Raw genomic sequence first — 242,924 nt, 5'->3', positions numbered from 1 at the left:
TGTTTACGAACATGTCTGATTTGCATATCTCTCTAAATGCACATCTGGACCATTGTGACTTTGGTTTAGCCATCAACCAATCATGTGCTCTTGGTGCTATCTGAAAAAACAAAATTAGAGTGAAACAAAATATTAGAGTGAAAGAAAATACCAGAGTGAAAGAAAATATTAGAGTGAAACAAAATACCTGTTTCAATTCATTCATATGAAGATTGAAAAAATAATCTGTTGTTGCCCTAGCTGCAGACCATAAAAGTCTCCTAACTCCAATCCCTTTGTGTTCCTTATGTAAATTCCTCTGTGTTCTTAAACAACCCCTGCAGATGGATGAAAAATTAGACTACACAATTCAATGCAATCTCAACAAAGGGAATACACACAACAATGCCAAAATTCACTTACCCTGAGCATGGAGTACCTTCCTCTCTTCCTAGTCCTATATGGAGGATTTGGAGGTGGAATCCTTCTCTTTTTCTTTGGTGGTGGCATCTTCGCTTCACTTTCACTTGAATCAATATTTGAATTATCACCCTCAAAACTCTCTTCCTCATCATCATCTGAACTCTCATTTTCATTGTCCAAAACTTCGTTTTCATTTTCATTTTCAACTATTTGTTTGTGTTTCTCAGCCTCATCTATCATATCACCTACTCTCTCCTCCTTCTGATCCTTAACAAATTGTGAGAAAGAAAAATCATCCCATTCACAGTTCCAATTTTTCAGCACTCTAGGAGTTGTATACAGTACCAAAAGCTTAGAGTAAACTAGCATATCTAACAAGGTAAAGATATCATCATCATTTTCAATAGGAGTTAAACCATTTTCCAGAGGCTGCTCAGGAATGCAAAACCACAAATCATATCCACCATCTTCCAACCCAAGTTCTCGACACATTGACTGAATATCGCTTAAGTAAAACCCTCTATCCACAACATAAATGCTCCTACTCGAACACTTATCAAAGTATGATATTTTCCCATCAACATACAATTTGCCAGATTCATCTAGATTCCCACCATGGTGTAGTTTAATTGTAAAGTACATAGAATAATCTGTAAACATTTACTCGAATCAAAAACTATAATTGTAGCAGATAAAGTATTCACATATATAGCTGGAGACAAAAGGAAACATACTTTACACATATCATGCTTTAGGGACCACCACATAAACAACCATTATTTTACCTAAATAAACCCTAACTTCACATGCATGCATATACCTATTCAAATAGCAGAAAAGCGAAGATTTACCTCCGTAATCAGGCGTTTCAGAGCCTGGGATCATCTTTGGCTCTGGTATAGTTGGAATCTCTGCACCAGCTTCAGCAACTCCAGCCCAGTAATCAGATGGAATCTCCGCCCAAGTAGTAAAATCGGCTCCAACAAGACGTAAACAACCTCGCATTGTGCTTGAAATGATTTGATTACAGCTTCAATTAGGGTTTTCTTAATTGGGGGTGTTTGCGATTTGGGAGGAGTTTGAGTAAAGTGATTTGATCTTAGCGGGAGACGAAAGGGTATTTAGAAATAATATATTCATAATTCAACATTACCCCTGACCTCTGTTAGAGTTAACGACGTTTTTGATGGACAACCGTTAAGTCGGTGCAAATCGTTTAGACATTGGAAGTTTTGAGTGCAAACTGTAAAATTTTAAACATCTGGACCAAAGCGCAAAACGCCCCAAAGATAGCGGAGCAAACTGTGATTTACTCTTAATAAAATCAAAGCTCTATAGTTCTTGTGACAAAAAAGAAAAAAAAAGCTCTATAGTTCTATCATCTATGGATCAGACAATGATCAGTGTTAAAGTCTCTAGTTCACATTGACACAAATGTCAACTCCTAGAATAAAACACCAGCTCTTAAACTCTGCAGTTGAGCAGTGAACAATATTGTGGTTGAGCAGCTCACCACATTCATTAGCATAGACTTTGCTTCATGTTATTTTTTGTATAAATATGTTCATTCTCTCATGTAATTTCTTAAGCTTTCAACATATCAATACAAGAGTACTCTCTTCTCTTACATTGATCAGCAACACATATATATAAATTTATCTTTGCACTTATAGTTTCAATATGGTATCAGAGCTTTAAGCTCCTTACCTCAGTCGTTTCTGTTGTCACAAACATCACGTCTGCAAGACATACATGAAGTAAAGCTCCGACAGTTTTTGCAAACCTGTGTCAGAACTCCAGCAAACACTTCATTTTGTCCACCTCTGTTAACTTCTCGGCTATACCATCTTGTCTTGTACCATTTCGCAGACATCATCTCTGGTGAACAGCCATTGTTTCCGGTGATATAACCTCATTCAGTCATTTCAACAAACAGTTGGCACAGACAACCTATCGACAAATCAAACATAAGCTGTTACTCAACTGACTTTTCCTCCTCGGATCTTCACACAACATACGATCCACCACCTCCGCCGTGCAATACTCCACCTTGTGTTTGCCGGCTTGAACACGTTCTTCACCATCACCGGCACCGTGCTCAACGCCGCCGCTCTCAGACCACACAACGACTCCACCGTGCTGCTCAGGATGATACTCGTCGGTTGAACACAAATCGACTGGCCGAAATTACTCCGATCACCGCCGGCTTGATTCTCCGAAAAAGGCGGAAACTTTGATTCATTTTCGGTCCACGGAGACATCTGGGTAACCAAATTTAATAACATATACATACTTTACCTCTTTTACACCACGTACTGTTTTAATTTGGTTAATAAGCTAATTACGCTTCGGTACCCTCTCGTTCATCATCTTGCACTTTGAACCTTCACTTTTTTGTACTTCACTTTTTAGTCCCTGCACTTATTTTATTTGGCATGGAGAAAGAAAATAGTTCCCCGATTCAAACGATTTTGAATGGCTCGAATTATATAACTTGGTCTCAAGCTATGCGCAGTTTTCTCAAAGGAAAAAGACTTTGGCGGTATGTGAACGGGGATTTTACTATTCCGACAAAAGAAAAGGATGAAGCCGACTCAAAATTCAAGGACCGCATTGAAGAATGGGATGTCAAAAATCACCAAGCTATCACATTTTTTAGAAACTCTTCAGTTTCTAAAATTAATTTACAGTTTGGAAATTATGACACCGCAAAAGAGATTTGGGATTTATTGGCATCAAGATACACTACATCCAATCTTTCTCACCAATATCAGATCATGAGTTCACTAAGTAAACAAAAGCAAGAGCCTGGTCAACCGGTTGCAGATTTTCTTTCTCAGATACAATCACTTTGGGATCAACTAACATTATCTGAACCAAAGTGGTTACATACAGAAGATGCTACACTTTATCATACATATCGTGACCAGCAACGACTCATCCAGTTTCTTATGGCTCACTCAGGATTTTGAACCAGTTAGAGCTGCTCTTCTTCATCGAGTTCCACTACCTTCATTAGAAAGTTCTGTTGCTGAACTTATTTCCGAAGAAACTCGACTTGGCCTTGGCAAATTCAAATCTGTGGTTGATAATGTCTTAGCAGTACCTCCAGTACCTACTTCTGACAAATCTTTTTGCAGGTTTTGTCGTCAAAATGGAAATGTTACGAAGGATTGCATAACACTACGTAATCATACATGCCAACATTGTCATCAAAAAGGTCATTACTCGATACAGTTCTGCAAGAGAAAGCCATCATTACAATCAAACAAGTTTACTCAGTCTTCCGCTGCCGCAACTTCTGAATCTCCAACCACATCCACTAGTGAGCTAGAATCATTGCTCAAACAGGTTTTACTTAAAGCCAACTCTCCCTCCACTGCATTCTCTGTCACTTCAGGTAATTCTTGGTATTTTGATTCTGCATGTTGTAATCATATGACAAATGATTCATCCATATTTACCATGAAAACACAGAGTTCATACCTTCCAAACATTCAAACTGCCGATGGTTCTACCATGAAAGTGACACATATTGGAACCGTATCTACAGAAGATCTTAATCTTCCTGACACATACTTCGTTCCTAATCTTTCACTTAATCTTGTTTCCATTGGACAATTATGTGATCTTGGTCTTGATATTATCTTTACTTCTTCTGGTTGTCGTGTACAGGATCCTCAGACGGGACAAACTCTTGGGACAGGGCGTAAATGCGGAAGGTTGTTTGAGCTCACTTCCCTTCATCTTCCTATACCAAAATCATCATCCAGTCATCCAGTTGGGTCTTTTTCCACTACGACCAACATCTGGCATTCCCGGTTAGGTCATCCATCACAATCTCATTTACGTAGTCTTATTTCTAGTGGTCATCTAGGTAGTATTAATGTAGACACAATTGATTGTGTTTCATGTAGACTAGCAAAACAGCATGTTCTTCCTTTTCCTATCCATTATGAAAAATCATCAGCTATTTTTGACCTTATACATTCTGATATTTGGGGTCCCTCTCCAACTCCAACAATGGGAGGATCAAGATACTATGTGATATTTGTTGATGATTTTTCTCGTTACACTTGGATATATATTTTGAAAAATCGATCAGAATTAGGAGAAACTTATAAAAATTTTGCCACTATGATTCACACTCAATTCAAAAAGAAAATCAAACTTTTTCGTGCCGATAATGCCAAAGAATATAAAGAATCAGAACTTAACAAATTTTTGGCATCTTATGGCACTCTTGCACAAAGCTCTTGTCCTTACACATCACAGCAAAATGGTCGTGCTGAACGTAAACATAGGCACATTCTTGATACAGTTCGAGCTCTTCTCATTTCATCTTCTTGTCCAGAAAAATTTTGGGGGGAAGCTGCATTAACTGCTGTTTACACAATCAATATGATTCCTTCTCCTGTTATAAATAACTTGTCGCCTTATGAAAAATTATATGAAGAACCCCCGTCATATAATTCTCTTAAGGTTTTTGGTTCTGCATGTTTTGTTCTTCTTCCCCCCACATGAAAGAACAAAATTAGAGCCGCGTGCCCGTCTTTGTTGCTTTATTGGTTATGATAGTGGTCAAAAAGGATATCGTTGTTGGGATCCTATCTCCCAACGTCTACGAGTTTCTCGTAATGTGACATTTTGGGAACACAAGATGTTTTCATCCATGTCTGATTTTAAAATTGACACTTCCACTAGCATTTCTCACTTTACAGATCCTTTCATTGATTTACATCCCATAGATGATCACATGGATTTTTCGACATCATCTAACACATTTTCAGGAGATCCTTCAATTGAGCTCACTCAACCATCTCCGACTACCAATGTTTCCCTGACAGAAGTTCAGTCTGAGGATTCCAATATTGAGCCTTCTACTCAACCATCTCTTTCAGAGGAGCCTGTTCGCTCTACTCGAGTAAGAAAACCTTCTGTTCGACTTACTGATTATCATGTTTATTCTGCTATACAATCGTTACATGAGCCTCAAACATATAGAGAGGCGAGTGTTAACCCTCTTTGGCAGAAAGCAATGGAAGAGGAACTTCATGCTTTAGACAAAACTCACACTTGGGATTTGGTAACTTTGCCACCTGATAAAACTGCAGTGAGTTGTCGATGGATCTACAAAATTACAACCAAATCTGATGGCTCTATTGACAGATACAAAGCTCGTCTAGTCGCTAGAGGTTTTACACAAGAGTATGGTATTGATTACGAGGAAACTTTTGCACCAGTTGCTCGTCTCACATCTGTTCGAAGTTTACTAGCTGTTGGAGCATCAAAACACTGGAACATATGGCAAATGGATGTCAAGAATGCTTTTCTTAATGGAGACCTACATGAGGAAGTTTATCTCAAACCACCTCCAGGTTTTTCCCACTCTCCAAATCAAGTGTTCAAGCTTAACAAAGCCCTTTATGGTCTTAAGCAGGCACCTCGAGCTTGGTTCGAGAAATTCAGCACAATAATTCAACAACTGGGATTTTCTTCAAGTCCATATGATCATGCTCTTTTCATTCGACGATCAAAACGAGGAATTGTTTTACTTCTTCTATATGTCGATGACATGATCATTACTGGAGATGACAACGCTGGAATTTCTGAACTTAAACAATTTCTTAGTCAGCAATTTGAGATGAAAGATCTTGGTTCATTAAGCTACTTCTTGGGTCTTGAGGTTACTTCAGTCCCTACAGGCTACTCTCTTTCACAAGTGAAGTATGCATCTGACCTTTTGTTGAAATCAGGAATCAGTGACACTAAGATTGTTTCTACACCTCTGGATTATGAGGATAAACTTAACGCCAAAGATGGTGAATTACTTCCTAATCCTACATTGTATCGTCAATTGGTTGGAAGTTTAATTTATCTCACTGTCACTCGTCCAGATATTGCTCATGCAGTGCATATTGTAAGTCAGTTCATGGCAGCTCCTCGCACTCCTCACTTCACAGCCGTCCTTCACATACTTCGTTATGTTAAAGGCACCATATTTCATGGATTACATTATTCTTTTGACTCTCCACTTGAGTTACATGCTTACTCGGATGCTGATTGGGGCGGTGATCCTACTACCAGATGTTCCACTACTGGATTTTGTTTCTTTCTTGGCGACTCTCTTATTTCTTGGCGCAGTAAGAAACAATCTCTTGCTTCTCGATCAAGTGCCGAGTCTGAATATAGAGCTCTTGCTGACACCACACAGGAATTAATCTGGCTACGATGGTTACTTGAAGATATGAGTGTAACTCATTCTCCGGCCACTTCTATTTACTGTGACAGCAAAAGCGCAATAGACATTGCTCACAACGACGTCTTCCATGAGCGCACTAAACATATAGAGATCGATTGTCATTTCACTCGTCAACAAGTTGCCAAAGGCACAGTTCATTTACATAGTGTCACGAGTGCAGATAATACTGCAGATATCTTCACAAAAGCTCAACCTCCTGGCAATTTTCGCAATTACGTTTCCAAACTCAAGTTGGTTCTGCAACCATCTTAAGTTCGAGGGGGGTGTTAAAGTCTCTAGTTCACATTGACACAAATGTCAACTCCTAGAATAAAACACCAGCTCTTAAACTCTGCAGTTGAGCAGTGAATAATATTGTGATTGAGCAGCTCACCACATTCATTAGCATAGACTTTGCTTCATGTTATTTTCTGTATAAATATGTTCATTCTCTCATGTAATTTCTTAAGCTTTCAACATATCAATACAAGAGTACTCTGTTCTCTTACATTGATCAGCAACACATATATATAAATTTATCTTTGCACTTATAGTTTCAATAATCAGTATGTAGCAACTAGCAAGTATATGCCTATGTATGTAGTGTTCGATTCAGTGTTGGCTAAGCCTTCTTGGTCCCCCTTCCCCTTGTTGCTTCATGCATATTAAGCAGAAGACTGAACAATTAGCATCATCAACACCTAACCCGAAAACTGACCCCCTGTATGAGGAGCGAGTGCTGGAATGTTCAAGGGCAATTCATAGCAGGTTGAGGAACGTTGCACCTTCGTCTTTCATTTTTTTTTTTTTTGACTTATATCTCTTGCATAACCCAGATTTCTCGGAACGAGGTTCCGGTAATCCAATTGACTAGCTCCTTTGAGATAGAAGTTCAACACTTCACAAGTAATATTGTGTAAAATATAATTTTAAATTTATTTTAAAATTCGTATATACTACAAATTTGTTAATAACAAATTCCCTATTCAAATATTAGCCTGTTTTGCAGAAGGGGGCAACATAAATACATCCGTAGAATATGGTGATAGATGTAATTACAACATTATCCATTAATAATCTTATATCTTGCAGAAGGGGCAATCAAATTCTATAAATCATAAACTTTCATTCGCCCTCGCACAACACAGAAGCTAAAAACCCTCTCTATTGATACACAAACAGACATATAGAGCTTTATACTGATATTTTAAATCTGAAGAAATGACTCAAGTAGCAAGATTAATCTCTCGTAATTCAATGCAACTTGCTCAGCTCTCGCCGATTTTAAGCAAGCAGCTCACTAGTTCATCACCGTTACTTCATCAACTCCGTTCTCCGTTAGCCGCTGCCTCTGTTCAGTCCGTGCGTCACTTTCGTTCGAGTCGCGATAGCAGGTGTGTAAACTACTTCATCGTTTTATACATGTAGCCTGTGCTTTTGTAGGTAACCGTTGCATGATTTGATGATGATTGTTTAATTGATGTTTTATAAGCTGTGATTTGTTGAAAGTTTTGGTGTGTTAGATTTTATTTTTTTGCTACATTTTATTTTTGAATACTAGTGGCTTATAGTTTTTTTTGTCCTATGATTGATAAATAAATACAGCAGTACTGATCTATAAGTTTTGTGACTGTTATAATTTGTGCATTTTGATCGCGTTGCAATTGTGATCGCAGGCAAATCTATGATAGCGTCTATTATATGTGTAGGCGTGTGTATGAGATCGTAGAATTAGTAACTATATATGGAATTATGCGTGTAGTTTGTGATTTGCATGTTAATTATGTTAGTAATGAAATTGAAACACACATTGCGCTGTTTATAATTCGTGATTAATGTTTATGTTGAACGAGTGTGCAATGTAACACGGCATCTGGAGTCGTGGAGTGTTTATATGTAATCTATAATGCTGAGCGGGCGTGTGGTGTTTAACAGTATGTTATAAGACGTGAATAGTTATTTTGTGGTCATGTACAATCAATATAATTGTTAGATTAGTACTGATTTATAAGCTTTGTGTGCAATCTCTGAGTTGTTTATAATTTAGGCTTGAGCTTAAAGCACCAGTGAACTGGGGGATCCGAATTGTGCCTGAGAAAAAAGCATTTGTGATTGAAAGATTCGGAAGATATGCGAGAACTCTTACTCCTGGAATTCACCTTCTTGTCCCTTTTGTTGATCGAATTGCCTACGCTCACTCCCTGAAAGAAGAGGCTATTCAGATTCCAGATCAGAATGCTATCACCAAGGATAATGTTAGCATCTCCATTGATGGAGTTCTCTATGTTAAGGTATAACTGGTACTTTCATGATTTAGGTGAACTGTTATTGTTAATAATTCTCTTTATTAATTTAGAATACTTGGTACCTGCAGATAGTTGACCCAAAATTAGCATCTTATGGAGTTGAAAACCCGCTATATGCAGTTATTCAACTTGCTCAGACAACTATGCGTAGTGAGCTTGGTAAGATAACACTGGACAAAAGTTTTGAGGAGCGAAGTGCCCTCAATGATAAGATAGTGGTCAGTACTAATCTTCCGGCTTCATTTGTTATTAAATATTTACTGTATTGTCATGTGTCCATTATTATTACTTGTGAAAGTTGGTTTGCTGTATAAATTCTTAAACATTGTTAAACAACAGATAAAGTTTCATATTCATATCAGTGTTGTGGTAAATCATAGTAAATGATTTCAAGTCCGTGAGGTCCAGGACTAGGTCTAACTTGGAAACTTTTGTATCTGTTTTTTGGAAGAATTACTGCCAAAGGCACTGCAAACTTGATTAGAAGATGGTGTACCTCTGAGCATGTAATGTTTGTGATGCCTTTAGAATTATAGATTATAGTTCATATAATAAATATCACAACTAAGGGATAATGTTAAAGCAAAAAAAAAGAGGAAGAAAAACATGAAGGAAGAGAGAACCAGTTTCTTCTTCATATGCAAGGAGTCTTGGAAAAGTGACAAGCAAAATAGTGTCTTTATTCTATCAAGAAGTCTTGGAAAAGTGACAATCATCTAGATATAGTTGAAACATATACAATAACTAACAACTTTTGTATGACAGAGAGCTATAAATGATGCTTCAAAAGACTGGGGCCTGAAATGCCTCCGTTACGAGATAAGTAAGTATTTTAGTCGCTGATTTGTGGACTTTAACATTTATGTCTGCTCAGAAAGAACAACTATTTAACTTGTTAGAAAGCTCACCATTGATCCTTTTTAAATTCAGGGGATATTTCTCCTCCACTGGGTGTAAGGGCAGCTATGGAGATGCAGGCTGAAGCAGAGCGCAAAAAGAGAGCTCAAGTTCTGATGTCTGAAGGTATGGACTATGGTTGAGTCTTTCATTAGCGTTCGCTCATAACTATACTGCCTGAAGATTTCTTATCATTGATGCTTCTGTTCTTTGATTTTGTCTTTTATAATTGCAGGAGAAAGGCAGGCACACATCAATATAGCTGATGGAAAGAAGAGTTCTGTTATTCTTGCCTCAGAAGCTGCAAAGATGGACCAAGTTAATAGAGCTCAAGGTGAGTTGTTATAATTTGATCACATAATAATTAGTTGGGTCTGGTGCATGTTAACACTAACTAGAGACTAAACTAACTGTGCGTGGAGATGATATTGCAATGACTCAACTAAGTGTACTGTTATTCTTCCGTAGAGATTTATGTAACAAGAATATTGCCTTTGTTGTACGTAATGCACTGATTGTCTTTTTTAACTATTTGGGTGGCTAAACTAGTTTCTTTTTAATTTATTAGGAGAAGCAGAGGCCATACTTGCAGTTGCACATGCAACAACCAAACGAATTGCTCTAGTTTCAGATGCTCTTAGAAACCATGGCGGACCGGAGGTAGCTTCTGATATTGATACTGTTTTTTTGCGTCATCATTTATTCATATTCTTATACCTTCAAGTTGGAAATTTCTGTAAACTATGAACCATTAGTTTCTGTGACACACTTTTGATGGAACTGTAGAAGACAATATGTAAGAAATATGGTATTTACAATGGCTGTTGTAATTCAAGATCTAGAAGCAAACAAATTAAGGAATTCAGCATCTTATAACTTATAAGTGGTGTACGTCCAAGTATCTTATATACAGCACTGATCTTTTCTTAGCTGTGTATTACATGCTAGGCAAGTATTATGAACTTTACACTATATTCATGAATCAGGCAGCAAGTTTGGGGATAGCAGAACAATATATCGATGCCTTCGGAAATCTAGCAAAGAAGGTAAAACAGAACAAGCTCTACTGGCAGATGTTTTACTTTTATAGTCAATTTCATTTAATTTGTATGTTTAATTGTTTCTTATAAAAATTTCCAGGGTAATACGTTGTTGCTTCCGGCAAATGCTTCATCTCCTGCAAGCATGATAGCTGAAGCTCTTGGCATATACAAAAATCTAACTGCCAACTGTTCTGAGTCTAATGTCCCGGAGATCTCTGAAGGCAGTTCTTCCGCAAGTATCAAGGATAAGAACTAGACTCGGGAATCCATGAAGGAGAATCCGGTAACCAACTGATCAAGACTAACCTGCTTTCTCTAGGTTCTCAAATGTAGTATATTTAGTCATTTGCATTCAATTAACAGTATTTGCCAGTTAAGTAGGTAAATTTTTTTAATGAGAACATCCAAGGATTTCAGGGGAACTTGAAAGTTCAATTATCTTCAAAGCTTATGCTCATATCAGTATATCTCAATTATTGACTTCTGAATTCATAGTATTTCTAAATACAAAGCAAAGTTAAAGAATGTATATACAAAAAATAAATCTGAATTTGTAAATATTAGTAATACAGAAAGATTACACCAATGTTCAAAGAAGTCCAAATAACACAAAGAAGCCAAGCAAAATGAGCCACACAATCTGAACCAAAATCAACGCCTGGCTTGAAACCGATCCATTTATCCCATCGCTGGCCTCACAGAATCCTCGCTTGACCACCTGAGTCCCCGCACACAACGCGTCCCTGCACCCGCACCAATAAGTCACACCGTCCACACCGCAAACAGGGTCGGTCCGAAAGCACTTGACAGGACAAGTGTCGGGAACAGCCTCTTCTCTGCCACAAATATCGCCACGATCAGACGGCAGAAGAAGAGGATTGTCATTATTTTGTGATCGCACGGTGGAACTGAAACTAGCAATGATGATAAAAATGACCAGGAACGTTTGTATTGATAATGTGGATCCAGGCATGGTGTATAATTTTCATCAACACAACCAAGAAAGCCCTGTATTGAGGGATAGGCTTATAAGGATACAGGGCTTCTTGGCGAGGAAAGAATAAGATCTGATGTGTTACGATGACACCGAGAGAAAGCCATAAAGTGTCGTTGGTTTCTTCATAATAAAGAAATTGAAGATGCAAAAGAGAGCGCCAGGTGGGTGAGACAGCTAAACAAACATTACAACAACATTGTTGAATTTCCTTGTTTCAAAAAACAAGCTGTGCGAATTTATGTTTAATTTAAGGGTTTGGCTAGTGTGTGCCCATGGGCACATGCTAAGCGCGGAAATTTTTTTATTTGGGAGATTTTGATTGGTGTGGTTGGTGTATTTGTAGGGGGTCCACCATTATCATGAGATAAAAGCCGATCAAAATGATCCAAGCACAAAATTTTCCGCGCTTAGCATATGCCCATGGGCACATCATAGAAAAACCGTTAATTTAATTATGACATGATAAAAGTAAGGGGTCATTTGTTTAGTCTGAACCATAACTTCTGAACCATCTATATCTGAACCAGTGATAATTCTGAACCATGAGTAATGATGTCATTTGATAAATGTAACTTTTTAAATTTCTGAATGATAATATTTGTTTGAAATTCTTTTTTTATATACTTAATGATATATAATTGTTTTAAAAAAAAATACTATTTACATAATAGCATTATATAAGAAACACAATAATTTTTTTTCGACAATTAAACTTATATACCTTGTAAACTTGTACATGTCATTTTAGAAAAATTCAAATTTTGTTCTTAACCACTCGAACTATTTAATTACACTCAATATACTATATTTTATAAAGTCTGTATCAAGATATTAAAATTTTGATAATTGTTGGGTTGATATATGGATACCGGTTAATCACTGCTTATTAGATTATTAAAAATCAAAAAATTATTGATCACTCGGTTGATACCAGTGATCTGGTTTGTCATCGATAATTTAGTCATTTATTAACATATTTATTTATTTTTTAAAAGTTACCAAATTAAAATATATTATATTATTTTAATTCAAACACAAATCTAAATTTAATTATTAATATTTATGTAATTTATAAATCATAAATATAAATGTTACATAGTTTCAAAGTAATCAGAGTTAAAGAGGAAAAAAGTTTAACAGTGAAATTTGTCGAAGTAATCAATTTCATCAGCAATTAAAAAATTAAAAAATGTAACTACGTTTAGAAGGGTATAGAATAGGCTGCTGGACCAAACCCCCTCCATTTCCTCACATCAGTCGTCCAGTTAATTTTATCGCGTCGTCCAACTAATTTTATTTCGTCCAGGAAAAAGAGCACCAAGCCAAATGACCTGAACAGAGGAACGGGTTCGTCCTGTTCAGTTAAGCCATTAACAAATGACCCCTAAGTTCCATATCTACTTCATTACTATTTTAAATTCATAATATTTAAAGTCAAACTTTATTCAATTAAAATTGATAATAACATCAAAATAATTTTAAAATGTGTTGGGTTGGGAGCAAGCATTTGAGCCGAGTCCTTTTAAGCAGAGTAAATTTTTTTCCTAAATAAGATGACACATAATTGATTGATTTTAATCAGATTATCCTAAATTCATATGACTCATAAATGGACTAATCAAGCCAATTAAGATTTAAGATTTTTCTTTAAATGCACATCAGAAACTGGATAGAATGTTTTTTAATTATATACTCGATGTGGTATCCGGCTCAACGCCGATCAACAAATCGAGAAGAGGAAATTCCTTACATTTAAAAGTAGAATAAGAAAAAGTCTGGAGGAGCATCTTTGTACTGTAGTGAATACTTTAGAATTTCAGGGCTGGATCACCGCTGGCATGGTTTTATCAATCATTGTACGTCTTGATTAATGTTTTTGAGAGAAAATAAGTAGTTTTGGTCGTATTGTCACGTTCAGCTTCTTAGAACAGTGCATGGCATTAATGTTCTGCAAATTCTAAAAATTATCGTCTCCTGGTTTAATACCCGAATCAGTTAGGTTTAATTCTTTGTTCATTGGAATCTCGGCTATTTACAACTATTCAGTTAAGAACATTCAGACGCACAATGCGAAAAAGATGCAGCCATGAGTCTTATGATCAATGTGTGTGTGTAGCATTGTTGTTACAGTTTGATCTTGTTGAAGATCTGGTAAAAAGTTTCTCGTCAAATTAGAACCACAATATTCTTCGCGCTCCTGATGCTATTTTTGTACAAAAAATTTCACTGTACATTCTATATACAAGAAAATGGTGCTGATGGCCTACGCCCTACAGACGTCCAAACCCTCCAACCCTTCGAAATTGGCTGCCACAAGACACCGAACAGCTCACTCTCCGAGACTGTGACCCTTAATTCTCTTCGGCTCCCCATTGAAGAGCCGTAGCCCAAATATGAGGTGACTATCGTTCACATGATCATAACGCATCCATGAAGCAGCAGGACATGTGGCACGTCCATGTGACCATAACGCGATCATGAAGCAGTTGGAAATGTTCCAGTTTCTCCTATACCATGTCATTCCCTGATATCATGACCACAACACACCTGGCCCTAATCTATCCCTTCGCCAACCTAGCTTAGACTCATATATAAAGAAGAAAAAGACAACAAACGTATTCATCGTGGAATAACCACACACAAGAGACCAGAGAAAAGCTTACCATGATAGCTACGCACCATAAGTAAAATCCCTACGGCCATCAGGTGGTTACATACTATGAATAGCAACAGTAATATTCTTGCTGCATATTTATGTTTGATACATGTCAATTGTCAAGGCCTAGTTTAAACCGATCAGAATCTTTAGATTATGATATAATCCAGATCATTGCTGTTGTTTGGAACTCTACAGTAAATTTGCCAATTATTGATAAATGATACTACTAATCTATTGCCGTCTCGCCTTTTCATTTAATTAAACCTGTCAGGGACAGGCAGTCACTATCTCAGGTGAATATGCCTAAATTGAAATGTGAAGGAACACGAGCAAAACTTTATTTTGTAGCGACCAAGTCGCCAGACATCTGGTCTTAAAATTCGTACAAACATGAACCGAATCATGAATCATTTTTTGATGCTTATTCTGCTCATGAATCACTAGAGTTATTGCTGAATTGAATTACAAGTTTGCATATAAGTGAAGAAGTATCAGAGTAGATTACCACTCTAACAAGAATTAATCAACACATAAAAAATGATAATTTTAGGATGACTTGCTAACAGCAACATTACTATCCTCCATGGACTCTGGGACAGCTGCTGGAAGTGCAACCTCCTTGGATGTTCCTTCCAGGTCTTCCACACTCTCGTCTTTTACGGCCAGGATTATCAGAACAACCAACAATGGGTAACTAATTGTGCATAGTGCCCAATTCACGGCCAGTTCAGACACGTAGGACACATTGTGCACATCGATTTGCCAAGCCACTGCTGCCCCTGCACTCTGTACGCCCTTGTAGAAGCCATTGTACCTGCACAAGTTTTTTAAATTCATGTTATAAGATGTTCGATGTTAAACTCTATAGCCTTATGACATCATGTCTATATGTACCTGCTAAGGACAGCGGCATCATTAGCCAAAGCCCCAATAACCCAATAAACCATGCTCTGGAACATAGCATCAAGCAAGCCGTAGCTAAAATACAACACAAATGGCCCTGCAAAATCAGAACCAGAGTCCTTGAAGTCAAGTAACACGAGTTTTTCATTGCGCTTATATCCAACCTGATTGGCAAGCCCTCCCCCCCAAATCGCAGTCCCAAGAACTCCAACAATTGCAACACCAACCAAACCTCTTGTCCTCCTGCTCTTGAAACTAAAGTCCATGACATAGCCGATGCCAATAGATCCAATCATCTGAGCTCCCCAATAAAACACGTTGTTCAAACCTCGAGTCCTCAAATTGAACAAAACCCCATTCACGTTATTAAACTGGTAACTATAAAAGAAGTTACTAGCCCAAGCTGCTGGCACCAACAACAGCAACCTCCAATCCAAAAACAACTTCATAATCGCAACAGACTCAACCCTCACACTCGAGTACTTCATCTCAGTACATCTAGTCCCATCTTCTCGAATAACTTTACTCGGGTGCAAAATTGACAGTGTCAGAATTGTTCCAATAGTCATGAAAACCATGAAACCAATGTAAGTTCCATCATTAACCGAGCTGGCTTCAATTCTATTGTAATTCATGATAAACGGTATCAACCCCCCTATGACACCACCCATGTTGAATATACTCCAGAACATAGCAATGTAACTCCCTTTTCGACCTGGAGTCGGATAAGAAGTCATCATAGCTCCCTGGCCAGCCCAGAGCAGTCCAGCTCCAATACCAAGCAGCGCTCCAGCCACAATCGCGAAAGCCTGATGCTTCTGATGGTTATAATACAGAAAAGAACCTGCATAAAGAATGTAAGTTGAACAACCCGCGAAAAGGGTCAGTTTAGGCCCCAAGATATTGTAGATTCCCCCTCCCAAAACCCCGAAAACTGCAAAGGTAGTGTAGAGGGCAGTATTGGCATTGTTAGCCGCTTTGTGATTCACCTGGCCACCCCCTCCCATTCCTGAGAGTGCATTGAACATTCCAGGACAACAGAAGCAGACTAAACCAATTAGGCCAACTTGAACTAAAGGAGAATTGTATCGAAAATACGATGAAGATGGTGGAGATTCTTGCAACACTTTGAAGTTTGTTGCTTTCTCTTCATCAGCTTTGGCTGTAACCATGATTAACTTCAAAAACCAGAGATTAGCTGAAGAAGTTCAAGGTGGAAATGGTGTGAAATGCTGGAGATTTGAGCAAGTATTTAAAGAGGTTTTGGTATAGACTGTCACGCCACGGATGAGTAACATAATTGTGACATAACGCAAATTCTGAAAAGCTAAGGACAAGATTGATACAAGAGGTATCTGATGGATGTTACCTCTGATCCCAAGACGTTTATTTTGTTATTACAATCCATCGTGTACATTATGTATAACCTTGTTACCATCGACCATGTCAATTCTTGTTGCCCTTCAATCATATGGACATGATAGTTTTCCAATCTATTCCGCTCCTCAAATCGAAGTAATATAAAAAACAGGAATATGACATTTGATATTAATGAGGTGATACATGAAAATAACATAATAATAATATATGATTTATTAAATCTGTCATATTATCTTTAGAAAAATATGTGATGATTAATAAGATTTTATAAAACCGAATCAATCCAGCAGCACCTTGAATGATTCATCGATTTACTCCAACGGTCTTAGGAACATGCCATAGCAAAATACGAAATAACAAATATTAAACAAAATATATGGTAATAGTGTCAGTATTCTAAAATTTCTGATTTATTAAAAATCTCCGACTATTCTTGATCAATTTCTAAAAAAAATTCATCAAACACTCTAATTAAATTAAAAATATCATATTCATCTAATTTCTGAAATCTCCGATCATATCGTATATCGTATATATATAGAACATTCTGTCAATTTCTGAAATGTTTTCAAGTAAAAACTGTTATGGCATAGAGAAACAAGTGGAATTGGCAAGCTGGAACACCGTAAGACTTCAGTTCATTAGATATGCTGACAGCTTAAATCAGATCTTTATTTGCGTTGTTGTCACATTACGGTGAGACAGCTACTATTAACAATTTACTTAAATCTTTGCGGAGTATATTGACATTTTTGTTTTCATTTTATTGGCTGCATCAATTCAGCTGATGAATTTTTAAGTGCATTATTTTTGTTGTCCGTATGTGTATATTATATTTCAAGAAAAATAAATCATCGATCGACTATGATATGCAAGTAGTGGGAATCGATTGAAAACTTACCAAGTATAGAGACACGCATGCTTGCTTATATTTAACCATCTTTATTCGTACTCTTTCTGTAATTGTGTGTATATTTTTTTTACAAATACTCTAATTTCTGGGGGGAGGTTTAACACTTTATAAATTGATTAGTATATTAGTCAAATAAAAAATATTTTTTAATAAATCTTATAGATCTTATGTAAAACATCTTACCTGCCGAATCTGTAGCAAAGTAGATAACTTTTGATTTTTGATTGGGCTTTAGCATCTGAATAGAGTTCTATCATGTGTGAATTCGGGCCAGTTTTCTTGGATTGTGAATTTATTAGAACTACAGTACTTTCTTATTTTAGCCCTATACTCAGCCCAAAACACGAGTCTACATGACTTTATTTTAGCCCGATGATGTTAAGTACAACTGTACAAGTATCATTTTATGTATTGCGTCGGCTTTAGTGGGCTAGGCGTTTGATTTTTGTATTAAATTCTTAAATTTCCCAAATTTTGGATAAAGAATTTTTGTGTTTATTAACAATGAATTAACTTTATAATTTTTGTTTAAGAAATTAATTTATATCGTACTTTTATTTTCTAAGAACCCGTTGATATTGTAAATTCAATAGACCCTTGGTAACTTTATATATGAAGATTTTATTTTTATAATATATTTTAGATATTTTGATATCTTTCATGAATTTAAGAAGATCCAAGTGAATGTGATCTAATTGATTCGAAATCTGTAATAAATTTAAGAAAATCTAAGTAAATCTATTTTAAATGATTGTTTTTTTCAAGTAAATTAAAAAAATTATTTTATGTGAAAAGTGTTAAAAGATCTTCTAAAATACGAAAATAACAAGATTTTGAAAAGGTAACGTCAGAGACGATCCGAGACATCATGTCATGTAGAGAGGGCTGAAGAGTAGCTAGAAGAAAGACAAAATAAGTATTTGAAAAGTATTATTCAAAAAAAAAAGTATTAGAAAAGTAATCACATTTCACTTGTATTTTGACTTTAATTTCACATGCATTCACGTCTAAACTAATCCCTTGTGAACGTTAGATATTCAAAATCTACTTTTCTCTTAAATAAATTATTAAATGCATATAGATATAGATACAGTGTATGTATCCGGTAGTTGGGCTACCTTATATTTTATCTATATATACCCATCTCTCTCCCCAAGTCTCTCGCTGCTTTCATTGCACCAAAGACTTAGCGCGTCTACGCAGAGAGACTGAGAGAGAGAGAGGGGGAGAGAGAGCTGGGTCTTTTTCTTTCCCTGGTTAGTCTGTCTTTCTCTTCTCTTTCATTCTGTATCTCTTTCTACACATGTACTGTAATTTCTTATGCCTGACTCTTCTATACACACAGATGTATATACACTTTTGGTGATGTAGTTAGACTTAGACATTTCCCTGTAATTGCATGTGAAATATCTGATGATTTTTAATTGATTGTGCAATTTGGTTATTAGATCATTATGGTATTTAATTACTCGTGTGATCCTTGTTTATTGTGCTTAATTACATATACATGTGTATTTAGTTGGCCCTTTTATTTTTTTCTGATTATTCATTTTATTGTTAAATAGTTAAAATCATATGTGAGACCCTGACCTTTATCTATGTACTCCTTTAATGGGGAAAAAAGTCAAACCAATTTATATTATTTGGCCACGCCTGGTTAAGAAAAATGTATAAAGTAGCGTGAACGAATAATAAAAGCGTAATGAAATGGATGGGACGGAGGGTAGTTTACAATTGAGTACTACAGTAGTTTAGAGATAAGCTTTGCTCTCAGATCTATTGGTAGAAATATATGGTCAAATGAACAGAAAGGCCTTTTCAGATTTAACATCATTATCCGTAACTTGTCGGTCTGTTAAGATTGACTTTGAATTTTGTGTTGGTCCTGCAGAACATTTTAGGACAAGACGTTAGGAGTGTGATATCTTTGTTAGAATTCTGGAAAAAGAAGCGATGGAGCTTTACGGAAAATCTTTGGTTGCGGTGCCTACAAATGTGATTTATCTGTCGAGTATTTTAGGCGAAGATGGGACACATTCTGTTCACAAGTGCGATTGGAAATGTGAAAATGAACGTGTGTGTGGAAACATGTATCGCTGCAGGCTAACCGGACTAACTCACATTTGTGACAAAAACTGTAACCAGCGAATTCTGTATGATAATCATAACTCACTTTGCAGAGTAAGCAGACAGGTTTTCCCTCTAACTGAGGCTGAAGAGAAGGCTGTGAAAGGTGTCCGTAGAAAGCTTGATGCTGAGAGTTCCTCTTCTGATACTTGTGCCTTTAAGCGCAGACGGAGCGCACAATTTCAACCTTCTCCTTTTGAGAGATCATTCTCTTCTGCTGGGCCAATCTGTAGTCCAGTCGGAGATTCAATGGATATGAGCTAGGAGATACCATTTTATCATTGACGAACTCCTCTTTCATATTTTTCTTCTGGCATTACCTTTAAGGAAGTAGAGATATTTAACTGCAGATGTGACTGTGGTCCATCTGTTGGAAGAACTTATATTTAAGACGTGATGTATTGTAGCGCTTTAAATAACCTGACTATCGTTAGGAGTTTGACAATGCTGCATGAATATTAACTTCTATTACTACAAGTCCAAATAGCATTTGATTCATTTAGGAATATGAATTATAACTATTGCAGGGTGCTTCAGTCAACAAGATTGCTGGGATTTAACACATCCTCCGCATCTATGCAATGATTTGGTCCTTGATTCCTAGTTTATTGTTTTGGTCTTTGGATATAATATTGTTTAATCTTTCTCATCCAATAAGTATCATATCTACATCTAAATTATTATACCATTTGTTTTTTAGCTCATGCTTAACAGATTCTAGCCAGTTCAAGTGAATGCCATATAAAGTTAATGTTGGGTATATTTAGTTTTCCTTTTTTTGATAATGCAAATTTTCATCAGGCTCAAGGACATTATTTCTTTGGTCTATCATTTGTATCTTTCTTTTGATGAATTGTAGGTCCTAAAGGCTGATGCCATATTTGCAGGATTGATGCATGTTCACCTCAGAAAAGTGGAGAGAACTTATTTCTGATAATTGTAGTCTAAAAACTTATATGGAGCAAGGACATGACTAATTTGTTCCTCTTATCTTGCAGAGTGGCGTTTGGATCTTTGCTTTCTCTCTTTCAAGGGTTTGCTGTGACAATGAAGAATGTCTTATTGCTGCAAAGCCTGCAATAATCAGTTAATGCTTCCCAGTTTTGTTTCACACCATCCATTCAGTGGTTTTATTGATGTGAATAAGCATCAAGCAAATCCTTTACTTGCCCCTATATGTTCCAGTCAGTTATCAGTGGACTAATGAGTTAGAAGTCGAAGCTGCATTTCCCTGCAATTCAAGGGTATATATAAATCTAATTCAATCAGGTCAAACTTGCAGCATGAACTTATTTCGGCTTCGATATTGTCTACGGGGAATTGCTCTTGGACTGCTTTAAGTTGCTGCAAATTACAAGGATCTGCTCAGGTTTAATGACCAACCATAGCAATCTGATAGAAGTTTGTATATTTGCTTGTATGGGATGGATCCGCGCCGTTTTTGTAATCCTGTGCGCATTTAAGTATAATTTTTGCTAGATTTCCCTGGTTCTGCTTTCTTTTATGCCGGTAAAGCAGTATTACTTTCTCCTCGTAGTACTGTAAAAACTCGGAATCAATTAGTTCTTAAAGTAGATATTTTTTCCATTATTTGGCACTTAAATGATTCCTGCCAGTATTAGTGACATTTTTTTCTATTATTTATATTCAGCCAAACCGTTTTCTGGGGTTGTTTGATTTAGCTTAGTGTGTTATATGTAACATCTTAGATCCTGCTGGAGAAATGAACTAAATAATTCTCAATTGGATGACTTGGGAATATAATATGACGAGGAATAATATATCTAAATCAGCATCCTTTTAGAAGATCCTTATGATGATATTTAGAACATTTTGACTTGTCAAAATTACAATAGAAAATAGGAATCTTCTAATGAAAGTAGCTGAAACTTGCCTATCATGTAGTTTTCTTGGTTGAATATAGAACTTGTGTGCAAATCTCACTTTGACAAGCTTCCTTAAAACTCCAAGCTGTGATGATAGTTATGGTGTAATGGAGTTGTTGAATCCTAACAACTTTCAAGACTAGAGCATGAAAAATATATATAATAATCTGAAACGTTTGCCAGTATTATTATATAGACATGTTGGAGATGTTGGTATATATTCTTTGTTGAGTTTGTCATTTTACTCTTGTCACTTTTCAGATTTAACTTTTATATCCTTACAATAAGGTTCTGTATTAGCTCTGAGATACCTATTGTCTATTTTATTGATTGTGGGAACCACCAAATGATATTTCTCATTGTTTTTCTTTCTTGCCTTGGCATCCTCCATATATTGCTAAAGATAGGGATTGCTTTTCAGGGAGTCCATCGCTAGTCTCATACTAAAGAGATCCAAAAACCAGAAGTCTGATCTTGCAGCTGCTTGATTGTTTGGGCTAAGCTACGCACTTCCATGGTAATATCAGCAAATCTTTATTCACATGACTTGTGTGTCTCTATCTATTTTATATACTCTATATATTAGAACTATAGGCCTTTCCAACAGCACACATTTCGCATAAATCACATTGCTCTTAGCATGCAAATAGAAATAGCCGTAAGAAAGCAGAGGCTCGCTACCAGTTTATCATTTCTGCTAATTTTTTTATTGTTTTGGTCAGGGACTTGCACATTTACCATATCTAACCACTGCCCCTACACAATATGGCCCGGTACACTTGGAACACCTCAACTTCCCATGACAGGATTCGAGTTAGCCCCAGGAGAAAGCATCCATGTCCCAAGTGTTCCGGGATGGTCTGGTAGAATTTGGGCAAGAACTGGTTGCACATTTGATGCATCTGGTGCTGGTGCTTGTCGTACGGGGGACTGTGGAGGGAGGCTAGAATGTGGTGGCATTGGCGCCACGCCACCAGCTTCCCTCTTTGAGATTACAATAGGTCAAGGAGACGAAAAAGATTTTTATGATGTCAGTTTTGTTGATGGTTATAATTTGCCTCTCGTGGCTGCACCCCTTGGAGTCCATGGTAGCTGTAATGCCACAGGCTGTGCTAGTGATATCAACATTGGTATGCTTTTAATTGCCCTCCATCATTTAAAGTTGTAAGTGTAGATAACGTTTCATTTCAAAAACTGAACAGGTTGTCCTAAAGAACTTCAAGTATCTGGCGAGGAAGAAGGAACAGCAGGGGGTGTTGTGGCATGCAAGAGCGCTTGTGAGGCATTTGGCCTAGACCAATACTGCTGCAGTGGAGAGTTTGCAAATCCCACAACATGTCGTCCGTCTTTCTATTCAAGCATTTTCAAGAGAGCTTGTCCAAGGGCTTACAGCTATGCATTTGACGATGGTACTAGCACTTTCACTTGCAAGGCCTTCGAATATTCCATCATTTTTTGCCCCAATGCTAGTGTGTAAGTTTTCATTCTTTTTCTTTTGGGAAACCATTCTCATCATCCTAGTTTTTTCTTTTCGACAATAAATTAAGATTAAAAAGATGCTAAATACTTGATTGGCAAATGCAGGATGGACCAGTCAAACGATACATTCATAACATCTCCTTCGATACTAAAGAGCAGCAAGAAAATCCCTTCTCATGGGCATAGCCATAGTTCATCTCCTAACATCCAAGTACCATTTTATGTAGCAGTCATGGTCTTACTGTTACCTTTTTACTTCATTAAAGACTAAACTAAAATCAGCGTCGGTGAAGGCAAAAAGGGAACTAAATGTGTATATTTATTAATTTATAGTTTATAGTGCACAAAAAATTGTACATTTTTATGTTATATTTATGCTTTCTGTTTATATACCTGTTCAATGTCTGCTTGTTCTTTGACATGTGTATAAAATTTTATGTTATAGCATGAATTTTGGTAGATAAGATCAGGTGTACAAGGGATGGCAACATCACACGATCCGAAACCCGACACGAACCCGACCCAACCCGAAACCCGATTTACTGAGACAGAAATTCAAAAGTGACCCGAAAATCACCCGACTGACCCGAAATGACCCGAAATTAGAATTTCATTTATAATAACTTCAATTTTTAGTTTTATTCAATTTAAAGTGATTTTACCTTGACACGAAATCGACTCGATTGTTGACACGAACATGATTTGTTACCCGAAATTGCCACCCTACGAATAGCATTTGTGGAAGTGCAGGTACACTTACACTCTAAATTTAACTCTCCTATTTATGTGTGTGAATTGTACATGTAGGTCGTTGATTATATAAGATAACCACCAAATTCAATAGGCTGCAAACTTCCAGCTGTGTATATTATATAGTGTCGGTATTGCATTTGTACTCTCACGTCCGCCTTGTCTAATTTGGCTATATAAGAAAGCTAGCTCCTCTTGAAAGTGCAAACAAATCTTACTAGCACAACTGCACAAGCTGCTAATTAACAAGACGTCATGGGGTTTTCAAATATGGCAGTGACGGTGGGGTTTTTGTTGGCCATGCTGATCCATCGTCCAGCCCTGATCCAGGGTTTAATCAACTGTAATCAGGTGAAGTTGTCATTGAACGACTGCGGGGAGTTCGTGAAGCTCAGTAAAGGGCCTCGGGCTTCGTGTTGCCGGGCATTGAAGCGTCTCAACAACACGTACAGATCAACCGCTGACCGCCGGGATGTATGCAATTGCATCAAAAGAGAGGTTGGCTCCAGTAGCAAAGTCATATACCGCAATGTCGCTTTACTTCCTGGAAAATGTGGTGTGAGACTCGGTTACACTATTAGCCCCTCGATTGATTGCAGAAAGTAAGTTCTTTTTTCTCTTAATGCACTTTTGTTAACGGGTCATGCTCCCTGACATGTTATATAACTTGCAATCTTCTCGGCGGCCATGATTATAATCTACGTTCAGCGTTAAAAAATTAAAAAGGTGTTGGACAGGTCTGTTCAGCGTTTTTCAGAGTGTTACTAAACTTTTAATATAATCACGAGGTGAACAACTTAATTTAGTAAAAAAAACAAACAAACAGGTGATCAACAACTTTTCATATTTAAAGGAATTTTCCTGCTTGAGGGTGACTTCAGGGCTTTATATTTACCCCGAGGGCACTCATATTTAATTTACTTATCTTTAATCTTGTTTCTTGGTTTTACAATTTTCATCTCTGTATATTGCAGGGTGACTTAAAATGGATCCAAAGATCACTTCCGTACTCTATAGGATGTGTAGATGTGATCTAATGCCGCTCGTAAGAAGACATGGACCTGCATTGTCATTAATCTATAGTATTTATGTATAAATTTCATTTTTCGTTTTCTAGTTAAAATAACTGTACTATAAAAAGTTATTTATTTATATTTATATTTAGACAAATTATAAATTTAGTTTTTTTATATCCTTGAATTTTTAAGCATTAATGTTAAATGAAAAATGAATTTATATTTTATTTCTTTTCATATGTATGTTGGTGATCCATACACGCGTGTGATTATTTTTTTCTCGTATTAATGTTCGACAAAATACATATTTATTCTTTAATATATTATTTTTATAATATGATGTGATTATTTTTAAGAGGATGTCACATATGAACGAATAATAATATGATTGGACTGCGCTCAAATTTATAATTACTCGTTCAGATTTGGGTCAAATTTGAATTAAAATTATATAAATTGATTCAGATTCGACTCGAGTTTAAATATTCATATTCATATATGATTTAGCACAGCTTGAATCCATATCTTATTAATATAATAATATAATAATATATATATATATATATATATATATATATATTAATGTTATTTTATATATTTTCGTAAAATCAAGTTTAAAGAAAAATCACTTGAAAAATTATAATTTTTCTTTCAGAATCTAACTTAGACGAAACAAACTTACACAAATATATCAATAGATAATATTTGTAACACAGATTTGATCTTGGAAATAAAATCAAAAATCAAATAATTATTGTGACTAAAATTTAGTTTTGGAAACATAAATTAAAAATATTTTTTAAAAACAAATTCTTTTCATCAAAATTATATAAGTATTATGAAATGAATCTCACCGTTAATATGAATATTCATAGAATTATGCGATAAATATTTAAACTTCTGTTGACTGATTTTTCTGGGGAGTAGTTTTTTTTAATTGTCGCAGCGAGTACAAGTGGCAATTAACATGACGTGTATACCCGGCGCGATTACTGATTAATCACGATTCGACAGAAGATTGCGAATCTTTAGCTTGTTTATTTCGATAATGATTAACATTTGGAATTTTTTATCAAAAAAAAAAAAAACATTTGGAATTTACCCAACCCGCCTAAACCAATAATTACGTATCATCAGCACTTTTAAATTCATACTCATCAATCATCATTATACACAAAACTTTATCATATACTTTACCAATTTTTTATTTTTTTGACATTATCAGCGATTATTCGATACAACCTCGCTCTTTGTTATTCTTCTATACTAATACGAAAATATTTGTTTAATATGTAGATCACATCCCAAATTAAAATCAAGCACTCTTATCTGTTTCATCTCATCTTCAGACTTACATTCTTCTTCGTCGGCACATCGGATTTCAATTATACACACACGTATCTGTATGTATATTTATTAGGTATGTTATTAGATTTGATGCTTTTATAATTTGATCAGATTATGTAGTTTGATTTATGATAATTAGATGAATAGATTGATTGATAGTAAATTAGTTATGAATTTTAGTTACTTGTGGTTAGAATTATGTGTTGATGTTGTGTTTACTATGAATTGTTTGAAATCTGTGCTTGATTCTGATCGGTTCATCTGTTATTGTTGTTATTTTTCCTGTTTTTATTGTATCTGCCGTAATGTTGGGGCTGGAGGACCTCGATAAATAAATATGATAAATAAATATTCGATTCGATTGTTTGAATAGCTTTGATCAAGTAATATGTTTTGTGTGTCCAGTTATGGAAGTGTAAGACCTTGATAAATAAATACTCGATTCCATTGTTGGATAGCCTTGATCGAATAATACATTGTGTCTGTGTGGTTATGGTAGTGTAAGATCACAATAAATAGTTATTTGATTTAATTGTTAAATAGCTTTTATCAAATAATACATATCTCGTGTCTGGTTATGTGTTGTTACTGTATGTTGCGTGGAGTATATAGATAGACTACTTGATTTGGACTCGATTTATGTAGATTATTGTGTCTTTGTTCATACGCTCTATGTATAAAGGTATTTAAATTGTAAAGAATATGCATCGTGTTTAGTTGATTTAGAGATGATGTTCATGATTTTGCATCTTTTTTTGCTAGGATGTTAGTATAAACATTTGATTGTCAAGGCACATGGATGGGCAGATTAGTAATTCTCATGGTGAGCATGGACGCTTCGAACAAATCCTTTCTCAGTTTCTTCTGAAAAGCTTGCACATTGTATTGGACTCACGAGTTCCTACAATTCATCCTTATAATCGCAAAAATGATCTGTCACTGGGAGCTCAGGCGAAAAAGAGTGACAAATGGTTCAGCTTAGTGTTAGGGGATCGTCCAGCTGCTTTAGATAATCTGAGTTTCTGGCATAGAAATTTGATGGATCCTATGATAATTGACATTATACTTGTCCAAGACGTGCCTAATTATCTGTCACAGCCTTCACCAAAGGCACAAGAGGAGACAGTTATAGAGAGGTGGATTGTTCAGTTTGAGTATGTTAGGACTACAACTCCTCAAGGTGGAGACTCTTCTGCAGCTTATAAGAAAACATATAAGAAACTAATCATCCTTCTACGTTCTCTTTTTTCAATGATGAGGCTTCTTCCGGCACACCGAGCCTTCCGTAAGTTATGTTCATCTAGCAAGAGTTGTGATTATGATATAAATTACAAGGTCTCTTCCTTTAGTGCTCCGTTTTCAAGGTCGGAGGAAGAACTAATGAAGCAATATAATTTTAGTCCAGTTGAAGCACAACAAGGTTGCTTTTCAATATCGGTAACATATCGTGAAAGCCTTTCCGACTTTAACTTGGAGACTTCTGCATTGTTCCCACCACAGATTATTTCGGATTATGTTGGGAGCCCCGCGACAGACCCGTTAAGGGCTTTCCCTTCCACAGGAAAGGGTGTCTGTGCAACATCCTTCCCATCTAGAGGTTTTCAATCAACATCAACACATTCTGAACGCCCACACAGCTGGACAAGTGGCATTCACAGAGGAGCTTCTTTACCGCATAAGCAACCCCTTAGTGGATCCCCACCAATATATCAATCTAGTGGTCGAAGTGATTTATCTTCGTCCCCGACTGATGTATATGGTCATAGAATTCCAAACTATAGATTGCCGAATCACTACAAAAATAATAATTTTGATGCTTACCAGCTCTCACCCCCATTCTCACCATCTACTTCTCCATCTCCTCCAACACATCTTACTGGTGGAAATTTCATGCAAAGTCGACTACGATCAGAGACTTCTCCTGTAAGTATTCCACATCCAATGCTGGGAAGGAGCCCAAGGTATCTCTCTCCCAATCTGTCTGACACGAGTAGGCATTCACTTCCTCCGCTATCCCCTAGAAATGCAAAGCATGATTCTTCCTCACAAGAGTCTCCATCTGGAATGAGGTCGTTGAGAAAATTAGACTTATCAAAGGCAGGGGAGTTGAATTCTGGAATGCCAATTTCATATACTGGTCAAAAGGTATGCTCAGTTTTGTTACAACCTTGATAAGTCGAATTTCTATTGTTCCACAGCACTACCTTTTAGCTATGCCTATAATTAAGGTCTTCTTGACCTAAGTGCAGTTGTCAGGAGATACCAAAGACGACTCCGGGAGGTTCTCAGGTTTGCTCTCTTCTAGTGGTTCCCCGAGAATTGGATTCTCGAGAAGCTCTAGTAGAATTTCTTTCCCGGATGATTTGGATGATTGTGACTTCTCGTGTCCTTTCATTGTGGATGATGTTGATACTTCTGATCTGCAATCCAGGTACTGATATTTCTTGTATTTTCATACCATCTTAAGTTTCACTTTAAGTATTGTAATTACCAGTCAATTTACTTAATGTTCCCCACCTCCGAAATACGAAATTCTTCCTCTTAGGAAGAAGTCCCTTCCGCAATTTTATAATTATTTCAAAAAAGAAGCAGTAATTCCCCCCCTAATCTCCAAATATTTAGTGACCTGCATTCTATCCTAAACGCTTGTACAATTAGTTGAATGTTGGAGCGCAGAATGTTGGTGATTACTGAAAAAAAGCTACTGAATGATCAGTAAGATGAATGAAATTATTGGATGCAAGTACTGGAGGCATACATATGTAAATATGTATTTTAGCTAGTTCTTCTATATTCTATATGATAAATATTAGTATTTACAGATTGACCTTTCAGAATGGTTTTAGTAATTAAAATTAACAAAAGAGCACTATACTTGTTGAAATCATCAAAACGATAAAGTCATTAAAAGATACAATTAATCATACAATTAATCCCCATACCAGAATATGGTGGCAAAAAGTATATTAATAAGTCTGATACGTGTGTTGAAATCACTGCATTCTTTCTACTGCAACTGTGTAAATTAACTGCTTTCGACATACAATGTACAAATATTTATTTGCTTTAAATACATACAAGAAATATTGATCTCTTTTAAGATTTGATATATAAGAAACAAGGTGGTCGTTGACTCGTTTCAAGTAGTAAAATTGGTATATGATCTATCTTCCTTGTCGTGCAACAAGATTAAAGAGAGGAAATCTAAGGTTGCCATCATCCCCTCAATTTTCTCATGACACTTCTATAGTGGCTCCAGACTACTAGACTGAAAATCCTACCAGTACTTCTGTACTTGCAAAAGAACAATATTACGAATAAAAATCTATCATGCTGTCGGCTGGAAATAAATTTTGAGAATCAAGCAGTTCTTAGATTCTGTTTCATGACCATTTGTTAAATTTGAGAGGTTCCATATTGATCTTTAGATGATGGTGGAAACTATCATCAGTATATGAATTTACTGGCGAAGGCTATTATCGATGAATCCAAACCTTCAATGGGATCCATTATATATGTGTCTCTTTGTGTGTCAGATTGTTGCTAGATTTTATCTTTCTATTGAAGTTCAAAAAGTTGTCTTGATATGGTCTAAATTGGAAATAGTCCTCCCTCTACCTTATACCAGTTGGTCCTGATCCTACTAGCTGACAAGTAAAACTGTACTAGTAACCCAATTTTAGGTTCACTTTTGCGGGGTTGGCAGTTTTTGGGAATTTGGAGTGAAATATTACATAAACCTACATCAAGATGAAACTTCCCAACTCTTATTAGGCATGTGTATATTCAATTTGTTTGAACTTTGAACAGAACTGCATTCAGTTTGAAATTAGTCTAGTTCAGATATTAGGGGTGGGCTCCTGCTGGGTCATGGTCTAGATAGAATACATTTATTCCTAATATGTTGAGTGGAACCAAGGAATTGTGTTTTAGTTTTGTTTCAAGTTCTAATAATATTCTCCAGCTAATTGTTTTATTCTTCATTTTTCTGACTGTTACTATTTACAGTCAAAATCTTGGTGTATCAAAAACTTTAGAAGTTAGTTCTCAAGTAATCTCAACAGCTAGGAAGTCACATGATGCTGCTGTCGGTGCACTTGTTCACATGTTTAGAACAGCACCTCCACTGCGACAAGATTCTAGTTGCTACTCATCCAGGTCAATGAAACAAGAAATTGGGCAAGGGGCTGGATCTTCATCTGCGTTCTTCCTGCCTAGAAAAACATCAGATGCACTGGAAGAGCTCAGGGCTTACAAAGATATGAAAGAACTTCTTCTTTCTAAGAGCGCTAGAATGGCTGCGAAGGAGGAAGCTTAGTTGTGCTCAATTTGGGATGAAATGTTTCTTTCAGGATGAACTCCCAAGGAATATACTGGAAAATAGAAATGATTGTTTGGTTCTAGCATCTAGATACAAATCCTCCGGCATATTTGAATCTAAATTACGAAAGTCGTTTCTCAGAACAATCTCTCAACAGGCTGTATATATTACTACTAGACATGCTTGACAGCTACCAAATGAAATTACTCAATATTAAGCATCTGTTCTAGCTGAAGCTGCTAATTTGATTTCTACATAATACTATCACAATCCACACCAAACAATAAATATGGAACCACACTCCGTTTATCTTTGTATACTGTAATGTTACAAGACAACTAATGGGTTGGCTTCAACTGTATAAATATGCCAGTGCTGAGTGTTCATGAAATGTATACAACCTTTTCTTTTGGTATGAATCTTCTGGCGAAAGAGAACTATGTGACTTTTCTGTGTATAATTATGAAATATTGGCGCCTTAAGCTAGATTGCTTCTTGTTCAAGTTGACTGACCCTGTTTGCGGTGAAGTTTGTGTCTCACACTCTGGAGACGGTAGAATCTTGAGTAAACTCCTTCCGATATATCTTTCAGGGATGAGTGCGTGCCCATCTCCACAACCGAACCTTTATCCATAACAATTATGGTGTCCGAATTTTTGATGGTGGAAAGCCTATGTGCAACTGTAATCTGTGTAGTCTTCTTCAAAAACCCACCACTGCTGTTGAGTTGTATTGATTCCAGAGCATTTACTACTGCACTTTCCGACTCTGCATCGAGGGCACTTGTTGCCTCGTCGAGCAGCATTATTGCAGGCTTTTTAAGTAGGGTTCTTGCTATTGCTATTCTCTGTTTTTGTCCACCCGAAAGCTGGCACCCTTTTTCTCCAACTACGGTATCATAACCATAGGGCAAATTGCTTATGAATTCATGAATATTGGAATTTTTTGATACCTCTATGATTTCGGTTTCAGAAGCTCCTTCGTTTCCATAGCAGATGTTGTCTCTGATTGAACAACTGAAGAGAAGCGGCTCCTGTTGGACCAACCCTATTTGTGTTCTTAACTTTCTAAGATTGTACTTCTCAATATTCTTTCCGTCGATGAGTATAGAACCTTCCCTAGGAACGTAAAATCTCAGCAAAAGAGCTAATACTGAAGATTTTCCAGCGCCACTTGGCCCAACAAGAGCTACCTTTGATCCAGACTCAATGTGCAAGCTAAAGTTGTTAAGTATAGTCACTTCTGGTCGTAGTGGGTAATGAAAATGAATGTTTTTGAACTCAATTTCTCCATTGATCTTCTCCGTAGGTGGGTCTTCAGTTGTATCTGGGTCAATTTTTGTTTGTCGATCCAGTGTCTGAAATGCTGGAGTTAATACACTGATAGCAGAGACAACAGTGGGAATCAGTGTCCATAGCTCTGTGATTGAGGGTACCGTGAGGGAGAATATCTGATACGCTCTGATTCCATTCTCAAATTTTGCTTGCTTTTTCTCAACCAGGACAGTAGTGTACCATAAAGCAATAGCATGAGCAACATTCCATAAGAAAAGGGATATCCCTTGAATGATCCCATATTTAACACTTTCCTTTCTGTTCCTACTTGTTGATTTCTTGAGATACACTCTGGCTTTCTGAAGTACATTATCTTCATGACAAAAGGAAACAACTGTTCTAATGTTTGCAGTGGCTTCAGAAGTAAGAGCGACAAGTTCTGATTGTGCTGCAGCAATGTCGCCTGAAAATCCTTTTGCAGACTTGGCTTGAATCAGACCACCAATGAAGTGGCAAGGCATCACAGCCCAAGCTACTAGAGCCATTCTCCAGTTAACTCTCAAGCTAACAATTGTTGCAATGAGTATTGAGGAAATGCATTGAACTATCACGGACATACGATCAGAGATGATTGTCTTGACAGTGGAGGTTTCACTGATAATTCGTGAAGTAAGTGAACCAACATTGTTCTTAGGGCTATCGAACCAGGCTAATTCATTCCTTAGCACAGCTGTAATTGTAGATGGCCATGTGGTTGAAGTATAAGATTTTAATGAAAACCAATGTATGTAGGAAGTAGACAATGAAGTAATTATTTAGCACATTACCTGAATAGAGAGCTTGTCTTAGGTTTCTCATGGCCTTCTCTCCAATGATTCCAAAAAAGTAATGCTGCAAAGTATGGCTAATCAGTGAAAGCAATCCTATTGAAGAAAAGATCAATGAATACTTCCCAACTTTTTCCTTCGAATCAGGCTTGTAATATGCTACACCTATCGTTATGATAAAGAACCCAAAGATAGGTTTTGAAATGCCAGAAAAAGCTGCTGCAAAGGAGCCAATAGCAGTCTTTACAAGCTCGTTACGGTTTAAACCAAACCAGAGTCTGAAAAATATATCCCAAGACTTTCCTTCCTTCTGCTTCTCTTGCTCTGGATAGTCCGGAAGATGATATACGAGCTCCAAAGATTTGATTGGTTGCTCGGATGAAACCTTAAGCTCAGTTCCGGAAGTCTCTTCAGTATCATCTATAGTCCTGTAATTTGTGTAATTTCTTTCTGTCAAAAACATAATATTATCTACAATACACGTGTTAATAGGCTATGAATTCTAGTATGAAGAGACCTTGTTTGATCTTCTACTGTGATATTCTGCATGTTAACTAGGTTGTTGTAGAACTTGCTGCTATCTAACAAATCATGGTGCTTTCCAGACTCTGTAACTTTTCCATTGTCTACAACTACGATCATATCTGCATTGACGATGGTTGATAGCCTGTGTGCAATTACTATGACAGTTCTCCCTTGCATAGCAGTCTCCAGGGCATTCTGCACCAGCTTCTCTGATTCTGAATCAAGTGCACTTGTTGCCTCATCGAGCATAAGAATTGGAGGGTTCTTTAAAATGGCTCTTGCTATTGCAATCCGCTGTTTCTGTCCACCTGATAATTGCACACCATTTTGTCCCACCTGATTTCAAATTCAAAATTTTATACAACTAGTATACTGTAATGTCTAAAGTTTCTCTCCTCTAATGATAGGTAACAGCAGGAAGAATAACAATTTAGAAGTAACTGACCTCTGTTAAGTACTGATTTGGAAGTTGAGATATGAAAGAGTGAGCATTTGCCATCACTGCTGCACTCTCAATCTGTTGGTCATCTGCATCTGTGTTTCCTAACTTCATGTTTTCCTTGATGGTGCCCGTAAATAGTGATGGCTCCTGGGAAACAACTCCCAAGTTTTTCCTGAGGAACCTTAAATCAAGATCCTTTATGTTGTTGTTGTCAATGAAAATCTCTCCTGTAAGATTGTACTTTTATTAGGCGTTCTGTTATACACCATATGTCTAATATAAAACACGCACAAAAGCTCACGTAGTAGTAACCATTAACCTTCTGCAGGATCATAGAATCTTGCCATTAGGGAGATGACAGTGCTCTTCCCACAGCCACTACTGCCTACTAAAGCAACCACCTTTCCTGCTGGAATTGACAATGAAAACCCTTGAAGTATGCGCTTCTCTGGTCTGGATGGATAAGCAAAGTGTATGTTGTGTATGTCAATGTTGCCCTCAACTAGCTCCAGTGTCTTCCCTTTTGAGTCGATACTTATTGCTGAACTCCTTCTGATCACCTCAAACACTTCCTTTCCTGCAGCTGTGGCCTGATTGAAGATTTGCATGTCCGGTGCAGCATAAGTAAGTGCTCTGAAAATCAGACAGAAGCATTCAATTATAATATCTACAAACCGAATTTATAATCTACAATGTATTAATACAGGTGAATAGTGATGTTCCTATATCTGCTTACATAGCCCCGAATAGAATGCTCATTACTGCAGCAAGGACATCTCCTCCGGTTGATCTTTTAGCTACAACCACAACGGCTCCAACCCATACAATCAGAGACCAGGAACAGAATGTCACAGTTTGGAACATGCCGGTTCCAACGCCTTTTATCAACGCCTCTCCCTTGCTGAGTACTAATTGTCTCTCCATACGTTCTGTAAAAGATTTGACCGCCGAATTTTCTCCCACAAATGCATAAACTGTTTTGATTTGGGAAATAGTCTGTCACACAAAAAACAAGAGAACAGATTAATTGCTCATTTCACAAAGGTGAGCTAAATTCAAGAAAACGTTACTGTCTTGTTACCTGCTGAACCATTGCTGTGGTTTCGGACAAGAATGATGTCTTGGCAGCTGAAATGACATTCATTTTTTTCGTATATGTGGCTCCAATAATAAGAATCAGAGGAACAACCAAGAGGGAAAGGAGTGAAACTTCCCAACTTGAGATCAGAGCAATCACAACTCCAGAAAAGAAAGTTGCAAAGCATGACAGAAAATGGCCCAACTGTTAGTAAGAAGGACTATTAGATTGCATTCGATATTTAATCGTGACAATTGTATTTAACTCTCGTGGGATTAAGAATGAGTACTGTGTATGAAATCATATAAATATTTAATATGTCTCACTCGGAAGTAAGGTATCTGATTAAACTCTGGACACGTACTCTAATATCATTCTTCGAACACTTATCATAAGTGACGAGTTGGTAGAAATGATGGGGTGTACCTTTTCTCCTATAGCATCTTGTATGACACTCATGTGGTTGCTTATGCCGCTGGTGATTTTGCCGTTGGTTAAATCGGTGTCGAAAGCTCCGACCTCCTGTCTGAGCACTGCACGCAGAAATGAGAGCCGTATCTTTGCTGCTTGCCTCTGACTTGTGTACATCCAGCATCCAACCTCTGCAAATGATCAGCAGAGTATTATTCATATATCACAGACTTGAGCTATCTAAGATGCCATGGAGAACCTGATTTTCCTTTAAAGCCTCAGACAAATAATTGAACACCAGAGTTCATTTTAACTTATAAGTTATAACTACTGTCAATATCAAAGCAAATAGGATGTGTGCTGCCTTAATTTTCTTATCGTATATATTGAAAAAATCTTAGCAATCATATCAAAAATGCTAACGTGGAAATGTTTATGGAGTAATTTGTTACTCCCTCCATCCCATGGAATAGTATACATATATAAAATTTTACTATTTTTGGGATGCATACAATTGAGAGAGACGTTTTAGAAATAAAACTGTATAGAAATGAACGGGACACTATAACTTAAAACTTAATTACCTAGTATGCCAGCAGGAAAGGTAGCAATGGCCATGTACCACACAAATGGTATAACCTGCAAAAACCAAGCCATAGCAGAGTAAAGATCAGACTTGATGTCTTCTTTATTATCTATGCAGTCTACACAGACAACTTATTTGATCACTAGACATATTTTTTGTACCTTCTTCAACGCTTTAACCATGGCCTCGTCGTTGTTGATGTTTTCACCAAAAGCATCAAGGGCTTTGCCAAGCAGCATGTAGCCAACAGGCTGCGCAAGGCCATGGATAGTTGATCCCAGCGTGCCAAGCACCATCAGCGTCCAATCCAGTCCATCTGCATAGCTCAAGAGCTCACGAAACGCCACTCCCTCTGCAACTGGCTTTAGATCCTCATCTGTTTTTTCTCTCTTTAGCTCATTCTGGTCAGTTTTTTGCAGTGCCATTTTTATGCACCATGCACTACGTACAGAATATGGTATGTGAATATGCATTGTTTGCATGTTTATTTATATTTTGTTGAATTGATTCTCACGGCCTGTGGAAGAATATGTGTTGGATATCCTCTTAATTATGGTTATAAAATTACTTAATTTATAGTTTATGCCGCCTTTGTATCCATCGTTACCTATTCGTCCGCGCAGTTGAAGACTTGAAGCCTTGGAAATGTTATGAATTCGGTGGTATACTTGGCATGCAGAAAGCGACAAATGCTTATGTATATCTTGGTAGTTGATTGGTATATGCGAGATCTCGGGACAAAAGAGGCAAATAAGTATTTATTTTATAATTCTCAGAAAAAAAAAGTATTTATTTTATAATAATTTTCGAAAGGGGCTTGTTTGGCGGATCGCCGAAATGATCGAATTTTAAAATTTACAAAATATTAAATACTGGTACTTAATACAAAAGTTTGTTTTAAACGATTTACCTTTTAAATTTTTTTAAACTTTTTTATATTCTTAATAATTTTAAATATTATAATTTTATATTAATTTAAATTTTACGTTAATATTATAAAGTTAAAAAATATGTTGCTACGAGGAATCCAACCTTTTCATCTTTCTATGAAATTCTTTTAGTATTAGACCCAAATGTTCATATCAATACGAATTGAAAATTTTGACGGATAAAATTCGGATGAGTATTCAAAAATGAGATTGTTATACCAAACTATAAATTATATCTATATCTAGTTATTATAGACAGAATCTCCATGGGTTGGATATAATCATTGCCTAAATTAAATCGATAAGACATTATAAAATTTGCTGAACCTCTAAGACATTACGCTTCGATGCTATTAGCTATATTGGTTGGTTATAATCTAAAAATAGTATGTTATTAATTTTAAGATCGTTAAGATAAGTTAAAATTATAGATAATAAGATAAGAATGGGTATATATAGTTAGAGTGTGTTTTTTTAAGAGATCGGCTATACTTTTTATTTTTTGTATGCCCAACTCATTTTTTAACGAAGGGCTTTTTATGATTGTAGATGCTCTTATAAAATATTATTAAAATATATGTCCGAAAAGATAAAACAGGATTTATTTTTGTAGGAAATAATTTCAAAAATATTATTACTTACAACAATTAATTTTTATTTTATTTCATTTGATTATTATATTAAAATCTTGAAAATTTTGGTCAATTTTGAAAATATATTTCTATTGTGAACCGGATAAATAATGCTAGAAAATTAGAAAAAGGAATTTGACAACTAAACGGAGCCTTGAGGCGCTTTTTTTTTTTTTTCCTTTCTGCCCTTCAGATGGGCTTTTCAATAGCATATCCAACCCATTAAGATTTTTAGCTGAAATTGAATTAAAAAAATTGTAAGAAACAAATAAATTTCTCATTTTAACGGGATATTTTATTATTGAAATTTTAACCAAACACATGTTGCTTATATATTTTGAACCTAGTGAAGTCTAGGAGAAGATTTATAAACATCATCAGTTATTATAAATCAATATTTTTTTATAATATTAGAAATAATAACAATAATAATATATTATTTTTTAAATGTAGTCAACTTAGTCAATCTATCAAACACAAGTTTTTAATTGAACAGATTTTATATAATTATTATTTATATTATTTTAACAGACCATTTAGATCGTGAAGATGTTTTAACTTTTTTTTTTTTTTTTTGAAAATGAGAATAAATCTCAACGAGAATCGGCAATTCACCGTGATAATTCTTTCATTCAAGAAAGCTTATTATCTAACCGTCGGACATGCAAGATGACCGGGGAAATTTAGACAATAAGACTTTAATGTCCGAAAAGAAAACCGGTCTTCTTCCAAAAATCCTGAAAATAAAACAAGAGAAACAAAAAGAATATAAGTCGATATATTTAACAGATTACATCAAAATATTCCCACAATCATGATAACTCATGATTGAGACAATTAAGCTCTTAATTAAGGCATAATAATAAAATATTAATATTCTTAATTAAGACACAATTAACGCCCTCAAATAAGGCCCAATTAACGCCCTCAATAAAGAGGAACAATTTACGCCCTCAATAATTGAGGCACAATTTACGCCCTCAATAAAGAGACATAATTAACGAGGCACAATTACCGCCCTCAATTAAGGCACAATTAGCGTGCTTTTCTTTCTGAAACCGGATCCCGTCCTGAAACCGCCGTCACCGCCACCATCGGCCACCACCGCTATGCTATCGATCAAGTTGCCTCGTCGTATGCGAAGCGAACAACGAAGCGTATCACATGTAACACGAAAACCCCCAAAAACACCAAAAATCAAACAAAACACAGGGATTAAATAAACAAACAAATACACACAAACAAACAAGATTAAAATCAACACCTTTCGCAATTCCACTCAAAATCATGAGAAAAAGAAAGAATATTGTAAATAATAATTGTAATAGAAGGGCATACCAGTTGAACCATGAGGAAACGTCATGTGACAAACCCATCTTCTTAATTGCCCCTCTCTCTATTTCTCTTCACGCAGAAGAAGAAGTAAGGGCGGAGGGGATATACGCAGCCATATGCCAGTTTTGAGCATCGGCAATGATAGACAAATTTTTATGAAAGAACCAGATTTTGATTTTAACATATCTTAGACACATCCTTGACTCTTACCGGAGCCAGGAACCTTAACGTAGAAATACCACCCCCAACCATCAATAAATGGTGCTCTGTAAATTGAGATGTTTGAAATACAGTGGTTGATGTGAATTCCAAGATTATAGATTTGATTTGACTTGGAGCACAAAAATCATACAGGTGGATAGAGTGTGCTAGCAGTTCTCTGAATTAGTCAAAGACTTATATTTTTCTATGAAGATGTTTTAACTTGATTAACTTTAATTAAGGTGAAAAAAAATGTTACACCTAACATTTTCGTATTCACTAAGATTCATATCTACATTATCTTATTATCAATCGAAAAAAACAGATATTGTTATGGTCCTTGCTTCTTATAGATTCCCCATAAATTTAAAAATGCAAAATTTTAGTGTAAAGTCATTCCGGAGAGGCCACCGTTTCGGTCACTTGCTTTTGTTGTTTACGAGGACGAGAGATATTCGATTTTGAACAGAAAAGATACACCCCTCCGTCCCTAAATACTTTTCCCATTTGTACTTATCACATTTGCCAATACACAGTTTTGATCATTAATATCTTTAATTTTATATTTGTATTAAATATAAAACCTTCACCGTATTAAAGTACACATAAATATGAATCCAACAAGATCACTCATGACTATAGACGTAAATTAGTAATTTGTCTCATGTTATGAACAGTGCCGACATTACAAACGGGAAACGTTTTTTGGGACGGAGGGAGTACTATTTTAGAGAAATATGGCTATATGGTGTTGTGCTAGGCTGTAAAATGATCCGGGTGATCCCGGGTACCACTCTGCTCAAGTACCGGATCATATTATTTTTAGCTTGTCCAGATTTGGGTACGGGATCGTTTTATTCGGATATAAACCGATCTCGGGTATTTGAGATCCGGATCGGAACCGAATATGATCCAGTATCGTATTTTCTATTTTTTAACCGGGTAGTTTATGATCCATCAAATATGAGCCGGACATGATCCACTAACATTAAAAATCATATTATTTTAGTTATTCAAATAATTATCATTTAGTCTAAGTAAACATAATATTATAAAATATAATAATTTTAAATTAAAACTTATAGTTATATGTTGGTATATATCATTTATTAAAGATATATGAAAATAATAAGCATGATCACATTAAATAAATCATATTTTATGAAGATATAAACTTAAATAAGATATTAAAATTTTATAAAATGATGACTATTTACTTGCAAATATGATGGATTTAAAATATAATATGTATATGAGTTTGAATCGAATATGAATCGGGGATCATATTCGGGTATTCGGGTAGGATTATATTATGAAAAATTATATGAGCCCGAATCTGAGCGGGTATGGGTGTGCTCGTATCCGGGATCATATATTATACGGGCTTAATTTTTCCGTCAGATTTGGATCGTTTTCAAAACGGATATGAGACATGTATCATATTTTCGAGCCGGATATGAGCCGAGACACCGGATAGTCCGTATCGATTTACAGCCCTATGTGCTTGTACATAATTTACAATTTTATAAAACTTGATATGTGCGCATTTCTACGTTTGGTCCAGATTTATGGTCAATAGACGGATTGAAGTGAACATCATCAAGACCCGAAGCATCTTTTTAGTAGAAAATATTTTGTAAATCTATTACTTGGCGCATGTGATTGTCTCTACGTACACATATGACGTATCCTAAGATAAAATATTACTCCCTCCGTCCCCCTGATTAGTATACATTGGGGGACGGGGACGCGGCACGGACTTTAATGCTCCTGTAAAGTGTAGTTGTGTAATTTATTTTTAAAATTTTCTTTTTCTGAATTAAAGTTTGGATGTTATATTTTTATTCAGAAAAAGAAAATCTCAAAAATAAGTTACGGAACTATGTTTTATAAAAGCATTGAAATGCGTGTCGAACAGTTGAAAAGAAACGTACACAATTAAATGGGACAGAGGGAGTATCTGTTTTCGTTAATTTTATTGTAACCGCATTTTTACTAACATTTGTAAGACCAAACGGCAGATTACGCGTTCAAATTTGTTCATACTTGTTCAATTTTCTAAATTGAATCGAACTGTCCCGTTTCCATTTTTCGAGAGCAAAATTTGGAATAAAAACTAATAATTCTAAGAATTTTACATTAGATTGTTCTAAGGATATATATCAGTTTTAATTTCTATATTTTGAATTTTATTCGATTATTTATATATATATATATATGTATGTATGTGAAACAAAAATATAAATCCATTTTTTCAATCCAGACAAATTATCAATATATCAATATAAAGGAGAATGCGGACGTCTCTAGAATTGTTCGATTCAGTCTTCTAATTTTTCTTAAATTTCGAATAGAAAATATAATTATAATTCAAAAAATCAGATTCAAGAATTCTAAAATTGATACAATTCTTTTCTTATTGAATTCTAAAGATGATACAATTCTTTTCTTATTTAGTAATTCTTATTGAATTCAAAAGATGGTACAATCTTTTTCTTATTTAGTAATCCTAAAATAAATAGGATTATATTTATTCAAACTAACAATAATATATAAAATACAATTTATTTTTTCTTATTTAGTAATCCTAAAAGAAATAGGATTATATTTATCAAACTAACATTAATAGATAAAATACAATTTATATTTTAGATTTGTAAGGTAATACGTACAATTCTTATTTTCGATAAGATGTATAGTAGATGTAGGCCTTCTGATTTTTCTTAAATTTCGGATAAATAAAAGAGGATGTGGGCGTCTGTAGAATTGTTCGATCCAGTCTTCTGATTTTTCTTAAATTTCGGAGAGAAAAATATAATTATAATTCAAAAAACTGTGTTTAAAAATTCTAAAAATAATACAATTCTTTTCTTATTGAGTTCTAAATGTAATACAATTCTTTCTCTTATTTAGGAATCATAAGGGTAATACAATTCTTATTGTTAATTATATATTAATATAAAAATTATTAAAAAAAGTGCGATTCTTATTCTCAAAAGTTATTAATTTATAAAAAAAATTGTAATTTTTTTAAAAAAGTAGCGGTTGCAATCTTCTCATCTTTATCGGATATGTATTTATAATTCAATTTTTTCCTTATTTAGGAACCCTAAAAAGAATTAATAGGATTATATTTATTCAAACTAACAATCATAGAATAAATACTATTTATATTTCCGATTTATTCTTATAATTTTCTTAAATTTCAAATAAAAAATTTATAATTTAATTTATTTATTGAGCACCGGCGGTAGGGGTGAGCAAAACCGAACCAGAACCGAAAAACCGAACCGAACCGTGTAAATTCGGTTCGGTTCGGTCCTAATTTTCTGAAAATTCGGTCCATTCGGTCCGGACCGAATAGACCGAAATAAAGTTCGGTCCGGTTCGGTCCATAAAAAAATATTTTGGTCCGGACCGAATAGACCGAACAGTCCAAAATATATATAATTTATATTTATATTTATATTACATATATCTTATATGTTATAATTATAATATCTAATTTGTAAATTTAATTATATCTACCTTTAATGAATTGGGGGTGATTAATTAATATGAAATTTTTTATAATAAATCATGAATTTTAATTTTATTTATAATATAATTTTTTATTTTTAAAATAATATCGGTCCTTTTGGTCCGGACCGGACCGAACCGGATTATTTCGGTTCGGTCCGGTTCGGTCCACTATAAAACTTCGGTCCGGTCCGGTCCCAAAAAAATTCAAAGTTCGGTTCTCGGTCCATTCGGTTCGGTCTGGTTTTGGACCGAACCGACCGAATGCTCAGCCCTAACCGGCGGCGACCAAATTCCCTCCTAAGAAAGTGAACCTACGGTGTCCTTTTATTGACGAAGCAATACTCACTTAAAACCTAGACAAGCCCGATCTCCATATAAACCCCTCCTCCCCTCATCAACTGCGTTTCAGGAAGAGATCCCGAGAGAGATAACGGATCGATCAAGATGTCGAAGCGAGGTACGAACATGTAATTAACAACCTCCATGCCTCTAATTTCATCATTTTTTATTAATTATCTTTTTCAATTTCTCCTCAGATCACGGATTTTCTTAAATTTCTGAATAGAAATAAAGAATTGTAAAGAAAATAACCATGAAAAACAACTAATAGAAAAAAAAAATTAGAACCATAAAAAATAATATTTTTAACTAATATATAGCAATCATAAAATAAAAATAATTAATAAAGAAAAATAGGATACAAAAAATAGGAAAAATATATTGATTTTATGATAATGTAAAATGATTCTCTATTAGTATTGTGTTTGAAGGGCACGGGAGGCGGCCCATACTAATTTTTATCTAAATAATAATAATTTTTCTAATAGTACTATTTTGACGGGAAAGTGACTAAAATAATGGCTTTATTCACTATAATTCAAAAAATCAGGTTCAAGAATTCTAAAAGTGATATAATTATTTTCTTATTGAATTCTAAAAATGATACAATTCTTTTCTTATTTAATATATCTTATTGAATTCTAAAGATAATACAATTCTTTTTTTATTTAGTAATTCTAAAAGAAATGTGATTATATTTATTGAAACTAATAATAATAGATAAAATATAATTTATATTTAAGATTTGTAAGGTAATATGTACAATTCTTAATTTTCTATAAGATATAAGATACATAAAATTCTTATCAATTTTTATTTTCGATTTAGTCCTATAATTTTCTTAAATTTCGAATTGAAAATAAAGGATTGTAAAGATAATAATGATTAAAAAAACTCATAGCAAAAAAATAGAACCATAATAGAATAATAACTTTTAACTAATAAATAGGAATCAAAAAATGAAAATAAATAACAAATAAAATAATATATATATAATAGGAATCATACATTCATTTTATTATTTTTTTAACGTAATTGATTTTATGATAATGTAAATGATTCTTGATTAGTATTGTGTTTGACAGGCAGGGGAGGCGGCCCAAACTAATTTTTATCTAAATAATAATAAATTTTCTATTAGTATTATGTTTGACATGAAAGTAGCTAAAATAATTTTTTAAAGTATGTTATAATATTTTTTTTGTTAAAACGAGACCACAGTTTAAAATACTTTTTATCTAATTATAATCTTTAACCTTATCATAATTAGAATAATTTTTATTACTATTGTGCTTGACAGTAAGGCGACTCAAACTAATATCTGAATTATAACGTTTTGTTATTAGTATTGTGTTTGACAAGGTAGCGGCTCAAACTAATTTCGATCTAAATTATAATATTTAATTTTATCATAAAAATAATAATTATGAATTAATATCGTCTTTGACGGGAGAGGTTCGAACTAATTTTATTATTAGTATTGTGTTTGACAGGATAGCCACTTAAACAAATTTTTATGTCAATTATAATATTTTTTTATTTGTGATATGTTTAACGGGAAGATGACTCAAAATAATTTTTATGCTATTATAATACGGATTCACATCAAAGTTTATCACGCCGCCGCGAAGCGCGGCTTTTTTCACTAGTATATATATATATAAAGGAGGATGCGGGCGTCTGTAGAATTGTTCGATTCAGTCTTCTGATTTTTCTAAAATTTTGGATTGAAAATAAATTATAATTCAAAAAATCATGTTTACTATAATTCTAAAAATAATATAATTCTATTTCTTCTTGAATTCAAATAAGAGTCATAAAGGTAAGCAATTTTTATTTTTCATTGATACATTAATATACAAATTATTAAAGAAGTACAATTCTTATTTACACTATGTTTGTTGATTTTAATCGAAATTCTAAACAAAATCTTCTATGCAATTTCCATGGTCTTGGTACAAATTTAAACATGCGTTACTAGATGTTCTTGCTATTCGATCCTTCGAGATTTGAGACTGATCAGGGGAAGATATTACAATTACAATAAAATAATATAATAAATAATAGCAGCCAAGTCATAATATAATTGCAGCCTTATAAATTTCTTAAATTTTGAACATAAAATATAATTATAATTAAAAAATTTAGGTTCAAGGATTCTAATTATAATTATAATTCTTTTCTTATTGGACTCTAAAGTGTATAAAAAGTATTTGAGTTTAAAGAGAAGAAGAATTCGTTTTTTTTTAATAAAAGTTACAAGACAATACAACTAAGATCGTAGAAATTTATCCTTTATTATCTAATTTTTTTTATTTTTATTCGCCTAGGTTTAAAAAGAATCTTCGAAGTCTTATTGGTTAATCTCATTAATGAAAGTTAGTTTTTTAAGTTTTGCATTGCATGTATCTTATTTGTCTATTGTCTTTTGTTCTGATATTTTCAGAGCTATCGAATCAATTTTTTTATAGTCCCGATGGATTGGAAAGGAGTGCTAACGAGAAGAATGGGACACAGTTAACAATTATAGAACATGTAATTAAAAAATACAATTTTTATTTTCAAAAGTTATAAAATTTATAATCTTATTTTATTAGTTCCTTCCAAATTATATATATATAAAAATAAAAACCAGCATCTACCGGAATCTCAAATTGTCTAAACAGGTTCGTAGCGCTAAACTCACGTGCTTCCATAATAATCAAGAAGATAACATCTCTATCATGAAAACATCTTTGAGATCTTCGCAACCTCATTCATATAGTATGCATGAACTTACAACCGATCTCGATAATAGTTCTATTCAATCTTATAATTTTCTTGAATTTCGAATAGAAAATAATATTATAATTCAAAAATTCAAGTTCAAGGATCTTAAAGGTAATACAATTTTTTTTATTGGATTCTAAAAATAATAAAATTCTTTTCTTATAATTTTATTAAATTTCGGATAGAAAATATAATTATAATTTAAAAAATCAGGTTCAAAGATTTCAAGAGTTAATACAATCCTTTTCTTTTGGATTATAAAGATAATACAATTCTTTTTTTATTTAAGAATCCTAAAAAGAATAGGATTATATTTATTTAAACTAACAATCATAGATAAAATACAATTTATATTTAAGATTTGTAAGGTAATATATACAATTTTTATTTCGATTTAGCCTTATAATTTTCTTAAATTTCGAATTGAAAATAAAGGATTGTAAAGATAATAATTATTAAAATAAACTAATAGCAAAAAATTAGAACTATAAAAGAATAATAATTTTTGACTAATAAATAAGAATCATAAAATAAAAATAATTAACAAATAAAATAGGATATATAAATAGGAATCATACATTGATTTTATGATAATGTAAATGATTCGTGATTAGTATTGTGTTTGACGGCCACGGGAGGCGGCTCAAACTAATTTTTATTTAAATAATAATATTTCTTCTATTAGTATTATGTTTGACGGGAAAGTGGATAAAATAATTTTTTATCCATGTTATAGTATTTTTCTGTTAAAACGGGACCACGTTGAAAATAATTTTTATCCAATTATAATATTTAATTTTATCATAATTAGAATAATTTTTATTTGTATTGTGTTTGACAGTGAGGCGACCCAAACTAATATATAAATTATAATGTTTTGTTGTTAGTATTGTGTTTGACAATAATGCGGCTCAAACTAATTTTGAACTAAATTATAATACTTAATTTTATCATAAAATAATAATTATGAATTAATATTGTCTTTGACAAGAGGGCAGTTCGAACTAATTTAATTATTAGTATTATGTTTGACAGGATGTCCACTTAAACAAATTTTTATACTTATTATAATATATTTTTATTAGTCATATGTTTAACGCGAAGATGACTCAAAATAATTTTATATTATTATAATATTAATCCGTATCAAAATTTATAATGCCGCCGCGAAGCGCGGCTTTTTTCACTAGTTTTGTAAAATAAGACAGAACCAAAAGTTATTACGATCCATTCTAAAAAATCGAATAAACAAAAAATTGGAATAACTTAAAATCGAAGTGGACCAAAAATTTCAGCCAGGGTTGTCTATCAATTTAAAAATTGAACAGGTAAAACTGAGGCTGTTGGTGCCGTAACGTGAAAGTTGGTCGATCTACAGAAGAAACCCATTCCCGTCGTAATCTGTCAAATCATATTGAACTCACAGTCTCAACTCTCACATGTGTTTCATTCTTTCCTTTTTAACCGGCGTCAAATAGTACATGCATATGCATCTACTCCGTCCCAATTATTTGTATACAAATGATTGGGATACGGAAACCAAAAAATTATGTAAAAAATAATAAAATTGGATGAAAAGTGGGTATAATGGTGACAACTATTTATATTTAATAATAGATTTGAGTTATTAGAGGAAAGTAGTGGGTGTAATAGTGTTTATATTATTATAAAATGGAGATAGTGGAAAAAAATAGTTGGTATAATTATATTTTATATTATAAATTTTTTTTACTGTTTTTGGAATGTATACAATTGTAGGACTTTTCAAAAAGAAACTGTATAATGACAGAGAGTAATTACTTTTCCTTGCCTTTAAGACATTTCAACCTCCCAGAAATAACGTTGCTTGCGTGTTTGTCATAAGTTTCGATTGTTAAACATTTTTATAGGTTTGAAAATGTCCTTAGTTTGAATTTTAAATTACTTTTTCAAGATTATTCTGAATTTTTCTTAAAAAATTATGATATTTATAGAATGATTTTTTTAATAAGAATACTGTGTAATTTGTTAATATTTTTTGTGCTTTTAAAAGTTTTGAAATTAATGAAATTAAAATTCTCCTATTGAAATCCTAAAATACATCAAATTTCCAAGATTTTGTCCAAATTCTTCATAAAAAAGCAAGTTATAATTTAAAAAAAATATAGTAATCCTAAAATGTATTTAAATCTTAAACAGAAGGGAAATACTTTTAAATCTTATGTATAATTAATATCCTGTTCTAAAAATATATTCATTCCATCATACTCAATTTTATACTGTTATTTTCATTATTTATACGGTCTTATAAAAAATATGATTTTAAATTATTTTTTTAATTTTTTTTGTCCCTAATTAGAAGAGAAAAAACATGTAACTATAAATACAGGCACTAATCACTGATCATAATCAATATATATATATAAAGGAGGATGCGGGTGTCTCTACAATTACTCGATTCAGTCTTCTAATTTTTCTTAAATTTCGAATTGAAAAATATAATTACAATTCAAAAAATGAGGCTTAATACAGTTCTAAAGATAATACAATTCTTTTTTTTTATTGGATTTCAGAGATAAGTCTCCGATCTAGAAAAGTCTAACAAATTTTGTATGGATGCTAATAACTTGCAACTTTTATTTCGATTTTATTGCGGCCAATTTGTAAGAATGCAGTCGCTTAGCATAAACATTTACATGGCTCTCGGTTTTTGTTATGATATTTTTATGTTACTGTATAAACAGAAATTAATATTCATTCTATCCGTTGTGTTCTTCAAATTTAGAGCCTGGGCCATCGGTTTAAATTCATCGTTGATTTTAAGTCAAAAATTTACTGTTGGTATAATAAATTAGTCTCTAGAATTGTTTCATTCAATCTTGTAATTTTTTTTTTTAAATTCTAAAGAGAAAAATATAGCAATAAAGTGTCGACTTCAACCATTCTAGAAAACCAATCATCAAACTGAACCTTGAAAGATTTCTGGCAGAAAAAAAACTTAAACAACCAATAGCAAATTATCCAAGAATTTTTGTTTTGCGCAACCCATCTGTGATTTTTCTAAAATTATTCGATTTATTCTTATAATTTTTTAAAATTTCGGATGGAAAACAAAATTATAATCTAAAAACCAGGTTCAAGTATTGTATAGATTAAAGGATTATAAAAATAGTACAATTCTTTTACTTATTTATAAATCATAAAAAAGTAAGATTCTATTTATTCAAAATAATAATTATACAACAAATATAATTAAAAAAATACAATTTTTATTTTCAATAGTTATAAAATTTATAATCTTATTTTATTATTTTTTTTTCAAATTATATATCTAAAAAATAAAACACAGCATCTTCCACAATCTCAAATTGTCTAAACAGGATTGTGGCGCTAAACTCACGTCGTTCCATAATGATCAAGAATATAGCATTTCTATCATGAAAACATTTTTGAGATCTTCACAGCCTCATTTAAATAATATGCATGAACTTACAACCAATCTCGATAGTAGTTCGATTCAATCTTATAATTTTCATGAATTTTGAAGAAAAAATAAAATTATAATTCAAAAAAATCACGTTCAAGAATCTTAAAGGTTTTTTTATTGGATTCTAAAAATAATAAAATTCTTTTCCTTATAATTTTCTTAAATTTTGGATTGAAAATATAATTATAATTTAAAGAATCATGTTCAAGGATTCCAAAAGTTAATACAATTCTTTTCGTTTTGGATTCTAAAAGTAATACAATTATTTTCTTATTTAAGAATCCTAAAAGAAATAGGATTATAAAATACAATTTATATATAAGATTTGTAAGGTAATACGTATAATTTCTATTTACGATTTAGTCTTATAATTTTCTTAAATTTCGAATAAAAAATAAAGAATTGTAAAAATAAACATTAAAAAAACTAATAGCAAAAAAATTAGAACCATAAAAGAAAAAGAATTTTTTACTATTAAATAGTAATCTTAAAATAAAAATAATTAATAAAATAAAATAGGATATATAAAATAGGAATCATATATTGATCTTAGGGGAATTATCTTATATACTGTTTTTCCAATCTTATTTTCAAAAATACTACTTCTCCGATCTTATTTTCAAAAATACTACCTTCTCTTCAAAAATCTTAGGTAAGTGAATGACACGCACCTAGAATATAAATTAATGGTCACAAAATAACATGATTAACTTTATGATGATATTTTAAATAAATCTAAATACATTATGGATAATATATTTGTGAAAATTTTGTCATTTGTTTAGTCAAAAAATTTATATGAAACCCAAAATTAATAATTAATTCAATAGTCGAAGGATGCAAGGCGGTTCTAAAGTTAATACAATTGTTTTCTTATTGGACTATAAAAGTAATACAACTCATTTCTTATTTAGAATGAATAAAAAAAGCCCTTGATTTTATGATAATGTATATGACTCTTTTTTTTTTTTTTTGAAACATAATGTATATGACTCTTGATATAGTATTGTGTTTGACGGGTACGGGAGGCGGCCCAAACAATTTATCAATTTCAAGAATCTTAAAGGTTTTTTTATTGGATTTTAAAAACAATAAAAAAAATTCTTATAATTTTCTTAAATTTCGGATTGAAAATATAATTATAATTAAAAAAAATCAGGTTCAAGGATTCCAAAAATTAATACAATTTTTTTCGTTTTGGATTTTAAAAGTAATACAATTCTTTTTCTTATTTAGGATTCCTAAAAGGAATAGGATTATATTTATTTAAACTAACAATCATATATAAAATACAATTTATATTTATGATTTGTAAGGTAATACGCATAATTTTTAATTTCGATTTAGTCCTATAATTTTCTTAAATTTCGAATAGAAAATAAAGGATTGTAAAGATAATAATCATTAAAAAAAACTAATAGCAAAAATTAATATATATATATATATATATATATATATATATATAAAGTAGGAATCATATATTGATATTATGATAATGTAAATGATTTTTGATATAGTATTGTGTTTGACGTGCACGGGAGGCGGCCCAAACAAATTTTTATACTGATTATAATATATTTTTTATAATATTTTTTTATTAGTGATATGATTAACCGAAAGATGACTCAAAATAGTTTTTATGCTATTATGATATTAAATCATATCAAAATTTATATAAAATTTATAACGCCGCCGCGAAGCGCGGCTTTATTCACTAGTTGACCATAATTGACCATTACACATCCATATCAATGTATATATATATATATATAGGGGAGGGTTCTGGTACAAACTTACAAACTTTTTTTGTTCAACACATATATAACTTGAGTTCAACATTTTTTTAACATATTTTGTTGAACATCGATTAAAATAGTGGTGGAGAAGTACGTAAACCAATTTTTAAATGTAAGAACTAAGGTAAACATGTTATATAACTAATATATATGTTTCTAGACCCTACCCAAACCCCAGAGGTATAGTTTAAACATCTTTTTAGATATATTCAACACAATGATAATTAGTGTTCAACACCCGATGTTGAACCCCAGTTATAAATGTGTTGAAAACGCGATTTATTTATGCGTTATTTTAAAAATTGTGATGTTTTTTGAAGAATTTTCAACATAGATACTTTATATAACTAAAGATTAACACGATGGGAGAATACAAAAAAGTTTGTAAGTTTGTAACTTAAAAAAGTTTTTATTTGATCCTATCCCTATATATACATATAATAGTTTCTGTTGCCTATTCAGCATAGTACCATGACCACGCTAGCAAATTACTCTTAAACTTCAGCTAAATTACATTTGCTGCCACCGCTTATGTTACCTTCTCCAGCTGACACGTCTCGCGCGCACGTGAAGGTTTTTTACTGTTGTACCAACTTTCCACAGCGTTGTTACCACATAGATACACACGTACACATAATTCATAATTAATAATGAATCAAGAATCAAGAATAAAGAGTGAAGAATGAAGAATAGAAGCAAAAACAAAAAACACCTGCTAATTGATATTTTTGAAATCCAATTAATTTTTATATTTTTAAAATCTGATTAATTTTTATAATTTTTTTTAATCAAAGTATATATAATATTGTATTGAAATTAAAATATTATATTGATTTAATTATGAATAATTGTAATTTTCAAAAAAAAATAATAAAAAAATTATGAATAATTGTAGAATTCATGATGAAGTTAATATATATTCCTTTTGTCCCTTTTTATTTGTCACTTTGGCTTTTTGCATGTAATTAAGGTGATTAAAAAACATACTCTCACTTACTCCCTCTGTCCCTCTCATTTCTTTACAATTTTTTTACACTGCTCGACACGCACTTTAAGGCGCATATAAAACATAGTTGTATAATTTATTTTTCAAAATTTTTTTTTTTGTATAAAAATATAAACATCGAAATTTTATTCGGAAGAAAAAAAGTTCAAAATAATTTATCAAACTGCGTTTTATGAGAGCATTAGAATGCGTGCCGATCCCCCGTCCCCCAATGTAAACAAATGAGGGGGACGGAGGGAGTATTATTTTTGAAACTTTCTTTTTCTGAATTAAATTTTATGATTTATATTTTTATTCATAAAATGATATTTTTAAAAATAATTAGTGGAATTATGTTTTTTAAACACCTTAAATTATGTGTAAAAAGTCAAAGTGACAGCTAAAAAGGGACGGAGTGAGTATTAAATAACTAATATAATAATAACTAAATATTAAAATACATCCGATTTTAACTCAGATTAATCCTAAATTGAAAACTCAGCTCATTAGATCGATTCTCGATTTTGTAACACTGGCCGAGTTAAACACATTAATCAATTATTTATTATTTAATACATTTACCTTTATTATATTATCTTCCATCTTTCGGTACTATTTTCCTGAATACAACGTGAGTCTTCTGGAGGAAGCTGGATTAAATGACTGGACAGGAGGCTTGCACGTGCTGTTTCATTTACATATACAGAACATACACAATTACACATACTCAAAAGAGCACCGGATGAATTTCAAAGCTTCTCGGAGAAGCTTCCTCTGCAGAAGGACAATCCAGCTGCAATTGATATTATAATTCAGTATATTAACAATTCAAAATTCAAAATTCAAAACTGCATATTAGCACCGTATCTCCCGCTTCTCTTCTTCCATGTAATATCTATTATATTTTGATTCTTAAAACTTCTTTCCTGTAACCTCTCTTCTGAAGTACTACTCTTCTTAACGATTTCTTTCAATCTTATTTGCAGGCTAAACTTTGTTCACAAAATGTTTGATGATATGTGCGGAAGAAAACCTCTTTCTCTCCATAGTTTCTATCGTGCTCTACCAAGTCAGCGCCCTTCCTTTGACTATTAGTTTTCCTAATGATTTGTTAGTATTTGAAGTTAATGGTGTATTTGGATATTCGTTCTATTGTTATTTGAAATCTACTAACTGTATTTAGTTCTGGTGGTGCAATGTGTCTCCATGATTTTGTAAATTGATGGTTCATAATATTTGTAAATTGATTATGCTAATTGTTATCTCCTCCAGAATGACAACTCTTGGTGACGGAGGATATGATTGCGGGTATGTAAATAGTACACTATTTTTGGAACATTAACATATCTCCATTTCAAACTTCTATTGTTATATGATTCAACTTTTATCTATTTATTGTAGCCGAATTTTGTCCGGAAACTGTTTGATGATATGTTCAAAAGAGCAAAATCGATGAATATATATCACTATATACTCAGGTAACATTTGTATGTGACTGCTTGGGTTTTGATTAGTTAATTGATTATATTGTATATGCTTATATTGTTAAATATATGAAATTTTCTAATTTTATTTTGTTACTCATCGTTTTTGTTTGTTGCGTATTTAAAATGATACCCAATCTGAGTTTATAACCCGCCTAAATTTAAATTCAGGATGGGTTCTTACCTCAGTTATTATGTCCAGGGGACCGTATGCGTGCTTAATAGATCAAGAAGGTATTTGATTCTTATCATTTTCTTCCAATTATCGATTATATTGTAGAGGTCTTTAAAAAAAGAACTGTTTTTATTAAAGTTTCTTAGCTATTATGACTTAAGCTCAATAGTTAACACATTGAGTTTTGCTGGGATTATTTTTTAATCCTTTTAACAAATCAAAGAGGTGAATTGTTGATGCATCAAGTTTTTTTTATAAGATTAAAATAAGAATAATTGAGGCTGCTAGAGTGATATTTAATGGAGCATTGAAGCACATTATGCATAAGCAGTTGGTGTCCGGAGAGTACTTAGCTGGCTTAAACAACAAGCGACAGAGGATGTCCGGAAGCACATTATGCATAAGCAGTTGATGTTACATTCACTTGCATCCTTAGATAACAATTTAAAATTCAATTGTGATAGGTTCATAGTTAAAACTATAAGGGTGAACCAATTGAGGCTACTAAAGCAAATTTTACTCTCCCTTTTAAGGTCTTTTGTAATTTTTAATTTCTTTTCGTTACAGAAAAGTGTAGGTGGGTTGGCAATCTCTGCGCTAAGTCCATGGTGTGATTAATAGGGATGTGCTTGCTTTATACTTTGATAATCCAGTGTCTCTATTCAAGCAGCCTAAGACATGGTATGTTGAACTTCTATCTATCTATATATAATCACACCTTTTGAGTGTTAGTTTGTTAAAGCCTTGATGTTTGTCGTTTGAATCAAGTGTCTTTTTAGATCTCTGCGGTCTTATCTGTCACTCACAATTATACTGCATCTGCTACAAGTTGCTAAATCAAGAGTTTGGTTTGACTCTCATGTTAATCTGATTACTGACTGATAATCATGGAGAATGGTCTAATGATTAGCTTATTATTGTTTCAAGTCTTCTGTACACTATTCATGTTTAACTCTTTAACTGAGTTGTCTTACTTCATGGCTGCATCAATACAGGAAAGGTGACTACTATCAATATCGTGCTGAGTTCAAGACTGACCAGACAAAGAAAGAATGCTCTAACAAATCATTGAAAGGCTATGAAGCATGTATATATATCTATTTAATTAGAAATGTGTTAATAAATTAAACAACAGACCTGTGCATCACACTTTACATAGTTTTGATTTTGTCTTATGGCATTTGACTTTGTTTTTCCTATGGCATTTGATTAGGCTGCTTCTGAAACTGCAAATAAAGAACTCCATTCAATGCACCCAATCCGTCTAGGGCTTGCTCGGAATTTCCACGTCTTCTACTACGAGATAATGAATTCCCCTGAGAGGTTTCTTATGCAGATTCCTCAATCCTCTTTATTCCGTATCTTTCCTTTAAAACTGTAATTCAGTAGTATTGGTTGGTAATGCAGGGCTTGCCAATTAGCTAAACAAGCTTTTGATGAGGCAATTGTAGAGCTCGATACCTTGAGCGAAGAGTCCTACAAGGACAGCACCTTAATTATGCAGCTGTTAAGAGACAATCTCATTTTGTGGACCTCTGATTTACCGGAGGATGGAGGTATATTAGTTTATCAATATTCATCTTCATCAGATATGTAGTCATATGTTTTTTTGACATAAACAAAAAAGATAGTTGGCTGAATTGGAATTAAAGGACTTGATAGCAGAACATTTATTTATTAGTATTTGTTACTTTAAAATGGACAATGACAACAAATTCCAACTCATTGAAATTAAAGGACTTGATAGCAAAATACTCTTTCATACAAATCCTATAGATATGTTGTCTTCATCTCACTGCGAAGTGCGGAGCTAAAAATGCTACTTACAGAATAGAGGGAGAAACTGGAGACTGCTGCTAGCTGATCGAATTTCCAGGCCAAACTTTTATGAATTTTGCCCCATGTTATCTTAAATGTGCTCTAAAAATAGTACTCGATTTCTGGTGTGAAGTAGTTCTATGCATTGACATCTATTTGACGTCATTTTGTGTTCTTTTGGCTTTGATGTATATTTTATTTAATGATTTTCAGGAGGGGCATTGGGTGGCATCTGCTGAAAACAAGTGAAGAATTAATTTCTCATATGAGTCTGTCGAGTGAAATTTACTAGCATTGCAGGATGATTGATTCTGCTCCACTGACCATGTATACAAAAGATAGTTTCATTGTCAGAGAAGATAGTTTTGGGTGAGACTGTGAGACATTGTCCTGCATTGGTGGAAATCTGGCAGAAAAAATAGGGTTATTGATTGGTGCACAGTGTCGAGAGAAAATGGGTTTTGGGGATAGTTAAGACAGAAATGAGATGAGGGGAGGGGAGGGGAGGTGCTGTGAGATAGTGAGCATGCAACATCAAAGATTTGATTTGCCCTTCTTTGAATATTTTTTTTTCTTTTATTTGAAGCTGTATGTGATAATATTCAATTTAAGAACAAAATGTTAATATGTTATTAATTCCAATAATTAATAATATTCATATACCATAATGTCATTTTTTTTTTGGAGTTTGATATTTGAATTTATTATTTTTAAAGATCGGCCATGCCGAGAAATCTTTTCACTAAAAAATGATATCTATATCGAATAGTTTGTTATCTTTTTTTCCAAAGTGTAATATCTTTTCTGACATAATATTCAATTTGTTAACAAAATGTTGATATATATCATAATTTATATAATTAATAATGTTTATATATGTATATATCATAATTATATACAGTTAGGCTTTTTAGATTATCTCAAAAGAAGTGTTTATTGCTTATATTTGATACTCCCTCTGTCCCACCAGGTTCTTTACGTTACTTTTCTGCACGCATTTTAAGGTTCTTATAAAGTATACTTACATTATATATATATTTTTTAAAAAAATCCTGAAAAAAAGTTTGAAGTTTAAACTTTTATTAAAAAAAGAAAAAATCAAAAATACGTTATAGAACTATATTTTACGAGAGTCTCAAAATGCGTGCAAACAGTGTACGTAAACTTCCTGGCGGGACGGAGGGAGTATGTTAATTATAAAAGAAAATTAATTTGTAGTTATGTGTCTAGATAAATTTTTTAAATTACAACTCATCGGGTATATAAATTATCTTTATAATAGTGAAATATTATATATTATCTTTTAAAGTGCATCTATATATTTTGTAAACTCAAATTTAAAAATAAAAATAGGTCATTTATAAAAGTTAGAATTTTGAAATTCTTGAAGTCGGGCTTGACTTATAAGTTGTTTAAACAATATGTATGCAAAAACAGTTCCTCATTTATATCTATTTTACTCATAATTACATTAATATTTGAGTAGTTTATATTAAATAAATTTAGTTTGAGTCTAATTTTACTAGATAAAATCATGAATATTAGACTAAATAAAAAGATCAATTTCGAAAAAAAAGGTATGGTATTATATTTTGTATATACCTTAAAATATATGTAAAAGTGAGAATGAAACTAAAATTGATACTAGAACGGAGACTGTTGAACCAATTGAGATGGGTATGAACCTTTTCAACAGAATATAAATATTATTTGTTTAAATTTTAATTATAAATGATTAACGAAAATTCAAATTAGAAATTATGTAAAATAATTTAAAATGATAATTAAATCATATAAAAGTAAACAAAATAGCAAGGAACATAAATGAAGTTATAGTTAACATCTCGAATAGAAGTTAAGAAGTTGTTGAAATTAAAATTATATTTTTGTTATAATAAAATTATATATACCACATGATAATATTTTTATGTTATCAATATTTATTGACAGTGTCATATTTATAGCGATAAATCGTTTATGAAATGAATTATTAATGATGTGTTTGATGAAATGAATTTATAATAAGGGTCTTTAGATCTTACATACTTTTTTGCTTCATACAGTTTTGGATAACTCACCGGTTAAGAGTTTATCATGTGTCGTCCAATGTCCTTGACATCTCGAATAGAAGCTATAAACACTTTTTTTTTAGATAATCTAAATTGCTCATTGTATCTTATTATGATATATAAACAATATTAATTGTATAAATTTGCGATATATTAGCATTTTGTAAAAAAATTGAATAATATCTTATGTTACACTTTTTAAATATAATTAATGTATTTTTATGAATTTATTTAAATTGAATTATTTAAATATGACTTTATCGGTGTTGATAGATAGAAGTCGAGGTATCGCCGAAGGCAATGCCGAGAAGTTGTTGAAACTAATATATTTTGGTTATAATAAAATTAGAGTTAATTGCAATTGGCACCCCTTTGGTTTCGGCTTATTGCACATTGCACCTAATAGTTTTGGAAAATACACTTTGCAACCCCAGACTTTTAACCCGTAGACACTTTGCACCCTTTCCGTTAATTTCTGCCGTTACCGTTAGCTTTTGTAGGGGCATTTTGGTAAATTTAATTATATTTAATTAAAATCAGACTTTTATTTAAATTTTTTGACCATCTAAACGATATTTCTCGGAAAAACTTAAAGAACGAAAGTTGTAGAGAATAAAAAGATCTTTTTAAAACAATAAGGTTCAAAATTTAAATAATTATTTAAAAACGATTGTTCATTTTTACAAGATTGCTAATTTTTGAATTTTTTAATAATAATTATAAAAAGAATTACGAAAATTTTGAACCTTATAGTTCTAAGAAGATCCTTTTATTCTCTACAACTTTCGTTCTTTAAGTTTTTCCGAAAAATATCGTTTAGATGGTCAAAAAATTTAAATAAAGATCTAATTTTAATTAAATATAATTACATTTCCCAAAATGCCCCTGTAAAAATTAACGGTAACGGCAAAATTTACCGGAAAGGGTGCAAAGTGTCTACGGGTTAAAAGTCTGGGGATGCAAAGTGTATTTTCCAAAACTATTAGGTGCAATGTGCAATAAGCCGAAACCAAAGGGGTGCCAATTGCAATTAACTCAATAAAATTATATATATCACATGATAATTTTTTATGTTATCAATATTTATTGGCAATGTCATACTTATAACGATAAATCATTAAATGAATTGTTAATGAGGTGTTTGATGAAATGCATTTATTATAAGGGTCTTTGATTCTTACTTCTTAGAATCTTCTTTGATTTATAACTAAGTTTGTAAACAGTTGAGCACGGAAGAATAACTCAGTAGTTAAGAGTTTATCCTATGTCGTCCCTAATCCTGGGTTCGATCTTGTCTCACCCGAGAATATCTTAGATACAATGTTATATGGTGTTCAGTATAATCCAATTGCTAAATGTCCATCCGAGAATATCTTAGAAATTATATTTATGAATTAATATTCCAATTTTGATCATATTATTATGCTATATGGTGCTCAGTACAATCCAATTGCTAAATGTCCAAATTACTTTGTCGACTAAATTTTTTTCAAAATTCAAAGCCCAGCAACAATCCAATTGTTATATGTTCAAATGTGTCAAGAAAGTAATCCATTTGAATAATGATAAGTGCTTCGTTTCTTTCAATTACATTAAGTAAAATATGTATTTCATAAAATTCTACTTTAGATTTAAATATTATATTTGAACAAAGTATTTTTTTAAATTTAAGTATTGGTTTATTATATATTAAGCAATCGAATTAAAGGTGAAGTTAGATAAACTGACTCACTACCACGACCTTTAACACGAATCGGTACCAAACATACTAATGCAGCATACAACAATCGAAGACACACTAGCAACATCATCCACCATTCATCAACCTTTAGCTCTTGAACCAGGCTCATCAACATTCAACAAGGTCTCACGAAGAACAGTTTTATATCGTTTTGTTTGATTATCAATTTGTAACGCTATGCTATGCTGCTTTCTCCTGCAAGCCAAATGCAAATGTATGACTTCCTCATTTCAGTAAATTTTATTTCAGTTTCAAAGCCCTGCAACGCGGGCATCAATACTATCACTATATACTGCACAGATGTACTAGTAATACAGTACGAGTGTATCATACATCTATAGTAAAACTAAAGTATATCCATGGAGAAAGCAGAAATAACACGTGAGATTGAAGAAACAGAACAAGAGGAAGAAGAAATTGAAGATTTGCAAGCAAGGCGGAGTACAAAATTACCTAATAACCTTAATCCAAATCACATCAAAGAAGATGATGATAACGATGATTATAAGCAGCACAAAAGTGCAAATACTAATGGCGAAGTTGAAGATGATGTTCATCTCATACCTACATCTATCCAGGAGCTTAAAACGATTGATAATGGAGGAATTGACGTCTCGGAAGCGGAATTGTATCAACAAGTTGATTTCGATAACTCGGTGAAATGTATTAACTCTCTCTTAAACTATACATACATATATACACACATTGTGCCCTACGTGTGGACCGTTTGGGGAAAAGAAGAGGCCATATGTGTAGAGTACTACACTTTTATACAGATTACTTTATTATTTTTTTTATTTTTTATTTTGCTTATGTGCTTGTTAATAGGATATCATATGTTGTGAATTTTTGTATGTACTGATTTCGCTGGCTGATGCTTTTTAATTGAGGTACGCTGTACAGATCTGCTTGACATTTTCGACAGGCTTATATTTAGATTTGCTTAGACTGATTACATCTCTGTCAATGAGTTAAGTCATGTATCTGATTCACATAGTTTGGTTTATATGCTGCTGACTCTTTTCGGTGTTTATGTATTCGGAACCGTATGGTTAGTATGATGTTAATCAAAATAAGAAGTAGAAAGGCCACAACAAGATATGTTACTGTGAGTTTGTAGTTTAGTAGTTCAAATTGAGGATCGAGATATGTTTTTAGCAGATTTGGGTGATGTTTATGTGTAGGTTGTAAATGAAAGAGGGACAATGTTTTAAGTTGTGTTGTATAAACCAAAACCACTAGGTCTTTTTGCCTTCTATAAAACTTCTGAGTTATCAAACCGAATTTCATGTTCATGTAGACATTTGGGAAACATGTTAGGTTATTGACAAATATATGTATTCTGTGAATGCAGGTACAGGAATTACTACTGAACTATCTTCAAATGGACACAGTGGCACTGAACATACTGATCCTGGGAAAATTGACGGTGACTGCGTAGCAGATGTAACAAAAAGTAGTTTAAATATTGGAACTGGAGAATTTTTGAGCCAGGAAAGTGAACTTGAACATGCAAAACAGCATGGCAGTTTGTCAGGTTCCAGTCTCTCGCCTTCTGAAATTTCTGTAGAAGAAGATAAAACAAGTTTGAATTTCTCTAACTATATAGCAATACATAGTACGGAAACTGACCAATTATATGCAAGTGATCATCATGAAGCCACTGAGTTGGATGTTGAAAGAGTTTTGAGGAAACAGGATACACATGACTTGTATTGTCCAAACTGCAATTCTTGTATCACCAAAAGGGTTATTATCCGGAAAAGGAAACGCCGACTTCCAAATTTAGGCGAAGACGGTAAGCGTAACAAGTTAGAGAACGTTACAGGCCCTGGCCCAATTTCGACATCCGTGCCAACAACCAGCGATCCATCTCACAATACAGTTGATAATTGTGTGGATGATAGTGGAGCACTTGCATCTAATAATATTGATCAAGTTCAAGAACCAGATGTATTCAGATGCTTATCTTGTTTCAGCATCTTCATTCCCTCAGGTTTAAATTATTCGTGTAATGGAGAATTTTTATTTTCCTAGCATACTTGACTAACAATATGACTAGTAACTTTTTTCTCTAATGTAAATGTGGTAGACATGTTTAAGTATCTCCCATTATTGCATGTATCTTCACTGGGTCCTGTCCCCACTGCTAAATGTGATGACTCTCTGACCACTGATGTTCCATCTGTAAACCAAAATCATCAAAATGGATGCTTCGATTTAATAGCACCAAAAGTTTGGTTTTTACCAACTTTAAGTATATAGATCTAGTGCTTCATCCATTTATCCATATTGTGTATATCTTACTTATTGACATTTCACAAATAGCTGGTCTGATTGCATATGTTTTTATCTATCTTGTAGGTAATGGCTTTAAGTTGTTCCGCATGATTAGAGATAAGAGTGACGAGGATAATTTGCAAGATCCTCCACAAACACAAGTTTTGAAGAAAAGCTGGTTTTCTACTCTTTTTCAGTCAGATAAAAGTAAGTTAATGAAGTGAAGTGGAATCATATGTCATATTACCACCTGTCAACTCATTGATGAGCATGGGGTGTTGGCCATGAGTATCATAATTTCAAGCAATAATGGCTCAAATATCAGATCCAAAAAATATGGCCCCAAACATCACTTTATAACATTATATCGTGTAACGTTTATAATTTTTTTTTTTTGAAAACGCTACATTTATCCCTTGTTTTAGCCCAAGCCCATAAGGCAAACACCTGGAAACCCTAAAAAACCTAACGCTAGATAATGTAACGTTAGGTCATAGCGTTACTTTATCTAACGTTTGAAGCCCAAGCCCATGTAACAATACTCTCATAACGCTACACGATGTAGCGTTTTATACACGATAGCGTTTTATCCTTATAACCTAACGCTACATGATTCAACGTCATAGAGTGGTATTTAGGGTCATATTTTCATAACGTGATATTCGGCGCATTTTAACTCCAATTTGATATTCAGGGCCTTTTCTCGTGATGTAAGCATGATTAATTCTGTGCTTTTTTTATTACATTAATCTAATTATTCGAACTTGTTAATGTGATTTCTGACCATAGTTGATTGAAAAAATATATCTACATAATTATGCAGTTGGCACATGTTCAACCCTGGCCAACCTATATGAGGTTGGATTATGGGCCAAGTATCACATTCCCATAATTGTTATATATGTAAATTTTTTGTTGCAAGAGAACTAAAAAAATGATAGTAACCTAAAATTTTATCACAGAGATACACAGTAATGGAATCTTCATATGTGTTTTCTTTTTTTTTGACAAAATATGTGTTTTCTTTTTAATTAGTCATTAGTACTTGTGCATGAGCTCTATATTGACTCCTGAAAACTCAGTGGTTACCAAAGATAAATCACAAGTCTAGTCTATAATAATGTTTCTTGAAGAGAGTAGCTTTTTAAGGTCAGTATATACCTCAAATATCATTTTGCATATAATCGAGAATGCGAATGCATCAGGTAGCAGTTACAATTGGTCAATAACTAAGTGAAGTGCTTTTTCATAAACTGCCTTGAGCATTTAATGATCAGAAGGAACTTGAATTCATGGGCTGTCAGGTGCAATGTAAATAAAAGTGCAAAAAGAACAGAAGGCACTTAACAAGAATGGAAGATAGTACAAACTGAAGTCCGTATACAGTTAGCTTCTATTTCCTATTCTGTTGTGTAAAGACTCCTCAAAAACCTAGTTCCTTAATCCAAGCTATGGATGAAGGCAGTTTCATCCGTTATTCACCCCTTACATGTTTATATTCTACAAGTAAGGCATGGTTGCATTGTGTCTAAAGCCTTCCCTTTATCCCATTTGTAGATATCTGAGCAATAGCCCCAATAAGGAATGGCTTCAAACTCGCCATTACCATCAAACTGTAACTCTGTAAGGTCCTGTGTGTTTTTGTGTAGAGGAGACACATCATCAATAGCTTGATGACGAGATAATCGGAATTACAGACATCAGCTTATATTGCTGGACTGGATCGTTGATAGGATAGCACTTTACTAGATTATGTTAATCTAATTATCTCACGTAAAAGCCTTACTATTCTGATGTGAAATGCCAATGCAGGAGTCATAACTAGTGCAGATGTGGAAACAGATGACACTGAAGTGCTTATTCCTTCAAAGTCCACGAGGCAACAAAATGGTAGTGTCTCATCAATGCATGTATCTTCCTCGCATGCTTATACAGATTTAAATGGAGAACCTGTAAAGAGTAGTAACAAAGAATCTGTGGAAGGTGGAACCGATAATATATCTCCTCAAAAAATCAGTCTGGCGGAACCTGGAAGCATAAATAATTGTAAAGATCAAGTTTCTATGAACTTGAATGAGGAGAATGGGGAAGCCTCACCAAACAAATCTCCCTCACATGAAATTTACACTGATGAAGGAAGTGTCTGGAGTGAAATTAGTGGATCCAAGGAAGGTGGCACTAATGTTTTATCACCTTCATACTACGAGGCGCCGCTTAATCGTCAAGGTGAACATCCAGAAATAACTCTGGCAGACATCCCACCAACTTCTACCAGAGAAGCTGCGGAACTTTCTACCTTTAAACCTCAAGAAAATGGGCTCAAGTTTTTTATCCCTTTTGGCGTCAGTTCTATTACTGTTGAGACTTCCAAAACAGACCAAAAGGTCAATGGAACAATACCAAATAAAGGTTCAGGTACATGATTGATGCTAAATGCTGTCAAATTGACTTTTTCATGTTCGCCAATTTCCTGTTGTTTCAATATAGTATATATATAGGTTGAACTCCAGGTATTGAGATAATTTCAGTATTGTTCTCACAAATTATTATTTAATATGCTACCCGTCTTCACCTTACATAGATGATAAAAGTGTGTATTTAATCTGAAATAACCCTTAGCCCATCTGTTGTGCTCTCTTTGGAAATTTGAAAGAAATTTGAATTTAATGCGAGAACTCAAGAAATGTTGGTTTGGTCTAGTGTTTTAGCTGAGTTTGTACCTCATATTGAACGGTGGCTTTGCAGATGAGAAGGATACGGCTTTTCTATTACAGACACCTTTATCATTCCTTGAAGAATCATTCACAGACAGCAAAGTGAATGTAACTCTAAGTATATCTCCTCAAAATGAGCAAATTGGTGGTGCATCCCTTCTATCTGAATTTGCAACACAAATCAAATTTGGAGAAGTTACAACAAATAATAAAGGTTAGTCAGTAGAATTTTGTGCTTTTACAGCTTGAACAACCTACACAGCAGTCTCATTATTCAGCTTGTTTCTGTGCTGATTGTTGAATATTAGAATTGTTAATCAGAATATTTGCCTTGTGATTATATCTGGACTCAGGAATTTACAACTAATGAAAACTTTATCCATATAAATTTATTGTTAGTTTGTAAGTTCGTCCACATTTCCACCAATTCAGGGTTTTTTTTTTGTTTACAAGGTAGAATTTATCATCTAGTTACTTGTATTTGGTGGCAAATTATTGGTGCAACAATTGCGGCAGACTTTTCTTAAAGGATATGATCTTAAGGTCCATTCATTAAAAGTTGCAGCTTGACTCTGTTAAATTGAGTACCAATATATGTCGATGACCAACAGAGGTGTAACACTTATCATAGGTCATGTACCAATATGCTTAATATTTAGCAGGGAATAATACCGTGTGATGTCACAGCAGTGTGCAGTCCAAGAATACTCGTTTCTTTACCAGTTGTAAGTTCAGATGGTGCTTGATTTTGACCGGGAAGGCTAATGACATTTGCTAGAATCTGCCTTCTGTATTTCATGTTAAATAACGTAGTCATAAACTTTTTAATCTTGGAAATTGTACTTGGGCAGGGAAGGTATGATAATATATTTTTAATTTAATAACCATTTGGTTTCTCTCTTCTCTCTGCTTATACAACAGGAATATATTGTCATGGTTTAGATGCAGTAATTTTGTTGCTACTTGAAGTTGTTGATCACAATCTTATTTGTTTATTCTTAAGCTGGCGAGGTTCTTTTGTGTTGTTGCTAGATAGCATGATGTGTTCATTTAAATGCCTAGCAATTAAAATCATGGATATGTTATGGAAGAACAATGATTACTTTATACATTAATTGACAGAAAATATCTATTATTCTGAAGATTATCGACAAACACACACAAAGAAAGCAGAGGCATACACAGATGAACCCTTGAAAGCTGATCAAACTGCCCCAATTCCAGTAATCCAGAACAATCTATTACTTCATGGAAGACAGATTAATCTTAGAAACACCTTTAAGGATACAGCTGCTCAAAAAGGTTCAGGTTAGAAACACCTTGCAAACATTTTTAGTAGTGTCAAGTTTGGGTGGTTCAATAAATTATACAATTTTAGATTGTTTTAAAATTATTTTAATTTTAAATTTTCACAAATCAAAGATTGCTAAGATACTTATAATTTAAGGCCCAAGAGTATAATATATCTAAAATTTAAAAATACTCACTACGTCCCACCCAAATGTTTACATTTGGGTTGGGCACGACGATTAAGAAATAGAGTAAAGGGAGAAAAAGTAAGAAAAGTGAGTAGAGTGTGAGATCACTTGATAATAATGTATAAAGTGAGTATAGTGGAAAGCAGTAGATGTAGTTCTTTATATTAGATTAGTTAATGGTTACCAACAGGCTAAGTGGAATTAGTTCAAAAGATTAGAATGAATAAAATGGTAAATATCTTTCACTAAAAAAAATGAATGAGTTCGTAGATATCATTCATCCAAAATAACAAACAAATGGTACCAGGGTTTCAATGATTTTAAGGGATCTGTGATTGCATAGCCATGACTTCCAACGAATCAGTAACTCTTTCACCTCTAATGTTTAACCACTAAAATTATCAAAGTCTGGGCTTTAAAAATGAAAGCTCATTCGAAAATTTTATGTTTATGGGAGTGAATTGAATCTGAGAGAGAGATACAATCATCAACCTCTTAAAAACAATTCAATTTTATGTTTATGGGCTCATGAAGATGAATCAACAAAGAGTCCAAGGTCTTTATCTATAATTCATGTTGCTTTCTTGTAATCAATTTTTACAATGATTACGTTTGGTGAGATGGGAAAAGAGGCTTGGAATATCTAACCTATTAACAGAAGGTTTATAGTCAGAATATATAACCTAGAGTAATAACATCATACTTCCAGGCATATTGTATTCTTTTGTTTTTCATCGAAAAAACCAACATAATATCTTATCCATCAGATTATTAAGAGATGTCGCACCTGAGACTGACATTTAATTACTCAAGTTGTACAAGTAGAATTGAACCAATCATCAGTCCTAACCCTTTCATTACTAATGCATTGTTTTGCAGTCAGTGACACAATAATGGTGGTTGCAACCAGTCAAACTGAAGACCCTGATGCTCAAAGAGTGCAGGATTTAACTAATCCAGCAGAAACTGAAAATTTGCAACATCTTGAGACTCGAATCCAAATAAATGAACAAAGCGACATATCTGCAGAAGGAATTCGGGGTCTGGAGATTATAAAAAGCATTGTGTATGGAGGATTAGTGGAATCAATATCAAGCCTCGGAGTTGTGTCATCGGCGGCTGGCTCTGATGCTGCCACATGTAAGTTTCCTAGATCCTGTTGTGCTGTACCATTGTTTTGCATATAGTACATAGAATTCTTCAAAGTCTCCAGTACATGATATATGGAGTGTGAGATTTGTGAGTGCTTGAACGCTTAGAGTGAATTATGGTTTAAATTAATTCTAGTAATAAAAAAAAAAAGGAAGGGTGGTACTTGATTTATAATTATAAATTAAATAGACACAAAGATATTTTAACAAAAACATGGATCTTACCCCCATGGTTAGTTTATAAGCTAATGCTACAGCTAACACTTTTCTAATATGTCCTGCCGGGTCGGTTGTTTGTTTTTTCTCTGTCAGATTAATCAATATATTGCAATGTAAAAAATGGACTTGTGACTAAAGGAAAAAGGTCATCTACTAATGAATAAAAAACACATAGCACAGAGGCATATTTGTCATCTTTCTCAATGACCTTTGTGGCTGGTGTTTTAAAATATCCTCCCAAGATATCTGCATATTGTGCACGCTGGCAATAAGAACTCTAACTGTCTTGGAACGTGCTTGCACATAAATTGCCTTAAAACTTTTCTGTGGACCTATTATACTTTGTAAATTTTATCATTTGGGTTCGAATAGTAACAATGATGTCAACGAGTTTCTCTAACATTTCTATAATTGTAGTGAATGTTCTGGCTCTGGGATTGGCTACTCTTATTGGAGGGCTAATTATTATTGGTCACAATGTAAGTATTGTTTTAATTCCTAGTAGTATAACTTAATGTGGACTGTGGAGACTTGGTTCACTATGCGTTATTTGATCTGAACTACATTATTTAAACTTTTATATAACTTGAGCAGCTAAGAAGTTAGACGTGAAACTTGTGGAGAGAACAATTTATTACCACAATTTTGTAATAATATATATATCTGACACGTGCCATCACAATTTGACCATGACTTTTTAAGAAATTTTAGACAGTGAAGATGCCTAACCAAGAAAAAAATTTCTACAGCTTTGGGAACTGGAAAATGATAAGAAGACGGAAGCTTCTGATCATTTAGATAAGCGAGTAGACAGGTACCATGAACTACTGGGCCACAGAAGAAATTTTCTACTTCATGCAGTCTTTGCTGTTCTATCATTCCTTACATTTGGCTTAATTCCTCCTATTACCTATGGCTTCTCTTTCCGATCGAGTGATGACAGGAACCTCAAGCTTGTAATGGTTGCAGCATCTTCGCTGTCAGCCATTATTATACTAGCCTGTGGAAAGGCATATGTTAAGAGAACACCAAAATCTTATATGAAAACTGTACTGTACTGTGTTATGATGGGGCTGATGGTCTCGGGCATTTCTTATGAAGCTGGTAACCTGATCAATATGTTCCTGAAGAAGCTTGATGTATTCCATTCAAGCTTTGTTGTCACGCAAGAGACTCGAGTAATGAAACCAGGGTGGGCATCCTATTGATACAGTAACATGGCTCAGGCCTATGACAATGCTGAACAAGCTCTTTACATGTATACTTACTGGGCTCGTATTCCCCAGCTTAACAAGTGGTCTTTCACAAGAGATTAACCTTCCATGGATAAATTAATGTTGCTTCTTGTAATCCTCTCTAGCCATCTTTCAAATAACATTATGTTTTGCCATGGGAATCAGGTAATTTAACGTGACAGTTATCATCACAGATTATCTACCACTAAAGGGAACAGTAACATTGCAGTAGTTGATTGTTATGTTCTAAAAAATGCGATGCCAAATATTGTTGAAGATTGCTACAGGCTACAGAGTAGAGGAATACATTTATGCTCAGCTCGGTGCAGCATTTCGCGTATCTTCCTCTTACCAAACCACATTTTGCAAAATCCATATCCAATAAATCGCTAATAACCCCACTGGGTTAATTCTAGTCCATAAGATGTATCTTCTAGAGAGGTGCGCAAAGAAAAAGGTGACAACCTCAATTTCGTCAAAAAGATATATCTTCTGGAGAGGGGGTAAATAAAACGGCCGCAACCCTCAATTTCTTCAAGGGTGGGCTAATCGCAGAAAAATTACGGAATCGGGCCAGGCAATTAAGCAACATTTATTTGTTTTTTGTCACGAGCATCCTTACATTTACGAATAGAGGCTGGTTTTCTACCAGCATACTGGGACCACATTTTCTGATTACTCATGATCAAGTCGTTCCTTCCTGTGATCAAAATTTACATAACAATTTCGTCATTTGTCTAAATTTATTTTTCAAAAATAAAAGCTTATTTCTGGAGAAAAATATTTATAATTCTACCTTTTCCTAAAATAAATCCTTATTTTTTCTGCTAACTAGCGAATATAAAACACTTAACATATATGATATCTATCTAAAAAAATTACTCCCTCCGTCCCTCTCATTTCTTTACAGTTTTTTCACACTGCTCGACACGCATTTCAAGACGCATATATAATATAGTTCTATAACTTATTTTTTGAAATTTTCCTTTTTTGTATAAAAATTTGAATATCAAATCTTTATTCAGAAGAAAAAAAAAAGTTCAAAATAATTTATTGAACTACGTTTTACGAGAGCATTAGAATGCGTGCCGAGCCCCCGTCTCCCGATGTAAACAAATGAGGGGGATGGAGGGAGTATAAAATAATACATTTTTAAAAAAAGGGAAGCCCTTAAATTTTCAAAAAAAAAAAGCTCCTGAATGGAAATTTGATATCCAGCATTCTTCTAGACACAATGACAATTTTATTATAAAACGGATACTGGAGAGATATTAAAACTCTACATAACATTTGTCAAAAAAAAAAAAAAAAAACCTCTATATGACCAACTAGATAAACACATAAACACCAGCCTTTTAATTTATTAATAATTAGCCAAATGCTGTATAGTACTGGGATGGGGATTTTTACCAATTGCAAGTCGGAAATTCAACACTGGACTAGTAAAACACAAAGGCAAGTATAAAATACTTAAAGAGAAACATCAAAAACTGTAAACTTGGCTTTATTAATTATTATAGCACCTGAACAATTGCACACAGAAAATGTTATTACATTTACATGTTCACAACAGATACCAACTCTTAAAAAAAAAAAAAAGAACTACCAACTTCAATATTTTAATGCATAAGAATAACAGATGTTATACGAGAAAGTAATTGGTACAATCATGACCAACTATAACAAAACTGTGTCTAATTTCTTTTTCTTTTCTTGAAATTAACAAACTCTGTTTCATGGTATCCAAAATCACCCTCCCTAACATCAATAGCATTGTATGGCATATATAGGAGTGACATGGGTAGGGAGTTGCTTTTGGAAAAAGCGAGTGTAACATCCATTGCCCCAAGACCCAAACTATAAAATTGGTCACCCGACCACAAAACCTCTTCTAATCTCACACGATATATTTACTTGCTTTTACCTTTCTTCATCTTTGCCTTGAACCGAGATTTTACCAATAGAGTCTGAACCGTGTTGACAAAATTTCCAGTGGCCATAACTATCAGAAGTATTCCACAAGTAACTACCTATCAAGAGAAAAATGTAGAATCCATCTAAGTGTCTACCACAGCAGGAAATTAAAAAAATGGAGAGCAAAAAAACAAATTAAGATCAATAAGATTAAATTTATCTTAAAAATTTTCAGTTGATGGCTGGATAAAGTTCTCACCTGCCACTCAGGAACAACACCAACTACTGCGGTTTGAAGCAACAACACTCCAACATATGCTTCAAATCCCTGAGACAAGAAAGCAACCAAATTCCTCACTCATGAGCATAATAGGTTGATTAAACAAATCCTCAACCTTGAATGATTGTTTCTTATCACCAAGAGAGTACAATCCCTCCTCTCTTAGAAGAAGTGCAATTGTGTATAAATCAGAAAACTAGAACTTACTTTGAGGACATGGCAACTATTTTTACATGGAAGTCTAATAGACAAGCTTCCTTAGCAGGTATATACTACCAGCAAAGTAATTTTATATATTATCATAATACCCTGACAAGATTGCATAATCTTGACTGGTATAGACTCTAGAGATTTGGGAAGTACAGATGTATGTTCGATAAATTATTATTTATCCTACATTAAGGGATGGTTTTCCTCACAACCACTACATGATGTTTAACTGAAAAGTATAAATATATATTTATTTTTATTCACTTTCACCAAGTTCTAGAGAGTGAAATGCAGACAGTTTGTATAAAACACATGTATCAAACATATAATGTTTTTGTACAAACTTTACCAACTTGTATATTGGCAGTTCATTGAACATAAGCAGATAACAAACACTATTGCCTCTACTGTACACAAGTGGGATGAAGGATGAGCAAGCTAAGACTGAGGAAAATGGAATGTTGAAGGTCCATTATGAAGATCATTAAAACCGCACTGAGCAATTATTCTCTAAATGGCTATTCGGTTTGAATCATAAAATATATAAAACTACTAACTTGTGGGCACGAAGTCATCATCAGAAGGATTTTAAAATTTTTTTATTGCACTTGGCACCTGATGACATTTTTTAGCTCATGTTTAGGGTTGAATTGGCAGCGTGAATAACAAGGCAAGAAGGAATGAGAATCCTAGTGATGGTAGTACCCTCTCAGCCGTATAATATAGTTTTTAAAATAGTTGGAGTGAAAAGAAGATAGTCTTCTATATTTCCTGCCAAACAAAGAAACAAGTTCTATGACAATTTAATTCCTCCAGCTAAACATCCTAATTTCTAAAAATACTGACAATCAAAGTTTATCTCTACCAATTCCTTAATAGCATATATTAATAGATCCAAAGGAACTTCTTTATATATGATTTAGTTGACTTAAATTAATAATTACAAATGGGAAGGAATTTTATAGATACATAAAACAGGAGTGGATTATTAGTAACTAAAATCATGTCACACACATGATCAACAACGCTAGGTAACTTTCAGTCACACATATTATGTTAACATATAAGATATACTTTATCATATCCACAGAAATTTAACACGCCTCAAGTAAATTATAGTCAAGATTAATAAAACTTGTAGCATTCATCATGAATCAAAATTGTGCCGTTCTGAGTTACCTGTAATGTAAAGAGTATAGGGCACAACAACCATAACTGGCCATCTACTCCAGCAGTTTCTCCCCACACAACATCCATCCTCTTAGCCTGCCAAAATTTCCAATCAAGTAAACAAATAATTTGTCTAGTCCTGTTAAAAGATGTTTCCAAGTGGGCGAACAATAGGCATAGACAATCTACAGCTATATAATCAACTTCGGATGGAAATGACTCTACCTTGCCAAGAGCAATACGAGTATAGAGTCTCTGTCTTTGATATCTGTTTTGCAGAAGCATTGCAATTCCTTGCATTATTGCCCATTTCAGAAACAGTTGTACACCTTTCTGCAAAAGGCTTGGTTATAGTTATGAACAAGAGTATAAAGTTGAATAGCTTATATAAGTCATTCTTGCCTGCTTCTGCTCACAGTCAGGCTGGCGTCCTATCTCCCACGTCAGACTGATGAGTGCCATAACTATTGCAAAGTAGTGATGATATATCCACCTGCAGATACATGTCTGTGATGTTACTTTCAAGGATGTTGCTACCAAATAGAACAAAAAATATACATACATACAGGGGTGTACACGGGTTGGCGAAACCGACCAACCCGATCCAAACCGATCATATTTCGGCCGATCCAATCCGAAATTTTTTAACCGGATTAGTAATTGGATTGAAATAGTATTAACCCGATTTAATTGGGTTGGACATGGGTTTCGGGTTTTATAAACTGATCCAACCCAACCCAATTGAAAAATATGGGAACATATTGAATTTATCCATCTCATCCACATATTAGCCTAATCCAATTAGTTTTATTGTATTTGTGTGCCCCAAATTTAATATATTAATTTTTGTTTGCTATTTAAATATATATGATAATAAATTTATGAGTGAGAATATGAGATTAAATTTATGAATATATTTGTTTATTATTTGTTACTACTTATTTTTTTAACTAAATTCAGTTTTATGTCTTTGACAAGATTGTTAAAGTAATTTTTAGTGTAAAAAATTTGATGTTGAAGACCTATTCGACACCGACGATTATAACCAAACCAATCCGAACCGATCCAAACCGAAGTACTACAAATTGGTTTGGGTTACAAATTTATACGGTTCGGGTTGGGTTGAAATTTTAAAAACCCGATTTAACTGGGTTGGGTCGATAAATTCCGCTAACCCGCCCAACCCGAACCGTGTACACCCCTACATACATATAACATAGAAAATCAAGGAGTGTCAGAGCGATTGCTAAGTGGCTCCTATAAACTGTCTACAGTTCAATTCTCACTTCCCCCATGATTAAATATATATCAGCGCACAAACATATATACAATACCATATAGGGAAAAGAGTTTCAATGGTGACATTAAGAAACTCCTCTGTATATATGTGGACACTAGAATCAACACCATAGGGATGGCAAAATAATCTGATCTGATGGCTATTCAATCCGTTCCGATCTTATTGTATATTACCGAACCCAATATTTTGGATTTAAAACATGCACCCAACCAAAATCCGATCCGAAATCCGAATCCTGAATCCCAAATCATGCTCCAAACCAAATCCAAATCCGAAACCCGATGAATTTATAAATATATATATTTTAACACACGCACACACACACGCATATGGAACAATAGGTATCCACTTGCTTATTGAAAACCTCAAACTGTCCACCTCTTTTTTGAGAGAATAGAAGTCATTACCAAACAAGAGGGAGTAAATGATTGAAATGAAATTTCTACTTCAATTACCATGGACGAATATCACTTCCATTTAATCTCAGTATATTCTCTCGCAAAGCCAAACCTGTATATAGATATAGTAACCAAGACTGCAACAATCTTGTTAGTACATGCTAAAAAAATGTTGAATTGGATAATACTCCCTCTAATCCACTGTATAAGGTTCTAGACTCTTTTCACACATTTCCATGAGCTTTGACTGTATAGTTGAATTTAATATTTTTCCACAATTTTCTTTTTCTAAATAAAAACATACATGTTGTACTTTTATTGAAAAATTGAGATTTTTTACAAAAATTAATTTTAACTATTGAGTCAAACCTCTTAGAAGTAAGTGAAAATTTCAAGTGACTTATATAATGAACCGAGCGAGTATAATAAAAATATTTTTACACACAAGTACCTGGTAAAGTTGCACTGGCAATGCAGGTAAACATCCACCCCAAATCCATGACCTTAAGCAAAGTAGTAATGTCGGGAAAACGAGAAACAACAAAGCAGTTCTATCCTGTTGGTGACAGACAATTAAGAATCAAAAGTAAAGTTTTAGTTTCAGATCCATATAGAGCAATTCTACAGTGAAGTAACTGCACTCTAACCGACAGGTTGAGCTGTTAAAGAAAATCATAGTTCATACTCAATTTTGTTGAGATCTGAGCAAAGATTATTTTTGTGAATTCATCCACAATGTGGTTATGCATAAACTGGGTAGCACGCTCAAAAGGAATAACTAAGGATACTACCAGGGGACATTGCATAATTTTAATGCCCCAAAAATTACAAGCCAAAGATACTAATTCCACCTACAACAACTATCATGATTGTCATCTCAAACAAGCTTTGCACAGATATAATGTTGTGGATAGAGAATTGAATTGATTAATAAGAAACCTTAACCTCTCACCTAATGTAATCATGTGTTCACACGTCTAAGATATTATAGTATCATCAAGATAAGCTATTGTATCATTTTCACCGTGACTGTAAATTTATTTTGAACCACCAAACACAATTTTACTATTTAATTTCATCTGATTGTCATAAAAGAAATTGTTCCAGTATGTAGTCCTGTTACAACTATACTCTGCAATTTTCAGGGATAAGGAACTCTATAGTACAGACATGCACCGATGCACACAAACATATGAAGAATTGTATCATTTTCTCAAACCTACCGAACTTCCAAACTTCCACTTGAAGATTATGTATCTAAGTACACAAAGCATTGATCATTTCTTATCACTGCTGAAACCTATTTATCTTTCTTAATAAACTTCTTAGTACTAAACTACATAATAAAACAAAACAAAACTAAATTCGGTCAATAATAGCCATAAGAATCATACTCTAAAACTATTGTATTCCTCCTTCACTTTGAGTTGAACATCTTTCCGTGTAGCACGAACATTAATAGGACCTATAAACATCCTCAAAAAACTTCCTGGATCCAATCAACACAGCCAAAACTCGTCAATTCATTTAAAAACTACAAATCTAGCAACTACAGTCACTCATAAACACACACAACACAAATCACTACCGCACACACCTTGAGATTTGCTCGGAAGAAACGACGCCGCATCGCCTTCACTCAGCACATACCTAGCTCTCCGCAACTCCTCTTCCAACTACACAACAAAAAATAAACAATCATAACCAAATCCTAACTAAATAACGAACAGGCACAAAAATAATAAAAAATACATAATAATGTGAATGTGCGCATGATTTTTTGTACTTTTTCGGCTTCTTTAGGACCTAAATTGCCTCGTTTAACAGAAGAAACGATAGAAACACGGAGATTTTTGATATTAGAATCGAGCGTTAGGGCTCGCTGCCGGAGCGAAGCCTCCTCCGACGATGAACGCGAGATTAACGACGCCGACGATTCCTGTAGCTCCTTAGCGAGCTCGGAGATTCTAGAAACTTCTTCCACTACGTTTTTCTGTGGATTCTCGCCGCCGGTAGTCTCCGCCATATCAGAGAGAGATCGATTTGAATCGAAGATTTCGTTGTGTGTGTGTGTGTGTTTTTGTGCGGGTTTTGGAATAAAATAATTTGTTGGTTATATATGTGAAGTGTCTGTGTCTCAAGTAAGATAAGGACGTGATTAGACAAATTGGGGAATCTAAAAACTTGTTAAGCAGAAATAATATGATCAAATAGTGAGAAATAATTAAATTAAAGCGTACTAAAAGTAATTTCATATTTTATGTAGATAGCTGTGATTAAAAATTTATTTTCTGTCGTCTCATTCGTTTGTAAGGCTATAAGCCAAATTCGTCAAAAATATATTTGATACAGGAAAGTGGCACGAATTTTAATATTTTGATAAAATATAGTTGTGCAACTTATTGTTGAGATTTTTTCTTTTTTATATATATTTAATATTTATTTTTATACAGAAAAAAAATTAAATTATAAAAAAATCTTAAAATATATATCGAGCAGTAAAAAAACGTATACAATTGAATCCAACCGAGTAAATATGCCTTTAAATAAGTCTGTGACCAAATGGACCCTAATGCTTTATGTACCACTTGGAGAGTGAGTGACCACTGACCAGTGAGCTCCATACTTGCATGGACTAAACGATAAATACACCTATTTTTTTTTGCTTTTCCTCCATTTAAGAAAATAAATGTAATTTTTGAATAAGACCAGTAAATAATCTTGTGTCTGTACGGTAGAAATTTATTGTTTTTTTTTTGTTTTTTTTTTTGAAAATGAAATTTATTGTTTTTAGTTCAAGCTTTTTGTACATGATTTTTGATTTTGTAAGTAAGTCGTATATTCGCGCTTTTCATTTACAGGTACCTGAATCCTGATACGTTATTGACAAGAATTACTCCCTCCGTCCCACCCATTTCTTATCGAATGGGTTGGGCACGGAGCTTAAAAAATATGTATAGAGTAGTGGAAAAAAGGAAGAAAAGTGGGTAAAGTGGTGGGACCCATTGATTTTTAATGTATAAAAAGAAGATATTGGAGTAAAAATAGCGGGAAAAGGAAAGAAAAGTGAAGAAGTGGTGAGACTCATTAACTATTTTTGGTAAGTTTTGAAATGTAAAGAATTGGGTGGGACATCTCAAAAAGGAAAGTGTAAAAAAATGGGTGGGACAGGAGGAGTATTATTTAACTTGCAAGTAAAATGAGTTAAAGTTGATGCGACTTGTGTTTTGTTCAAAAATACAAATGTCACAAAAAATAACTAATAATTCAGATTAAAAAAATAATTAATAATTGATTTTGATTTAGCCAAAACGGTGACAGAAATTAAAATGGAAACTACTGCTGGTGCAGCCAGGGATCAAAAATACAGGTGACAAATTAAATCTTTACTTTAAATACAGTACAACAGTTTTTGGGTGAAGTCAAAATCGAGATTTATTATTATAATTATTATTCTGAAAAAGACCAACATACAAAATTTTCATTTAAAATTTGGGTGGTGAATATTCTCTTGCCTTGCCTACAGCTCATCAAGGTGCAGAAACCGTTATGTAATGATGGCTCCAGGTAGAGTAAACAAAGTACTCTGTTCCTCTCATTTCTTTACGGTTATTATTTTGGGATGTCCCTCTCATTTTTTACGTTACTATAAATAGTAAGTTTTTCTCATCATTACATCCACTATCTTCCTCTACTACCTCATATTTAACAATAAAAACTACTATTACACCCACTACTTTCCTCCACTATCTCAAATCTATTATTAAATATTGATAGGTCCCACTACTTTATCCACTTTTCATCTAACTTTACTAATTTTTCATACATTGTCTTGGTCTCCGTGTCCTCCTCCAATCTAAACAATTGAGGGGGACGGAGGGAGTATGATTATACGCATACGCCCCACAGTTTAACAGTGCAACATCGAACTTGCCCTACAAAGTTCGTGGTGATCTAATTATCACACACTACTACACTAGCACACAAAAGATGACTAACTGCCACTCTGCTATAGCCTAGAACTAGATGCCCCAGCTGCACTATCCAACGGCTTTCAGGCTGTTCCTCAGTCCTCACTGCGGTCAAAGCACAAAAGTACTGGGAGATCTTTGATTATTTTAAAATTAATTTTTAATATTTAGATTGATATTGGCTTGTATTTAATCACATTCTTATAGAGAAAAAATGTTACAAACGTAAAAATATTACGAAGCTAAGTTAAGAATAATACTTCCTTTGTTCCATTATATATGTTGTTTGATTTTTTAAATGTAATTTTATGTGCTCTCTGATCAAACGCTCTCTGATCAGAATACTTATTATCTAAAAACATCTGATTCATTTTTTTTGTCTGATCTTTTTCTTCTTCCTGACCGACCGAGATCAGACAATATAATCAATGTCAATCGTTAGGCTATCGCCGTGCAGGAAATGTTTGTCTCCATTGACATACACGATCAATCAGACTTGTGTTACGATCAAGAATCAAGTTGCTTTTCCTTTTGGACTACTCAACATATACTGCTGAGCTAACTGCAGGTTCCGTAAATTTCGCTTTCTCACTAAGCTCTTCGAATGAGTTAACAAGATTTTGAAGCCTTGCGACAAACTCCATCAACAAAGAAGTAAAGGTAGCCAATGACAATGCACTTGCACTTTCATACGTCCTTTCTTCGCGTTCATTAAGAACAGTGTCACCAGTAAAAGATAGACGTGAAGGCCATTGTTGGTGCCTGAATACATCTTCAGATGAGACTACTTGTGCAACAGAGGAGGTTCTGATCATGTTTGAGTGCCTTGGCGTGTGGGTTGATCTCAAATGACCCGCCAGTTGGCTGAGGGAGCTTATAACCATATTTCTAGTTTCAGCATCTTTCAGATCTTGTAAGTGATTAGGGTCCCCAAATTCCTCTGGCATTCTGGAACTTGCCCAACTCTCAGCATTGATCAAAAGGAATGATTTTTCGTCAATAGCCAGTTGCAACCCTTCAGCGGCCTCGTGCACTTCTGCTAGCAAGTCTCCCGGGCTTAATCTTTCCATCTTCTCAACCTTGGCTCCAAGCTCATGTAACACTTTAGCCCCTGCAGTGCCAACTTTCTCAATCTCGTTCCTAAATACTGCTCGCAACTCAGCTGCTGCCTAAAGAAAAATAGAATGGTTTAACTTTATATCAGAATGACCTGTTGATGCTAAAGGCATGCCGACACTTACAAAGCTTCTGGTATTCTCCAACTAAAATTTATCTATAGCCATCATCAGAGACGGATCCAGAGGGTCCACGGACCCCTAAATTTACACTAACTAGTAATATACTACTGTATATATTATCACTCCATGTTCTTCTGATGCATATATCTGAATTGTCATTATCAGTTACCAGGATATGGTCTCATCCTGTCCCCCTAGACGAGAAAATCAACCTGGTAATAAGGCAAATTTCCTAAACTGATACTAATAAACAGTAAACTCACCGACACAAACACAACAGGAACTGACTAAAAACAAAAAAGAGGAAGAGGAAGAATAAGGCGGAAAAAATCAAAAAATTAGGTGAACAATATAATTGAATAAGAGACGAGAGGAGAAAACATAAACTGTTGAGTGATACCTGTATCTCAGCAAGTATACAGCCATGCATTGCCATGATAGTAAATGCACAATGCCTTAATGCACCAGTAACTTTGACATAGTTACTCCAAGGATAATTGAACATTTTGTATCGGCCATGAGGGGGTTCCCAAACTGCAAATCCTAGCTGCACAAAGAATCAAATCATGTTAAGGTAAACAATGGAAACTAGCAGTCAAATCATTCAGGTATATGATAAACTTAGTTGTCTACCAGGGATTCTTCTTGGCTACTAGACTGTACAGCAGCTCTACACCCATTGTACAATGGATCATCAGAAGCTTGATATATAAGAATTTTAGAAGGAATTCTCTCGTATTCAACACATTGCAGATACTGACCAACGCAGCCTATAAAAGAAGAAACGTCACAATGAAACTAATCCGAATGACATACTGTAAGAAATCTAGATAATGACTTCTGACCTTCCAAGGAGTTAGCAACACCCTTAAAGTTTTTTACCACCAATTTGTGCAAATCCTCGCCTGACCATATGGGATAAATGCATACATTTACTACCAAACAAACACCGGCTCCAACAGAAATTAGCAACAATCTTGAAGAAGCTGTAGCAACAAAATGTGACATCCCGGATACCAGAACAATACAATATGTCAACAAGAAACAACGAAACCCATATTCATATTGCTTCATTGACGGATACTGTTTCAGATAGCTTGCAGAGAAACCTTGAAATCCAGAACAGAATAAAAAAGATATTTAATAACAAAGAATACTTTTGATATGAAGGAATGACTTCTAGTTGTGCTTAATACAGCTATTTTTGTTAAAGGAGAATGATCTTAAGAAATTACCATTTGCTTCAATTTTACCCAAAGCACTATTTAGACCCAAAATTTTACTGATAATTTGATAAATTTTTATATTTCTTTTCACTAGGAATCAATAAAAATGCATACTAAAGGAATTAAACCTGCAATGAATATGCTTATTACAATCACAACTTGTTGAAATTTCCCAGCCATTTGGGATAATTGAGCACTGCAAAGAGCCAATCCTCCTGCTAACAGAGTCCCCAAAGCACGATTAAATCCCTTACTAAGTGTAGCTCCTACAATTAAAAAAAAAACATAACACATAAATTCTGAAAATAATAACATTCTATGCGTGCATTAATCCAAAAATAAAAAACAATCAAATTATACCTATGCTATATTCAAACACAACCACCACAGTCAGGATTGCCCAGATGCACTCGTCCCCGATATACGACAATGGTTCCTGGAAGAAAATGAGAAGTGATACAATGACCAATGCCAGCGCCATTTTAGCTGCAAAAACAACTTTTCTTGGCTCTGATCGACCCATTTCATAGGCTTTTAAAAAACCACTTTCAGCATCAGCTTTAAGCTTTATCAACTTCCCATAAATTCTTGATCCAAGACATTGCTCCTCGCCAGTAAAATGATCCTCTGTTAGTCCCAACTCCGAGTAGTTCTTTCGAGACGATATATATTGTTCTTTGTGCATGGTTAGTAAACAACGTTTGAGACGGATAATTCAGTCCCAAACATGAAATGATTGAGTGACACAGATACGGACACATTGCATATCAACATGCATGTATATGTAGACAATATCGGTGGGGAAGGAGGGAGGGGACTGGTTGTTGGGACTGAAACCTTTGGAAAGTTGGGTAGTTCTGGTTGACCGTTGGGAGTTGAAAATGAAAGCAGGGTGGAAAATGGAAATAACATTAGCATCATAAAGATGTTTAATCAGCAGAGGATTAACCTAAGTATTATGAAATTACTAACTAGGAATAATTTTTCCCATTAACTCATGTCTATTCTTAACTATGACATTTTTCACGGGAGTTATCAGTAGGTAAGTATGATAACGAAATAGCCATGTCTATTCTCGAACCCATGTCTATTCTTAAAATGTCATTTACAACGAAATAGCCGAAAAGGGAGACATCTAAAAGAGGCAAACAGCATGACAAATTAAGAATCTTATTGCCGCTGCTTCTATTTCTTATTCTAAAATTTCCGGTGACTTGGAATTTTCAATAAAGAGACAGTTAGACAGAAAAAACGATTACGCATTCCACAAAAAAGACGTTCCGTAAACTTGGGGGAGAATACTTGCCACAAACAGTAGTTCCATTTCTTTTTTTGTTTCAAGACAAATTTATAGTTGTGATACGATTTTTAAATTCCGTACCCTTGATTCTATATATTGGATCTCTCGTAACTGAAAGTCTTCATACTAGCAAAAAATTCATAAATTGAACAAACTGCATCCACGCATAGAAACTCCATCGCTGATATAATATAAAAAGATGTGTCCTAAGATAATTAAGCAAGTCGGTTGATCAAATTCATAATGTGAGAAGACAAAACATGGAAGACTGGAACAGTAGAACACTCTACTTCTTCTCTTCCTTCTCAGCCTCAGCAGCTCTCTTCAATCTAGCACCAAGATGACGCTCATTTGTCCTCTCTGCACGAAGTTTGGAGTAGGCCTTGAATGACTTCATCTCTTCGGTAACCTTAACAAGTTCCACAGCTGGTTTCTCACGTGCAATAGGCATGTATGAGCCTGTGACTTGAGTTGCAGTAGCCAACTCCTCAGGAGCAGAATCACCAGCCTGAAACAGATTTTTAGTTCAGATATTTCCAAAGAACAATCAAGAATCGTTCACTGGTTAATTTCGTAACCAGATCAGCTTTAGTACCTTAAACTTGCGTGCATGTCTTGGGAAGACAACAAGCTTAGCCTTGTACGTCTTCAGCCTTTGCACATTTGTCTGCAAGCCCTCCAGGGAGCGATTGCGGCGACGATGATCAACCGCAATGCCAATGGTGGGAGCCAATTTCTTAGGGATAGCTGCAGCCTAGTAGTAGATCAAATAATTAACGTAAGGACAGAGTAGAGAAGTAAAGATACAGGGGAATTTTAAAAGATCAAACTGGAGATTTTGGATGGGGATTTATATAAAAGGTTACTGTGGTTTAAGGAACTACATCACCTTGACAAGGTGATGCAAGTGAATAGCATTTGCATGAAATCAAGCCCAAATACATGAACATGACCTTTCGGAGTAAATATACCTGTTTGGCTGTTTCTATAGAATCATAGTTATTTTATTACTGTCTTTTATCCACTACAGTTATTTCACAAAGACCAGTAGGTAAAGAGTAAAGTGCCTTTCATACACTGTGAACCAGCTTTTTCTATTTAGATAATAGATGCCCATGGCTGGTACTCAAAGACTCCACCACCGCAGAACACATACATACCCATGTGGGCGTACATATAGCATATATGGATTTGGCAATACTAAAGGTTACTCAATAAAAATACCGAATCCCCACTTCTTTATGGGGGTGGCAGCAGCCTATGTAGAGTTGCCCCTCATAACCATGGTAACACATGAGAGTTAAAGTACAGATTTCAAAATCAACATCTATATTAGATCAACAATACCTTTCATCTCAGTAACATTAGGATTAGGATGTTTAACTATGTACAAGCTGACTAGGCATGAAAATGTGGCTTTAATGTAATATATATATATATATATATATATATATATATATTGGCTTAATAGATATATAGTAGTAACTTGGCAAAGAATGATTTACTTCACAAACTAGTTTGTTCGACAAGGTGTTTAGGCCAGGATTTCCCTGGGGGAGGGTGGGGGGGGGGGGGGGGGGGGGGGGGGATATATTGATCAGAAGGAATGAAATATATTGATCAAAAGGAACTCTGTAGGTAGCCTACCTTGAGCTCCTCAAGAGAGAATCCTCTGCCAGCCCTAACTTTCATGTTGTACTTGAGTGTCTGCCCATGAACAATGGGACGAAGAGGTCCAGCTGTTGGACGAGGGAAGGTCTTTACAGCCTTCTTTTGCCTTGCTGGATAAATCAATAAAGATAACAAAATATTAATATCGATTATTCATCACCAGTGATTGGCAATCACCTTTTCGTTGTAACCTTACTGATCAGAAACCAAAGAAATTAATCCTGAAATGTGATTGCCAGACCAAATCTAGAGAAAGAGTGTCTTACCATTCCTTCTCCTGGTCTTGCGAGCTGGCTGGTTAAACCAGGTCTTGATATAGTTCTGCCAATGCTTCTTAAAGTGGCCATTGGGAATAACATTGTTATGCTTCATTTCTTACCTATAACACAAAACAGTAAAACATTAACATCTTTAAGCATACACCACACATACGTATTTGTGAATTAACAGATTATCGTGACTAAAGCTCTCGGAGAATTAAGCAAGATATTAAACATCACAAAACAACCTTCTGGCTTCTTTTTCCTAAATATCGACTATATAAATCAGCACAATTCTAAAATCAAACAAATTCCACTGCCAACTACATAATTCAAATTTCCACTCAAAATTAACAAAGCTTATTAGCAAACACTGCTATAGACAATAAAATCACACAAATAAATACATATCAATTTCATAATCTATGATCAACATATTCCGAATTTTAAACAAACACATACTGTAACAAATGTCACATAATTTAAAATGACACACAATATACATACAAGGAATCACAAATCGTAAACTATACATACAGCATCAACAAATATACCTTAAGAATACATACAACATAGATACATATAAACATGAAGTAAAGATACTTACAGGTGAAATGTGGAAGCAATCAACAAGGGTGGGGGATTTGATAAAGCACAGCCTCCTGTAAGCCTTAATATGGCCGCCTCTGTGGTTTTTATGGCGAAAAACCTAATTTTAACGGATTGCGATTTTAGGGTTTCATGGGCCTGGCTAATGCTTCACTTCTGGTCTTGGGCTTTAATGCATATATCTGCAGCCCAGTTTATCAAATTAACAGTGTTATTCTTGGGCCCGACTAAGTTCATTCTTGAACTGTATCTGTAGACTTCCACGTCACCTGATGAATTTGCGCCGAATGCAACACTGACAGTCTGACACTGAATGTGTGCTTATATTTTCGTATTTGTGTATCTATTCTTCAAAATCAAAATAACAATTTTGTAACGTATAGTTGGGAGAATAATATTATTAAAATTTGAAAAGAAACTATGAAAACCAAAATAATAAAATGAGAAAATAAACTCGTGCATGTAATATTGATATTGACATTCAGTTATGAATATATTTGCTTGGCGCATCTTTTTAAAATATTTAGTGAGCTTTTTCAAAAAAAATATTTAGTGATATTTTTCATAAACCATACATCAAATGTGAGCGTTGATCATAATTTAAAAGTTCCACCCAAATTTGTTTGTTTTACTAATTTAATTATAGAGATGTTTTATAAATATGGCGGAATACTAGTTAGTAGTTAGGTGTAACAGATGTTTTGCTGAATTTTGTTTATTTTTCAATTTGTGTGTGTTTATGATCGGTATTTTATATATGAAATCGAATTGAACTCGAGCCGAACAAATCATATTTCGAGTTTTTGTCAATGACTCGATTTGAGTTTTCGAGTCGAATTCGAGTCCATCAAACTCTTTGTAAGCCGAATTTCGAACTTGAAATTAAAGATTCGATCGAACTCGAGTTTGACAGTGTTCGACTCGACTCGATCATACAGTACACTGTAGTTGTGTATTGAGTGAAATAGCATAAATAGCATAACATTGTTTCGAGATGACAATACTAAGATCAACCTACATTTGTGACCATGGTACCTCCTTTCTTTGTCACTACAGAACTACTAAAATTTAAAAATAAAATAATGTTCTAACTTAAAAATTAATTTATCTTATTATATAATCACAATTCATATCATTATCATTATACTTTATAATGTCTATTATGATAATGATGTCAGCTATATTTAATATTGTAGTATATAGTTTACCTGTTGCATTTATTAGGCTAACAAACATTTAATATATACAAGGATAAAAAAGTAATTTCACATAAATCAATTTTTACGGTATTCAGTGACACCTTTCCTAATTGTTTTTATTATATGTACATTTTACATAGACAAGGGGCCTGGATATAGCAGTAGAGAATCGCAGAGAAAAATTAAGGAGAGAGTGGAATCTAGAAACAGGTAGATAGAATCGCGGCGATGAAGAAAAAAGTTACGACGATATGTATAATTACAGGATTTTTAGGGTGCTTAGCCGCTGCTTTGAGCTTTGTTGCCGAGGTCAAAAGGGTCAAGGTATATTATTGATTTTTCCATTTTTTATTGATATCGTATATATTTTAGGTCTTCTCAAATATATTTGTTATATTTGAGTGTCATTTTTTCCAAGTTATATTGTTGTTTTGTAAAATTTATGTGAATTAGAGTGATTTGGGGGTAAATTTTGTTACGCCCCTCAATCAAACCGATTGTATAGTCTATAATCAACCTGGGCAGTAGAATTTAGAAGTGGTTTTTGGTGTTATTTTATGATTACAATTTTTTTTAAAGATATTCCCTTCACCTGGGAATCAGGGAATGTATGTCCTATAATTTATTTTTGTCTAATAAATTTGTTCTTTGCTTCAAGTGCATACTTGAGCTCTCTCAAGTCTCAACTGTTAAATTATCTAATAGAGTTTTAATTATCGTATACACGCTTTTAAACATCGTAACTTGGCTAACTTGTATAGTTATCAACCGATTCAATATGTTAACAACAAGTTTGTTGTTGAATGGCAGGGAACTGAGGTAAATGACGTAGCTACATCTCAATGTATATTTCCCAGCAGTCCGGCTATGGCTTTGGGATTGACCGCTGCGGCGGCACTGATAATTGCTCAGACTGTGATCAATATTGCGACTAGATGTCTGTGCTGCAGAAATGAACAATTTCGGTTTGACTCTACACTGATGACGGCTCTATTCTGTTCTTCAATATCATGGTAATCATGCAAATCTTTTTTTAGCTTGGAGGATTTTCTGGTTCTACTTATTAATATAAATTAATTGATATGTCAGCCTTTCTTCACTCTTTTGTATATGCAGAATCAATTTTCTATTAAATTGCTAGTTTACTAGTAAAGATACAACACTCAAGGGATACAAATATAGATATATCTAGTTGTGCAGTTTGATAGACTATTATGTATATAAAAGGGAAGATACCGGTGGTTGGGACTGAGACTTCCCTGAAAGAAAGGTATAATTTTGGATGACCGTTGGGACGTAGAAGCATGGTGATGATATTATGTAGAGCTTAAAGACAAGTTCTGCAGTTGCATATTAGTATATTAAACTTTTGGGTGTAGCTCATTGGATACTAAACTCTGACATAAGTGAAAATAGGAGGCTGAGGGTAAAAACGAAGGGGAGGTATTTATGTTTTAATATCTACATGAAATAGGTAAAGTATCAACGCAGATACTCTTAGCTTTGATCATAATATTCAATGACGCTAATTTAATACTTATTAGAGAATTTAATCTGGCACTTAGGAAAGGAAAAACTTGCTAGCAAAATGGAATCTGTACTCCAAACTTTACCGTTTTCCATAAGTCAAATGGTACTGATTCTATACACTGAAACCCTCTATAATTAAACATATATAAGTCTTCAAATTTAAAATTTGTACCTGGATATGAGATTAGAACAATATAACACTGTATTTCTTCTCTTCTTATAAGCCTCTCTCCAGCTCCCTTTAATCCAGCACCAAGATGACACATGTCCGTATGTACTTTCTGCACAAATTTGGATAGGTGTTGAATGACTTCTTCTCCTCTGTGACCTGAACAAGCTCATGAAAAATAGGCATGTATGATCTTGTGACTTGAGTCGCAGTTGCCAAATCTTTGGGTGCAGAACCACCAGCCTGGAACATATGATTTGTTGTTATTATTAATCTGTAATCTTTATCTTGCCTCTCTTTAATTATTGTTATTATTTTCAATTCTGCCATTGACCTTGCCCCAAAAATGTGTTGAATACATCACTAGGAGTTCTGAGTTATATATGTAAAACATATGGCAGGTTCACATTTGCAGCCGCTGTTCTTTTATTGCTAATTGGCGCAGCACTCAATTATAAACATGGTGAAGAGTCTGCATATGGAGACTATTCTTGCTATGTTGTAAAGAGTGGAGTATTCCCTATAGCTGCCGTATTGTCCCTTGTAACAGTTGTTCTTGGAATCGTGTCATATATAAAGGTGGAATCGGATAAGAACAGAGTTGATGATTGGACTCCACCTTCTGCTCCTGGACAACCTGGCATTCCCTTGGCACAACTGCAGCTTCCTCAACAACCTGGCACTGCCATGGAACAAGCTCAGCTTCCTCAATAGAGGTCACAGGTTGCCGTATATGTTCATGATGACAGTTATATGAGGCAACAGATAGTTTAATATCTTCTTTCTCTAGGCTGATTTTGATTGTAAACAGCTTTTTTGCTTATTTCTAGATATTACAAATGAACCTGTAATGACGCAAAATTCAACTTATCTTAATGTAATGATGCAAAAAGTTTCTCTTTATAATTTATATTCATTGCACGCCTATAATTTTCTGTGCAGGATAATTCAATTTATGGGAGTTAATTGTATAAGCTGAAACCTCATCTTCCATTTTTTGACGAGAATAAAGACTAGTCGTGTTAGTAAAGATTGTTAAATTGTTTCACCCGTAAACCGCAAAACTAACACTGTAAAAACCAACTTTTTAGTTCATTTAACCAATTCTGGTCCAAGCTATACTATTGATGTCCATGAAATATCACTCAGTACTCAAGAAAACAAAAGCTTATGTTCATGATGGAAAATTAAATTTTTACTTGAGTCATCGTCACAAATTGACATGTCTTTGGACCACCGGATGCGATTTAACTGAGAAAATGGCTCTGGGGCTGCTTTAGGTGCAGGTTTCAGCATAACCAACTCTTATAAAAAAAAAGATACCAACTTCAATATTTTAATGCATAAGCATAACAAATGTTTAGAAGCTCACTAGTAGTTAGTTTCACAAGAAAGTAATCGGTACTATCATGACCAACTATAACAAAACTGTGTCTATTTCTTTTTCTTTTTTTTTTTCTTGAAATTAACAAACTCTGTTTCATGGTATCCAAGATCACCCTCCCTAACATCAATAGCATTGTAAGGCATAAATAGGAGTGACATGGGTAGAGATTTGCTTTTGGAAAAAGTGAGTGTAACATCCATTCCCCCCAAGACCCAAACTATAAAATGGTCTGCTGACCACAAAACCTCTGTCAATCTCACACTATACATTTACTTGCTTTTACCTTTCTTCTTCTTTGCCTTGAACCGAGATTTTACCAATAGAGTCTGCACCGTTTTGAAAAAATTTCCAGTGGCCATAACTATCAGAAGTATTCCACAAGTGTCTGCCACAGCAGGAAGTAAACATACGGAGAGCAAACAAAACAAATTAAAGATTAATATGACTAAATTTATCTTAAAAATTTTCAGTTAATGACTGCATAAAGTTCTCACCTGCCACTTAGGAACAGCACCAACTACTGCAGTTTGAAGAAACAACACTCCAACATATGCTTCAAATCACTGAGACAAGAAAGCAACCAAATTCCCCCTTCACGAGCATAATAGCTTAATAATACAAATCGCAACCTTGAATGGTTGTTGCTTATCACCAAGAGAGTACAATCCCTCCCTCTCTTAGTAGAAGTGCTATTGTACATAAATCAGAAAGGCAACTAGAACTTACTTTGAGGACATGGCAACTATTTTACATGCAAGTCTAATCGACACGCTTCCTTAGCAGGTATATACTGATCAGCAATGTAATTTTATATATTATCAAACACCGGTTGTGTTTTTCCAGATAGGTAAATTGTCAATTGTCTGCCAGATTCACTTTTAGAACTATGTAAAAAAGGAAAAGCCATAATTTTTTAGTTCAAAGTGTTAACTTTCTCATAAAGGAAAATAAAATTTTTGTTACAATCATCGTCACAATGGGTGTACGTCTACGTCTCCATACAACTATACAAGTGTCTCCATAAAACTATACAAGTGTTTGATCATAAACAGCACTGTTCTGTATGCAAGAAAATACAAATTGAACCAATTTCACCGGATGCGAGTCAGGTGAGCGAATGGCTCTGGGGCTGCTTTAGGTGCAGGTTTTGCCACTTCAGGAGTTCCAAAAACATTCCAAAACCTGAGAGTTTCATCTCCTGCTGCAGATGCAACAGTACATCCATCTGGGCTCTGCAAAAAAGACAAACCATTGAAGTCAAAATAAGAAGCTAAGAATAGATAGAATATTACATTTCTGTCATCGTAAAACAATATTAAATATAGTAGTTTGATATGTACCTGAGACATGAAGAGTACTCTGGATGTATGGCCAGTAAGTTCTGCAATTTTGACCATTGATGGGTACTTCCAAAGAGTAAGCTGATTCTGGGTAAAACCATGAGAACTAAGCAGCTCACGCTCATTCTTATTCCACAGAAGTGAACAGACCTGTGAGCCTGTGTCAACTGTATTCAAGCAAGCACCAGTGTGGGTGTTCCAAAATCTGATGCACCTATCACCACCACCTCCTCCAGATGCAAGCATATTTGCCTGAAACGGACACCAAGCTAGAGCTTTCACAGCAGCTGTATGATCTTCGAGCCGGTGAAGCCACTGTGTTGGAGAATTTGAAGACGCGGTGGATCTATCCCATATGTGGAGGAGATTATCATTGCCTCCACTGGCTAACTGCTGGCCAGAGGCTGACCATTTTAGTCCACAGACCTCTTGATGGTGTCCTCTATAGGTCTCAACAATATGATCTCTAACTCTTACATCGTTGTTAACAATCTGACCATCCATTCCTCCGGTAGTTAGTATTTGATTGTTCCAATCAAGTGCTCCTACTCGGGAACTGTGGCATCCTCTCAATGTCCTTAGCTGCAGATTGATCCCATATACAAATAAACTATTAGACTATGTACTTCGTTATAATATCACTTCCAAGATTGATCCAAAAATACCAAAAGAAACTGACTAACCTGTCGATTGGCAGTTGAATCCCAAAGCTGAACCTCAGAGTTGTTCATACCAACAGCAATGTGGCGCCCATCTGGAGCCCATTTAACACTTGTCACTGGACCAAGTTCCTCGTCAAGTGTCACTAATTCAGATGTAGCACCATTAGAAGCATCCCACAGATACACTGTGTTTCCAAGAGCAATTGCGAGAACATTGCTACTTCCCCAGTCTAATAAGTTCAAGTAGTAATCATCCACAAGATCCGGAGCATCCAATGTCCTCTCCGACGTCTGCATTACCAACCAAAACACCAACCAGAACGTCAACACACAAAAATCAACATAAGGCACATACACAAAACATAATATAAAAACGAAATCTCAAGTCAATCAAACTAAATCACCACCTGTGGAATGTAACGACGGGTCTTGGGCTTAGGTTGGTGAACGGCTGCTGAGGAGCAGTCACTTAGAACAGTCTCCACTGGTGTTGGAGGCTTGTTTTTAAAAGCCAAAATCCGTGTCCTATTCATGTTGAAAGTCTCCGCTAGCTGCTTCCTATAAGCTTCTCTAGATGGCGAACTCACAGCTGGATTTTCCTTACCTTTCCTTGCCTCTGTCAGCATATAATGTGCATAATCGAAATCCATAGCCGACCTATTCGGTATAAACCTATCCAACTGCAAATCTCAACCAATTACAGAACCATCAGAATAATCATCCACAAGTGCATATAAACAAACATTCTACAAAAATCTAAGACTTTATCCTAATCATCAACAAAAAAAAGCCGAAAAATCGCAATCCCCGACAAATTGAGCATCAAAACTCTAATAAAACACAAATAAAAATTCAAATACACGGATTGAAATTGATACAGACAGGAATTGCACATACATTTTCTCGAGAATTTCGCCGTTGAAGAAACTGTTCTTGGAGAGGGCATCGAGAATGAGCCTTGCTGGAAGAAGAGGAATGTACTGATTCTGCATCCATAGGGTTAGCAACAACAAGTAATAGATACAAATATAAAAAAAAAATCACACACAACAACGAAATTAAAGATCCTGCAAAACAAATATTAGCACAAAGCAGATGTAATCAAAACAAAGACGAAACAAAATTAAGGAGATTAAGACGAGGAGCTGGTAAGATTAAGGAGGCTCGACAATATTAAGATTGATTAATGATCGCTTGTTGAATTTTGAGGCGCAATTGTGATTATGAGAAAGGAGATTAGAGATTTTTATAGTCACTTGATTAGGGTTTACAACGGCTAGTTGATTTTGGGCCTAATACTCACGATACAGATTACAGACCCGTTGTGATTTCAATTGACAGAGATACCCTTTCATGTTGTGGGCTTTTGTGTCTGAACAAAATTTATCTTATTTTGGACCTGTTATAATCCGAAATCCTAAAATATTGCACGACTAACAAAATTAAAACATAGGAAACTCTATCCATCCGGATTTGTAACTTTCGATTTGGTTTAATACAACCGTTTTTATGACAAGACAAAAAAAAAAAAAACAAAGTGTATTGTATTCCCGAATTATCTCTAATATAATTTTTTAACGTTTTAGCGGTGGATTATATTAAAAAAAAAAACAAGAAGAAGAAGTTAATGGGCCACCAATAACATCAGCTTTGTATGCAGGTGTTTCCTTTTCTTTCGTCCCGAGCATTCCCGAAAACCTTACGGGTGTATTCGATTAAAATTTTAATGGATTGTTTTAGTCTAATTTTAATGAATTGCATGTGATTTTGATTTTGTGTAGATTTTTAATAGAATGAATTGTTTTTAGTTTATGCATTTTAATGAATTGTATGTGATTTTGATTTTGTGTGGATTTTTAATAGAATGTCGCAGAGTTGATAGGATTTAAGCACAATATTTCAAAATCCCAAAGATTTTGGTGGGATTTCAAAAAACTTAAGATACACTAAAGAATGCCATAAAATCCATCATTTTATGAAATCAAAAAAATCCATCAACATTTGAATACCATTAGATTTTAATAGTTTTTAAACAATCTCAATTGAATATCATCAGATTTTAATGGATTTTAAACAATCCCAGTTGAATACCACAAATTTTTGTAGCATAATTTAAAATCCCAATCGAACACCTCAAGCTTTTAATGGATTTCAAACAATCCCAATCGAATACCCTCGGATCTCATGAATGAAAAAAAAATGCTATGAAATCTCATTTCAATACACCACTCTTAGACTGATATCATCGATAATCGATAGATTAGAAACGATTCCAATTTTAAATGTTAGTTATAATTAATAGATTATTAGTTGAAACAAAATAATGTGTTAATATTAGTGTTTTTTTATTGAAAAATTCTTGATTAATTTTGAAAAATATTCTACAAGTTCAACGATAATATTACGTTTTGATTAAAAGTCTCTGATTTATTTAAAAAACCTTCAATATATTTATGATAAATTATGAATTGATAGTTTACCCGATTAATTACTATTTTCGATTCATATTATTGTTAGTTTTTTAAAATTTTGATTTTATAAAAATAAAAACTCTTAAAGCTGCAATATATGCAGCTCGATTTCTACGAGAACAAAAGTTTTTAACCCTTTTTATATCACAAGATTAGAAACTTATTGGACAATTACAGCGGGGGCCGCCAACGAATGCAACGACGTCGTAGAGCAAACATCAACCTGTAACAAGACTCTCGGAGCTGGTACCAGCTCGGTTTCACACTCTTCTCTTCAACTTCACTGCTACAATCTCTCTGGTAAACTCTCTCACCTCTTTTTTCTTATAACAAATTTGCTTATATTTATCAAATTAAAAGTCTGCTTTATCATTATAATTAATTTCTACTGAACTAAAAACCTAGGGTTATGATTTCATGTATGTTTTTTTAACTCCCGAGAGTTAATTAAATCTAGGCTGAGCTCAGTGTATTTAGTGATAATTTAATTTCATAGTGTATGTTATATAATAAGTTAATATTGAATTACGACATGTATCTCTCGTGTTTTCGATTTGATTGATGTATTTATAATTTTTTATGAATGCAAGGCTTATGATGGAGACACCAGTAGAAAATTCAGCATTGACTGAAAATGTAGAGCTTCCGTCGGTCATTACTTCCGATGTTGTGGACCAGAACCACGACAATACAGTTTCTAGTCCCCCGAACGATAGGTACATTTTTTTAAGTTTTAGTGTTGTATTTGAATATATTAGAAAATGTGATGTAACTGTTCTATTGCTAAGTATTTATATTCGGGATTATGTGATGGTTGAAGGTTTTGTAATTACGTATAGGCCCTTTAAACTGTTGAAATAAGGATTACAGTAGATTTTGATAAGTGTTAATATTTGATAGAGTTTTAAAGCATCTATGGTATTTAGTTTGTAACTAGGCAACAGTATTTTTGACTGGTAACATTTTTTTCAATTTGGTATTGGATGTCAACGTATTAAATACAGTTTTGTAGTTTATAATTGATGTAATATTCAGCTGAAAATATGCTTGTCGGTGAAATAAAATGACTGTGTACTAATCAGTTATTTGGCATAATTTTCGTAATTCTTAACATTTTATTTTTAGTCAATTATTGTTTTTAAAAGTTTACTTCAAGCAGATTACATTGGCATAATGGCATGGTTAGTTTCGTATTAATTCTTTTTCACGCTTGGAAATTTCAGGGAAATGGAATTCAAGCATAAGATAGCTGAAGAAGAAGCGAAAAGCATGCTGGAAGTTATAGCAGCTACTGGCAAGTTTTGGTATGGTTAGAACTTTATATAATGACTTCGTTTATTGTATCCTTGTTGTCTGTATAGTATTGTAATATATGATACCAGTATATGCTTTATAGGCATTGATATTCAGGTTAATGTGGATTACTAGCCATATAAAAGTTCATTTAACATTTATTAGATATAATCCGGCATGGTGTAAATCCGAAAAATCTCATGTTTGGTCTGGTGTTACCTGCACAAATTTCAGATTTCAAACTATTGTTTTTCTGTAGTTTGGTGGAGTTGGACTTCAAGAGACTACTTAAATACTTAAAAGGGCCTGATTTACCCTCATTACATAATAGCATAAAAACATTGGCGACCATAGTGATCTCAGTTTCGTACTTTTGCAACTCTGTGCCCCCCTAGAGTGCACAAAATCCACAGCCTGGCTACATGCTGGTATATGTTTTGGGGTAGGGGAGGGAAGGGGTGCATATTAAATTAAGTAAATAAAAACCAAATTACAGAAACTTATGGATTGGAACAATCACAATTTCACTTTCAAACTTGAATAGTTATCGTTGGTAGCAGTAGCTGCTTCGGAAGGATCCTTCTTTTAATGAGCCAAACAATCTGCTCTGCGGTTGTAATATCATAATGCTGTATATTTCTTTTCTGCCAAATATGATAGTATTATATACGATGGACGTAAGATTGAGCTTTTTGGGCAGGCCAAAAATATTTTCACAGGAAAGAAACTGCGGTGATCAATTATGTGGGGAAGAGAGTTTTATAATTGTAACTGGGCATGCATGATTATTGTTCCTAGCATAGACACGCACAGTCAAAGAAGAGATGAGAGTTAGTCTTGTCCGTTACATTAAAAAGTTTACATGTTATATTTGCTGATGTTCCCAATCTCACCAGCCCATCTTTTGTTACTGGTTGGCAGCCGCGTGCAATATAAAATTTTAAAATTTCAAGTTTGGATTCCCCGGTTGTGCTGGCACCAAATTTCATACATTTTGCACATTCTCATTAAAAGTTAAAACATCGTTTGACTTGATGCTCATACATGTGTATCTTTATGATCCAGCTTACCTTGTAACCTATAATGCATTTATATATGGAGATTACAGTCTGTAAAGTTCTACAATAATCTTATGAGTTATGACCATACATAGAGTTGTTTGCATGATGATTTGATTAATTCAAGTTTTGTATTATACCACTCAGGCATGATTGGGATGAATTGAAGAGCATGCTTTCCTTATATCTGAAGCAGGTAAACAGAAGCATTTCAGTCAGGCATTTTATTGTAGTACTAAATATGGTTTCAAGCGTGTGTGTAAATATAAGCACATGATTATTGTTTGCTAAAGCATATTGTGTCCTTATTTTGACATGGAGATTGGACCTTGTATTTGTTCCTAATGCGTATCAACTTAAATTTAGGTTCTCTCGGAGTATCCAGAGGCAAAAATGACAAGTGAGCAACAAATTTCGTCGTTAGGAGAGACTTATGTGGAGTTGGTCAAAAGGTTGGATAATGGTACTTCCACTTATTTTACCTTCTCTGGTTATTTAAACTGATTATGGTATATCTAAACAAGTAGTGTCCGGTGACATTGTGGCCTTTGATTCTTTCTGATATACTGTTTATACTGTCATTAACTATTTAAAAGTATTTAGCTATTTCATGTACAAAAGATATTAGCTAGGAAAGATTAGTGAAGAAAGGATATCAGGAACTGTAGAATTGAAGTGGAGAATTGTGGTGGAAATATAGAAAGATAATTGGGAGAATACTCAGAATAGTTCAGAGGAGTAAGAGCAACCTTAGCTTTGGCAGGTAGTCATAGAGAGTGTCTGGTGCTAGTCTCTAAAAGAGAGATGCCTTTTCTGCAATCTCATTCCAGATGTTACTAATTGACTATCACTGACCAGAACTTCTAGTTATTGACTTATCGTACTATGTAGTAGTAACTACTATTACGGGTATCCCTCTTCTGTTTCGGTTTATGCTGATCAAGTGAAGTTTCATTTTGGTTATGTGCACAGAATTCATTTTGCTTTTATATGCACTGTATTCATTTTTTTTATTTATTGCAGATCTTCATAGTTTTGTTGACGGTCCACCTTTTACCCTTCAAAGGCTTTCCGAGGTACTTTTGGTTTTACTTGTATGTGAGGTTTCACTATTTTTTTCCAAGTTCATGTTTCTTGGAATTTAAACAAGCATGGTTATACGCTTTATAGATAAAAGGAAAGTAGCACTTGGAATTCAATATTTGTGTTTCCTTTTTAGATGTGCACTTTTTGTTTTGACTTAATTATTTAATTCATGACAGATATTATTGGCTGCAAGAAGCATCTATCCAAATCTTTCAAGGCTTGCTTTTGCACTAGAAAAGGTAGAATTAAAACCTAAAATATCAAGTAGGTGATTTATTTTGCATGGACCTCTCACTTGTTATTGTTATGCAAACATTTTAACTTAGCTATTAACAATTGCTTGGGATATATTCTTAATTATAACATAGTATTTCATATTATTGTTAAAAGTTTATGTACTAAGATTTAGATCTGGCATACCCCTGTCACTTTCTTGACTCTATCAGGAATGCTAGTCATGGCACTAAGCCACACAAATGTAATGTTGCTTGTGAGTGTAGTGTGAATTTGTCATTGCCATGTTCTTCCCCAAAATCAATGTTCAAATGTAATCTGCATATGGTGGGTCTACTTGGCTAATATATGAGCTTACTCGTGGACCGTTCTCTGACATGATACATAGTCTATATATGAGCTTACTTGTGGACCTTTGTCTGACATGATATAGTCTATATAATTCCTAATTATATAGTGCAGTATATTGATATTGTATAGTAATCGTGATGACTGTATAGTTGGGATTACACAAAATGACCCCGAGTAAATGACTGTCTTAGGGTAGATGATTAAGTATATAAAAAGAACAAATATAAAGGGAGGAATCCATATATGGGCAACTATGATTTAAATAAGTGATATTTAGTAGGTCTAGGCCTCACACTTTAATTTTACCCTACTTATAATATATTCTTTGATGTATGGTAGGTCTATTCCCTCTATATCTCTCTATCTCTCTGTTAAACACAAAGAACCAACCAATTCATTTCATACATATATAAAAAAATTGAGTTGAGGTTTTTAAGGTTTATTGATAATTGTGATGGCAAGTCATCAATTAACTGCAGCTGACCAACCCCCCACCCCCGCCCCCGCCCCCCAACGTGCAATGTTCATAATTCTTATACCCCAATTCCCATATTTACCATCCACATACTAAACAAGGTTTTAGAAGAACCCCATATCTAGTAAATACACCAGCCTTATGTATATAGAGGGGGGGGGGGGGGGGGGGGGGGGGGGGGGGAGGGGGGGGGGGGGTCAGTTTTTTGTGTTGGGGTTCAAATCACTACAACACCATTGGTCATTGCTGCTTATTTGCCGCCATCAAAGCTTTCCGGAGGCCCCTCCCCGTTTTTCTGAAACCCTGTCTAGTAAGTGTGGATGGTAAATTTGGGAGTAAAAGAATTGTTAATATTGTGGGAGGATTTCATAAATAGAAGGGGAATGAGGAGATTTAGTACAAATGAGCGGCGTTTAGTCGAGGACTGGTCATCACGGTTATTGATATATATGATATGAATTGGTTGGTTCTTTGTATTTAGCAGAGAGACTTAGTGTGGACTGACCTGCTACTTTGATTTTAGACATATATTGCTAAAGTTCTCTTTGTTTAGGGTTTTGGGGTTCATACCAGCTCAGTTAGGATAATATGAGTGTTTTGTAAGAAGTGAACAGAGATCTGAAAATATAAATGTGATCTTTTTCCCACATTCAAGCACTTTGAGGTTGTTTTCTAATTAGGTAGTTATTATATTGTTAGATGAGGTTGCCATAGAAGGTACAGCTAAGATGATGGACCAGTCATGTTGATTTGCACTTATAAAACCCATCTAGTGCTAAATGGCCTTCATTTTTGTTTTATGTGCAGAATTTGTCTGTGACATCAACATTGACTATCAGTACTGATCCATACCCTCCACCTATGATACAAAGTGTGAATGAACCTGATAAGGGGACGGAGGAGCCGCAACAACTACAAACAACTACGGAACAAAATGGAGTCGAGCCTATGGTAGTTGACAGGGATGAGACAGCAATGTCAGAGATAACGGCCTCTGAAAATGAAATAAGCAATAATATGATGCTGGATATGTCGGCCTTTGAAGCATTAGTTGGTAGAACTGTGGAACCTGTTTCTAGGCCTCCTGACGAGTCATGACTCGTGAGTTATTTTTCAAAAAAAAAAAAATTGCTCCATGTTTTCCTTCCAACTAATGGAGTCGCAGGTTTTCTGGCAATCTTATTATTTACCAATATTCAAGTGTTCTTGGGCCAACTACTCTTACAGGACAAACCTTTAGTCTAGTATGTACATTATATATGCATGTACCATTTGTTTTGGCCCTTTGTACCATGATAGAGACAGTTATTTCATTAGAGCACAAGCAGAAAAATGTGGGGATCCAGCATGTTATTATTTTAATCTTTCATATATTATATTTTTGGTATTTATGTATTCTGTTTTATTTGAGAGGATGTATGTTGTGTTTGAGAAGTATAAAACTAGTGAAAATTTGAATCAAAGTTGAATTACATTTTATGTCTATGTTCAAAATTTCTGCTTCATTTAATTAATAATATATTTAAACCAGAGGTCAATTCTTACTTTGATAAGGATTGCTTCTTTCTCCAGTCCAATCTCCATCTGCTCATTTCAATTGTAAATTAATCATCAATAAAGTCTGCATTTTTTTTTTGCTTTTCTCAAATTGCCTCTTGTACCTCTATTCCTCAATCATTTCCCTTTAATTTCATTATTTCATTCTCCACGACCGAAGACAGATTTGAAATATTAATTAACTACCATTTCTTAGATTTATAGTGTCAAAATCAATGGCATTTAGTATTGACGCGCCTGTAACAAAATCTGGCATTGTTGTTGAAAAGTTTTACAGTTAGAAGTAGGGGTACAAGGATTTTTATTAATTGAATAATGTAGCTTTTTATTAGCAATTCTCTCTGAGATTACTGGAGTCCTATAACTTCGGCAACAAATTATTTTTGCTGGAATCACAAGACAGCGAATTACACAAAAACAAAGGGAAAGACAGATTACTTCATCCCAATATCAAGAGATGCTGAATAATGCATATATTGCCATTTGCTAATCCTATTGATATTCAATATTTGAAAGAGAGATGGCAAACATTTGTACAATCCAGGGGCTAATCATATACAGGGAAGCTAATGGCGTATCGTATACCAACCATGCTATATTTTTTGTTAGTTTCAGATCATATCTAAAATCCATTATAGCTCCAGCACAAAATTTGTCAAAGGCTGCACCTTGACATTTGTCAGAAAGTTATGTTTGGAAAAACCTGTGAACAAGATGACAGAAAAGTGAGTAAATTCTTTTGTCACTGATTGTAATAGAAACATGATAAAGATGTTCTAACCCAGACAATCAGATGGATGAGGTGCCAGACGAGAAATAAAATGTAGCCATCAAGGCTTCAATGCCTTGAGAGTGCTTGCCAACCAATCCAACCCTTCATAAAGGCCTTCTCCTTTTAAAGCACAAGTCGCTTGCATATGCCATTTCCTGTTTTTAAGATCGAGGAGACCCATGCCTTCGCAAACTTCCATAGGTGACATTGCTCCTTTCTAAAGAAGAAACTATATAAGTAACATGCCTTCTAGTTTTACAGCAACTCTGCATAAATACCGAAGAAGCCAAATCTAGAGATCTGCTCAGTGGACATTAGTAAAGCTACCGTGCGAAATTGATCAAGTTGTCCAATTGAAGAAGAAAAAGAAAGATTTTGGAGGCTGAGCTTGATTCCTATTTTAACTATACAGTTACATATCTTTGCATGTGGGATCTTTAATATACTTTCTCACCAAAAGCCCAAGCAAAAACATACACAGAAACCATACAATTTCAAAATAAAAGTATTAATATAAATGGCTGTACAATTTTCATTAATAACCAAGATTCCAGCACCAGTTATGTAATATCATCCTGATTTAGACAAGACTGACCATAAAATTCCAAGATCCGCGGAATTACATAACTGAATGGGATTAGGGAAAGCAACCGAGTTTACAAAGGCGAACCTTATGGGATTCAGCTGCTGGTTACCAATTTTTATAGGATATCCACCTTCCATATTTCTTCAAAATATTTATAGTTAACGGCTTAATGCTACTAAAGTTTTAGCACACTTTTAAGCTCAAACTACAAGTATTATAGGTCTGAACCAACGAGTCGATGAGTAAAGTTACTGTTTATACTAAGTTTTGTGCATCTTAAAAATGATCTACCTACTCCATTGTCCGTCCATACATAAACCTAAAGCTTTTGCATCCCGCCCTCATATTATTAATTTCATTGAGAAGTGAAATGCATATAATGATTCATGACTGTTAAGGTCTTGCCCCAGTAGAATCTACCCTCTCAATTCAGTGGAAGGTTGAGGTCCAAACCCCCTCTCCATATTAAAAACTTACCACATTGAAATAACATATACAATATATTACAAAACAAAAAAGAAGCAGCATACCATGTCCTGTTTGTTTGCAAACACCAAGATAATACTATTAAGCATAAACGGATCTTTGATGATTGCCTGAAAGAATAAAAAACAGGTTAAGAAGGAACGATTTTCCTGAATTAGAATATTATTGTCCGCCATTCAGACTATAACCTGAAACTCTGCCTTAGCTTTACCAATCCTTTCACGGTCCAGAGAGTCAACAACATAGATCTGCACACATATAATACAAGAAATTAAAGTTTTGTAAACTAGGCAAAATGACTTCTAAAAATCAACACAAATTTAAAAGGACAAGACCACAAGAGGAAAAATAAATGGAGAATGCTATTACTTGGGCAAGTGTGGGATATAAAGAAAAATATATTAAACAAAACACCGAAATATACACTTGAGATATAACAAAGCAATTCATTACCAGTGCATCTGTGTTACTAAAGTAATGCCTCCACAATGGCCTTAGTTTCTCTTGTCCGCCGACATCCCACACAGTGAAAATCACATTTTTATACTGGACTTTCTCCACATTAAAACCTATGTAGGGGAAGAAATACATGTATTGATGATATCAGTTTCCACTCAACCTCAACATCATCAAGCCCAAGGGACCATAGACAATATTATTGACAAATAGTGTTTTCAAGACAAAGTATACATATCGTACACATGGACTAGGAATAACTAATAGGGACTAATAGGGAAATCCACATCAAGTTTTGGATTATATGATGACCGTATGGTCTTGCAACCAAGGGGACCCTTTAAAATAAAATAACTTCAAGAAAAATAAATATTGTCATCAAAAGATTGACTTGAAAAAATAAGGGCCCCACAAGTATCTCAGGCACTAAGCATGTCAATGATAGGACAACATGACTGTGAAAATTTCGATATCTGTAGCAGATCCTAATAAAGAATTATTTTTTTTATCATGTATCGTCTTGGTCTGTTCTCTTTCCAGATGTACACCAAATTTAACCACGGAAAGGTGTGATGAAAACAATAGGCCCAGTAATTCATTTACACTTAAATCATGTGAGCATATCTTAAAATTTTGGAATCGACTGGAGGATGCAGCAAGTAGCAGCCCACATTTTAGCTGTTATCTTTGGCTAAATCAGTCGCATGTTTACTGGAATGACATCTCCACAAGCCTCCCATAAGTTCAATAACATGGTAAATTCAATCAGCTGACCCAACTAATAAGTAGTAAACTTCTTTGAACTTAAAGATTAGATGATAAACATATGGAAGCTCTGCAGGAAAATAAATAAAAATACAGTCTTAACATACTTCACTACAGAATGGTAACCAAAAGTACTCTTTTACGAATGTACACGGTAATACCTAAGCCTAACAACCAAAGCAATCTAGAACCACAAAAATTAACTTTATAACTTGACTTGCAGTGATTTTACACACACGCAAATGGAGACACACGAACACACAATAATTCCTAACAAAGAATGGTGTACCTATTGTGGGAACAGTCGACTGTACTTCTCCGATGTGCAGTTTGTACAGTATAGTTGTTTTTCCAGCTGCATCCAGTCCAAGCATTACAACCTACCGATCTGAATATATTATTAATTTGCTAAATACAGTTAACGATTATCGTTGTAAGCAGAAGCATACGATTAATGCAATCTATCTACCTAATCGCCATGTGATCAAAACATTTATCAAATCCACAACAAATTTTGAGAATACCTAATCTTGGACCTCTGAATAACTATATCTACTGTCGAAAATTATCGGAATGAGTCTCACACTAAACATAAATCTCTCGAATTCTCCAATTTCAAATGCGTGATTTGTAATAGTTGTAATACATTTCGCCATACACACACATATATATACACAGAGTTGAGCAGAATGATGAGGAATGCAGTGGTGTTTACATAACAAAAAAGTGATGGAAAGATACCCGCATCTCAGTGTTACCGAAGAAGGTGTCAAAGAGCTTGCGAAAGGCTTGTCCCATCACCCACCTTCTGTTTTAACAGTTGGATCAAAGCACAGAGAGAGATTGCTGAGAGAGTATTCTTGGCCAGGGAGAGAGGTTTTTTTTTTAATGTATTTCATTTGTTTATTATATTTTTACTCTACATTTTTTGAATATTAAAAAATATAAGAAATTTGAGTTAAATACATGTTTCAAAAAATAGTATTTTACAATTTCAATTGAATATCCAATTTTTTTGTTTTAAAATCCGAGTAGAACTAGAACCCGTCCTCCTGAAAAAAGTGATAAACACTGATCGATCTATGGGTTGAGACTTGAGAGTAGTTCGTCCCCGGCCTATATCAAATTTAGGTATCGAGGAGATAATATGATTATAATTATAGTGTAATAATAAAAAAGAAGTGCAGTCGTTTCTCGGCGAGATTCTCTCTTCCGTTGTTCTCTCTCAAGTCTCAGCTAAGATGGTGTTGTATCTGCTCTACCAGGCGGCTTTAGGGTATTCTCTGTTTCTCTGCCATGAATATGAATCAGAAGACATCGGAAAGAATACTGACGCTGTTCGGAACTGCGTGAGCGACCTCAAAGAGTTTAGCAAAGTTGTAAAGCTCGTGGCTTTCGATCCTTTTCAATCGGCCCTCCACGCCCTAAATCAAATCACTGCTTTCTCTTTAGGTATTTCTATAATTGTATGTTTATTTTTAGTTACTTGATAAAGTTTTACTTTTTATTGTAAAGATAAAGTTTTGATTTTTATGATTCTCAACTCCCCAAGTTGAATAAAGTTCTGTTTTGTTTGATTTTGATGATATAAAAGATAAAGATATAATTTTTATGAATAGGGGGCATGTAGATATATGAATGTCACTGATGTTGTGATTATTTATGATTTGTGTGACATACTTTTTTGACTAATTTTTGCTGATTGCTTGAATTGAAGTTTCACAAATTTTTATGTTTCTAATTATATTTTTTAAATTTATAGGTCAAATGACTGACGAGTTGCACAGATTTTTGGTACTTGCCCTCCCCAAACCGGAGGAGGGAAACAATTCCAAATTGAGTGTAGGATTAGCAGAGCCTAAACTTGGTTCACATATCTTTCAAGTAACAAAGGTTCCCTGCCAAACCAATGAGTTTATTTTAGAAGTCCTTCGTGGTGTGCAGTTGCATATTGATAGGATTATAAACCCAAGCATGAAACCCTTCTACACTATTCCAAGCAAACGTAGGAAGCTTTCTGCTTCTTCACCAGATTGGGCCAATCTTCATACTGATATTTTGGAGTCTGTTATAAAGAGGATGACTTGTTTTGACATTATTCGCTTCAAACACGTATGTCGTTCATGGAAAATAGCTGTTTTGAATTTATGTCTTATCTCTAATCCTTCTTCACAGCCTCCATATCTGATCTGGTCAACAACAGACAACAGGGGATGTTGTTTTTTCAACTTTGCTCGTCAGAAACTACACCATGAGTTCAACAACTTCTGGGGTGATTTAAATATTTATTGTATTGGATGTTCAAAAGGGTGGTTGATATTACATGTTGTGGATGAAGAACGCCAATCTTCTGTATTTATCTTCAACCCTTATTGTTTTGAAGCTAGGAAGATTGTTATTCCTTCTGATACTCTTCCACATTATATGCTTATCAGAAAATTTTATCGAACTCGTCTCACATCAGATCCCATTCGTTCCGGAGGCAGATTTGGAGTCATTTTCCTAATGTGTAATAAAGTCAAATTGTTGCTGCAGGATAGTTATCATCCTGAAAACAACAAGTGGATCGAGGCCCCGTTGACGTCTTCGTCGTTCTATTCCCTTGAAGCAGCATGTGTCAGAAAAGCTTTAGATTTTCAATGGACCTCCAAGTTAGCATCGACAATTGATTCACCTCGTTTTAGCGAGATGACTCGTAACATTCCTCCGAGAGAAATTTACTGGCGTCCTTGGGTCAATAATTATATTATACTTTATTTGGTAGAATCGGGGGTTGATATTCTTCTTGTTACAAGGATTATAGGTAGTCTTCTTGAAAATGGTCAGCAGGTTTATGCAACTAAGTACTTTGATGTTTTTACATATAATTTTGATGACAGACGATGGGTGAAAGTGGATTCTCTGGGAGATCGTAGTCTATTTCTTGGTGGTGATCATTCTCTGTCTTTTTCGGTTTTGGATACTCAAGGTTGGCAAGGGAATTCTATTTATTTCACGGATCATATTTCTTCAATTAGCAACGAGACTGGAGTTGATATGGGTGTATTTAGCTTGGAGGATGGAAGTATCAAGCAGCTCACATGGAGATGTCAAAAGAATCAAACAACAATTTAGCTAGTTTAAAGGAATAAAATAAAAAGACCTTTATGAATTTTAACAGTAGTGTTCTTCTCAGAGAAGGTTTAAAGGAATTATAATCCTCTCAACATTTCATCCAGATAATCAAGAGAGTTAAAGGATTATATAAATTAATCTTTTTACCTAAAAAACACTTTGAATTTTAAAATATTCTATTCAACTATAATGTTTGAAAAAACCCACATTTAACATCAATATAGAATTTGTTAATAAATGTAAAAAAGTTTTTTCAATTATCCATGATAAACTAACGACGCCCAAACAGTTGCATATTTCTCAAATGTTACTCCTTCGAGATTGAAGAAAGAGTTTTAGCTAATGTAATAAAGAGTTTTAGCTAATGAAGCAAAAATACCGATCATTGTTCCACAGACTCTACCCGCTTTATTTGTTTCATAAAGAATACGGAACACCTATGTACAGAGGAGAGGTATTCCCGCAACCGTTTAAAATGAAGAAAATATAAAACTCAGATACGAGTCAAACATAAAAGAAACCAAAATTTCCTCAATCCATCCACATTAAAAATCCTATATTATGCAAATATATATGCATAATAAACCTTTTCAGCAAGCAATCCAGGAAGAAAATTTCTAAACAGGATTTTTATAATCTGCAAAACCTGCTAAATTTGTATACATAATCCCTATTCTGATAATTAACTTCTTAACTTTGTTCCGGTTACAACGAAACCCCATACGACACAAGGTCTACCACTATATTCCTGCACGATATAAACTAAAAAATCTCTACACCTGCCAACCATTGGTTCTGTCAGCATCCGAAAATCCCATGAAAGACGATGGTACAAATTAGGGAAACTAGCACTTCTCTGCACAATTTAAAACAATTACGAATCCAACATTTCATCTTGTATCTCATTAGGTGCAATAAGCCCTGGAATTGTAAGCATTCGTTGCCGTTCCCTTTCTCTCTGAGCAGCAGCTTCTTCCGCATAAAGATCCTTGTTATCCTGTATACAACACAGATTCATGTAACTCCACAGATTAACAGCATCAAAACATATCGAGGACACGTGTGGGGCTTCTAACATAACATTTTACAATCTAGAATTATCATTCATGTTCCCAAGTTCTGTAATCCCCTTTAATTTCTGAAAATATATCATACGAGAAGTAGGTCAAATAAAATTCCACGTAGATCATAAATATATATCCTCCTATCAAAATTCATGAATTTTAATGCATGTAATCTTCAAAGTGTTCTATTCCTTTAAAGGGTTCGGATATGTGCTCATATATAGTGCATTAAACCATAATTACAAAATTACAAAGCCTGTGCCATATAAAAATTAAGAAAAAAAATTCCAATTCCATGAAAAGAGGGCTTCTGTTGACAAAAGAAGTATTGCATTGCCACAAGAGATACCTGAGCTGAAAATGCTTTTGATTGGACGAGGAAGTCTCGTATGTGGTTCTTAAATGTGGAAAGATCAGCTCTTGATTCATACAACCCACTGACAAACTGAGTCACCTGAAAAGATCAAATATATTTTAACAGTCTAGTCCATGTTCACAATTAACATAACATTTCATCTACATTTGATAAGCATGTACCTCAGCAACTGTCATATTCGGGAATGATGAGCCCAACAGCTTTATTGTGTACTCACGAACAAACATAGCATTACTTGAATACGGGTAAGCAACCGTTGATGCATCCCACAAAGGTTCGGTTAATGAACCTGAATCTACCTGAAAACGCACAATTACAACAATGGTTCAGTTAGTGAGCCTGAATCTGCCTGAACAGGTGCAATTACAACCCTGGTGAACATAATTCCAACAAAATTGGAACCAAAAATATGAAAGAAACAGTACCAGGCAGAACAAGTGCTGAAGCACTGCCACATGCAACTTGAACCCGGGTTTATGAAATGTGTCTGTTAGGACCGCAAAAATTTCCTGCTCAATAGTCAAGAAGTAACTGCGATAGAATTGGTTGCAGAAGTCTGTAGCCTGTCAAGGTGTTATTAATAATGTAAGTTCCATAAAAAAGTAATATTCACATACACACTCTGAATTACTAAACAGTCATCTCTCCCTCCATGTTAAGTAGATGTAGATGTTGGCCGCAGAAATCATACCTGGAAATTCTTCAGCATCTCTAACAATAGGTTAAGCCCTGTTTCAGCTATATTCCTTTCCGTGTGCCGGAATGCCCATATTATCGAATCCATAACAAGTTTAAGTTGCTAATCCAGAACATAAGCAACATTAGACAATTTATAATATAGGCAAAACTTGCTATACTGTATTTGGTTTTCACATAATCAGTAAACTTGTTGTCCTTTACAAACTAATAAACTGAAAGAAGTATGCTGTGGTACATCTCCAAAGACTAACCTCGCTTGACAAAAGAATTAATGCCTTGAAACAATGTGTAGCGATTGCACGGAGCAGAGAAAAGAACTTAAGCCGATGCTCAGGGTAGTCCTCAAAATTCTTCGTGATCATCTGGAATACAATAAGGAAAATCATTGATAAGTCCATTGGGATGAAGAACCCAGATATAAGTTGAATGTTTGGAAGATAACTGTGCAACCCTTGTATAAACCACAAAAAATCAATCCACTACAACTTCTCAGCCCAATGATCCCAGAACCAAGGATCTTAGGCCAAAACATATACAAATTCCTGATACATGTCGGACATAACGATTAACTATACTACATTCTTCATAGAAATATGGCTATTACTATGGTAAAGGCGGAATAGAAATATATAAAGCAAAATATATATTATTGGAACTGAAAACAATAATAACATGCAACCTTTCTTTGCAGACATTTTTAGGAGAATAAAAGAATAACATCTATTATAAAGCAAGATAAGCTCAGTAAGTTGCATCGCATTAATGGAATAAACAGATATGCCTTGCCAAAAGCAGCCCACAGTTGCAATACAAAAAATTTTCAAGATAAGCTACAGTCTAGTATCTCCGTGAGGTCGTAAATTAGATTACTTTCACAATAAAGAGAAAAGGGATATGTAATACCTACTTAAAAAAAAAAAACGAGTTGGCTAACAGACCAAACATAGCTAACTACAAGTTCAATACAACAGACAACCTCTAATGGTACTGAGTGGAGCAAAATCCACATACAAGTCTGTGTGGAATGTTCAACCATGTGTACTCCCCATGTTCAGATACAGAACCTCAAGTTGCCAACTAGGCTTGCCTTGCACTAGGTAGCTAATACCCACAGCAAATAATACTCACTTGCATAGAAGAAGCCTTCTGTGATAACTTTTTAGGTTTTTTTTAATTGATGCAAGAGAATGCTATATGCATGGTTAACAGTACTAAAACTATACAGAATACATGCCGAGGTACTAATCAACATCGGGTGAACATGTGTACATGTTTGAAATGAGTAAAATTCACTTTCAAAGGCTATCTATTTGACACAAGAGACTAAAGTACTAACTTGTAACTAAATGTCTAAAGCAGCATTAAAACTCACCTCAAGTGTACACTGAAAAGAAGCTTCAAATATGTGAGGGACATCCTCAATCATTGCAGCTTTGTACCTGAATACAGAAAGTAAACCAAATCATGTCAAAATGAAACAGACAGAAAATGAGGAAGAAGAAAAAAAGACAACCATGGGCATACTTGTTTATTATTGTAGCAAAAAGTGATAAAACTTCAGATTCTCTAGCATCTGGCAAATTCCGAGCATAATCACCAAGAACAGGGTCCATCATAGGAGGCACAAATTGCTTCCCAATTTGTGGTTGATTTTCCGCCTTGTCTAGAAATGTCTCGATGAGTTTAAGAGTTTCTCTCTTTACAGAACTGATTGAACAAAAAGAAACAGTTTTTTAAGAGAAGGGTTCAAACATACAAAACAATCTAGAACAAAATTTTGTTAGTTGACCTCACCGTAAGAGTTTGACATAAGATGACTTCGAAGTATAAGGTGTTCCTTCAGCAATGCTGGCTGATATGAGCTCACTATACATTCTGTTGAAACCCAATAAAAGATTATGGATCTAAATCTCATGAGTAAAAATTGAAAATTATTTAATCAGCGTTGTTCATAGTTGGAATAGGATGTCTATACTAGTATTGACATACCGATACACATTAAGCATGTCCAGAAAGATCAGAGAAATTTGTGGCAAGAAATAAGTTCCAAGGGAGGCAGCAACGCTTGTATTAGTCTGCCAATGCCAAACAAATAAAATAAAATTATTATTCAAAAAAAGAAGATAAAATTAATAATAGAGGTACTATATCGAGTCTCGTTACTAATTCAAAATATGCACAACACTTTGTTAATAGGACAATCTAGCTAATGGCTACTGCGTCTGTAATACATGAACAAGTATTCTTGAATAGCTCGAGAAACCATCCTGAAAACCAATACATACCTGCAATATATTAAGCACAGCCCGGCCAACATCTGGGTCCTTTAGTAATTCAACACTTTGACGTGCTTGGCCTATAATCTCAGCCCATTTCTGCATAAAGTTCAATACTTAAAACAGATGCTTAACAAATATAATTTCTACACCTGTTCATGTAAATGGGAGGGGGGGGGGGGTTCAAAACTTGCCTGATTAGGAAGCTCCATTAGCCTCTGCAGATATTCATCTCTCTTTTGGGGGTCAGATTCTGCTTGAATCATATTACCAACCTATAAACAGAATATTTAATAATGTGATGCTAACAGGCTGAGATGGATTATAAATATATATATATATATAAGAAAGATATGAATAATAAACTGCCTTACAGATTCATAAAATGAATGAATCTGATGATTCTCAAGATCTGCAATGGTTGTAGGAAGTGTTGTTAAAAGTTCCGACACAAACGGTTCACTCTCCCCAACCTGCAGAGAAGATAACATAAGCTATAGTGGAAGAATTCTAACAGTCCAGTCCACAAGCAACCCCAGTCCCTCAAAAAATGAATTATTTGTGCACTTTGTAGTTGGACTTTAGCGTTGAGTTCACATCTAGTATTCCACATGTTGCACATGGAACAAGGAATTTACAATAATAGATAACAAACCAAGAAACCAATAGATAATAATGCTTGAGACAAAATATATTACCTGAACAATAACAAATTTACGCCTGCATTTCTGAACGATTTTCAAAAAAGTATCGCAGGCCATATCCTATAAATTATCAACGAGAAAATGTCAAATTGTAAACGAAATTTCAGCAGTTACAGTAAATTAATAATGTGGTGCAGACCACCATAAATAACAAAAGAGAAGTTATATTATAAATAAAGCTTAAAAAAACTACAATATTGCAGCCCCCAAACTCAAAAGAAAATCTAATAGTAACTCAGAAAACAATGATCCAAAAGAAACAGATCAAGTCTAATGCCCACAGAAAATTGCGACAAAACCTAAAGTCTGTCAATATTCCAAGTCGCAACATATTTTTAAAGGAGTAACAGTAGCTCCTCACCAAAATGTATGACCATTTTGTCGAATAACATTTATACTAATTAACTATTTAATACTAAAAGTCTACAACTTACTTTACATCAATTATTTGTGTGACTACAAGTCTTTAACTTACTCTACATCGATTATTTGTGTAAATTCTCTACTTCCATGTCAGATTTTTTGTCATTCACTAACATAACATTTTGGTAAATGTTATATTTTGACTGAAACCAAACCAGTATTCTTAAAATTTACTTGCACCATCCACTACCCACTATTATGAAATATAAGATAATATTTGTGACCAGCAATACAGAACAGAAAGCAGAACGACTTTGTACACACTAAGCAAAGAACATGACTTTATACGACCCCTGACCATGTATGCATAAGACTTGTGGAGCTCGTTCTTCAGGACTGTATTTTACATTATCAATATGATACTCACACTATATATATCATAACAACATTGTTTAGAAGAAAAATCTTAAGTTCGGTTTGGGATATAAGTATTTGTACCTTTAAGCATTTGGAAGAAAAAAAATAAATGAAAGCACCGAAAATTAAAAAGAAAATTGCTTGAGCTTTATTAAAAACCTGAACTCCCGGATGTGTTTCATGCATGAATTCAAACAACTTGTTGACAACCGTTTTGAGAAACTTCCAATGGGCACGAAGAAACCTTGGGTACTGGCCAACCACGTACCTGAACAAAAGCCATAGGTTTTCAAATGTAAGTAAATTTTTAATCATCTAGTTCACAGAAGATGAGGATGGAGCCACTATGATATACTACAACTGATATACAATTCTTACATAATGTTACTAGCAATAACAGCTTTGTTGTCTTTTCCTTTTGTTACTTCGCATAGATTCAGTAAATCCCGAATCACCATAACGAGAAATCTATTTTCCTGACAAAAAAAATTAAAAAATAGATAAATAATAATTATTGGACTTAAAACAGTAGTTAGATACTTAGATTGTTTAAGCTTTAGATGATACAACGGGAGAAATATTTAAAAACCATATTCTGAAATAAGATAATCAAACCTGATCTTCCATCATGGACCCAGATATTGATCCAATTGCCCAACATAATGTGTTCAGGTTGTTCCAAGTCCAATCCTCTCCATTTAGTTGTTTGCTCAATTTTCTCAGCATCTGAATAGAGATCACAACTAGATATACTCAAACAAATAACTAGGACACTAGAACAGCTTAATCACTTCAATTTTGTGCAACAGGCCATCAGCCATATTATTAAGGATAAAAAGGAACCTAAATTATGAAGAAGACACTTAAATCACCAATTCAAGTGTCTATTAGGAGTAGATCAGATACAGATTAGTGTACATCACACATTTCTTTATTGTAATACAAATATTACAAATCGAACGACTGATTTACAAATCTTGTTTATGGACGGTAATGAACCAGGATACTTAAAGAATCTCTGGTCTTTGTAAGAAGCCGAAAGAACCTTAACGTGAAAGACCATATGCCATTATACTACTATTCTGTTTATTTTCGTTTAATTTAAAAAATATATATGCTATGTACTATCTGGCAGTACAAATAACTAATAGGGAAAATCTAGTAGATGAATATTTCATGCTCATTTGTGATGCAAAAATAAAAGTCCTATACACAACAGTAATAGTGCAGCAATTGCAATTTTGCATTAAGTAGTGTCCAGTAACAGATTAGTCAACGCTGGCTCTGATCAACACAATGATATTTAGATTAAGAAAACATATCATATATAATTAAACAGCATTCAGTTACATTTATAAAAAAATATGCACCTGCTTCTCAGTATCTTCATGGTCAAGATGGGACAAGTAGATAAGTGTTTCCCTCATTATCTGTATAAAAGACAATTTTTAAATATCATAAACAGAATAGAATAACAAAATTATGCATACTGTAAATAAAACATAAAATACCAATAACAAACATTTACATCAATAAGCAGGAATAGCGAGATCTAAGCCTAAGCTTCATACTGTTTTTTTTTATCAGATAACTTTAAAAAATCTTATTTATATGAAGCACTACAAAATTAAGGGCAAGTGCTAAAGTCTATGACCCTATTACCCAGATAATTTATACAAGGACAAGGGCATGCCTAGCTTACAAGTATGTATTGTCTACCCTGTATTGCACAAGGACGCCATTGTCCATAGTTTTATGCAGAATATCAATTACCAATTTCAAAGATTATCAAAAAAGCATTATAGCAAAATAAAGGAGGCCTGCAATTTGGAAATCATACAGAGACAACTTCAAGCACACATAGAAGTATGACTACCTTGTATTGCACGAGGACATCATTGTCTTTCATAGTTTCACGGACAATATTACCATTCTCATCTTCAACAATTAGAACCTCCTCGGGCTTTGCCATGCGACATATCATAAGCAATCTCAACTTGGACATTGGCATCGCATAAAGTTGGCGGCGCTGTAAAATTTCCGAGCCAAGACCACCGGCAACACGATTAAGCAATGGCATCTGCTTCAGATAGTAGATAAAAAATGACATTAATAAGTGACATAATAGAAACGAACATGTTTGTATAAGAGATACAGTTCGCTGCAAGTAAAATAATTTATGCATATAAATCAATACTCGCACGTATGAAATTAAGGTTGACAGGCAAGAATCTATTAGATACAATACTAGGAGCAGACAGATACTATATGACAGGCAAGAATCTATTAGATTAATGGAAGAATACAGATGCATGCAAAGTTAATTCTGACAGTAACACAAGGCTAACACAAGATTAGAGGTCCTGTGATGTACTTATCGCAATGGAATTGCTATAGGTAATCAAACACAACTGCAAAAGAAAATTGAATTTGAACAACTACAAGGAATTGTGAACAAGATAAACATATTTTATTCACTAGCATGGAGGAATCAAACCTGCAGTCCAATTATGCTTCCTGTTGCTAAAGGATTATACATGTTATGATGTGCCTCGAAGAGCTCTGATACCAAGGAGTTCCAATAATCCAAGCACACCTGCCAGTGCAACAGCATTGATGATCAATAACAACATTTAAAACACGTCTTATCATGACAGTAATTAAAAGAAGACTATAGACCAGCACACTAATATCAGTGATTGTTTTCCACGTGAAGTTCTCGATAGCCGCTAAACAACGAACAAACACACAAAGCAAAAACCATACCTTAAAAACTTCAGTATCATCCACGTATGAAATGTCAATGAGATATTCTAGACCGGCAAGCAAAGCAGTAATATTTTCCTGTGTTGCCTCAAGAACTCGTATATGGCACTGCATTAAGCAGATGATAATGATTCATCAATAACCATATAAACTTCAACTTCAGGGAAATTGGAAGTCTAAAAACAACCCCCCCCCCCCCCCCCCAAAAAAAAAAAAAAAAAAAAAAATCCAACACAGGACAGTTACAATGTTGGTGTCTATTTTAAAACGAAGAAGAATGGCGATGAAAGTACTTATTGTCAGGTTTAGTTTGGATTGCATTCTTCAATTGAAATCACAATAAGATCAAATTTAGCAAAGGCTTAACAATTCGCATAGCTTGAACATACAAGCAGCTAACTCGTCACTTTTCATGAGCTTGGTATACAGAGAAGAAAATTCCCTTCATAAAATTATAATAAGTTACCAAAAAAATAAACTTGCCTTGAAAAACGAGGTGAAGAATAACGCCAAGTTCTGAATGAATGCCTGATGAAAAAGTTTGGACACATATCAGTAGCACATAATTATAATGAGCTTGAGGACTAAGTATGATTTTATTGATTCAAATTAAAACCTGTTCCTCACTAGACCCATTTGCATAGGCTTCAGGTATTTTTGAACTGGAAGGGACAACAGCCTAGAGAACAAGTAAACATTATCAATTGTAAGCAAGTTGGTAAAGTATATAGTCAGCAAACAGACTAACATGAATTCATAAACATGTAGCACCAACAAAATAAACTTTACTTGCCTGCAATTGTAGCATGAATATGCCATACAATTTAGCATACTGGCTATTATAGAAATCTCCGAAACTAAGAGCTGCTACCTGTGTAAAGTATCACAGGAGGGCAATCAACTATATGCACATATTCTAAGGTGCAGAATGCTGATGGCTTTGGATGTTTTTAGTGAGCCTTTAATTCGAAATATACCTCTGTCAAACACTGGAGAGTCAGATTCCGAAACGCTGGCGTGGGGAAGAATTTAAGAAGTGTTTCCAGCTGAGAGAAAAAACAAGACAGAAGATATATATAGTAAATTCAACATGTAGCTTGAAACGTATAGGTAAATACTTGATTTTATGATGCACACATGCTTTCAATCATAATCCATTCACTAGTCAAAGGGCATGGCTTTAGAGGTATAAAATCAGGAGTAGAAAGTGAAAAAGGTTACTGAACAAACCAGAGTAGACTCGAAGATATATCCAAGAGGTATCCAAGAAAGAAATGCATGCAGTGTGGCAAGCGTAGCCCTGATAAGCTCTGCTCTTTGAGATGCAGATAGTACATACAAGCATAACTCGTGGATGAGTTGAAACTCGCTGCGAAAAAAATCAATTATTAATCAGAACAAGCACATGCCAGTGGCATGTCAACAACCAAAGGCAAAAATAAACTAATATCCAACAAGTAATATAACTTAAAAAACAACAAAAACTCTTATTAGCATTTACATGCAGTAGAACAGTACCACACTGTATATGGAGTACAACACTGAAATCAGCAATATATAGGATAGGTGAGTCGGTCAAGTGTTGGAAAATCACTAAATTAAAGAGTCACGGACTCTGGAGTACTGGAAAAAAATGGTCTTCCCCTGTTCAACAAACAGTCCACGCGCTCACTAATTTAATTAATTAAGGATTTTAAATTGAAACAAAACTTATATTTAATACACAACAGTAAAGTAGTGACTGAACTAAATATACCCATTTGATGCTCAAACTTATTTAATTAATTGGAACTATTGATGTACGCAAAACTACAAGTAGCTAATGCATTGCAGTGACATAGTAACTAAACTGAAGTTGGAGTAATCACCTGTTCAATGACTGTTTGAGCTCTTTAATCTTCTGTTGAGTCATTTCACCCCTTGAGAAATCAAATACCTCTTCACTTAATAGCTGACATGTAAATGAACAAGTTAATCCTGGAATTGCTGGAATATATACACACACGCACATACATGAATGATAATATATATGGGTGGGTGACCTACCTTTAAAATGGCCATGCAATTCTCACAAATCGTTTCACTACTCTTCGCTGCTGCAACCAGATCTGGAACAAAGCTCTGCCACCGAGTAGGCCACTCATGCTTCAAGATCTGCATATAATGTGGAATCCCAAAAATTAACCAGGCATCCGAACATGGTTGCCATATAAGAACTTATAACAATTTACTAGAGAGAACTAAATATAGTACCTGAACCAATATAATATTAAGTTTGTTGACATACAGCCTTTCCCGGCGAAAGGAGATTTCATCGCTTGAAAGCTGTTAGGGGAAAGAAAAAGTGAACATGCAATTTGTCAGTTCAGAACTGCCAAGAGCTTCTTCATTTTCTAAACCTTCACCAACACTGAAGCTAAGTACCTTAACAATAACATCAGAGATGTAGTTCTTCATTCCATCTCGTTGCTCAACAGGCAGAGCGTTCCACCTATATTTGATTACACCTTCCAGAACCTGCAAATAATAACTCAGCATACATTGCAAAATAAGACTGACCAAAAAGTTATGGTTCATATATAAACTGCCCATCAAATTTCTGTTCTATTGAAGTTAAAATAAAGTAAGACGTGGATGACAGAATAAGCTAACCTGCAAAGCAAAAAACTTGGTGTTGAGATTCTGTGTATTTGAAAGAATGTGAACGACTTGGAGCCACATATCAGGATTTGTTTGCAACTCTCGCAATATATGGTCCGCAGCATTCCTCTAAACCATTAGTTAGCACATGATGTCAGCATTGGTGATTCAAGATTCCAAATAATGGAGTAAGAAATAACAATATTCAATAGAATTGATGGAATCATCTTAATTAGTCATGGAAGGAAGAGTTCTAGCAGAACTGTGAACTACAATTAACAAAATAAATGCAACATCAGAAACTTCATTAATGAAAATATGTATATCTGTATTTACCTTAAGAATCACATTTACTGTACCAAACACAAACCCATCAACTTTTAAAGATTAAAACATTCGTGTGTATTATATTAAGTTCGGAATCTTAATTTTTTCACTGGAAGAAAAAAGATTGTTCAGATTTTAATTGTTGAAAATATGGCATGTACAAAAAAGAGTATGCCAGAGAGCCAGACTATATGAAAAATTTTGGATATCGATACATTATTTTTTAAGTAAAAGTCTGGACAAGAAGATTAAATAAATAATATAACGCATATAAAATAAGTATTGCGGATGCATAGTTATGGATGAGAGAATTGCGTGGAGCACACGTAATGTTTGGACTTAATAATGCGGGAAGAGAATCAGTCGACCGCTGACGACACTTGATTCCACATTCAAACCTATAGATAAGGGGATTGACTAGTTCGTTGACAAAAGCGCAAACTTTAAATAGCACACCTATCAAGTGACGATATAGTAAGCAAACAAATTTTAAATCAACTTGTAATGTGTCATTAAAAATCATATTATGTCAAATCAAATCAAACATACCCTATCTGTCCCACACATAAAAACGTGCGAGGTATATTAAACACGCTCTAATGACCTCGTCTTAATTACAAACAGAAGGAAGCATTCCGGCAGATGACCTAAAATCTCCGATTACCAGACAAATGCTTTAACAGAAAATACAATCCTATAATTGCTTGTTTTCCACTAAATTTATTTGCCATTCAATTTCCTTTCTTCCATAAGTCGATCATTCAATACAAACAACAAACACAAATAAAGAACATGCATCTCTCTTTTTCCTTCTTAAATCACATTTACCAAACACACATCAGCACTTAAAAAACACATTGTAATCAATCATAGCACATTGTAATCAAACATCAAAAACACATATCAGTCTTTTATAGTAAACAATTCATAAGCAAATATAAATAATTCAACAACATATAAATAAAAAAACTACAAAACATGTGCAAAACAACAACTCTTGTGTGTTCTGGAGCACAAAGCAACGCTCATACAAGCCATAGCCAACGCATAACCTACCAATTCACACCAAAAAATCGTAAAAACAAAGGAAAAGTTGTGATTCATCACCTCCTCTTTAGATCCAGTTCCATAGAAAGCAGCGACAGTAGCATCGAGCAACGGCACATCAATCGGCCGGCTTAAATCCCTCAGCTTCTCCGAAGCAATCTCCATTCCAAACCTAAATCAATCGCCCTGCACACAAACAAAACCCTAGCTTAATTACACACAATTGTTATAACAAACACACGCACAAAACAGAAGAATAGAAGATGAAAAATTCAAATGTGTTGATACCAGGCGCTTCCCTCCTGTTTTTGTGGGGAGAGAGGGGGAAAGCGAAAGCTTTTGAAAACTGACAGTGTTTGATGGGGAGAGGGAGAGAGAGAGAGAGAGAGAGAGAGAGAGAGAGAGATGAGGGCCCTGGAATATAGATATAGAGAAAGCAGATGACTGTTTGTTGTGGCTTATATATGTGGGCAGCTGGATTATTTCCAACGGGGTTTTAGGGCGAGGGTTATATGTTAGCGTGAATTAGAAGCGGAGGCATGCGTGTCCTCGTTTTTGTATTTTTTAAAACCACATTTTTAGGTTTTTTCAAATAAATAAATAAATTGAGGTTTGACTTAGAAGGTTCTATTTGTTTGGGTTTTTTTAAGCAAGAAGGTTCTGTTTCTAATTCTGACTTTTTCCTCCAAAATCAGCTTTAAATCTAGGCTATCTTGTTGATTTTTTCGGACTATATGGATCATTTGTGCACTGTTGTATTTTGTTTCAGATATTGTTTTAGTAATTAAAATGAAAGTTTTACATTTATTTTTTGATAAGATATATAAATATTAAATATGAAGAAAAATGAATGAAGAGTTGACCCGTGCATGATATGATCGTTAGGGATAAAATGAATTAAATTAAGAAGAAGATAAATAAATTTATGATTACGTGTCGGAGATCGTTAGCGTTGAAAGTTAGCCCTTTAAATTTATACGTATTCAGATTTCAAATGTATCGACGTAAGATTGTATCTTCAGATATCTTTGTTTAATTATCGTGAAAGAATTAAATACTTTAAATTTACATGTATTCAGATTTCAAGTGTATCGACGAAAGATTTGAAATATTGTATTTTTAGATGTTTTTGTTTAATTATCGTGAAAGAAATTAATACTTCAATGAAAATCAGAAATTTAAATACTATATTTGTCAGTTGCAAGAGTGAACACCGAATTGAAATCCAAAAACCAAATAGAACCGTGTGAAATTTATTCGGTTTGATCATAACTTTCTGAAAATTTACTCTATTCGATCCCGACCAAATAGGTTAAGCTAAAATTCAGTCTGGTCCGGATCTTAAAATAATATTAAGGTCCCATCACAAGGGCAGAATAGTCCAAATAATATATAATATAAATTTATATATATCTTATAAATAATAATTATAATATCCAATTTCTAAATTTTATTATAGATATCTTTTATGAAGTGTTGGTGATTAATTAATGTTAAATTTTTAATAAATAATTAATTTTACCTTTATTTATAATATAAGTTTTTATTATAAAAATCGATTTTTTTTACCGAACCAAGCTGAACTGAATTATTTCAACACGGTTCAATTCGATCCATATTAGAATTTCAGGGTCACGCTCAAAACCCTATTTTTTACATAGATTTCAAGTATCTAAATCTAAGGTGCATGTTTTTTTTTTTTGCATGTTGTGTGTGTTCAAAAATAATTTCAAAATAAAATACATAAATAAGATATTTTTTTCATGTACAGTTCTCCTGCAGAACTCTAACTAATACTAGAATTAAGCTAATAGTTCTACGGATGGTAGTTTTCCGACCCTTTCCGACCCAATTTAACCCCGAAACCCGATAAAAACCCGATACAAAATATTATATATATATATATATATATGTGTGTGTGTGTTAGTGTGTTATATGTTAAATGTAAAGTATATATATTGAAATATTATGATTATTATGTATGAATATTAGCATTTTACTTAACTTTATACGCGCAATACAGAATTTATATTCATTTCATCAATATTTTATTTCCTCAATTACTGTGCATTAAAAAAATCTATATTCATTTCATCAATATTTTATTTCCTCAATTACTGTGCATTAAAAAAATCTAAATATAATAAAAAATTATAAAATATAAATGATAAGTTTAATGATTATATACAATTAAGTTAACATGTTTGTTTATTGTACTAAATGCCTGCAAAACCCTTTTTTATATTCCTAAATTTTAAAAAAAATAAAACATCACATTTTTTATAGACGTAATTTTTTTAATTTTTATGTAATTTATTTTTTAAGTATCCAAATTAGATCCGAACCCGAACCAAAACCCGAAAAAACCCGACGGATCGGATTTGGATCTTCATTTTCCAGACCCGGACCCGAACCGAAATATAATAGATTAGGTCTGGATCTCAAGAAACCCGACCCAATCCGACCAGATGCCATCCTGAATAGTTCTAAGAGCATGACCCTATCGCACATAGTTTGTATACCCTATCGCACATAGTTTGTATATATACATGACTAACAGTTTTGTATGCATGACTAACAGTTTTTATATGATACCTATCAACAAATTGATCGTTAAAAGATGAAGCACGATACACTGAAATCAGATTAAAAAAAGAAAAAGAAAAGAAATTCACCAATTGATGGGAAAAATCAAATCAAAAACGGAGAGATTAACAAGAAAAATATTTAAAAAAAACAACAATAAACAGAAATTATGGTATTTGCACTACACAAGAACATTTTACATGATATATTTATCCAAGGATCTTCATGCGCAAAATTCACACAAGTACACTAAAAACTTAACTGAGCTACAACAAGTATCATATATTAACTCCTCTTTGAAATGGATACCTCAAAGAAAGTAAACAATTCCCTGTTTTCTCTCTATATTAAGGTATCACAGTCCACCAAATACTACTGCAAATTGTGCAGGGCATCTACACAGGTTCTCAGTCTTCCCTATCTGAATCAGATGAGGAAGACGACGATGATGCAAGCCCCTTTCCCTTTTTATCAGCAGCAGTTGTTTGATCCATTTCTGTGCTTTTCTCGGCATTTGGCTTTTGTAGAAGTTGAAGTTGTTCTTGCAAAACCTGTTATATAATACAATTAGATCACATATTTCCTGCCAAACTCTGCCAAAAAATTCATGCAGAATTTACTGAATTATTAATTAATGAACATTAACCCAAGCTGAACGCTCAAAACTGCACTTTGTGCAGATCGACATAATCAGAAAAACCTACCAGTCTACTGGAATGAACATACAATTTTAAAATATCAGATATCAGTTTCTGTTCTGGGCTTCTTCCAACAAATTAATGGTACAAATTAATGATGTGACAGAAAATGGGAATAATTGGACAGCGGAAAGGAGGATGGCATTAAATTTCTTGACTCGCCAGCCATGATTTTGAAATACAGCCACAGTGAACCTTAACTAAACCAAATGATATTATAATATTTTAACTACATACAAAATTGATTTTAAATATATATAGTAAGAGATATTATTGTCTATGCTAATACAACTAAACAAGCTCAATAGCTCATCAAAAACTACCCAATCTCATCCTGATACTATTAACTTGGATACTACTCTGAGAGTAATATAATCATAAAATTTGGAATATTTCCACACTTTTACAGCCAACAAATGTGCTGAACATTATTTACCTAGTTCTCTTCCTGCTAAGTTTATAAAACACAAGTCATAAGGTTCAAAACTGATGAAGCTCAAATTGCAGGGGACCTCAAGGGCATAATAAGTGAGAGAAAAGATCAACTTAAAGCACTCACCACATCAGAACAAGTATTAACTATCACATTACATCTGCAAGGTAAAAAACAGAACAAAGTGCATTTCACTAAGAAAGATTATAATAATACCTCAATTTGCCTTTGAATTAGTTTTCTTTGCCCTTCCAGTTGAGAGTCCGATATATTGCTACCAAAATACTGTTCAAACTTCACATCAATATCAGAAGCCTGATAGGAACTGATGGTGGGCTTCTGAAAAGAGAAATCTGCAGGTCCACCAACGGTTGCAAACTGAGGTTTCAGTGTATTGTGTCCAGAAATTGTTTCTCCATTGGAATTCCCAGTGCTAGAGCCAGCCACAGTTCGGTCTGTTTGCACGGGTAAAGCGTACCCAGGAGACCTGCAAAAGGAAAAACTACCATCAGTTCGATTCTACGCATAAATATCAAATCCTGCAATATATTGGTGCATGTTTGTTACATTATAATAATCACAAATTCCACATATCTGAGCTCAGAAGATACAATTGGTTTACAAATCGATTTCCTACCAACGCACTGGCTCTTAAATAAGGGTGGAACTCATATGTAAGAAGGCAAAACAAAACAAGACTTATCGCCATTCTCCATTTACAGGGGAGGGGATAGAAAGCTTTGTCTTCAAGCTATCATCATATTAACTATATTTAATTCCTTGTCTCTTTTTGGTGAAGAAGATCCTCACAAGCGGCTCGAAGATAAGCCAATGAATTTTAATCGGAATGTCAATTTCGTAATACATACACGCAACCAATCACATCTATGCAAATCAATTGGCATAAATCTGATCTCCAAGTTTTATACTTCCCAAGTTTAGGTGATTCGATATCAAGATTTTCGCCTTGGACCTTGGGGTTAAGTCTAAACTAATAAATGATCAAAAAGCCTAGATAAACAAGTTCTTTTAACAAGTTCGAGTAAAGTCAAGCCTAGATAAAAAAGTTGTGGTCACAACTGTCTAACAATTGCTTGACTCGGCATACAGCTTAGCCAGATAAGCTCTTCTTACTTGCATCGCAAACACTGTAGTTTTTCATTCAGGAAAGTGAACAGTGCACAGGTAGCAAAAATCATCACAATAATTTATACCTAGTATACAATCCATTACTCTTCAATCTAATGTAGAATATAAGCAAAAGTCTAGTACTCCGTCCGAACCCCTAGGTTCTTTACATTGGGGATGAAGGATTCAGCACGGATTTTAAGGCTCCTATAAAATAGTGTCATACATTATAAATTATTTTTTTCTCTGGGTAAAAGTATAATGTTTAAAATTTTATACAAAAAAGGAAAATTTTATATATAAATTATGAAAATATACTTTATTATGCACCTTTAAATGTGTGACAAGCAGTGGAGAAAAAACTATGAAGAAATGAGAGGGACGGAGGGTGTACATGTAAAACCCGGGTAAAACATGCTACCGTTGTAAACAAAAATAAGAAAATGAAAAGAAGAAATACCAGACTAGCGTACTCGGAGATGGGTATACAAAAGACTTTTCATATATCGCAGCAGCGGCAGCAGCAGCCCGTAGTCTGGCCTGTTGTGGGCTAATATTAGCATTTGGAGCACCATCACCAGTTGAGCCCTGAGAAGGCGAATTTGACATGTTTGTTCCTGTAGCCCAATAAAGTATGTCAGCACCAACACCATGCGTCAAGTAATTTAAAATTTTTAGCCAAATATCCCAGATGTTCATATGGGTCTGACCATATTGCACTAGGAAGACTAGCTAAGAAAGTGAAAATGGTACTGTTCTTGTGTTCCCAAGTTGGAAAGCGAAGAGAAGAAATTAAGTATTTCATTATAATACCCTTATCCTTCTATATTGTAAAAGACGTAGGACATGTAAAAGAAACAGTTATTAATCTAATAATAGGGTACAGTTAGTTATACTGGAATTCCATGAATTGCCTTCTATATTTCATTCTAGTTCTCCCCAGAAACTTTTGGAGACAAAGTAAGCCTGTTTCCAAGACAATTATTCTATTTTCCAAAAGAAAAAAGGACATAATACAGTATTGATATGTAGGTGTTTAACTTTTTTCTTTTTCTTTCCTTTCATATAAGCAAAACTGGGGATTTAGAAACCCTGTTAAAGTTTGCATTACAATAATCATCATTTATAAAAAATGCTGAAATGTTATCGATGCCAAGCAGTCATGTAGAGAAAATCTTTTTCTCCATCTTGACAGTAAACTTGTTAACATAAAAATGTCTACTAAAACTTTGAATCCTCAAGTGAAGTAGTGATTTGAATAATTTGATCCATAGGTTAAGGTAAAAGCAAATATAAAAGATGTTAAAGTAAGGCTCCAGATAGAGTTTTTTCAATACCGTGTTGGTGAACATTAGCATGGGAACCAGCTGGACTTGCCCCATTTTCAGATGGTACAACAAGGGCTCTGCAAGTAGGACAAGTGTGTTGCCTCTCTAACCATGACCGGAGGCAGTGAACATGGAAAAGATGACCACAGATTAACTTCTTGGCTGTTGTCATCTCCTCACGACAGATAATGCAGGTTGCATCGCTACTGCGCAGATATAAAAATGTAGAGAAAAATATACATCAGAGAGAAGATTTTGAGAGTATCGACATGCAAGAGACTTAATTAGAAAGTACTCACGAGTCGATCTCTTCTGGTGTAGCATCTGGAAAACGGTCATTCATGTTGGAAGTGATCTTCCGGTAACGAATGTAATCAGCAACACGGATTTTGAAGTTACGGAAAGTTTCATAAAGCTCCCGAATCAAATGAAGAGGCACACCATAGTTCCTGAAGAAAACAAATGTCACTTACAAACTATACACAATATTTGTCAGACGAACACAACTACAAGGAATAACTAGTCATATGATTTTATAATATAATTGGAAACAAGTGCTACTCTAGTGATGAGAGCTAGATACGTGAATGACCAAACATGCACCAAGTGTGAAGGAGGACATATAGCTACAACCTACAATTATTTGAATAATAAAGAAATAAATTATAAATTATTTGGCTCTTGCCCCTCTATAAATATGTGCACTACAATTAACAGAAACAAGACAAAATTTAACATATTCACTTACATGAAAATCACAAGGAAGAAACACAAGTACATAGACAAGTGCAGTAAGTCCCGAATCAGTTCCAAATAAAATGTATAGACGGCCTTTTTTTCCCACTGTCCTTCCATAAGCATGTCGCTGACATAGAATATATATTTTACAAATATTGATACCGTTGATGTTGCCAATATCATGTACCTGAAAGACAATGTTTACAAATATTGAAATCCAAATTTACCACACCATAAATCAATACTATGGCAATCCTGAGACCAGCAAAGTGCTTTTTAAGGCGATCTTCTTAAACAGCTAAAAATAATATGTGATGTGACCAAAGTAATGTTGAACACCTCAAAACCAGCATATATAATAAGTATACACAACATTTAGTAGAACAAGAATCCAGAAAAACAAGCAGTGAGAAAGAAACGAAAAGGAAATCTCTACGAGTATGAAAACATCCAACCTCAGAGTAAGAAAGCCAACAATTGGGAAGTTGTCAGTCATCAGTATATATTTTTTTCCAAAATCTCAAGTAAATTATGCATTTTAACTTTTTAAGTACGAGTCGTACATCGACAAAACAACTACAACAGTCATAAACTAAACAAGTATCATTAGTTTAAGCAACAGAAGGAAATGTGAGGCAATCCAGCTAAAGAAATTGGCACCTTCAGGTCTCTCCCATTTTCTTGTTAACTTTCTTTAACCACTTATACAGTCATTCTATATGAAGTAATAATATCTGCTTGTGAAAAATGGCATACACAAAACAACCGCCATATTCTATTACTCTAAACTATCATCATCATTTTAGTAAAAGATAAAGCTCAAATTTATGGCCAAACTTACAACTAAACACCTAATTGTGAATGAAATAGTAGAGTACTCATTAATTATATGTTCCTATATCAGGGAGTCCGTATCCATTGCTGTTCACAAAAATATAGGAGACATGTATCTAGTAAAAACAAAAGAAAAAAAAAATATTTGATAGTGAAATATATCCCTCTGTAAAATTTCAGTTAATACAAATTGTTAGATAACTACAGAAAGGCCAATGTATTACTTTCTGGCTTTCCTCACAAGCTACTTGCTCATTAGGAGTGCTTCCTTTTAAGGTAAAGTATTAAAAACATAATTACCTAATAAACCCAGTAACATTACAATGATCAATAGTATAGGAATTAATTTCTTTTCGCCAAATTAATCAAACAGTATTATTTATGAAACTCGGTATATCATCACTAAAAGAAATCTTAACATCTTTTATCTTGATCAATATTAAATTATAAGTTCCTTAAAGGTTTAGACGATCATACATTGCAAAAATTGTTTCAAAATTATTAAAGAAGAGAACGATAATTCATATATGCTCAATTAAGAAAACTGGATAGTGTAAAAGAAAAAAAATAACTTACTCAAAGGCAAAAAAGAGAGAAACTGATGCCTGGCGGGTCTCTATTAGATACTTCACTGAATTATACAAAAAGAGACTGTCAAGTAGAAAAAGGAATCCCATGAACGAGACTATTCGAATATGAGACAACATGGGAACTGACGGTGTCGTTTCAATATATTCAACTCTCTTCTGAGCCAACCAATGCAAAGCCTTTATCAACAAAAGAGCCGTGACCATAGAAAGAAAAGTAACCGAAAAGTCCTGTCTGAAAATAGTAATAGCAAAGAGTATCTCCATCACTTCCCGCCACGACTGCTCATTAAGCCTTTCAACCTCCGCTTCACGGAGCGACCCCAGGAAAATCTTCTTAGTCAGTTGCCACAATATGCACATCACAACCAGGCCCATATTTAGTAGAAGCACCAAACTGACCTTAGAAGTTGATAAATAAACCATTGCCGGGTAAAACTGCTGCCGACTACTAAAAGCATGATAAACAACCGCCAGGGTAGCAATCAAGCTAACCCCTGCGTACGTCTGTAACCTCATCATCTTTGACCTATCCAACTACAACACTGCATCATAAAACAAATTCAACTCCATCAAAACCATTAGTTCACACATACAATCATATTAGCAACTAATAATGCATAAACCCTCAAATTCAACTTATATGATACGCACAATTTCGGTAAACACACGCAATATAACAAATAAATAAGAAATCCACAAATATGCTCCAATCAATAAAATAAGATCTGTAAACACAACAAATAACTAAACGCGATGAAAAATCAACATATATAAACATATACATACATGACTGCATTCAGTTAAATGACGAATCGAGAAAATCGGATACGCAACCCTAGAATTCATATGGCTTATAGAATTTATACATGCGTATATTTATACCTGGTAGATTTAATCCGTCTGGATGACTCGGATTCGCTCCGAGAAGCTCTGGAATTAAAATTGAGGCATTCAAGTAATTAATTAGGGGAAATTGATTTGTGATTTTTGATTCAAAATTGATCGGTGTATGTATCGTATCGCTAGAGGGGAAGGGGTTGAAGACGGGTGTGTGTGACTCGTCACCGGTGGGAATTCAATCCAATATATTTCTGACACGTGTATAAACTCTTTTCTCCAATTTTTCAGAAAAAAAGTATTTTTATTTTTTGACAAGGCGGTTGTCGGTATAAATGTATTTTTTTAGGAAATGAATGTCTACGACCATATCCTCATATTAAAGCTTGATTTAATTTGAAACAACTATTATGAATGAGAAACTATTTATAAATGATTAAATTTCAGTTTTGATAGTTTTAATTTATTATTATTATACAAAATATATGAAATTGTCTTCCAAATTATTTTTAATGAGTTTTGCAAGTCAGGTATTAAAAATAACGAGTCATCATAAAAACTAAGATTTTCGACTTATCAAATTATAACATATAAGTACAAATTTGATTTTAAAAAAAATTAGCGAGATAAAGCCATTTTTACCCTACTTTTTATTCGTCGAAAAATAATTCAGATGTTATCTATCTTTTGTTATATATATTTTACTGACTTTTAAATAATCGGAGAAACTTGATGAATTTGTATTAGATGTAGTCTATGCTTGGATTTATTTTATCCCGAACTTATTTTACATAATATATTTTAGAATTTGCGAGATGAAGGTTATTATTTTAGTTTTCAATTCATTCATTCATCAATGATTTATTGCAAAATTTTAATCAGAGATTTTGACAAAATATATACATGCTGAGTTGATCCGACAGTTTAAATTAATGATTCATTCAAATTTGAAAATCAATTTTGTCTTTTAACTATTGTGTATTTGTGAATGCATATAATTTTATTAAATATTAATCTATCCTGAATATAATCATTCGTCCTTTTTTAGTCGCAACTTTTCTATTTTTATTTGTCAAACGGATTAATTTTTGACCAAAGATTATAAGTCAGTCTTTCATTATTTTTGAAAACTAAAAATACATCTTAAAATAGATTAAAAGTTATTTCTGGTGATCTATTTTTTTTTTATTTTATCAATTGATAAAATATCAATACTTTTCGGTCAAACTTTGGTCAAATTTGATCGATACAAAACCAAATGTGCAGCTAAAAAAAGGTAAAAGGAGTTTTTTAACGGCGGTGGTAAGAAGTTACACGACCATTAACGAAGGGGGTTGCATATCATTCTTGTAATGTAAAATTATGAGGTCCGATTTGAGTCAAAAAGTATGGGTAAAATATTGTTTCCTTGTTGACAATGCAAATTTATATACCTTACAAATTAGTATCTATAGCCAGAGTCGAACCCAGATCTCTCGGGACAACATAGAATAAACCCACCATTTAGGCTATCCAATCGGTAAAATATTGTTTTTGGATGGAAGATAGGCATCTGAACTGCAGTTAGTTTTTGTCCACTCCTCGGATCCGGGCCGGGTTAATATAACATAACATACATATAAGTTGATGAGAATCAGCTAGGGTTTAAAATAACACAATCAACTAGGGTTTTGTTGGAAAATTGGGGGGACAGTGAAGAGATGGCGGCTTTCAACGTGGTCCAGAGGAGAAGAAGAGCAGCTATTGCCGACCATAAAAGAGCCAAACACGGCGATCCCGTGACCGGTAAACTTAAGCTGAGGGCCCCAACTATCCCTATCTCTGGCAAGCGAAAGCGCAAGCTCTTTAAAAAATGGCGCAGGGTACTCTCTCCCCCCTCCCTCTCTCTCCCCCTCTCTCTCCCTCCACCCCTCCCTCCCTCCCTCTCTCTCTCCCTCCCCCTCTCTCTCCCCCTGTCTCCCCCACCACACGCGTGTATATGTATGCTAATGTTCTAGGAATGAGTGAAACAGGACCAGAAGGATGCTATTGCAAAGGGTCTTATTACAATGGAAGATGTTGAGATGGCTGTTGCTGAAGGTACACACTTATGTAATATGCTTGTTAGTGATTAACATATATATATATTTACGTGATAATGCGGGTAAGGCACTTTTGTAGCAGGGAGAGTTGTGATATTTTGGCCAGAGTTTTCCATTGAATTGGATTCTAATATATACATATACATCACTCAATGACAATCTTAGGTCAAACTTTGAATTTAAATGGAATTGAGAAACTTTGAAATGGCCAATGAAACCAAGAAATAAACGTGTGACTAAGGACTAATAAGTTTTTTTTTTAATTGGCGTGGTATAATCCTTAATCTCAGTATGAATTGACAATGCTTTGCATTTATTTGTTCATCAGGTACATCCGAAAATGTAAGCAAGGCTCCGCTAGCATTCAGTGTGAAGAAGAGTTTGAAGGTTAAATCCAAACGGTCACAGAAGAAAGGTAGATAAAGTTATTTATCTTTTGTTACACTAGAGCAGTATTTTTCTATCCAACATAATGTTATCTGTAACTATGAGCTCGAGGGGGATTATGCTAGTATTGGCCTTAATGCGTCACTCGATAATCAATGCGTGTTTCTTGATGATTCACTCAATGTGAAGATTTGTTGTTGTTGGATGGAAGGTAGTGATGGATGAGCATGTAGTTACAATGGGAGGAGAGAGGGGGGGAGAGGGGGGGGGGGGGGGGGGGAGCTGAGTAAAGTTGGAAGAGATTGTAACTAGCACATGCAGTAGCCGAGATAGCTTTTAGGCAATTATGAATCAGTATATGATCTATGCTAGCAGATGCTAAATTAGTGTATCCTGTGCAAGTTTGGGAGGATGTTAAATTGATTGGTTGCGGTTTCTGTAAACAACACTTAAATTATTTTCAGTACATCTTTAAACAGGAACACAGAGCTATACCTTCACTATGATGTGTAAGTGTATGCTTCCATTCTTGGCAGCTTTATATGCGGAGTTCAGGTTAAAAGCATGATCCCGCGTGTCCACTCTTGTGTAGTTTGGCACTAGGCTTAATAACATTTGTCTTCCTTTGTACTGAAGGATGAGGTTATCTTCAGTTCTTGCTTATTAGTAGTAAAAACTAAATCAATGATCTGAGGATTGACACCATACTGCCATGTTAATCCCTGCGCTGAGCCACTCTCTTTTGTTTAAAAAATGGAATGATTATAAATTTTTGTGTATCTAATTTATAACAAGTTTTTGCAACGGCAATGATTATTATTGTTATTGCTAAGTACAACAATTAATCACCATGCAGGGAAGAAAGGAAAATCAGAAAAATCGGCAGAAAAGGCTGCAGTTGATGTTATGGAGTTTGAGTGACGGGGAACATAAAGATGGGAAGAAGAAAATCATGTAAAACTAGAATTTGCTGTATTTATATCAATCCACAATGTGCTATCAGTCCAGTTTTGAAGTCAATGGAGACTTTTTTTTTCCTTACCCTTAGTGCATTATCTAACTTTCATGTGCTTCTGTTAGGAAGCCAACTACAATAGAACATGTTTTGACTTGAAAAACTAAAAACAGGTTTTAGACTACTTTTTAAGAGGAAACAGTTTTATTACTATTTTTTTAATTGCAGTGTTTGACAATTGACTTTGTTTCTGAAAAAAGGTTTGAAGCAAACAGAAATCAGATTAACAAAACAGAATACAGTACATGAAAATGCTGCTTAAAAATTGCTATCATTTGCAACACTATAAAATATAAATGTTTATCAAAACAATGGCAACATATAAAATAAATAAAACATAGGTAAAATGTTGTGTCTTGACGAGATATATTATCCTCATATAATAAAAGATTATGTATATTCATATTTTGATGGGAATATCTTAATAAAATTGAGGATTTTCATATAGTATCTGTAATTTTTATTTATAATATATATTTAGACAATAATTTATAAAATAAATTACTTTTTTTTAAGGAAATTACCAATGCATAAACTAGTGTTAAAAAGCAAAAAACTATTTTCAGAGACTGATAAAACAATTCTTTCAAGAATCGATTTTCACAATTTCATGTCTTAAATAAACAAAATTCTCTCTTTAAAAATGAAAAGGAAAAAAAAAATCCCAGAAATATCATTGGTCTTTTTCATCAAACACTCATCTTCCAAAAATCCAGACACTGATACTTCATTATCTTCTTCTTCTTTCTCCCTCAATGTCTTCTTCCTCTTCACTTTAATTTAATCTCAATAACAATAAAACACACCCATCCAAACACGCCCTTAAATGGAAGCTCTAAAATCCTCCTTCATCTCCCCCCTCCCCTTCTCCCAAACCCCATCAAAACCCAAACCCCCAAAGCCCACAATCTCCTGCTCCGCCATCTCTCCAGACCCATGGTCCTTAAGCGACGGCAACTCCATCAACAAGCCCAAGCCCAAGTCCAAGAACCCCAAGAACAACCTCTCCGACGACAACGCCCGTCGCATAATCAAGAGCAAGGCCCAGTACTTGAGCACTCTGAGGAGGAACCAGGGGTCCAATGCTCAAACGCCCAGGTGGATCAAGAGGTCTCCGGAGCAAATGGTGGCCTATTTGGAGGATGATAGGAATGGGCATTTGTATGGGAAGCATGTCGTGGCTGCGATAAAGCGGGTTAGGAGTTTGGCTGGGAGAGGGGAAGGGGAGTATGATATGAGGGTTGTGATGGCGGGATTTGTTAGTGTGTTGAGTTTTAGGGAAATGTGTACTGTGTTGAAGGAGCAGAAGGGGTGGAGGCAAGTGAGGGATTTTTTCGGGTGGATGAAATTGCAGGTTTGTTTCGTTTCCGTGTTGTATGTTTACAGTTATATTACTGTAATTATGTAACTGATTAAGATATTTGATATTGTTGTTGTTTTACATTATGATGATTTTTACATGGGGTGGTGATTTTGAATTGTGGGTCTTGTTTTGTGTACTGCGGTGTTCTATAATTAATTTATTGGAATTTTGAACATAATAGTGTATTTAATCTCGTTTATTGAGATTTGACTGTATATTTTGAACAATTTTCTAGAGTAAGATATATAGGAAACACAAATACTGCACTATGTAGGTAACATGATAAAGTTGGGTTAAAGGTCTGAATTAATACTCTACACAGTACACATCTTCTTTATTTAAAATTGGGATTGTGATATCGCCTTTTTTAAGTCTTTAATTTGAATAATAGGTGACATCTTATTTATTCTCAAGTTATATCAACGATATACAATATTAATTTGGTGTAATATTAGAATTGTGCTTGAACAGTTAAGCTACCGACCTAGTGTTATTGTCTACACAATTGTGATACGTATGTATGGCCAAGTCGGGAAAATAAAGCTTGCAGAAGAGACCTTCTTGGAGATGCTTGAATCAGGGTGCGAGCCTGATGAAGTTGCTTGTGGTACCATGCTCTGTGCATATGCTAGATGGGGACGTCACAAGGCTATGGAGTCATTTTACTCTGCTGTACGTGAACGAGGGATATCTCTTACCATTGCGGTTTACAATTTCATGCTTTCATCTCTGCAGAAAAAGTCACTCCATGTTAATGTCACAGAGTTGTGGAGGCAGATGGTTGATACGGGGGTAGTGCCAAATGAGTTTACTTATACAGTAGTAATAAGCTCATTTGTGAAACAAGGTCAAGCCGAGCAAGCCTTTGAAACTTACAGGGAGATGATAAAATTAAGTTTTATACCAGAGGAGGTAACTTACAGCCTCCTAATAAGTTTAAGTGCCAAAAGGGGTGACACGGATGAAACACTTAGACTATATAGGAGCATGAGATCACATGGCATAGTACCAAGTAATTTCACATGTGCATCACTTTTGGCCCTTCACTACAGAAACAGGGACTATTCTAGAGCTCTTTCCCTTTTTTTGGAAATGGGAAAGTATAAAATAGCTGCAGATGAGGTTATCTATGGCTTACTAATTAGGATATATGGGAAACTTGGTCTATACGAGGATGCTCAAAAAACTTTCCGAGAGATTAAGACACTGGGTTTACTTACTGATGAGAAAACATATATAACAATGACACAAGTCCATCTTAATTCAGGAAACTTTGAGGAAGCTTTGCGTATTATGGAAGAAATGCGTGCTAAAAACATATTGTTTTCAAGATTTGCTTTCATTGTCTTATTGCAATGCAATGTTATGAAAGAAGATGTAGCAGCTGCTGAGGGTACATTTCAAGCTCTGGCAAAGACTGGGATTCCTGATGCTCGTTCCTGTAAAGACATGCTCAGCTTGTATATGAAACTAAGTTTGATTGACAAGGCAAAAAGTTTTATTGTTCAGGTAAGGAAAGATGGGGTAAATTTCGATGAGGAGCTTCTAAAGACAGTCATTAAGTTATATTGCCAGGAGAATATGTTGAAGGATGCAGAACAGTTGATTGATGATTTAAATACAATTGAATCTTTTAGGAACAATAAATTTATACAAACAATTTCCCTGGTTATGCATGGTGAATCTGTATTGCCTGATGGTGATGATTCTTTTGAGCCCTTGGATGCACATGGTACAATGGCTTTTGGGATGATGCTTAGTTTGTATATGGCAGATGGCAATGGCAGTGGAATAGAAGAAAAACTCAAATTTCTGCTCAACACTCCTAATGGCTTGACAGTTGCTAGCCAACTCATCATCAATTTTATTAAAGAAGGCAAGAATGCACATGAATCTGATAGTTTATTTAGTGTTCCATCATTTTCTTTTTCACAATTAAAATATTAGCAGATATTTTTGGCTGATTCCCAAGGTTGTTATGGTGCCCAGGCGAGCTGCAGTGCCTGAGGACCTTCACAACAATATGGCTTTGTGGCGTCCGAAACGTTCATATATGAAAAATAATAGCTGTTAATCTATATATGTTATGAATTCAAAATAGATATAAGTAATAACTATATTACTCGATATACCAAGTTTTAAGTTTTAACCAACAATAACACAAATACTATTAAAAGAAAAACTCCAATACTTATAATACCAAGGCAGGGCAGGTCAGTAACAAAAAAAAGTCTTACGTAAAAGTTAAAAGTGTTCCCATTATAATTTCTTCAAGGATCTTGCTAAAATTGCAGGGAAACGTGCAGATACTATGATATACTTTAGATATCTGAAATGGGTATGTATACAGGAGACGCATCAAAAGCGGAATGCCTGCATGCCTTACTACTGAAGCTTGGTTACACCCCGGAGGATGTTGCAAGTGCATCTATGATAAGTTTGTATGGAAAGCAACGGAAGCTGAAACAAGCACAAGAAGTCTTTGCAGCAGTGGCAGATTCATCTAAAGCTAGAAAACTTTTATACAGTTCAATGATTGATGCGTATGCCAAGTGTGGAACATCAGAGGAAGCATACCTATTTTTCAGAGAAGAGACTGTAAAAGGCCATGATTTAGGTGCTGTAGCCATCAGCATGCTTGTGAATGTTTTGACTGACTGTGGTAAGGAACTAAGAATGGTGCATCTACAGTTTGTATATTTATGTTCAACTTGAGTATACGGAAATCTGTTACTTATAACTTCAAGATTATAGATGTATATAAGAAGTCCCTTCCTGTTATTTGTCTTCTGTAGTCTTAATGTCCGCAGGGCGACCCTCAGTCCTTAGTGAACAAGTCATTATATTCTTCAATCATTGATTTCTAAGCTTACAAAAAACAACATCAGTGACCCATTAACACTATCAGTCAATTGATTCTTTACGATGTATGGACCCCTACTGCACCACTTTGTGATCTATAAGAGCTTACTTGAGTAGCTTGAAGCTTATTTGTATTTTTGAAATTGACACCAAAGACTAACATCTGTAATCTCAAATCTCACGTGGTGATGATTATACGGGCTTATCAGAAATGGGTAGGGCTCACGTGAATGCATAAAAGGTTTATCAGTGCTATTAGTTCTAAATGACACATATTTTATTTATATGTTTACTATAACATTACGAAACCTTTTACAGGTAAATATAGACTAGCAGAGAACGTTATTCGTGACTGCTTTCGTAATAATATGGAGCTTGATACTGTAGCGTACAATACCTTCATCAAAGCGATGCTAGATGCAGGTTACATCCATCTTTCCTTTTTTAATTTTGTATCTTATGAGGAAATTAGGAGAGGATAAAGCTGGATTAACACGTGGACCAATTTAATGTGCACAGGTAGATTGCATTTTGCAGCTAGCATTTATGAGCACATGCTCTCTCTGGGCGTTGTTCCATCAATTCATACATATAACACCATGATCAGGTAAAACCTTGACCTTCATGGTTGAATTCTGTGGCCTGGAGTCATAGTGCAGAACTTGTCTAGTGCGGTTGGGTTTGTTAATAAACTTATTTTGCATGTGAAGAAGAGGTGTCTGTCTGCCTTTGTCACCCTTAATAGAATGTTCAATCAAGAAGATAGTTCATAATATACTCGTTTGCAATTGACGCAGCAGTGTATGTTGTGTGCAGTGTGCATGGACGTGGTCGAAATCTGGATAAAGCCGTGGAGGTATTTAAGATGGCTCAAAGTAGGGGGGTGGCTTTGGATGAGAAAGCATACACTAATATGATATGCTATTATGGAAAAGCTGGTAAAGTTACTCACTTGGTCCATCAAAATATACATGTATTAAACTACACCCATATCATACATTAAATGCCTTTTTTCCTGATAGTTATACTTTCAGTGTCTGACATGAGTTTCTATATAAGCAAATTGAGGTCAAGGTAGATTCGAGATGACTATATTACTGTCTAGTACTCCCTCCGTCCCTTTTTTATTGCCCCCCTGTAAAAATCCACCATTCATTTCATAAAACTAAATAAATTGACAACTTCCTAAAAAATATCTTTTCCTCAAATTTACCCCTTAATAAAATTACTAATCAATTTCAATTTGCATTAATAATTAAAATTGTTTGGTGGTATTAGAGGATTTCTTTTATTAAATTATTATATCTGGACATTACTTTTGGGACACGCAAAATTGGTACAGGGACAATAAAAATGGAACATAAGGAGTAACATCTATTATCTTGCTGGGCTGTACTGGGCTTTTAGAGTTATAAGGACCACTTATTACCAGTTAAACAATCATAGGCATGGAGAGTTCTTTGTTCAGCTGTGGTTTTTTAGTAAAAGATTTTTGTTACGATCTGTTGTAAATACCAAGAAATTTGATTTTATCTTCTTTGCAGGTAAAAGTGATGAAGCATCCCTTCTATTTAGAAAAATGCGAGAAGAAGGAATAAAACCTGGGCAGGTATGTGTATGAATTGTGCCAGAGTTTATGGTCTAAACTCTAAAGAAGAAAAACTACCATATATTATGTGTGTGTGTAGGTAGATTACATATACATCTTTAGAGCCATCAGTTCTGGTACCAGGTCAATTATGTACAGATTCACAAAACCTAAATAACAATATATTTTAAATATTTAATATCTACAAACTCAACGGTACATCAAAAATGATAGATACAAGTCCAGAGGTTGAAGCTGATTAAATATATTAAATGAGTTCTTGAAATATTACATAGAAGTGGCATGCATGGTAGTAATACATTGTTTTTTCATTAGCTAATGCATTTTAGTCTTTTAATCTATAAATGGTAGCATAATATTTATCTGTGCTCTCGATGGTTGATAAACTAAGATTATATAAAAGCATAGGTAATCTCTTAATGTAGGTGAGTTACAATATTATGATGAATGTGTATTCTACTGCAACACTTCATCATGAAGCAGAAGAGCTTTTTGAAACCATGCAAAGAGATGGTTGCTCACCAGACTCCTTCACTTACCTTGCCCTTATTCGAGCTTATACAAAGGGACTTAAATACTCTCAAGCAGAGGAAACTATAAGATTAATGAGGAAGAATGGAATATCCCCTTCCTGTGCTCACTTTAACCTCTTACTACACGCCTTTGCAAAAACGGGCAGGACAAAGGAAGCTGCAATGGTATTTGAAGAAATTTTAGGCGCTGGATTAATTCCTGAGCTTGCATGCTACAGAGCTTTACTTGGAGCTTACATGGACTATGGACACGTGGAAGAAGGCATCTCTTTCTATGAAAAGATTACTGGTTTAGTTGAACCAGACAGGTTTATTATGAGCGCAGCTGTTCATTTGTACCAGTCAGTTGGCATGGAACCTAAATCTGAAGACATTCTAAAGTCTATGAAGAGTTTGGGAATTTCTTTCCTCGATAATCTTGTAGTTGGATCAAAAGCTCAGAGTATCTAGTCTGTCAAAATCAGTGCCACCTCTCATCTATATAATACTGGTGAGGCAGTAATGATTACAACGCTATTGCAAAACCAAAGATATGCTGAGAAAAGGAATTAGCAGATATGAAGGCATGCTGGGAAGAGGTGGTCAGTGACGGCCTTTCCAACCTTCACACGTCTATGAAGAGAAGAGGTGCTTCTTAAACACGCAAAATTCGACAATCTCCATTAACTTTTGTAATGGAACTGGGCTAGCCATAGGCTCAAAATGATGACCTTTGGCTCTGGGTGATACATAAACATTATAACCTCATCGCTGTTGGTGAATTGCCGCATTGCTTGATTGCAGAACCGTTGAACCTGTATACATTGCTTTTTTCTAGGTGCTCTACTGCTGCAGAGACTACTGCCACCAGATTTTTTGCACATTTAGAAGAGTCAGGACAGGATTACTTGAGCTAGTTGTTCTTTTGAATGAGGAAAGTATTGTTTAATTTTATTTCAGTACATAAGATCACTATTTAACCTCCCGCAAATGCAATTACATTTACAGGTTAGAAGATCATTTAGCCTGGTATTATAGCTGTTAAATTATTGTTATTATTTTTGCACAGATAAACATCCTAAATGTAACATATTAGTTTTGAGCTTATAAGATCTATAAGAAAAATCAAATGATGTTCACAATAACAAACATAATTTGGTTTTAGAGTGATAGGTAATTCAGTCTAGATTGATATTTTTTTTTGAATAAACCTTATTAAAATAATTAGATTATCAATACTATTACTAAATTAAATCAAACTAAAGGTAACATGTTGGCTGATTAATTATTATTCTAATAAACCTTACCAAAAGAATTATATATATTATTTATTATTAATAATATCTGTCAATATTATTACTAAATTAAAAATCAAATCAGAGGCAATATTTTCACCTAATATTAGATTTTTATTCAGATTTTTTTTTTTTAAAACAAGTTATAAAATCATATTATCAATCAAAAATGGTATCGGAATCACAAATTATTACTTATATGTTATAATAAGTACTGTTTAAAAGTACAATATATTAATTATATATTAATTATATATTAATTTTGATATAAAAAGTATGATTATCTAAAATTATTATGAATATAGAGTATGTTATAGGAATCATGCGCATGCTGCACCTTTTTATCGCTAAACATTATGAAAATTAAAAATTAATGAACTATTACTGACGCACCAGTATCGTGACAAGAGAACCTGAATGAATTCGCCTAAGTTAGAAAGACGTGATTGAGTGTTACAAATATTAAACAAAATTGTGGTTTCTATGTATGTCGCAGGGTAAATGATAAGCATCTCTCATCATTATTTTTTCCATGTATGCTAAAGATTTTTGAAAGAGAAATTGGAGAAAATTATTTAAGTTTTTTTCTTAAGTTGTTTATTCGATTAGGTTGATTGGGTTAAGTACACTGCTCATTCTCCAGTCGATCATCCCCTTTATCATGAATGATTGAAATAACTTTTCTAACATTCTATTTTCAATGAATTACATGTAATAATATTTAGAAATTCTCCAGTCGACCATACCCTTTATCATGAATGATTGAAATAACTTTTCTAACATTCTATTTTCAATTAATTACATGTAATAATATTTAGAATGTTGTTTTTATATGTAATGATTTCAAAATAGTACAATGTCTTTGATCTATTGTTTTAAATTTTATTTTAAATTCAACTATTTTCAAATGTCATCTTATCTTTGTATACTAATTTAACTAATATACTAACATCTTTATATACGAATTTAACTGATTTTCAGGTATTGAATTTAACTAATTTTCAGGTAGAAAATATATAATTTTGAAGTACATCATAATATAATTGATACTTATGAATTTAACTAATTTAATCATATTATATTTAATACTTATGAATTTAACTAATTTAAGTACAAAATTCTAAATTCAACTAATTTTTAAGTGCATATCTTTGAATATGAATTTAAATATTTTTTTTTATTTATTTCTTCATCTTTTGTTGATGAGCAAGACAAACACCACTTGTTGTCAAGTAGTGAAGGCATAATAATTAAGGAACTAGGACACACTTGCGTGGTGTAATGATAATACACAAAATCAACTTGTTCATCAGTTCCTCGTATTTATTAACTGATTAACTGATACAGTTAGGACGAAATTAGCATTACTCAAACCCAGAAAAGAAGTATGCATATTCTCTTGAATATAGATCAGCCGATAAATAATGTTGTATGATACAAATGATTAGTTCATTTGCTCCAATCTCTTGATTCAGACCCAAAATTCCTGAAAAAGCGATGAGAGTAACAATCATCAATCATGCACTTTTCACTGCAAGATTCTTTCTCTGTTGATGCTCTGCAACTTTATAATCTATGACTTCACGGAAGAGATTTGGGTCAAGCACACAGTTCTCACTTCCGTAAACAGCAGCCTGAACACCAGCCATCAGCTTTGCTATTTCTCTTCCTGAAAAGCCGTCTGTTTTTGCTGCTGCTTCCTTCAAAATATCATCTGTCAAGTCCTTAATTTCTATCTTCTGCTGTTCTTTTCTGAACAAATTAGAGAACAATCCTGGCTTCCTCGCCCCAGCTTGTGCAATGTACTTGTCCAAATAAAGTTTAAGAAGCTTAAATCTTTCATCCTCCCCAGGCAAAGGAAATTCTAGGACTTCATCAATACGATCAGCAACTGCTGAATCAAGATCGCCAGGACGGTTTGTTGCCAGAGCAAGGACTATGTCTTTTGATTGATCACCTGTGCGGAAAAGGAGGGCATTGAGTGCACTTCTTTGGGCTTCACTCATATAGGTTTTGTTCCGCCTGAAATAAGCCAAAACCAAGTTGAAATGATTGAAAGCTCCAATCTTCGACTATAATATATGTGCAGGGGCAAGTGAATACCACTAATCAAATATCCATATATAGCAAATAGACACAATATCAATCACAGACTTACTTATTTGATGTTAACAAAATATTTCTTGCAAAATTTACTATCTATATAGATCTGACTTCAAAAATCACATTTTCATCGGATCAAATGCAATAAAATAAAACTAATGTGAGCAACTATATAATTGTTGAAAAAACTAGGCTCTAACCAACTTACTCGCACAAAAATGCATCTGCTTCGTCAATAAAGAGTAGTAACCCTCTGTTGGACTTTTTTGCCCAATCAAACAACTGGTGTATCTTCGTAACAGCTTGAGAACCAAGTGGCGCAACATCTCCACCTGTCATTAATGCATAATCAAGCCCCTGAAAACAACCCAAATCAACATCAGATACTGTACAAAGTAGAAAAATCAAACACATTGAACCTTTTCTTGGTTTTAGCTGAACTGGCATCCTATATACAAGTTAATTCAAAAAAAGGGAATGGCATTGCAAAGACAGATAACTATAAAATCTCAAAGCACTATGAAAATTGAGCACCCGTAAAAACCACAAGTTAAGATCTGATACCGATTTGCGAGCTAACTCTCTTGCAGCCATTGTTTTTCCTGTTCCCGGGGGACCAAAAAAGAGCATATTTCGATATGGTGCCTGATGGGCTTTAGTATTGGCTGTTGCACTAGCCAACTGCTGAATTCTTTTCTGTAGAGAGGGATGTAGAATGACATCCCCAAAACCATTCCCATTATTGGTAGTAGAGGCATTATTGCCTCCACGTAAGAGGGTGCTAAAGCGACGTGAGGAGCCTGACCAAGGGAATTTCCCGATGGTAGACTCTCTAACCAGTGATGGTTGTCCTAATATTCTGTCCACGTAGCTCCAAATAACCTTTGCCCCTTCTCTGCAATTACAGAAAGAGTTCCATAATTTATTGCGACCAAACATATGGCTGGTACAGATAATTTAGTTAAAACCAAAATTCTGCTGATGTCTCTAATCCATACTCCCCTTTTATTGGATAGGGATGGGCCACAGAGACAACGTAACATCGAATATATGAACAAACTGAATGATACAAGTTCACCTATTATGCATAATTATAATACCTTGTTGTATAGATTCCTGCTGCAAGGGCTGTCACACCCCCAACAGCTACAACTAACTTGTTTTGATCAGTCAATATGGCTCGTAAACCCCCTAAATGCAAAAGAAAGATAAGTCGATTTTTGAACAACTTTATGATAAGATTAGACTCATACAAGGGAATGGAAAAGTAAATTAAATGATAAGTAAGGGGACTGATCAACTCATTAAATTATAGTGCGGTATAATAAGGTTTCCTGTTAAAAGATATGGAACAACAGGCAAAGTGCCTCAGACTACGAGAAAAGACATTCACATAATCAGCTAATTGATTAAAATACAGGCTCCTCGGAAGAAAAGGTGTAAGAAAGTACCTCCAATGTGATCAAAAGCTGTATTAATAGCAGCAACCCACTTATCTCTTTCCGCACTTGCCCGCTCCACTAGCATTCTCCTATTAACATCTTCCGCAAGCTTCGCTTCATGGGCTCTTCCTTCTGCTTCTGCCATGGCCCTCACCCTAATTGTTTCCCTCTCTATCTCGGCCTTTTCCCTCTCTGTTTGTAGTCTTTGTGCCTGAATTTGTTCCTCTGTTGCCCGCCTAGCTTGTTCCTGCCTGATAGATGATTCTTCTTGCATTTTTACAAGCTCTTGATTTCTTGTTCTATGATGTTCATTTTCCGCCTAGATGACAATTAGAAATTTAGTCAGTTGCCTCTCTGCAACATTCATGGATTCAAACAACAACAATAACATGCCTGCATCCTCTTTCTTGCCAATTCATCCTCATAGCGTGCCATCTGGGACTTTATCTGAGCCTGCTGCTGAGCTAAGTTTTTCTGCTCCTCATATATTACCTTTTGCCTCTCCTGTCAAAGAGCAAAACTAAAATCACATGGTACTGCAAAGTGGCTCTAATATGGGTTTTAGTACCTTAAGGATGCACTCGAAGTACATAAAATCTCAACTCATTAATCTACAACACGTATTTGAACAAAAGATAGATGCCCAAGAATAAAATGACTAAGTCAATTGAGATAAGTGCAAGGCAAGGAATAATAGCCACAAGTTAATGTAATGATAGTATGATAGCTGTTGTATGAAAAAAGTTTCATCTAGAACACTACGTCAAAATGATCAACATACTATATGCTGCCAATGTAGTTGGCTAATAACTTTTATTTGCATAATTCATTATGATCATTTTTCTATAAGTCCGTCCTGGCATTGTCACAATCTTAAAATAAATTGAACAAAAGTTTCCTTGTGACCTGGAAATCAAAAGTGCTTATGGGTCCTGTAGTGAACATAGCTACTAGGTTGGAACCAATCTAGATCACCATGTCTATAATGGACAAAAAAAATTGCAATTATATGGGAAATTAAGAAACCTTCCTTTAGGCCAAAAAGAACTTCACATTTGAGATAGAACTTGTACTAGATAGCCACTGAACAAAGCACATTATACTTGCATACATAAATCATTTCATGGCAGTTTGAAGCAAAATGATTAATCTTAGAACCCAATTCAGTCAACGGAAGACATCCAGATCAGTCCTTCAAATATTTAACGCATAAATCTGCCAACTTACATTACAGAAAAAGAACAGGATAAACGTAATAGTGTACCAACTTAAACTTACAGTTTCGGCCTGAGCTTGAAGTGCCTTATATTCAGCTTGTTTAGCAACTAATGCTTTCTGCTTCGTCTCTTCTTGCTTCTTCATCGACTCAAATACCTAAATACCACAACAAGACAACTATACTTCAATAACACAACACCACTATCGAATCACAACTTAACAATACTACGACAAAAACGACACTGTCATCACTATTACCCTGCAGACCAACAAATTGATGCTACATCATCAAAAATTAAAACTCATCAAATTATCTCCCAAAACCAATTAAAGGGGCTAACTTTACTCGAATATACAAATATGCACAAACACATATATAGTTAAATTGCTAACATTCACTAAAATACAATTAAAGTAGCTAACTTGACATACAAACAAGATTCATAAGACCTGTTTGGCACTATTAGAGCTACTAATCTCCTTCAAAGCCTTTACACCTCTCTCCAACGCCTCGGGATCGAACCCAGCCGACGTCGTCCGCGGATGATCATTTCGAACCCGCGGAGGAGCCGGCTTCTCCTCACTTTCCGTCGGCTTCTCCGGCGAAGAAACTCCCGGCGCCGGCGCCGGAGAAGAGTTGAAAGAAGGGAAATTCAAAGGGCCATCAGCATAAACATGGGGCACGCTGAGTGAAGAAGCTAGGGCAGAGAACAAGCCTGCTGTTGCCAAGCCTTTCACCATTTTTGCTAATTGCAAGAAAATGTAAAACCCTAATTTTAGGTTTAAAAAAATTGGGGGAAAATTGTAAAACCCTAATGAATGTGTTAGTTAGAAGGGGTTTGGAGGGTTTTAGTAATTGAGGTAAAGGCTTGGGAAAGAAGAAAGAAAGAAAGAAATTGTATTGGTGAGTGTTGGCTTAGCACACAAAGTTTCGAGGGTTTTGGTACTTTTTGTTTAGTAGGGTTTTGGGGGCAAAAAACTTTTTTTACTGAAATATTAATTTATTTATTTTCAAATAATGGTATGTATGTTGAATTATTGATTAAATATAAGATACTGATATATAAATTTAAATATGGGACAGAAATCTTGAGTAATATGAATAAAAACACACTCAAAACTCACCTAGTTTTTTTTTTTAAGGAAAAAAAAATTACCTAGTCGAAGTTTTAATTATTAATTTGAGTTCACGTATTTTCAAGTTGAGTTAAAAAAATCTCATTAAAAAAGGACTTGTGAGTACCAGGTTTACCACAAACTCCAGAATCTTAAATCACAGTAATTTTGAAAAGGTAGTTGGATAACAAATGTGTATATAAATTAAGTTATAACATAAATAGCATAAATGAAATAACAAATGCTTATAAAAGCAGAGGCTCTGTCCTGTTTGTAATGCTTTGATATAAACTATGCTATCAAACAGCAATGAGCAAAGTTTTAGCTCCAGAAAAACTACAGCACAGTGATGTAAAAAAGAACTGGCTTGTTGAGAAATAGTTCAGATGAATTCTAAGCACATTCTTTTCAAGGAAACTGGAAAGAGCCTCCAATCTCATTAGCTCCTTCTGGAGGATTGATTGCTACCCAGAGAAGTGAAATGGTGATAGCGATAAGCCCTGACCAGACGAATACGATGGTGGGTGTTCTTCCCCTTCGTCCCATTAGTCCTTTGGCGAAAGGATAGAGATGTGCCAACACCCAAAAACTGAAGAAAACCCCGCCTAGTAGACGACTCCATTGTGGTATAGTGCTGTATATAGTTCTGCTGATCCCAACAGCTATGGCGATCAAATTAGTCATCATAATTGTGATAGGAGGGATCATGAGAGCGGTCCATTTGACTAGATAGAGATCAGCAAAGTCATCGTCTTCTTCATCACCAGAGGATTTTGATGTCAATGTGAAAGATATTTCAATTCCAGCAACTACTTTGAGCAGCCCTTGAAGGACAGCAGCCAAATGGGCACTAGTTCCTCCGATCAACCAAAACTGCTCATTCCTCCACCACTCTTCAAGTTCAATGCCAGACCACTTCACCTCAAGCACAGCAAGCAAACAAAGAGTGATAGTAATGGCTAAGAGGTAGACTAGGAAAGTGACATTGAGGGTTTGAACTATAAACTGGCCGGAGAAAAGGGAAAGTGCAGGAAGAAAACAGTAGACAATAAGGAAGATGGAGGTGAATGGGTAGATTCCAACATTGAGGTATGCAATTCTTTGTAAAAACTTCATCTTGGGGCTGGCTAGGAGAGCATTGTTACGAGAGAAAAATATCTCAACTGAGCCAGTGGCCCAACGAAGAACCTGGTGTAGCCTATCTGTCAGATTAATTGGGGCAGTCCCACGGAAAGCATCCCTTTTGGTCACACAGTAAATTGATCTCCATCCCCTGTTGTGCATTCTATACCCTGTGACAACATCTTCTGTAACAGACCCATAGATCCATCCAACACGCTCTCCCCACTCAGTTTTATCCTCGTACCAGCAGGAAATGACACTGATTGCTTCTGCAACAGTGGATGCATCGAGAAGCTCACGAGGAATGGTAAGAGCACCAGGTGGCCGTCCATTCTTCACAGCAGGATGATCTGCAAGGGGACGCCCTTGAAATTCTGCTACTGGGATAGAATCAATGAGGAAAGTAGAATTCCCAAACTGCTTAGGAGCTAAGGAGAGATTCATGTCGTCATCATCCGAGTCACCCATCCTTAAAGCTCGGTTCTCTTCTGAATTATTAGAAGAACGCTTCTTACGGCCAAAACAGCAGCTGCAACAACCAGGGCTGTGTTCCTTTGCACGAGGTGGATCAAAGCCATATAGAGCAATTCTTCGGAAGAGACACCCAGTTCCCACATAGACAGGACCTTGTAGTCCATCAAGCGCCCGCATGTTGCCATCAAAGAAAACAGTATTATGATTGGCATAACGATCAGATGGATCAATGCCCTCAAATCTTTGGGGAAACTGCACATAACAAATTCGATCCCCACCTCTATCCATCATGAAACACATGCCTTCCTTCATGGCCTGGGAGTTGTAGATGTAGTGGTCACAATCAAGATTAAGAATGAAAGGGCCATTAGACATGATTGCAGAGGCTCGAACTAGGGCATTCATGGCCCCTGCTTTCTTGTTATGATCATAGCCAGGGCGTTTCTCACGAGAAACATAAACAAGCATGGGGAGACGGATATCAACTTCAGTCAGGTCAAATATCCCAACATCATCAGATGTACCTTGCAATGGCTCATCACTAGGAGGTTTCAACATCACCTGCATTGTAGTCTAGACATTAGGATTTCCTATTTACATACTATATTGCTTCAACCCTGTTGACTTCTGCTCACTTTAATAGTAATACAAAAATAATAATCTTGTACCTGTATTATACCAGCATGATCACCTCTACCATGTTCAGCAGAAGAGGTTAACCATGTCCCTGGCCAATGGGTTCCATCTGCCATCCATGTAGCTTTTGGAATCTTGATGCTCTCCACAACCTCATCATCCCTCTTCTGTCTCTGTTGCTTCATTGCCTTGATTTCTTCCCGAGCATGATAGGCATCAGACCTGCGGCGGATAGAATCTGGCAACCCATTAATGCGGACCTTAAATTCATCATACTCGCGTTTTACTCTTCTACGATCCTTGACAAAATCAGTGCGCAACTTATTTTTGTACGGATCCCTTTTTAAACTGAAGTAAGATTCAGGGTTTCTAGGCTCAATATTATGTTTGCGGCAAAAAGGTACCCACATGTTTGCGAAACTTGCAGCTTCTGCCATGGCCTCGAAAGTCAAAAGTGCACCCCCATCATCAGAAACATAGCATGCAAGTTTTTCGACTGGATAATCAGCAGCTAATATAGACAGTATGGTGTTTGCTGTGACAAGAGGTGGTTCTTTGTCAGGATCTGCAGTGGAGACAAAGATATCAATGCCTGGAAGATCTGATTTTCCGGTGGGATTATTTGGGCCAGATGTTTCAAACTTCTCTTCCAAGACTTTAAGGTCTGTAGAACGATTTATGGGGCAGAGCTTTGGCAACTGATCAAGAACCCATGAGAAAGCAAACCATAATTCACATACTATAGACATTCCCCAAAGCCAAATTGCATCATTGTTTGGGTGGGCAATCCTCCATTGCAAGAATAATCCAAGAACAACCATACGAATCAAAACCAAAAGGCTGCGGACAATAAGTGACAGGCATTATGATATCAGTCTAAATGCTTACTCTACTTGTAGATAAATTTGAGAAGTGAAGTCAATACAAAGAAACAGTCAACATTATTTTCAACATTAATTTATAAATTGAGTATTATTTGTGTCAAGTATAAAAGTTACATGCCATCCAGGAGCATGTGAAGTGTATATAAGATGAATTTAAAAGTTCTACAATCTGGAGAAAACAAACTGCAGTAAAAAGTAGTTATCCAGAGTCACATAACAAGAAGGCAGCTTTTTGACAGATCAAACAGTGGGGTTTGTCCTCAAAACTAATCAGCAAACCAAGTGGACATATATCATAAATGACCACAAGTTTCCTAATGGATAATAATAAAAAACGAATGCAACATATTTGCAAAGTGAAGTGCAAATAATAGCTATTTGTTTTTTTCAGTCATACAATCATAAACTATATGCACTCATGCACATTAGCTATTATAGAAACTACAATACATATTGACATGGTAAAGCAGTATATATTATCCATCCATCAATTCAATAACCATCTGCAATATTTCATGAATTGTTTACTATAAGTAGATCTGGTGGGCACCACCTGATCATATAATGTAAAACAAGTTCTACAATCTTGTGGAATATATAGAAAGAAAATGGAGAATGTACCGATATGGACTGATAATAGCAGCTGGAATTTTTAATTTGCGAGTCAGTGGCCTCCAGGGCTTACTAACCAAGTCTGACGGTTCAGCTACCTCTTCACCGTTTCCATTAACAAACCCTCCCCCTTCCTTTGGCCATATAGCATTCCCATACCCATAGGTTCCACTTGTTTCAAATAGCCACCTATTGTGATCAAAATCTCCTGTCTGGCTCCTTACTAGCTGTGACTTTGTCGATTTCATCAATGACAATCTCCTTTCCATTTTTGACATTGTCCGGGGAGGTGGGAGGGGAAGTGGCCTTCCATTGTCCACAACCTCATTCAAATCAGTCACCTTATACTGTTCCTTGCACCCGGGACAGATGCTATCACCACTTTTTACAGCATCCAGATAACAGTCCCTACATATCTTAAAATCACATTCACACGGAAGAATATCCACCCCTCGCTCATCACTCATTACCTTAGCATCACACCCCGGAACAGCACATGAAGATCCTTTTGAACCAGCCATCTGAGGATGGTTTGATTCTGATTCAATCACCTTGTCCATTAGATGAGCCCTTGTCACACTATTGAATCCACCAGTAAATAGTGAACTTGAGACGTACTGCTCTTCAACCTTTTGTTGAATAGAATCCATCGGCTGATTGTCTGGGGTTGGTGGTATATGTACAGTGTAGTTTGTGAATCTATCGCTCCCAAGTTCACTATCAAGATCATCCCGTGAATAGCTAACATAGCGTCCCGATGAAGTTCTCCTTCCAAATGTCACAGTGGGGGCCATCGAAGGATTCTGCTGTGAATTGGACTCATCTGCACCTGATGACATAGATAACCGGCTCGCCTTGAACGATTTCGATGCCATGAGGACTTAGCTGTAAGTTAATTACCAGATCCTGAATAAATCATCAAGCATTAAAGTCAAAATCTTGAACTTAAACACCTTGGTCTAAAATTGAACAACAGTGTATTCATCATAAAAAGTAAAAAAGCCAACATAAAGCAAGACATATCCATACACTCATATCACACAATCAGATTCAAGAAAACCTCTTTCACAAAAGAAATTCAAACTTCACACAAACAAGTGGAGGAATCACAAGTGAATCAAATCAAGATCCAAGTAGAAAAAGATAGAACCAAGCAAAGATTCAAATCCAAAAAAAAAAAAAAAAACTTTACATTACATCACCAAACTACCAAAAGTGAATTCTCAAAGATATATACAGAAGCTGAAACGATGTATATACAATATACACACTACTAAACTATATAGCAAGCTAAAAAAAGGAAGGACATCAAGAAAAAACAAGAAATTACAAAATCCCTAAAAAATAGGGCTTGTGTAATACAAAAAAGATTTTAACATATACCCACAAAACCCACATCAGATCTCACAATCTGGGTGTCTGAAGCAGCAAGAAAAGCGTGTGCGTTGCAGAAAATGTTTAATGTGTGAGAGATTAATTAAGATTTGCATACCTCTTAGTGCAGCTGTTACTTACAATCACCTTCTCTTGCTTGGTGCTTGTATATATTAATATTGTATCGCTGAGTTCCACTGGAACCAAGATTTGAATTTGAACGTGAAATGTGAGCGAGTTTCAGACAAGAAAAGATAAGGAATTTGAATTGGGGTTTGAGTTTAGTTGTGCTTTTGTGCTGCTACTGTTTGCAGTAGTGTGTTTCAAATTATTAAGGTTTTTGAATGTAATGTATGTATTGTACTTGTGATGAGTTGTAACTCAACTGGCATTTTTGCAATTTTAGATTTGGGTCACTGTCGAATGACTATCCTCTCCTTTTCTATATTTTCTTTTTGTTGTTTTAGTCAAATTTGGAAATAGTTTTCAAGTCGAAAATTCTTTGACTTAATTTTTGTTTAACGCGGTATCACAGTTGTAATACGCATACTTATATTTTCATTACATGCGCATCGTGTTTTTCTGGATGGGCAGATTCTGTTTTAAACGTGACTTGTTAATTGTTATTCTCTTCTTGCATGTATCGGTGCCACATTACCTGCCCAAATACTATATATTAAGCAATTTTCTTTTCTTCTGTTTTATTTAGAATTTCTATTAATTAATGAGTTTAGAGATGGAAAATGTTATCACTAAAAATTATTAATTATTTAAATTAGTAAGTGTTCAAGATAAAGAAAACACATTGTTGGTGTTATATAAAGAAGTAATAGCTTGTAAAGGTTAGAGAATTGCTAATTCATTTTAAGAATCTCGTAGCAAATTATAAAGATACCGATGTGAATACTAAACAGAATGGTAGAAAATACATTAGATTATAGACTCACTCATGTGGGCATGCTACTGCCGATGAATTATGATGATGAAATTCTGGTTCTTTGGACTACGACTTTTTTTATATCATGATACCTGCCAACCCGGAATCAACCCAAAATCAGGAATAATATATCTATTTCTATCAAAGAGGATTGAGGCGTGGACGTAGTGTTAAAACTGTCCCCATCAATGTGAATTTTATCATTTAAATCTACAAGGAATGCTTTTGAAATGCCCATAAACAGATTTTTATTGTATATTCTTTAAGATTATTAATATTGCAAACTCCATACGCAATCTTACATATACAACTGTACTCTACAATCTTGATTGAATGAATCTGTGAGTTCGAGCACATACAAGGGGAAAAAGGTTATTTTTTTTAACAAGGAGAAAAAGTTGATCTACTCTAACTTAAATTTAATAATTCAATGTTTCAACTTTATAGACTAGGGTTCACACTTTTAACCTCTGCATATTTTTTCCTATTAACCATCATTATCTTTATATCCAAAGTAAACGGCCTGTCCAAGGCAATTCTGTTCTAAATACCAGTAGGCATACATCAGTTCATGGGTTTAATTAGAAATTGTTATGACAGTTACAAATATTTCACATCCATGGGACAACAATAATTAAAGAGACACTTAGCAGGTAAATTACCTGCAACAATTGTTTTCCTTTTCCATAGTAGATTAACAACCATCAACCTACTCACCTCTTACAACTATATATTGGCAGAGAGAATAATAAAAGAAAGGACTCTACAAAACAAAAAAAATTTAAAAAAAATAAAATCAAGACAGGGGTCTAGAGTTCGTAAAGTTGGCAGGTTTGCAGTCACAACTACACAAGCTTCTGGATTCTTTCACAACACGCTGAGACCTTCGGGTGTGGAGCTTGATATTTACCAGCTTACCTGACAACTATTCCAGCAAAAGAGGAGGGGGTGGGGGATCAAAATCACCATTAGGGACAATCTTAGCATAACTAAAATGGAATAGTATATCGAAATACTAAAAGCATGCATATAGATGCACATATGTACATGTACTGTTAATTAGTATTAAATGACAGGCACAGAACTGCTACCCATGGTTATAAATAAATAAAAATTTCATATTACAGGACTAAGGACAGTAATACTAGGATTTGATAACATACAAACGCTTGATTAGTTGATTTTCAAAGTAAAAGAGTCTAGCTAATTCAAACTTCCAAGGCAATCATCACCGAGTTATATTATAATTGCTTGGCATAGAAGCCAATGAAGTAAAATGCGCTCATAAGTCCTATAACATATGATAACTTTTTGAGTAGGTACATTAGGGTAACTCTGCACCTTTAGCAATCTTTAATATGGTGATTAATGAAAATTATAAATTTGATTTAGATATCTATGCATGACAGTGTACAACGAGCTCCAAAACATTTTATGAAGGAAAAAGATTATATTCATAGATGATAGAGAAGTTAGAGAAAAGATCAAACCATTCTCCAGGCCAAGTCCTCTGGACCCAATGGTTGAGCTGGATGAGAATATAAGAAATGCCTCGCGTACTGAAATAGAGAACATTATAAATCGATCACCAGTGATTTTAATATTGAAAAATTTATCAATACAATCAATGAATTTTTGGAAAATGATCAGGAAATAAAAGTTGCTTGAAGTTCAGGCATCAGAATAAAGATATTGTCAAGTAGAGAAGGAAACAAAAATCCGAAGCACAAAAATCAGTTACCTGTAATTTTTAAAAAATGAAATAGAAAAATTAACAAGAGATGGAGATCAAGGATGCTTTTGTCAACCAAATTATATCTGAAAAACAATGCATCCTGGCTGAAAATATATATTCACTATGACTACTGACGGTACAAACCTTTGCCAAGTTCATTTGCATTTTTTTGAGTTGAGCAACACCAAAACTTCTGAGATATGTTAAAAGCCAACCTGGCTGCACGGCATCGCTCGAAGAAATGAACAAAGCTATCTGCATTTGGTTATCACTTATCAGAGTGGATGTCTCAATAAAAACTGAGCTTAGCAGCCAAAAGAGGGAAAGTGCATAGTTCTATACCTTCGAATAATCAAGTATTCCTTCAAAAGGAAGTTCTAATTCATCACTTATGATAACAGGAATGCAACCACTCACTATAGCATCAAATAACCGAGCAGATGATGGAGTGTCACCAGCTGGACTTAAGCAGAACACAGACCTGATCACCGACAAAGCAACTAAGCAATATTACTAAGAGCATATAGAAAGGAAGGTGGTCACTTTTCTACATGTGCATTTGACATTTTACAAATACATTCTAACACCATGTGCACTGAAGTAATCAGGATCACTTGCAAAAATCGACATATCTCCTTGTAAAAAAAGGACTCCCCGGTGGATAGTGCATTCTGAGGTAGCATTCGCCATTTTTTTTAAGATAAGTTGACACTTACGTGCGCATACCATGCTGGGCTGCTGCCTTCCCAACCTCTCCTGCAGTCCCTTCCTCTATCACAACATCCTCAGCATGATTAAGTTCTGCTACAAGCTTAGCACGTATCTTTCCTCCCTGTAAGGGTACATATCAGGCACTCCTTCCAAAAACTCAGTAGACCCATAAACTAAGTTTCAGAAACTGAAGTAAATGCATGATCATTCAAAGAAAGAAAGCCCAAATTTTTGCACTATTACAAATCAACAAGGTCTAAAAGGTTAAACCACTCATATAAAGTCGATTTGCAATTACTTTTACAACTTTTTTGATAATTTTCTAGCCTTAATTTATTTTCAATTTCGCAATGTTAGTACAATTTAACTTATAACAGCTCCCACAAAATAAACATTGTCATTTATGTTAGTGACGCTACAGAAGAACTGTTCATGAAGGCCGGATGAATCATACAGTCTCATAACCATGTCTTGCACAAACTAATAGCAGGCTCAGAAGATGTCCACTCTTGTAGCATGTAACTCAAGTCCTTGCACCTAATACAAGAATATTTTGACTAATATACGAAGAATAGAAGAAACCTCAGAGACATTTGTAATATAGCTCAATATGTAGCCATCCTCCAAATTTAGATATCTAAACACATTGTCTAATTAAAAAACATAAACTAACCAAATTGTTATAAAGACGAATCACTTCATATACTAGCATAACATCTTACAGCATTCCTTTTAAGCCTCCCACGAAAGAATAGGAGTGTTCTTCTCTTCAATTCACTTTCTGATAAACATTTGGCATCACATAGATCGAGATTTGCAACGTAAGGAAGTATGAGGTCCTTTTCAAGCGAAACTTGTCCAGGCTTGTACCTGACACATTAAGTGGAATTATCAATGTGCTCGAAACATACCATTATAACGAGCAGGTGTTTACAGTTGATCTGGATACTAACCAGTTCCCAGTGGAGTCCATATCCGGTAGCAACCAAATAGCATTTTTCATATATTTCCGAACAGACTTGAAAGACCAAGGATGGTGAACTGGAAGTATGTGATCTCTTCCTCCGGAACGATTCCAAGCCGGCTGATCTGTTACCCACTTCAAAGCTTCCTACATTGTACATTTCCAGATTAAATAAGATAAAGCAGTGATAATAAATTTAATGAGAACTTGTCAAACTAAAATGATGATACTTTTTGCATACAGAAAGCAAATTCCAAAAAATGTTGCAATCTACTACTATACATGTACGGCTGTAACAACGTAAGCACCATTGCACCAACTACGGAAAGCAAAGTCAACTTGATTATAGTGCAGTAATCTTCATCAACACAGACATCATGGGTAAGGCAATTATGCTTTCAGAATTTTTAGAGAATATGGAAATTTACTTGTCAAACTGATACTTGCATGTACAGACTTTCCCAAATTTGCTTGTTCTCTCTTCACTACGTACTCAGTTAAACATAATAGCATCTACTAATGCAACTAGCACGACCCTCAAACCTTCCCGTTCAGCTCCACTAAGGAGCTAAAAAGTATAGATTACTAAACAGTTGATAATGCAAGTGTCATCGGAATGATAGGTTCCACAAACTAAACGATTTCATTAAGCACTGTTTCCAATAATCAATACCATCTAACAAGGATTAAAGGTGTTAGCCAAGATTACCTATGGTCTACCCATCCTCTTTTAGGCACACAAGTTAAATTTAGGCCACTTCAAAGCATAAGAAATGGTGCAAGTAATAATGTATTACCTAAATGCTAATCCTACATTCATGATTCGTCATTAATCTTCGTTGACAAATGTATTATAACCTACATATCATAAGTTGCGTAAGTAATAAATGTAAAATTTCCTTTGTTTTTTTAGAAAAATAAAGTACAATAGGTGCTGCCAAAGCACATGAACTTAGAGCCGGATTTACTTGTCACGCAGTATATAACCTATGAGAAAACTCATAAACTATACAAAGTTGAACCCAGCTTCTCATCATGGGTTAACCATTTAGTGATACAAAATTGTAGGTCAGAATGCTACAAACTTCTTCCTCCTAAAAGGCAGCAGTTCGAAGTCAAAAATCAAAGTCAAATCAAGATAACAAGGTATAGAAAAACTTTAAAATACAAAAGAGCTAAGCCTTTGAAAAGGCACTCACACCCTATAAAGCGCCTTGCATTGCTGTTTCTCCAACAAGAAGAAACTTATTGTTGTGAAGAAAGGAATGTAAAACAGATCAGCATCCTCCTGCCGGTAAACTCTAACAACATTCTTCAAAAGCCTTTGTGATTCAGGCGCAATCAAATCTGCCCACAGCCAATAGTCAATCGAGTGCTGCATCAGAATAACAAGGTCATGTTATCCAATCAGAGACCAAAACAAGAGGAACCTGACTTATAATCTACCTATATAGCATACACACACTGTAGATCAATCAAACACAATGTAGATCAATTAAGCGCGTCAACTGAAAACTAATACAAATACACACAATGTGGACTAATTAAGGTACTAGATAACATAAGAACGCGTAAAAAATCATGCATTAGTTTAAAAAACCTGTTCGATAAGTCGATGAACGGGGCTACCATTGGATGTAAGATTAACAGTCTCCTGATACGTATTCCAGAACAATCTCAGCATATCATAAGTAAACTTATCCGGCATTTCGTAAACATAAACTCTAACAACTGAAACACCAGGATAAGCCGAATCTTCGTAGAGCTTTTCAGTCTCTCTTCTCCACATCAAGTCATCTAGTTTCTTCACATCAGCCTGACTCGCCGTATTCGCAACTGAATCGTCTCGATATTGGCGAGATTCGGAGGGAGAGGAGAGGAATTTCTGGAGGGAGGTGAGGAAGGAGTAATCGACGGTAGGGTTGAGCATTGGGACTTGTGATTTAGTTGAGGGGAGATTTGGGCGAGATGGAGAGAGAGATATGTAGATGAGGAGAGAGATGATGAAGAGGAGGGTGATGATGATTGGGGATCTGAATCTAGGGTTTCCGTACGATCTCCCACCCGCCATTTTTGATGAAGAAGCGACGGAGTTAGTTTCAGCTGGAGTGTTGAAACTTGAAAGTAGACAGCTCTCTCTCTTTTTTTGACGCTTTTCTTTTAGTTATTTGATGAAAAACAATTAATTTACATGGTTACCCTTTTTTTTTTTTAAAGCCGGACCTATATATGAAGAAGATCTTTTACATCTTTAAAAAAAAAGATCTTTGATAATATTTTGGATAATTTTAGACGGTAGGACACATCTGTGAAAAAAATGAAAATTTGTATTCTTCTTTTAATATTTTTATATACGATACAAATTTGCATAAGTGTTTTGTTATCAGAAAATGGTAATTAATATTTTTATATGTGATACAAATTTGCTTAATTTTTTTTTAAACAGAAAAAATTGGTTATCTGCGTCATTCCTAAAACATAATTTTAGTTCTTTGAACAATTTTCAAATAACGATATAGGTAGCATTTTTAATTTTTTAAGGCAAAGTTGTTCATGCTAGTTGAGTGACTCTAAGCTAGTGAAGCTGAAACATGAATTAAGTAAATTGCTGGGGAAAATGTAAATTGCGGGGGAAAATAGGTCTAGACAAAGGTAGCAGTAAAATGGCACCGGGCCAAAAAAAAAAAAGAGTCTGTGGTTGAGTTCAAGGATGTAATCATCAAACAATAACAATGACAGATAATCTACATGGCCTAAAGCAGACCATAACAAATGGTTTCTTCAAGGTCTATAATTCGGTGTAAAGAAACTTAAAAGTTTATGAGATCATCTTTAGTCGATTCCTTTTTTGTAGCATGCCCTGTTTCTGATGTCCCATCAGTTTTCTTGCCAAAGATCATCTCATCTAGATCGTCCATCTCGTCATCATGGTTAACTTGAGCTACACCTGAAGAACCCGGTGCCTTCCTAACAAGTGCATCTTCCTTACCTTCACGGGGCGTTTCATCAGGCTCAGCAGCAACAGGTATCATCGCATGCGGTGGTACTGTTGGGACAACTGTATTTGCCTTCATGTCTTCAAACTTAGATAGGACTTTCTGGATTTCATCATTTATGCTCAAGGCTTCAAAGAGCAAGGCTTCATCATCCCCAGCAGACTCAATGATTCTCTGGACAGTATGTTGGGACTGATGGCACTGTTGCACAAGTGTGGTCGTCAAGTCGTCCTGCCAATACAATTCTACCTATTAGTGCCTTCCAAGTTCCAAAAAAACAATCTCCATAATCCTTTTTCATTCTTTCTTAGTTGTGCCATAGTTCTCCAGCAAAATATAGTACCACTGAGATACATTATTAATGAGAAAGTGTGGTCCTCGTCATTCATATGCAAAATATGGAAATTTAGCTAAAATGTTAGCATCCGGGTGAGGATTTATTTATTTCTTGATTCAAAATGTGATTATCACAAACGGAACAGTGCGTTAGTAGTTAGTGTTACCACATCTTATCCCTCCGGTAGACAGAGGTCAACAGGCGTTCAAACTCTGTGTCAAAAGTTGTCCAGGTGTGACTAGCGAGTCTATAAATATTAAAATTTGGTCGAGCTACCAGAAAAGTGATAATTTAATAACATCATTAGTTTATTTCAGAAGAAATTAAATTTCATACGGTTGCAACTTGCAACGGGTTTATAACAACAGCTTGGCTGAATGTCAGGTGTCAGGCTATGAATCCCTGATGTTTGCAAGACTTGATCTGACCTATAATGCTTCAGCTTAGTCAGAAATAGCCAGGTGTCAGGCTATGAATCCCTAATGTTTGCAATGTACGATTGGGAAAACTGCAACATGTGGGTATAGTTTAGATCAATACTTTAATTTGTGAAACTAAGAAGCAGTGGATAAGAGACACGTATCCAGTCCCACAATAATATTTCTCGTCAAGAGTCCAGGCATACATTGGGGGAGGTTTTTCTTTATTTCATACTACTTCAGCCTTATTTATTGTGAAAATAATCAGTAGTGTAAATAAAGATAGTTGCTGCCAGTGACTAATCAAAAGGAAACATGGTGTCGAACTTGATTTGTTGAGAATTTTTACACGTGTGTGCATTTCTAAAGAGGGGATGACAAGTAACCGAAGATATCAAAATTATGCAAAAACTGGCAAAATGCCATAATGATTACGTGCATAAATGTCAAGTGTCAAGGCAACCCAAGACCCAGGTAGACAGCTGCAATAAGGCCTCCAGGTCACCTAATCTTACATTATCAGTTAACTTTGATATTCTAACAGTAATAGTACACTACTTATTTTTGTTTTATTAGATTTTGATATTTTTCAAATCAGGTAAACAATTTATTATTTTGAAAACTGAAATGAAAAATGGCATTTGCAGGTCGTGGTCATCTTTGTTATTATGTAATTTATTATTTAACCAAAAAAAATTATTATGAATATATATGTCAAAGCAACCTTACCCTTAACCGGCTGTTAATTTAGGTTTAGTCAGTTAGGGATTTCAGTTCAATTTCTCTTGACTGCCAATCTTGACCAACCTAGACCGCACTCATCTACTAGATTCAATTTCCATCACATCAAGCTTTGTATAAGTATTACTACCTATTGTTCCAGTAGATTGGGATACGTACTAGTCGCGTATGAGGACAACCAGCATAAGTACACTCCTCAGAGCAGACAAGGTTACGGAAAGTACTTGAACACTAACTTGTAGTCAACAAATATCTTAAATAATAATTTCCTATAAGAGAAATTATTGCAAAGTCAACAAATGAGTGAAAGGTCGTTAAGGTAGACAGAGATGTTATCACAATTTTGCCCAATATAGTGAAAAAATCCATTTCGCAAAAATAAAACCTGTGAAATATCGTCATAGAATACTATATTTAGCAGACAAGATTTGCAATTATATTCACATAAAAGACACACCAGATATTATGACACTTGAGAAACCACTATCAAACACAATTATAATATCTGAAGGACAAATCAAACAAAAATACCTGTAGAGCATCTTGCTGCGGTGAAGAGGACAAAACAGTGGTAAGAAGTTCAATACTGTTTCTTGCAACATCAAAGGCTTCCTTTGTTTGTTCAGCAGAAAAGCTTATCACGGGAACCTCCCGATGCAATTGTTGTGCCAAGCTAGGATTTGGTTCCGGCACAGTGGTTGAACGAGGAGGAGTGAATATAGGAGCCAAGCTCTCACTGTCACGTCCAGGAAAACGTACACCTCTAGATCTCAGGCTCTATATTAAATTATAGCAAACAAAACGTTATAATTGCAGTGGTAATGTGTTGATAAAATAGAACAAAAGTAGGAGTGCTCACAAAACCTTAAACCATACTTAAGACAATTCGATGTAGTATACCTTGTAAGTCTCTTCATAAACAGGCAGATAACGAAGCTCATCCGAAGACTCTCCCCACGCTTCAATCATCATCAGAGCCTTGTTTCGGTTATTAATAACAGTCTGAGGGTCATCAATCATCTTCACCATCTCATCAAGCACCCTCTCCGCCGCAATTTCCGAAAACGCCTTCTCGCAATTCTTAGCAATAGTCTCAAGCAAAACCAAAGACAAGTACTGAACCCTAGGGATCTTCAACACAATCCGTTTCTTAACCGCCCTAATCAGTTCAATACTATTAATCCTATCATGATTTATCATATCACAAAGCTCGAGATTCGTCGACCAGTCAGGTTCATCCAACGTATCCGCAGTCGCCTCCTCCACAATCTTGTCAACCTGACTCGGTCCTTGGAAAAACTCCTTCATCTTAAAACTAACCGAACTCACTCCTGCACTAATCTTCTGACCAACCTCTGACCCCCCGATTTTCAATCGCTCACCGAGAGCATTGACTTTTTCCATTATATTATCACTCATTCTCGAAACTCGCTTCTCCAATTACACCTCTACAAAACCTAAACAGGCCTAATTAGCTTACTGGCAAACACAAAAATGTAAACAAATGAAAATCACACAGAAACACAAAACCCTAACTAACTTACGGATATCAAAACTAACAGATCAAATACGAATCATATAAATACACACTACACACAGTTCGTATTTTTTTTATAAAACAGTACCAAAAATTTGAATCATAAATTTATTTACGAGAAGTCGGTGGCTCAAGAGATATAATAAACTGACAGATGTTCAGATCAAAGCGAGATTAAATTAAAATTTTGAGAAATAGAGGAATGAGTACCTGAAAATTGCAAGGAATTATAGAAGCGAAACGCGTTGATTTGAAGAAAGAAGACTAATGTGTAAGTTGGGAGACTTTGGAAGTTTCTTTGCTTCAAAATGCAGTCTGGTTTACGTTATTGCATTAAATTAATTCATGGACCGGACCAGGTCTCTCTGTTTGACTCCAGGTGGTCGGAATATTAATTTTTTTGTTTATTTGATATTTGGCCTTATCTATGAATTTTTATACATTATAATATTGGATGTTTCGAAAAAATAAATAAATTATAATATTGGATTTTTTGCTAAGTTGCGTGTGTGTAGCCTGTTTATGCATCTTTTAATGCTTTTGTGTGTTTTATTGGGTACTTGGTTATTTATTTATACTTATTAAAAAACTTTATTCATATTTATTTTTTTAAATCATCACATATTTTATTCTTTTTTTACTATTTTGATAAAAATAAACTATTAACATAATTTCAACTGAATGTTACATGATATGATAATTTTTTTTTTGAAATTTCAACAAAACGTTACATGAAATAGCATTTATAAGTAATATCAAAAACACTACTCCCTCTGTCACGCCTAGAAGTTTATGTACTGTTTGCACACATTTCGTGGCTCTCGTAAAATATAATTTTATAATGTATTTTTAATTTTTTCTTTTTTTAAATAAAAGTTTAAATTTCAAACTTTTTTCAATTTCTTAAAAAAAATAATATAATGTAAGTATACTTTATAAGAACCTTAAAATGCGTGTTAAAAATAACACAAGAACTGATGGGACGGAGGAAATATATAATATAGCGTTAATACATGATACGAGGAGTATTTTTTTCACATCATCATATTTAGTTTATTACTCCCTCCGTTTCAATTTACATATCCACTTTTGAAAAAAATATTTGTTTCAAATTAGTTGTCCACTTCAACTTTCAATGCAAAATCATATTTCCAAAATCCATTTTACTCCCCATATCTCTTATTTATATTTCCTAGATCAATCTCATACCACATCTTATGATCATTTAATACAATTGATTTGTAAATAACCACTTTTCTTAAACTGTGTGATTTTTTAAAAATGGACATTTAATTTGAACCGAGAGAGCAATATATTAAATTATGATAACAGAAGTACGGACATTGGTGTTTTTTTAAGGCTCATATTAACAAAATTGCAAGATCTACCTAGAGCATGTGCGTGGGCTTTAAACCGAGACTTGATATCGTTTCTGACTTTAAGCTGAAAAATATCTGTTTGTATATAAAAAATATGTGATAAATCGGCTTAAAGTAAAAAACAAACCAGAATCTGACTTAAAACAAGAAGTTAGTTTGAGATACTTATAGATCATTTTATTATAATAATAATAATTATTATTATTATTATTATCATATTTTTAATAACCCTAGCTGGATAATAATTCAAAATTATCCAACGGGCATTATCTCCCCCAAACGGACTCATATTCAAACAGATAACAGATTCGTAATGGGCCAAACACAAACGAAGCCCAAAGTCTGGAGCACTCCAACTCAGATATCCAAACAATCAAAAAATGTCGCCAGTTCTTCCTCATTCTATTTCCTTATTCGCCGTAACAAATAAGCAGCAAAGCTCCCACACTCCTCCGTCAGCTCTGCACCGTCTGATACAATCCTAATCGGACGGCCAATGCAGTAGCTCTACACGATCATCATCTCTTCAGCTAGGTATTTCTCAATTCAAATCAACTCCTTATGTATTGTATTATTTTTTTTCCCATTTAAATATGTTAATTTAGATTTCTGCTTAAATTGATATTTTGCCTGATTAATTGGTTTTATTGAACAAGTAACATGATGATCGATGAATTTACATGTTAAAATTGTGCTTTTGTGTACGTATATGTTTGTATAGATGAAGTGTGATCAGGTATTGTTTTGTTAATCAACACTCGATGTGTTTTGTTGGTTGATAAGAGTAGATTGAATTGTTAGATTATTCAGTATAATATTTTGAGACTTAATCGATTTTATTTCAGCCGTGTATGCTATGACTAATTTTATTTGTTTAGTATCTTTAGGTTACATCATTTGTATATTTTTTTGCGAATTCATTGTCTACTCCACTTAATTTTGTTATAGGTTTTTTCTATGGAAGTTTGTATTTTATGTCACATCTTTCGTTTTAATTTGCCAACTGACGGTATCTAGTTAGTTTGTTGAGAGCTTATGAATAATATGAAGGTCTCGTTGTAGGGTTGATGGTTATATTTTATGTATGTGTACATTTGTATGATATTCGGATACCAGTTGCACTCGATAGGGGGGGGGGGGGGGGGGGAGGAAGTTGTGCAAATGGCATGGGATGATAAGGTGATGGGTGTGGAGAAGAAAGGACAACACTTAGAGACAATCATAGTAAATGATCATGTTATAAGATAATTTGTGTTTTTTGAAAGTTTATTAGAAAGGCTGTGCCTGGAAAAATGGTCAAGTGCTACTATCTTTGCTCTAAATCACAGGGTAGAACCCTGGAAAATATTGGTAACATATATGATATATTAGGCTGTGCAATGAATATATATTTTTTAGTGTGTTAGAGACCTCCATGGTGATAGAGAAAGGTAACTCGCTCTACTAGGATTGTTACCTGGATACCTACCATTCGTCCTGATACCTTTTTCTTTTTCTTTTAGATAAGGTCAATTATATTTACTCTTACTACAATAACCATCATAAACACCAGAATTCGGAAGATCTGTGTTTTGTATTTATTTGTCATTAGCTCCCATGCTTTTGTGTTGATCCAGGTGTCTAGCCAATCTGGGTTGGCCAAGTAGAAGTTGCCCTGCATAAGGTCTCAACACCCTGGTGCTGGTGAAATTTAATGACACTTATAGTTCAATCCTCAATGCTCCATAGTCCACTTTTAGCTACACTACACGAAGAAATGCACTTAAAATCTCAGTATTTCACCTCATTACACTTGTTACAGGTTGTTGGCATATGATGGACATGACATGGCTCAGCGCCATTTTAGTCGGGGCAGGCTGCCTTGCTTTGGGATATCTCTTTGGTACAAAGTATCCGGGTGTTATAAAGTTCAAGGCCAAAAGTGCCACAAATACTGCAGTTATTAATGGAAAGAAGACCCGGGCCAAACCACCTCTTGAGGTTGAAAAGCTGGCTGAAATCCTTGAAGATTTCAAAATGGTCCTCACCTGTTCACTCCACACCTCTAAATACTTTCCCCATGCGCTGTCTGATTTAGACCTAAGAATCATTTGCTTTAGTTATGCAGGTTTTAGTTGTGAGGAATGACTTGAAGATGGGGAAAGGGAAAATTGCTGCTCAGTGCAGGTATTGTTTAATAGCTCTGATTTGTTTTTGTTTCAGTTAATGTTGTGTTTGGTTGGGGAGAATGGAATGGAATGGAATGAAAGGAGTAAAATTACTTGAAACTAATAGAGATAGAAAGAAAGTTTTGGAAAAAAATTGAGATAGTGCAAAATTGCTATGATGAGATTTGAGAAGAAATTGAGGATAGGAGAGAATGGAGCATTCCATCTCAAATTGAAGGTGTGATATCTAACACATGATGTAAGGAATGGAATGGAGGAAGGAATGAAATTTCTTAAAAATTGTCCATAAGATAGTTCATTTTTCATTCCATTCCTTCCGGAATCATTCACCCCAACCAAACACAACATAAATATCTTAACAATATTACTTAGCACATAGAGTTATCGTCTTAACAGTGACCATAATGTCTAATGAATATCAATATGGAAAGTGCACATGACATTTGACTGGTGCATTATGTAGGTATACAAAATAAAGTTTGAGATGTTAGAACAAATGAATTTTACAATTGGAAGTATGCTAATCAATGTCAAAAGTAACCAAGAAACATGAGTAGATGAGTTTGAGTAATAGAAATTGGAGTTCTTCACAAACAAGTTGACTATCTAAACTAAAGATCTTTTTAAGTAAATAAATTTATGTAGCCAAGGTCAAAAAAGGTTGATGGAGGTGATTGCATGCAACAAAATAGGCCAAAACACCAAGATGGAAACAGCGATTTTATAATTTACTTTACTTAACCTCATTAAGTATAGTAGTGCATTAGTGTATATCAATATGTTAAACCAAGTCCATCATTGTATTTTTACTGCATAAATTATTTACTTTCAGCCGAATTCTTGCCACTAATACAATCCTCTAATTGAAGCCTGACAGTAGCATTGGCCTCATAATAGGGAGGAAGAAATGCTGTCTACATAACCTGAATAGTGCAAACACTAAAATTGAAAATAAACATAGTAATAATCTTATGTTGATGATTTTCCAAAATGCCAATATTAAATAAACTTACAAGAGCCTTGTTTATGAGAAAAAATTTCCATGAGACTTTCACCATCTTTATAAAGGGATGTGCATGTTTTCTAATGTTCATAATCAACTCCTTTAAAATTATATCAAAGATGGAGTGAGTTAGAGACACTTACGTCAAGATTATGCTGTATCTTGGGATAGCGTACCTGTAGGGCATAATTATGCAGTCATTTGTGATTGATGTATACTAAAACATTTGCTAATTTTGTCAGTCATGCAACACTGGGTCTATACAAGAAGATCCTTCACCGAGCGCCAAAAGCTTTAAATAGGTATGTCTACAGCTTAAAGTTAGTTAACCTGATAGTAGTGCCATGAGCAGTATCTCTCATGATGGTTTTTGTTATATATCTTTTTTTCCTTGTCAATAGGTGGGAGATGTGTGGCCAAGTTAAGGTCGTCGTGAAAATTGATAGCGAAGATGATATGCTGGTTCTACAAGTAATGCTTGCAAAAAACTTCAACTTATGACTTGCCTAATCTGATCTAACTATAGTTCGTTGGTTATATACCCGAATTATGAAGTAACTAAAGTTGCTAGTTTGATGGTTTATGTCAGCACAGTGCTACTTTATGATGCCACAAATATTTCTAACAGCAGTCCTTTGTATATATAACTTGGAACTTGGTTTCTTTTCGGAAAATTAATCACTAGAGATGATGGGAGTGACGGTGTATATTCTCTGGATTAAAGTTGAGTTTGTTGCACATGTACATATGTAATCAACTTGGTGATACCACCAAACCATAGAGTCAGTTGCAGCCCTCTCCATCAGCATATTCCTGTTACTTCCCCGTAAAAGAGTGCCTGCAGGTCTTAGTAGAAAGCAAAGTTTTGGAGACATGCTGGCTCAGACCAGATCTGGTTTGGTGTTTTTTTTTGGGCTGGATATGGTTTTTCTATTTATGATGCTCAATGTTTTTCTCAACCTTCTTTTCTGTTATACTTTGTTTAAAAAAGTTCAGTCAGCTATTGCTTCATTTACTTATAGTCATCCGTATTTGTAGTGTATATTTGTGGCATGGCTGGTATCAGTTTTTGCTGTTCGTGATGAGGGTGGTCTCAGTTTTTGCTGTTTAGTGAACTATAGATTTAGCTGATTACCTGATCATGAGAAGACTAGTTAAACAGGAAACACCCTAAAACCCTGAACTTTAGAGTCAAACCCATGTGACAAGAATATTTCAAGGCAGTAAAAAGTGCTCGACCCTAAGCAAGTAAACCATGTTCTACACTTAAACAAAAATTAACAGTGCTACTCTTTTCACTTTTTTTCATGCTTGATTATTAGCAAGACAGTGGTCAGTGGTCACGGTCGTTGACCAGTCATGTTATTACAATTTGTGTTGCTTAGACACTGATTTCATTTTAATTTGGAGGGGACTTTATATTAATTTGTTATAGGGAAACTTTGTGCTAATTAATTTGGCAATAGTAGTGATACCAATTATAGATGAATGGTGAAAACTACCAGAGTTTAGTGGTTGGTAGGATCTATTATTTTCAGTTTTTAATTGTGCTTTCATTTTTTCATGCTTTATTTTCCTCTTCAATTCTGAAGTTTAAGAAAAGATCCACAAGTAGAACACAATTTGATCAGGGCTGTTAATGAAAGGATCTGTTTGTAACACCCTTGCGTTGCCTACTTCAAATCAAGCCACATGAAGAAGCATTTTGTGCTTAATAAAAGACCTGATCTAGTTGACATTCTTTATGTTTGCTTAGGCTCTCCTCAGCGGCTCAGCTTAGCTCCTTTAGTTAAAAGAGTTGAGTTTGATTAGGAAAGCATTATTTTAAGAAGAGAATTGTGTTATTTTGCATGATCAGAGCATGTTCAGCCTAGTATACAACTTATCTTGCCTAGTTTATAGCCCAATCTTAAATTTTTAACCTCGTTGTATGTCCACTGCAGACTTATTCTCATTTATATGATATATGAACTATCCTTTTGCTAGTATTTGAACTTATATTATTCTGGCAGGAACGAGCTAAATCTCTCAACATACCCACCCATATTGTCATTGATGCTGGACGGACACAGATTGCCCCAAGTGAGTGAATGAATACTCTGTTTCTTTTATTAATTATAACTTGAATTATTACCCCAGAAGTCAGACTGTAGGTTTTGATTTTTTTGACTGAGCTTGAGTTGATGTCTGGCAAGCTGTTAATCTTAAACACTGTGTGCACTTTAATTGTGCTTTGCTTGGAAGTAATCGACTGAAATAGGCACAGAGGTTATGAAGAAATTTTGTTTAGGTGTAAGGAAACCTAGTAGAACAGAATATAAGAGTCGGAAGATTATGAATTCTTGCAAGAAGATGGTGAAGTATGTGATAAATATGGATTTAGAGAACGGAATGGTAATCCTCATAACATGGAAGAAAAAATTAATCATAAAAAGTTCATGGAACTGAACTATCTTGGGAATAGATAGCCGCATGCGTGTTAATGGAGGGGCCAAATAAGTAATCCAATACTTACGTCACAACAAGTACACAACCGAGCATAAAATTTTCCTGGCTCTTTATTACTCTATTACATGTGAAAAGGTAAACTATATGAAAACTTAAATTGGTTGTATTAACTTTTTTCGGGATTCTGAACTTGGAAATTCTCCTGAAATAAATTTTATTGAAATAGCCACATTGATTTATATGTGCCTGTAACAATTATCTTAATAATATCATAAGTGGCTGGTTAAATTAAATATACTGTATGCTATGACAACAATGGTAACATAGTATCACAATGCAAATTCTTAGTTTTGTTCCCTTTTAATGATTGCTGTTTTATGAAAGTATTGATCCCTTCACTACCTTCTAGTCTTCAAGTGGCAAACTGGCAATTTATTGCTTTTGGCACTTGACAATTCTGTAAGAAAAAGAGGACAAACAAAGTACTCAGCTTTTCTGTTTCAATGACAACAGCACCGTCTCTGTACCTTAACTTCACTTAATTTATAGTGCACTTCACATTTTTACATTTCCAACTACTTAATCTGCCTGACAATGTTACTTCGTTCTTTTTTTTTCAGATTCAAGGACGGTGATGGCTGTTCTTGGTAAGAAATTCTCTCTTTGTATGTTGTGAAATTTTTGAAATATGCATCTAATCTACTAGTGTGACTCTTATACTCTATACAAATTTCAAAATTTCCCAATATACTCCCATAAACCTTAATTACATACAATGGTGTTTAGTTTCATTGTCTAATTGTATGATATATTTTATTGAGTAAAAAATATCAGTTTGTAGAATGGTGTGATGGCAATATTGGGTACACAGTATGAACCTTTACTGCCATGAAGATTCAAGTGAACTAGTACAAAGAAAATGGGACTACTGTTTCTGTACTAAGCTGAATAGTGTACTTGTTCTTCCTCACACCCCATGTTTTTCCAACTTTAATTGTTGAAATTATGCTGTGTGCAGGCCCTGCTGAGTTAGTTGATGATGTAACTGGTGGGTTGAAGCTTTTGTAGTGATAGCTTCACTGTTAAGGATGTTATTTATCCCAGAGTGGAAGCTTTAGCAGCAGCAGCATCTATTTTACTTTCCCAGGGCCTCCAAATAGTGGAACTACTTTAAGGTATCTCAATTATGGTGATTGTTCCAAATTTCTTTTCCTTGAGAATCCCCTCACTCCTCTTTCTGATTGTTGGTGATAATGGCGAAAAAACTGTGTAGCTTCTTTGGTCTCAAGTGTACTGCTGAGCGAGACTTATAACAAATCTGGAGCTAGCTTTTAGTATGAATCCTAAACTAGTAACTGTTTTATAAACCCGGAAGTTTGAATTGTTTATTTATATGTTGCACAATTTTATTATGTACTAGTATTTATATATCGAAAAAGAATACAACAGGGGAAAACATATGAGCACACATGAAAACACCCCCAGCCCCAAAGAAGGGTATCTTATTATTTCATAAGAGGTGGGGGAACATATTAATAAGGGTAGTAGAGCAAGTTCTCTATAAAGTAAGCAGATTTTGTAAATACTCGAGCAGGAATAATATTTTAAAAGTAAATTAAATATTTTATAAGTTTCTGTTTCTTTCTGGAGTTCCCATTTTCTGCCATTCTTTACTAAGCTTCAAAAAGAAAAAAATTAACAATTTTGTTTGTTTGTTTCCAAAGAATGTTTACATGAGAAGAGTCTCCCTGATCGGAGTAATTAATTTTCCTAATAATGTATTTCGTCTCAAATAATTGTATTTCTTAATTTTTTTTCTCTAGTTATTGTATAATACTCGGTCTTAGAATAATTGTCACTTTACGTTTTTACACATAATTTGGGATATGAAAAAACACATTTCTAAATAATAAATTTTAGAAATATGTTTAAATTAGTTAAAAGTGATTGTTAAATTGGAAAGAGAGTATAGTAATGATAATGTTTTCTTAAAACATTAGCTTTGGGAATCTTACAGTCTATTGATTGGTATAAAAAAATTTGTTCAAGCAGCTTGTGATTGGAATTGAAATTCTTGATCTAGCTACTTATTTTAGTCAGTGTTTATTAAAACATTCCTGCACATCAGACAGCCATCGCCCATCGCCCATCAGGACGGACTCCTGATGATAGCATTGTATCATTATGAAATGTTCTAATGTATTAGTGTAGAACTGTAGATGGTCTATAATTAGTGGGATAAAACTGAAACGTAAAATGAAGTGAGCTATATTTCAATTATATGTAATTTTCTTATATATTTTTTTTGTTTTTTCCCCTTACAAAATTATACTGTAATAATTAAAATTTATTCAAAATAAATAAATAAAAATATAAGTAGAGGTAAATTATTTTTACACACTGAAGTACCAGGTATTGAGTATGTGTAGGAATATGCAAGTATATTAGGATATATAACAGTGAAGTATTTAGATGATATAGAATATCTGATAATAATTTAATAAAGACTGTGTTATCAAAGACAAAGATAAAAAAAAAAAATAGAGGTTGTAGAAAAAGAAATAGTTTCTCAACCTTTTATCTATTATTTTTAAAACATTTTTTCTGAAACGAGTTAAAAAATAGAAGTATTTTTTAAGAAAACAAATCCGGCTTTTTCTGCGCCAAACAGACAGCACATTATTTCCAGAAAGGAAGTTAAAATTTAGAAGTATACTTCTATACAATTTGATTCACGGTTGGGCGAGCAATTGACATGAAGAATGAGGGGCAGTGAGTTGAAAGAATCCGCAGAGAGATGGATGGATGGTAGTAATACAATTACTAGTTTTCAGTAGGTATTCATAGTGAAAGTGACCGCACAGGAAAAAGAAACGGACTAGAAAGCAAAGGACTTGTACATAAAGCAAACCCCCCCCCCCCCCCCCCCCCCCCCCCGCTCTCTCTCTCCTGTGTATATTGTCAGTCCTCTCTCTGTCAACTGGGAATGGGCGACCTACTGTTACTGCAACTCGTACCCTCACGTATATACATGTAATGTAGTATACACACACATTCATAATCGTGTACACAGTGGGTGTGTTCATATTCAGTTCATCCCGAGAACATGCATCCTCTTGACTCTTTAGGAAAACACCCAAATTGTTTACTATTTCGTACTTGTAACAAAACACCGTCTTTTTTACTTGTAATGTTACGGGAGACAATGTCGAGTTTAGCCCTTGATAAAACCAGGACAAATAACCAACCAAGTGCATTTACATACAGCCTCAAATCTAGGGCCGACAATTTTAGGATCTCATCGACCTAATATATTTTGTGGATTAGTTTGTGTGGTTTGATTTTTATAAATTCAATGGTTTCATCTTACCTATCTTACTCATTTGTTAGAAATAGCTTTTTTATTTTTGAAGAGAATATGTATAATAATAACCTTTTCCTGATATATTTGAAGCTAAAGAACGTTAAAAGCTTTTTAAATATTGAATTTTAAAATATTGCATGATTACAAAAATTCTCCAAAAAAGGTCATGATTTTGTAAGATATGAGAAACAACTTCATAGTAACATCCAAGGGACAAGACAGTAATGTGCATATCACGGCCTTCACACGACAAAATAGAAATCCAGCTATCTACCTTGGCCGTTAGCGGTTATACATATATTCACGCGCCTTTCTTAATTCTCACTATACCAAAATAAAAACATCCGATTTTAATTTACGCTTCATACATTTTTTCTAAACTTTTCAAAGATCGGTCGATAGAATATGTCGCCAGGTTGCCGCACCTCGTTGCGTCCAGTGTGACAAGCAAAATATAAAATATGTGTATTTTAATAAATATAGAACATTTTATGTTATATACACATAATTTCAATTAATTTCAAAATGAATTCGTATTTATTCGTGTCGTGTTTCCGGGCTTCCGAACAAAAAAGGAGTCGGACACCCCTGATGGAGTAGTGCAGTGGGCATGCCGTCCTGTTCCAGAAAACGAGTCCTCCGTTACCCTACCACCCCCACCACACGCGCCCTGTTATGTTGATATGGTATAAATGCCCACAATGTACTCCTATGCATACACACACTCACAATGGGATGGATGAAAAGACAAATCAAAGAAACAACGCAATGATAGTGTACTCGAGTGCAATATGATTATTTGCACCAACCCCGAACCCCTTTACTTTTTTCATCATCCTTCTACACTCCTTACTGTCCACTTGTCTCTCACTCTTGTGTGTATTTTCAATTTATTCTTTTTATTTTTATTATATTATATTTACACGTCCGTCCACACGAATATCTAGATATCTCCATCTCAATCTCCCGCCCACTTCACTTGCATTCATTATGTCTCACTTCACCATTTGTCTCCTATTACCCACTTTAATTTATATGTACATTTTTGTTTTTTATTTATATATCACATCCATTGTTCATAGGATTTTAAATCAGTTTATATGAGTTCTTGGGCAATGTACAGTGTATAAAACTAGAATCTGAAATTTCTGAATCATTTATACGTAAATTTGAAAATTATGAAAGAGTCTGTCTAGTGTGTGCTCATGTGCACATGCTAAGCACTAAAATCTATAGAATTGGAGGGTTTTGATTGGTGTAGTTGTTGTATTTGCAGGGGGTCCATCATTATTAAAGAGTCTAAGCCAATAAAAACCATCCAAATTCATCAATTTTGGTGCTTAGTGTGTGCCCATGGGCACACCATAGAAAAACCGATTATGAAAAATATATATATGAATTAAATTTTGAATTTTACCCGTAAATTTCAAGAGCGTCCGGAAGAAATAATCTGCTAATATATTATTTAGTCACTTTTTTCCCCAATCACACGGGAATTATGCTGATAATACATGGGTTTGAATTTCATCCCCTAGAATATGTAGTTCCAGCTATATACATAACCCTAAAAAGAGGATGAGGTAGTGATACTACAGTGGAGTCAAATGGACACACGCACACAGATTCGGGTGTATTATTACATTTTTGTTTATTAAAAATCTTTATACATAACTAGAAGTACGTGTGAATAAAATAAAGTGAAGATTCAAAGATATCGTATATGCTTCTCACTTTCTTCTGATGTTTCCTTTTGTCTTACTTTGTTCTTCTCTTTTGCTTTTCCCTTCTTTCTTTTTCCTTCATCTCATTTTTATAAAACAAAAGGCACCTGATTCCCATTTCCATTACTCTTTACCACTAGTGCTAATTTTGTGCATTTCCCAGCTAAGATTAGAATGATCACTTCGGGAACTGTCTTTAATTTTCATTCCTTCAATTTCAAAAACGGTGAATAAAAGAAAGCTTTTAGCTTTGCGAAATAAATGTGTTGTTTAAGTTAATAATATTAGGAGAAGGACTTAATTGGATGCGGGAGTTGCATATTTTCCGACACTCCAAAATGTAAGCAAAAAAGCAAGGTGGCTGCTACTCTGATAAACTTATAAACTATATATCAGTGACCATACATTCTATGTTATTTCAACAGGAGATGTGATGATCATTGTATGATCTTCCCAAGCTGAAATCCAAGTTAGGCTTCTTTGATCTCATTTCTACAGCTGGAGCCGAATTCAATGGCTTCTCGAATGTATTTTCATAGCTCAGTAGTTCCTGCACAGTTCACAATAATTACTAGGGTTTGTTACAAGGGATTTGAAAATGAGAAAAGTAAGAGAGTAGTTGCAACAAATTAAAAAAGAATTATAAAGTAATTAATGGGCCAAAAAATGGGTTAAAGTGTGAAATGTTGCATGGATGGAGAGTTGAAAGTCCATTCTCTTTCCTCTTCTTTTTATGCTGTCTTTAATTTGCATAAAAAGATAGAACCAATTACCAGTTCATTTCCTTAGATTCTTCTGTGTGTCTGTGTATATATGTGTGTGGTCATCTCTCCCTCTCTCTCCCCCTCCCTCTCACTCTCTCTCTCTCTCTCTCTCTCTCTCTCTCTCTCTCTCTCTCCCAGCGAGAAATAGAAGAGGAAGGCATAGTTCAAGTATACCTCAAAAGGAGGGCTAGGGTGTCCTGTAGTGGACCTGATTGGCTTTCCACGAATCCCAGCATCCCTGCAAAACAAATGAAACAGAAGATGAAGAGGGAATAACATGATTACTAATATTTAGATAAAGAAAGCTCCTATGAAAGTAATAAGCTCAGGTAACTAGGAAATCACATCTCTTTTCTGCTTCTATGTTCCCCATTTCTGCTCGCTTTATACTCACATGACACACATTATATATTCTAAACTACTAGCCAGTAAAGTAAGAAACTACCAGGAAGCTTCCATGCCAAGGTTTCAATATAATCCAACACATTAATTTTTCTTAAATCAGTAAATTAGCAATGATTCTTTGATATTGCAAATTAACTGTAACTGGTTTAATTTATTAATTTTATGTTAATATAATGACCATCAGAAACTCGAGTTATTTATTTCACCTTGATGATGAATTGCTCCAGAGGCCATAAGAATCATGATCTTGTTCAATAGCCACCGGCCTTGTTCGTTTAACAGATGATGCCCCAGACGCTTCGCCTAGAATCTGCACATCGCCAGCCTGATCCTCAGAGTTATCGACCACCAAATCGCTTTCGAATCCATCTGACAAAATGATGATCAGTGATCAGGAGGGAAGTAAAAACCACACCAATGTAATAATTCAATCATAAAGCCTCAAAATGGTCCCTAATATTCGCGTAAACAAGAATTAAGAACAATGACAGAAACCAAATACACAAAAACAAGAAGAAGCAGTGGGAGATAATAAATGGTTACCTGAAGAATTTGCAGGTCTGTCTGTGGTCCTTATGGTGCGATACATCTGTAACAGAAAGATGTAGATAATTGCATGCATGATGCATGTAAGTTACTGGGAGACTCAGACACCATTATTTCTGCATTCACTGTTGTCTGTTTTGCCTGCTCTACTTTACTTCCAATCCTTGTAATTAAGTGTGTGTGTGCATTATGCATGCATCTCTTTAACATTAATATTACTCACAGTGTCTGAATATCAACAACTGTTTATAGGGCTAGGAAGACCAATAATGAAGACATCATTGAGAAATGATAGCACCACAGTACTTCTTTTGTCCACTTCCTTGTTGCTCATTTAATAATCCACACATGTCATCTCTTACCAGCACTCAACTAAATTTACTCACAAATCACACTTAGTTCGAGTTTGAAAATACATTGTCTCTTTTATGTTGGAACCAGGAAAAAATTGTTCACCGAAGTTCTACTGTAACCAAAAACTGATAATTTAAAAGAAAAAAAATTGAAAAAAGGGTTTTGATTTTTGAATGATACAGTCCAGGTGGTCCTGACTTGTTATAAGTTCCTTGACCTCAAATTGTGATCTCTGCAACCAAGAAATGTCTTATCTCCCAAAGTTACCACCTTGACTATTTTTACTTGAAATTTACCCTTTTTCCATGTTTAGATGTTTTCTTCTTCCATCTAAAAAGCTGCTTCTTTTTCTGTCAACCATCAGATCCATGTATATATACACATTTGTGTGTATAGATATATGCCTATGGTGAAGTAAAAGAGCAAAGACCTAGCTATAGATAGCTAAGGTTGCAGAGATCTTTCACCAAAACATAAAACATTGGGTTCTGCAAGACTGCAACACTAGTCACATTAATTGCTCATTGGCCTTATTCACTAAAATATGAAACAAAATTAACCAATATGTAGCTAGCCAGTACTCCTACTTTAAGGACATAAAAGCAGATATATATTAGTTTATTACTATCAATTAGTAAAATAAATAAAGATCTGAAATTTAATCAGTTTGTGTAATGATTACAGTATAATTAGGTAGTTACACATATGATGGGAACTTGAACCAACTCATCTCATGATTATTAATAATTAAAATTGTTACCTGTAAATGAGACTTGACATGAGATAAGGTGAGATCTTTCACATCCATTAGCTCAAGTACTGATTTTGGTGTAGCTCCTAACAAAACATCATGGATTAAGCACATTCTTGAAATTTATAAAGGCTCAGAAATGGTGCAATTATGAGTACTTACTTTCATGGCCACCAAGTAATTCAACTGCGTGGACAAAACGAGCGTGTAAGCTTGTAGTCCACCGCATCCGGGGAGCTCTTGTGCTTCGCTTTGTCGGAAATCTTGATAAAAATTTAGATCTTGAGATATTGGAAGAGTCTAGAGAAGAGTAATGTTGTTGTTGTTGAGGTGCTGAGAGAAAAGAAGAGGGTGTTGGTTTTTGAGTTTGATAGACTGGAATTCCTCTGATAGGCCTTAAGTAATCGATTTCTTGGCGAAACCCTTGTTGGGTTTCTTGAATTTGGTATTGTTGATGAAACCCTTGTGGAAGTTCTTGAATTTGGTGATGAGGTCCAAAGTTGCCATTTTGTTTGTATTGGAAGAGATGAGGGGGAGCATGGTGAAAATTGGTGGGATTGTGATTGTTGTTGTTGTGGTGATGAGGTTGTGACAATGAGGGCTTTTCTGTGTTGTGATATTGGTGATGGGGGAGAAGGGAGAGCTCGAAAGCTATGTCGGTCGATTCGGGCTTGCATGACAGTGCAGAGATCTTGGAGGTGTGATGATCAAGAGGGGTTCTCCAGAAGCTTGGTGTGTTGTTTTTGGTGTTTGGAGGGCTGATCTGAAGTGATAAGTCAGGTTGTGCTGGAAAAAGTTCCATGATCAAATTTCAGAAAAATCAGTGGAAATGGGGTGGACTGAGATTATAAAGATTTATGGTATTTTGTTGTGGTTGTAACTTATAAGTGGAATTTGGAAGAATAGAGAGAATGTGGAGATGTAGTTGTTGTTAGAATGCAACAAATGACATGAGTGAGGGAAAAGGTAGGGGAAGGAATGAAGGATATAAAGAAAGGTGAGTAGAGGGGATGTTGATTAATGCTTGTTTTTGTGTGGAGTATATGCAAGAAAATGACACTCACAAGCCAAGAGGAAGAGAAAGGAATACTTTCTCTTTATTATACAATATGGGGTTAGGGGACCTTGAGAGCTAGGCTAGGTTGAAGATGGAGAAATTCTTGACAAAGTAAAAAAGTTGGCTCATTTATTTTGTAGATCTTGTAAATTCCTTTTCACTCCCCCCTTGCTTTCTTGATTTTCTTTATGGGTAAGAAAGAAAGCTGGAATTTTATGTGTCAAAAGCTTTAACCACTTTAAAGTTTTTGGGTTATTAACTTTACCCATTTTAATCTTGTTTACATCTTTTATCTTTTGTTTGTTGCCTTACTTTGCATTATTCTATCAATTTGGTGCATGGTAACTGGCTTCTGCTTCATTTTCTCCTCAGAATTCCTAATTTCTGTTTACTGACTTGACTTGATGTCAATTCAAATTTGTACAACTTTGAGCTTTCATTCCATCCAATCTTTCACACTCACAAGATTAAGACCCAGAAAATTTTCATTTTCTTTTTGTATATATTTTCTGTGATCAATAGGAATTCTCTAGAAAAACATACATTCATTCTCTCTCAAGTAGAATTGATGACTTGCCGTATTAAAGTACAATCTTTGATGATAATTTAATGGGTTTTTTATAAATAGATCCAGCTAGGCTGCTAGGGTCGAAAGGACTTATGCTGGCATTCTATTTTCAAGAGATCCCCAACAATTCACATTAAATTAGAAAAGTACTCTGAAACAATAGTACATTTAGCTGATATTTGAAACAAATTGATCACATAATTTTATTGTGAACAGGATTATTTGAGAAAAATAAAAGAAAAGTCGAAATTAAAAATAGGTACACGGGTCATATCAAGAAATGTTTCAAAGAAGAGGGATGAATAAACAAGGTAAAAGAACGATCTGCCTCATCAAACAACAATTAATTCAACATGCATTGCTTTAGAAAATCACAACTTTCCAGCTTTCAGCCATTATGTTGTGTTTTCAACTGTGCTAGCCACAAAGCTGCCCCATCTCCATAACATTTTACCAATACGGCAGGTAGATTGTAGCCAACTTCAACGTCCTCAGTCATATCGGGCGGAAATGAGTCAAATTAGCGGAATGCTACAAGACAAGACGGTGTAAATGAGTCAAACCAGAGAAATATTACGAAGATATTCATATTTGAGAATTTTTTGAAGTATTTGCCAAGTCTAATTAAATATATCTAACAATTTTAATATTATATTAATACATATAATTTTAACATGAATATATAATTGAGCTTTTTCTAAAAATATATAAGTTACTGAAATTATTTTTAATAATATGATGCAACTTCATTTGCAACCGTTTCTACCAGAAAAACAAGACACCGCAATCTCATTTACAACTTTAATCACATTTTTACAAATAATTTTTTAAATATAATATTTTTATAAATTTTTCTATATAATTTATATTTTATCGAATTTGAACCAAATTTATAATATTCCAACATTCCAAATTTCGTGTTTCATCATCGTCAGCTGGTATTAGCTCTATTAGCATGACCTTTTCGTGTCATGTATTCAAAAGCCAAACACAAAACCGACTCGTTTAGCGTTCGTGTATTTTCGTGTCGTGTACCTCCGGTTTTGTGTCGTGTTTCGTGTAAAATCGAATTTAAATATAAGTATAAATAAATATATAAATTAATGTAAATATTTGATTTCTAGGCAAAAAATTTACAAAATAGTATGAAATATATATTTAAATCATTTACACATACAATATTATAAACTATGTATTATTTTAAAAGAAAATATATATATATATATATATATATATATATATATATATATATTTATAATTAAATATTAATATTTAACTATTAAATTATATTTATTTCGTGTACCTCGTGTCGTGTTGTGTACCCAAAGTGTAAACACAAAACCGACACGACATCTCAGTCGTGTACTTCGTGTCGTGTACTCAAAATGCAAATACAAGCACTAAATTTTCGTGTCGTGTGAAAATTTGTCGGGTCTAATCAATTAGTGATACATGTGTTTTAGAACGAAAATGAGCGGAGTGATGAGTGAATGAATTTACTTGAGTTGTTTATTCTAACAGGACACAATTACTATTATATGCTTGCAATCTTGCATGCATGTAACATATTTTCAGCTTAATTAAGCACCGTTTTCTTACTACCACTTGTTCGGATTCTACCCATTTCCCCGTAACAATAGTCCAATTTTCTCTCATATATTGTTATTATGCGCCTAATATTTTATTTTTTTAATTACACGCATTTCATTAGTATTTTGAAAAAAACTTAATTGAGACAAATCTCTAACTAATTGCATGCAATCTTTGAAAAAAATAAGTAAACGAGTTAAATAATTAATCGTTTTTTTTCCGGATTGTTAAACTAATCGAACACAAATATTTTTAAAAATTAAAAATGAAGATAATAATTTCCCGAGCAATCCAACTGGCATCTCTCGTGAAAACAGCAGCTTCTCGATTGACTTCAAAATAATTTCATAAACAATACAATATTCAGAGGACTCATTTACAAAAACTGAGTTTCGAGGCCACATGTTATAAACATGTATTTTTTTGTGAGAAGTGACGTTCCAAATGCACTCGAGCTGTCTACCTACCATCTACCTACCGGACACCAGTTATAGACCAGTCAAAAATGTTGTTGAGGCGAGATTTGAATATCTCCCGAACATTGCAAAACTCATTTTCAACAAAACCAACACATCTAATAAAACGATACACATAACACAAAACGAGACACTCAAGCACACAAATAATAACTCAAATATAAAGAAACAAAAAAATTCAAATAGATTTTTGTGCAACAAAATTCAATATTATTGGAGAAGAAACAAAAAAAATTTGTTTATCGGTAGAAAATTAAACAAGAGGTCAGAGGTAGGGGTGAACAAAAACCTGTTAAACCCGCAAAACCGACCCAATCCGCCCCTTATTTCGGCCGATCAAACCGAACCGTTCCAAACTGAAAAATAATTGGGTTTGATTTTTTATAACCAGAATAAATTGGGTTGGTTCAGAGTTTTTAAATAATTAACTCCCACCCAACTCAACCCAACCCGTTTACAAATAATAAATTTATATATTATTTTATCATGTTAATTATGATTCAAATGAATGTTAGAACCTTAGAGGTAATATTATACCAGAATAAAACAGATTTTTCAAATTATGTCAATGGCTTACCATTTTGATTTAGATGCTACTGCTTTCGGTGGAATTTAACAGCAATTATTAATATAGTTGATAGTTGATAGTTTATTCTTTTGTAAGGTCATGAGATGATTTAAATATTATTTTATGTTCTTTTCTGTTCTGAAGGTGAGCACAGAATGCAGGCCACATCTAATATACAAGTAGAGTGGCTGATATGTTAGCACACTGGACACTGGTTGATATATTTCAGCATGGATGAATGATGCTTCTGCATTTAAGGATTTAACAATTTATTAATGTAATATTTAAGAATACATGTTTTGCCTCATTAAAAGTTTATATTTTGTAGTTTTTGAGTTTTAATTTTGACCGGAGAAAATCCGATAAACCCGAATCTACCCGACCCTACCCGTTATATTAATAATAGGGTTGGGTTGAAAATATTTTTGAGAGTTAACAGGTTCGAATATTTAAAAACCGATTATATTGGATCATGTTGAATTTTCATCATCAACCAGATGAACCTGACCCGTGTTCACCTTAAGTCAGAGGAGCTGTTTCGCTTGTGAACATCCTGCGTATATAATTTATAAATAAGAAATAACTCCTCGGTAAATAATACTGTAGCCTGTAACTCTGTAGTAAGTAATAAAGTTAGGGGAAATAATGAAGAAAAGAATACGTAGTCGTCTAACAATTCTCTGATCTCCTTCCGCAGTTAAATCTCTCCCCCCTCATTACCATCTCTGCTTATGCATCTCCTCCCTGATCACCACTCTCGTCTATAAAATCTCTCTCTCTCTCTCCCTCTCCCTCTCCCTCCCTCTCTCCCTCTCCCCCCTCCCCCTCTCTCTCAATTATTAGTATTGCACAACTTGATCTGCAACAGAAAGCCTCAGCCAGACAACACATCTGCACTTCATCCACAAGCTCTTCAGTTTCGCGTGGCTAGGGTTTTTCTGACTTGTGTAAGTATCCTTGATTTTCCGGTTCTGTGTCTAATGAATTATATATTTGATTGGCTTTGTGTGATTTTTCAGCGATTCTTTTAAAGATTCTATAAAAGAATCATCTTGTAAATTAAAATATCAACTAAGTGTTGCGGGAAACAATTATCATTTTTGTAATTCCGGCCGTAATCTTGAATTCAGCTGTACGCTTATACTTACTGTAAAATTTTCGATTACAAAGGCATCTAAACTTGGCCAATCTTACTAGGTGGAGGCATAAAGCTTCAATGAGGCGTGGGTCAATATTCAAATTTCTGTAATTGACCATTTGCACAAATATAAATAATTATATAATTTTAAGCCCTAACCGGAATTTTTATCCAAAATTTTAATTCAAATTAAGCTTGAGCCTTTTAATTAAATGCAATCAACAGATCATGTTCTTCTAGTGGCAAGCAATGGTCTTTGTTTATTATTTAAATTGGTTGCATTGTGTTGCGCTAATAATAGTTATCGTCTAAATTAGTTTGTCAGCCAAGGATAAGTAAGATGTAGTTAGGAAAATAAAATAAGATTAGATAGGCTAGCAAATAACACATAAATAGATAATAGACAATAGTTATTAGGAGTAGATACTAGTCCCTCCGTTTGGATATGTTAGTCCCTTGACTTTTTTTCACGTATTTTTAAGAGTTTTGACCACACACTTGAAAATATTGTTTTTTAAAATTTTCTTTTTGTAAACAAAAATATGACACTAATGCTTTTATTCACAAAAAAGAATTTAAAAATAATTTTTTTAAGTGTGTAATCAAAACTCTTAAATATACGTGCAAAAGAGACTAACATATCCAAATAGAGGAAGTAGTTATTAGAATAGGTATTTGCATTTATCTGGAGACATTCTTATGATCTATAAATACGAATTTTTGTCGCTGATATGATTATGAATGAAATCCGTATTTATGTTTTTTACTTTTTTATGCAATTATTGGGAGAGTAGTCTTCTTGAACACGCAATCCATCACTAAGCTTGAAAAGGGCTGTGCTATAAGTTTGGAGAAGTTTAGTCCTGGGCATAGATGTAAGGGTGGAGAGTTGTATAATTCTTACTTGTTGACATGAATGATGATTTTCTTGAAAAATCTAACATAGAAGACACTTGAATCATCTCCAGTATTTTTATCGCTAAACTTAATGACAAGATTTGTTTACACATAAGAGTTGCGAAATTTGCGGTTTCATCAAAGACAAATAAATATACATATATTAATGATATATAATATATAATATTGTTAATTTATAAATAAGAAAACATTTAATTGATAAAGCAGCCAAATTTATCATCAAATTGATTTAAAGTAGAACAATTAAAAGTCAAAGTAACAAAGAATTGCAAAGTTAGTCCATTCTTCCTTGTCATCAAATTCATCATCTTCACTAATATGATTTAGATTCTCAGCAAAGTCATTCTTCATCACCCTTAAGTCATATGTATATATACAATAATCTTATGTATTAATAAATCAGTATGTACAAGATATGTGTATCTTTTATGTGTGTGTTTATATGCAAAAATCATATAAGAAGATGAGTTTAATCGTTATCTCCGGTTTAATATCTCTCGTTCTTGTATGTATATCTCGTTTGTATCTATTAGCGTTGGTTGGTGTAAGGTCCGTAGGGTTTTTACTGACCCATTTCCTATAAAAATGACTCATATTTATAGAATCGCGCTTAACTCCCCCTTTTTAAACTGTGCATAAGTGCTCGAGGCACATAAAAGCAAGCGCATCATTGAAGGCACATAACATTGGGATAGACATAAATTCTCAATTTTTTGCTCAGGAATTGAGACAGGGTAGTCACATATATAGGACTTCATGTCCCTTACAATTTCAAAGTTTAATTTGCGCTTAAAACATGACAAATACATCTAGTGTTGTTTAAGGCGCAATATCTTAAAAAGCGCGGGGACTAATTTTGAAGCGGGACTCTCGTAGTGCCATTAGTCACGCATTTTTTTTTTATAAAGAATATAAGATCATAAAGTTTAACAAAAATATATTACTTATTAGATTCTTAACTTTCAAACATAGCTGAGAATGTCTTATATAACAAGCATTAGTCAACGATGTTCAGCAACCAAAGCTTTGGAGTCGTCATGTTCAATTTCCGGTCTTTTATATTTTCGTTCTTCCTCTTCCTCTTCCTCTTCATTTGGTATAGTTGAAGAAGTCTTGTTGTTGAATATATTCTCTTCCTCTTTATTTGGTAAAGTTGAAGAAGTCCTGTTCTTGCATTTTGAGGTAGATGTTCATCTTGTCAAGCGCCTCATAAGATAAAGAGGTTCCTCATCACCAAAAGCAATACACACATCATTCCAATTAAGGCCTTTGCCCTTGTGGACACACACCTTCAGCGCTTTTCAGCACTTAAGCACACTTCCTGAGCGCTTTTTTGCTGATTTCAGAATCGCATTAAATTGCTGATGAATCGCACATCTTGTGCCTAGGCGCAGAGCACCATTAATCGCACAATTGTGCGCTCTTTTAATAAGACCGGATACATCATTAGTTTATGTTAAAAATTACTAGATCACCTACCTTATGGGTAATAAGATTTACACACACACACACAAAAAAAAAACTGGATTGCTTTTTTGAGATTCTAGTTAGTTAGCCATCATATAAACCATAAAGTATTCAAAACAATTGTTAAACATGTTAATAATACTGAATCATTGACTATAATAATAATTCTGGATTTGGAATAACCAAATGGTAATGGTACCACCTCTATTTTTGCAAAGAAGAGTTCAATTAACACTAATAAATTGCTAAAATTGAAATTTGGTGTCTAGACTAGGTGTATGATCATTTTCGTTACTATTAAAATGGTTGTAACCATTTATTTTGAAACATTTTATAAACTTAAAATGGAGAATATTTTCAACTGTTATTTTTAATTAAGTATGTTATATTATTGCCCCTAATAGTAGATATTGATTATGAGTAGCTACCTTATTTGTGCTATTAGGTTAGTTTAAGTGTTCTCTCCTGTACTAGGGGATGTAATCTTTCGTTATTGAGAAAGAAGCTTTTTGTATTGAATTGTTGAGTTTTGAATTTTGTTTTCCAATTTTATGGGACGCCATCTATCATTTTCTCATGGTTCGGAAATTCTAGGATCAGTGGTTAACACAGCTCTTATCCTTAGAATATACTCCCTCCTTCCCATTTTAATAGTCTTCTTTCCAAATTTTATACATATTAAGAAATATTAAATATGCTGTCTTATCATTGTTGTCATCACTAAATTGCATTAATTACACATTAATATAACCAAGTTTTCATCCATTCTATTAGGATTTCATAATTATCTGCTTAAAAAGTTTTGAAAGTTGTGTGAGTTAATTATAGTCAATGCTGAAAATAGTATAAAGTTGCCCTGAACAAAGAAGAGGACAAATATTATGGGAAATTTTATTTTGACAAACAAGACTATAAAAATGGAAAGGAGGGAGTACATTGCGTTTATACAATCTTGCCTCTAATTGTTTTGCGTAGTTGAAGTTCTACATCAGCTCACCTAACTGGTTCTTGTTTTACTATGTGTAGTTGGCAATCAGCAGGGTTCATGGAAGCCAAGATATTGTTACGAGGTTCCAGTTATTATATAATGGCCGTTGTCGCTATTTGGTGATATATGGGGGATAAGTTATTTGAATTTTCAAAAACAACAGATATTTTTTCGCGGACTGATACCAGAGTCGTCAATGTTTGACCACCGACGATCACATCGTCCAAGCATATTTTACAGACCAATAAGGCCAACTGATTTAGAGGCTATTGAGAAAATACATGCCGAGTTATTTCCTATAAGGTCAGGTGAAATAAACATGCTATTTTATGACATAAAGCAGCACTAAAATAATGTGTGTAGCTCTTTAACAGAAACAATTGTATTTGTTGTAGGTATGAGTCTGAGTTCTTTCTCAATGTCGTTCATGGTCGTGATATAGTGTCGTGGGGAGCCGTTGACCGAAATCGGCGTAATGGTAAGAGTGATGAACTTATTGGATTTGTCACCGCAAGAATTGTTATGGCACGAGAAAGTGAGGTGAGTTTGTTGCCTTCTCTGGTATAATATCCAATGAACTTGATATAGTATTTATTTTGCATTGACAGAAATTATGAATTCTAAACCATGCTTCTTAACAAAATTGATTAGGAATGGGAAAATAGAACTTTTATTTTCTTTCCTGTTCCTCATCAGATAGTGGGTGTTCTGCGGTTCTTCCACCCGAGCTTGGTCTTTTATTGTTTTTGCTTAATGCATCCATATTTTTTGCAATCTGTCCTGCATTCTTTTTGTTACTACTTTCCTAGTTATGAAGTTTTAAACTTTTAGGTCAGGTTTTGATACTTTCATAATGAATCCTTTATGTGCATTTTATTGTTTTCTGAATTATCTTTATGTATTCTAATTATTCAGGATTGCGCGATTCACAGATATAATTTAGCTCTTAATCTTCTCTTATATTGTTTGCATGCGTGTGTAAATCCAGTTTCAAGTTAAACATATTAAAGTTTACTCTCTACAACTAATTGACAGGTAGAAAAGGGTTTTTTGATTTTTAAGTTGCAGCAGATCCACATCATTGAAGGATATAGTGGTTTTTTGTAATACATGGTTTATATTCTATGGCTGTAATACATTTTAATTGCTAGCTTTGTTCATCTTAGCTTTCCGTAATATTTTTCTTGCAGGTAGAAGATTTGCTTAGATTTGAATCACCACGAGCAGACGAAACACTAGTTTATATATTGACACTTGGGGTGGTGGATTCCTACAGAAATCATGGCATAGGTTTCCGTCTTTTCTTTAGTCCATTTTTTATTGTTGCATGGTTTCTGTTCTTAGAAGAATTACATTAAGTGGTGTGCCATGACTTTCAGCTACTTCGCTGATTCGAGAGGTCATCAGATATGCTTCAAATATCCCGACTTGCCAGGCAGTTTACCTGCACGTCATTTCCTACAATAACTCTGCAATCCACTTGTACAATAAAATGTCCTTTCAGTGTGTGCGGAGGTTACATGCCTTTTATTTCATCAATGGGCAGCATTACGACTCATACTTGTTCATCTACTATGTAAATGGTGGTCGATCTCCTTGCTCACTTTTGTAAGTGTTCCTCCTTATTAATATCTATTTGTACAGTCTTACCTGAAAAAATGCCACAATTCTTAGATCACTGGCATATATGAATGCAATATGTTGAAAGACAAATAATTGAATGTGGTGATATTTTTATTTGTTCACATTAGAACTTTAGTGCTTTTCTTTGTTTAGTAAGGTCCATTGTATGGAGCTGGAGCAGAGTGACAATTGCCATTTCTTTGATATATATATAGAGAGAGAGAGTTAAGTTCTATGGAGTACACAAAATATTGGAGTACAAAGTTGGGTAAAATGTAATCTATTCATCTAAATTTTAATTTTTTTTGCTCAATAATATTTGTAAACATTTGATAACCTGCACATTATGTTCTACAACATAAACATTATAATCTAAAGGTAGAATAATAACTTTTATAAATTACAGGACTCTATGTTATGCAATATAACTAATAAGCAGAACAATAATCTTAATACTTGTTAAAGTTGAAATATATTAACGATTAATAGACAATTATGTGCAAGACAACTTGTAAATGATAGATTATATATAAATTTGGATAATCAAAAATATTATTTATGATTAAACTAAAAAATTAAGACTCATACTCCAATACTCCAATGTTTTTGTGTACTCCATAGAACTTCTAGAGATTTTCCGATGTGTGCTAAAGTTACAGAACATTGGATGCTATCTTAGGACTAGTGCCTTGTGGACCTCATGCCACTTCCTTATTCTAGGTTAAAACTTGGGTAGCTAATTTCACCTCCAATTTATAGCTTGTGTCAAGTTATCGTTGATATTATATGCCAAGTACCATTCTACATAGGGGTGTAGCTACTCAGTGTCCACGGTATGCCTCTGCCCACCCTGAACTTTCCCCATGTCAGATACAGGAGGTTCTGTAGAGTCTAGGGTTCAACAATATTAAAGGTTTGAAAGCCCAAGACATAGACGATTCTAGAATAGTCGATTTTTTATAGTAGATAATTACTATGTTTTAGATTAGAAAAAGGAAACTTAAATCTTTGAAACTATATATATGAGTGATGAAGGTTATTATACATAGGGATTCGTTGTTAAATTATGTTGAGTTCTATTACTTCTTCTCTGTGTGATTATTGTTATTGGGGTTAGTCCCACAGCCCCGGTGTCCAAACCCTTGTTCCCATCAGCAAGTAGTGTATAATTAAGTCATTTTATCTTTTAAAGTACGCAGTTCAGTATTATAATAATTATTTTATTTTATTTTTTGGAAATATATTTTAGGTTAAATTATATTCTTTTCAAGGTATGCACAAAGAAAAACAATGAGAATTGAGAACCACATACCTTAACTTAACCTCAATCAAACAGTATTTAGTTAACATGCTTTTATGCCAAAATGTAGGCAAAGGCATCTTGATAGGTATGATGAGTTTGAATATGCAATTTAAACTCAACATCAACGGTTTGAAACTTAGATAAACTAAAGACATCTGGTCACTTTTGTCTTCTCATCTGATGCATATGTTTTTGTTCAACATCGAATGGTTTGAAACTTAGATGAACTTAAGACATCTGGTCACTTTTGTGTTCTGCAGAGAGTTTGCCACCCTTTTGGTGGCTTATATAAGGAGTGGTTTCAGATCAGCAGCATCCCGAATATGGTGGAAAAAAGAGGATGAGGTCTCCAGGTGGATGAAATGTAAAGAAAGCAGCAGCCGCCTTATTCCAATGACACAGAACAAAAGAATACTGACAACAAACGCTACTGGGTGTCAGTTTGCCTAATTTTTTAATTATCATGATCTTGTTGTATAAAGGTTCGATTTGTATCTTTTACTTGGTCTGCTGGTTCCTTTTCTTTTTTTATCGAAGTTTATATCTCCTGTATGCCTTTTAATGGCGCCTTCTCTCTGTGCTCATTAAATCTATGTACAATTCTTTGCTTTCTTCTTCTTCTTCTTCTTCTCCTCCTAAAGTCCAAGATTTTGTGCATAGTCTTATTATCTTTATCATTATAGTTTAATTCTTCTGTTTCTTAACTTGTCATATTTACATATAAACCATAAGAAGCGTAGTGGAAATATTAGATATTTTGATACTGATCGAGCAGTTGCAAGAGTTACAACAGAATGCAATAGCCATTTAGTTGGTTGTGGAAAGAATGTGAGTTTTGACAATGTTCATCATAGCCATTGGACCATCTATTGAAACTAATGAAGCATTTGCAGCATACTCTTCCCTCAGTTCGTACTCAATTGTGGCTTTTGTGATGCAGCTCTTCTCATCTTTCTCTATAATCTCCGCCCGGAGGAAATACCGGTCGAATCCCATTTCCAGATAACCTCCTTCTATGACGATGCTGTCTTTTATCCTTTTCTCGTTGTCGATCATCGTAAACTTCTCCTTGTAGGATGCAAATGGAGCCACACCTAAAACAACAAGTCTCAGATTTCTGCAGTTCTCATTTCAAGTTTCATGTACGAAAACAATCAAAGCATGAACAACCCTGTATACCTGGTTGGAAAACAAGATTAAGAATGGTGCCGACAGAGCCATCGCCTTCGACGACCTCGATTTTTTGAAGAACATCGGTGAAGCCTTTCTCAATGACAGCAGCTAGCTTAAGAGAACCATACACTTCCCATACTACGCTTGCCGGTGCATTCACCTCTACTTCTCCACTCACCGTTCCAAACATCTCTGCTTCTGCTAAAGCGTTGCACTACTTGTGTAGATACTACACCATATTTTATACATGAGGGAACAGTTGACTTTGTAACATGTTGAAGAAAAGTCTACTCAAGATTGGTATGCATTACAAGGGCAGACGACTAGTAGCTGGTGCATTATTAGTTTTAGGACTTTTTATTATTTATTGATTGCAGTATAATTATATATTGTTTGTGTTTAAAATTGTTTTCAATAATGTGTTTAATATGACCACTTGATGAACCAGAAGATCTGGAAGAAGGAATAATTTAATCTGGAGTATGAAATTAAAACTCTTTGACAGTAGCATTTTTATTTTCTTTTCTGAAAGATAAGAGCTAGCTTGACAGAAGCTTGAAACATGAGAAATTTTGATACTGATCATCTTTCAGACCAGCTAAGAAAGTTACAACAAAATGCAAGGATCCCCATTTAGTTGGTTTTGGCAAGAATGTGAGCGTTAGCAATGCTCATGATACCCATCAGAGCATCGATTGAAACCATTGAAACATTTGCAGCAGACTCTTCCTTGAGTTCATACTCAATTGTGGCTCTTGTGATGCTGCTTTTCTCGTCTTTCTCGATGATCTCCAGCCGAACAAAGAACCGGTCGAATCCCATTTCCAGATACCCTCCTTCTACTGCTAGTGTCTCTTTTATCCGTTTCTCGTTGTCAATGGTGATGAATTTTTCCTTGTAGGACGGAAATGGAGCCACACCTGCAATCAAAATTTAGATTTATTTACAAAGAACAACTTAGGAGGCGTCTATTTCATGGTTAATAAGTCCGGTTAATGAGAATCAGAATCACAATCCCACGTATTGGTGTTTGGATTGACAATTTTATGACACGGAATGGGAATCCCAATCTTACTTGGAAGGTAAATCATTCATTACACTCTCCATGAGATACCCATTCCATATCCTTCGTTCCTATTCACGATTCACACTCACGATCCAAATGCCCCTTTAATATTAAGGCCTTGATTCTTTTGAAATAGGTGGATATGGAGTAGAAGAATATATGTACCTGGTCGATAGACGATGTCAAGAACGGTGCCAACGGAGCCATCGCCCTCCACGACCTCGATCTTTTCAAGAACATCAGTGAAGCCTTTCTCAACAATAGCAGCTAGCTGAAGAGAACCGTACACTTCCCATAGCGCGCTTGCTGGTGCATTCACCTCCAATTCACCGCTTAGTGTTCCGAACATCCTTGCTTCTGTTACAGACCTACAGTACTTGATATGTGTTTACTACTCTGTAGATGCAGAGTGTCGATATGTTTAAGCCTACGCACACTAATTTATATGGGGAAACACGAGACATTGTAAATAACGGAGGACAAGGAGCGATTGCTTGGAATATCAGGAAATGGCCTACACGAGATTCGTTTATGTTACTGTTAAGGAAGGTGCAGACGGCAAGCTGGTTGTAGGATTCTTTTTTCATACACGACAATAAATCATTGCAATCTACTTATTTGTTTTCACTGCCACGAGAATCAGGCTCGTGTTAGAGTAGTTAATTATGTTTTGGAGTAATTTGTTTATGTTTACTGTCTGGTATCACAAAACGGCAGTGATATTCGGACTTATTAATTATGAGCCAAACGCCTCGACAGAAGCAAGGTCGACAGAAAGCTTGAAACATGAAACAATTTGATACTAATCATCTTGCAGAGAAGTGAAGAAAGTTACAATACAATGCAACAAGCATTCAGTTGGTTGTGGCGAGAATGTGAGTGTTGGCAATGTTCATGATAGCCATGAGAGCGTCGATGGAAGCCAGAGAAGCATTGGCAGCAGACTCTTCATTGAGTTCATACTCAACCGTGGCTCTTGTTATGCAGCTTTTTTCGTCTTTCTCAATAATCTCCAGGCGAACAAAGTAGCGATCAAATCCCATTTCAAGATAGCCTCCTTCTACAACTAAAGTTTCCTTCACCCTTTTCGCGTTGTCAACCGTGATGAACTTCTCCTTGTAGGACGGAAATGGAACCACACCTGAAGATAACTTTTTTCAAAAATAGCCAAGTTGCAGAAATTATTTCAAAAACACGGTGCAACTTCATCTGCAACCCTTTTACCAGAAAAACAAGGCGTTGCAACCGCATTTGCAACTTCGGTTATATTTTTGCAAATAATTTTGAAAACATGGGTATTTTTGTAATTTTCCAAATAATAAATATATTTCACAGATAGCTAGAGTGAAAGCAGAAATACCTGGTTTGAAAACGAGATTAAGAACGGTACCAACAGAACCATCACCCTCTACAACCTCAATTCTTTCAATGACATCTGTGAAGCCTTTTTCGACGACGGAACCTAGCTGAAGAGAACCATACACTTCCCACACCGCGTTCGCTGGTGCATTCACCTCTAATTCTCCGCTAAGTGTTCCAAACATCTTTGCTTCTGTTACACTACTTGAGATATGTTTTCTCACGCTGAACGAACTATGTTATATATGGGGAGACATGAGACATTGTGAATAACAAAGGACAAGAAGCGAAAAGCTGGGAATATCAACAACAGGTCTGGACAAGATTCGTTTGTATTACTATAAGAAATGTGGTTTGTTAAGTGACCAATTCTCCTAAAACCTCATGTTAGGAGGAGGGTTTACCAGGATCATATTCTAACATTCCCCCTGACTCGAAAGCCCATTTATGGGTCGAGTAGATCACGGGCGTCCATCTTTTGGGGCATAACATTGCCTTCGTGTCCTTAATAAATTCTGAGAATATTGGGGGTCACAGGGAGTCGAACATCCTTTTCTGAAATAGACTTTGTTTTTCTTTTGGCCATTGATACCTTTAATCTCAGTAGACTTTATCATTTGCACAAGGTTTGTCCATGTCTCACCCTACCAAACTCTCCTTTTAAGTGAGAGATATTGGATATGTATTCTCCGTTGGTTTAATTCACGGTTAAATACGATAATGCAAAGTGAACAACTCTATTATTATTGTATTTTGGACAATTACTCCCTCCATCTCAAATTAGATAACCTCGTTGACTTTGGACACACAATTTAAGGTCAATTGATCGCATAGCTACATGACTTATTTTTAAAATTTTATTTTTGCAAATAAAAGTTTAAATATGAAATTTTTATTTACAAAAGAAAAAACAAAAAAAATACATTTTGGAAGTATACCGTCAATAGACTTAAAGTTACGTGCCCAAAATCGACTAACTCATCTAATTTGGGATGTAGGTAGTATTCTTTGAATGCCAAAATGTGTAGTCATATTTTGCAATTGGCAAGATATAGTACTGGTTACTGTTCACAAAAAAAAGTGTCTGTGGCTTTGTTTTATTTGGTTTATACTCTGTCGGTAAGCTTTTCAGGGTTTATGTCTTTAGGTTTCTTTTCTTTTGACAGTCTTGACTGCTTACTGGCTTACGTGTTAGGCCCCTTTTTGTAAAGAAACCCTTGGACATTCGCTATTTTAATGAAATTTCTCCGCTTTTCAAAAAAAAAATGTTATATACTGCAATACAGCTGCATCGTTCTGTATGTTATAAGTTGTAACAAATATGTAAGTACATCTTTGCTGAAAATGTACAAGTTGTCTGTCTTCTTTTTGGTAGGCCGGTCATTTACATAAAATTTTTAACGAATTTTCTATGGTGTGTCCATGGGCACACAATAATTCCTAACTCCCATAAAAATATTAACTTTTGATTGGTGGATGGATAATAAATGTTAATGGTCCCCCTGCATTCACATTAATTCCACCAATCAAATGAAGCCATTTTTATGAAAGTTGGTGTTTATTGTGTGCCCTTGAGCACACATTAGAAAGACCGAATTTTTAATATAGTTAACTTTCTATTTTGACAGAGATTACAGGCTATAGGTCCAATATTCCAGAATCAGAAACTCCAGTACTTTATGACCATCGGTCTTATCAATTGAGCGAAGATGGTAGACGTACTCTAAGGAGAACGTACCCGAGCTCTGGTCGATATTACACACAGACGGGGGCCGTAAACGAGCAGGAGTCGGAATAGTGCTGGTAAGCCCGGAAGGGCATAGACTCTTGAATGCAATTCATTTTATCTTTCAACTCTCTAACAATGATGCAGAGTACAAGGCCCTGATCGGGGGGTTGAGACTAGCCCTTGAGATGAAAGTAAAGAAGCTTATCATCAAAGTCGACTCTATGCTGGTGGTCGAGAATATAAAAGGCGGATACCAAGCAAATGGACCCAAAACAGACATATATCTCAGATGTGTCCAAGGATTGTTAGATCAGTTTGAAGAGGTGCAAGTGAACAAAGTACTTAAAGAATTCAACGGGGATGCTGACGCCCTCGCAAAGTTAGCATCTCAGAAGGACGCGGCCCTACTAGGAGTAAAATATTATTTTAATATGATTATTGTTGATGTGATATTAGTGACTCGACAGATATGGTCTTTATATTTTGGTTAAGCTGGTTGAAGAGGGACTTGTATCCTGCACGAGTGCGGGTTTTTATGTTAAAATAAATAAATAAATATGTTTACTGTGTACAAAGATGATATATTTTCTTAGAAATATCTCCAATTCTCTAAATATTTAGTTAAAATTAAAAAGATAGTATTATAAAATTTTAAATATATTTAAAAAGATTGGAGTCGAACTCGAGTCTCCCGCGAGTCTAAGCTCTAATACCATATTAAATGACTAATGACCAATTCTTCTAAAATCACAAAGTGTTGAAGGTTTATTTTTCTATGCAAGATAATTAAGCTGGTGGAGTTCTAGTGTCATGGTTGCTGGTATACACCGCACCAGCAATGGAGCTGTGCAGTCAACAAATTCTCAAGGGCGTACCTCAAAAATACCGTTTTTTATTTTTCTTGACAAGAATTCCGCCAAAAACACCTTTCTTATATATATTCTTGGAATGAGTATCCGGCTTGAAATAATTATTGTATGTGATATTAATAGGTATTTTAAAATCGGATAACCGTGAGTCCGTGATACCCATTCTTGGAATGGGTACTCTTTTTGAAATTTTGTTTTTTCATATCCTAAAATTTTTATTGTATACAACATTACACTTGATCATCGATCAACAACATCGATCAACAACACTGTTTACATACTGTTTACATCATTTATCCCAAGTTATGGACATCAATTCTGAATATATTGGGTTACCCATTCTTCAAAGTCAAAAGAGGTAATATGAAGGTAGTTTCGGGCCTTTCGGCCATTAATTTGAAAATTGATACTTTTGTATATATAAGTGAAAATGGTGGTGAATTCAAAAAAAAAAAAAAAAGAAGTGAAAATGGTGGTGTTTTTGTCATTTTTCGATTATTTTGAAAGATGAGAAAATTTGATAACAACAATCTTTTAGAACCAGCCAACCAAATTACAACAAAGGGAAGCCTCTGGGAAGAACTTGAAGATTTTGAATGCATAAAGTAAGCCCCCAATTCAGTTTGTTTTGGCCAGAATGTGAATGGCCGCAAGGTTCATAACAACCATGAGAGGATCAATTGACACTAATGAGGCATTAGCAGCATAATCTTCCTTAATGTCATACTCAATTGTGGACTTTGTAATGCAGCTTTTTTCATCCTTGTCTATAATCTCTAACCGAATAAGATAACGCTCAAACCCCACGTCAAGATAACCTCCTTCTACAACCATAACGTCTTTCACTCTCTTCTCGTGGTCAATCATCATGAACTTTTCCTTGTAGTAAGGAAATGCAGCTACACCTGCATCAAATATATGAAGGCCTTGGTGAGTCTTGACTAACGTTTAAATTTTTCTGCGCTAAAATAAACCATTCTATAGTAAAATTTTATAAGATTGCGTTTGAGAACATGTATTTTATTTTAAATTCTCAGCTTTATACGGACATATGTATGTCCTGAATTTCAATTAAAATTTAAATCCAACTTTTTTTAACAATCCAAACCTGTCATTTGATCAAATCCAGAATTTCAAATGAAAATTTCCAAATTTGCCATAAACTCATTGAATCAACGGCGTATATAAATGAATATACCTGGTCGAAAAAGGAGTTTGAGAACGGTGCCAACAGAACCATCACCTTCCACAACCTCAATCTTTTCGACAACATCAGTAAGTCCTTTTTCCACAATAGCAGCTAGCTGAAGAGAACTATACACTTCCCATACTACGCTTGCTGGTGCATTCACCTCTACTTCACCGCTGATTGTTCCAAACATCTTTCCTTCTATTATTTTCCTTAATGTTCGTCTACATTTATGCAGCACCACGAGATTCCTTTGTAAAAGGAAGCAGATAGTTAGCTGGTAGGATCATTATTTTAATTATACATTTATTCAGAGTCAGATGAATCAAATTACTATACTATTGGCTCTCATTGCCGCGGAATCCAAACTCTTTATGGAGTGATATCAATAATAAAACGGTTTTTCTATGGTGTGCCCATGAGCACATGCTAAACAAGGAAAATTTTGTGCTTGGATCATTTTGATTGGCTCCTATCTCATGATAATGGTGGATCCCCCTGCAAATACACCAACCACACCAATCAAAATCTCCCAAATACAAAAATTTACGCGCTTAGCATGTGCCCATGGGCACACACTAGCCAAACCGATAATAAAATAGTCTGATTCCACTGCATTAATGGCCGTCTTGTATTATCTACAAACAAGTTTGGTACAACAACTAGCAAGTTGCAGTCTAGTGCGGCAAAATTACAGCTTCATATGAACTTCAACATTCAATACAGGAAGGAAAACACTAATTAATTACTTTTTACAAGAACATGATTAGCAACAAGGTTCATGATCCCCACGAGTGGGTCAATTGAAACAAAGGAAGCATTATCAACCAATTCTTCTTTGATATCATACTCGATTGTGGCTCTGGTGATGGAGTTCTCTTCATCTTTTTCTATAACCTCAAACCGAACTAGATACTTGTTGAATCCGATTTCAAGATAACCACCTTCCACAACCTCGGCTTCTTTCACCCTCTTCTCATTGTCAACCTTTGTATACTTCTCCTTGTAAGAAGGAAAAGCAAATCCACCTGATCATTAATCAATAGATTGTGGAGAGATGCTTAGTATAGTGTATGATAGTTATAGCATCTAAACAGGACACTATCTTTTTCACCATTCTAAATTTTACAAAATTATAGAAGTTCTCCCAGGAAATTTGAGAATATGTAAGTGTTTTCTGAAAATTTGTTTGATGCCCCCGAGGAAATTCTTCCTAGATCCGCCCCTGCATCTAGGTACACTTGCATAAAAAAAGGTACTCCATATTTAGAATTGTAAGGAGTAACCGACAAGTAGAATGCGTACCTGGCTGAAAAACAATATTAAGAAGGGTACCGGCAGAACCATCACCTTCAAGAACCTCAATTTTTTGAACAAGAGCGGCGAGTCCCTTTTCGACAACAGCAGCTATCTCAAGGGTTCCATACACTTCCCACAATGCGCTTGCTGGTGCATTCACCTCTATCTCGTCGCTAACTGTTCCAAGCATCCTTCCTTAATCTTCTGATAATGTTTATTAAATATTTGTGGAGTAAATATATACAAATGGGTAAAGATGGCTTGAAGAATCCAATATGAAGCACATGCTAAATTTTTTGTTTTATTTTCCAGCCACAAACATCAATTTGTATGGATAAGTTGGCATTCAGTATACCTGTAGCTGAAGTGTAGAGGTGACAATCGTTTCGTTTCGTTTCGTATATCTTCGTGTTTCGTGTACTCAAAGGTGAAACCTGTATCCGCCCATTATCAATTTCGTGTACCTAATTTGGAACCCGTATCCGATCCGAAACGTTTCATGTACTTTTCATGTACATAAACGTTTCATGTACTTTTCATGTACATTATATATAAAAATATTAATATATTTTTAATCTAAATATAGCTTTAATATATATTTTTTGATATAGTTTTACTAAATATGAATGATATATTTATGCTCGCATACAATTATCTACAAATTTGTTAATGTATCTATAATATGCATCTACATATTCATATAAATATATATTTATTTAACACAATTATATATATAATATATTATAACATATATATAATGAAATCTATGTACAAATATTTTGTGTACTTTCGTGCACCCAAAATGAAAACCCATATCCGACACGAAATCTATCGTATAATTTCATGTTCGTGTATTTTTGTGTTTCGTGTATCAAAAATCAAAACCCATATCATTTTTTTGGTGTTGTTTCATTTCGTGTTAACGTGTTACGTGTCAAATTGTCAGCCCTAAGCTAAAGTTTCAATATCTTTTTAAATACTAGCAATGCCGATCTTTCTTACTATTTTTTTTATAATGACCGTTTGATATTCACAGAGTAAAATGCTCACAAGGTTAGAGTACGATCATGTGTGTTTGTGTGTGGACACATTTTTCGCCACTTACGACCCAGACACTCGTTCCAAGTGTAGAGTTGAAGGAAAGATGGCCATGCCAAAGCGACAGAGAAAGGCCTTGATGTCACTATTTTAATAATGGAAAATAATTTTTTTCACCCCCTATCATTAAATTATAATTTTAAATTATCTATTTTGATAATTTTATATTATAGATGTTCTATGAATTATTATGAAAATAATAAATAGTAATTTGGGAGTTTATTTATTTTATTGTTGAAATTGATTTTTACTAACAAAATTACAAAAATAAAATAAGTTGATTAAAAATGTATATTATATTGTACTAATTTCTAAGTTACGAGTATATATTTTTCAATTTAAAATCGAAAATGACTTAAAATCTCAACATAAAAATTCAGGTCAAGAGAGAGGCAGCCTGAGAGATACTTATATATAAATTTTTTTTTTTTTTTTTGAGAGGAACTTATATATAAATTCTTAAAAGTATTGTAGTTGTAAAACTGCTCCGTTTATTAACAAAAACAAAGTTATGGTAGGATTAAGCCACTTCATACCGAAAATTTGAAACAGTCAAAAATTTCACAAACTATCTGCAGTATGTAAATTTATTCGGTATGGATTCATCATTCGGGAAATCAGAAAGTGAAGTCCACCTTTATTGTCTCTGGTATTCATGAATACAGAACATCAACAAAAATAAACCATAAACCAGAGCAACTCCCAAATTACAATACAGTCTTAAAGAATTATAAAACTCAAGGGCAGAAACTCTATCAGAGGCTAATTAGTTACTTGGATTCGTTTACGACTTTGTTAGCAGCAACGTTGAGAATACCCATCATCTGATCAACTGAAACTAAGGAAGCAAGTTTAGGATCAGCATCTGCATTAAGTTCATACTCAGTTGTAGCTTTTGCAATGCAGCTATTCTCATCCTTCTCTACAATCTCGAATCGAATTAAGTATTTGCTGAATCCCAAATCACGATGACCGCCTTCAAAAATCTCGTACTCTTTCACCATGCTCTCGTTGTCGACCTTGGTAAACCTCTCTCTGAGGTAAGAATATGGAGCTGTGCCTGATAACCGAAACAAATGTCAGAATCAGTTTTCTGGTCTCGGAATCAGTTTTCCGAAAACTGTTTTTAGACATTTATTTTCTAAAAATCGATTTTACGTATTCAAAAATATAGAATATTATTGTAATTACAAAACCAAACAATCACTAAAATTACAACATCAAATTTAAAAAATCGGTTAACATCTCTCAACTGACATGTTAACGCGTAAGTATTTAAATTTCTGTCGACGTCAGATAAATGAGGGAAAAGATGAAGAACGTAAGAACGATTAAGAAAAGGTACCTGGTTTGAACTTGACATAGAGTTCTGTACCAACGGAGCCATCACCGACGACGTCGATTTTCTCGATAAGATCAGAAAAGGATTCTCCAAGAGCAGCAGGTAACTTAAGGCCTTTGACCAGATCCCACACCGAGCTTGCTGGTGCACTTATCACTAATTCACAGCTAATTGACCCAGCCATCTTTCTTCAATGTAGTTCTGTAGTATACTAGTATGCTTTTTTATGTTGAGTAAATATCAATTTGTGATTATGTCTTGTTCGAGGGTGGATTATATACACTATAGTAGCGTTGAAACTTATATTTCAATGGCTCTAGACTTTTATTTCAGTCTGAAGGCGGCTGGCCTGGGCTTCCAGATGACTTAGATATTGGATCATTGACTTGCTGAGTCGCAGAGAAGATGACAATATAACGAGAGACGTGAAATCGTGAATTTTCTTAATTTTAGTGTATTCAGACAAACAGGTCCTGTGAAAAAAAAAAAAGAAGAGAGAGACCTACACAAAGTCGATATTATTTTTGTTATAGACGAAGAAATGAAAAATATGATTATAATTAATTAAAAATTGAAAAATAACATTAATATCAGTGACATATATTCATAGTAAAAATAACTTATAGACAAGTGATACAAATATATATTATTTTTAAACACTCATTTACAGACTTAGACCATCTCCAATCATAATTTTATAAATAAAACAACTTCATCTTCATTTTTCACTTTTTTCACTTTATATCTTTATCCAACTCTAACCATTACTTCATTTATAATTAAAGCAATTTTTGATTTATCTTCAAATTCAACTTCATATATAGAGTAGGATAGTGCATGACTTTATATATAAAGATAGAGTAATGGATGATTGGAGATTGATTACTTTATTTATAAAGTTAAAAATGAAGAAATATGAAGTTTAGAATGATGGTTAGAGATGCCCTTACAGTATATAAAAAGTACTGTAAAAACTTAATTCAAAAAGAAAACTAAACGATTGATTAATAATATTTAATCAAATTTAATAAATTATCATACAATTTTTCATATATAAAATAATATAATAATGTTAAAAATTAAATTATAAATATGATAATTTTGAATTATATTTTCATTCGTGCTTCACACGGGTTCAAGACAAATATACTACTCCCTCAAATTTGAAATAAAAATCGTGTGACTTTTTGATACACAATTCCGAGTTCTTTGACCGCATCGTTAAAATTATTATTTAAAAAAAGTTCTTTTTATAAATTAAAATATCAATTATATATTTTTTTATTTGAAAAAGTAAAATCTTAAAACTAATTTTAAAAATGTGGTGAAAAGATTAAGAAGCCCATGTCGAAAAGTCAAAAAACTAATATAAACAATGAAATACAAGATAAGTAATTTTTTTTTTTGAAAATTTTTAAAAATACTCATGTCTTCAAATTTATTTTCAAAAATACGGTCGAAATTGCATACGAGGTTGTAACGCTGGGTGAAAAAATAGAGTCGCAGTTTCAAAAATGATGATTTTTGCTACATAGTGTCAAAAAATGAAATGACTTCAAGAAAAAAACACAGGGAATAGTTCGTTGAGAGATACAAATTCAAGTCTTGTAAGAGAGGCAGTCAGCCTGAGAGAGATTTATTGTCTGCTACTGTTCTAACATTAATGTTTTAAAGAATTATAGCGGTGAAACTGCTCTGTTTATTAACAAGAACAAACTTATGGTAGGATTCAAGGCACTTCATAGCAAAAATCCAAAACAGTCAAATGTATTCACAAACTATCTGCGGTACTAAATTTATTCGATATGGATTCATAATTCAGGAAATCAAATGTGTAGATCAACTTTATTGTCTCTGGTATCCATGAATACGGAAAATCAACAAACATAAAAATAGAGCAACTCCCAAATTACAATACAGTCTTGAAGACTTTCAAAACCCAAGTGCAGAAACTAAATCAGAGGCTAATTAGTTACTTGGATCCGTTTACGACTTTGTTAGCAGCAAGGTTGAGAACACCCATCATTTGATCAACTGAAACTAAGGAAGCGAGATTAGGATCAGCATCTGCCTTAAGTTCATACTCAGTTGTAGCTTTTGCAATGCAGCTATTCTCATCCTTCTTTACGATCTCGAATCGAACAAAGTATTTGCTGAATCCCAAATCACAATAACCGCCCTCAAAAACCTCATTCTCTTTCACCATGCTCTCGTTGTCAACCTTGGTAAACCTCTCTTTGTAGTAAGAAAAGGGAACTGTGCCTGATGACCCAAACAAATGTGGAATCAGCTTTCTGGGTTCAGAAACAACATTTTCCGAAAACCATTTTTTTACGCATATGACTTATAGCCTTACAACTTACAAGTGAGTATCTATTGAGTATCTGTGCTAATAAATCAGGAAGATAAACTTTTAACCAAGCTATTCAACCGTGCTCAAAACTGTTTTTGGACATTTGTTGTCTAAGAACCATTTTTACATTTTCAGAAACATAGAATATTACTATTGTAGTTATAAAACCAAACAACCACTGAAATTATAGCACAACAAATCAGTTAACATCTCTCAAAATCGGTTTTACATTTTCAAAAACATAAAATATTAACATTGTGACTATAAAATCAAACAATCACCAAACTTATAACATCGAATAAAATATCAGTATTGTAATTATAAAACCAAACAATCACTAAAAATATAACTTTGAATTTAACAGATCGGCCAATGTCTCTCAAAACTGTCCGGAACACTAACCAATGGCGAAAACTCAAAAATCCATCTCGCAAATATAAGACATTAAAAAATGAACCAACATGTATTAATATTTAAATTTGTGTGAAAAATAAAATAAATGAGAGAAACGATGAAGAAGATATAAGAATGAATAAGAAAGGTACCTGGTTTGAACTTGATATTGAGTTCTGTACCGACGGAACCATCACCGACGGCGTCGATTTTCTCGATAAGATGAGTGAATGATTCTTCAATAGCAGCCGCTAACTTAAGACCTTTGATCAGATCCCACACCGAGCTTGCTGGTGCATTGATCACTAATTCACAGCTAACTGACCCAGCCATCTCTCTTCAATGTAGTTCTGTAGTATGCTTTCTTATGTTGAGTAAATATCGATTTGTGATTATGACTTGTTCGAAGGTGGATTATATATAGGCTATATATCAGCGTCGAAGCTTATAAATTCAATGCATAGCAGCATAGGCTCTAGACTTTTATTTCAGTCTGAAGGCGGCTGGCTTGGGCCTGGGCTTCTAGATGACTTGATATTGGATCATTGACTTGCACAGAAGATTCGGGGTTGTTGTGAATTGCTTTATTAATGGAGGAGTAACGTGAGGACGTGAAATATTTGATTATTTTAGTACATCCTGTCTTCTTTTTCTTTGACTGCCGCGCCATTCACATTCAAAAATAATTATATAAAGTTAACATGTGTATATTTTTTTTATTTTTTTGCCACGAAACATGTGTATATTTTAAAAAGATGAAAAGGAATAAAATCATGTTGGGTAATCCTAAAAAAATAATTCTTCACTTGTATATGATAATTGCGATGTAGATGATACGAATTATTTTGGTACCAGTCAGATTTTTTTTTGTAAAATTTAAAAATGACTCTTTAAAAAATAGAAGAAGTAATAAATGTCGTTTGGTTCAGGGTATCTGAAATCAAGTATGGGATTTTTGATACCCAAGTGAGGAGGTGAATATGAGATGGAGGTATGACATATATTCAATTTTTTTACTTTTGGTGTCTCTGTTAAAATAATGAAATATTAATATTTTATACAAAATCTAATCAATGATGCAAAAATATATAATAATAATACTTTTATTAATATTTTCAATTAATATAAATTAATAGCTTATTTTTACAAAAATTGTATATATTGATTTTTGCACTCAATCTCAAACCCCATGTCACCCCTCCAACTAAACCAACCTCAACAGATTTAGATTTAGGATACTGGAGCAGGAGCGAGTTTGAATTTAGAAATTTTTTGGGCTGAAAGCCCAGTTCTCTCCCGACTGGGCCTGACCTGAGCTTTTCGCGAGGCCTCCTCACTTTCTTAATCACAGTAGTAGTGTGTGTTCTGCTTCGCAACGCCACTCTTCAATACGTTCCTGGTATGAAGAGATTCGCACATGTCTCTTTTAACAAATTCAAATCCCCAATTCCTGCACATCGTTACTTTGCACGCGTAATCTCTCTCTCTCTCTCTCTCTCTCTCTCTCTCCCCCTCTCTCTTTTATTCTACATATAAACTCTGTTTGTTCCCGCTATGATGATTTTCGGTGGATGCTAACTCTTATGCTCTAATTTCACTCATATTGCAATACTCCCTCCGTCTCAATTTATAAGTCCATTTTGGAATAAACACATATATTAAGAAAAAAGTTGGTTAGATGGAATCTTATCATATGTATCATTAATTAGTGCATTGATAAGTGAGAATATTGTTGAGTTTCAAAAAAATCACAATAAATATAGAGATTTAGTGCATTGAGAAATGAGAATAATGTTGAGTTTCAAAAAAATCACATTTAAGATGTAGATAAATTTGTATTGAAAGAAGAGAGGGACAAATATTTTGGGACAAATTCTTTTTCCAAACTGGACCTATAAATTGAGACGGAGGGAGTATGTTTTAAGCGAGATATTATCCACCCTAGGGATTGGTAATCAACTTAAAACCTAGTAGTTAACTTCACATTTGTATAAAATTGTGGCAATCAACTGAAAAGCCGCGTCTGAAATTCATTCCATCTCTTATGCGAAACAATAATCAGGCTTGTTGCCACCCAACATTGTGGAACACCTCGACAAACAATGTTTTATTTATAGGAATTTGCTCAAAATTCCGTAAATATTTGTATTCTGTACTGTACTGTAGTAGGAATTGCCGAATTTACCTTGCTAGTTGTTAGTATTGGTGGTGGAGCCAATTCCTTGTAATTTGTGAAATTGATGTACCTCGGGACTTTGTTTATATGAGAAGTCAATTTTTGACGCTAGAGAAGGGACATTTGCCTCTTTATATACCTCGTGGCTTACTTTTCTTCATATAGCAGCCATGAATTCGTACGTCTAGTTCAGTGCTCTAAATTTGATTTGCATTGTTTGGATACTTTGACCTTGCAGAATATAGTTTCCTCAGAAAAGGATGCAGTTAGGACTGCTTCAAGGTGATTTGTTTTATATAGTAAGATTCACTCTACTACTATGCACTAGCAATATTTTATAAGCTTAATACATGTCTGCTTGCTCAATATACTAGTTATACAGAAGCTATGTTGGCTTGTATTACTTAGATTGTACAAAAAGTATGACATATTTGTAGTTTCTCTATGCAAGTGATCATTAAGCTCGCATGAAAACTACGGGATTGGCTTATCTCAGGTTTGTGCAACAGTGTGTCCATACTATAAAAGGTATAGGATGATAGAAAATCACTGCATGTAACTAGGACACGTGGACAACTGGGAACAACACTTGTTTTGTGTCTGATATTATACTGGTTAATTCTTTGATCAATTGGGAAATGACGTGTCAGTTGTACTTGAGATGCATAAAGAAAAATATGAGAAGAAAGAAGAATCTAATATGAGAAAATGAAGAGGAGAAGACACCTAATTTACAAAGTCCCTTATGAAGTCATGCTAAATGTAGGCTATTTTGTTAGTTTCTGTTGAGCTATCTTACCTAATATATTCGTTAATTAATCAATTATCTGGTGTCAAAATAGGACAGTGTCCCAGTTTCCCCATTTCTCAAATTTTGTGAGTCTGACACTAGTATATGTGTTGTACCAGAGTCTGAATAACATATATGTGTAAGCTTCATTCTACATATCAATTCTTCGATGTCCCATTTTCCAATTGTAGTGAAGGTCCTGAATTGTCTACTGGTCTTAACTGGGGCCTGGCCGGGAAAGGCGTCATTGTGAAGGAAAAAGTATTTCAGAACTTGACAGCTTTTGAACTGAGGCAGAAAGGTGCAACAAATGTAGGTAGGACCTTTGTCATAATCATTGTAGTTTCGTAATTTTTTTCCTGTTTTTATTCTGAATTCTATGCATTTATGGATTACAGAGCATTCTCTAAGTGTTCCCTTCCTCATTCGAGGGAATGAATACTCGAGAAATTCAAAACTTTCTAGGGCACAATTTACGAAACTTTTAAAGCAGGCATCTTTCTCTCCCTTTCTCCCCCCTCTTTATGAGCTATATAGTTCATGGTTACTGTAGATACGTGGAGGACTGATGGTCACAACCTTGATTATCAATATTTTTTTTTGTTTCCAGGTGACATCTTACATTTCATCAGTCTCAGAATTATATGTCCATGATGGAGCTATTAGTTCATTGCTAAAATGTGATGCAAAAGTTCGCATCGTAAGTGACAGCCCATCTTCTGTGCTGTCACTTTCCAAGTTGCTCTGGAGAACCCCTAGTCGTGCAGTTTCTCATGATACCTGTCCTTTGACTGTATATGTGGCCTCATCCATAAGGTATCATAGAAAATCACAAAGTATATGGTGTAGTGCCTTGTCTCTGAGCACTTGGAAATATTTGTCATGCCTAGTAGTCTTAGTATAAGATATGGCATATATTGAGTTCTTAGAGGCCTATGCAATAGTGTATACAACATCAATCTACGATATATATTGCAATCATTTTCTTAAACCATGATTGAGGTTTAAATACTTGGAAATACTTGCTCTCATTATCCTCCTCATAAACATATGCATGTCCAATTAAAACATATTGAAAATGATCACAGACTTTGATTGATATGTAAAAGAACTATTACCATGTCCGGAAATTTAAAAGCCCATATTTTGTATGCTTGACAGGAAGAAATATTTTATAAAAATCTAAGCGCCCTAATGAAATGGGAACTGCATTTGCTCTTCATGTTGCATGCTTTCCTCTCCTACAGGCTCCTCTAACTTTTGTGGTTGGAATTTTTTAGTTGTATATGTCTTGCCTTTCTTTTATGATCGAGGGAAATGCTTTATGTGTGCACAATTTGGACTTAAGGGAGTACTGCCCCTGATCGTTATACGTTCCGACTTCTGCAATATGTTTTAGATACAACGTAGATATATACTAAATCACTTGCCCTATTTTTAAAATCTGAATACTGATTTTTCATATAATATAGTTTCTGTTAAAGTACTTTGAAAGCAGTTATAACATGCATACACCAACGAATATTATTTTTCAGAAGATAAATTTAAACAATATACAGATTATCAGTACAGGTCTATATATAGTTTTAGCTCATTGCTGCTGTGGCTGAATATTTAATGTTTTTTCTTCTGTCATTCTACTTGTTCAGTTCAAGTATTGGAGAGTCTCTTGGTATTAAAGGAGATAATGGATTTATTGCTGCTGATACTGAACGTTCATCTTTAATCTTATGTGGTAAGGCTTTTGCTGATGTGAATGGAGCAAGGGAAGCACTAACTGCCTTGTCTGAACCTATTATCATTTCACGTGGAGGCCTTCCTCTTTCTGCTGGGTAAAATAATTGTTTACTTTTATTTATTTGCATTTATTCAATGTGTATTTAGACATATAATCGTTGTAAATGGCAGGCTTCTAGTTTCTAGCAATTTGGTGATGCTTTTGTTTGCTCCAGAAGACTCTCTTCGAAAATTCTCAGATGTATTAGTATCACCTAAAGCTGGTGTTGTTATATCGTCTGAAGGTGTTTCACCACTCTTTCAAATTGGAAACTCAGGAGGAGAGTGTGTTTGGAAATTACCATCAGTTGTTATCCTTGCAACTTCTGATAGGTACTAAATTGAGATGAAGTAACTCTACTTTTTGTTGGGTGGGTAATTGTTAAGTTTCTTTCTCGCACTCTGCTATTTTAATATGCATCTGTCACTGATTGATGTATTTGACGACCAAATCAGAAAACTTATTGAAGATGACGTGCTTATTTTGCAGTAATGCAAACGTGCTTGAAAAGATAAAAAGTGAGAATTAATATACCCCCTATATTTATTCAAGGAAAATACTTGATTGTGTGCTGCATATGGAATTATAGAAAGGTGTTGGATACTTCCTGTGTAGTGTGTTAAGAAGGTACTTACATTTATAGTCCAGTTATGCTACTACCTTCTTTCGACTAGTTAGGGCATATTAAACGAAAATAGAAACCGAAGTCTAAGATATCAAGCATCATATGTGACTTAAAACTGTAATCTGTATGAACTAGTGAAACCTAAAAATATTTTACTCTGTTTTTTGTAATGTATTATATACTTGCATCACTTTCAGAAATCCAAATTTTTAGTGACTGCTCCTTTACATGGCCTTATTCAGTCTTTACTTGGCTATAGTTAAAGCAGCAACATGACACTGTTATGGCAATCTATATCACTAATGTGAACATATTTTGTTTAGGTAAAGATAATATTGCCATATATCAGATAGATAACCTTCAACCTTGGATCAGCCCACGTGACCTTTGTCAATAACTCAATGTTTATCTCTTCTTCCTCCAATTCTTTTTGGCCTTGTTTGGAAGTTAAAGTTTAGAGAAAGGAATAACTCAATTTTTAGCTCTTCTTCCTTTAGTTCGATAGATAACCTTCAACCTTGGATCAGCCCACGTGACCTTTGTCAATAACTCAATGTTTATCTCTTCTTCCTCCAATTCTTTTTGGCCTTGTTTGGAAGTTAAAGTTTAGAGAAAGGAATAACTCAATTTTTAGCTCTTCTTCCTCTAGTTCTTTTTAGCCTTGTTTGAAAGTTAGAGGTTTTTTTTTTTTTTTTTTGAAAATGAAAGTTAGAGGTTTGACCATGTGAATCATCTAATATTGGTGTTTAGTAGTTAGCGGATTGAAATAGTGGTTTGGACTCAAAAACTAATTTCGGAAAAGCTACTTGGACGAGGTTTGTCGATTAGAGTTTTGCTACGTGTCTACTAAAAATACAAAAGAACTAATTAAACAGTATTTACCAAACAGTTTCAAATAAAATAGCTATTTCAATCAGCTAGTCTAAACAGCTAAATCAATCCGCTAAATGCTAATTGCCAAACAAGGCCTTTATCTCTCTATTTTATGCTCTTTATTTTTTTTTACATCTATTTATTTGTTTTTCATGCTACGCAAGTTACATTTTAATGATATTTTATGTTTATTCATCATTCATCTTGGCCACTGCATTAAATTTTGAATGGCTGTTAACCAGAAAGTCCTCTGTTCTTTTTCATGTTAAATTAGTTCAGGAATGATTCCATCCATTGCAAAGCTTACACCTGGCCAAGCAGCTTACCACTTTCTTGTAGGGCATCAGAATGGGAAGTTCACACCTGCATATAGTAAAAACATTTCTGTTGATCCTTTACAGCTTGCAAAAGGTCTTCTGTCAAAGGTATAAACAGTATACTGATGTTATACTCTCCTAAGCTACACACTTGTGTAGTTGTGTTTGACTGTATTTTTATTTTGCAGTTACAAGAGAACCAAATTTCATCTTTCTTGATTAATTTGAATGAAGGACAAACGTTAAAAACAGGTAAGCAAAGTTCAAAAAAGTTGTGTTTGGTCCTCTGGGAAGATTTATTAGTTGCTCTCCTCATAAGCTTACCTGTTCAAATCCACGGGCAAGGCTTGTAGTTAATACAACTGTCCTTTCCCCCCTGCCATCTCCTTCTCCTCAAAAGGTTGTGGCGTGGACCACTATTCCAGCTGACTTATGTTTTTCAGTTCACCTAAGAAGTAATGTTTGTCTCATCTTAATCAAGTTGGATTAAAATTTCAAGTTCTCTTTATCGTTTTTCAGTATCTGCTGAAACAATTTGCAAGGAGCCAAATACGTAGCAGAACTGAGATTGTACCTTCCCCTACTTCCTTAGTTCTGCCAATATATATTTTTGACTCATTTAACATGCTAGTATCCCTTTTTCTCTGGTGTTTCTTTTCTGAAGCTTCTTATTACATAACATTGTGCTTTAGTGTCTGGCTTGTTGCTCGATCATGCTTAATATTTGCAACCTCAACAGAAGGTATCTGCCTATATCATGCTTCTTAATCATTATGCAAACATAATTTACAACATGAAGCCAGACATTGCAGACAAAAGCTGTGGCTGATTGACATCCCTTGAGTGAAGAAGATAAGCCCTCGCTATATATGTATAGGGTGCCAGGGACCTGTTAACTGGCTTATAGATTTTGGGCCGTTGGATGATAATCCAACGGCCAGGATTATAACATTTTTTTTAACACATCCACCGCTGGACGGGGTCATTTTCTCTGTTCTGCGGTTAAAAAGCGTTAGACGTATTAAAATTTTGTTATAACCCTAGCCGCTAGATATTCATCTAACGACCCAAAATCTATAAGCTTGTTAAGAGGTTCTGGCAATTAACTGCCAGGGACCAAGACCCATATATGTATATATGCACTATGCTAATAATTTTTGCCAACTCGTGCAATGAAATGCGTGTTCTTTTTGTATCCTAAAACACTTAAATTGCTTTCTCTAGTGTTTTAAGACAATATTTCTGGTTTTATTAAATAACTTCATCACTGTTTTACTTGTCATAATGCTCAATTAAGCCAACTTCATGCTTGCGAAAATTTCTATGTAGGCATGAATCTTGTCGATTTGGTTCAGTCTGCGCTACAAGAGAATATCTGGCCAAGTAAACTGAAAGGTAAGTCACCTATTATGTGTCCTATTATAGCTGAATGCTTTCCATTTTAAACAAATAAACAACTGCATCACATGTTAACATCATATAGGTGGAGATCTGAAAAGGAGGTATAAGAGCTTCTTATCAAATAACTTTCAAGAACTGCCAAAGGAATTCTCGTTTTAAGGCAGTATTGATTGTAGTGGGGTTCTCTCGAGAGCCAGGTTACGACTTTAACTTTATTGCAATCAAGTGTACAGCCATATTTGCGTTACTGCAGCTGCTTCACTTGTGACCTAGTTTTTGTACCTTGTAATCTTTTACTAAATGCAATTCAAAATTTTCAGGAGCCGACTCAGTGGAGTCTTTGAGATATTATAAACAAAAATATTATAAACAATTGGGCTCGTGGAGCATTTTCAAAATCTTTAAAAAAATTTAAATTCAAGTTTTTTAAGAACTCGACAGTTTATTGGTGGACACCAAAATATTATGAACAATTGGGTCTTGTAGCGTTTTTGAAGGAGTTGCTTGAATTGGTTATCCACATATAATAAAATCACTTTACTATCATAATTTTCGTCTCATTTGACTTTATCACATATTATAATGTGCAGAGGATAACAATTTAAATTGATGTGCATAAAAGGGACTTTATATCATGTGAGTAACTAGTAACAACTTGACATATCATTTTTTTTTTTTGAAAATTTTTGTTTTTATTTTTTTGGAGATCTCTAGTATTTCTCGTAAAAGAAATACATGCTTGTATATTATATCTTTAATATTTTTTTAAAAAAAGTTAAAGATCAAATAAATTATTATTTTAAGATATAAAAATAAATGGAACATAAATTATGTGATGGAATGAATAGTTATTTAAAATTTGAGAAATCAAAAAGTTGTTTTAATCGAATGGTGTAATATGTGTTTTTCTTGGTTGATTTCTCAAATTTAAGGAGGAACATGTAAGGATGGTTGGAGTAAGGATTTCAGATACTATTTATGTTGGCATGACATCCATTATGCTGCAAAACAATTTCTATTGAACTTTTTATGTGGTGTTGTGATTGATTTCTCTAAACTTAATTTTAAACAGTAACAGGTGATTGGTGTAAGTATTTTAGAAATTATATATGTAAACATAAGTTATGATGTAAAATATTATTGGACTTTTCATATCACTAATTTCTCTAAGTTAAGTAGTAAGATATAAGGAGGATCTCAAAAATTGTTTATCTCAACATAGCAGAAAATTTTACAAAAGAAAAAAATAATTCCTATAATCAGAACAAACTATCAAAAAATGTGTATCAAAAATCAAGACGGGCTTTAAAAAAACGAAGAAGTTCTATTCTGGACCTTATGGTACTAGCCAATAGCCATGGATAGGGACTTGGTCATTTCTCATCCAGAACTCACAGCTGAAATGTCAGCGAGCATTGTTCAATGATGACAACTACCTGCTGTCCAGATCTCATCTACTTATACAACCAGACATACATAAGCCAGGCAACATTTTTCAAGCATTTACAGCGGAAAAGGGAAATGAATAACACTATTCAGAAATAAAAATCACTGCTAGAAACATAAAAATGAAATGAAATTTTTTTTACCTTAAAGGGATTGTATCATTACAAGCTCATCTTAAACACCAACCCAACCATATACATATACAAACAGTTTATAAGGCAGCGTATGCCTGAAAATTTAATAGAAAATGCAATAATAGACTACTAATTACATTCTGCGAGATCAAACGACATAGCTCAGCTGAATTTCAGGCACTCAAAGACATGGAAATGATTGAAGATAGTTTGATTTTTCGAACTTTTGATGAATTTTGAGGCTGAAATAATACCTCAGTACTTGACCTAACTGTTGCTTCTTTCCAATCAGAACCCGATGCTCCCTCTGTTCGATAGTCTCGGGGAGAATAGAGGACTTGAAGCGTCGAATGAGCTGCAATTAGTTGACAACACATAAGTTTGATTATATTTCACTATAAGTAAATTAAATGAGGAACTACATGCACATAATCCAGATTTTGAAAAAACTTCAGAGGTTAAGCAATCAACAAATCATTTTTGGGTGAAGCAAAAATATAATGGACCAGGAACACCACAGAATTACTTCATTTAGTGATTTCTCGAATAATGAAACAACACAAACTTAATTATAAGGAATGGCACTGATCGCTTTATAACAGTAATCACCCTGTCATTTAGTAATAGTGTCTAGTTGGTAGCACTGAGGGGTAATCCGGGTCGGACTGGTCACACTAGGCTTTTCTTATTCATAAAAGTCTGTTAACACCGGCAACATCAGCCCTCGTACAGAGTTCCACCGATAGCCTGAAAAGTTCTGCCAGTTGTAAAGAGCGCGTAAATTTGTTCGCCCAAAAAACATATCAGAACACCGTTAATTAATCTGTAGATCAATAATATACTTGGAAAGGCACTTATTCTTTGTTGGTTTCAACTAAACTATCATAATAAACTTAGTACCAAAGGAAAATGAATATTTCTTACTCTTAACTCCAACAACCAGTCCTCTTGCTTAATTTTAGAGCCAATCTCAACATCTTACAAATGTCAAAGACATGAACATTGGTTAATCTGAACATTTAAAGTACTTACCAAGACCAAACATGCTGGTCTTTTGGACAATCAAACGATTAACTTTAGATCTCTTGATATTTCTCAGGGCCTGGATATCCTCCTGCTTTCCTTTAAAGTCAAGAAATTCTCCCAGGAAATATTTCCCTTTGAGCTCCAACCTACAAAAGTACATGATACCCTGACCATCAAAACTTCTAGCTTTTTCACAGCATAACTCTCAGTAATATTATTAGAGCAGTCCCTAGTTTTCATAGTATCAAAATTACCCAAAAAGAGCATCATATGTAACAAAGGAATTCCCAGATATATTCAACTGTAAATAAAACTCCACAACCATTCAGGCAAAGAAAGTTACAGGAAACCCCACCATGGTCGTTCGTATTACCCTCCTAATGTTAAGCCTAAAGAATGAAAATAACATACGAAAACTTTAAATGATTGTTAGCCTCTCCTTGGCATAGTACCTCTAAAATTTTAATGCTGAAAAATCTAGTAAGAAACATCAAAAGGTTGAACACACCTCTAGTAATACAAACAACATATAAGAAGGAACAGACCTGTCCCACATAGGAGCCGTACTGAGGATGAAATTGAGCTTCTGCTGCAGTTGCTCCTGTATTTCTTTTTTCCCACCATTGAAGGCACCCTTCATCCATCCAGAAAACATGCTCTTTGACTCCTTTTTCATTTGTATCCACTGCTCATATGTGATGACCTCTGGCGGGAAATTCGATAGAAGGGTACTGCATGAGAGGGAAGTACGTACACAGGTGACTAGCCTTATATTAACGAATTAAATTATACAGTAACTACTAACAACAGCTAAAGCAAGTATAATAGTGATGTGTTACTGAATATTTGGGCAAAAATACATATTATACATACAAATGATTCTCATATATGTTGAGCAAAAGAGAGCAACTGTGTTATATGCCAGCCTAAGGTTAAGGATGAATGGGAGGAGAGCAACCATCTCTTTGGAGAACCAGCTTCAACAGAGCTTATGGTATTTACGGTACATGATTCTACTAAATTAATGACACTCTCAGCCCAAAAAACAGATCTGGCAGACAATCACTCATTCCACAAGTGAAAGTAAGCGTCCTAGTTTACGCAATGTAAGTCTGCATACCCTTCTATAAAAGGGAAAAAACATCTAACTCTTAAATTTATGACATAAACCATGCCTCTATTTAGGGCTATCAAACGGATATTTAGGATACGGATACAGCTATATCCGAATCCGAATCCGGGAACTTAAAACCGTATCCGAATTCGTATCCGAATCCGGAACTATCCGGGAAAAAAATATCTGTATCCGAGTCCGGCGGATATTATCCGGATACAGATAATATCCGAATCCGAACCCATTTTTCAAAAATTGCAAAAATTTTATGAAATTCACGGCTCCATGGTCCAGCCTCCGGCTCTCCAAAAAAAGGCCTTTGTAGTGCAGATGATAAGACTGAGATGAGAAATACATTATGTTAGTGTGTTATATGACAATAGGCATCGGTGGTTAGATACTGATTCTGTGAACCATTAGTAAACAATGAGGAAATTTGTAAGCAAAGTGTGTGATGGAATCTTAAAAGGCTTTGAAGATATCAATTCACAGTTTAAATTAGTGATATCACATACCCTAATTAACTAGTTACATAAAGAAATTGAAATTCAGATCGACAAACTAACCTTTTTCGTTAATAAGAATCGAGGAGTAAGGCGTGGCTCATGAGGTAGGATGAGGTAGGATGAGATTTCGAGCTTGTCGAAGTGGGTTCACGGCGGCAATAAGTTTTTATGTTCACGGCGGCGAAGTGGAGGCTTTTGCGATTGTTGAAGACAGATCGATGGACAAGGGTTTTGGTCTTTTTGGACTCTTGGGGTCCGTAGTCTTTACTTTTCCATTTTCATCTTTACAGCTTTATTTAGTGAAGTGTTATATTTTTGAATATTAAATATAATAAAATATGCATATGCTTAGTTTAGTTTATAATATAAATATTATTATAAATATATTTTAAACCAAATAAAATATTATATTATACATAATATTTATTTATTTATTTATTTTTCGGATTCGGATATTTACGGATTCGAATGTGCCTATATCCGTATCCGTATCCTAAATACTTGGATTCAAATACGGATAATATCCGGTTGACGTCGGATACGGATAATATCCGTTTTTTTCCGGATACGAATACAGATATTTCGAACGGATATCGGATTTTTCGAATAATTTTGACAGCCCTACCTCTATTACCTCTACAGGGAAGAAAGAAAGTACAGAGCCTGCGAATATTGACAACAGAGTACAGTTAGCGACTCAGTCCACAGAATCTTACCCAGATCAAGAAAATTAGTGTTTTTTGTACTTGAAAAATATGACATAACCAGAAGAATGCCTGAAAAGTCGGATCTGTACCCATCATTATTAAATAGGTTCTGAAATTTGAGTTTACAGCTAGAGTATAGACTTTAGAGTACATAAATAGGCTCGCCAATTACACCCACTAAAACACATAATTAAATTGATTGAACAAGGATTTTACAGACCTGTTCAAGATAATTGTGATACCCTTAACTTCTATTGGAACAGCTTAAGCTGGCCCGTCAAAGTAACAAACATGGTTAGATACAGCCGTTTAAAAGCAAATGCTTCTTACTTCTTAGATGTACTGCCCGAATATCAATGTTCTAGAATTTGAAATTCAGTCGGTTAGGTCAGACTAACCAGAAGGATTAATCAGATCACAAATTAGATAAATTCTATTAATTTAATAATTAAAAAAAAACTATTAGTGAACTTAATAATTAAAAGTCAAATTGAACAATTTTTGACTAGATATTAAATATATTCATTTATTATTTTAGGAAACCGAAAGTTTAATTTTAAAATAGGCCAGATGTACTTTTCGATGATATAATTTTTTATATATTTTTTCCAATTATATAATACGCAAAAATTCAGTCAAACTATAGTCAATTTGACCAATATAAAGTTAAAATGGACATGTATTTAGGAATAACTATTTGATCAATTCAATACATCCATATATATAATTTCAAAGTAAAAGCTCTTATGACTATTTAGCATAAACAAATCTTACTAAACAGCATATTGTTTTGGTTTAGCTTTTATTTTAATTATGAATAGTCTACGCAGAAATCAGATCAGCAGAAGTCCTAATCATGGATTAGTTGGAAGGATTTATCCATCTTGCAGGAACGTTTGAACACTGCATAGAATAGAGGAGGAAGCCGGAGAAAAGGTGCCGTTTTAATTCTAATTATTAGTTCCTAGTGCTCATGTATGTATGTGAGTATTTTTAACCTAATACAATCTAAAAGATACATTTTTCAGATGTCTTAACTCTAAAGCTTGTCAAAAAATACTCCAACCTTCAATTTATAAACGTAATAACAATTAAACTATAAAGGACTAATGCAAGTTTACAACAGCAATTAGAGCCAAGAATTGCTTTAAGGAACAAGATATAGCTGTTATCTACCTGAATTTCGGGTTGGGACACACAACCCTGCAAGAGAAGTAACCTTCTGGAACAGAAACTCCTCTTTGTTCAAGATATGATTCAAGAATTGCAATCTGTTGTTTTGTCTCTGCTATCTGGAACATTAATAGCAGGGTCAACACATCTAATTTGCTAGATAAAGATGACAATAAACAAACCATTACTTACAGGGTCAGGATGACGTTCCTCTTTGTGCTTACTCCCACCAACACAAACCCAACTCCCATCCGCATTAATAGAAACAAACCCTCCAAATCTCTTAACCGAAACCACAACCGCCTCCCTGCAAATTACACACATAGGTAAAAACCCGACAAACATTCCACATTTTCCAATTCAGACATTAAACTACAATCCAAAATCCAATCACCTCTTAGTAACAAGAACTATATCGACATTCTTCTGAGTACCCGTATCGGCATCAGGAATTCTAAGGCCAACATAAGCCTTCCCCCCATATAGCTTCTCAAGCCTAAATTCAATAACCAAACCAAAAACTTTCATTTAACACATACAGAACAAAAACTTAAACAGACAATTCAACAAACACGTGGTGCCCATTCATGAAAACTCAGAAATTCAAAATAAAATTCGCACAAAAAATAATCAATCAGCTGAATAAGTGCAAAACGATACTATCTTTGATCTGAAATAATAAGAAACCTGTCGGCGACAGTGAAGAGGGCGGTTGAGTCGGAGGATCCGACAGCAATATCATCATCGTCTTCGGAGAAGAAACGAGTAATGATCTTGTATATTACTAGACCACATAGAAGCTCCACCCACATACTTTCTTGATTTGCGTGCTGTCTACTGATCTTCCTATTTTACTACGAGAACAAAGCGTTTTTTAATAAAATTTAACCTCCGACTATTGTTTACGCGGAGCAGCTTATAACACGTTGTGTACGGAAATTTATAATATTTTTAATTTTATTATTTTTATTTTAAATTTAACTAAATATAAATCGAGATCGGATTTTTAAATGTTTGACTTAACTGATAATATAAAGATATTAGAACATGTTCATTGTTGTGTATTAAAGAGAACTGTAAAATAATACTGAGTGGTTGATAAAATTAGATCGACCAATAAAATTATTAATATTTTAGTTTTAAAATAATAATAATAATAAAAATATATTTATATAATATACTATATCATAGATAGATTGTATGGATCTATGATATTACTTTCAAAACAATATCATGCGATAATTAAAAAATAACATTAATATATTTAGTTTAAATCATTAAATTTCAAGTTTCAGGTCAGCAACTTGAAATGCTTAAAAACATCTCAACCACGTAGGATCGTTAGTTCAAAAATATTAATATGTATTATAAATAAAAAATTATAAAGAATATTTTTGGAAAACTCAACTCCAATATTAAAATTTTATTTTTATAGTTTATATATTTATCGAAACTCTCAACGTCTTTAATAAATCTGTAATAAAATTTCACATCGTATACTACTATATTAAATTTATATATTTTAGTTATAACAATATAATATATTAATTATAATATATTAATAATATACTATTTTGAAATATAGTCAAGATATGATAGAATCACAATGTGTTACACATGTAATAAATTTTACACAATCACTTATGGTTCTGATCATCCTTCTTGAATATTTTCTACTCCCATTATTTTTTTATTTGATATTTTGATTTTTGGCACACTTCTTTATGTGGATCGATCGCATAGTAAAAATTATTATTTTTGAATGTTTTTTGTAAATCAAAATTTTGATTATCTACTTTTATCAAAAAAATTATGGGCTTTTTTCATTTATACCCATATCAAAAAGATTTTGTGCAAAAATACTGTCATTTTTCTAAACAAATTGCGAAAATACATCTTTCAAAAAAAAATTGCAAAAATACGGTGGTTGCATCTGCAACCATACATGCAACTATTAGTAACCTTATATGCAACCACAAATGCAACTTTAAGAAAATCTTTTGAAAATTACGTTTAGCTGCATAATAAGTTGCAACTAGTTGCAAATGGCTAAAACCGAATGCCCCTGCGGGGCCGATAACAATAACATAAAAACAACCACAAAAGCAAAATCAACAACTATTGCAACCAAAAAATCAACAAAAACAACTTAAATATTAAAAAAATCAACTCAAAAGTCAAAAGCAACTCGAATATTTATCTCCTGTTCTGGTCTTCGTGACATTATTTCTCTCCGGCGATCGCGCTGCCGTGGTCAAGGGAATCTGGCGTCGTCGGAGCTGCCAGAGACGGCGACGGATTTGATGGGGATATGGGAGGGGAAGGAGAAGGAGGGGTTAGGGTTAGGGATTGAGTGGAGATGGAAACTTCGTCGGAGTCACCGGAGACGGCGGCGGAGCTAATGGTGTGCAACGTGTTGATGTGCGACAGATCTGATGGTATGCGGCGGATCTGGTGGTGGGCAGTGTGTTGAAAGATGGAGAGAAATCGAGAGAAATTGAGGAGAGAGATGAAGCGAAAGAAAGAGAAAGCGGGGAGAGAAGGAAAGAAAAAGAAAGAAACCTGTACAAACCGTAGATATGCAAGTTTTGAGACTGTTGTTTGAAGATAACGGTATATTTGCAACATTTGCAGGGATACAGTAATATTGCAAATAAAATGCTAAAAAGCAGTATATTTCATAAATACCCCAAAAATTATAAAAATAATATAATTAATTATCCGGTCAAAGCACTTTTAAAAATGTGTATCAAAAATTAAAGCATCAAATAAAAAACAATGAAAGTGGCAAATTAATTAATTAATTCCGAACTCATAAATTTCATCTGCCCCACGCCTTTCAGATGTGGTGTACTAAAATTAAAATCATTTAATACTTTTGATTAATAACAATTGAAATATATTTAATAATTAATATATAATTTTTGTCATCATTTCTTTGTGTTCGAGTAAACGATTTTGGCATTCCCCGGTCACTTGTGATACAATCATATATATATATATATATATATATATATATATATGTATGTATGGGATAAAACAACTCATTCCCATACAATTAAAAGTTTAATTGTATATATTTTAGTGATTAAAAAGTTTAATTTGTTAGTGGAAATTGAGTTTTAAATAGAGAATTGGGAGGAAATTAAAGGAGTAAGATTTGTAATTGTCCCTTAAACATTGTGAGGTGTATGCAAACATAATATACTTGTTGTCAATCGTCACAAAACGGATCTAGAGAATGCAACGGTTAACGATATATATAATTATTGGTGTTAATCAAATTTAAAATTAAATATGTGCTTTTTTTCTGATTAATCTATACAATCTATTTATACTATCCTATAATAAACCAGTAGAGGTATAATATGCATTCATCAAAAATTTTGGTTTGGTACTATCTTTCTAGAACTACAAGTCTCCAAAAGTATATTACTCTTATATTATTAAACAGTTTCAAATACTAAAAACACTCATGACAATATATTATCATTAATATAATTCTTTTTAACTCTAATTTATACGAAATATGAAAAATCTGATTTAGAATTAATTGAACAATATATTATCACATATTATAATCGAAAAATATTCATAGATATATAATTAATTGTAAAAGTTAAATTTTTATGAGAAGATATTTTCAGTTGGTTAATATAATTTAATTCAAAATTCAATTCATCAATACTGAAATACTAATAAAATGATGTTAAAATTTAAATTTATAAATAATTAATTACGAATTATATACTCAACCGTGCTTCGCCAGGCTATATAGTATGTAAAATATTGCATAGCTAATAAAAAAGGCGCTGATAGTGGTTGAATGGGAAATGGATCAACTCCTCTGAGGATTAACCAAAACCAGATGATATGATATATTAATTAATTCAAATTAATTTGGAATTGCTTTGCATGAAAACAAAAGAATAGTCATAAAGAAATCTAAAGATGATACAAGCCTTTCAGTAAACTTCTTTCAGAAATGGATAGCATGAAACTTAAAAAAAAAAAGAAAGAAAAGGAAAACACTCTGATTGTGTGAAATAGAGCTAATATACATTCCTACCAAGACATAAAACAAAGACTTAACTGCACTTTCACTTGGGGTTGCTTGAGCTCTTCTTTTTTAATAAGCTTCCGAATTTGTGGAGCAAAGGCTTCTTCTTCTTGTGACTTTGTTCTTTTGTTGGCGGTGAGCTTCCACCATTCTCCAGATGTACTGTCGGAGTATCTTCCTTTAAAGACAATCTGTTAATCTGGTCCAGGCTATCATTCTCCGTCATTGAGTCGACTTCCTCAATGGATTCCTTCTCAGCTGCCTCCAGGAAATCCTTGTCTTCAATCTTGCCGCTTTCCCATATCTTAGATTCAATTTCCACTGATTTATCATCGTCCTTTTCTTTGCTTTTATACACTTTGGGCTTTTCGTTTATGTCCGTAGTTTCAGTACCATTTTCAACTGTCTTGACATCCATTACATTGCTCTCTGTTAGAGGAATTTCCTTTACAGGTTCCTCGTGATGTGGGATCTCTGCTTCGGCATTTTCTGTTGAACAACTGAATACATCAAATAATTAATATATATTATTTTCATCATTTCTTTGTGTTCAAGTAAACGATATTGTCATGATTTAAAGCTACCTTCAGTCCTTCATCCCCGTTCCTTGTGATATAATCATATACTATATATATATATATACCGTATAAAACAACTCATTCCTTACAGTTTAGTGATTAAAAAGTTTGATTTATTTGTTGAAATTTATTAAAAAGTTTGATTTATTTGTTGAAATTGAGCTTTCAATAAAGAAATAGGAGGAAATTAAATATATTTTAAACTACATTCAAGTAGGATTAGGATTTGTGGTTCTCTTTTGATATATGACCTCTTTGTAAACATTTTTACCCAAAAAAAACAACTTTCAAGAGTTTGTCATATACTCATATCTATCCTCCAAAAATATGTACTCCCGCTGCAATTATCACAAATTATCAATAGTGATACAGTTATCAAATCAAGCTATAAACTTTTGAAAATATAAGTGTCGACAATATAGATGTGATTATCGTAGTGAATGCCGGTAAAAGCAAATATCCTTGTAAATTAGAAAAAGAGCTGCATCTAATTTTTTTCTCATTAATATATAAAACATTAAAGTCAAAAAAGACATATTTATGTCATAAAAACAATATCAAACCCGAAAACTATTGTAATATATATGTAGAAAATAAAATAGTGTTATACATGTACTCAGTGCTTATCCGAGAGAGTCGGGCGCTTCATCTTCCTTTAACCCTAGTCGTCTCCATCTCCTTTTCCACCTTTTCAGTCCATCTCTATCTATGTCTTCTTTCTTCCTATCTCAATTCTCTAACCGCCCCTTCTCCATTCATCCAACACTTCTTCTCTTCTTTCAATTTCCTATCAATAATCTTTTTTGTTTGTTTTTTCTTTAATAAAATTGAGTTTTGTTCCACAAAATTCGGAAAACCTATTCAATTTTTTTTGTTATCGTCCGTTTGAGTTATTATTTGCGTGTTTGAGGGTCTCGCTTTGTGCGAAGTGTCTAGATAGCTGGGGTGCGTTTGGAATGGTAGTGAAAATCGCATGTGCTCACTTCTCACAAAAAATATTTGTTCATAACCCGAGGCCTTTAAACTCAGTTTTTACAATTGAGTCCTCTGAACATTGCACTATCCATGAAATTACAATTGTGAAACTACTGTTTTCAGGGGAGATAAAAAAAGAAAAAGAAAAAGGGCGCTGATGGTGGTTGAATGGAAAATGAATCAACTCCTTTGCTGGGAGGATTAACCAAAACCAGATGACACGTTAATTAATATATAAACTAATTTGGAATTGCATTGCATGAAAACAAAAAGAATAGTTATAACAAAAAATATATAAAAAAAAACTAAAGATGATACAAGCCTTTCAGTACACTTCTTTCCACTTCTGCAGATAAGAAAAGGATAGCATGAAACTTTAAGAAATAAAAATAAAAAAAACACAATAATCAGGTGTAAAATAGAGCTAATGTACATTCCTAAAACAAGACTTAACTGCACTTTCACTTGGGGTTGCTTGAGCTCTTCTTTTTCAATAAGCTTCCGAATTTGTGGAGCAAAGGCTTCTTCTTCTTGTGACTTTGTTCTTTTGTTGGTGGTGAGCTTCCACCATTCTCCAGATGTACTGTCGGAGTATCTTCCTTTGAAGACAATCCATTAATCTGGTCCAGGCTATTATTCTCCGTCTTTGAGTCGACTTCCTCAACGGATTCCTTCTCCGCTGCCTCCAGGAAGTCCTTCTCTTCAATCTTGCCGCTTTCCCATATCTTAGATTCAATTTCCACTGAATTATCATCGTCCTTTTCTTTGCTCTCACACACTTTGGGCTTTTCGTTTATGTCTGTAGTTTCAGTACCATTTTCAACTGTCTTGACATCCACTACATTTCTCTCTGTTAGAGGAATTTCCTTCACAGGTTCCTCATGATGTGGGATCTCTGCTTCGGTATTTTCTTCCTTCTGATCGCCATTATGTAAGGAGAACTCTACCACCTTGGGTAGCAAATTATAATCTTTTTCACTGTCTGCAAGTTCACCATTGTTCTCAGCTTGTTTCCTCGTTGTACCTTCCTCAAGCAACTTCGACAATTCCTTGACCTTTATCAGAGAAGCTGATTCTTTGTTCTGAAGCTCTTTATTCTCTTGAACAACACTCTGCAGTTCATTTTCTTTGTCCATTAAACTTTCCTTCAGTTTCATGCTTTCAGCTTTTGCTTCCCCAAGAACTTCCTTTAAAAAGTGCATCTCAGATTCAGCTTCCGCTAGGGTATTCTTAAGCCGAGCTTCTTCCTCCTTTGTTGCAGATGCTTCATCCTCGGCTTCTTTAAGTGCATTAACCAGCCTGCTGACTTCTTTTGTCATTGAAGAGCATTCTTCTTCGGATTTATTAATGCAATCCATTAGATGAAGCTCTCTTTGTTCTCTCTCAGCCATGGCAGTCTGCTGATCATGCTCGGTTTGCTGGATCGAATTAGTAAGAACATTAATCTCATGTTTAGCATCATCAAGCATACTCTCATACTTCTCATTTGATGCTCTCAAAACCAGCTTTAAATTTTCAACTTGGGTTTTAAGATTTTCATGCTCCTCTTCAGCAGAGATTAGTTTTTGTTTGGCTTCTCTTGCTTCTGAAGAAGCCTCATGTAATGCTGAAGCAAGACTCTCCATCGCTTTCTTACTTTTCTCTTCATCTATCCTGAAAGTTTCCAACTCATTTATGAGTGTGCTTTTCTCTTCTAGCAGAGTCTGAACACTTTCAGCAGCCAACTTCTCATTGTTTAAAGCCTGGATTTTTTCACCCTTCAAAGTATCAAGCTCACACTTAAGAGATTCAACCTCCTTTTCCATCTCAGAAGCTTGTTCCTTGGCCATATTAAGACTACGCTCTGAAATCTCAAGATCACCTCTCTGTGATCCTATTGATATTTCCAGTGATCCCACTTTTTCTTTAAGAGAGGCAATTTCAGATTCCGCATCATGCAATGAACCATTACTTTCCTCTAATTGTTTCATGATCGAGTCCAAAGACTCTGATGCAGATTTTTCCAGCAGGTTTGCTTTCTCAGCATGAAGCTCCAATTCTTCAACCCTTTTTTGCCACTCTTCTAGTAGATTATGCGCATAAGATTCAGCCGTTCTTGCAGCCTCAAGCTCTACACTGAGTTTCTCTAGTTCAGCTTCAATCTCCAGTACCTTCTTCTCATGATCATTTGCTTTCTCTAGTTGTTGTTTCAAAGTCTCCACCTCAGATTTAAGTTCCATCACAATATTTTTGTAATTGCTAGCCTCCACTTCATAATTCTTTACTTTTTCCTGCGCACAAGCTTCAGCAATCTTTGCCATCTCCAGCTCGACATTTAGTTGCGCTACAGCAACCTCTGTTTCTGCCAGCTTCTCCTTGTAATTATCTGCTTTCTGAAGATCTTGTTTCAATGTCTCTACCTCTGAAGTGAGCTCCATCACCATTCGACTGTAATTATTAGCCTCTGATTCAAACTCTTTTGCCCTGTCTAGCTCTTGTTTTAATGTCTCTACATCTATTTTCAGTTCCAAGACTATAGTGTCATTATTATTAGCCTCAGTCGTGTTCCTGCATTCGAGTAAAGCTTTCAAACGGGCCAACTCAGCTGACAGAATCTCTACCTTCTCCACATGTATCTCAGCAATCTGAGTTGCTTCATCAGCATGGGAAAGCGCCTGATTTTTTGCATCAGAAGTCCTGACTAGCTCTTGTTTCACCTTCTGGAGCTCCTGAGTGGCAGAGAGAAGAGCAGCAATATCCAGTGCATGTTGCTTCTGCATATTTTCAAGTTCCGTCTGCCACTCTTCTTCCTTTTTCTGATTTGCATCAATACCCGCCTGTTCCATTTCAACAGTACGAAACTTCTCGATTTCAGATTCCTCCTCTGCTCGCTTTTGAGCAACCAAAGCCTCCGCGAGTTTCCCATTAGCTTCCTCTGCTAATCTCTGAGCTTCTTTTAGCTCATCAACTGCCTGATCTTTCTCTTTCTCGACCTCAGCTAACTTCTCTTTTGCCTTTTTCAAGTCTTCCTGGACAAGATTTAGTTGAACCTGTAGTTCTGATCCCTTTGACAGCCTTGTCGGTTGCTTCTATATATCAAAGTCAGTACAAATATTAAAATCAAATCAACTTCCAATTTCACAAGATCCATTTTATATATTACACTTGCAAGAAGCATAATTCGACATTGCTGTAATTCCTTGAATAGACTTATGCCACATCTATGAAGCAACCTCACTGATAATCACAATGAATTTGTCTATTCCTATTAGATAATCACCCACATTTACTTAAAAAAACTGAAATTTAGTTAGAACTTACATCAGGAGTAGTGTTGAGCTTTGGAGATCTGCGATCCACCGAGGGCTTCGACGGAACAGATCTTGGAGAGCGATCAATGGAGAGGCGCGAATTTTGCAAGGGGGATGGAGAATCAGTCTCAGATTTCACAATTCCCCTGCCCAATTTAGGAATCTTGGGAGTTGCCGGAGATACTTTGTTGTTGTTAACATTAGATGCTTTATTAATTTGAGTCACATTAGAGGCTTTGTTATTAGGAGCTTCTGTAGATGCTTTACTGTTGGGAGTTTCCACTAAAGCAGATTTGTTCAAGTTCAACCTGTCATGATCACATCAACATACAAAATCCATTCAAAACAAACAATGCAAGATCTATACCCACAATCCATATCACTATTAATTAAGCATAAACTGCTTATAAATTTAATAATTAAAAAAAATCTATCCTAAAGGTGGAAACTTTATCACAATTTTGACACCAGAATGCATAATTTTTACAAATACTATGCAAAACAGTTGCAATAGAGTCTATGCACCTAGATCCACACTATAAAATCTGAAAAACACAATTTAGAGCACAATTTACCACAAGGGTCATCAAGATTAAGCCCAAGAATGATCAATTCAAAACCCATTACACAAATCATACACAATAGCAGAAAGATCAACAATTTGAAACAAATCAAAGAAAAGCTGCACAAAATTAGTAAACAAAACAAACCTAAATGAAAAACAAATATGAAGACATGAACTTTAAAATGTAGATCAGGAGAAAGTAAGGGGAATTACTTGGATTTAGTAGCCATAACTGCAGTGAAGAGGAGGAAGTGTAATGAGAGAAGTAACAGTAGTGATATTTATATTTATAAAATTAAAATAAAGTAATGCTGACAGACATTAACATTAATATTGAAAGACAATGCAAGCCCAAGAAACTTTAATGTTGTTTTGAGTTTAATAATAAACTGATCTGAGAATGTATGTATAGGCAGTAAGATGTAAGTATTGAGATAAGCAGTTTGGTGTTCTTTCTTGTTTTTGGACAGTAAAACTGTAGACCACCACAGACACTTTAAAGTGTGTTTGCTCTTTCTCTGTCCCTGTCAACTTTAGTTGCAGAAGAGCAGCAATGATTGTACCATACTACCCTCCAAGATTTGTTTGTCCAGATTTTTTTATTAATGGGATTTTTGGGTTTTTATAGGGGTAGAAAATAGAATAAAGTTATTGTTGAGCAGTCTGAGACACTGAGGAAAAGGAGTGGTGTCATAGTGAAATAAGCTGAAAAAACAAAGACAGAAGTGGAGAAGACAATTAGGCAAGCCTGATTTTCATGTATCAAGAGATGCAAATGAGGTCAACACTCAACACCTTTGGGCCTTTGGCATCTCTTTATTCATATCTCTTTTTCATACTTTGGTTTGATTCGAAAAAATAAAGAATAGTACTCCCATCCATCCCATTTTAACTGATTTTCACGTATTTAAAAGTGTCAAAAAAATAATATGTACGTGTTTTTTTCTTAATTATAAAGACTAGATTCTTTTTGCCATGGACCAGATTTAGTTGAAATAAAATTAAATACAAATCTATCAATAAATACAATTAAATTAATCAAAAAAGATGCAACAAATTGTATATTTTTATAAATTACAAGACACTTCTAAAAATTATTTCCAATTTTTTCCTCAGCTCTTAGTCGACAGTGATTAGTTTCACTGTAGTAATAGCAAAATTATACATATAAACAATCTAATTAAAATTAATTATGCAATAATCTTTTTACTTCTGCGTTAATTGTAGAGTGTGATTTCAAGAAACCGTATATAACCATAACTTCCAAAATTGTAAATCTCATTTAAGAAGATTGATTTTTATTACTATGATGTAGATGAGTTCAACAAAAACATGTCACTGCTTAACCGTCTCAGGTTTCCTTTTTCATCTTCTTTCTTTCTTTCTGTTGTTTTTGTTAACTATTGTTTCGTTGTAATCAGCTTTAACTCTAGTGGACATTACAATACCATCCAGTTAACCAAATCATACAAGTTACTCCTGTCTTTTTAGTTGTCACAAAATTGACTGACTGAAATTTATTAATATTTTATCAAATGAAAAAAAAATATGTCATCGGAAATAAATTTTAATCTACTTTAAGATGTAATTTTCAGTTTATTAAAATAATGAAAGAGTGACTTATCATCTTTGGACAAAAATTAGTCAATTTGATCAACAATAATAGTGACAACCAAAAAGGGACGGAGTGAGTCTTTGACTGTTTAACAATTTGTACAGCAAATTATGCATCGTGATTTTTCATTATTTTTGTTTTTTAAGTTCTTATATTACGAGGTTAAATTATGCATGTTCTGTGTTAAATTTATCTATTTATTGCTTTTTGGCTAAAAATCTAAATATATTTCCTAGATTGCTGAATGATTAATCAAAGAACTGCAATCAAAATTAGTTTAAGGGGAAAATGGTGGGAAAATGACGAGGCACCCATATATTAAAATCATGATTCCGTTACTTTCGAATATAAAAAATGAAAATTATTCATGATTAGGATAGTAGGACTCCTATTAGGTAAGAAGGCCTAAAGAAGGAGACATTATATCTTCCTCTACCCTTCACCCTCACACTACCTAATCAAATTATCACTTTCTAATCCAGAAAATTAATATCAATTTTTTGTTATAATTTTTAGAGTTTAAAGCTAAAGGGGCGAAATGTACGAGTAGATGAAAACAGTGAAATGACCCCGCATGCAAATTATTCTGGATCACTCATGAGTTTTATCTGACTTTTCTCTTTGTTGTCGTCCACAAAATCACATACTTGATCCATGTCCGCTAAAGAACCAAAGATTCACTGCTTACTTATCCTTCTTTACTTATGCAGTTTTGCCCCTGATGTTTCCCACCACAAGCAATTCAAAAAATAGATAACATTTTCTGCCTATAAACATGATTTCCGGTGTGGGAGCATGTGTTCGTGATTATTTAAATTTCTTGTAATTAACTTTACGAGAAAAAGAATTCCATGGTTAGAACAGATGGACTTGAGAGAGACTGCCCAACTTTAATTTTAATGGTATCTTAAGATAAAGATAATTGTGTTTTGTCTGTCATGCAAGCATACAATTCTGGACAATTAATATAAACACAGCTTTATGAGTTTATGGTATTAGCATCTACACACAGAAGCACACAAACACATGTGCATGAGTACATTTTCACAGTCACACATAGGTCCAGCTCAGTGGCCAGCTCAGATTCATCATAAAGGGGTCAATTTAGGAGATGAAAATAGAGGAGTATAACATGCAGCTGTACACACACTTGAACATTTTAAACTCTGGACATGAAATGCACATGGGGTGTGGACTGTGGGATCATATTGCATGAATATGCTCAAGGTGGGACAGATCAGGCCAGCCTCAGAATGATTTGGTGAATGATTGGGCTGTACATTTAAATAATACTGTAAAATGAACATGTACTTCTGCAGTAATGTAATGCTTGATGCCAAATATTTTAGTCCTCTACTCGAAGGCTGATTTCAAGAGAAGTCCTTGCCAACTAATGACAAGGTCGATATTACTCAGAAACATGAGAATAACAGTAAATGCAAGATGTTGTCGAGAGCTATCTATCATGAAGAAGATAAAGAAAGAGAACAAACTGAATCGGCACACAGAAGTTGGAAGCTACACAGATAAGCACAAGGGAATTAGCATAGTACTTGGGAACTTTATTTTCAAACCCAACAGAATGATCAGCATGTTAAATCTCTACAGGCAATAAATTTTCAAATTTCCTTGATGCAATCAAATTCCATACTCACGATGACATGTAAGAAACTAAATTGACATTTGGCTTGGAAAGGTGACAATTTTTATTCATGTCCAGCAGATACATTTTCATGTTCTGCGAAGGGAAAAAAAGTTCTTCACTGCAGATATATGCCTGGACAAGGATAGCATAAATAACTAATAACAAAAGATAATACCTAAAGATGAATCAAGCATCTAAGTAATGGTCTTTCCATTTTAGAAAATAGGAAACAGGAAGCGTGGAAGTACCGAAACAGAAATTAGGTTAACAGAACCCAATATACATACCTATCCATAAACAAATCAATCTTATCTGATTTACTTCTGGTTGCTAGCACTCTTCTTTTTTAGTAAACTTCCAAACTTGCGGAGCAAAGGATTTTTCTTCTTCTGACTCAACTCCTTTGTTGGTGAGCTGCCACCACTCTCTAAATTTTCTGACAAGAAGGATCCATTGATCTGATCAAAGCTCTCATTTTCTGCCTTTGAGTCCAGCTCTTCATCAAATTCTTTCTCTTGCTCCAAGAAATCTCTATCTTCAATCTTGCAACTTTCCCACATCTTAAACTCAACTCCTGCTTTATCATCTTCCTTTTCCTTATTCTCATTCCAGTCTGGCGTTCCATTTAAGTCCTTAGATTTACCAACAGCGTCAACCCCCTTTACATACACGGCATTACTGTCCTCTAGAGGAATTTCTTGCACAAGAACCTGGAAATTCTGATGTGGCAGCTCTGATTTAAAGTTCTCTTTCTTCCCATTTCCATTTTGTTCAGAGAACTCTACTACTTTAGGGAGCATATCATAATCTTTTTCACTGTCTGAGAGCTCTGCATTCTCCTCAGCTCGTTCTCTAGTCATAGCTTCTTCTAGCAACTTTGAAAATTCGTGAACCTTCTTTAAAGAAGCAACTTCTTTACTTTGAAGCTCCTCATTCTCCTGAATAATACTCTGCAACTCATTCTCTTTATCCAGTAAACTTTCCTTCAATCTCAGGCTCTCAGCTTTTGTTTCCTCGAGAATTTTCTTTAGATAATCTACCTCAAGCTCGGCTTCTGCTAGGCTATTCCTTACCCGATCTTCTTCCTTTTTTGTTGCACAAGCTTCCTTCTCAGCATCTTCAAGTGAATTAACCAGCCTGCTAACTTCTTCTGTCAGTGACACTTTCTCTTCTTCAGATTTATTTACAGAATCCACCAAATGAAGCTCTTTCTGCTCCCAATTAGCTTTGGTAGTCTGCTGATCATGCTTAGCTTGTTCCAAAAATTGATTAAGGACACCAATCTCATGTTTTGCATCAACAAGCATTCCCTCATATTTCTCAGTAGATGCCCTCAGTTCTAGCTCTAAGTTCTCTACTTGGGTTTTTAAATTCTCATGTTCATCTTGACTGGATATCAGCTTTTCTTTCACTAGTCTTGCTTCTGTAGATACTTCATGTAATGCCGAAGCTAAGCTCTCCATCGCTTTTTTACTTTTCTCTTCTTCTTCCCTGGAAGTATCCAGCTCATTTATAAGCTTGTTTTTCTCTTCTTGCAGCGTTTCAATAGTGGTAGCAGAAAGTTTCTCATTGTTCAGTGCTTGGGTTTTCTCGTCCTTCACAGTCTCGAGCATAAACTTTAGAGATTCAACCTCCTTTACCAAGTCAGAAGCTTGTTTCTTGGCCATATCTACACTACGCTCTGATTCCTCAAGAACTATTTTCTGTGATCCCATTGACAATTCTAGTGACCCCAACTTCTCTTTGAGAGAAGTAACTTCAGATTCTGCATCACGTAGCAGACCGTTGCTTTCATCTAGTTGTATCTTGACTAAACTCAAAGATTCTAATGCAGATCTCTCCAATTGATTTGCTTGTTCAGAGTAAAGTTCTAGTTCTTCAACCCTTTTTTGCCACTCTTCAACTAGATTATGTGCATAACATTCAGCCATTTTTGCAGCTTCCAGCTCTACACTCAGATGCTCTAGAGCAAGCTCGAGCTGCACTAGCTTCTGCTCATAATCTTTAGCTTTGCCAAGTTTTTGGGTCAAAGTTTCCACTTCTGATTTGAGCTCCATCTCAATTTCACTATATTTGGTGGCTTCTGTCCCATAATCTATTGCCTTCGCACTAGCACAGGCTTCAGCTATTATTGCGGCCTCCAGTTCAATAGTAAGTTGCTCTACAGTCGCTTCATTTTCTGCTAGCTTCTCTTCATAATCATTTCCTTTCTGAAGTTTATGTTTGAACGTCTCTAACTCTAATTCGAGCTCCTTCACCATTATTTCATATTTTCTAGCCTCAGTTTCATGAGCTTTGGCTTTCTCCAGCTCTTGTACAAGTGTTTGTACCTCTGATTTCAGCTTTGTGACCACATTATCACTATTTACCTTCGAATCATTCGTGGATTCAAATGCAGCACTTAAGCGGAGCAACTCAGCTGACATAGTCTCCACCCTCTCCGCATGGATCTCGGCAATCTTGGTCGCCTCATCAGCATGGCAAAGCGCCTGATTTTTTGCATCAAAAGTCATGGCTAGTTCTTGCTTCACCTTTTCGATCTCATGAGTGGCAGAGAGAAGAGCTGAAATATCCACGGAATGCTGATTCCTCAGATCTTCAATCTCCTTTTCCCGTTCCTCGTTCTTTTTCTGACTTGCATCAACATCGACCTGTTCCATCTCAATAGCACGAAACTTCTCGATTTCAGATTCCTCTTCAGCTCGTTTTTGAGCAACCAATACAGCAGTAAGTTTCCCATTAGCTTCTTCTGCTAAGCTCTGTGCATCTTTCAATTCATCAAGTGCTTGTGCTTTTGCTTTCTCAACCTCCAGTAGCTTCTCCTTTGCATTCTTTAGGTCTTCCTGAACAGCAATTAGTTGAGCCTGCAATTCAGATCCCTTTGACAGACGAGTTGGCTGCTTCTGTGGATACAAAGATAGCATGCAATGGCAATTTGACATGGTTAAAAGTCACTACAAGAAATAATTTAAATCAAAGATCTTTTTGACTCATATTTCTCAAACAACATTCCAATGATAATCACAAGGCGATTGTCTAACATAACAGATGACTATATACAGTGGACAAAACTTGTAAGCTACAGCTACTGATAAAGCAAAAAAGAGAAATGTAATTCTTACATCAGGTGTTGTACTGAGCTTTGGAGACCTGCGATCCAGCACAGGCTTTGAAGGAGCAGAACCTGGAGAACGATCAAAAGAAACACGTGAACTTTGCAGAGGAGAAGGTGAACCGTTATCCGATTTTGCCACTCCCCGGCTTAATTTAGCGACCTTAGGAGTTGCCGGTGATACTTTAGTAATGGGAGTAACAATAGATACTTTGTCACCAGCAGCTACTTTAGATACTTTGTTGTTTAGGGTTGGAGATTCTGATAATGTAGATTTGTTCAAGTTCAATCTGCCATGTCCACATCACATATATAGAAAATCATTAAAATCAAACAATGCGAGATTTGTAAGAGCATCACTGAAACAAAACCATGTTTTCAAACAATTAAATTCGAATCCCAACAAAAATGGAAACTTTACGGAAAACTCACCATAAAGTATATGAAATCAATCAACCTTAAAGTATATGAAATCAAAGCATTTCTGCATATTAATAGCTATTAATCCAAACCAAAGATAGAAACTTTACCAAAACCCAAAAAAATACTAAAAGCCCAAATATAAACACATTAAAACACAACCAATTAAGTATAAATTAAAACAAGATCCACAGCATAAAACCTCAATAGCCCATGTAAAGATACTATATTTCCATTGACCTAAAAAACTAGAGCACAATATTTTCAAACCAAGAACACAGCACATAGCAGCACACACATATATCAAAATGACCCAGAAGCGGAAGCCATATATACATAAAAACACTATATAAATCAGTAAAGATCTGGCCCAGAAACAGTAAAATACAGAAATGTAAGCCCAAAATAAAAATCAAGCCTTTAGGAAACAAGAACCATCGATAGTAAAATAGAAGATCTCGAGAGAGAGAGATTACTTGGATTTAGAAGACATGGTGGCGGGGGAAGAAGATGGATGGTTACTCAATAGTTAAGTTGTGTATATAGTCTGATTTCTATACACATGATTGTGTAAAATAACAATATTCAGTGGTTTGTGAATACTAAACAAACTCTGAGGAGAATGTGGAAGGATAATATGTGGGGTTTGTTAAATTCATGTATTTTGTACTTTTCAGAGCATGTCGACGATTTTTAAAATTGTGATACAAACAATTTTTATTGATGGTATATTTGTATTTGTTAAATATTTTTCCCGAATTGAATTATCCAATACCTATGATTGTTATCCTGGTGAACCGTCAGGGCTCTTGTCAATTTATTTTGTTATTGAATTTTTATGTAAGTTATTAAGATGCATATGTTTTCTTAGACTCAAGACTAATGAAAACTATAACATTACTGTATGTTTTAACGAACACACATTTCGACCGTATGGTAAATAAAATTCTAAGTCTTTTAAATGATAACTCTTTTAACATGTCTAAGGATTATTATATATTAATAGTTAAACCAGTAAAACCGTTATTTTATTTCTTTGTCTACCAGTTCTTTTACCTATACGACTGAATGAGTATTTTAGTAGTCTAACGATTAAAAAACACTTGTACGCGAATCAGTCAAGGATATATAATTAAATTATTTTAAATTTAATTGTTTTTCATTTGCGATGTCAAGTTTACTGTTTTCTAAATTCATCTAATTTTTTAGTTTCTAATGATATGATATTTTTCTAATGATATGATAAATATCATATCATTAGAAACTAAAATACTAATCTGTAACGAATAATAAAAATATGATTTTATTCAAATTATTATTAAATGAAATTCTGTTCTGAAAATCTTCAATAAATCTGAACAGATAAGTGAATTGATAAGTTTTGTTTCCGTATTTTTCGACCACAAATGAAGCTAAGAAAGTTACATAAAAAACAGCGTCAACATGTATGAGCCACGAGCAAAGTTTGTTCGCAGGTTACAGTAAACTACAATTTCCCCATCACTATCTCCAGTCCCTGCGTCCCCGGGCTCTCATCAGCATTTGACAGTTTCTGAATATATAACACCTACACAAGCGATAGCAGGGTTTTATATTCTTCATTAAAATTTGAAACATAAAATTTCAGACCCTACTGAAATAAAATTGATTTTTTACTTTAATTCATCCCAGCGGGTATACAGCTGCAGGTGAGGGAGTTGTTTTGACCGAGGGGCCGTTTGGGTTAGCTTAAAAAAAGTGACATCCTGCTTAAGCTAAAGAAGTGGAATAGAAGTGAGAAGTAAATAAGTTAATAAAGTGTTTGGAAAAAAAGTAGAAGCTGTGGGAGGGAAGCTATCATTCTCAGCTTCTTAAAAGTGCTTCTACTTATTTACACAAACGGGTCAAAAGAAGCAGAAGTCATCTACGAAACAAATTTTGAGCCGGCTTCTCGATTTATAATTAAGTCAAAACAACTTATTTCTAAAAAAACTATTAGTTAGTTTTTATTTATAAGTGAGAATATGAGAAATTGAAAATCTTCAACTTTTTTTACTTGAATTATTTTTATTTTTGAAATTTGAGATTTTTTAAAAAATAATTAATAATAATTTTAATATCAGATAAGTTGTGAACACCAAAAAAATCATCCAAACATATAAATCAATAAAAAAATTATCCAAATATATAAATTAAAAATTAGTTATCATTTATAACTGTCAGCACTAGTTTTAAAGTGAACTGACCCATATATCTCATATTAACAACACCTACTGTAGGACATAACACACTACACCAGTCTCAGCATCCACTAATGTCCATACCCCTCATCTGCAACATGCAACTGGCAAGGGGAATGTGTTGTAATATAAGATACAACCACGTTACAACAAGACAAAGACACTGCAGAAACCAGTGTGAAACCCCTTCATTAATGTTTTCATCTTCTCTCTTGAGCACAGCCATTCATGTAAATGCAGTGGATGAAAATATATGTGCAAAGTAGATTGACTGTATAAACAAAGATCAAGAACTTGTTTGTCACCTCTGCAGATGCACATGGAGCTGCTTGACATTATTTATCTATCTAAATGCCTGGGGAAGACCAGTCTTTTCATGTGGTGGCAGATGAGAGCATCTCCAACAAATTTTCTTTTAAGTAGAAATCTTAGAATTTTGGTTCAGATTTTTGTGCGGTGAAAAATGAAAATATGGATGTGCAGTCCATAAGATGTGAAAAATATTTATATTATTTCGACGGCCCCCGTATAGTCCAAAATCCACCGAACCCATTTTAATTTAACAATAAAAACACACACACACATATATAATAGATATGTAGATAAATATCATATTAATCCTATTAAATTCATTTATATTATATTAAAAGAAAAAAATAATTGTAAAATTTCAATAAGAGAGGATACAAGAATAATAAAAAATATAATACTTTTATAAAAATACAATTTTATATTATATATACATTTTTTAGTTCTGTCGAATAATCCATCCGAGAATAATATAATTTTTTATTTTAAATTAATTTTGGACCAACTAAAATTACTTGTTCGATTGTAACGGTCGAATCCGAACTAAGCGCGTATATGCTGTCACAGGCACACCTTGGGTAGAAAAGGGAAAGCGGAGATGAATACGTGAACTGATAAACAATTTCTCCAGTTCTCGCTAAACGCACGTCTTCTGCCTTTTTCACTTTCGATGAAATAATTGGGTGGTTAGTTGATTACAATCTTCCCTTATCTCCTCAAATATTTGGTTTTGTATAACCGAAGATATATTATTGTTTTTTTTTTTGAGTAAAGAAGATATATTATTGTTAAATTCACACACTTGTGTTTCTTGTTATACTCATATAAGTAGTTATACAATAATATTTACAAAACCCACGCTATAACCATACATTGCCTCTCTTTCATTGTGATTACACCAAATATCTGCTCATGTGTATAACTACTTAACGTGAATTTAGGTTTCTTCTGTCAAAACGAATGAATTATTTTATTTTTTTGTCAGGAACGAATGAATTATTTTAGCCACGAATAAATTTATTAAAACTGTAACACGAAGCAACTTTGACAGAAGTTAAAGACTACACTGGAAATCTATGACACTGTTTATTAAAAATGCCCTGAAATTAACTTATGTGCATTTGATAAATCTGGACGGATTTCAAGTTCGACTCTGCGTCATCTCCAATATGCACTCGAAGGTGTTACCTGTCCCGAAGACGGGCGCCTATGCACTCTTCAACCCAAAAAATGAGATTTCGAGGGAGAGGAGTGTTGAAATATAAAACAGGGTCACGTGCAGTTGTTTTTTGCACAGACTCATGACTCGTCTATCATCTATGATCCTGTATATGTCAGGCCCTAGACTTACATTCAGGTTAGTATGCATGAGCCTCTTAGTTAAGGGAGGATTATGAGGCTAGTTTACACGGACCTCGTTCATTAACAGAGGTAGGGTTAAAAAAAATTAGAGTCTGGACTGGTTATTTCACAATCCAACTGCTGTATTATGATGTTCCTATGCCAGGGACCAGCTCCCTATGTTTATATTTAAAGACTTCCATGAACTCATGGAGGAAATGAATCATTCATCTTGCTTGAATAAGAAGCCATTGATATATGAAGAGAGAACTGAATATTACTTACTCTATTGAAATGAAACGTATGCTGTACAATGGTTTATATAGCTCTCAGAGAAGCTACTAGAATCACTAGACTCTAACTGAATCTAACTGTATAATCGTGCTGGTATAACTGAATCTGTTACAAGTCATAAGGTGGTGTTACACATTTATAATTACTAATTAATTAAATGTAGGAAATCTTTTATTGACATATTCTGTGAGATGTAACTCTATACATTTGATTTCCTAGGTATGGAGGAACAATTTATAAACCGAGTTCCATCATCCGCTGTTGAGAGAATAGTTCGGTTATTGAGTCGAAATGTTTCTGTGAAGACAATTCACTGGATTTGTCTATTTCTGGTTAGTTGATCACCTTAGAGCAGTACAATGAAATTTTAAAATCGGTGTTATTTTATTGATATAATATATGGGAGTAGATGTAAATGACCTATATATAAAGCCCAATGCTAATTGTCAAATTGCTATAACATAACATTCATGTTGTTCTTATGCAACATTCTTTGACAAAGCTAGTAGCTCACACGTTGAAGTGGCTGGACATGTGTTCGCAATTCAAGTAAAAAGGCTCCACCTGTATTGGCTCAGGCTGGGCATGCTGAGGAACCTGAAAGAAGTGATTCTAATCTGGCTGATTCAGGTAACTTATTTCTGTATGCTATGGTACATCCCTGAATCCTGATTCTTGAATCTGACAGTAAGCTCACATATTGAATAAAATTCAGTTTCTTGGTACCAATTGTCTAGCCCTGAGCATAATTATCCGAAACCGGTCCAAACCGACCGATCCAAACCGTCCAAACCGAATATTTCGGTTTTTTAATGGTTTGGTTTGGTTTTGGTTTTGGTAATTAGAAAACCGAAAATTTTCGGTTTGGTTTCGGTTTCCAACTTCAAACCGGTCGAAATATCCGAACCGAACCGTTAGCACATATATTAGAAAATTATTATTTTTATATATTTAGTTTAGGTATTTAAGTGTAGTGTTGATCAATATCATAAATATTCCTAACTTTCAAGATTATCCCTTCTTTTTTTCTCCATCCTTATTTTATCCCCACTTCATTAATAATCAACCTTTCTTCTTTTTCTCTTTTAAATAAAACATTTTGTTTAGTTTTTAAAATAAAATGAATTATTTGTTTTCATTACAACGTATAAGGATAGCACCTAAAATTATTTATATCGAATAATTATACAAGTTTCACTTTTATCCTTTTATAAGGTATTTTGTTAAGTGACAATAAAAGGAGCACCTAGAATTATTATAAATTAATAAAAGTGTACATTTTTTTAATATTTTGGTCAAAAACCGAAACCAAACCGAACCAATCCATTAATAATCGGTTTGGTTTGGATTGGTTTTTATAATATTCGGTTTGGTTATGGTTTGTAAATTTTCGAAACCGAAAAATTCAGTTTGGTTCGGTTTGGACCTCCAAACCGCTCAAACCGAACAGTGCTCACCCCTACCAATTGTAGTATGAAATGGAACGGCGTCTATGGAGTTACAATAGTATCCTATTTTCACGTTTTTGATTTATTTTCTTGTATATGTTTTTCCCATATAGGCGAAATCAGTTTTACTAGACAATAGGCAAAGGTTCAGCATGCAGTGCACCCTCTTCAGAGTTGTGCTGGTACAAAACTTGCTACTGATATTTTGATGGATTATATATAAATATAGGGTCACGCTCGATGAAGAACACATTTTAGCGTGAGAACATTAAGAACATTATTGTTTAGTTTCAAAACAATACAACATTGAACATGTGAAATATCTGCAAAATAACAATTATTTTCATTGTTCTCAAAACAAATCACTGCCTATAAATATATAATATATTTGCTAAATCGACTGTTTTTGTTTTTTGTTTTGAAACAGAGCACCGTTTTTTTTTTAAGAAAACAAACATTCATTGCATTCAAAATGACCATTTTTGCGGACAAGGGCTGTGTTCTCTAGTTCTCCACAGAACTTCATGCCTCAAGTTTGTGAATATGGATTCTAAGCTTCGAAGAACTGAAATTTAGGGTCTAGAAATCCTAATGATAGATTTGAATATGATATTTGCCTCCATTGCCTAATATAACTACCAAGTCTGTCAGCTACCGAATCGATTAGTGCCCAACTTGGTTTGGTGTTAAGATCAAAACCTTAATGAAGACATAAAACCAAAACCTCTATACCAACTGGTATATATTACTATATACTTTGATCAAGAAGATTTCGTTAATATCATTTTGATCCTTAAAGTTCTATAAAAGTACATATAAACCCTCAAAGTACAAATACATGCCCAATTTGTGAAAGTTGCAATAGTTTATACCACACACAAAAATGAAGTTCAATTAAATAGATTCATAAAATTTGTCGCAGTGTAATTATCTGTTAAAATACATAAACTATGATTCAGGTTCAGGCAACTGTTTTTGCTGAACATGCTTATGGTGAGATCCAATTCGTTCGGGGAAACAGAGAAATTCATTCACTAATTGAGAAGAGAGCTCGGGATATATGTGACAGGTACACATTTATCATCTAGTAACTTGTTTGCTCAATTCTTACACTCTAACCATTGGCTTGTAAAGCGGACTCCAGATGAGGAAAATCTCCCACAATGCTTGGAAAATATTTCACTAAAAAACTGCACACTCATCTTGAAGATTAAAGAAATCAATGTTGACAAACAGTTTCACGTTTATTGTTCAACCACATATGCAATGGATTTGTCAACCTGGGAGAGGAAAAAATTAATATTATTAACAAAGAACAAACATCAAATACAGAGATAAAAGGCTTTATAAAAACAAATAATACATGTTAATATAGGGTTTCTTCTTTCTTGCTAAATCACAGAGGTTATCTTTTTTCAGGCAAGCAGTTCGAGATCTCAAGCTCACCTCGATAGAGCTAACATATCATGTTTGGGGTCTGGTCTGTCTTTTTGTATTAGCTTATCCTCTGTCGTCCCAGTCCTGGATTTAACCATGACTTACCCTGATAATTTTATTTACCCTGATAATCTATTAGAACAAATACTCGCTTGTAACGCTATAAGTCATATTTGTCAAACAAAAAAAAATCATATAATTTTCATTTTTGTCATGATTTGACTGTATTGGTCCGTTTGTATGACAATATTTTATCAATGTAAAGTTTTACAACAAATTAGAATCCAGCATGGCGGGCATAAATACTAGTTCATATAATTTATGTGTTTTCTTCGAAGTTTTTATAGTCAAATTGGTACTTCCCATTATAATTTTGCATACGGATGGTTAGTATGTTTTTGAGTAGGGCTGTTCACGAACCGAGCCGAGCCGAGTTTTGACCGAACCGAGCCGAGCTTTAATTTTTTTTCTGACGAGCCGAGCCGAGCCGAGCTTTTTTATCGAACAAAAATTGTGTTCAAGCTCGGCTCGTTAACTAACGAGCCGAACACGAGCTTGTTCGCGAACAAATACAAGCCGAGCCGAGTCGAGTCGAGTCGAGCCGAGCCAGAAAAAAAATAAAGACAAACCGCTAGTTGACTCTTAAAATAGCTAACCAAATAATTTTAATTTTTTTGAAACTTTGTTTATATCACTAAAATGTATATATGTTAACATCCATGAGGTTGGATCGGTAAGAAATATTTTTTAAAAAATTGAAACACTAATTTATGATTAAACACTAGTTAGCGGTACTAGTTAACCTTCTACTTGACTGTCAAAATAGCAAACCATATAAAATTATTATTTTCCGAAATTTTGGTTACATCACTAAAATATATATATATAAATTATATGTTGAATTCTGAGTTCAATAACATATATAAATTATAAAAAAAAACCCCAAAAATATTACATTTTTTCGAGCTTTAACGAGCCGAGCTCGAGCCGAGCGAGCTCGAGTCGAGCTCGAGCCGAGCTCGAGCCGAACATACTAAAAGCTCGGCTCGAGCTCGTTTACTTAACGAACAATTTTTTGTGTTCGAGCTCGAGCTCGTTAACTTAACGAGCCGAGCCGAACGAGCTCTTAACGAGCCGAGCTCGAGCTTGTTCGCGAACAGCTCGGTTCGTTAAACAGCCCTATTTTTGAGCAAGGGCTTTTGAATAAGAAGGCCAGATATGGAGGTCGGTCTTGTTCTGTTAGCAGCCTTTCTCTGCTTCAATTATTTATATGTTCATATGCTAGAATTAGAAACAACTTGTGGTTAGTTTGTTGAGAGGCAGAAATCTGACTTGGTCACAATAGTGTGTTTTCTAGAAACGGTCTCGCCTAAAAATTAAATACCAACGTATCGAATGCTTCTGATACTTCTGGAAAACATCTGATTATTACATCATATTTAATAGTAATATCTAAGCAAGCACAGTGCACACACTCATTTTATTTGGGGGTTGCAGAGTGATTTAGATAATATTAAAGAAATGTAGTCCAACATAAAAAAGCAGCAGCAGCCAGAAATTAAAAAATAATTTAGTCATTATTATTATTATAGTGGTTATTATTGTTTGGAAGTCATGAATATGTTGGATGAAGTCGACAGGCATGGCAGGGGTTTCTTTCTGGACCATCTCTCTGCTGCGTGGCCGTAAGAGTATGACTCATCCATCCAAATTTAAGTTGCCAATATTTGACATTATTATATTTCTATATTTAATATTAGACATTTATACGTAGCATATTTTGTCACAAATTATAGGCATTGAACCACTACTCCCTCATGGATATTATAATTTTTCTAGACTCCTATAAAATCTAGTTTTATAATATTTTTTTATAATTATTTTTTGAATAAAAATTTAAATATCAAATTTTTATTCATAAAAAAATTAAAAAAATATTAACAAAATTATATTTTAAAATGTGTGTCAGAAAATAACGTAAGAGTTGTATGGAGTACTTGTCGTGAAATGACATGGGAAATCTGAATGTGATAGAAGAAAATTTGTAACAAACAATAATTAGTAAATAGTAAACTGTTCCTTGTCTTGGCTATTTATCTTTTCTTAGAAGTAGTTTTTTTGTTAATTGATAATGCAATTTACATACATTGCAACTTAGCTTTACGTTTTGATATGTTTCCTTTTTCAAATACAAGACCTTTGTCAAATGCAAGAAGAATTCTTGAGATATTTTACTTCTTGAAATTTTTATGAATAAATTTATAGATTTTTTACTTCTTGAGTTTTTTATGAATAAATTTATATATCAGGGAAACTTCAGAACCCGGAGTTGATTTAAAAGCATCTGCAAGATATACAAATGGTCAACAACATTAAAAATCATAGCAAAAAAAAAAAACATTAAATTATAAAAAAATGAAAATTTCAAAGCAGAGAAAAGGTCAACAAAAGACTGGAAGTGTAACATAGCACAGTCGTATGATCCACACACACTCGGGCCATTCTGCCTGCTTTCTAATTCGTCGTTATTAAAAACTAATAGAAAATCCCATGAGCCCATGACTCTCACCTTTAGCTTTGGTGATGAAGAGTTCCCAAGATCCCCATAATTGCTTTCTTATTCTTCATTGAAATGTTGCTTTCATTATGTGTGGTTGAACAAGAACTTACAAGCACACCATTTTTATGCAACAAAATAAACCCCAATTCACCAAAATTGAATACCAAACAGAAAAGAAAAAAGCTAAGCTGCCTTAACTTTCTTAGCCAAGTATGAACCATAACAAGTAATGCACGGTAGAGTCAAATTCAGTTGCACCAAAACCAGTAAGGCATTCATGACAGAACTAATTGCAACGAACATCTAGCAAAACGTATTCGGTATCTCAAATCATAACAAAAACCCGAGAAATCAAGAACAGCGAGAATTTTACTTTTGATTTCTCCGTACTATATGAAAAACACAATGTAACTTAATATGCATCATTTCATTTATTTATCTTACAGTTACACAAAGGAGTATCATCCCTATTCATCCATCACTAGTTAAGAATATTTACAGTTAAGGCACCTCCTCCTGCATATCACAGTTTATACATTACAATCCTAAACACTCAAACAGTCCATATCAAACTCTATTACAATCTCTCCAATCATTTGAATGGAGTATAGCTTACTACTTTCAAATACTTTGTAACTTTCACTTTTTTGTATACACAAACTTGACTTGGATTTCCAACACCCGGCCTCCATGGACAAAAGCTCAGCATGTTGCTTTCTTTCTTGCTTCATAAAGAAAGTGTCTTTCGTTCTCTCTTTGCTATAAGAAACTAGAAAGTAAAGGGTACCTGTAAATGTATATATCATGCTACAACACTTAGGACATTATAGTAATTCTTGGTGGATTCGAAGTGGATTGATTCCATATTTCCATTCCAACTCCACTAACCAAATTTCTGTCATCAACAATATTCCAAGATAAGCCCTCCCCCCATTGGAGATCTATGTGGAATTCCCTTCCGTCTTTTTGCACTCCTGTAAATTCCGGTCATCTGAGGCGGCGTCGATGGCGTGAATCCCCGGAATATCCTTTTGACACCTTCATTTCCAGTATCAATCATTGATTCTTCTTCTGAGTAGTCTGATCCACCCATCTCCATTGACATTTTCTTCTTTCGGAAGTCCTTCGACGTCCCAACAATCTGACAAAACAAAGAACAATCAATCATATTATCCGAAACATTACATACTAACATTTGTTTCTGACATTTACTAGTAACAAACTAATGGTCCAATTGCTATAATGAACTCTAGTTGACTTAGCTCATACACTGATTATGAATTCTATAAGCTGACAATACAATTTTGATATGGTTCTTCTCTAACTTCCGGTATTGACATAAACCAAAACTAATATTTTTGGATTACTTCTCTAAAACAGAGCTATACGCAATCGTCAATATTTCTTGTTCACCAGATTGTACATACCTTGCAGCCAATGGAGCAGAAAGAGAATGAATCAAGAAGGCTGCGATCACAAACAAGGCAAGTGTTGGTGACACCTTTACCAGGCCTAGGCTGAGGCCTCTCATTTAAGAACACAATTTTAGCACTATTGATCACATAAGTCTGAATCCCTGTAATCTCCAAGTACTTTTGAATCTCAGAAACTCGTATAACATCATGGTATGATGATCTCCTTATCTACAAATTATGAATTCATCACAATTAAACATCAAACAATATTACTAACACAATTGACCTTCAAAGACCCATCAATCAAAACAAATTCAATAGCTCAAATTCGAAAGAAAACCAAATTTGATCAAATACCCTTCACAATGATACCATCAAGGACACTCACATGCACAAATAAATAATCAATCAGCATAAAAATCAAAACTTTAAAGAGTCTTGCTAGTACTGCTTTATTGAGTCATCAGAAATTGCAAAAGAGAGACAAATTAAAAGGGTACCTGAATGGCTCTATGATCCTTATGAGAAGAGAGGCACATAGAACAAAGGGCTCCATTGATACAATCCAAGCAAAACATATTGCATTCACTCTTGTGAGCACTTGGGTGATTCTTGCATTGACCAAAAAATCTTGTACCTAGAAGCGGTTTCAGCCATGGTGGCCACTTGTTATCACCTTCTTTCACACCCTACACACAAACAATCCAACAAAAAAACCAATCAAATTCAGAAAAAAACACAGCCACAAACAAAGCTCATCAAGAACAAGCACACTATCAAGAAAAAGGAGCCAAAACATACATTTTCATTGCCAAGCATCATTTTCAGGAATATGGGTATTGATCAACTGAGAAAAGGGTTGTTGATTATGTGAAGAAAGTTGATGAAAAAAGTTTGAAATTATATTTTTTGATGGAGAGAAAAGGAGAAAGAATGGAGATGGAAAGAAAATAAAGGTGGGATCTTTTAATTTTTTTCTTTGTAGTGGTGGGTGGGATGGGTTTGGTTTGGGTTTTGTTAGGAAAAGTCTACTTCCGAACCTCACTCCGAGCCTAAACCATGAAAGAGATAGCGTTTATTTCAATGCACTGTGACGTCTGTTTTCTACTATCTTCACTTGCCTTTTTTATTTTATATTTTTGGCACCACATCTTATCTCTAAAACATCAGTTACATCATGTATAATAATTTATTAAATTTACTAAGAGGAGGAGATTAAGTAAAATTACTTAATTTTTTAATCTATCAACTCTAATATTTAATGATACATGCAAGTGTGCAATACTTAATACTTATAATGTAACATCTGGGATTATCCGTGTAATTATTTGAATGATTAATGAATATTATATGAATTTTATATGAATTTCTGTGAATTAATTGGTTCCTGTTCTATTAATTTAGTTAAGTATTTTTGATTAAATTTGAGGAATATCAATTTTTTATATGTTCAGTACAAAATATAGTTTATTTAGATATGTTCATATCGATTTATGTATTGTCTGATAATTTTATATTTGATTTATGGATTTAATTATGTATATTTTAATTAATCACTAATTATTTTGATTTTCCGAAAACCGTCAACCTGTAACGGTACCGAGATTTTACTTCCCGAAAATTTCAACAAAATTCACCTTTAGCTTAATTTGACCATTCCGGACACTTTTCATGTTTTGACTTTTTCGATCCGGAGTACGGTTTGTTCCGGAGCCGGTCCGGCGGAATCTTTCGGTATTCGATAATTATCCGGTTGTATCGATAAACGTGAAACTAGATATTTTATACTTATCCTTATCTTGTCATAATGACGGTGGGACCCGCGTACTAATGACGGATTAAAAAGCCCCGTTTTGATAGTTATCTCAAAAACCGGTACCGATTGGACCCGTTCTATTAGTATAAAGCTATTAAACATTGTATTTTCATGCCATATATGATCCAAAGGGGTACTAATTATTTATAAGTATAAATATCCTTAACCGTACTTTATTTCATTACGAAAATCATAAAACCAGTTAAAACCGAGAAATTCCCGAGAGAGTTCTTCGTGTTCTTGAGATTCAAACGAGGATTTGGACGCGTTAT

The 242,924-nt window shown here is 34.3% G+C and overlaps 38 protein-coding genes across 64 annotated transcripts; 14 read left to right on the top strand and 24 right to left on the bottom strand.

Annotated features, from left to right (window-relative positions):
* The first annotated feature begins 7,718 nt into the window (after window positions 1–7,718).
* LOC108225306 (uncharacterized) lies at window positions 7,719–11,377 on the top strand. The gene is made up of 9 exons (XM_017400142.2): window positions 7,719–8,037; window positions 8,691–8,934; window positions 9,018–9,167; window positions 9,715–9,772; window positions 9,880–9,972; window positions 10,082–10,180; window positions 10,415–10,506; window positions 10,833–10,892; window positions 10,987–11,377. The coding sequence occupies exons 1-9, from the start codon at window positions 7,865–7,867 to the stop codon at window positions 11,143–11,145; spliced, it is 1,128 nt and encodes a 375-aa protein (XP_017255631.1). The 5' UTR covers window positions 7,719–7,864; the 3' UTR covers window positions 11,146–11,377.
* Window positions 11,378–14,865: 3,488 nt separating this feature from the next.
* On the bottom strand, window positions 14,866–16,825 carry LOC108226905 (UNC93-like protein 1). Its single transcript, XM_017401899.2, has 2 exons — window positions 15,440–16,825; window positions 14,866–15,359 (listed from the first exon to the last, which is right to left on the bottom strand). The coding sequence occupies exons 1-2, from the start codon at window positions 16,618–16,620 to the stop codon at window positions 15,092–15,094; spliced, it is 1,449 nt and encodes a 482-aa protein (XP_017257388.1). The 5' UTR covers window positions 16,621–16,825; the 3' UTR covers window positions 14,866–15,091.
* Window positions 16,826–19,694: 2,869 nt separating this feature from the next.
* On the top strand, window positions 19,695–21,458 carry LOC108224223 (uncharacterized). Its single transcript, XM_017398735.2, has one exon. The coding sequence runs from the start codon at window positions 19,695–19,697 to the stop codon at window positions 20,130–20,132; it is 438 nt and encodes a 145-aa protein (XP_017254224.1). The 3' UTR covers window positions 20,133–21,458.
* LOC108224222 (pathogenesis-related thaumatin-like protein 3.5) lies at window positions 21,098–23,602 on the top strand. 2 transcript variants are annotated; one of them, XM_017398734.2, is made up of 5 exons: window positions 21,098–21,237; window positions 22,176–22,271; window positions 22,477–22,884; window positions 22,957–23,227; window positions 23,339–23,602. In XM_017398734.2, the coding sequence occupies exons 3-5, from the start codon at window positions 22,554–22,556 to the stop codon at window positions 23,502–23,504; spliced, it is 768 nt and encodes a 255-aa protein (XP_017254223.1). In that variant the 5' UTR covers window positions 21,098–21,237; window positions 22,176–22,271; window positions 22,477–22,553; the 3' UTR covers window positions 23,505–23,602. The 2 variants fall into 2 exon arrangements, with proteins under 2 accessions (XP_017254223.1, XP_063935869.1); XM_064079799.1 differs by lacking the exons at window positions 21,098–21,237; window positions 22,176–22,271 and having other exon boundaries at window positions 22,293–22,884.
* Window positions 23,603–26,154: 2,552 nt separating this feature from the next.
* Window positions 26,155–30,902, top strand: LOC108227880 (autophagy-related protein 13a). 2 transcript variants are annotated; one of them, XM_017403252.2, is made up of 4 exons: window positions 26,155–26,419; window positions 27,109–28,491; window positions 28,596–28,777; window positions 30,355–30,902. In XM_017403252.2, exons 2-4 carry the CDS (start codon window positions 27,142–27,144, stop codon window positions 30,662–30,664), a joined length of 1,842 nt encoding a protein of 613 aa, XP_017258741.1. In that variant the 5' UTR covers window positions 26,155–26,419; window positions 27,109–27,141; the 3' UTR covers window positions 30,665–30,902. The 2 variants fall into 2 exon arrangements, with proteins under 2 accessions (XP_017258741.1, XP_017258744.1); XM_017403255.2 differs by having other exon boundaries at window positions 26,160–26,419; window positions 28,591–28,777.
* LOC108226289 (ABC transporter B family member 13) lies at window positions 30,801–36,273 on the bottom strand. The gene is made up of 10 exons (XM_064079353.1): window positions 35,972–36,273; window positions 35,809–35,863; window positions 35,240–35,415; window positions 34,817–35,017; window positions 34,472–34,731; window positions 34,055–34,368; window positions 33,739–33,962; window positions 33,286–33,629; window positions 32,769–33,196; window positions 30,801–32,671 (listed from the first exon to the last, which is right to left on the bottom strand). Exons 1-10 carry the CDS (start codon window positions 36,233–36,235, stop codon window positions 31,167–31,169), a joined length of 3,771 nt encoding a protein of 1,256 aa, XP_063935423.1. The 5' UTR covers window positions 36,236–36,273; the 3' UTR covers window positions 30,801–31,166.
* A 16,164-nt stretch (window positions 36,274–52,437) lies between these two features.
* Window positions 52,438–55,947, top strand: LOC108225110 (14-3-3-like protein). Of its 3 annotated transcripts, none has more exons than XM_064078918.1 (10): window positions 52,438–52,647; window positions 52,771–52,853; window positions 53,057–53,092; window positions 53,186–53,262; window positions 53,440–53,502; window positions 54,011–54,124; window positions 54,439–54,530; window positions 54,657–54,766; window positions 54,851–54,999; window positions 55,475–55,947. In XM_064078918.1, exons 7-10 carry the CDS (start codon window positions 54,522–54,524, stop codon window positions 55,498–55,500), a joined length of 294 nt encoding a protein of 97 aa, XP_063934988.1. In that variant the 5' UTR covers window positions 52,438–52,647; window positions 52,771–52,853; window positions 53,057–53,092; window positions 53,186–53,262; window positions 53,440–53,502; window positions 54,011–54,124; window positions 54,439–54,521; the 3' UTR covers window positions 55,501–55,947. The 3 variants fall into 3 exon arrangements, with proteins under 3 accessions (XP_063934988.1, XP_063934987.1, XP_063934989.1); XM_064078917.1 differs by having other exon boundaries at window positions 52,438–52,672; XM_064078919.1 differs by lacking the exons at window positions 52,438–52,647; window positions 54,439–54,530 and having other exon boundaries at window positions 52,679–52,853.
* A 3,144-nt stretch (window positions 55,948–59,091) lies between these two features.
* Window positions 59,092–69,750, top strand: LOC108224275 (membrane protein of ER body-like protein). 4 transcript variants are annotated; one of them, XM_017398799.2, is made up of 9 exons: window positions 59,094–59,734; window positions 60,426–61,067; window positions 61,436–61,558; window positions 63,164–63,766; window positions 64,097–64,279; window positions 65,209–65,373; window positions 66,423–66,683; window positions 67,331–67,392; window positions 67,663–69,750. In XM_017398799.2, exons 1-9 carry the CDS (start codon window positions 59,431–59,433, stop codon window positions 68,119–68,121), a joined length of 2,802 nt encoding a protein of 933 aa, XP_017254288.1. In that variant the 5' UTR covers window positions 59,094–59,430; the 3' UTR covers window positions 68,122–69,750. The 4 variants fall into 4 exon arrangements, with proteins under 4 accessions (XP_017254291.1, XP_017254288.1, XP_017254287.1 ...); XM_017398798.2 differs by having other exon boundaries at window positions 65,188–65,373; XM_017398802.2 differs by lacking the exon at window positions 67,331–67,392 and having other exon boundaries at window positions 59,092–59,734; window positions 65,188–65,373; window positions 67,663–67,820.
* Window positions 69,632–75,563, bottom strand: LOC108193008 (uncharacterized). Its single transcript, XM_017359567.2, has 10 exons — window positions 75,207–75,563; window positions 75,018–75,096; window positions 74,815–74,909; window positions 73,872–73,976; window positions 73,478–73,557; window positions 72,125–72,215; window positions 71,948–72,055; window positions 71,732–71,818; window positions 70,322–70,390; window positions 69,632–70,178 (listed from the first exon to the last, which is right to left on the bottom strand). The coding sequence occupies exons 1-10, from the start codon at window positions 75,444–75,446 to the stop codon at window positions 70,059–70,061; spliced, it is 1,074 nt and encodes a 357-aa protein (XP_017215056.1). The 5' UTR covers window positions 75,447–75,563; the 3' UTR covers window positions 69,632–70,058.
* Window positions 75,564–77,450: 1,887 nt separating this feature from the next.
* LOC108226635 (aluminum-activated malate transporter 4) lies at window positions 77,451–80,742 on the bottom strand. Its single transcript, XM_017401626.2, has 6 exons — window positions 80,216–80,742; window positions 79,984–80,121; window positions 79,475–79,738; window positions 79,263–79,399; window positions 79,030–79,176; window positions 77,451–78,560 (listed from the first exon to the last, which is right to left on the bottom strand). The coding sequence occupies exons 1-6, from the start codon at window positions 80,538–80,540 to the stop codon at window positions 77,928–77,930; spliced, it is 1,644 nt and encodes a 547-aa protein (XP_017257115.1). The 5' UTR covers window positions 80,541–80,742; the 3' UTR covers window positions 77,451–77,927.
* A 572-nt stretch (window positions 80,743–81,314) lies between these two features.
* Window positions 81,315–83,848, bottom strand: LOC108224533 (large ribosomal subunit protein eL13z). The gene is made up of 5 exons (XM_017399182.2): window positions 83,694–83,848; window positions 83,093–83,205; window positions 82,803–82,936; window positions 81,751–81,909; window positions 81,315–81,663 (listed from the first exon to the last, which is right to left on the bottom strand). Exons 2-5 carry the CDS (start codon window positions 83,196–83,198, stop codon window positions 81,442–81,444), a joined length of 621 nt encoding a protein of 206 aa, XP_017254671.1. The 5' UTR covers window positions 83,199–83,205; window positions 83,694–83,848; the 3' UTR covers window positions 81,315–81,441.
* A 1,013-nt stretch (window positions 83,849–84,861) lies between these two features.
* On the top strand, window positions 84,862–87,552 carry LOC108227055 (protein MODIFYING WALL LIGNIN-1). Its single transcript, XM_017402055.2, has 3 exons — window positions 84,862–85,218; window positions 85,705–85,907; window positions 86,995–87,552. Exons 1-3 carry the CDS (start codon window positions 85,123–85,125, stop codon window positions 87,305–87,307), a joined length of 612 nt encoding a protein of 203 aa, XP_017257544.2. The 5' UTR covers window positions 84,862–85,122; the 3' UTR covers window positions 87,308–87,552.
* A 1,317-nt stretch (window positions 87,553–88,869) lies between these two features.
* LOC108225011 (cell division cycle 20.2, cofactor of APC complex) lies at window positions 88,870–91,272 on the bottom strand. Its single transcript, XM_017399804.2, has 5 exons — window positions 90,880–91,272; window positions 90,390–90,662; window positions 90,004–90,273; window positions 89,321–89,902; window positions 88,870–89,212 (listed from the first exon to the last, which is right to left on the bottom strand). The coding sequence occupies exons 1-5, from the start codon at window positions 90,976–90,978 to the stop codon at window positions 89,072–89,074; spliced, it is 1,365 nt and encodes a 454-aa protein (XP_017255293.1). The 5' UTR covers window positions 90,979–91,272; the 3' UTR covers window positions 88,870–89,071.
* A 1,354-nt stretch (window positions 91,273–92,626) lies between these two features.
* LOC108225181 (uncharacterized) lies at window positions 92,627–98,345 on the top strand. The gene is made up of 8 exons (XM_017400003.2): window positions 92,627–92,753; window positions 93,044–93,169; window positions 93,677–93,757; window positions 94,952–95,000; window positions 95,171–95,267; window positions 95,828–95,880; window positions 96,067–96,129; window positions 97,758–98,345. Exons 2-8 carry the CDS (start codon window positions 93,048–93,050, stop codon window positions 98,046–98,048), a joined length of 756 nt encoding a protein of 251 aa, XP_017255492.1. The 5' UTR covers window positions 92,627–92,753; window positions 93,044–93,047; the 3' UTR covers window positions 98,049–98,345.
* A 725-nt stretch (window positions 98,346–99,070) lies between these two features.
* Window positions 99,071–102,468, bottom strand: LOC108225484 (uncharacterized). Of its 3 annotated transcripts, none has more exons than XM_017400355.2 (7): window positions 102,314–102,468; window positions 101,862–101,952; window positions 100,805–100,920; window positions 100,540–100,599; window positions 100,396–100,461; window positions 99,289–99,496; window positions 99,071–99,210 (listed from the first exon to the last, which is right to left on the bottom strand). In XM_017400355.2, the coding sequence occupies exons 1-6, from the start codon at window positions 102,368–102,370 to the stop codon at window positions 99,338–99,340; spliced, it is 549 nt and encodes a 182-aa protein (XP_017255844.1). In that variant the 5' UTR covers window positions 102,371–102,468; the 3' UTR covers window positions 99,071–99,210; window positions 99,289–99,337. The 3 variants fall into 3 exon arrangements, with proteins under 3 accessions (XP_017255844.1, XP_017255845.1, XP_017255846.1); XM_017400356.2 differs by having other exon boundaries at window positions 101,862–101,960; window positions 102,314–102,440; XM_017400357.2 differs by lacking the exon at window positions 102,314–102,468 and adding an exon at window positions 102,097–102,204.
* Window positions 102,469–102,661: 193 nt separating this feature from the next.
* On the top strand, window positions 102,662–104,729 carry LOC108225321 (uncharacterized). The gene is made up of 2 exons (XM_017400160.2): window positions 102,662–103,024; window positions 103,335–104,729. Exons 1-2 carry the CDS (start codon window positions 102,814–102,816, stop codon window positions 104,684–104,686), a joined length of 1,563 nt encoding a protein of 520 aa, XP_017255649.1. The 5' UTR covers window positions 102,662–102,813; the 3' UTR covers window positions 104,687–104,729.
* A 468-nt stretch (window positions 104,730–105,197) lies between these two features.
* LOC108227627 (protein EXPORTIN 1A) lies at window positions 105,198–117,842 on the bottom strand. The gene is made up of 33 exons (XM_017402871.2): window positions 117,654–117,842; window positions 117,426–117,551; window positions 116,004–116,120; window positions 115,776–115,868; window positions 115,605–115,676; window positions 115,398–115,505; window positions 115,220–115,302; window positions 114,582–114,720; window positions 114,329–114,397; window positions 114,145–114,222; window positions 113,968–114,030; window positions 113,835–113,879; window positions 113,352–113,459; window positions 113,083–113,181; window positions 112,462–112,665; window positions 111,956–112,015; window positions 111,201–111,311; window positions 110,964–111,061; window positions 110,745–110,853; window positions 109,800–109,865; window positions 109,476–109,574; window positions 109,296–109,376; window positions 109,111–109,200; window positions 108,815–108,900; window positions 108,620–108,700; window positions 108,350–108,532; window positions 108,198–108,264; window positions 107,077–107,187; window positions 106,818–106,925; window positions 106,552–106,689; window positions 106,288–106,425; window positions 106,100–106,204; window positions 105,198–105,683 (listed from the first exon to the last, which is right to left on the bottom strand). The coding sequence occupies exons 2-33, from the start codon at window positions 117,528–117,530 to the stop codon at window positions 105,561–105,563; spliced, it is 3,237 nt and encodes a 1,078-aa protein (XP_017258360.1). The 5' UTR covers window positions 117,531–117,551; window positions 117,654–117,842; the 3' UTR covers window positions 105,198–105,560.
* Window positions 117,843–120,108: 2,266 nt separating this feature from the next.
* Window positions 120,109–126,826, bottom strand: LOC108228036 (ERAD-associated E3 ubiquitin-protein ligase HRD1B). The gene is made up of 8 exons (XM_017403495.2): window positions 126,583–126,826; window positions 125,687–126,242; window positions 124,287–124,463; window positions 123,838–123,987; window positions 123,548–123,744; window positions 122,671–122,827; window positions 121,299–121,569; window positions 120,109–120,502 (listed from the first exon to the last, which is right to left on the bottom strand). Exons 2-8 carry the CDS (start codon window positions 126,217–126,219, stop codon window positions 120,359–120,361), a joined length of 1,629 nt encoding a protein of 542 aa, XP_017258984.1. The 5' UTR covers window positions 126,220–126,242; window positions 126,583–126,826; the 3' UTR covers window positions 120,109–120,358.
* A 1,318-nt stretch (window positions 126,827–128,144) lies between these two features.
* Window positions 128,145–130,046, top strand: LOC108225360 (uncharacterized). The gene is made up of 4 exons (XM_017400203.2): window positions 128,145–128,399; window positions 128,550–128,616; window positions 128,947–129,033; window positions 129,862–130,046. Exons 1-4 carry the CDS (start codon window positions 128,238–128,240, stop codon window positions 129,924–129,926), a joined length of 381 nt encoding a protein of 126 aa, XP_017255692.1. The 5' UTR covers window positions 128,145–128,237; the 3' UTR covers window positions 129,927–130,046.
* Window positions 130,047–130,667: 621 nt separating this feature from the next.
* LOC108227855 (pentatricopeptide repeat-containing protein At5g27270) lies at window positions 130,668–137,320 on the top strand. 3 transcript variants are annotated; one of them, XM_064079428.1, is made up of 8 exons: window positions 130,668–131,374; window positions 131,855–133,259; window positions 133,734–134,045; window positions 134,564–134,668; window positions 134,765–134,852; window positions 135,062–135,183; window positions 135,790–135,854; window positions 136,263–136,400. In XM_064079428.1, the coding sequence occupies exons 1-8, from the start codon at window positions 130,847–130,849 to the stop codon at window positions 136,272–136,274; spliced, it is 2,637 nt and encodes an 878-aa protein (XP_063935498.1). In that variant the 5' UTR covers window positions 130,668–130,846; the 3' UTR covers window positions 136,275–136,400. The 3 variants fall into 3 exon arrangements, with proteins under 3 accessions (XP_063935498.1, XP_063935497.1, XP_063935499.1); XM_064079427.1 differs by having other exon boundaries at window positions 130,677–131,374; window positions 136,280–137,320; XM_064079429.1 differs by having other exon boundaries at window positions 131,239–131,374; window positions 131,839–133,259; window positions 136,280–137,320.
* Window positions 137,321–139,031: 1,711 nt separating this feature from the next.
* On the bottom strand, window positions 139,032–143,397 carry LOC108193048 (uncharacterized). Its single transcript, XM_017359613.2, has 8 exons — window positions 142,875–143,397; window positions 142,485–142,580; window positions 141,600–141,710; window positions 141,216–141,525; window positions 140,865–140,955; window positions 140,329–140,659; window positions 139,973–140,121; window positions 139,032–139,683 (listed from the first exon to the last, which is right to left on the bottom strand). The coding sequence occupies exons 1-8, from the start codon at window positions 143,163–143,165 to the stop codon at window positions 139,179–139,181; spliced, it is 1,884 nt and encodes a 627-aa protein (XP_017215102.1). The 5' UTR covers window positions 143,166–143,397; the 3' UTR covers window positions 139,032–139,178.
* Window positions 143,398–143,766: 369 nt separating this feature from the next.
* Window positions 143,767–149,013, bottom strand: LOC108227466 (cellulose synthase-like protein D3). 3 transcript variants are annotated; one of them, XM_017402613.2, is made up of 4 exons: window positions 148,761–149,013; window positions 147,278–148,174; window positions 145,805–146,612; window positions 143,767–145,697 (listed from the first exon to the last, which is right to left on the bottom strand). In XM_017402613.2, exons 2-4 carry the CDS (start codon window positions 148,141–148,143, stop codon window positions 143,949–143,951), a joined length of 3,423 nt encoding a protein of 1,140 aa, XP_017258102.1. In that variant the 5' UTR covers window positions 148,144–148,174; window positions 148,761–149,013; the 3' UTR covers window positions 143,767–143,948. The 3 variants fall into 3 exon arrangements, with proteins under 3 accessions (XP_017258102.1, XP_017258103.1, XP_063936601.1); XM_017402614.2 differs by having other exon boundaries at window positions 148,784–149,005; XM_064080531.1 differs by having other exon boundaries at window positions 148,790–149,005.
* A 1,102-nt stretch (window positions 149,014–150,115) lies between these two features.
* LOC108192772 (probable arabinosyltransferase ARAD1) lies at window positions 150,116–155,162 on the bottom strand. 2 transcript variants are annotated; one of them, XM_064079105.1, is made up of 9 exons: window positions 154,590–155,162; window positions 154,191–154,364; window positions 152,979–153,136; window positions 152,748–152,895; window positions 152,031–152,137; window positions 151,657–151,795; window positions 151,459–151,569; window positions 151,070–151,138; window positions 150,116–150,504 (listed from the first exon to the last, which is right to left on the bottom strand). In XM_064079105.1, exons 1-9 carry the CDS (start codon window positions 155,058–155,060, stop codon window positions 150,376–150,378), a joined length of 1,506 nt encoding a protein of 501 aa, XP_063935175.1. In that variant the 5' UTR covers window positions 155,061–155,162; the 3' UTR covers window positions 150,116–150,375. The 2 variants fall into 2 exon arrangements, with proteins under 2 accessions (XP_063935175.1, XP_017214743.1); XM_017359254.2 differs by having other exon boundaries at window positions 152,031–152,146; window positions 154,590–155,158.
* A 406-nt stretch (window positions 155,163–155,568) lies between these two features.
* Window positions 155,569–159,381, bottom strand: LOC108227888 (TOM1-like protein 1). 3 transcript variants are annotated; one of them, XM_017403267.2, is made up of 4 exons: window positions 159,230–159,381; window positions 158,383–158,930; window positions 158,014–158,259; window positions 155,569–156,216 (listed from the first exon to the last, which is right to left on the bottom strand). In XM_017403267.2, exons 2-4 carry the CDS (start codon window positions 158,899–158,901, stop codon window positions 155,800–155,802), a joined length of 1,182 nt encoding a protein of 393 aa, XP_017258756.1. In that variant the 5' UTR covers window positions 158,902–158,930; window positions 159,230–159,381; the 3' UTR covers window positions 155,569–155,799. The 3 variants fall into 3 exon arrangements, with proteins under 3 accessions (XP_017258756.1, XP_017258755.1, XP_017258754.1); XM_017403266.2 differs by having other exon boundaries at window positions 158,383–158,939; window positions 159,230–159,379; XM_017403265.2 differs by having other exon boundaries at window positions 158,383–158,961; window positions 159,230–159,373.
* A 1,400-nt stretch (window positions 159,382–160,781) lies between these two features.
* Window positions 160,782–167,429, top strand: LOC108224417 (uncharacterized). Of its 6 annotated transcripts, none has more exons than XR_010284659.1 (10): window positions 160,793–160,932; window positions 162,015–162,061; window positions 162,200–162,417; window positions 162,506–162,564; window positions 163,812–163,871; window positions 163,971–164,040; window positions 165,582–165,651; window positions 166,638–166,664; window positions 167,036–167,192; window positions 167,291–167,429. XR_010284659.1 is itself a non-coding variant. In XM_017399038.2 (9 exons), exons 3-9 carry the CDS (start codon window positions 162,211–162,213, stop codon window positions 167,083–167,085), a joined length of 543 nt encoding a protein of 180 aa, XP_017254527.1. In that variant the 5' UTR covers window positions 160,789–160,932; window positions 162,015–162,061; window positions 162,200–162,210; the 3' UTR covers window positions 167,086–167,429. The 6 variants fall into 6 exon arrangements, 2 of the variants coding, with proteins under 2 accessions (XP_017254525.1, XP_017254527.1); XR_010284661.1 differs by having other exon boundaries at window positions 162,015–162,075; XR_010284660.1 differs by having other exon boundaries at window positions 162,015–162,081.
* Window positions 167,430–171,333: 3,904 nt separating this feature from the next.
* Window positions 171,334–174,878, bottom strand: LOC108224517 (probable transcription factor KAN2). The gene is made up of 6 exons (XM_017399166.2): window positions 174,085–174,878; window positions 173,932–174,008; window positions 172,815–172,860; window positions 172,478–172,640; window positions 172,041–172,104; window positions 171,334–171,652 (listed from the first exon to the last, which is right to left on the bottom strand). Exons 1-6 carry the CDS (start codon window positions 174,722–174,724, stop codon window positions 171,521–171,523), a joined length of 1,122 nt encoding a protein of 373 aa, XP_017254655.1. The 5' UTR covers window positions 174,725–174,878; the 3' UTR covers window positions 171,334–171,520.
* Window positions 174,879–178,800: 3,922 nt separating this feature from the next.
* LOC108224296 (histone acetyltransferase MCC1) lies at window positions 178,801–186,235 on the top strand. The gene is made up of 6 exons (XM_017398836.2): window positions 178,801–179,128; window positions 182,731–182,995; window positions 183,088–183,232; window positions 183,883–183,982; window positions 184,072–184,300; window positions 185,879–186,235. The coding sequence occupies exons 2-6, from the start codon at window positions 182,889–182,891 to the stop codon at window positions 186,066–186,068; spliced, it is 771 nt and encodes a 256-aa protein (XP_017254325.1). The 5' UTR covers window positions 178,801–179,128; window positions 182,731–182,888; the 3' UTR covers window positions 186,069–186,235.
* Window positions 186,236–186,402: 167 nt separating this feature from the next.
* LOC108224297 (norbelladine synthase-like) lies at window positions 186,403–187,028 on the bottom strand. The gene is made up of 2 exons (XM_017398838.2): window positions 186,798–187,028; window positions 186,403–186,712 (listed from the first exon to the last, which is right to left on the bottom strand). The coding sequence occupies exons 1-2, from the start codon at window positions 186,979–186,981 to the stop codon at window positions 186,426–186,428; spliced, it is 471 nt and encodes a 156-aa protein (XP_017254327.1). The 5' UTR covers window positions 186,982–187,028; the 3' UTR covers window positions 186,403–186,425.
* A 246-nt stretch (window positions 187,029–187,274) lies between these two features.
* LOC108224298 (norbelladine synthase) lies at window positions 187,275–189,439 on the bottom strand. 2 transcript variants are annotated; one of them, XR_010284633.1, is made up of 3 exons: window positions 189,218–189,439; window positions 188,023–188,998; window positions 187,275–187,711 (listed from the first exon to the last, which is right to left on the bottom strand). XR_010284633.1 is itself a non-coding variant. In XM_017401232.2 (2 exons), the coding sequence occupies exons 1-2, from the start codon at window positions 188,204–188,206 to the stop codon at window positions 187,425–187,427; spliced, it is 471 nt and encodes a 156-aa protein (XP_017256721.1). In that variant the 5' UTR covers window positions 188,207–188,285; the 3' UTR covers window positions 187,275–187,424. The 2 variants fall into 2 exon arrangements, 1 of the variants encoding a protein (XP_017256721.1); XM_017401232.2 differs by lacking the exon at window positions 189,218–189,439 and having other exon boundaries at window positions 188,023–188,285.
* A 2,870-nt stretch (window positions 189,440–192,309) lies between these two features.
* LOC108226988 (norbelladine synthase-like) lies at window positions 192,310–193,472 on the bottom strand. Its single transcript, XM_017401983.2, has 2 exons — window positions 193,013–193,472; window positions 192,310–192,719 (listed from the first exon to the last, which is right to left on the bottom strand). Exons 1-2 carry the CDS (start codon window positions 193,194–193,196, stop codon window positions 192,433–192,435), a joined length of 471 nt encoding a protein of 156 aa, XP_017257472.1. The 5' UTR covers window positions 193,197–193,472; the 3' UTR covers window positions 192,310–192,432.
* Window positions 193,473–193,616: 144 nt separating this feature from the next.
* Window positions 193,617–194,614, bottom strand: LOC108225425 (norbelladine synthase-like). The gene is made up of 2 exons (XM_017400282.2): window positions 194,309–194,614; window positions 193,617–194,031 (listed from the first exon to the last, which is right to left on the bottom strand). Exons 1-2 carry the CDS (start codon window positions 194,490–194,492, stop codon window positions 193,745–193,747), a joined length of 471 nt encoding a protein of 156 aa, XP_017255771.1. The 5' UTR covers window positions 194,493–194,614; the 3' UTR covers window positions 193,617–193,744.
* Window positions 194,615–196,008: 1,394 nt separating this feature from the next.
* Window positions 196,009–197,130, bottom strand: LOC108226475 (norbelladine synthase). The gene is made up of 2 exons (XM_017401440.2): window positions 196,746–197,130; window positions 196,009–196,460 (listed from the first exon to the last, which is right to left on the bottom strand). Exons 1-2 carry the CDS (start codon window positions 196,924–196,926, stop codon window positions 196,171–196,173), a joined length of 471 nt encoding a protein of 156 aa, XP_017256929.1. The 5' UTR covers window positions 196,927–197,130; the 3' UTR covers window positions 196,009–196,170.
* Window positions 197,131–198,525: 1,395 nt separating this feature from the next.
* Window positions 198,526–200,043, bottom strand: LOC108225280 (norbelladine synthase). The gene is made up of 2 exons (XM_017400112.2): window positions 199,641–200,043; window positions 198,526–199,004 (listed from the first exon to the last, which is right to left on the bottom strand). The coding sequence occupies exons 1-2, from the start codon at window positions 199,819–199,821 to the stop codon at window positions 198,715–198,717; spliced, it is 471 nt and encodes a 156-aa protein (XP_017255601.1). The 5' UTR covers window positions 199,822–200,043; the 3' UTR covers window positions 198,526–198,714.
* Window positions 200,044–200,784: 741 nt separating this feature from the next.
* LOC108225000 (uncharacterized) lies at window positions 200,785–207,719 on the top strand. 4 transcript variants are annotated; one of them, XM_017399787.2, is made up of 12 exons: window positions 200,848–200,961; window positions 201,903–201,963; window positions 202,102–202,160; window positions 202,646–202,770; window positions 202,853–202,947; window positions 203,065–203,270; window positions 204,104–204,286; window positions 204,363–204,563; window positions 206,004–206,154; window positions 206,235–206,298; window positions 207,376–207,441; window positions 207,530–207,719. In XM_017399787.2, the coding sequence occupies exons 3-12, from the start codon at window positions 202,132–202,134 to the stop codon at window positions 207,604–207,606; spliced, it is 1,197 nt and encodes a 398-aa protein (XP_017255276.1). In that variant the 5' UTR covers window positions 200,848–200,961; window positions 201,903–201,963; window positions 202,102–202,131; the 3' UTR covers window positions 207,607–207,719. The 4 variants fall into 4 exon arrangements, with proteins under 4 accessions (XP_017255279.1, XP_017255275.1, XP_017255278.1 ...); XM_017399786.2 differs by lacking the exon at window positions 202,102–202,160 and having other exon boundaries at window positions 200,787–200,961; window positions 201,903–201,946; XM_017399789.2 differs by lacking the exon at window positions 202,102–202,160 and having other exon boundaries at window positions 200,805–200,961; window positions 201,903–201,946; window positions 202,651–202,770.
* Window positions 207,720–209,010: 1,291 nt separating this feature from the next.
* LOC108192796 (uncharacterized) lies at window positions 209,011–214,445 on the bottom strand. The gene is made up of 7 exons (XM_017359284.2): window positions 214,241–214,445; window positions 213,948–214,049; window positions 213,746–213,860; window positions 213,557–213,672; window positions 210,599–210,784; window positions 210,060–210,199; window positions 209,011–209,382 (listed from the first exon to the last, which is right to left on the bottom strand). The coding sequence occupies exons 1-7, from the start codon at window positions 214,363–214,365 to the stop codon at window positions 209,201–209,203; spliced, it is 966 nt and encodes a 321-aa protein (XP_017214773.1). The 5' UTR covers window positions 214,366–214,445; the 3' UTR covers window positions 209,011–209,200.
* Window positions 214,446–219,441: 4,996 nt separating this feature from the next.
* On the bottom strand, window positions 219,442–223,783 carry LOC135147096 (WEB family protein At3g02930, chloroplastic-like). Of its 2 annotated transcripts, none has more exons than XM_064079660.1 (3): window positions 223,235–223,783; window positions 222,467–222,764; window positions 219,442–222,231 (listed from the first exon to the last, which is right to left on the bottom strand). In XM_064079660.1, the coding sequence occupies exons 1-3, from the start codon at window positions 223,249–223,251 to the stop codon at window positions 219,628–219,630; spliced, it is 2,919 nt and encodes a 972-aa protein (XP_063935730.1). In that variant the 5' UTR covers window positions 223,252–223,783; the 3' UTR covers window positions 219,442–219,627. The 2 variants fall into 2 exon arrangements, with proteins under 2 accessions (XP_063935730.1, XP_063935729.1); XM_064079659.1 differs by having other exon boundaries at window positions 219,442–222,234; window positions 223,235–223,781.
* Window positions 223,784–226,476: 2,693 nt separating this feature from the next.
* On the bottom strand, window positions 226,477–230,449 carry LOC108226287 (WEB family protein At3g02930, chloroplastic). Its single transcript, XM_017401231.2, has 3 exons — window positions 230,290–230,449; window positions 229,404–229,683; window positions 226,477–229,184 (listed from the first exon to the last, which is right to left on the bottom strand). Exons 1-3 carry the CDS (start codon window positions 230,304–230,306, stop codon window positions 226,599–226,601), a joined length of 2,883 nt encoding a protein of 960 aa, XP_017256720.2. The 5' UTR covers window positions 230,307–230,449; the 3' UTR covers window positions 226,477–226,598.
* A 9,380-nt stretch (window positions 230,450–239,829) lies between these two features.
* Window positions 239,830–241,825, bottom strand: LOC108224863 (protein RGF1 INDUCIBLE TRANSCRIPTION FACTOR 1). The gene is made up of 4 exons (XM_017399607.2): window positions 241,638–241,825; window positions 241,337–241,525; window positions 240,849–241,064; window positions 239,830–240,562 (listed from the first exon to the last, which is right to left on the bottom strand). Exons 1-4 carry the CDS (start codon window positions 241,656–241,658, stop codon window positions 240,323–240,325), a joined length of 666 nt encoding a protein of 221 aa, XP_017255096.1. The 5' UTR covers window positions 241,659–241,825; the 3' UTR covers window positions 239,830–240,322.
* Between the last annotated feature and the right edge of the window lie 1,099 nt (window positions 241,826–242,924).

Source organism: Daucus carota, chromosome 6 (genome assembly GCF_001625215.2).
Source record: "Daucus carota subsp. sativus chromosome 6, DH1 v3.0, whole genome shotgun sequence".
NCBI lineage: Eukaryota > Viridiplantae > Streptophyta > Magnoliopsida > Apiales > Apiaceae > Daucus > Daucus carota.
This window is presented reverse-complemented; position numbering and strand designations above follow the sequence as displayed.

Coding starts and splice junctions, on each gene's coding strand:
- LOC108225306 (XM_017400142.2), top strand. CDS start 7,865: ATGACTCAAGTAGCAAGATTAATCTCTCGTAATTCAATGCAACTTGCT. Junction 10,181..10,414: donor CCAAGTTAATAGAGCTCAAG/GTGAGTTGTTAT, acceptor TTAATTTATTAG/GAGAAGCAGAGGCCATACTT. Junction 10,893..10,986: donor TCGGAAATCTAGCAAAGAAG/GTAAAACAGAAC, acceptor AAAAATTTCCAG/GGTAATACGTTGTTGCTTCC.
- LOC108226905 (XM_017401899.2), bottom strand. CDS start 16,620: ATGGTTACAGCCAAAGCTGATGAAGAGAAAGCAACAAACTTCAAAGTG. Junction 15,360..15,439: donor GATGCCGCTGTCCTTAGCAG/GTACATATAGAC, acceptor AAACTTGTGCAG/GTACAATGGCTTCTACAAGG.
- LOC108224223 (XM_017398735.2), top strand. CDS start 19,695: ATGGAGCTTTACGGAAAATCTTTGGTTGCGGTGCCTACAAATGTGATT.
- LOC108224222 (XM_064079799.1), top strand. CDS start 22,395: ATGCAAATAGAAATAGCCGTAAGAAAGCAGAGGCTCGCTACCAGTTTA. Junction 22,885..22,956: donor TGCTAGTGATATCAACATTG/GTATGCTTTTAA, acceptor AAAACTGAACAG/GTTGTCCTAAAGAACTTCAA. Junction 23,228..23,338: donor TTTTGCCCCAATGCTAGTGT/GTAAGTTTTCAT, acceptor TGGCAAATGCAG/GATGGACCAGTCAAACGATA.
- LOC108227880 (XM_017403252.2), top strand. CDS start 27,142: ATGGATGGGCAGATTAGTAATTCTCATGGTGAGCATGGACGCTTCGAA. Junction 28,492..28,595: donor TTTCATATACTGGTCAAAAG/GTATGCTCAGTT, acceptor ACCTAAGTGCAG/TTGTCAGGAGATACCAAAGA. Junction 28,778..30,354: donor ACTTCTGATCTGCAATCCAG/GTACTGATATTT, acceptor TACTATTTACAG/TCAAAATCTTGGTGTATCAA.
- LOC108226289 (XM_064079353.1), bottom strand. CDS start 36,235: ATGGCACTGCAAAAAACTGACCAGAATGAGCTAAAGAGAGAAAAAACA. Junction 35,864..35,971: donor TGGTTAAAGCGTTGAAGAAG/GTACAAAAAATA, acceptor TGGTTTTTGCAG/GTTATACCATTTGTGTGGTA. Junction 35,018..35,239: donor AAGATGCTATAGGAGAAAAG/GTACACCCCATC, acceptor TCTTACTAACAG/TTGGGCCATTTTCTGTCATG.
- LOC108225110 (XM_064078918.1), top strand. Junction 54,767..54,850: donor ATAATGAATTCCCCTGAGAG/GTTTCTTATGCA, acceptor TTGGTAATGCAG/GGCTTGCCAATTAGCTAAAC. Junction 55,000..55,474: donor TGATTTACCGGAGGATGGAG/GTATATTAGTTT, acceptor AATGATTTTCAG/GAGGGGCATTGGGTGGCATC.
- LOC108224275 (XM_017398798.2), top strand. CDS start 59,431: ATGGAGAAAGCAGAAATAACACGTGAGATTGAAGAAACAGAACAAGAG. Junction 64,280..65,187: donor AGTTACAACAAATAATAAAG/GTTAGTCAGTAG, acceptor ATTAATTGACAG/AAAATATCTATTATTCTGAA. Junction 66,684..67,330: donor TGGCTCTGATGCTGCCACAT/GTAAGTTTCCTA, acceptor CTATAATTGTAG/TGAATGTTCTGGCTCTGGGA.
- LOC108193008 (XM_017359567.2), bottom strand. CDS start 75,446: ATGGCGGAGACTACCGGCGGCGAGAATCCACAGAAAAACGTAGTGGAA. Junction 73,977..74,814: donor AGGAATACAATAGTTTTAGA/GTATGATTCTTA, acceptor TGTCACCAACAG/GATAGAACTGCTTTGTTGTT. Junction 71,819..71,947: donor CTCGTATTGCTCTTGGCAAG/GTAGAGTCATTT, acceptor AAATTTTGGCAG/GCTAAGAGGATGGATGTTGT.
- LOC108226635 (XM_017401626.2), bottom strand. CDS start 80,540: ATGCACAAAGAACAATATATATCGTCTCGAAAGAACTACTCGGAGTTG. Junction 79,739..79,983: donor AATAAGCATATTCATTGCAG/GTTTAATTCCTT, acceptor CTGGATTTCAAG/GTTTCTCTGCAAGCTATCTG. Junction 79,400..79,474: donor TGTTGCTAACTCCTTGGAAG/GTCAGAAGTCAT, acceptor CTTCTTTTATAG/GCTGCGTTGGTCAGTATCTG.
- LOC108224533 (XM_017399182.2), bottom strand. CDS start 83,198: ATGAAGCATAACAATGTTATTCCCAATGGCCACTTTAAGAAGCATTGG. Junction 81,910..82,802: donor TCTCTCTTGAGGAGCTCAAG/GTAGGCTACCTA, acceptor ATCTACTACTAG/GCTGCAGCTATCCCTAAGAA. Junction 81,664..81,750: donor GACATGCACGCAAGTTTAAG/GTACTAAAGCTG, acceptor AATCTGTTTCAG/GCTGGTGATTCTGCTCCTGA.
- LOC108227055 (XM_017402055.2), top strand. CDS start 85,123: ATGAAGAAAAAAGTTACGACGATATGTATAATTACAGGATTTTTAGGG. Junction 85,219..85,704: donor CCGAGGTCAAAAGGGTCAAG/GTATATTATTGA, acceptor GTTGAATGGCAG/GGAACTGAGGTAAATGACGT. Junction 85,908..86,994: donor TTCTGTTCTTCAATATCATG/GTAATCATGCAA, acceptor AACATATGGCAG/GTTCACATTTGCAGCCGCTG.
- LOC108225011 (XM_017399804.2), bottom strand. CDS start 90,978: ATGGATGCAGAATCAGTACATTCCTCTTCTTCCAGCAAGGCTCATTCT. Junction 90,663..90,879: donor GGCGAAATTCTCGAGAAAAT/GTATGTGCAATT, acceptor TGAGATTTGCAG/TTGGATAGGTTTATACCGAA. Junction 89,903..90,003: donor ATTCAACTGCCAATCGACAG/GTTAGTCAGTTT, acceptor ATCAATCTGCAG/CTAAGGACATTGAGAGGATG.
- LOC108225181 (XM_017400003.2), top strand. CDS start 93,048: ATGATGGAGACACCAGTAGAAAATTCAGCATTGACTGAAAATGTAGAG. Junction 95,881..96,066: donor CCCTTCAAAGGCTTTCCGAG/GTACTTTTGGTT, acceptor AATTCATGACAG/ATATTATTGGCTGCAAGAAG. Junction 96,130..97,757: donor TTGCTTTTGCACTAGAAAAG/GTAGAATTAAAA, acceptor TTTTATGTGCAG/AATTTGTCTGTGACATCAAC.
- LOC108225484 (XM_017400355.2), bottom strand. CDS start 102,370: ATGGGACAAGCCTTTCGCAAGCTCTTTGACACCTTCTTCGGTAACACT. Junction 101,953..102,313: donor TCGGTAACACTGAGATGCGG/GTATCTTTCCAT, acceptor TCAGATCGGTAG/GTTGTAATGCTTGGACTGGA. Junction 100,921..101,861: donor GTCGACTGTTCCCACAATAG/GTACACCATTCT, acceptor TCCCCTACATAG/GTTTTAATGTGGAGAAAGTC.
- LOC108225321 (XM_017400160.2), top strand. CDS start 102,814: ATGGTGTTGTATCTGCTCTACCAGGCGGCTTTAGGGTATTCTCTGTTT. Junction 103,025..103,334: donor AATCACTGCTTTCTCTTTAG/GTATTTCTATAA, acceptor TTAAATTTATAG/GTCAAATGACTGACGAGTTG.
- LOC108227627 (XM_017402871.2), bottom strand. CDS start 117,530: ATGGAGATTGCTTCGGAGAAGCTGAGGGATTTAAGCCGGCCGATTGAT. Junction 114,223..114,328: donor CTCTCCAGTGTTTGACAGAG/GTATATTTCGAA, acceptor TACTTTACACAG/GTAGCAGCTCTTAGTTTCGG. Junction 108,265..108,349: donor TTTGCTACAATAATAAACAA/GTATGCCCATGG, acceptor TTCTGTATTCAG/GTACAAAGCTGCAATGATTG.
- LOC108228036 (XM_017403495.2), bottom strand. CDS start 126,219: ATGATGAGGTTACAGACGTACGCAGGGGTTAGCTTGATTGCTACCCTG. Junction 122,828..123,547: donor TGCTAATGTTCACCAACACG/GTATTGAAAAAA, acceptor ATTGGGCTACAG/GAACAAACATGTCAAATTCG. Junction 120,503..121,298: donor TAATTCAAAGGCAAATTGAG/GTATTATTATAA, acceptor ATTATATAACAG/GTTTTGCAAGAACAACTTCA.
- LOC108225360 (XM_017400203.2), top strand. CDS start 128,238: ATGGCGGCTTTCAACGTGGTCCAGAGGAGAAGAAGAGCAGCTATTGCC. Junction 128,617..128,946: donor TGAGATGGCTGTTGCTGAAG/GTACACACTTAT, acceptor TTTGTTCATCAG/GTACATCCGAAAATGTAAGC. Junction 129,034..129,861: donor CAAACGGTCACAGAAGAAAG/GTAGATAAAGTT, acceptor ATCACCATGCAG/GGAAGAAAGGAAAATCAGAA.
- LOC108227855 (XM_064079427.1), top strand. CDS start 130,847: ATGGAAGCTCTAAAATCCTCCTTCATCTCCCCCCTCCCCTTCTCCCAA. Junction 134,853..135,061: donor ACATATAACACCATGATCAG/GTAAAACCTTGA, acceptor TGTTGTGTGCAG/TGTGCATGGACGTGGTCGAA. Junction 135,855..136,279: donor AAGGAATAAAACCTGGGCAG/GTATGTGTATGA, acceptor CTCTTAATGTAG/GTGAGTTACAATATTATGAT.
- LOC108193048 (XM_017359613.2), bottom strand. CDS start 143,165: ATGGTGAAAGGCTTGGCAACAGCAGGCTTGTTCTCTGCCCTAGCTTCT. Junction 141,711..142,484: donor TTCAAGCTCAGGCCGAAACT/GTAAGTTTAAGT, acceptor GCTCTTTGACAG/GAGAGGCAAAAGGTAATATA. Junction 140,660..140,864: donor GCAGGAATCTATACAACAAG/GTATTATAATTA, acceptor CTGTAATTGCAG/AGAAGGGGCAAAGGTTATTT.
- LOC108227466 (XM_017402613.2), bottom strand. CDS start 148,143: ATGGCATCGAAATCGTTCAAGGCGAGCCGGTTATCTATGTCATCAGGT. Junction 146,613..147,277: donor GCTATTATCAGTCCATATCG/GTACATTCTCCA, acceptor TATTGTCCGCAG/CCTTTTGGTTTTGATTCGTA. Junction 145,698..145,804: donor ATCATGCTGGTATAATACAG/GTACAAGATTAT, acceptor ACTACAATGCAG/GTGATGTTGAAACCTCCTAG.
- LOC108192772 (XM_017359254.2), bottom strand. CDS start 155,060: ATGGCGGGTGGGAGATCGTACGGAAACCCTAGATTCAGATCCCCAATC. Junction 154,365..154,589: donor TTCATCGACTTATCGAACAG/GTTTTTTAAACT, acceptor ATTCTGATGCAG/CACTCGATTGACTATTGGCT. Junction 153,137..154,190: donor AATGCAAGGCGCTTTATAGG/GTGTGAGTGCCT, acceptor TGTACAATGTAG/GAAGCTTTGAAGTGGGTAAC.
- LOC108227888 (XM_017403267.2), bottom strand. CDS start 158,901: ATGAGTGATAATATAATGGAAAAAGTCAATGCTCTCGGTGAGCGATTG. Junction 158,260..158,382: donor TTTATGAAGAGACTTACAAG/GTATACTACATC, acceptor AATTTAATATAG/AGCCTGAGATCTAGAGGTGT. Junction 156,217..158,013: donor CGCAGCAAGATGCTCTACAG/GTATTTTTGTTT, acceptor TTGTATTGGCAG/GACGACTTGACGACCACACT.
- LOC108224417 (XM_017399036.2), top strand. CDS start 162,211: ATGATGGACATGACATGGCTCAGCGCCATTTTAGTCGGGGCAGGCTGC. Junction 162,565..163,811: donor AAAATTGCTGCTCAGTGCAG/GTATTGTTTAAT, acceptor TAATTTTGTCAG/TCATGCAACACTGGGTCTAT. Junction 163,872..163,970: donor GCGCCAAAAGCTTTAAATAG/GTATGTCTACAG, acceptor CCTTGTCAATAG/GTGGGAGATGTGTGGCCAAG.
- LOC108224517 (XM_017399166.2), bottom strand. CDS start 174,724: ATGGAACTTTTTCCAGCACAACCTGACTTATCACTTCAGATCAGCCCT. Junction 172,641..172,814: donor CAGACCTGCAAATTCTTCAG/GTAACCATTTAT, acceptor TCATTTTGTCAG/ATGGATTCGAAAGCGATTTG. Junction 172,105..172,477: donor TGGAGCAATTCATCATCAAG/GTGAAATAAATA, acceptor TTTGTTTTGCAG/GGATGCTGGGATTCGTGGAA.
- LOC108224296 (XM_017398836.2), top strand. CDS start 182,889: ATGTTTGACCACCGACGATCACATCGTCCAAGCATATTTTACAGACCA. Junction 183,983..184,071: donor CTACAGAAATCATGGCATAG/GTTTCCGTCTTT, acceptor CATGACTTTCAG/CTACTTCGCTGATTCGAGAG. Junction 184,301..185,878: donor CGATCTCCTTGCTCACTTTT/GTAAGTGTTCCT, acceptor TGTGTTCTGCAG/AGAGTTTGCCACCCTTTTGG.
- LOC108224297 (XM_017398838.2), bottom strand. CDS start 186,981: ATGTTTGGAACGGTGAGTGGAGAAGTAGAGGTGAATGCACCGGCAAGC. Junction 186,713..186,797: donor TAATCTTGTTTTCCAACCAG/GTATACAGGGTT, acceptor TTGTTGTTTTAG/GTGTGGCTCCATTTGCATCC.
- LOC108224298 (XM_017401232.2), bottom strand. CDS start 188,206: ATGTTCGGAACACTAAGCGGTGAATTGGAGGTGAATGCACCAGCAAGC. Junction 187,712..188,022: donor TGACATCGTCTATCGACCAG/GTACATATATTC, acceptor TTTTGATTGCAG/GTGTGGCTCCATTTCCGTCC.
- LOC108226988 (XM_017401983.2), bottom strand. CDS start 193,196: ATGTTTGGAACAATCAGCGGTGAAGTAGAGGTGAATGCACCAGCAAGC. Junction 192,720..193,012: donor CAAACTCCTTTTTCGACCAG/GTATATTCATTT, acceptor TATTTGATGCAG/GTGTAGCTGCATTTCCTTAC.
- LOC108225425 (XM_017400282.2), bottom strand. CDS start 194,492: ATGCTTGGAACAGTTAGCGACGAGATAGAGGTGAATGCACCAGCAAGC. Junction 194,032..194,308: donor TAATATTGTTTTTCAGCCAG/GTACGCATTCTA, acceptor ATTAATGATCAG/GTGGATTTGCTTTTCCTTCT.
- LOC108226475 (XM_017401440.2), bottom strand. CDS start 196,926: ATGGCTGGGTCAATTAGCTGTGAATTAGTGATAAGTGCACCAGCAAGC. Junction 196,461..196,745: donor CTATGTCAAGTTCAAACCAG/GTACCTTTTCTT, acceptor TTCGGTTATCAG/GCACAGCTCCATATTCTTAC.
- LOC108225280 (XM_017400112.2), bottom strand. CDS start 199,821: ATGGCTGGGTCAGTTAGCTGTGAATTAGTGATCAATGCACCAGCAAGC. Junction 199,005..199,640: donor CAATATCAAGTTCAAACCAG/GTACCTTTCTTA, acceptor TTGGGTCATCAG/GCACAGTTCCCTTTTCTTAC.
- LOC108225000 (XM_017399786.2), top strand. CDS start 200,890: ATGAAGAGATTCGCACATGTCTCTTTTAACAAATTCAAATCCCCAATT. Junction 202,771..202,852: donor GAAAGGTGCAACAAATGTAG/GTAGGACCTTTG, acceptor TATGGATTACAG/AGCATTCTCTAAGTGTTCCC. Junction 206,299..207,375: donor AGGACAAACGTTAAAAACAG/GTAAGCAAAGTT, acceptor ATTTCTATGTAG/GCATGAATCTTGTCGATTTG.
- LOC108192796 (XM_017359284.2), bottom strand. CDS start 214,365: ATGTGGGTGGAGCTTCTATGTGGTCTAGTAATATACAAGATCATTACT. Junction 214,050..214,240: donor CTCTTCACTGTCGCCGACAG/GTTTCTTATTAT, acceptor TATTGAATTTAG/GCTTGAGAAGCTATATGGGG. Junction 213,673..213,745: donor AGGAACGTCATCCTGACCCT/GTAAGTAATGGT, acceptor TTAATGTTCCAG/ATAGCAGAGACAAAACAACA.
- LOC135147096 (XM_064079659.1), bottom strand. Junction 222,235..222,466: donor AGCTCAACACTACTCCTGAT/GTAAGTTCTAAC, acceptor TTTGATATATAG/AAGCAACCGACAAGGCTGTC.
- LOC108226287 (XM_017401231.2), bottom strand. Junction 229,185..229,403: donor AGCTCAGTACAACACCTGAT/GTAAGAATTACA, acceptor TTGTATCCACAG/AAGCAGCCAACTCGTCTGTC.
- LOC108224863 (XM_017399607.2), bottom strand. CDS start 241,658: ATGATGCTTGGCAATGAAAAT. Junction 241,065..241,336: donor AGGATCATAGAGCCATTCAG/GTACCCTTTTAA, acceptor CATAATTTGTAG/ATAAGGAGATCATCATACCA. Junction 240,563..240,848: donor TCTGCTCCATTGGCTGCAAG/GTATGTACAATC, acceptor TTGTTTTGTCAG/ATTGTTGGGACGTCGAAGGA.